Source organism: Acartia tonsa, chromosome 14 (genome assembly GCF_053477335.1).
Source record: "Acartia tonsa isolate MP-2025a chromosome 14, ASM5347733v1, whole genome shotgun sequence".
Classification (NCBI taxonomy): domain Eukaryota; kingdom Metazoa; phylum Arthropoda; class Copepoda; order Calanoida; family Acartiidae; genus Acartia; species Acartia tonsa.
In genome coordinates, this window is record NC_137273.1 from 782,513 (window position 1) to 1,070,870 (window position 288,358).

Here is a 288,358-nt window from a genome sequence, read left to right on the forward strand (position 1 = left end):
AATGACATCCTGTTACATTTATAAATAGATTATTAAGATTTTAAAATGAACATCGATAAAAAAACTACTAAAAGCAAAATTGTTACAAGTTTTCCTTGAGATTTAACTTCCATCCCAGAAGAAAAATTACCGCATTATTTCTACATACACACACCTACACACTAAAACATATACACAAACACACACACTCTTACAGATGCACACACACAAACAAATACACTCATAAACACACACACACACACACACACACACATATACACACACACAAACACATATACACAAACACACACACTCATACAGATGCATACACACAAACAAATACACTCATAAACACACACACACACACATATACACACACACAAACACATATACACAAACACACACACTCATACAGTTGCATACACACAAACAAATAGATTCATAAACACACTCACACACAAACACACACACACACACTTACACATACACACACACACACACACAATAGGACATGTCGACATAACATTAATAGATGGGCATTTACTTCTGCACATTTATCACATTATCAAATCATCAGAACTGTATATTATTACAACAGTGCAAACTGCACCCCCCCCCCCCTTTTTACATGGCCCGTTCCCACGTTTTAGGAGCGAAACTTCTATTTGTCTGTCTGTAACTATGGGAGAAATGTGATTTACTGAATTGTTTTGTGTAGATTTCCTGTACTAAAAAGCATCCTGTAGGTATATAATTTACTTTATCAGTCAAGCTACAAAATTATAAATATTAAAATGCCAGTAAAAAAAATTTTTCTGAGAATTATAGGTGCACCTATATTATAATAGTTATTCCAGTATGGCTTCGAACCCGATTTATATCCGCTGGATTAGAACAGGATCTAAGCCATACTGGAAAAGTTTACTAAGAATATGAAAATGTACAATCATACGATTGAAACCATTTTTTTTATATCCGTGGAAAGCTGTTGATTATACGATGCGATAAATAACTATTATCACATCGCATTATAGAAAGTTTTCCGCGGATATTAACTATTAAGTGACCATAATGGCTTTTAAAGGCTAAGTCGCTTGTTATGAATGAAGGTATAAATGAATATCCATAATTACTCTTTTTTTGTAGCACATTAATGAGCAAAAATAATACGTTCTAAGATCATTAGTTTTTTTTGTAATTTACTTTTCTGTAGTTTTTTAAGTGTATGTCTTTTTACATTTCAATTAGGATCATCTCAGAAAACGCCTATCTCAAAAAACGCCCATCTCAGAAAACGCCTATCTCAAAAAACGCCCATCTCAGAAAACGCCCATCTCAGAAAACGCCTATCTCAAAAAACGCCCATCTCACTACATTTTTAAAAATAAAGCCTAATTGAAGCTCATTCAAAAGTACATCATTTTTGAATCTGTAAAAAATAAGAAGGAATATAGGGATAAGACATTGAAATAACCTCAATTACATGTTCGTTTGTCCGTAAGGCGTTGATAATATTTATAATCTTAGTATTTAAAATTGCAAGGCAATTTTGCCTAAAGCTAAAGATCTCGGAAAATGCTTGTCCAAATTAAATGGGCTTTTCAAGGAAGCGTTATAAAAATCTTAAGGTGGTTTTAGGCTATATTCGTGAACTTTTCTACCCTAATTGTTAGGTGCAAAGCAACTGGTATCCTTCTAATAAAGTAGTATGATGTCTGGCTGTCTGTTGTTTGTTTGTAACAAAGTATCTCACTAGCCGATATTCCGATATGGTTCTCCTTTATTTACTGGTAGCTTCTCATAGGTCTTGGGAAGGTTTATAACTATTTTTTGGGAGTTTACCACAAAAGAAAAAAATTGTATTTTACTTTTTCTTTTTAAATCTAAAATGAAAAAATTGGGTTATCGAATTCAACTCCCATCTCCTCAAGTTCTCTTGGAGGCCTCTACGGGCGCAGCCGCTAGTAAAATGTTAAAGTAAAAAAACATACTTAACCAAAATATGTACATTTAAAGTGTAAATATTTAAAGATGTAGGTATGTATTTTTTGTTGTAAAATTTTCTTTTTTTCCTTTCTACCAATATCATATAAATCATACTACATATTTCCCAAACAAAAGTAAATGAACCAAAAAAAAATATTTTCTATTTTTTTTTGGGTTGACGGGAGAAGCTTAACTTATCTTCCTTTTCTTTCAACATACCCTTCATATGATAAATAAATAAAGACAATTATGTTTAAAGGTAGCACAGCAATAACAATATAATAATATTTCAAATAAACAATATAGGCTTAGACGTCCAAGGGTGGAGATGAAGGGTTGTTTATCCCCCTTCAAACTTTGATACCCTTTATTTCAACCAACTTAAAATTTTTAAAAAATGTAATAGATTATACTGATGTAGATTGTCCTTCTGTAGATTAAAATTATTGTATGAAAACACTACAAGTTTGGATCCAACCATTTCGATTTTACTGAAAGTACTTAGTTTTAGACAATTTAATAAGAAAACGTGATGATAAAACTTTGGGTACCATTGTAATTTATAGTCGTGTACCCTCCCTTCCTAAAATATTCAAAAATATTGTTATTTTTTGTTACTTTGACTTTAGCAAAGATTTGATACAAAATGGCCAAAAATAAATTACCAGCAAAACTACTCTATGTTTCTGTCAGCCAGTTCTAAAAGTATCCGGTGAAGCCTCGCTAATTTAAAGAACACTTTAGGTTCAGCAGTTGGCGATGTCTAAGCGCATAAAAAAACCTTACTACTCTATATAATAAAATTTTCATTCATACAGTACCTATACCAGTAATCTTAAAACATAAATTTCCTAAGTATAGTTTATCTGTTATATCTTCATCTATGCTAAAAATGCAAATAAAATGCTGATTGCTTGATTTCGTTACTTTAAACCGTCCAATCTTAACAATTCATATTCATCCTTATCCCATTTTAGGCCATCTATTATTATTGCTGCGCTACTTCTGGATAAAGGAATGCGTAGGTTGCGCTAAAAATCCGTAAAGGTTGTGAGTTTAAAGTTAAAAACAGTAGAAGAACGATAAATATTTATGTAAACTTTAAAAAAAAAATTTGTCTATATTTTGTCTTTTTAATAAGAAATACACATATTTAGTGAATACTACTATTTTTAATCCTTAAAACTCACACCTTTATGGATTTTTAGCGCAACCTACTCCTTCCTTTATCCTTATCCTATAATATAAAAAAAAATTTTGTCTGAAGCTTAAGATTTCAGTAACTACTAAACTGATTAAGTTCTCCTTTATAGGGAAGATTCATATAAATCTTTTTTATTTATGATTTATGGTATGGCTTTTGGCTATTATTCTGCCCCCATCTTACTCCTCTGCATATAAAGCCTCTAGATGCTAGGGGCGCAGCCAAAAGTTATGCATATGAATGTGAAAAGCTTTTATTGAAAAAATGAAAACAATCCACTTGAGATTTGGGCAGGGAGAGAGGGGACATTGGACTGTAAATTATTCTGGTACCCAACGTTTCATAAACAAGCAATTTGTTGACTTTGACAGTCTCCAAACTTTTCAAAGGATAATTTTGTTTATCATTATTGGATATATTCATCATATTATCGCCCATTGTCTTATCCCTTAAGATCCCTGGTTTTATATAAAAGTGAATACTTTAGGGTAAAAAATGCATCAGCTTTTATCAGGGAGGGAGGGGACATTGTTATGTAAATTAAACAGATGGGATAAGGTAATTTTGTTAATAATCATTGGATATAAACTTCTTATCGCCCATTGTCTTATCCCTTAAGAACCATGGCTTTTTATAAAAGTGAATACTTTTGGGGGAAATGCATCAGCTTTTAACAGAGAGGGAGGGGACATTGGCATGTAAATTACAATTCGCCCACTGTCTTATCCCTTATGATCCCTGGTTTTTTTTTGGGGGGGGGGATGAAACATCTTGTATTAGAGGTAGAGGGGATATTGGCCTATAAATTACACTAGTACAGAAGATAATTTTGTTAATAATCATTGGAGATGTACATCATTTTATCGTCCATTGTCTTATCCCTTTAAGATCCCTGAATTAGTAGAAGTGAATGCTTTTAGGAAGGGAGGGAGGGGACATTGGTATGTAGATTAAACAGAAGGGATAAGGGTAATTTTGTTTATAATCATTGGACATAAACATAATTTTATCGTCCATTGTCTTATCCCTTTAGATCCCTGAATTAGTGAAAGTGAATGCTTTTTGGATAAAATGCTTTTATTCTTTTTTTTGGATAGCAAGGAAACTCTTCAACCCAGGGATCTTGAGGGATAAGACAATGGAAGATTATTAAAATTTCCAAATAAAATGAACAAATTACCACTTCTGTAGATTGTAACTATTGGCTAAAACGTTACCTCTTCCACCCATTACCTCCCTTATTTTTGACGGATTTTTAAAATTTAAATTGATGACAATAAAAACTCAAGTTTCAAATTGTAACCATAATTATTTTTCTTCCAGTGATATATCCCTTCCCCGTGTAAAATTGAATTTAGACACTAAGATTATAACATTAACATTGACCTAAATGTAAATTAATTAAATATATACACGGGAACATAAAGGGATAAGATAATGGCCGATAAATTGAAATACATCCCCAATCTGTAGGTAAGATTAGAGGTTGAAACGTTTGAACACTTAACTTAATAAACCAACCAATCAAAATTTATAAAAAAAAGTTTCCAAAGATGTTAAGCTAACGAGTAAGAAAACGCTATTATAAATTTTTGGGGACTGATTTATACAATATATTTCATTATCTTGTTATATCAAGTAAGATTTATTTAGTCTGAAGCTAAAGATTTTAATAATTACCGATACGATTGAGCTCTCTATTTTATGGAAGTCCTGGGATGGTTTTTCCCAGCTTATACCAATAACGAAATTAATTCGAAAAAAAATTACGAAACCTATAGGTGGTTTTCAGCTGTCGTCGGGGGAAACATGTAGTAAAGTTGACGACCTCTCCATTTGCCCCCCAAATATTATTTAAGATTTATTTCACTTGTTGGTTATACCTTATACCTGGGTTTATCCTATACCTAACTCTACGACGGGCCATAACCATCCAGGGCTACCGTATCCAGTAGCCAATTTAACCTAACCTAACCTGACCAAAAGTGATAAAATCAACCTCCCCCACTTCTTTATTTCAAAAATAAGGAGGGTGCTTACACTGGTCGCCGGAAGGGAAAAGCAGTTTTTTGAAAGGGGCTATCTGAGATTATTACAGATTCTGATATATACATATATAGACTGATGAAAAATGCAAAAAACGAAATCAAAAGCGTTCCTTCTTGGGAGAAAATCCGGGAAAAAGATTTTAGCTATTTTTAACCTAAAATTCACATTGACAAGCCTGCAAAGAAATATACAGACATTTTAAACATGTCATTGCTCAGCACCTAGAAGTGGTATAAAAAAGGTACACATACCATTGGAAAGCTCATAACCTCTAGTTTTCATATTGGTATATAAAGTTTTTGTACTATTATTAGTTTTTGAGCTATCTTCTGAAGTATACTCAAGTTTTTAAAATGCATTTTTTTCTTGAATTTTAAGTTTGATACTTGTTACACGAACCTTTTTAAAATTGTTTTGCGCAGCACCTAGGAGTTATATAATTATTTTATATAGATATATTTGTATATTTTGGGTACATTCAATTTTAGCTTTATTTAACCCATTAGTGCCGAACCGGACATTAAAACCCGGTTCCGAAAAATGGTAAAAAAACTGGTTTCCGGCTCCATAATTGCATCATTCTCAGTATGAATCCCTCCTCTACTACCCTGGCTTTCATTACCCCCTGGAGCAGACAGTTTAGCTTACTTCCGTTTTATGGTATAGCTCAACAAAATTTGAAAATCATGAAATTCAAAATACCCCTTCTAACTTTTTTGTTTTTATAGTAAAGTCGCTGATTTTTTTCGTGAAATCTAATGTTTATTGACAAGTACATCTATATGTGAATTCGTTTTATTCAAATTATTATTTTTTATATGATTTTTTTATCGTTTTTTTACGCCCTATTATGACCCGGTTCGGCTTGGCCATACATACCCGAAAATTTTAAAACCCGGCTCGGTTTCGGTTTTTATTACCCGGTTTTAACTTTTCAACCAATAAAAATAACAATTAACGTCATTAGTAAGGGTTTGAGCCACCATAATAACCCTAGTAATCTCTATAGGTGTCACCCAATAGTTTTATGATCGTTTTCTGATATGTAACACCCAAATTTTATATGTTCTTTTTTTGTAGTGTGTGTCTTTTAAAACTTCGAGCAACGGGTTTTTTTACCTGATAACGGCGGCACCTATAGCCGAAACACTAAATTTGAAATAAATCGCTTCGTATATTACTTGTAGCTCTATAGATTACATGAGGTTGTGTAGTTTTCAATTACGGATCGTATCAAAGTTCTAAAAAGTGTTCATCTCACTTTTGGCGTTCAAAAATTACATTTTTCGATTTTTGGTCAAAATAACCGGGTTTATACAGGTCAACCGGGTTTTAAAACTGGGGGAAAGCACCAAAAACGGGTGTTAATGCCTGGTTGGTATTTATGGCCAAGCCGAACCGGGTTTTTTTGCAACTTTCCTGTGCACGCCACTAGAGCAAAACAAAAAAATACGAATTCCGTTTTGACCATTATAAAGCTTCCCTGAAACTTACAGCTCGATCGGCCCATAAAAGTGGCGCTCGGCACTAATGGGTTAAAATAGTCTTTGAAATGTGTATAGTTTGTAGTAAGAACCAAGGCGGTTTTGTGGGGGGGGGGGGGGGGGGGGTGAGTTTATACAATACACTTATAGGCAATGAAATTCAGTATAAAATTTTGCTGTGTATGTTTTTGGGCTTCTTGTTATACATATTAACCTGATTCTTTTTGTAAGATCTCTTATATGATTAAATCTACTAGTATAAATATTGAAAATTGAATTTTGGCTCTATCCTTCTAGGGGCTAGTGGGGTAAAACAGCTCCAAAACACTAAAATCTGAGGTTATTTTTAGAGATATCAAGCTAATTTTTTGTAAACTTTTTTTTGCATAATTAAGCTAAGTAGTCACTAAAGATTTCATTTTGCCACTTTCCTTCTTGGTACTAGTGAGTTTTAATACCCCCCAAAACACAAATATTATAAGTTATGAGCCTATTTTTAAAGATATCAAGATGATTATTTTATTTGAAATTTATTCACATAATTGAGATACATAGCAACTAAAGATTTTGCCCTGGCTGTTTGGACTTGTTGTTATAGTTATCAAATGATTTTTTTCTTCTTATATGATTGGATCTTCCTGTAAAACTTTAAAAAAAATTATTTTTAGCACTTTCCTTCTAGGGGCTTGTGGGGTAAAAAGCCCCTAAAACACTAAAATTAAAAGCTATGAGATTATTTTTAAAGATATCAAGCAAATTTTTCTAATGTAAACATTTTTCACATAATTGAACTAAGTAGCTATTACAGATTTCATTTTGGCACTTTCCATCAAGAATCTAGTGGAGTAAAACATCCCCCAAATACAAATATTATAAGTTCTGAGCTTTTTATCAAAGGTATAATGTTGAACTTTCATGAATGATTATTTAGTTCAGTTATTTGAAAAAAAGTTTTCATTAACAAAATCATCCCAATATTTTTTTAAAAGCCTAGAACTTAAAGTTTTAGTAGTTTTGGGGGCAGTTTTACCCCTCTAGCCCCTAGAAGGCAAGTGCCAAACCTAAGGTTTACTGGTAGATTTAATCATATAAGAGAATTTACAAAAATAATCAGGTTGACAACTATAACAACAAGCCTAAACATCCAGAGCAATATTTTACACTAAATTTCATTGCCTATGAGTGTATAAACTCCCCCCCCCCCCTGGTTCTTAAAACTTTACAATTGAAGGTGTTTCACCTCACTAGCCCCTAGAAAGAAAGTGTTAAAATTAAATCTTTAGTGGCTATGTATCTCAATTTATGAATAAATTTTAAATTTAAAAAATCAGCTTAAGATCTTTAAAATAGGCTCATAACTTATAATTTTAGGTACTACGTCAAACCCTAGATACGTCAAACAGTAGATGCGACAAACGCTAGACAGACAAACAGTAGACAGATAAACCCTAGACACGACATACGCTAGATACGACAAATGCTAGAATGCAACAAACGCTAGAATATGACAAACACTAGATTTTTTCTGAAGGCGACAGACAATAGATACGACAAATGCTAGAATTAATTATATTATATTTATAATACAAAGAATGATAATTGTCTGTCCATATGAAGCTTAAGATCTTGGCAACCGCTAAAACTAAGGGGCTCTACTCTTCAGGGAATATACCTAATGGTCCTGTGATGGTTTAAAGCTATTTACAGGGGGGGGGGGGAGACCCTCGAACCACACCCCCCATCACAAAAAAAAATTTATCAACCTCTTGGGGCAAATCTGCAGGGAAAGGACAATTACAGCAGAGCAAAAGGGGACAATGGGCTGTTTATTACACTAGTACCTAAAGTTTTATAAGATCGTTTTTTTTCTTATTCGTTGACTAAACAACTTTTGTTATATGAATTAATTTTGATTGGTTGGTTTAATAAGTTGGGTGTTCAAACGTTTCAACCACTAATTTTACGCTATGTACATAGATTTTTCGGCAATTATCTTATCCTTTTAGATCCCTGCATTGATAGATTTTTAAATTTAGTATTTATGAACAAAAATATTAATGAACATTTTGTAACTTTAAATTCTAGCGTATGTCGCTTCTAGTGTTTGTCACACTTTAAAAATTCTATCGTTTGTCGCCAAATTGAAAATTCTACTGTTTGTCGCAGTCTAGTGTTTGACGCATCTATTGTTTGTCTGTCCAGCGTTTGATGCATCTACTGTTTGTCTGTCTAGCATTTGTCGCATCTACTGTTTGACATATCTAGTGTTTGACGTAGTACCTAATTTTAGTGTTTTGGTGGGTGTTATACCCCGCTAGTCCCAAGAGGAAAAGTGCCAAAATAAAATCTTTTGTGGCTAATTAGCATTGTTATGCAAAAAAAATTACATTAAAAAAATTAGCTTGATATCTCTAAAAATAAGCTCAGACCTTAGATTTCAGTGTTTTGGTGCTCTTTTTCCCCACTATCCCCTAGAAGGATGGTGCCAAGATTCAATTCTCAATATTTTTACTGGTAGATTTAATCATATAAGAGATCTTACAAAAAGAATCAGGTTAATAACTATAACAACAAGCCAAAAAAAATCCACAGCAAAATTTTATACTGAATTACATTGCCTATAAGTGTATAAACCCCCCCTTCCTCCTTGGTACTTACTACAAACTATACATATTTCAAAGAATATTTTTAAATTAAGCTTGAATTGAATGCACCCAAAATATACAAATATACCTGTATAAAATAATTATATAACTAGGTGCTAAGCAATCCAATTTTAAAAGGTTTGTGTAACAAGTATCAAACTTAAAATTCAAGTAAAAACTGCATTTTAAAAACTTGAGTATACTTCAGAGGATAGCTCAAAAACTAATAATAGTACAAAAACGTTATATACCAATATGAAAACTAGAGGTTATGAGCTTTCCAATGGTATGTGTAGCATTTTTATACTACTTCTAGGTGCTGAGCAATGACATGTTTAAAATGTCTGTATATTTCTTTGCAGGCTTGCCAATGTGAATTTTAGGTTAAAAATAGCTAAAATCTTTTTCCCGGATTTTCTCCCAAGAAGGAACGCTTTTGATTTCGTTTTTTGCATTTTTCATCAGTCTATATATGTATATATCAGAATCTGTAATAATCTCAGATAGCCCCTTTCAAAAAACTGCTTTTCCCTTCTGGCGACCAGTGCTTAAAAAGGTAAAATGTTTCTTAAGAAATATATTATTCTATTTTTGCATTGCACATTGTAATAGAATAGTTATGATTATAATTTTGGTGCAGTTTTTTCTCTTTCTGTATATGTCCATAGATCTTAAGGGATAAGACAATGGAAGTTAAATTGATTTACATCCCAAGTGAAGAATAACAAGATCTGTAGATTAAAATTATTGGTTGAAAAGTTTTGAACCATTTAATTAAATTCAGGTATTCAAAGTTTTTGAGCCAACCAATAAGATAATGTGATTTTAAATTTTGAGTACCAGTATAATTTACAGTCCAATGTTCCCCTCTCTCCCTAGTATATGCCGGTAAAATGTCTGCAAATAAATGCCCTGTTAATCTATTGTGCTATTATTTTATCAACAAAAGGTCATTTATTAGTCATAAGAACCAGTGAGTGAGGAAACATTGGACTGTTTATTGCACTAGTCCCCAAAGTTTTGTGATAGCCCGTGATTCGTTAGCTCAACAACTTTGGAGACTTTTATTGAATTCTGATTGGTTTAATTTTAGATTGGTTGAGTGAACAAACGTTTCAACCACTAATTGTAATCTACAGAAGGGGTAATTTTGTGTATCATCATTGGGGGTGTACATTGATTTATCGGTTAATGTCTTATCCCTTTAGATCCCTGATAAGAAATCTAAATTTAGATAATTTGTCATCAATAACCACAATATAGTAGTCGACATAAAACATTAAAATAGAATGCCAACACAAAGGTTCCATTTTTAATAGGGAGTTGCAGACAATTTTGTTGCTCTATTCCATTATGCCAAAAAAAATTGCAATCCAATAAGGAAAAAAGTTAAATATTAACACAGCTTCTTATGACAAAAATTTTAGCTCGAAATATGATTCACTTTTTATCATATGATATATAATAAATTAGACTTTATTATAAGGGAAAAGCATTATTCTAAATACAAAAATCTTGCGAAAATATGCATACATTTTTTAACCCCTTATTGACGAAATGGGAAAATGTATATATTCTTTTCAAAATAAAACACTGAATATAAACACAATTCTTTTTTGGTCTGTTTGAAAAATTGATAATATTTCATTTTTCTTTCCCTGTATTCCCTGTTCATTTCCTTTTCTTTTGTTCCCAAGAAGAAATAATACCATTTAACAATCTTGGATATTTTTTATTTTCTTTTGTAAAAAACAAGGTATTATGTCCAAAGCTTTTTTAAAAAGATAGCAATAGAGCAAAATTATATAAATTGTAAAAATACGGATAATTAAAGAAATAATGAGGTAAGGAGAAGATTGATCTTTCATCAATTAAATTGAAAACACAACTCTGAAACATTTTTGAAATATATATATTGGTTGCACTAGTAAAAATGCCTGATCTAGTAGTTAAGGAGCTGATGAACATCAGTAGTTGGTGTTTTATTGCAAGCGTTTTCCAAGATAGGCCTCTTTAAAGAAAAGCTCTTTGTAAGTTGTGCTTCTGAGATAATGCTTATCTCAAAAACGCTTTAAAAACAAGATTTAAAAAAAAAGTGGGCTTCTTCTAAGGCAGGCGTATTCTTAGAAAGACATTTTTCATGATAGGCATTTTTTGAGTATAACCTAAGAAAAGTAAATGCACGAATCTACTTATATATTATTCACAATATACATCTATACAAACATTTTAATTTTATCTACCTTGGTGAACATCAGAAGTTGGTGTTTTTTTCACTGCAGGCGTTTTTCAAGATAGGCCTTTTTTCTGAGATAGACTTCTCCAAATATAAGTGCTTTCTTAGTTTTGCTTCTAAGAAAATGGTCTTCTCAAAAAATGCCGTTTAAAGCAAGATTTTTAAAATGTAGTAAGCATTTTCTTATGTGTATTATTAGAAGACGTTTTTTATGATAGTCATTTTTTAAAAAAGGCGTTTTTTGAGATGAGCCCATGAAAAGTAAATGCATGAATCTACTTATATATTATTCACAATATACATCTGAACAAACAATAAAAGGAAATATACAAGTAATAACGAGTATACAATGTTAGGAGTGCAGGGATAGCGCAATTTTTATTTCATGTCAAATATTGGGGTAATAAATAGAGCAACTTTTATTGTTATTGACTAATATTAATCATTTTTGGGAGTACAACATGTTTGTTACAATAGCAGACAAAAAAGTTGTCCTGTAATATAAATTAGTTTATTTTTTTTGTCTGTAGCTTAGGATTTCAATAATTCCTCTACTGATTAAGTTCTCCATTGTAGGGAATCTTAACATTGGGCCCCTGTCCAAATTAGGAAGGGAGGGGACATTGGGCAGTTTATTTCAATAGTGCCCAACATATTTTAATAACGGCTTATTATTTGTTGACTTAACAACTTTGGAGACTTTTAGTGAATTTTGATTGCTTGTTTCATAAAGCTAAGTGTCAAAACTTTTCAATTGTAATCTACAAAAGTAGTATTATCATTGGATTAATGATTCTCCCCTCCTATTAGATAAATGTACGATTCAATTAACGATAGGGGGAATAGCAACCTAAATTTTAGCATTATATCCACTTAAATTATATCCATTTATATAAGTGGGGTCTATGTAGCAATAGATCAATTGTGTTAGGGTTGTCTGCTAGAAAATGTCTTCTGCATTAAGGCACTTTAATGTTTGGATCTAAAGGGATAAGCCAATGGCCAATAAATTGATATTCATCCTCAATGATGATACACAAAATTACACCTACTGTAGATTACAATTAGTGGTTAAAACATTTGGACTAAAAGAACCATCCAATCAAAATTCAATTAAAGTCCCCAAGGTTGTTGGGGACTAGTGTAATAAACAGCCTAATTTCCCCTCCCTCTCTGATCTATATGCATGATCAGTGTCTGTCTAACAGGAAGGGAGGGGACCTTGGCATTTAAATTACACTGTTACCCAAAGTTTAATACCAACATTATATTATTAGTTGACTTAAAAACTTTGGGTAATAATTTGTTTATTATCATTGAATGTATGTTTATTTTCTATACTGAATAACAGACAATTATAGAGTAGCCGTACTACTTTACCGTAGACAAAAAAAAAACTTACTACTTTATATTAAGACGTTACAGATATCAAAAGCTTAAGACATAAAAAAAACCTTACTATTTTATATAAAAGGATGTACAATCTTGGACTACTTGGTATGTGTCACTATAGCATTCCCAGCTCACCTATTCATCAAGTGGGATAACTCAGGGAGGGAGGGGACATTGGGCTGTTTATTACACTAGTCCCCAAAGTTTTATAATAGCTTTTTCTAAAACTTTGGTTTAGCAACTTTGGAAATTTTATCAATTTTGATTGGTTGGTTCATTATGTTAAGTGTGCAATCATCCACAGAGCGGGTAATTTTGTGTAACATCATTGTGGATGTACATTAATTTATCGGCCATTGTCTTATCCCTTTAGATCCCTGTGAATAACCACTAATAGTAATCTACAGAAGGGGTAATTTTGTGTAACATCATTGGGGATGTACATCAATTTATCGGCCTTTGTCTTATCCCTTTATATCCCTGGTGATAACCAAACAGTATGCAAATAACAAGAGATATAGTGATAGGATAATGGATTAAAGATGAATAAACACTCAAAATAGTTATAAACCTTCCCAGGACCTATGAGAAGTTACACTTTACAGGAGAATCAGATCGGTTCAGCCGTTAGCGAGACCTTTCGGTACACACAGAGACAGACAAACATCCTGTTACTTTATTTAAAGGATATGTCGACAATATTTAAGTCGATAAAAACAGCTAAATATTGATCTTTTGAAGCATTTAAACTAAACTTAGGTTACATAGGATTGTCTATTAAAAGGATAAGACAATGGATGATAAATTGATGTAAAAACCCATTAATGATGAACTTAACTACCCCTTCTGTAGATTAAAAACTATTGGTTTAAACATTTATACACTCAAATTTAATAAATATACCCAATATTTTTCATCCAAAAAATGAAAAAATATGATTGTAAAACTTTGGGTACTCGTGTCCAATGTCATATCCCTCCCTGTATAGTGTTATACACCTATTCATCAAGTGTGATATATAAATGGTATGCCAATAAGAACATTGATGGGGGACAAATTTTATCAAAATAATCCCACTAAATGAAAAATGTATCTTTATACAAAAAAATCAGTGTGTTTATCTGTTTGTACTAAAAGATCTTGCTAACCGTTTAGGTTTCTGATATTTGAAAAAATCTATTTTGGGGTGGTATTTCTCCCCCCCCCCCCTCCACCTGAGACTTCCAAGATTTTGATTTTAAAATAAGGGTTTCAAAAGTTCGATTGGGGTAATCTAATGTATATTTTAAATATTTGAGGTGGGTAAATTGATTCTCCCTTGGTTTATGCCACCCCCCCCCCCCCCTTTAATTATTAAAAATAGTATTCAGCTTGAATTAAATTGATATTTGGTTATCATCTTTTTTTTTTATATTATCTATCCATTCCATATAGTTGATGAAAAGATGTTTATGTATGACCTATTTGTGTGTCCACTTCTTATAGATTAGTACATTATCAAGCAATGTATTACATAAGTATTAAGTATATCCAAAAGAAAGGAAAAAGAGACATAAGATATTTTTTGCTTTAGATTCGGCACTTGAAAGATTTTTCCAGAATGGCTTTGAAACTGATGAATATCTGCTGGATAAGAACCAGTTCTTAACTATATTGAAAAATTATGTATATCATTATATTACAGACAATTTTCCATAAATATTAAATTAATATAATGAAATTAATACCAGTTAATTAAGCCCATGTCCCTGACTGATAAAACTGGTTTCAATTTTATAATCTATATTTTATTATATGCGAAAAGATGTCATTAATTGCTATTCTTTTTCTCATGATATTAAGAAACACCTGATATAAATTCAATGTATTTTCGAACAGACATCATGAACTTATTATTGTCTTTTCTAAAATACTTTTAATTGTCTTAGGAAATCAGAGAAATCAAATATAGGATAATAGTTATTTCTCGCATCGTATTATAAACGGCTTTCCGCGGATATAGAATGTACAATTATAAGATTAAAACTATTTTTTTAGCCCCGAGGTGCCGAAGGCACCGGCTAAAAAAACCGGTTTTAATCTTATGAAGTTATGGTTGTACATTTTTATTTTCGTAGAAAGCTGGATATAATACGATGCTAGACATAGTTTTTTCGTGTTGATGAGAACCGGTTTCTATCCACCGGATTCGAATGAATACGAGAAATATAAATATCAAGCAATGTATAACATAAGTTTATCCATTGAGGGAGGGGACATTGGGATGTTTATTACACTAGTTCCTAAAGTTTTATAATAACTGTTTCTATTTCATTGGCTTAACAACTTTGGGGAATTTTGATTGGTTGGTTAATTAAGTTGAGTGTCCAAACGTTTCAGCCATTAATTAAAAGCGAATGAAGGGATAATTTTGTGTATCATCATTGAGGATTTAGATCAATTTATCGGCAATTGTCTTATCCCTTTAGATCCCTGTCAAACTATAGAGCAGCTATGCTTATCTAAAGTACACCATAATACTTAATCTAAAAATAGTTAAAAACTTTGAAATTTCTTTTAAAAGATTAAAAGATGAGGTTAAAAAGTTTGTAAGCCTTTTACTACTAAAAAGATATTCATTTTAATTTTGTCAGAGTAGAGTAATTTCAGTCAGGGAGGGAGGGGATATTGGGATGTTTATATAACTAGTCCCAAAGTTTTATAATAAGGTTTTCTTTTTCTTTGGCTTAACAACTTCGGTTGGTTCATTATGTTTAGTGTCCATTTATTTCAATTACTAATTGTAATCTACAGAAGGGATAATTTGGTGAATAATCATTGGGGATGTACATCATTTATCAACCATTGTTTTATCCCTTGGATCCCTGAATTTGAGCTTACATTAGATATATTTAATTATAAAATCTAAATTATATTTTGATAATAATTTAGATGTATAACCAGAAAATTACCTGGATCCCCCTGTTGAGGACCTTTTTTTTGTCTCCTAGCCAATTGCTTTCTGCTTTTTTTGTACTGATTTGGCTGTGTTAATATTCCCAACGCTAATGGTTGATTTAAAAAAAAAACAAGTCGGCACAGAGACCTTGAGGTGGGGACATACAGTTATTTAACACCTTCCCCCTCTATTGTTTTACTCTAATATGATTATTATGACACAAATATGAATTTAATTGTATTTTGCAACAAATAATGTTTCCAACAGATGACTGCACTATCAAGAACTAGCTCTGTAAGCAGCAAGAATGGAAAACCGGTTATTATGGCCACAAACAACAGCACTGCTGGCAGTACATCAAAACAAAATGGCGGGAAGATGCCACCACGCGCTTTGTCAAGATCAAACTCTAATAGACAAAAGAAAGGTAATAAATAAATTTTTTGGACACCCTGTGTAATATTAGTACTGGCAGTACAACAAAACAAAATGCCACCACGTGCTTTGTCAAGATCAAATTTTTCCCCCGAGATACCAAAGGCACAGGCAAAAAAAACAGTTTTTAGTCTTCTGATTTTACATGGAAAACTTGATGTAATATGGTGCAAGACATAATTTTTCAGTATGGCTGATAACTGGTACTTATGGTTTTAAAGCAGTATGGGAAAAGTTTTTTCAGTATGGCTTCGAAACTGATTAATGGAACTGGATTAGAACCGGTTCTTAGCATACTGAAAAATCATGTATAGCCTTACGGACAACTTTCCACGAATATCAACATAAAATTTAGTTCCAGTTTTAATCTTATAATCTTTTATTTTAACATCCGCTGAAGGCTGTCTATAATACGATGCAGAAATAAATAAATATTATAACAACTATAATTCTTGTTTTAGATTCAGGATGTGGGGAGAGCCCAAATCTGAGCATGAATGAGGAAATGACAGCGGGTGTGACGTCATCATTGACAGCTGGTGTGACGTCATCACTGACAGCTGGCGTGACGGCATCACTGACAGCTGGTGGGACGTCATTAACGGCGCTGGAAACTGCGAGTAATGATCAACAACAGGCAATTTCATCTTTTAGTTGAAAAAATTTCTAGATATACCTTATTTCTTAGGAATTAATAATAGGACAATGGAGTATAAATTGATCTCACCCCTAATATTGAAGCGCTGGAAAGTGTCATGGGTGACGTCATAAAAATATGTTGAAATCCATCTCTTTTTAAAGGGTTTCCTTTCCTACATCTCTCCTTTTTATACTTTTTTTATGATGTCACACGGGACACAGTCCAGCAGCGCTTTTCCAATATTCCTTTTTTGGTAGATTATTACCATTTGGTAGATTATTACCATTTGGTAGATTATTACCATATATTTGGTAGATTATTACCATTTGGTAGATTATTACCATATATTTGGTAGATTATTACCATATATTTGGTAGATTATTACCATTTGGTAGATTATATCCATTTGAGTCAAGTTTGTTAAATCCAATTCAATTAACTTCCAACCTTTCCATCCAAATTATCTTAGACTAATCTATGGCAGAACGAGTTTGTAAAACTTTGGGGGGGGGGGGGGGGAGAGAGAATAATTTACAGTCTTTACTGTTGTTACCTCAATAATCTTATTTATAGAAATCTTATTTTAGATTTTCATATTTAAAAAATCTAGGAGATATGTGCCATTTGACTGTAAATTGCACTTGTACCCAAAGTTTTAAAAATCTCTAGTTGTGTCAAAAACCTTGGGTACTTATAGTAAATTTTGTTTGGTTGGTTCGAAACTAGAAATGTCCGCACTTTAAAACAAATGATTTCAATCTACCGAAGGATTAATTATGTCAACCATAATTGCGGATGTGTTTGAATTTATCGTCCATTGTCTTATCCCTTAAGATCCCTGTATTAAATAAAAAGATGAAAACTGAACAATAGATAAAACAACAGCAGAAGTCAATTGAAGAGGCGCTCCAAGATAAGAACAGCGATGAAAGGTATTTTTAATTAGTTTTTTTTTATAAAAGTAACAGGATGTCTGTCTGTCTGTAGCTTAGGATCTCGCTAACTGCTAGACCGATATTTATCTACTTGTGAAGTTTGAAATCGATAGGACAACTCTAACAAAACAAAGTAAGCGATAAGAACTATCCGTTACGGACGGACGTTCCCCCAAAAAATACACTTTATCAACCAAACAAAATTTCTTTTCATATATCCTTCATTCCCTTTATTGCAAAGTCCGGGGGTGGAGCCCAAAAATTATCTTGTTTTAAATTAAATCTCAAATTTCAACAAATAGAAATAAAACCTAAAAAGTATAATTTTGAAACTTTATGAAATTTCTATGAAAATATGAATTTCAACGAAATATTTCTTTGTCAATTTTTTTAAAAAGTTTATTTTCTAAAATAAAAACAAGAAAGACTGAGGTACATAAAAACGAAGGGATGAAAGAATAGTTATTTCTCGCATCGTATTATAAACAGCTTTCCGCGGATAAAAAAACTACAATTATAAGATCAAAACCAGTATTTTAGCCTCGAGATGCCGAAGGCACGGCCTAAAAAAACATTGTACATTTTTATATTCATAGAAAACTGGATATAATACGATGCTAGACATAATTTTTTAGTATGGCTGAGAACCGGTTATAATTCAGCGGATATTGATCGGTTTCGAAGTCATAATAGAAAAATATTTCATTGTCAACTTTAAAAAAAAGTTTATTTGAAGACGAAGAAAGTCTCTCAAAAAATGTGACGTCATAAAAATGAGGGATTATCCATCTCTTTTGAGGGGTTTTCTTTCCCTCTCCTGCTCTACTAATCCCTCATTTTTATGACGTCAGAATTTTTTTTGGGAATTTCTTCGTTTATTTTCTAAAATAAAAACAAGAAAGACTAAGGTACATAGAAGCGAAGTTATTAATTAAAATAATATGGTGATAATGTTCATCCACTGCATTCCTATCGACTGAATTAGAGAGTATGTATCTCTTTATAATTATTAAATTATAGAGTAGCTTTGCCATGAATACAAAAAGTTTGATTCTCACTTAATAATTAATGTGCCTTTTCAAAAACTTGTAAATTGATTTTTGAAAAGTTAAAATATGTTTTTTTTTCGTTTTCTGAAAAAAGTATTTTAACTTCTTTTTGTCCGTCCGTCCTTTTTAACCAAATTTACTCAGCTGCTGTTACTGATAGATGGATTTTTGTGACATAATAAATACACAAATTTTTACATTTTTTTATATTTTGAAGCGTTTTTTTAATTAGGGTTCGTTTGTAATTGATAGCTAGTTAATTTAGGCATGTTAGAATCGTCTTTTCTATTTCAAATGTTATATACATAAAACGTAAAAACTCTTATATCATTTCCAGAAAATAAAATGTACTATCTATTTAACATATGACGACTGGGAAAAATAATATTTTTTTTAAAGTTAACACAGACTTACAAAAATCTATAAAATGTATTTGTTAATGTTGGTTTGTTAAGCTTTGCTTTTATTGGATGTTTGTCATCCTTGTTAACAGCGAAGCTACTCTACAAGTCGCTTGGTCTTTTTGTCCATCCAAATTTAAATCCGTCAGTCAGTCCATTTCTGATTTTACCGGTCACTATTTTAGACAGGCAACTGAAATTTTCAGTGAAGATTCCTTTAACCAGTTTATTCATTGTTTTATCAAAACAATTATTTTTATAAAGGTTTCGTGATTTTCTTAGATTTAAAAAAATATTCTCTTCATTCTATTTTCTTTTTTTATGCCGCTTGACATGTGCCCTATAACTTACTTTGTCCGTTTGTCCATCCATGTTTTTACTACTTATGGATGTTGTCATCCTTGTTTATATTTATTTAGACTAGTAGCAGCCAGTGTAAAGTTGTCAAGACAGGTCAAACAAAATCAGGCCAACTCGAGTCCCAGGTATATTTAAGTTTTAACCAGGGATCTTAAGGGATAAGGCAATGGAGGATAAATTTGTGTACATCCCCCATGATGCTAAACAAAATAGCCCTTTCCATAGATTGATAAAATGGATTAAAAGATTGAACACTGCAATTTGAATTAACCAATCAAGATTGAACAAAAGTACCCAATGTTTTAGATCGTCCTAAAACATTTTAAATTGATCTACATACCCAATGATTATACACCAAATTGCCCCTTCTGTAGATTATAATTGGTTGTTACAACGTTTGGACACTCAACTCCCCCTGACCCTCCCTTCTAACTATCTCATTCTAAATTAACGTATGATAAAATGTAGAATAATTTTTACAATATTTGAATCAGTTTGACTTTACAGCAACATTTGATGTAAAAAAATTCGACACTAGAAATTAAACTTAAGATTTTAAGTCTATCACTCAAAATCTAATTCTAGAAGTTGAAAAATTCCCCACAAACGTTTCAAACAGACAGACAGACGGAAATTTGTAATTATAAAATAGCTTCGCTAGATTTGAATAGCTTAGACTGTTGACACTTATTTATTTTTATTTTTTATGTCCATGAAGAGACATCATTATTTAAAAGTAACAACTTCTCATAGGTCAAATAAAGGTTTTTAACTATTATTGGGTAGGTTACAACCGCCCCCTGAGGATAAATTGGCCCTAAAAAAAATGGTGCAACTGAAAATTGATTGCCTATTTCTTCCCTTATTTCCGAAGTTCTACAGCATTATTAAGCATATTTTTATTTTCAGGTATTCACCCCGAGTAGACCGCAGCCCCCGCGCTCAGTCTAACAGAAGGATTTAGGAACACAGTAATGGGAAGAAAATCTACGCTCCAGCAAATTATAAATTGGGATAGCGAAAAGTTTCATGTGTGACGTCATTAAAATACGTCTAAGAAAGGATGAGAGGAAAAGTGTTAAAGGAAAGCCCCTAAATAGAGATCGATAATAGACGTATTTTTATGACGTCACACATTACACTTTCCACTGTCTCCTATAAATTCTTGAAATAATTGCATTTTTTGTAAAAAGCGAGGCTGTTCTAAAGTTATGGTTTGTACGTCCGTCTATTTGATTTTTTTTATTGATTATCATCATTATATAAAAGTAACAGGATGTGTTTCTATGTGTGTATGTGTCTCGCTTACCGCTGGACCAATATGGTTCTTCTTTACAGTGAAGCTTCTCATAGGTCCTGGCAAGGTTTATGACTATTTTGGGGAATGGTATCACTCACCCCCCTCTTAAGAATAATCGCCTCTATATGATAACCTCTCCCCATACTTAACTTTTCCCTGTTTTTCAAAAATAAAGAATTAAAAAGGAAGGGTTGACTACCCTCCCCCCCCGGATTTTTACTTAAAGCCTTCTAGGGGCGTATCCGCTAGTTCAAATTAATAAATGCCAATAATAAATTGATAAACAAATCCTACTTTATATAGTCAAAATGTAACATAAGCTTGTAAACTAAAAATTCCCTTTTATTTAATAGAGTTTTTGACAATACATGTTTTTTAAGGATGTTGTCATCCTTGTTATTAATTCTAAACTAATTCAAAATGTAAATAAAAGTTAAAATTAATCCTTAAATAACATTTATATTAAACTTACTAATAAATTTGATTTTATTAAATTTATATATCATAACATTGTAATCATGTTATAAACCATATTTCCGTATGGCTTCGAAACCGATTAATATCCGCTGAATTAATACCAGCTGTGCGCCATATTGAAAAATCATGTATCGTCTCGCATTACAGGCAATTTTCCACGAGTGATAAAATCAATAACCCAGTCCTTCGGCCCCTGATGGCCAACAAAACTCGAATTAATCAATTTGCATTTTACTATTCGCGAAAAGCTGTCTATAATACGATGCAGTAAAAAACTATTAAGCATCATTTTCACATAACTTTGATTTAAAAAACATCGACATTCCATTTTAGTATCAAAGCTAGGTACTCTATACGTCAATCCGTCGGTCTGTCTATCTATAATCTGTCTGTCCGTCTGAAGCTTAAGATCCCAGTAACAACAGAACCGATTGGGCTCTACTCTTCAGGGAATATACCTACTGGTCCTGTGGTGGTTTTAAGCTATTTTCTTGGGGGTTGGGTCACCCCCAACCCCCCTAAAAATGAAAATTCCCCCCCCCCCCCAATTTTTATTTTTTGCAGAAGATTTCCTTGGTCCTTTTTTTGCAGAAGATTTTCTAGGTCCTTTTTTTATGCAGAAGATTTCCTTGGTCCTTTTACGAATTTCGCCAAAATTTTTTTTTGATCACCTCTTGGGGCAAAGCCCCTAGAGGCTAGGGGCGAAGCCGCTAGTATGTTATAATGTGATGTATAAAGACATAGTTTTAAGGCATGAAATTACCCCTTTGTAGAAAAATTATTTGATATGAACAGTGATGATTTGAACCAATCAATCAAGTACCCAATTTTTTGAGCCAACGAGTAAAAGTGAGAGTTGATAAAACTTTGGGTACCAGTATAATCATTCCATTATTCTTTGTTAAATTACATAGCTTTGATTGCTTTGCTACAGTTGAATATAATCGTTCCTGCTTTTAAATAAACATTTTATATTTTACTAATTTAATGTAAAAAAACTACCTAACCATTTTTTTGTAATGTAATTATATTAAAATAAAAAAAATTGTGTTTTAAAATTGAAGATCAAATAAAAATTATTCTATTAAATATGGTTTTATTAACTTAACAAGGATGACAACATCCATAAGGTGTGAAACACTAAAATATAAACCTTTAGACGAAGTATCTGGGGGTAATTTCTAAAAAGCTTTACAGACATACAAAGTCAGTGATAAAGAAGAGCATTTATATCTTCATAAAAAAGTCCAACTATCCATCTTTAATAGCAACTGAGAAATTTTACATTCTTCAGATCGACGCACACAGTCAAATATAGAATACGTTATGCTTTGCCCCTAGAGGCCTCTAGGGCACTGCAGGTGGAAAGACGACCCCTAACCCCTTTCTTATTTTCAGTTTGAAAGACAACTGTAAAAAAATTATTGTTTCGTTTGAGGGGACATTTGTATGGAATTCTCAGTTCCCAAAGTTTTATTCTCTCATTTGCTGGCTTATAGTAGTGTCCAAATTTTTCATCAATAATGTTTGTTTTCAAACAAATTAATCATATTTGGTGTATGTACATAAATTTATCATCCATTGTCTTATCCCTTAAGAACCCTGATAAATATAGAAAAATACTGCTCATTAATTCTAAATGGGAAGCAATTATAAAGCACTATAGATACACAGGAATCTAAAGGGATAAGCCAATGGCCGCCAAATTGATGCACATCCCCAATGATGATAATCAGAATTACTCCTTTTGTAGATTACACGTTTGGACACTCAACTTATTCACCCAACCAATCAAAATTTAATAAATAGTCCCCAAAGTTGATAAGCCAACGAATAACAAAACGTTAATATAAAATTTTTGGAGGCTATTCAAAAGAACATCCCTACTTTCCTGATAGATACAGGAAGGTATATTTGTTACAGGGCTCGGCAGCCATAGCTTTGTGGATTCTAAGAAGCTGCAAAAGTACCTTTTTTATGCTAAGGTTGTTAAGGTTCTGAAGCATGTATTCTAGCTGTATCAAAGGATGTAATCGCAATGATGAACATGGGATAGTTTTAGGCTATATTTTTATCCTATCTTTTTAGCCCTACTGTACAAACTATCTTCGGGACACCGTGACAGCAACAAACAAACGGACAGACAATCTTTTTGGGGACCATCGTTTTAATGACCCAAAGACTATAAAAATAACGAAACCACAGTTTTTTTAAAATTTGTGGAAGAAATAAAAACAAGATGCCATTTGATAAAGAAGGCATAAAAAATACTAAAAAATTAACAAAGAACATTTATTCAATTTACTGTTAATTAATTAATTAATATTAACTATTAAGCTCGTCACAATAACATTAGGCAACAACTAGTCAGGCAGACAGGGATAAGTCAATAGAAAATAAATTACTTTACCATAAGATTCAAATAATTGGATATTCAGTCTAAGAATCAAATGTAAAGATATTTTACTTTTACATTAAACAACCTCGCCCCCCCCCTCCTGGACATCCTTTCTTGGACTTAATTTTGAATTGAGGACAACAAGATTAATTTATTCTCAATTGCCTTATTCCTGAATTCCTTATTAAAATTACATACAAAATGTACAATAAATATAGATTAAAAGTAAAGTTAGTATTTTCCAGTATGGCTTTGAAACCGATTATCCGCTGGATTTAAACCGGTTCTATAAAAAATGTCATGTATGGCATCGTATTACAGACAACTTTCCACGAATATTGAAATACAAATACCAGTTTTGTAAGCCTGAGCCATCGGTCCCTCGGGTATAACTAAACTGGTTTTAATCATATGATTTTTATTTTCATATACGCATAAAGCTGTCTGTAATACGATGCGTTAGCCAACCATTATACAGTTAGTTTCTCTGTGGGGCCTAAAATGCAAAAAACCTAAAATGACCCCCTCCCCCATTTTAAATTTGTATTATATTTATAATAACTAAATATTCATTTTAAAATAACAAAAAAGATAGAAAAAATCATAGTATACACATAGAGAAGTTACTAAAAAAAGCTCTAAAACTTACAAAAATAAATTGTTAGCATCCGAAACTGTGTAAAGATATTTAGCAATTTTAGTTCATTTTATTTATGCATCGTATTATAGATAATTTTCTAAGGATAATAAAATAAAAATCATAAAATTAAGATTTATTACAGTTTTCTTGATAGCGAGGGACTAAAAGCGAGGTCCAACAAAACTGGAATTAATCTTATAATTTTCCAATAATTATCCGCGGAAAGCTGTCTATAATACGCTTAATAAATGAATATTATGCTTTAAATATCTTACAAATGAGTTAGTACACAATACATAAATCACAATTAAATAAGTTAATTATCAAAACATAAATTGTCATAATTTTATAATACAATTTACAATCAAATTTTGAACACTGGCTTTAAAATATCATTTATAGCATCGTATAACAGACAATTTTCTATGAATATTAAAATAAAAATAATAAAATTAACACCAGTTTGGTTAACCTTGCTTTCGGACCCTATCAAAACTGGTTTTAATCTTATATTTTTTATTTCAATATCTGTGGAAAGCTGTCTATAATACGATGCGATAAATACAATTATTCTCAATTATCAAAATTTAGAAAATCTTAAAAATCTTTGGCACTCAAACCTTTTTGTAAAAAAAACAATCTATATTGCATGAAAAATTTCGCGTATGTATAGTCCCTTTCGTGGCAACGTCCCTTAAGGAGCGATTTGTCGTATTTTTAAAATGGCTTTTAATAGGTTATTTTAGGATAGGTTAGGTTATATTGGGTTAGATGATTGACCCGCAGGGTTAGGCAATTGGCCCCGCAGAGTTAGAGCACCCTGCAGGGGCTAGAAATAGGAGAAAAGCTACTGTGAAAATACGAAAAATCGCCCCTTAAGGAGCGTTGCCACGAAAGGGACTATACCCAAAGTTTCTTAAATATCGAGAAACATCTTGCATAGGTATGAACTTTTTAAAATTGCATTTAAAACATGTTGTACTATTTGTACGAAACTTTCCTTAAATGTGCCTAAAGAGCATTGCCACCCCCTCCCTCCTGAATCACTTTTAAAATATATTGAAATTAAGGGGGGAGGTGTATTTTTTTTCTATGCCTAACCCCTGCAAAGCCTATACATTTGGTGCCCAAACTTCATAGTACCCAATATAACAAACCTACTGACAAAAAACTACTACCACCCCTTAATTTTTAACCTATCTAAAAATAAAGAGGGTGCGGGGGGATGTCTAGGCTCGACAAGGCGCTTTGAGGGAAACTGCCAATTTACTTTAATTATAAAACAAGAAAAAGATTTGGGTATAGTCCCTTTCGTGGCAACTGCTCTTAAGGGGCGATTCATCGAATTTTCAAAACTAAAGCTTATTTAATGTGGAAATACGAAGAACCGCCTCTTAAGAGGCGTTGCCACGAAAGGGACTATACCCAAATATTTAAATGTGAAATATTTGAGCAACTTATTTTTTGGCCTTTTTAATATATTGCTAGATTATTATTAAGTACTACAGTCTTTTCATTAGTTAGTCGTTTTTTTTAGATTTCAATACGAAAAAAGGTATTTTTTTAACATTTTTTAGAGGCTTCTGATGGCCAAACAGCTGGATGTCAGGGAAGGGTGGGGGGACATTGGACTGTAAATTACACTGGTACCCAAAGTTTTATAACCAAGTTGGATAATAAACTTTGGGTACTTTTATTGATTCTGATTAGTTAGATCCAATAATTTTAATCTAAGGAAGGGGAAATTTTGTTATCCATCATTGGGGATAAACATCAATCAATTGTCCATTGTTTTTATATATGCAGCCGCCAGCCGTTTGGCCGTTCAAATGACTAAAAATACCTTCCTTCATATTCAACAATATATTCATTTTGATTTATATTTTTGGCAATTTTGACAACCTTTTATTCAACAATTTTTATTACTAGCGTCTACGCCCCTAGAGACCTGTAGGGAGAGCAAAAGTCAACCCTCCTTTGAAATATTAATTTTTTAATGTAATTTTTTTTTATCTCATGGGGTAGGTAATATTTTTTGGGCTTCGTTTCTTGGGAAGGTCGAGCTAAACTCCCAAAATATCTATATATAGAATTTGGGTTATGTGAAGGAAACGAAGTTGCGGGTTTCATCGTATTTTTACAGTAGCTTTTTAAAGGTTATTTTAGGTTAAGTAAGGTGATTGCCCCGAAGGGTTAGAGCCCCTTGCAGGGGCTAAAAATAGGAGAAAGGCTACTGTGAAAATATGACGAAACCCGCAAATTCGTTTCCTTCACTTGACCCTAAACCTTTTCTACGCCTATAAGAAGCTTCAATGTGAAGGAGAACCATGATAATCATTCGCTACACTCACTCACATAAACACAAACACTCACACACACAAATAGACATCCTGTTATTTTATATAAGGATTTGATTTGATAGCAAGTAAAGCTACCCTATAGTTGTTGTTAGATGATAATTTTGTTGTCCTCCACCATGTATGGTAGTCCCCGGGGGGTCGAACTTCTCTCTGAACTAAAATAAGACATAAATAATTTTTAAAATCTCGAAACCTTTACAAAAAAAATATTTTTGTCTTTTGAAGCTTGACAGACAGACCGACGGACCAAGTAGATTAAATACTAGATGATCATTGGTACAGAGAATCTTCATAAAAAATTTCAGCTGCCTATCTATAATAGAAGACGAGAAAATCACATTTCCTGCATAGACAGACAAAGTGAATTATAGAGTAGCTTCAGATAAAACGTAATGCAGGGATCTTAAGGGATAAGACACTGGATGATAATAAAACTAAAATAGTACCTTAATTTTCCAAGATTCTTCATGGTTAGTGCCGTCTCCTTGGTTTGACTAGTCGTGGGGGCGGGCCTACAAATAATGGATGGAATAAACGTAGATATTGTGACAGGGGTATATTTTGATTGGTTGTTTATTAAGTTGAGTGTTCGAGCGTTTTAACCACTAATCTTGTGCTATAGAAGGGGTATTTTGTGTATCATCATTAAGGATGTACATTAATTTATTAGCCATTGTCTTATCCATTTAGATCTCTGGACAGGGGAAACATTGTCGTCAATTTAGGTTGCTAATATGGACATCATTTATTGGTCAGTTCGTTCATTCAATAGAAGGGAAGGGGATGGGGGATATCGTTATTTTAGGCAGCTACAAGTTTCACTTTATAGGAGTGCATGAAAATCTGGTGTAAGATCTCTAAGTAATGATAAATCCTTTCATACAAAAATATAGTCGAAGGGTCTATATAATAGTAGATAATTTTGGACTAAAATACAGTGAGAAACAAGTTTTTTTTCTTTTATGGTATGGCTCAGAACTGGTTTTAATCCAGTCCAAATTAATTGGATTAGGAGCAATAATCTAATATAAATATAATTATCTAACCCCCCTCCCCCACAAATACAAAAATTACATCTAAAAATCAAAGTATAGGGACGACCCCCCCCCCCCCACACTTCCTCAAGTGCCCCAAGAGGCCTCTAGGGATGTAGCTAATACCAACAAATATTTAGAGTAGCTTCGCTACTAAACCAAACAAAACGACGTACTTACCGATATGCTACTTTAGGAAAGATAGGGGTGGAGGGTTTGCTTTGATTCCAAGAACATGAGGTTAGGAAGCTTTTCCATACTGATATTGTCCTAAATAATAATAATAATCTTTAATAAGTTTAATTTTCATAAAAAAATGTATTCCTTTTTTAAATAAAAAAACAAACAAAAGATCGTTCGTGTACAGACATTCAACCCTATAGAGATAGTGTTTTTTTTCCAATACTAAAAGCAAAAAAATTTAAATCCGAAGAAAAATATGATACGACATGATACGCAAAATTTAGATTTAAATATTTTATTTGAAAAAAACCCCCTAAAATCTGAAAATATGCAAAAATATTCAAAATATTCGTTACACACTGCGGCTCAATAAAATAACCTAACCTAAAATAACCTAGCAAAAGCTACTCTGAAAATATGAAGAACCCGCTACTTCGTGTTCTTTCCATGATCCAAAAATGTATTAATATAATCATTAAAAAATATATAAATTCGGGTATAGTTCCTTTCGTGGCAACTCTCCTTAAGGGGCGATTCTTCGTATTTTATACAGAAGGTTTTCTCCTATTTCTAGCCCCTGCGGGGGGCTCTAACCCTGCGGGGCCAATTGCCTAACCCTATAGGGCAATCACCTAACAGGATATAACCTAAAATAACCTATAAAAAGCCATTTTAAAAATACGACGAATCGTCCCTTAAGAGGCGTTGCCGCGAAAGGTACTATTCCAAAAAATTCTACCTAGATGATAGAACCCAGGAACCAGATATAACACCAATAACTAACCATATTAATATAATATTAATTAATAACTAGCGGCTGCGCACCTATTATCTAAGGGCTCTATATTGCAATTAAATAGCCTAAAACCATACCCAGACTTAAAAAAATATAATAGCATAAAACCATCAAAGGACCTATGGGAAGCTTCACTGTAAAGGAGAACAATATCAGTTCAGCAGTTGGCGATATCCTACGCTACAGACTAAAACAACCTTACTACTTTATATAATAGGATAGAGTAGCTACAATAAAAACCCTACCTGGATGACAGTACCCAGGAACCAGAAATGATACCAACAACCAGCCACATTGATATGCGCAGCATAAAGATTTCTAAACAAAAAAATGTATGAACAATTAGGGTAAATCCGTCCGTTTGTTCCTAAGGTCGATAGCTATTATCTTTTGATTTGGTTTTTAGAATTGTCTTTTCGTTCACAATCTTGACATGTATATTCCTGTAACAGTTAGGTATAAATTAGGGTTGGGCCGGATACTTTTTTGGCCGGATACCGGATATCCAGCTGATTTCTAATGCCGGATATCCGGCAGAACCGGATATCCGGCCCAACCCTAGTATAAATGTCCATATGTCATTGTCCATTTTCTATCTAAACCATGTTGATCTTTAAAACTTTTTAGGTATATGTTATAACTATAAAATCATCTGATTTTTGAATAATGATTTCTGGGGCAACAAGTTACAGTGTTATAAGTGAACTGAGTATCTCTATAATAAGTCCTCAAAATGTAAGTATGTCCTTAACCAGTATTCTATACTCTTGCAAAAAAATTTATTAAAAAATTAATATTCTGCCTTTCAAGTTCTGACACTCTACAACGCTCGTTTGTTCTAACGTCTGACTTTTTCTACTAAGCTTTTATGGATGTTGTCTTCCTTGTTTCTTTCCGATTTCGGTTCAAAAGGAAAAGACAATGGCCGATAAATTGATGTAAGATGATACACAAAATTACCCCATCTGTAAATTAAAATTAGTGGTTGAAACGTTTGACAACTCAACTTAATGAAACAACTAATTAAACTTTACTGAAGTCCCCAAAGACAACGAATAAGAAAACCTTAATATAAAACTTTGGGGACTAGGGTAATAAATAGTATATACGCGGAGTTTATGACAGGAAAAAAATTGTCGTCAATTTAGGTTGCTAACATAAACATCATTTATTGGACGGTTCGTTCATCCTGTGAGGGAAGGGGATGGGTTTTTCTATGTTTTTACCTACGATAGAAGTGCCAGAGGCTTGTGATCGCCAGGCCGGCCGTTCCAACCATTCATACACCATGGAGGCCAGCACACATATCTAAATATATTAGGTAAGTACTGGTTGAAAATTTTGGACTAGGGATGGCAATCTGTCAATTTTTAGGACCCGATTCTTACAAGAATCCGTCCAAAAAATGGCGGATTCTCCGTGGATTCCGAATTCTTATTTTTGGCGGATTCCGGATTCTAGCAATATTTTAAAAGGCTTTTAAAAAAATTAAAAACTTAAGTGCTGCATATGTCCTAAAAATTAATGCTCTTGGTGTTCTCTATAATTCACTTCCGAGAATCGAACCAGAATTTAAAAGATATTTTATATAATGATGATAATGACAAGTATTAAAAAACTCAAGACGCTAATCTTAGCCTACCAATTATGAATCCGAATTCGCTATTAAAAAAACGGATTCCGACCGGATTCGAAAATTGGCCAAATATCTTCTAGTTAATCTTCAGAAAATCACATATCCCCTCATAGCGTTACGGACTGACAAAGTGAGAAAAAAAATTAAGATAATAGTTATTTATCGCATCGAATTATAGACAGCTTCTATCTGCGGATATTAAAATGAAAAATTATGTGATTAACTTCAGTTTTATTACTCCTGAGGGGCCGAAGGCCCGACCAAAAAACTGGCATTAATTTAATGATTTCTATTTTGATATTCATGAAAAACTGTCTGTAATACAATGCTATAAATGCATTTTTTGTACAAGAACCGGTTCTTATCCAGTGGATATTGAACGGTTTTGAATGCAAACCGACAAATCCTTTTTTACCTGTGGTATTGTATAGAATACACTGAATATTCCAATCCTAGCCAGAAGTTTTCTAGTAACCTCTCCGGGGTTAACCAAGCTTCCCACCACCCCAGAAAGGAAAAAGAAGGATGCAGATCCTGAAATAGTATTTTATTAATTTAGGTTAGGTTATCTTGGATACTTAATAATCCAACAGAGTTAATAAAGGACATTGTGGAATAAGGAGAAAACTAATTTATCTTCCATTAACCTCTCTGAGGTTAACTAAACTTCCCACCACCCCAGAAAGGAAAAAGAAGGATGCAGAACCTAAAACAGCACTTTATTAATTTAAGTTAGGTTAAATTGGACATATGTACATAAATAGACAGACAGACAGACAGACATACAGACAGACGGAAATACAGACGGACATACAGACTGACATACAGACAGAAATACAGACAGACATACAGACAAACATACAGACAGACATACAAACAGACATATAGACAGACATACAGACAGACATACAAACAAGCAGAAAGACAGACATACAGACAGACGGACATATTTACCCAAATAGAATGAGTAGGGTATAATAAGGAAGGTTAGGAGACCATATTCAGTTTTATTGCCATACAGACAGAAATACAGACAGACATACAGACAAACATACAGACATACATATGGACAAACACACAGACAGACAGACATACTAACAGACATACAGACAGACAGACAAACAGAGAGACAGACGGACATACTTACCCAAATAAAATGAGTAGGGTATAATAAGGAAGGTCAGAAGTCCATATTCAGTTTGTTGTCCAGGTAGGCATATACCGGTCAACTCGTCGCCTTCAATCTAAAATAATGGATATATAAATTACTTGGATGTTGTGCCAGATTTTCGTGTGCTCTAATAAATTGTTATCCACAGCTGGTGGCTTTAATTCACCCCCTTTACCCCATCCCCTCTCCCCCTACATAAGGTCCAAATTTTCGAACGACAAATTTTCCCCTGTCAAAAAATCCACATGTATCATATATCCATTAATCTAAAACTATTCACCCGTATATTAAGAAGACAATGGACGATAAATTGATGTTTAACCCCAATAATGATTAACAAAATATCCCTTACTGTAGATTAAAATTGTTGGTTGAAAAGATTAAACACCAACAAATCAAAGTTCAGAAAAAGTAGCCAACCAACATATAAGATAATGTGGTTATAAAAGGTTGGGTACCAGTGTAATTTATAGAGCAATGTCCCCTCCCTCCCTATCCCAGAAACTTACCTCATATAGTAGGAGGACTAGAATGGTATGAACAGCTGGGAGGCCCCATCCCACAAGATGATATACAGGAGAAAATGATTCTAGCTTCTAAACAAAAATAATAAACATCATATAGTTTTAGGTAATCCTATATATAAAAGTAACAGGATGTCTAACTGTGTGTACCAAACATTCTCGGTAACCGCTGACCCATAAGGTTCTCCTTTACAGTGAAGCTTCTTAGAGGTCCAAAGTGGTTTTATATCTATTTTAGGTGAGGGTTCCTGAACCATCCAATGAGAAATCTCCCCTAGAAAAAAATATCCAGCAGCGGGATCCTTAGGTACAAACACACAGATACAGACAGGCAAACATCCTGTTACTTTTATATTAAAATTACAACACATTACACACATAAATCAACTCGCATAAATCACACACACACAAACACCAAGGATCTAAAGGGATAAGACAATGGCCGATAAGTTGATGTACATCTCCAATGTTAATACACAAAATTACACCTTTTGTAGATTAAAATTAGTGGTTAAAACGTTTGTACACTCAATTTATAAAACAACAAATCAAAATTCATTAAAAGTCCCCAAAAATGTTAAGTTAACGAATAAGTAAACGTGATTTTAAAACTTCGTGGACTAGTGTAATAAACAGCCCATTGTCCCCCCTCTCTTTGCACACACACACACACACACACATATTCACAAAAACACACAAACACACACACATACTCAAACAGAAACGTTTAATGCAGTTTTTTTTACAGGGAACTTAAGAGATAAGACAATGGATGTTAAATTGATGTAGTACATCCCTTATGATGATAAACAAATTTACCAATATTTACTGTTAGTAATCATTGGGTAAATACACCAATTTATCGGCCATTGTCTTATCCCCTAATACACATGCAATTTTTATGCAGTGAAAAAAAACTGTATAATTAAATTTTTTTTTTTACAAATTTATGATGCTTAAGTAAAAGTACAATATGCAGGGATCTTAAGGGATAAGACAATGGACGATAAATTGATGTACACCCCCAATGATGATAAACAAAATTGCCTCTTCTGTGGATTAAAATTGTAGACAGAGAAATTTGAACCAACTAATTAATAATTAAGAGTAATAAAAGTACCAACGAATAAGATAACGTTATAAAACTATGGGTACCAGTGTAATTTACAGTCCAATGTCCCCTCCCTCCCTCCTGACCTTTCTGCAGTGAGGAAAGTTGTAATAATTAAATTCTTTTTTGGAAATTTATGATGCTTAAGGAAAAGTACAACATGGAACAGAATCTTCTTTTTGTATAAAACAGGGAGGGAGGGAACATTGGACTGTAAATTATACTGGTACCCAAATTTTTATGCTCGCTCTATAATTTAAAGATTTAATAATTTTATGTAATATTATTAAATCGTGATTGGTTGGTTCAAACTAGCACTGTCCAAAATTTTGAATTGTTAATTCTAATCTAGAGTAAGGGTAATTTTGTTTAACATAATTTGATGGGATGTACATCAATTTGGGGGGATGTAATAAAAAGAAAACATTTTAGATTCAAATCGATTAAAATAAAAATAATACTTATTATAGCACATAGGGAAATTAGGGATAAGAAACTGGTTGATATATTGATGTACATCTCAACTGATGAGAAACAAAAATACCTCTTATGTAGATTAATATTATTGGATGAAATCACTACAAATTTAAAACCAACCAGTCAAAATTAATCAAAGTATCCAAAGTTTTAGAGCCAACTAAACAGGTTATAAAACTTTGGGTACCAGTATAATTTACAGTCCAATGTCCCCTCCCTCCCTACCTTAGAATCCATGTTTGTAAAGAGAAGCAGGGACCAAGTTACTGTTGTTAGGGTCCACCAAACACAACCTAAACAGAGGAAAAATAACATCTATCTATCTGAAAGTCTGTCTGTTGTAAGTATCCACCATACACAACCTAAATTATAAAGAATAAAAATAACAGGATGTCCATCTTCTATATCAATGTCTGTATGTTTGTCTGTCTGTTGTAAGTATCCACAATACACAACCTAAATTATAAAGAATAAAAATAACAGGATGTCCATCTTCTATATCAATGTCTGTATGTATGTCTGTCTGTTGTAAGTAAATGATAAGAGACACAACTGTACAGTAGGGCGTTGTTGTCAGAATATGCCCCCTCCCCCTACTAAAAAAAATGTTAAGTAAAGGGTCCCCCCCCCCATTTACCTAAAAAAAACTATACCTGCAAGACTAGAAAAGTAAATGATAAGATACCCAACTGTACAATAAGGGGTTGGTGCCAGAATATGCCCCCTCCCCCCAACAAAAAAGTAAACCGAAGGAGTTGTGGTCATAATATACCCCACCCCCCTACAAAAAAAGTGTACCTGCAAGACTAGAACAGTAAATGATTAGATAAACACCTATACAATAAGGGGAGGGTGTCAGAATATGCCCCCTCCCCCCAACAAGAAAAAGTCAACCGTAGGGGTTGTGGTCTTAAAGCGAGTGTGAACTATGGGGTTGATGCCCCTAACCCCCCCCCCCCCTACCCCCAACAAAAAATGTGTACCTGCAAGACTAGAAAAGTAAATGATAAGATACACAACTGTACAATAAGGCGTTGGTGTCAGGCCCTAGAAATATAAACAAAAATTAATTATGATGGAATTGTCATATTGACTTCAAATTTTCAACAAGCTAGTAGGTACATCGTACTCATATTGATTTTTAACCATGAAGGCAGATTCACGTAACAATGAGGAAAAATTTTGAAAGCGTGTTAACTCAATAATCATTGCAGAAAAGTCTGTACGTCCATTGTGTTTTTTAGAGTCCACGTTAGGTAACTTGAATTTGTGACAACTTCTAGTATAATAAGGCATATTTCTTATAAGTTAATCATCTATAGAGCAAATGAAAATACTTCTTTAAATGGCAGTGCGAACAACGTTATCTTATTAGCTTGCTCAAAAACGTTGGGTACTATTATAAAATATTGATTGGTTAGGTAGTTTAAGTGTTTTTCGACTTATAATTTTAAATCACAGAAAAAAATCAACAGTTATAGAGCAGCTGTGCTACTATAGACACCCCACAAAACTCAAACCTTCCCCCTTCTCCTCTCAATTCACATTATTTTGACCGCTTCCCCTTCATTTTTTGTACAACCATCTTATAGTAAAGTCATACATATTTTTTCTTAGTGAATTGTTAGTACCTATATAATGCTTTTTATCATAATTATTTGTTATCAAAGTTAGGTTTAAATGTTTTACCCTTAAAGAATGTTTTATCATACACTTATTTTATTGTTGTTTTTTCAGATGCGATTGATAATGAGTATTTTTTACTTGAAATATATTTCGGAATGATGAAGTAGACTTTTTTCCTTTTAAATTGGGTTGAGAAAGATTTATAACTGAATAGTTTTTTTCACAGAAGGAGTTGTCATGAATATCCTCATTGGAGGGTTTATATCAATTTATCATCCATCGTCTTATCCCTTAACATCCCTGTTTAAGCTGCCTCAATTACCTGTCTTACGAGTATGAAGCCCACACTTAGTGTCCAAACTTTTCAACCAATAATTGTCTCACCTGTCTAACTAGGAGACTTGGTCCCCCCTTTGTATGGGTGCAGGAGATAAGCAACGCCCCAAATATGAGGCGGAGAATCTAGCCCACACTTAGTGTCCAAACTTTACAACCAATAATTGTCTCACCTGTCTAACTAGGAGACTTGGTTCCCCCTGTGTGTGGGTACAGATATAAGCTCCACCCCAAATATGAGGCGGAGCTTATATTCCACACTTAGTGTCCAAACGTTTCAACCAATAATTGCCTCACCTGTCTAACTAGGAGACTTGGTTCCCCCTGTGTATGTGTACAGGATATAAGCTCCGCCCCCAAAGTGTCCAAACTTTTCAACCAATAATTGACTCACCTGTCTAACTAGCAAACTTGGTTCCCCCTGTGTATGGGTACAGGATATAAGCTCCGCCCCAAATATGAGGCGGAGAATGTAGCCCACACTTAGTGTCCAAACTTTTCAACCAATTATTGTCTCACCTATCTAACTAGCAGACTTGGTTCCCCCTGAGTATGGGTACAGGATATAAGCTCCGCCCCAAATATGAGGCGGAGCTTATATTCCACACTTAGTGTCCAAACTTTTCAACCAATAATTGACTCACCTGTCTAACTAGGAGACTTGGTTCCCCCTGAGTATGGGTAAAGGATATAAGCTCCGCCCCAAATATGAGGCTGAGAATGTAGCCCACACTTAGTGTCCAAACTTTTCAACCAATAATTGTCTCACCTGTCTAACTAGAAGACTTGGTTCCCCCTGAGTATGGGTACAGGATATAAGCTCCGCCCCCAGAGTGTCAAAACTTTTCAACCAATAATTACTCACTTACCTGTCTAACTAGCAGACTTGGTTCCCCCTGTGTATGGGTGCAGAATATAAGCTCCACCCCCAAAGTGTCCAAACTTTTTAACCAATAATACCCTAACTCACCTGTCTAACTAGCAAACTTGGTTCTCCCTGTGTATGAGTACAGGATATAAGCTCCGCCCCAAATATGAGGCGGAGTATGTACCCCACACTCAAGATATTGTAGGATAGGTTAAGGAAGATTATACACCGTTCTGGATATTTAAACCTGCAAAATAAATGTGTTAATATAAAAGTAACAGGATGTCTGTCTGTTTGTCTTTAGCCCATGATATAATGACAGGGAAAAAATTGTGTTAATTTAGATTGCTAACATGGAACACAATTATTGGTCAGTTCGTTCGTTCATTCAGTAGCAGGGAGGGGGATGGGGCTGATCGTTATTTTAACCTGCTTAAAGTTTCAGTACATGATAATCTGATGTAAGATCCAAGTAATAATAAATTCATCATATGAACAGTTTGGGTTATATGAATATAACATGATGTCCATCTGTTTGTCTTTAGCCCATGATATAATGACAGGAAAAAATTGTGTTAATTTAGATTGCTAACATGGAAATCAATTATTGGTCTACTTAAAGTTTCAGTACATGATAATCTGATGTAAGATCCAAGAAAATTCATTATATAAACAGTATATGTTATATGAAAGTAACAGAATGTCTTTCTGCTTGTCTGTAGCCTAAGATCTCGCTAACCTCTCGACCGACATGATTCTCCTTTAGAGTGAAGCTTCTTATAGGTCCAGGGAAGGTATGTAACTATTTCAGGGGATGGTGCCTTAAACCTCCCAAGAGAAATACCCTCCCCCCCCTAAAGAATATTTTGATTAACCTTTAAAACTAAAATGGAAAGTACGGACGGACTGACCGACAGACAAAGTGAATTATAATATTACCTCGAAGTATCTAAACCATAAGTGAACAAAGTAAATAGACTAGTTATAAAGCAAAGAATTGACCAAACTGATAGCCAAACTTCTGCAAACTTCTTGTCCTCCTGAAATATAAACAGAGGATGATTTTTTCGGGTAATTCACTAAAGTTCATTGTTGGGTTGTAGTCAAATGCTCTTGTTGAGTCAAACTTTTCTTAATTTTGACCAAATATATGCATATGAAATTAGGAATCTAAAGGGATAAGACAATGGCCGATAAATTAAGGAACATCCCAAATACAGAAAATTACCCCTTATGTAGATGACAATTAGTGGTTAAAACGTTTGAACACTCAACTTCATAAACCAACCAATCGAAATTCATTAAAAGTCATCTAAGTTGATAAGCCAACAAATTTAATTATAAAATGTTATTATAAAACTTTGGAGACTAGTGTAATAAACCGCCCATTGTCCCCTCTCACCCTAGAAAATATAAGTGTTAAGTGCATAAATAAATTATTTTTTTGCAACTATGGTTAATCTTTTACTCGATTCTATAGATTACTGGAAGAGGTAGGGGACATTAACTGTAAGTAAATTACACTGGTACTCAAAGTTTTGTAAACGCTTTATCGTATTTGTTGGCACAAAAACTTTGGGTACTATATATATGGTTGTGATTGGTTGGTTCCAAACTTTTAACCAACATGTTATGGAAGGACAGACGGAAGGTCGTACAGACAAAGTGAGTTATAGAGTAGCTTCATTAACTACAAAAAAAATACTTACCGCATCAAAAATGATGTCCACTCCGCATTTTGGGACACACTCGTCCGTTTTGTTGATATAATGATAATTTATGGAATATTTTAGTTCACTACAGGTCCCGGAGTAGCCCTGAAATATAAATTATTGGTGGAAAACTTTGCACACTTCTTGTTAAAACTAATCAAACATGTTTTAATCAAAGTATCTGAATTTTACTAGCTAACAAATCAAAATGTGAGATAGCGTGTTTTTGAAACTTTGTGTATCATTATAATTTACATTCTAATGTACCCTCTCTCTCCATAGCTGACTAAATTGACAAAGTATGATGTAAAAAGATATTCGGTTAAACAGAAAGAACACATAATAAATTAGAAAATCACAAAACCTTTACCAAAAAAAAATATCTATGTTGTTTGTAGTATGACTGACGGACCAACAGATCAAATAAGGGGGGGGGGGGAAGTTTGTACATTTATTGGAAATGAAAATTCAGTAACAAATTTTGGCCTGGCCGTTTGGGCTTGTTTTTATAGTTATCAACCTAATTCTTTTTGTAAACTGTCTTTTATTTATCTACCTGTAAAACTTTGAAAATTGAATTTTGAAACTTTCCTTCTAGGAGCTAGTGGGACAAAAGCCCCCCCCCCCCTCCAAATACCAAAATTTTAAGTACTAAACTTAATTTTAAAGATATCGAGCTGATTTTTTAATGGAACCGTTATTACATAAATGAGTTGATTACTGATTAGCCTCCCCCATATTTCCTTTTTGCACTTCTAGGGGCTTGTAAGATTCTTACAAAAAGAATTAGATTAATAACTATAAAAGAGGCCTAAACGGCCAGGCCAAAATTTGATACTGTGTACAAACTCTCCCCCCCCCCCCCCCCCCAATTCACTGTATGCTTATTATATTTTAGACTCTATCTTAAATAGGAGCAGTGAAAAACCTCCAAAATATTTCAGAAATGCAGACACACATTCGAAATATATAGCGTAGCTTCGCCACTATCAAAAACAACGGTACAAAACCTACAAATGGTCAGTTGAGCACTAATACCCTCCTCCCATTATTTTTGAAAATATTATATAGAATGGTATTTCTAACCCCTGCAGGGCTACCCGTCACCAAATACAACCTAACCTAACCTGACTTTGTGTAATAAACAAACAAACAAAAAACTATCCCCCTTCTTATTTAATTTTTTTTCTAAATATAAGCGGGGGGGGGGGGGTAAAAGGGGGTTACTTTGTGTGGTAGCCCTAAAACTGATCAAGACATACAGACATATATTTAGAATTATAGAGTAGCTTCCCCACTAACAACCGACTACTCTTCCTTAAAAAGGGTTCTGTAATATACATGAATATATTGACAGGAGAAAAATTGAGGTTGATAACATGGACCTCATTTATTGGTCAGTTCGTTCATTCAGTAGGATGGGATGTAACGTTATTTTAGCCAGCTGCGAGTTTCAAATGAAAATGTGGTGCAACATCCATACAATAATATATCGATTACCTTAGCTGGTTTAATATTTTTGTACATGTTTGTCTCTAGAAACATCTTGAGGTGGGGATCCAGTTTGTTCAGCTTACTCGAGTCTTTACTTAATTCTTTGGCCTACAAATAAACAACAGTATAGATAAGTAATGCAACAATAACAAAATAAGAATGACAACAGCCATAAAGCTATAAAACGACAGTAGGACAAAAAACATCAACACTTGTAGAGTGTCAGAAAATAATATGTAATTTTAAACAAAATTGTACATAAATATGTGGCAAAATTGCTTATGTTTGAGTAAAATAAAGAAAAAATATTTATCTTTAAAAATGAAATAAATCGACATTAAACAGTCCTAAAATTGCTAAAATGCAGAATAATTATATTTGTAGACGTGAATATTGCAATATTGCACAGTATTCCTCATTTCCTATTGCCTACTATCTTCATAATACCTGTTCTAATAATTTAGGATTAATTGACTGTAGAGTATGATCCCTTGTATTAAACCCTGTGATACTCCCAACTTACCTGTTCTAATAACTTAGGATTGATTGCAGAGAATGTGGCCCTGTATTAAACCTTGCGGGACTCCCCACTTACTTGTTCTAATAATTTAGGATTTATTGATTGTAGATTATGAGGCCCTGTATTAAACCTTTCGGAACTCCCCACTTACTTGTTCTAATAACTTAGGATTTATTGACTGTACAGTATGATACATTAAACCCTACGGGACTTCACTTAGCTGTTCTAATAGCTTAAGATTTATTGATTGTAGAGTATGATCCCTTGTATTAATCCCTGCGGGACCCCCAACTTACCTGTTCTAATAACTTAGGATTTATTGATTGTAGAGTATGATCCCTCGTATTAAACCTTGTGGAACTCCCTACTTTACCTGTTCTAATAGCTTAAGATTTATTGATTGTAGAGTATGATCCCTTGTATTAATCCCTGCGGAACCCCTAACTTACCTGTTCTAATAACTTAGGATTGAATGACAGCAGAGTATGTAGCCCTGTATTAAACCTTGCGGGACTCCCCACTTACTTGTTCTAATAGTTTAGGATTGATTTACTGTGGGTATTAAACCCTGTGGGACCTCCAACTTACCTGTTCTAATAACTTAGGATTGATTGATTGCAGAGTATGTAGCCCTGTGTTAAACCCTGCGGGGCTGTCAGTACTACCACTATAATAAGACATAAATGTTTTTTTTTAATAGAAAGGCTACAACATAATTCTATGGTTGTTCGTCCGTCAGTCTATTATATCCTCGTCTAAAATTAAATAACGGGATGTCCTCTGTCCGTATCGCTAACTGTTGATCCGATATCTTTTTCCTTCTTTTACAATGTAGCTTCTCAAAGGTCAGAGAAAGGTTTAAAGAGGGGAGGCGGATGTGCCACTTTTTAAAACCAAAAGTAAAACGTGCATGATCTCAGCCCATGAAAGAGTTACAGCTCTAAATTTCGGCACAGCAGTTGCTTTTGTGGAGAACAATATGGAACTGTGAAGAAACGGCGGCGGAACCGCCGCTACCGTCAAAACCGCCGTTTTCCGCCGAATTTTTTTGCTTTTTCTCGCCATAATACCTAGACAATTTTCATTCATCTGAGATAAAGTTTTTTTTTCATAAAAAATTTCGCTTATATTTTCACTTGACACTTGTAAAATTTTGCACATTTTTTTTAATATTGACATGTTTGAAATATTTTAAGTGTCACGTGAAAATATAATGGAAATTTTTATGAGAAAAAAAGCTTATCTCATATGTTTGAGAACTGTCTAATTTGGCAAAAAAAGGAAAAAAATTCGGCGGGAAACGGCGGTAGCGGCGGTTCCGCCGCCGTTTCTTCCACAGCTCTATATTGTTCTCCACAAAAGCAACTACTGTGCCGAATTTTAGAGCTGTAACTCTTTCATGGGCTGAGATCATTCACATTTTACTTTTGGTTTCAAAAAGTGGCACATCCGCCTACTCCCTTAAAGCTAGCTATTAAAAATTGTTTTAATAAACTTTGGCCACCAGTATAATATACACTCCAATGTTCCCTTCCTTTCTACCTTTTGCAGACTAAGATTAACTATTGGTGAAAATGTTTGAACACTAACAAATCAAGATTTAATAAAAGTGTTCAAAGTTATAAAGCCAGATATTGATAGAATGTGTTAATAAACGTTGGATACCAGTATAATATACACTCAAATATCCCCTCCCTCCTGCCTTTTTCAGAGTAAGATTAACTATTGGTGAAATTGTTTGAACACTAACAAATAACAAATCAAGATTTAATGAAAATGTTCAAAGTCATAAGGTAAGCAAAATAATGAGAGAATGTTTAATGTTTAATGAACTTTGGGTATCCGTATAATATACAGTCCAATGTCCCCTCCCTCCCTCCCTGAATATATCAACAATTATGATAATTTTCCTTGTAGTATTTCCGCCATCCATGCACATATTATTCTCCTTGTTCATCCGCGGGAATTTCTCACACGCTGAAAATAAATAAAAACTAGATTAATTTCTATAAAAACAAGGATGACAACATCCATAAAAGCGAAGCACTGAAACGATAGGACAAACGAAAATTAACACTTGTTGAGTATCAGAACTGAATAAACTGAATATTAATGCATATGTCTTGTCTCATATTTGTTGCAAAACTTATACATGTTAATGTTTAAGGACATACTGACGTTTTACTTTTTAAGATAAGATAAGATAAGATTAGATTTATTTTCCTCAAAGGTACAACATGTTTTTATTAAGTATATATCATTCATTAAAGTTACTATGCTTTGATTGGTTTGTTTCCTCTGGTTTGTTAAGTTTGGTACAAATTTGAGAATAATTTACATAATAACTATTATTAAGTACCTAGCATGGAATTGGCTGAACTACGTCTCCACCTAGTTGCCAAGCCAAGTTCGTGTAGGATAAAAATAACATTTTACAAGAAAAATTCCATGCAACATTGTACCAGATAGTTGGCATAACCCTTTAAGGGTTGTGGAGCCACTGGTGTACTTTGACGCTTGCCAAGCCGATACAATGTTATATGTGCAAAAAAAAATCTTAACAATAATAATAATGATAAATACAGTATCTTGCTGTGTATTTCAGACATCCTCCTACTATCAGTTGCAACTCCTCCAAGCATAAATTCGGAACAATTAAGGAACCAAAACCTTCGTGAGAAGTTGCTATTCCCGTTGTGATCCCTTATCAACCCTGTCCTGACAGGTTCCTTTGTAACAAATTATTTTCATTATAGAGTGGAGTTTTGTCCGTGTCTAAGGACACCTCCACACTAGTAATTACAGGGCAACGATAAATATCGCGACAACGCTGGTCCAAACCAATAATCCAAAAAATAATAATAATAACGGTGAAAGTGACAAAAATATACCTGGATAATGTGTCTCTATATAAAAAACCGTACCTATGTAACGTACCTAGGTACCTAGGACTTGATTATAGAGATGCTTCGCTTATAACATTGCATCTTGTAATAGAAATCAGTAATAAAAAAATCAGATGAATATGAAAATATTTTAACATTCAACGATTATAGAATTGCTGCGCTTTCTAAGTCGTACCTAACTGTTATAGGAATCAGCATGCAAAGTTTGAAATCGATAGGACAATTCTAACCTGTTTAAATTAACGAAATTAGCTAACTGTAACGGACAGACGTACGGACGGACCGACCCTAATGATAGAAAAGCTTCGCTTTTAAAAATTACGCCTTTTATCCCTACTGGAGGAGAGGGGGGGGGGGGTGGAGTTTAAAAAAAAATAGGTAGTGCTTTTTATCTAGCAGCGATTTCTCTTAGAAGGTTGGTGTTACCCTCTCCAATAATAGTTTCCTGAACCTAATAGAAGCTTCACTGTAAAGTTGAGTTATAGGATTAGTAGCTAGGAAAGACAGAAACATAAAAATTCGGTTAGCTATGAATAGTTGAATTCCTTAGAATAAAATTAGCTATCTAGAAATTATATCCTGGAAAAATTTCGTCGTCCTATTACATAAATTTAAAAAAAACAAATTTAATCAAGGAATCCTCTTTAAGTTTGACGAATTTTGGGGTTAGATGGACCATCTAGATATTATATGTCTATTTCATAGATTTACTTATAAAGATGCTTCGCTGATAACATTATGTCTTTTCGTATCATGAATCAATATTCCGAAAATCAAATGAATATGATAGATTATGAAAACTATAAAACCAAAATAATCATCAAAATTTAAAATGGACGTTATAAAATTATAAGTGTACCTTTCTGTTACAGGAATCAGCATAGTAAGTTTGAAAATGATAGGATAATTCTAACATATTAAAAGTAACAATTAGAGTTAGGGACGAGACAGACAAACCAACCAAAAATAAAGAAAAGCCATGCTTTAAAAAATAAATGTTTTTTGATTAGGAGATTATTTTCTCAACAATTATTATATCTCTGCATCTATAGAAGTAATAAAATAAATGGCCTAATAAAAATAAGAAAATTCATAAAACAAATTGTTAAATACACTGTCAATTTAAAATTTCTTATCAAATTTGCTCAGGGAGGGAGGGGAAATTGGTCTGTAAATTATACTGGTACCCAAAGTTTTATAACCGCATTATCATTTTTTTGCCTCAAAAACTTTTGATACTTTAACTAGTAGAGTCCAAACTTTTTTAACCAATAATTTTAATCTTCAAAAGTGGTTATTTGTTTATCATCAATGGGGATGTATATCAATTTATCATCCATTGTCTTATCCCTTAATATCCCTGCAAATTTTACGTATATAATGACCACTATGTTATTATTTACTTTAGAAATTACTCATTTTAATAAAAGGGAAACTCCACTATATTATCCTTATATTAAAGTAACAAGATGTCTGTCTGTAGCTTAAGGTCTCGGTAATTGCCAGACATATCTAGTTCTTCTTTACAGAGAAGCTTTTGTATGTTATTTTGGGGGAGAGAGAAAGATAGAGAGAGAGAGAGAGAGAGAGGGAGAGAAAGAGAGAAAAGGAGAGAAAGAGAGTGATAGAGAGAAAAAGAGAAAAAAAAGAGAGAAAGAGAGAGAGAGATAGTGAGGAAGAGAGAGATGGTAAGGAAGAAAGAGAGAGAGAGAGAGAGAGAGGGGGAGAGGGAGAGAGAGAGAGAGAGAGAAAGAAAGAGAGAAATAGAAAGAGAAATAGAAAGAGAAAAAGAGAGAAAAAGAGAAAGAGAGAGGGGGAGACAAAAAACCTTACTACTTTAGCAAATAAGATAAACATAAAGAGTGTACTTTTAAATTACTCGTAGGAAGTGTTTGATATAAAATTCAGGTGTTATGTTATTAAAATCAAGCAATTATTATTTTAGCTAAATCCTAAAAGTAACAGGATGTCTTTCTATCTATCTATCTATCTTTCGTGCGAGTAACAACTGATATGATTCTTTTTTATAGTAAAGATTCTTATAGATTATGTAACTACAAACATGCTATTCTTATTTTAGCAAAATCCTATATAAAAGTAACAGGATGTGTGTCTGTCTGTGTGTAAGAAGCGACCGATATGGTTCTCTTTTATATAGTGAAGCTTCTTATAGATTATGTAACTACAAACATGCAAATTTAATTTTAGCAAAATCCTATATAAAAGTAACAGGATGTGTGTCTGTCTTTGTGTGAGTAGCCACTGATATGGTTCTCTTTTATAGTAAAGCTTCTTATAGATTATGTAACTACAAACATGCTATTCTTATTTTAACAAAATCCTATATAAAAGTAACAGGATGTGTGTCTGTATTTGTGTGAGTAGCCACCGATATGGTTCTCTTTTATATAGTGAAGATTCTTATAGATTATTTAACTACTAACATGCAATTCTTATTTTATCAAAATCCTATATAAAAGTAACAGGATGTGTGTCTGTATTTGTGTGAGTAGACACTGATATGGTTCTCTTTTATAGGGAAGATTCTTATAAATTATGTAACTACAAACATGCAATTCTTATTTTAGCAAAATCATATACCTTCCTGGGACCTATGAGAAACTACCATGTTAAGGAGAACCCGATCGGTTTAGCGGTAAACGAGATTCTTCGGTACAAACAAACTGACAAACATCCTGTTACTTTATTATAAGGATAAAACTAAAAGTAACAGGATGTCTGTCAATTTATAGCGTAGAAACCGCTGGACCACTATGGTTCTCCTTTTTTCCAGAGGCTTCTCATAAGTTGATGTACAGTACAGACCCAATGGTTATACACAAAATTACCCTTTTTAAAAGCGAAGCTTTTCTATAATTAGGGTCGGTCCGTCCGTACGTCCGTCCGTCCGTACGTCCGTCCGTCCGTCCGTAACGGATAGCTTTTTTCGTTAATTTAGGCATGTTAGAATTGTCATATCGATTTCAAATTTTGTATGGTGATTCCTTTAATAGTTAGGCACGATTTAGAAAACGTAGCAACTCTATAATCATCACCAAAATGTCCGTACGTCCATTTTAAACATGTTTGTTGATTTTTTTACTTTTTTAACAACAAATTTTTATGTGATCTAATCATCCTATTGATCTGATTTTTAGTATATTGATTCCTGGGACAACAAAGTATAATGTAATAAGCGAAGCAACTCTATAATCAAGTCCTAAAAATGTAAGTTTGTCCATAAACATAATCCTAAATCAAGCAGTTTTTCAACAAATTTACTTACAATTTTGCTTTGACTCTTATACATTTATATTATGATTATTCAGTTCTGACACTATACAATTGTTAATGTCTGTTTGTCCTACCGTTTCAGTGCTTCGCTTTTATGGATGTTGTCATCCTTGTTGTAGATTAGAATTAAATGTTTTAATATAAACAATCCTATCATAATAAGAAGTAACATTTATTGTCTAAAGCTAAAGATAACGGAAACTGCTGATCTAAATTGATTGTACTTTTCAGGGAAGCTTTATAGATGTTTTTGGGGGAGTTTTATTTTCATTTCATGACCTCCTTTCCCCTCCTCTAGAGGCTAGGGGGCAAAGCAACTAATTAATATTCTTCTATAATATTGACGCCCAATCTTTAAGGAACCATTAGCCGTACAGACAAAAAACCCTAAATTGTAGAATAGCCTTGCTTCGGAAAATTTAAAGCACAAGATAAACTGACTGTTATCTCTCTCTCTTTGCATAGTATACAAACAGGGAGGGAGGGGACATTGGACTGTTAATTATACTAGTGCCCAAAGATTTATATCCATGTAATATTATTTATTGCCTTTAAAAACTTTGGGTACTTTTTTAGAATTGTTATTGGTTAGTCTCAAGCTACAACATTTTCACCCTATACTGTTTATCTACAAGATGGGTCATATTGTTTATTATCATTATGAATGGATGTAATAAACGCCCGAGAGAGAGGGGGGACAATGGCCTGTTTATTACACTAGTCCCCAAAGTTTTATAATAACATTTTCTTAATCGTTGGCTTAACAACGTTAGTAAATTTTTATTAGTTGATTCCTTAAATTGAGCGTTCAAACGTTTTTACCAAAAGGGGTAATTTATTATCATTGGGGAAGTACATCATTTTATTGTCCATTGTCTTATCCCTTAAGATCCCTGAATGATCATGTAAAAAAAAAGCTGAAATTTTCTCCTGGGTGTCAGTTTAAGCCAAACACACAACTCCAGTGAATGTAAACTGTCCTAGATATTGTTAAATAGCGCAGCTACGCTATAATTACAGTCTGTACGTCAGTCTGTCAGTGCTAGAATTGTCTTAATCTTAAATTATGACACCGGTAACCGAGATTTTGACTGGAAAACAAACAAAAACCTTACTACTTTACATATTAGAATACATTGATAACTCTTTAATAGTAAAGCTACTCTATATTCACATACCGTTAAGGGGAAAACATAAATTTCTCGGTTGCTATTAAAGACAGAAGACAGGTTTTTTTTTGTGAAGATTCCCTATACCAATGAGCATCCAGTGTATAATCTAAAGGTCCATCGTTCTGTCTATCGGTCATGCTAAAAAAGAACAAAAATAATGTATAATAAGGTTTCGTGTATTATTTTTACATAGACAAGTATATATTTTTTTATGACACTAAATATCTGCTCTATAACTCACTTTATCCGTTGGTTCATCTACTTTTGGATGTTGTCATTTTTAAAAGCGAAGCTTTTCTATAATTAGGGTCGGTCCGTCCGTACGTCCGTAACGGATAGCTTTTTTCGTTAATTTAGGCATGTTAGAATTGTCCTATCGATTTCTACTTTGCATGGCGATTCCTGTAGTAGTTAGGTATGATTTAGAGAGCGTAGCAACTCTATAATCATTACCAGAATGTCCGTACGTCCATTTTAAACATGTTGATTTTTTTACTTTTTTAACTTCAAATTTTTATGTGATCTAATTATCCGATTGATCTGATTTTTAATATACTGATTCCTGGGACAACAAAGTACAATATTATAAGCAAAGCAACTCTATAATCAAGTCCTAAAAATGTAAGTATGTCCATAAACATTATTCTGTATCAAGCAGTTTTTTCAACAAATTTACTAACAATTTTGCTTCGACTCTTATTCATTATAAACTTATTCTGATTATTCATTTCTGACACTATACAAGTGTTAATGTCCGTTTGTCCTACCTTTTCAGTGCTTTTATGGATGTTGTCATCCTTGTTGTTTCTATTATTACTTGTAATCTCTAATACGACTGAACCATTAAGTTCAGAATAACAATAATGTATCATACAGTAGAATGAAATGATATGTATAACATGAGGAAGGGAGCTGTAGTCACCCGTCCTTCGGACCAAAGCCAACTCTCAAGGTATGCTATGATAATTTATTTATAACTAGCGGTTACGCCCCTAGAGCCCTTAGGGGCACTTGCGTAAGGGGGAGTAGAAATCGATATACCAATTTTTTTTTATTTTGATTTAAAAAGAAAATCAATGTTGGGGAGGGGGGGGGGTTTAACTTTAAATTATAGTTTAAAAAACCTATTTTTTGGATGGGGAGGGGGGGGGGGGATGAGGTAGTTTATTTTCTAGGGACGATTTCTCTTGGGAGGGTGGTGGTACCCTCTCCAGAGGTAACCAACGCTCTCCGAAGAAAAAAACCACCCCGTTTACTTTTTCATTTTTTAAGTGGATAGTTGACTTACCCTCACCTCCCCTACATACTCAAGTGGCCCTAGAGGCAATTTAGGATTGTATCCGCTAGAAAAAAACACAAAACAAATAATTTTGTCTGAAAAATGATACTTATCAGGCTAGCCGAAGATTTCACAACTGCCTGTGAGGAGAGACGAGAGGATGATGCCCTGAATCTGCTACAGATTAATTCTAGACTTTACACACATGTCTTTAATAAAGGTAATATTTTGGGATAAGACAATGGACGATAAATTGATGTATACTCCCTGTTAGCACTTCTGTATATTGAAGTTATTAGTTACAAAGTGTGGATGTAATAAAAGTACCCAAAGTCAATAAATGTGTTTAAATAACTTTGGGTACCATTCTACGTGGCGTGAGGGTGATGCTCTTAATCTGCTACAAATTAATTCTAGACTTTACACACATGTCTTTAATAAAGGTAATATTGACGGATAAGACAATGGACGATAAATTGATGTATACTCCCTATTAGCACTTCTGTATATTAAAGTTATTGGTTGAAAAGTATGGATGTAATAAAAGTACCCAAAGTTTTCAAGTCAATAAATGCGTTTAAATAACTTTGGGTACCATCATAATTGACAATACAATGTCCAGAGTACTAGAGTAACAGTGTAGTTAACAGTCAATTGTCCCCTACCCCTTTGGACAAGCATATTAAAAGCTAATTGCATAAGTGACACAACTGTAGTAACATTTATGTCACCTTGAAACACAATGAAAAGTCGTCTTTATTGGAAAATATAAAATGTCGTCTTAAATTATGAATATTTGCTTGTAGGCAAAACAAGTTTGCACCTTGCTGTTGAGAATGACAACATAAAGCTTGTTCAACACCTGCTCCTGCACGGGGTGTCACCAGATGTCAAAGACAGTCAAGGTAAATATCTTTATTGTTGGTTAGGTGATGGGTTCGAGTCTTGGCCCAACACCGCCTCATAACTAAAGACATTGTAAATGATTTTTACAACTGCATAAAAATTATAACTTTTCATAAATAACCAGGGCTTGGATGCCAAGACTAAGCCTCAAATTAAAACCTGTTTGGATTCTTTGCTTTGGGTCATGTCATGCCAAGCCCTGTAAATAACAATTATGTATTGCTAGTTTTGGAACCTTGACCATTAAGGTAAAACATGATTCCTATTCCAAAAGATTTGAAGGAAAAGATAGATTTGTGGTATTACTTACAGACAATTATGAAATAAAATTAATTTCTAGGAAAGACAAGTCTTCACTATGGAGCTGAGAGAGGACACAAGGCCATAGTTCAACTTTTGCTCACTAGTGGCGCTTCTGTGCTCAAGAAAGATAAACAAAGTAAGTAATTTAGTTCAACTTTTGCTCACTAGTGGCGCATCTGTACTCAAAAAAGATAAACAAAGTAAGTATTTTAGTTCGACTTTTGCTCACTAGTGGCGCATCTGTGCTCAAGAAAGATAAACAAAGTAAGTAATTTAGTTCAACTTTTATTCACTAGTGGCGCATCTGTGCTCAAGAAAGATAAACAAAGTAAGTATTTTAGTTCAACTTTTGCTCACTAGTGGTGCCTCTGTGCTCAAGAAAGATAAACAAAGTAAGTATTTTAATTCAACTTTTGCTCACTAGTGGCGCTTCTGTACTCAAGAAAGATAACAAAGTAAGTAATTTAGTTCAACTTTTATTCACTAGTGGCACATCTGTGCCCAAGAAAGATAAACAGAGTAAGTAATTTAGTTCAACTTTTAATCACTAGAGGAGGAAATTTTAAACATTAAGATACTGTTGTTTTATAATGAAAAAAAGAAAAAATGGGTTTTAGTAACATAATTTTAACTGACAAACTTACTCTAGTTAATTTGTCTGTTTTCTGTCTTAAATAGACAATAGAGACCTTAAATTTTAATCTAAAAATGTAAAGAACACAGCTGCTAAAGTTTTGCTTCAAATAATAATATATTATCATACTCTAAGCTTAATGATTGCTAAAAATTTTTGATGCTTAGATAGAATCTAGGTATTTATACAAGGATGACAAAAACCTTGAAAGGGATCCTCTGAAATGCAAGGACATACAAACAATAACCCTTGTAGAGTGTCATAACATAAGCAGAACAGTAATTTTGTAAGTGATTGTGTGTGTAGCAATTATTTCATAGTGTTTAGACCTGAGTAGTTAATTTGTAAGTCTAAACAAAATTATGTTTAAATAATTTCTTTAGGAAAGACAAGTTTGCACTATGCTGCAAATGCAGGCCAGACAGAAATATCTCTCCTCTTCCTGATGAATGGAGCTTCTGTGGATGAACCTGATGCCAGAAGTAAGCAGGGATTTTTAAGGGATAAGACAATAGACCGTGAATTGATTTAGATCCCCAAAAAATTATCCTTATAAAGATCAAATTATTGATTGAAAAGTTAAACACTAATAGCTTTAAAACAACCAACAAATTTCAATGAGTGTCAAGAGATTTTTGAGCCAATGCAAAAGATAACGTGATTATAATACTTTGGGTACCATTGAATTTACTATGAAGTAAGCAAATATTTAATAGAATTTTTGGAGTAAAATGTTTGGACATAAACCTTACTTAAGGTCAGGTAAGGATATGTTTTTTTAGGTACTTTGCAGCCAGATAGGGTTGGGGCCTTTGATGGGGTTAGGCAATAGGAAAATTTGATACCCTAGTTCTCCCTCTTATTTTCAATTTTAAGAAAAAGGAGGGGGTATCAGTTCTTAACAAGCTACTTGTAGGAAAACACCAAAAAAATTATTTATGCATATAATTTTCAGGAAAAACAAGTATCCATTATGCAGCAGAGAAGGGGCACAAAGATATTATCCAACTATTTGCATTACATGCTAACTCTTCCATTTGTGATAAAGATGAGTTTGGTAAGATTTTAAAAAATGTTAAGATAAGTTCTATTATATAAAGCTGTAAGTTTTTGTGTCAAAAGTTTTAAATTAAAATAACTATTGAACCAATTAGGTTCTCTATTTTATGGAGACTTTACATAGGTCCTGGGATAATTACCGACTATTTTTTAGTTTGAGGTTAGGGTCGTAAGTGGACTATTTCACAAAACTCCCTCCCCTAGATACAAGTAAAATATACAATGAATTAGCAAATCAAAAAAAAGTTTGAATAAAAAACCAATTTCTTTATCATAGGCAAAATTATTCTAATAATGCTTTATTCACTTCAGGAAAAACAAGTCTTCACTATGCAGCAGAAAATGGTCACACAGACATTGTCAAACATTTGATTCAGAATGGAATTGAACTTGAAGATGTAGATGACTCAGGTATTGTGGTGTTAGAGATCTTAAGTGACAAGTATGGTAGTGTAGGATTAGGTATGTATTAAAATTGAAATCATTTTCCTTTCCTGACTCTCTAAAGTTACTACTTTTACAATTTCTAAAAGCTGTTTTCTAACAATCACTCAGATATAGACATATACACAAAAAAACAACAATAGAATTAATAAAAAAATAAAATAACAATATATGCAGGTTTAACAGCACTGGACCTTGCAAGGAATACAAATGAGCAAGAATGTGTCAGAGTACTCATTGAGTGTGGAGTATTGATACCTGATGATGATAAAGGTAAGGATAATCTATTTTTCTAGATAAGGAAGTTGATGTAAGTATATGATGACTATCTTACTCATTAATAAATTGACCTTTAATTTTATAATATGCTTTATTGTTTTTCTTAGACAGTGTCATCTCAAAACCAAAAGTGTTAACAAGGGAGGAGTAGGTTGTGCTAAAAATCTGTAAAGGTTGCGAGTTTTAAGTTAAAAACAGTAGTAAAATGAAAAAAATTTATGTTAACTTTTAAAAAAAAGATTTTGTCTATAGTTCTTTTCAATAAGAAAAACACATGTTTAGTGAATATTGTTGTTCTATTACTATTTTTAAGCCTTAAAACTCACACCTTTACAGATTTTTAATGCAACCTACTCCTCCCTTTATTGATTAAATTTCAGTTGGCGAATCCATGGATATACTACAGAACAAGGGGCTCTACAATGTATATGCAAGTCTAAAAGAAATAAAAAGAAAGATATTTCTAAAGCATATAATTTTCCTCAGCTCAAAGCATGGTAATTATACAATACTGAAAGAAGCCTGTATCATAGTCAAACAAGAATTTAATGAATACATAGAAATGATTATTCGTAAAGATTCAACTGTAAGTGAACTTTTAAGCAAAAACCCTTTAGACTATTGCATGGAAAAAGGTGATAAAAGATGTATTTATGAAATTCTAAGTCTTGAAGCAGAAATCCACAAAGATCTACCATCTGGTCTGTTGTATTTAAAAGAAAATGTTGCAAAATGTGAATTGAAAAAATGGATAGTTGAGACATATTGTGAGCTTTACAAAGAACAGCAGTTTTGCAGTCCTTGGATATCAGCAATTTTCATTGTGTTTCTGGAGCTAGGAATATTTTCATATGGCATAGCCCTGTATGATTTCTACTCAGATTATCAGATGATGCAGGAGTATGCAAATCACTCACAGACAGGATGGGAGATTGTGGGACATAACTATGAAAACTTTACTGCTGAAGATCATGATCACGGTGATATCAAGGAGACTTTTCATATTGCTCATTGTACAACAACAGTAGTTATTATTGGATCAGCACTTGCTTACTTCATTAATGTAGGTTTATCCCACACTTCCCCCATAATAAAGAAGATATGGGATGTCCACAATAATACAAATTTCATTACTGAAATTATCTATGAGATAGTTTACTGTATGTTCAAGTTACTCTTCTGGCCCATCATTCATATTGTTAACAGCATTCAGTATACAGCATCTGACAATAAGATACTGCTTGAAGAAAGAAATGAAGAGCTTAATAACTCATGGAAGCAAGTGAAAATCTGGGAACAGGGAGTTGAAAATACAGTACAGTTAGGTCTAAGCATTTGGACATTGAGACATCATCTGCCATGCATGATTAAGCTAGGAATGCAAGGCATCATCAAGGACAGTATGGTAGGGCTTGAAAATTTTCTTCTATTTGGAGCTGTTGAAGCCAACTACATTCAGAAAACTCTGGGTAAATCGGTGATGGCATTTATGTTCCTTGCTTTCTCCTTGTCATGGATGAAGAATGATAAAAGAGGATATAGTCTGGTGGAAAAGCTAACAAGAATGATTCCATTGTTTGCAGCTTACATAATTCAAATATCAACAAGACTGATTGCTTTAATTTGTGTCATATTTCTACAAACAGATTTTGGACACATCAAATTTGCCATAGCAGTATCCATTCATGCATTTATAGTTATCATAATATTAGTCACATTTGAGAGTCAAATTACTGAAATTCAAAATGCCGTTGACAGTCAAAAGAATGCCATGAGAAAATTATGGATAGTAGCAAGAAGAGTTGTATCACTCTTGATGAGAGTTCTTTCTTCAACATTTCATTTACCAAGTTGTAACCATGATATTGACTGCAAGCACACATTCATATCCCAATCTTGCTATCAAATTGTGCTGTTGGTGGAAAATCTTGCAATTGTCCTGACCCTGAAACTTCATCCTGAATTGTTTCCTGAGAAATTTACTTCTTATCTATGGACTGATCATATAGTTTGCATTACAGTTTTTGGTTGGCTTGCTTCTGTAATTCTCAGGGTAAGTAGTTTTCTTATATTCTATGCTTATTTTAATCTAAGGTTAGGTTTAGAACAATAAAGTTATTTGCAGATAAATTCAGTCACAAATTGCAAAATTCTAAGATCTTTTAATTATAGGATCTAAAGGACATTCCATGTCTAAATATCTTTAAGGGTACACCAAAATTTATCTACTTAATAACCTGATCTAGTCATAGGATTTTTCGTGAACTGTGGAATATCTAGAACTTAATAATTACTCATTTTAATTACTTAAACTTTTTTAGATAATTCACTACCGTTACAGCCATCCTTGGGGAATGATCAATGGACCTACCTGGACAGATGGACTGTGCAAAGTAAAGACCAAGTTATGTTGGAAAAAGGAATTATTAGACATAACCTGTCCTGTTCCCATCTGTTTAAATGATATCCTTAGTTTTGAATTAAACACAAAGAGATGTACAAAGCTCAAGCTAAACAAATCATGTCTGCCCTTTTTTATACACACAAATGACAGCGCAAGACAATCAGATAAACACGATGACCAAGAACAAAACAACTGCTATAAACAAGTAAACTATAACTACATTGCCAAGGAAGAGGACCCAAAGCATGATGTCAAACAAGATGAAGAGCCATATGTCTATCCTATAAAGTATTGGCAGCATCATTCTAAACAATACCCGCTTGAAGACATTCCTGAGCAAGAAAGTGAACCAGAAGAGGAAAAGATTGAAATAATAGTGAAAGAGGATGAGAGTGACAAAGATAATCTTTCTGATGAGGATGTGTTTGTTGGATATAGAAGAACAGAATTGTAATTTATGTTTTAAAATAAACTTCAAATAAATTAGGTATTGCTGATTATATCCTAATATAAAAGTAAAAGGATCTGGGTCTGTCTATCTGTCTAAAAGGATCTTGCATTTAATTGATATGGTTCTCCTTTACAGTGTAGCTCCTCATAGTTCTAGGGAAGGTTTGTATTTAGGGGTAGGGTACCATCACCCTCCCAAGAGAAATCAACCAAAGAAATTTTACTCCCATAATAGAGACCTCTAGGGGCGTAGCTGCTAGTTTATAAATCTAAGAAATTTAGCACTAAATGTTATTGTTTTCATAAGTACATTTATTTGTAAGAAATTGTTCTATGAAAAAAGAACAGTAAGCTATTCAATTTACTGTGATAGTATGGACAAGAATAAAAAACACCCATATGTAGAAAAACTTAATTCTAATGTAAAATCCAATTGAATGTAAGACAGAAAAGTTCAGTTTAGTAGATTGGTCAGCAAAATCATTAGGGTAAAGCGGGGCGATCTCGGTTTTGAGGTGAAGTCGGTATTTTTTTGACCACCTTCATTAAATGAGATTTTTCTCCATGTTCTAATCGACTGACAGAAAAAAACATAAAATCAAATTTGTTCCTTATTAAATTGCATACAAAAAAGTATGAAATGAAATTTTTGTGAGATGAATTTTAAGGGTACTTATTGGGTCTTAAAGTCGGACGACAAAAAAAATTTTTTTTCAATTTTTTTGCTTCGGTCGGAAAAACGGTAAGTTGGACAAAAACTGGTAAGAGCTAGAGCTTAGACGTCTCCAGGGGACTTATTAAGAATCTAATAGGCTATCCATTTCCGTTTAAAACTTTTAAAAAGCTTGTATAGTTTTTTCTTAAAGCGACTAAAAGTGAAGCGGGGCGAATTCGGTTTTTTCACTTTTTATACTAACTTTTTCAATTTTATATAAAAAAGTGAAATTTTCGAGAAAAAAAGTCAAATTTCTCGTACTTAGAAAAAAAATATTTTTTTTGTAGAAAAAATTGTCCGATCTTCATAATTTTTTTTGTGAATGCTCTTTATTACATTTAGCAACTTTAACTCTTAGGGCATGCTGTAATTAAATCAATATGTCATAGGTTTTTTGAAGCTGGAAAATCGACCACAGATTTTGCCAAACCTTTCTCTTTTTTTCAACTTGATTTTTTTTAGGAAATTTTGCTATTAGAACTAATTTTTTTTGGCCAAATCTATTCAAAATTGCCTGAATTTTAAGGATCAGGCCTTTAAAGTCATAAAAAGTTTTTTTTTCTAGTAGTATTTTTATGTTTTTTATCAAAAAAAATTTCGAAAAAAAAAGTCAAATTTCGCGTACTTCGGAAAAATTATTTTTTTTGGTAGAAAAAATTGACCTATCTTAATAAAATTTTTTGTGCATACTCTTTATTACATTTAGCAACTTTTACCTTTTGGGCATGCTGTAATAAAATCAATACGTCATCGATTTTTCAAAGCTTGAAAATGCCCTACCGACTTCGCCTCAAGGCGGGGCGAAGTCGGTGCCGTTTTAGAGATCAATTTTGACAAACTTCCCAAAGTCCTAGGTTTACGTCCTTTTAGGACCTGATCGACTTTTCCGAGATCTTTCTACTGGTCTTGGTCCCATTTTAAAAAAATAATTTTTACGATTTGCAGGTTCAAAAAACCGAAAAAAAGACCGAGTTCGCCCCGCTTTACCCTACAGAAAAATTAAGATGTCCATTTAATAAGAGCCAAGAAAATTTTGGATGACAACATCTATAAAAAGCGAAGCCCAAAAAAATGGGCACACAAAAAAAATGAGTTGAAGAACAGATGTTCAGTGGCCATAAACATTAAATATATATATAGAGAAATACAGAATAACAAGGATGACAACATCCATAAGTAGCGAAGCACAAAATTTCGTGGATGGGACTGACAGTCATTGTTGTTGTTTTTTCAAACGACGGGAAATTTAATTTTGATATCTTTAAATGAAAAAATTTTGAAAATCGATTAATAAACACCAAAGATATGGGGGAAAATGTAAAAAAATATAATAATAGCCAAAAACCTGCAAAAAGGCAGTCTGACCGTCATTGTTGATTTCTTCAAATGACCGGAAATTTAATTTTTATATCTTTAACTGAAAAATTTTTGAAAATCGGTCCATAAACACCAAAGATATGGGAGAAAATGTAAAAATATAAAAATAGCCAAAAACCTGCAAAAAGGCAGTCTGACCGTCATTGTTGTTTTTTTTCAAACGATGGGAAATTTAATTTTGATATCTTTAACTGAAAAAAGTTTGAAAATCGGACCATAAACACCAAAGATATGGGGGAAAATGTAAAAAATATAAAAATAGCCAAAAACCTGCAAAAAGGCAGTCTGACCGTCATTGTTGTTTTCTTCAAACGACGGAAAATTTAATTTTGATATATCTAACTGAAAAAATTTTGAAAATCGGACCATAAACACCAAAGATATGAGGAAAAATGTGGAAAATAAAAAAATAGCCTAAAACCTGCTAAAAAGCCGTCCGACCGCCATTGATGTTTTATAGTTAATTGTGCTCCTTAATGATGGGAATGTTGTCAAAAAATTTCAGCTTTCTATCTTTTATAGGGGCTGAATAAATCCCATTTCCCCCATAGCGTTACGGACTGACGGACGGACGGACTGACGGACGGACGGACTGACGGACGGACGGACAAAGCGAATTATAGAGTAGCTTCGCTACTAAAAAAACATTAATATAGGGGGTGCTCGTCGCATTCCCGTATTGGATACTCATTATTTCTGACATTTTGATTTATAATAATAGCTTTGTTAATAGATAATTAATATAGTATGACTCACCAAGAGTTGTCGGCCAGGAGAGTTTGAAAATCTCTAGTACAGGTGTGCACTTGTCGCGTACCCGTTCACACATTGGCCGACAGGGTCCTATCAGCTGGGTCTGGGGCTGTTCAGACCCCCCACCACTTGGGGGCAGCTAAAAAATAATTTTTTTTTGAATTTTTTCCTTAGAGTGTCCTGTCTAATCATTGAAAAGAAATCATTAAGTCAGGTTACATTTGGTATTGGATAGCCGTGCAATGGCGAAGGAAAAAAAACTTCTTCTCCCCCTTGTTTTCAATCTAATCAAAAAAGGGTTTACTGCTCAGGACGCATATTGTGGGTAAGCACAGAATTTAAATTATGCACAACAAAATAACCATAATTCACCAAACAATAAATTAAACTAAAATATTAAACACCCAGTAGGTAAACTACACTGGTGCCCAAAGTTTTATGATCTAATTATTTGGTTTCAAAATTTTGGTACTTTTAAAAAATTTCATAGGTTGCTTCCAAATCTTACAACCAATATAAAATTTTTATCTAAAGAAGTGGTAATTTTGTCAAGAGTTTTATCCCTCAAGATCCCTGCTACCAATGAATAACACTTCAGGGATCTAAAGGGATAAAACAATGGCCGATAAATTGATGTACACATATAATCCCCAATGATGGAACACAAAATTACCCCATCCTTACATAGATAGATACAAATTAATGGTAGAAAAGTTTCTTCTCTACTAGTCTGAGAAACAACTAATAAAATTCAATAAAAGTACCCAAAGTTTGCAGCCTAATGTCTACTAATGCATAACACTTGAGAGAAAGGGCCCATGGGCTGTTTATCACACTAGTCCCCAAAGTTTTATAATAACGTTTTCTTATTCATTGGCTTATCAACTTTAAGGACTTTTACTGAATTTTGATTGATTGCTTTATTAAGTTGAGTGTTAAAACATTTCAAGCGCTAACTTTAATGTACAAAAGGGGTAATTTGTTTACATTTTAATGCTCTGTATTTCTATCAATAAATGCCACTGATTCTCACATGATGTCAGTCAGACTTAGTCCCCAAAGTCTTTCTAAACCTACAAAATCATTCACAATTACTTTGAGCCAGTCCCCAAAGTCTTCCTAACCCTGAAGAACCATAAACAAACAATTTAAGTCAGTCCCCAAAGTCTGGGACCACTAAAATATTGAATATTCCAACCCATTGTCCCATCCCTAGATGACGTCATTCAAAATTGGTCCCCAAAGTCTTTCTAAATCTGTAGAATCATTCACGAACACTTTAAGCGAGTCCCCAAAGTCATTCTTAACCTGCAGAATCATTCACAAAAACTTACAGCGAGTACCCAAAGTCTGGGACCACTAAAAAAACATTGAATATTCCATCCATTGTCCATTCCCTCGATCCCTCATAGGAAGGGAACTAAAGGGATAAGACAATGGTCTATTAATTTATATACATCCCCAATGCACACCCTGCCTTAACCAAATAAAGGATAAACAAAAATTACCATGAAAACGGACAATGCAGCATTCAAATAGGACCTAGTGCCAAGTAGAATCCATTGAGAATGAAATCCTAGCTGTTCCTTCTTGGCAGATATTTCAGTTTTAAGATTTAAGGTGAAAATCACTAAATTTGCCTAATATACAAGGCAAATCTACCTTTAATACAGGGAGATTAGATACTTTTTTTCTTTAAATCGCACTTATGAGGACACTTTTTAAATCAAATAATATCTTAGTCATGTAAAACCAATGAAGCAGTTGTGATTTGACTCCAATCTGGTTAACTTGTCTATGTATTTTATCTGTTTTCTTAATAATCTCTAACATTAGGGCATAGAATTATTTACACAATGTGTATACACTAAGAATAGAGATGTCTAGAGAACACCTCTGACAATCAGCGAATAGGATAACACTGGAAGAACAATCTGGCTATGTTTTTGGTAGAGATGTGTACAAATTTTGGCTCAAAATAGCAAAAAGTTTTCATTTTGTTTGCATAATGAGTCAGCTATAAAAAGTTGCATATCTTAGGATAAAGCTTTGCTTGGTAAAATCATATCCTGTAAAAATGTATTCCCGCATATAATGTAAAATATAGACAAAGGATATATAATAATAAGTCAACTATGAATATTGTATTAGTGTTGTATTTCTTAGGATAGATAATTCAGATTATGGGTTCAGTTTGACAATCTAGATATACTATACTGTTTGGTACAAACCCCTCTTCCTAATCCTTGCTTATAGGGAAGCTTAGGATTTGGCAATATTTAGCATGAGATCTTCAGTAAACTTAATGTAACAGACCAAAAGTTCTTGGCTTATATTCATCAACCTTAAGGAGTTAATCTTCAAAATCTCTGAATGGTACCAAACAGTTAGAACAGGGAAATGGATTTTTGGATGTCTGAAGAACTAAGATAAGAAGAATCCTTCTCCTCCATCAATAGTTATAATCATATTCACACTCAGCACAAACCTTAGGTTCCACCAAGGCAGCAAGTTTTTATTAAGTATAAAGCTTTACAACAGCCTAAAGCAGAAGAGAAAATGAAAGAAGAAACATTAACTTGAAGGAAACCTCAACACAACAGAGTAGTAGACATACTTTAATTCATAGTGAGCAAAGGTACATTTGGTACAATTAGAATTAGACTTATGCCCAGTTCACAAACAACTTTTAGAGGTTGACCGATTTATTCTGTAGGTCAACCTAAACAAGTACAACTAACAAATGCCTTTATAAAATCGGTCAACCTAAAGCTTCTTTAGGTCGACCTACAATTTTCAGAGGTCGACCTATGTCTTTTGTGAACTAGGCTTTACATTATATTAAACAAATTTAATTAAGAAAAGCTTCTAAAAGAAACTGAATGATTACAAATTATCACTTATCACTTTTAAAATACTTCAAAACACAATATTAAATCAATGAAGCCTGGATTATCATACAGACAAGGAATCAAATAACCTGTATTATCATATCTTAGACCAATAGATATAGTATATCTAGATGGTCAAACTGGACCCATAATCTGTCAAACTTGAAAAATTCTAACATACAAACACAAGCTTTTTTTGTTATGTACAGTCAAATCATATAATACAGCAATGAAATATTTCCACAAAATAATTCATAGAAAGGTAACTTTATCCAAAGAAATTCAACTATTCATAGTTGACTTACTATATATGTTTTATCATATGTTTCACATTATATAAGATAATACATTTTTTTACAAGATATGTTTTACCCAAGCAAAGCTTTGTCCTATAAAATGCTACTATTTATAGGTGACAAAATTGCAAACAGAATAAAAAAACATTTTGCCCTTTTGAGCCAAAATCTATACACATTTGTACCAATAAGATAGCCAGATTGTTCTTCCAGTATTATCCTATTGGCTGATTTACTGAGGGGGTCTCTAGATATCTCTATTCTAAGTGTATAAACATTGTGTAAAGAATTCTATGCCCTAATGTTTGAGATGATTAAGAAAACAAGTAAAACACATAGACAAGTTAACCAGATTGGAGTCAAATCACAACTGCTTCATTGATTTTACATGACTAAGATATTATTTAATTTAAAAAGTGATCTCATTAGCAATTTTTAGAAAAAAAAGTATCTAATCTCCCTGTATTAAAGGTAGATTTGCCTTGTATATTAGGCAAATTTAGTGATTTTCACCTTAAATCTTGAAACTGAAATATCTGCCAAGAAGGAACAGCTAGGATTTCATTCTCAATGGATTCTACTTGGCACTAGGTCCTATTTGAACGCTGCATTGTCCGTTTTCATGGTAATTTTTGTTTATCCTTTATATGGTTAAGGCAGGGTGTGAATGTTGATACACAAAATTATTCCTTCTGTAGATTAAAATTAGCGATTGAAATATTTGAATACTCAACTTAAAAAACCAACCAATCACAATGCACTTTAGTCCCCAAAGTTGTTAAACCAACGAAAAAGAAAACGTTTTTATAAGACTTTGGGGACTAGTGTAATAAACATCCCATTGTCCCATCCCTGATAATACTTGCCTGTGTGCACATAGGCACGTGCACAGAGCACAGGAAGAATAGGAGCTCGGGGGCACAATTGTATACCATCAGTGGGTAGAAGGTTATCAGGCTGCTCAGCGCATCCACCTACACAATAAATGATATATAAAAGTAATAGGATGTGTGTCTGTCTATTTGTGTGTAATGAAGGAACTCGCTAACTGCTATGAACTGATATGGTTCTCCTGAACAGTGAAGCTTCTCAAAGATCCTCAAAGGGAAGGTTTATCACTCCCAAGAAACTCCAGCTAAAAAAAATCTTTTGTTAATTAAAATTGGAGTGTCGTCCCCCTTTTTCTCCTCCCTTTAAAGCCCCTAGCAAGCTCTAGATTATTTGAGGGTCTTCTTATGTAAAATATTGTTTAGCTGCCTTTATAATTCGTAGATTTTTGGAGATAATCGATCCCAGGATTATTTTACAGTGAATTGCACCTGAAAATTGTCTTTAAGACAATGCAATACATTAATTTTCAGTACGGCTAATAATCGGTTCTAAACCAGCGTATATAAATTGGTCTGGGATCAATACAGAGCTGGATCTTTTAAATCATTTTAGTGGTAAGCTAGATCGGGGTGAGCCAACTTTCCACTAATGAGAGCACAGCATTTTATGAAATGCCGCGCTGTGATTGGCTCACCCCAATCTGGCTTACCACTAAAATGATTTAAAGATCCACCTCTGGACTGTTGTATATTGTCTAAAACGACCAAGCATAGACTGCTTATTTCACTTCCACAAGAGGTGTGTGTGTACCTGAACTTGATGACCCAGCATGTTCGGCATCCCCGTAGTGCTGTACCCTAGCTTACTGCAAAACTAAAATAAAAAAACATGATTAATTTTTATAAAACTTTGAAAAGAAAAAATTGACCTTTTCTCAAATAAGGGGGGAAAGCAGGAGGAGGGGGTGCTAGGTCATTAAAAAAACAAAAAAGCACAAAAAATCTAATTGGTGAAAAGGTTAGGTAGGTACAACTTTATGTACTTTTGTCTTTTTGAATGAAACGAGGTAATATTCATAAGGAGGAAAACAACAGAGTAAATAAATACAACTGAAATAGCAGCAGCTGGGAATATCAAATTTCCTGACTGACTGACAGACAGACAAAGTTTATCATAGAGCTTTTCTTACATAAAAAGGCAAAAAAAATCTGTATCTAACCTCCACTTTGATTGGTTCACATTTTGTATCAATAATGGCTGAGGAACAATGGACCAATAGGAGCACAGATAACAACAATGACCAATCGATTCTGACCAATGAGAAGGCTGGCGGCCATACTTTCCAATCCATCCTGACCAATGACAAAGCTGGCGGCATTTACTGTTTTGTCTCAACCAATTACATTTTATTCTGAAAAAAATATCACATTTTTAATGGAATGGTTTATAAGGTCACTGATAATTTTTTATTATAAAATTTTGTCAGTCTTTTTTAGGTTATAAATGTCAAACAGCGAAAATGCCTAAATATAAAATTCTACACACAAATAATACTGAAATTTAACTATAAACTTAGCTAACAAATTAATTTGATCACAATAGATATTCTTAAATAGATTGGATCTTTTTATTAGAAGATTTTTTTTATTTTTGTTTAAAGATTTTTACAAAATTCAAATCTTAAAAAATTTAAACCTAATCTTCATAAAGTTTTAAGTCTGTGTAAAAAAGGTTAATGTTTGCTTCATATGTAATATTTTTTTTAAAATTACATAAGTCATACATATAAGTTTAATTGATTGATTAGCCATATTTTCAATCAATCATTCAATAAGTTTAATCAATTGTGATGGTATTATCTCCTGTGATTGTATCACTGATCTCTATGATGGAAGGGCTTTGTCCTCCAGGGAGGGGGGTTGTGGCCCCCAGGAGGGAGTCCATTGAGGGGGATGCAGGAGAGTTGAAGCTTCCAAAATCCTGTTTAAAAGCAATCACTCTTTAACATTACTAATGTAACCGGCGGCATAGAATATATAGTGACAACGCCCCTAAAGGCCTCTAGGAGTATTTGAGGTGATGATGGCTTGAATTCGACCCCTCCTCCAATTTTAATTTTTGTTTTAAAAAGAATAAAAGGGGGTGGGGGGGTGGGAGGTGTACCGGACCCTCCTCAAAAATACTTAAAAACCTTCCATGGACCTATAAGAAGCTTCACTGCAAAGTAAAACCATACCTATTGGTTCAGTGGTTTCGAGATCCTTCGCTACAGACAAAAAAGCTTACAACTTTATATAATAGGATTGTGCGGCTTGCTGTCGGTGAGGTGTCGGATCTGTGCAACACCGCGTCATACTAGAGATGTTAACAATGGTTAACACCTACTGCAGCTTATGACACTAATAGTAAGAGTTGGGGGAATGCCTTAGCCCATTCACAGGTCAACACATTACCATGCACAATTAGAAAAAGGTTGTACAATCAAAGGGTTGGTTGGTTGTCTGTTGGATGTTACTTAACCTAATATCAATAAAAAAAAAGAATAAGATAACGGGATTATGAAAATTATTGGTCAAAAAGTTTAGACACTTCTAGTTTGGAAATAACCAATCATAGTTCAATAAAATTACCCAGAGTTTTTGAGCCAACAAATAAGATAAAACTTTGTATATCAGTGTAGTGTTTATACTAGGGATGGCAATCCGTCAAATTTTTGGACCGGATTCGGATTCTTACAAGAATCCGTCCAAAAAATGGCGGATTCCGGATTCTTATTTTTTGCGGATTCCGGATTCGGATTCCGGATTCTAGCAATATTTTAAAAGGCTTTTTTAAAAATAATAAAAAAATTAAGTGCTACATAAGTCCTAAAAATTAATGTTCTTGGTGTTCTCTATACTTCACTTCCGAGAATCGAACCAGATTTTAAAAGATTTTATATTTAATAATGATAATCTTTGCCTTCAAAAAGGGGGAGTTGAAAGAAAATACTCAAGACGCTAATTTTAGCCTACCAATTAAGAATCCGAATCCGCTTTTCAAAAACGGATTCCGGATACGGATTCTAAAATTGACCAAAAATTGGGCGGATTTCGGATTCCGGATCCGGATTGCCAACCCTAGTTTATGCTTTGCTACTTATGGATGTTGTCATCCTTGTCGACTAAAATAATATTGAAGACTAAGAGAGTGTTCCTTTGTTACTCTTGAAATAGCAGGTGTTGATGTTAGCATCCCAGAAAATTCTGGGTCACATGACACCTCTTAATCACAAAGATTTTTTGGTGTTCAAAAAGTTTGTTTACTAAATCCTTATACTAAAGTAACAGGATGTCTGTGTGTTTATCTGTGTGTCTGTACCGAAGGATCTCACTAACCGCTGAACCGATCGGGTTCTCCTTAACAGGGTAGCTTCTCATAAGTCCCGGGAAGGTTTATAACTATTTTGGGGGAGGGTACCACCACCCTCCCAAGAGAAATGACAAAAAAATCGAAATTTTTTTAAGATTTAGGGGAGACTTCAACGTCAAATAAGGTGGTATCGTACATAAAAAATTTACTTTAACAAACAAAAACATTTAAAGTGCCACTAGACTCTAGAGGCCTCTAGGGGCGTAGCTGCTAGTGATGGATAAAGCAAGTCTGAGTACTACTAGTTTAAAAACAACCAATAAAAATTTTATAAAAGTACCCAAAAGTTTTGATCAAGTGGTTATAAAACTTTGGGTACCAGAGTGATTTACAGTCCAATTTTGGGTACTTTTATTGAAATTTGATTGGTTGAATCCAAACTTTTCAACGAGGTAATTTTGATTATCATCATTGGGGATGTATATCAATTTATCGCCTTATCCCTTAAGATCCCTGTACAAATGAAAAGTTTAAAAAATCTTTATTCCTGGTCCAGGTGATCTTGAAAATCTTGCAGATCTTCTCAGGTTAGTTCTCTGTGGCTGCAAAAAAATGTTTTTTTAGAAGAAGGTCATTTTACGCCTATCTATAATACAAAGTAGAACGATATCTGTCTGTCTGTTTGTACCGTAGGATCTCGCTAATCACTTAACCGATGGGGTTCTCCTTAACAGGGTAGCTTCTCATTAGTCCCGGGAAGGTTTATAACTATTTTGGGGTAGGGTACCACCACCCTCCCAAGAAAAATCACAAAAAGATCAATTTTTTTGAGACTTGAACGCAACATAGAAATTGTTAGTAAATAATAGACAACATTTAAAGTGACACTAGTGGCCTCTACGGGCGTAGCCGCTAGTTTTCCGTAAAAATGGGTGAAACCTGTTAATTAAATGCTATTATTAAGTCAAACTGTTCTTAATAATAGCATTTGACCCAACTTTACGGAAAATACACAAAAATGACCCCCCTCAATTATAGATAGGGGGCCGGGGGGGGGGGGGGGGTGAAAGTAATTTTATGCTTTATACCTAACCGAACCCCATGGGCTTTCCCACAAAGTGCATGTTGTGCACTGAAACAACCCCCTCCCCCCCCCTCATTTGAAAAATGAATTGGAAATTGCACTTTAAGCATCATAATCCTTATCATATGCCTTCAGTGTCCTAACTTTGTGAGGCTAACCTGTGCCCAATATAACCTAACCTTGTAGAGTACCATGTACCCAATATAACCTAACCTTGTAGAGTACCATGTACCCAATATAACCTAACCTTGTAGAGTACCATGTACCCATTATAACCTAACCTTGTAGAGTACCATGTACCCATTATAACCTAACCTTGTAGAGTACCATGTACCCATTATAACCTAACCTTGTAGAGTACCATGTACCCAATATAACCTAACCTTGTAGAGTACCATGTACCCAATAGAACCTAACCTTGTAGAGTACCATGTACCCAATAGAACCTAACCTTGTAGAGTACCATGTACCCAATAGAACCTAACCTTGTAGAGTACCATGTACCCAATAGAACCTAACCTTGTAGAGTACCATGTACCCAATAGAACCTAACCTTGTAGAGTACCATGTACCCAATATAACCTAACCTTGTAGAGTACCATGTACCCAATATAACCTAACCTTGTAGAGTACCCTGTACCCAATATAACCTAACCTTGTAGAGTACCATGTACCCAATAGAACCTAACCTTGTAGAGTACCATGTACCCAATATAACCTAACCTTGTAGAGTACCCTGTACCCAATATAACCTAACCTTGTGAGGCTACCCTGTGCCCAATATAACCTAACCTAACTTGAACTAAAGTAAAGCACAAACACCTGAATGGTGAAAAAAAAATAATAAAGGGAAAAGTAGGTTGCGGGTAAAATCCGTAAAGGTTGTGTGTTTTAAGTTAAAAACAGTAGTAGAACGATAAAAATTTATATTAACTTTAAAAAAAAATTATTGTCTATAGGTAGTTCTTTTCAATAAGAAATAAACATATTTAGTGAATATTATCGTTTTACTACTATTTTTAAGCCTTAAACCACACACTTTTGCGGATTTTACCCGCAACCTACTTTTCCCTTAGGTAGTACCTAAATTTGTTGACATAGACATTTAGCAACATGAATGGAATTATTCTTACAAATTTATATTTTACTATCCGCGGAAAGCTGTCTATAATACGATAACTATTAAAACATTTAATTTCCTGAGGTTTTTCTTGTATTTTCTGTTCCAGTTTCCATTTCTCTGAGCACACCTTGTTTCTAAAAACATTAATTAGGGTGGGTCGATTTTGGTCATTTTTTTTATGAGACCAAAGCGGGGATCTGCATTTGATTTTTATGAGTATAATACACCTCTGGATGCTTTAAAATTTATCCTAAGTCGTAAAACCGACCAGACATTCAATTGTATAGCTATTTGTAAATGGGTGTCAAAAATTTATTGAATCAGAACTATGGCTTCATGGTGCTCCCAGGAAAAGCATTGAGGAGTAGAATCAGGAACTTTTGACCGTTTCAAAAAATCTCGTTCCTAGCCTGAGAAAACCTCAAAAAACCTCTACAAATTGGACAATTCTCAATAACCTTAAAAAATGGTGTTTTTTGTCATTTCTGAGGCTAGGAACGAGATATTTTGAAACGGACAAAAGTTCCTGATTCTACTACAATTGTATGTCTGGTCGTTGGTAAAAGGTTGATAAATAAAGGGTGAGTAAGCGAAATATGACTTTGACTGACTTATAGTAGGAAATTCATTATCAAACTGGGGAAATGCACTAAATACAATAGGAAGTGAGATAATAAGTGGAAAGGACTTGAATGTCTTCTTTGCACATTTTTTTTATTAGGGTAGTGCGGGGTAATTCCGGTCAATTTTTTTGCTTCAACTTAAAAAAAAACATACTTCCCAAAAACTTTTTCCGGTTTTTAAGAGTGCAAATGAACGATATGGCAATAACGAAGAAGCCTGTCTTGGTCCCATTAAGATCTCGCAACTAGAAGTCGGTCAAAAATCGGTTTAAAGGGCGGCGGTTGGCCTATACCGGAATAACCCCACCGGTGGGGCTATTTCGGTCAGTTGACTTTGGGGGGGTGGAACACCCCCTTAAAATATTTTTTTTAACATTTTAAACTATGAGTAGAAAGCTGAGGTCATTAGCTTTCTAACGGTACTAGTCGCATGCAGATCAGACAATTTTTTGACAACATTTTCCCCATTTTAAAAAAGTCGGTAAAATCGCAAAAAAACATCAATTTTTTTCATGCAAATTTTTTTAAAAAAAAATCATACTTTTTATTATATGATAAGGTTTTTTTAAGCTTTATACATAAATTAGAGGCAATTTCGGGTTCGCAGGTCTTGGAATTTCTTGAAAAAAGTGATTTTTTCCCAAAAAATTTTTAATTTTAAAAATCCTGCCAGTTTTGACAGCAGTTTTTGATACACTTTTTCTTGTCTCAAATTGGCTAGGATTGACCTACAAGGGTGGTTAAGGTGTCTAAAGATGCAAAATTACATGCCTGACAATTAACTCGAAATGATATGGGGTCTAACTCTAATATTTCAACACATTTTATGCAACAGGAATTTTGAAAATGCAAAATCTTAAATATGTACTCTAAATCTTGGAGATAGAACCCATATCCTGGGGAGTTTTTGTTAGGACATGCAAAGAGCTTTCTATAGACACCTTAAACACCTTTCTAGCTTAATCCTAGCCGATTTGACATAAAAAATCCAAACCGCGCAAAAATCGCGAACACCCTCTTATACGAAAAAGATGCAAGGGTTTCACATGGAATTTTAAATCTTCTAGCGGTCCTTCTAATAGACATACCCCTTCTTACATGCGCCAATGCAGCTGATACATCTTCAGGCAAATATTTAAGGCGTTCCTTTGGGTGATATACTCTTCCCATTACTATAAAAATGTGTCTGAAAATTTTTTAATGTCTTTACAAATTGAAAAGCTTAGGCAACAAAACATGACATAATACAAGCAGTAAAATGACTAGTAATGTACATCACACAACAGGCAAGGCAATGATTAAAGCTTAGGTCATGCATTTAGGTTGTTTATGCTTCCAGATCACCTAAATAAAACATTAGGGTATTATACATTATTATAAATACAGTAATAAAAAGGTAAAAAAAGTGACCGGAATAGACCATTTTTTTAGACGAAAAAAAAATTATGAAAAAATCAAGTTAGAACAACGCCTCCAATTGCAAGCGATAAATGAATGCCATATCTTTCATTTTACAAAAACCCGGGGGTCGATAGGACTTACCATTTTTTCACAATTTTAGATTGAACATGGCCTATTTTGAAATTTTTTTTTTGCAAATTTTTTGCAACTTTTTGAGGGCAAAAAAATCATAGAAGGAGTGATCTGATAAAAAATTGCTGAAGTAAGAAATGAAAGTATAGGCAATAAACTACAACTTTGCTTTTCTGAAGATCTCTCGCAAACGTTTAGAACACCGGTAAAAACAGTTTTAAAAAAGTTGGTCGTTTGACCGGAATTGACCCAATGACCGCATTAACCCCGCACTACCCTAATGAATTACATTTTTAAGTGGTCGCATTCTAAATCTTAATTTTTTAAAATTCTTTTTCGGTCAGAAATTTTCTTTAAGTTTGTTTTATCTGTTGCACATTCCCTCTTTGTCTAATTCCGATATGAACCCGCCCTAATGTATATATTCTGAATGGGATCAATTGTTAAGGAAGAGGGGGAAAATGAAAATTAAGTGGAGGGAAGAAAATAAGAAAACAATTAAGTAAATCTGTCATCAAGTTTTTCAATTTCTATAAAGAGAAAAGAAAAGCTGGTTCTTTTTAATATTGAATGACTTTACTGATTTGCAGCTCTAAGAAGGTATTTACTAAGATAGAAAATCTAAGATAATCTAAGATAATCTTTTTGATTTGTTACAGACGAACAACAGTACTATAGTATAGATGTATATACAGACAACTACCTCCCTTCATTTTCAAAGACCTCTTTCGTCTGCTTCTAAATAATTTTCTGCTACTTAGCTGTATTAATATCAGCGATACCATTAGTTGATTTTCAATGACCCAATATGAAGGTTGCACAAGACGATTTTGATGGGGAAATACAGTTATTTTACCCTTTCTCCCTCTAGTGTTTTACTCTAATAGACGTACAACCTACTAAAATTAAAACTTAGGATCATGGAAAGAAAACGAAGTCTCCGGTTTTTGTCGTTTTTTCACAGTAGCCTTTCTCCTGTTTCTAGCAATCATTAACATTTACTTAACCTAACCTAACCTAAAATAACCCTTCAAAAGCTACTGTGAAAATACGATGAAACCGGCAACTTCGTTTTGTTTCCATGATCCAAAACTTATAATAATACCTGGATAAATGAGATTTCAGGCCAATGGTACCTTCAAATATTGATGATTGCTTAAATCATTTTCTAGGAGCATATCTTATCAGAGATCTAAAGGGATAAGACAATGGCCGCTAAATTGATGTACATCCCCAATGTTAATACACAAAATGACCCCTTTTGTAAATTAAAATAAAAGCCTAACAAATTTGTTTTTTTAAAGGTAGGTACCTAGTATTAAAAAATATTTTTGGCTTTGATTAAAAGCATTTCATTTAAGCAACTAATCCCTTTGAATGCTTTGTTGCAGTATTTGCACTCGTTATCTTTGAATTTTGTTTTCATTGGGGATGCTGTTTTCGCGGGTTTTTCTGGCTGTTCTCCTGTTTTCGCGGGTTTTTCTGGCTGTTCTCTAGTTTTCGCGGGCTTTCCTGGCTGTTTTCCAGTTTTCGCGGGTTTTTCAGACTGTACTCCTGTTTTCTGTGATTTTTCTAAAAAAACAGCTGTTTTCATCATATGTTATTTACACAGAGATAAGACAATGGACAAAAAATAAATGGGTATTCTATCCATATTATGATAAAAATCAGGACTCTAAAGGGATAAGACAATAGACGATAAATTAATGTACATCCCAAAAAAATCCTTCTGTGGATTAAAACTATTAAATCAAACGTTTGAACACTTAATTAATCAACCAATCAAAATTCAATCATAGTTCCCAAATTTTTTAAGTATTAATGATTAAGAAAAATTATAACTTTGTGTACTAGTGTAATTAACAGTCCAATGTCCACTATCTTCCTGGGTAAATAATAAATTCTATTTTGTTAGACTTTAACTACCTAGTAACTAGATATTAAAAGTTCACCACAAAGAAAAAAATCATGTAATAATTAAAACTAGGGTTGGGCCGGATACTTTTTGGCCGGATACCGGATATCCGGCTGATTTCTAAACCTGCATTAACTAATATGGCAAAACTCACTCACCTCGCATTATAAAAAGCTTGTTCTGAAAGCAGGAAGATGGATTAGTTCGCTATGATACACCCAGTCCATTAGAACGTCACATAGACACAAATCAGCTGACTTATCATGTACGTCCTGGCAGTTATATGTTGGCAGCTGTATTTAATCTTTGGCTTTGTAAGTTTCTATACATGTATTTACAGTTTGTGTGATCTTGATGATGGGTCATGTTACTGCCTAAAATATGGGACATCATTAATGATTAGCGTCCCCCTTCTTTTGAGGATCAGGTTCATCATCTGTAGAACCAGTAATATTTTTGACTGATGTAGATATTCTTGTTAAAAGATTTGTAAGATCATAAACACGATTAGTTTGAACATTATCAGATTCTGCTTGAAGATTTAGAGGTGGACGAATCCATGAATCATCGAGAGCAGGAGTAGGAAATATATCATCAGGATCTAAAATTTCTTCATTCCCTGAGTAATCCCATGCAAAATCAGAACTATCTGATTGTTGAGATTTTGAATCTTTATAATCGGTTTCATCATCAAGTAGATTTTGAGTAGTAGAAGAATAAAGCCTTTTTTTATCTGTTAATTCTGGACTGCTATCGGACTCTGTCATAATTCCGTCAGTTTGAGGAATTTTTTTGTGTTGTTTTTGTGTGTATAGCGAAGCTATTTTTTTTGTTGCTTCCTTATTTTGTGTTCTGGAAGATTTTCTGGGAGATTGTTTTTCAGATATATCTTCTGTAGGGTTTATTTTTTGAAGTTCACTGGAAGCTTGTTTTCTGCTTTCTGTTAATTCTTTATCCAGATGTTCATATAAAATTGGTCTTGTTGAAGTTATGGATTGTGGTCTTATATGAACAGTATAATCTTTCTCTTTAGTATTTAAAACCTTGACATTTATATTTTCATCATCTTCCTCATCATGTTCTATTTTTCTAATAGGATTCCATTGACTAATCACAGGCTTGTTTTTTTCTGTTTTATTGTTCGGTTTTAAAAAATTTCTTGTTACCTGGATTCTGTCAATTGAAGTTTCATATTGTTTTGACCTAATCATAGGGTTTGATGTATGTGGGTGAATAACTTTTTGAATAGTGACTTTATCATTTTCACATTTTGAAACCATAAAAATATCTCTAGCTTTATGTTTATCTGGCTTTAATTGAGTTGTAACAAGATCACCTGGTTTTGGGGTAGAAGTTGGCATTTGTTTAATTTTTTCATTGAATTTTTTGTTTGCTGTATTTCTGGTATCAATTTGGTCTTTTCTTATTTCTTGATAGTTTAGATTAAGATTCTGTCCAGTGTACATATCTCGATTAAAAAGCATTTCTGTGGCTGATATTTGTCCTTTTCTTCTTAGCTTGTTATTTAAACGAGATATGGCAATTTGAAGTGTTGTGTTTGATATTGGTCTGCCATCCGGTTCTATACGTTTTAGCTCCTGTTCTAATTCATAGCAGCATTTATCTATAACAGCATTGGCATTCTTGTTTAGGACATCTGTGGCCGTTATTTTGATATTTAGTTTAGTTAGGTCAGGATCTTTGCCCTTAAGGAGAGGGGAGAAACCAGTTGCATTGTCTACTCTAATATTACATTCACCTGCTAATTTGAGGGGCATAACAGTATCAATAATTGCGTTTTTTAGTTCTTGATTATTTTCAGATTTGATAATTTTAGATGAAGTATAAGATGAAAAATGATCTCTAATTACAAAGATGTATTGACTTTGTCTCCTTAAAACATCTGCATGAAATTGTACACCAGGGGTCTCTGCTTCAGTAATTGTTTCATGCTTGGTCATATCTGGAATCGTTTTTTGTGAAGAACAAAAAAAACAATCATTATATAGAGTTTCAAGTGTTGCTGTAAGTCCTACTGAATAGAATGATTTATCAAAATTTGACTTAAGTTGAGCTTTTGACGGGTGTTGAAGTTTGTTGTGTATTTGCCATAACAACGCCGGTAAATGAGTTTGAGGTATAACAATCAATTCTGTTTTTTGAGATGAGTATTTATTTGGTTGTTTTTCGACAATAAGTAAATTGGTTTTATCTAGTTTGGCTATGGAACATAGACGTCTGATTTCAGAATTAATTTTACCTGACATTTTGCTGGGTGTTTTTCCAGATTTTAGAAGATACTTAGCTTCTTTGCAAGCTTTCTGCTGGTCTTGAATTTTATTCCAGGCATTTCTGTTTGTCATACTATTTTCTGCGGAGATATTATTGATGGCGGCCGGGATTAAAACTGAATCTGATGATTCTGATACAAATTTGCAGACAGAACAATGTTCAGAATCACATTCTGAAGGATGGCGTGATTGATAGTCACTACTTATGTTTTGTTTGTTTTTTCCACTTGCAAGTTGAACAATTATTGGCAATCTGTTGACATTTGTTATGAGAGATTGAATACGTGGACTGGCAGAATATTGATTTTTTCTGATCATTTTTATAGCATCAAAAACTGGTTTGCTGTCGGGTGTTAGAATGACAGGTTTTTTGCATTCTTTGAGAAGATCATATTCTGTATGTATAGCTGTTGCAAAACTTAGGGCCTCAAGTTCGCAAGCCATCCATTTTTGGTGATTTGGCGACAGTTTTGTGCTATGAAAAGAAACAGGTAATTTTTTACCTTCAATTATGGCATATACTGTATGACCCAATCCTGCGGGGCATTTTGCTGCGTCTGTTTCAATTAGTAGTTGGTCCTCAGGATGTGGTAGATAAAGGGTTTGTAGATTATCAACAGCTGATGTAGAATCCTGAAAAGAAGCAATCAAATCTCTTGTCCAATTAATTGTTTCTTTACTATCCCTGTCGGCAACTTCTAAGTCGAATGGGTTAAGGAGAAGGGTTAAATTAGGGGAGGCTGGGAGAAGGGTTTTGTAGAGACCAAGATAAGATCTTAAGTCTTTGACTGTTTTGATATCTGTATGCTTTGTGTTACGTAAAGCGTTTACGCGATGTGGTGAAGGGCTTAAATATCCACCCTGTGACCATTTCCATCCAAGTATATCTACAGATTTAAGAAATACCTTTGTTTTTGATGGTGATATCTTGATGTTTCCAGCTTGAAATTTTTCCAGGACATCTCTGTAGTTGTCAGCAGCCTCTTTTGGATCTCTGCCACCTATATAGAAATCATCAGCAATACGTAAAACTTTACCTTCTTTCATTTCCTTGCCTAAAATTTTACTTAAAAGTTCATCAAGCTCTTCACTCTGTCCAATTAACCCTTGACCCGATCTTTTCAAATATCTCATTCCTCCAAATGGGGTTGTAATTCCAAGCCATTGTGCGTCCTCCATACTCATGTGGTTTTGAAAGAATCCAGACTGTAAATCTAATGTGATTATATAATTCCACTTACCCAGCCCTGAGAAAATATCTTTAGGTCTTGTAATAGCAGTTGGTATATTTTTCAGATGGTCATTGATTTTGGAAAAATTTACCACAAGCCTTACATCATCTTTAGTTAGGTCCTGTTTAGATTTATTTTTAGCTTTTTGTTTACGGACTAAAAAACTAGGTGAACAATATTGGATAATGACATCATCTTCTTGTGGAATGCCCAAAACATTTTTACTAGTCAAATCATCACAGACTTCTTGTAATAATTTTTTTGTTTCATTGTCATAATTGATGTTTACTACTTTTGTTGCTGTTGGTCTGTTAGGCCCAGCCCAATTTAGTCGACAAATGTGTTTTCCAAATCTGTGGTTATAGCCAATGGACAGATCTTCGTTAAAAACATCTTTAAAAGTATGGTTAATATCTTTAACATACCTGACAATATCTGGGTTGATGTCTTCATTGTTGATGTCAATTTTGTCTGTATTGTCCTTTTCACGCTGGTTTTCTTGAAACTTTTTGTTGATGACTGGTTCCTGTTGATATTTATTGTTGTCGCTGAGGGTTCTAATTTGAAGTTTTGTAGATTTTTTTAGCTGATAGAGTTCATTTGTAGGGTTTTTTACTAGGATTTTGCCCTGTTTTACTGTACATAATTGCGGCTGCGGCCAATCTTGCTGCTTGTTTTGGTGCCATGGTTGAATAGCCAGCAAAGTGTTGTCTTTAAATGGAACTTGAAAAGGAATTTCTTGTTGTGGTAAAACTATGTTGATGTTGTTGTTTTGCAAAAGTAAGTTATTTGGTTCTGTTGGTAATATTAATGATTTGCTCGTTTCTGACACATTGTATTTCTTATGAATTGTAATAGATTTTGCATTTAGATCTTGTATAATTGAATTTTCTTTAATGAAGTTATTTCCTGCTACAAAATCACAGTGAAGATGCTGCGTTACTATTGCGTGAAATCTTACAGACCAAGAATTTCTATGGAATATTTCGTCAATTTCGCCTAAAGATATCAGTTTTGTTTTTCCGTCGGCTAGATTGGAAAGTTGTGAATTCGGCCTTATTGTGAAACCATGAGCTTTTACGATAGAAAGTTTTGCATAGCTTACTGTTGCGCCTGTGTCTAAATCCAGATTTACTGTTCTGTTGTTGGAATCCTGGACTGTCAAGCATTGTGTAGGGATAGGTTCTATAAAGTTACAGCTCGCTGTGCTGAAATTAGAATTATTTTCATTCTGGTTAATATTGATGGTTTTATTTTTTTCAATATTTTTTTCTAAATTTCCAGAAAAATAAACTTTCTTTACCTGCTCATTTGATGATTGTTGGGCATCACAATCATCAACTCCATAGCCATATTCTTTTAGTATTTCAGAGGCTTCATCCTGGTCATCTTCTAGGCTTATGGCTCCAAGTTGTTGTCCAATTCTAGTTGTAAGCATTTGTTTGTCTTTGTCCGACAAAGTTGGACAAGATGGTTGACCAATGTAATGACTTAGATAAACTGTTTTAGACAGTCCTGCTAGGTGACATATTTGGCAAAATGGTGGGCTCTGGTTGGTAGAGGTTGTTGTAGATGTTGGATGTTGACGTTGATTTTGTGGGTATCTTCTAGGCTGTTGTTTTTGTTTCCAATTAGATCTGTAGTTGTTTCTTGGGGTAGACATGTAATTACATTGTGGATCTTCATTAATAGAGGTTGCGCTATTTCCGTTGATTTCTGCTATGTATTGTTTAGCTTTGGTTAAAATTTCTGTTTTAAAATCCATCAATTTGTTTTCTAAACCAAGTTTGTGGGCATAGTTTTCACGAATGTAGGAAGGCAATTTTGGATGCAAAATTTGCAATACATTGAGGAAGATTAAATCTTCATGGCTGGTATTGAGTTTGTCGTCTTCTTTCAAAGTTTCTCCTTTCCATTTTACATGTGTTCCTTTGGCCGCTAGGTTGCTAATAATCATACTGCGATACTGGTTGTAGAAGCCAATTGCTGTTTGTTGTCCAGTACAATCCCATGTTAGATCAAGAAGATTAAAAAAATGAATTCCTTGGGTTTGAATATCATAATCTTCACGAATTTTTTTGTAAATCCACTTTAGGCTGCTGGAATGTTTTATTATCGGTTTGTAGTAATCAATGTGAACATATTTGGCAACTATGCTTATGAATTGTCTGAGATCTCTTCTGTGATCAACTAACTTGTCTTCAGTATCTGGTGCTATAGGAATAATGATTCTTTTGTCATTTTGTTCTGCGGGAATCCATGTATCATATTTGCCTCCTGGCAAAAACTTTCTGAATTTTTCTTCAATCTCGAGATAAATTTCCAGTTGTTCTGACCAGATTTCAAACTGGGCATCTGATATTCCTTCTTGAGGCAGTTCATTAGGCGGGTATATCTTGATTGACGACATGGTCAAGCCAAAATGTGTCTATTAGATGTATCAAAGCGACTAAAACCGGGGGGGGTTTGGGGGGGGGGGGGTTTGATTACATTTACATTTACATTTTAAATTATATTACTATATCACGGATCACTTTATTTGTATTTTTAAAATCACTAAAATGTTTGTAAAATGTTTTAAAATTCACAAGTGTGAAATGTTTTTTTTCTAATAAAATAAAATTAATCTAAAATAACCAAGCAAAAGGAATATTTATTCCACAGAAAAAAGGAGATGTCTCCAATGAATGATGAGGGGAAGTGGTCGATGGTTTGGTAACGTGAGTTCGCCCTGCTGCCACCACATTAACTAATATGGCAAAACTCACTCACCTCGCATTATAAAAAGCTTGTTCTGAAAGCAGGAAGATGGATTAGTTCGCTATGATACACCCAGTCCATTAGAACGTCACATAGACACAAATCAGCTGACTTATCATGTACGTCCTGGCAGTTATATGTTGGCAGCTGTATTTAATCTTTGGCTTTGTAAGTTTCTATACATGTATTTACAGTTTGTGTGATCTTGATGATGGGTCATGTTACTGCCTAAAATATGGGACATCATTAATGATTAGCGCTGGATATCCAGTTCCGGCCGGATATCTGGCCAACGTTCGATATCCGGCAAATTACCGGATACTGGCCGGATAACCGGATACCCGGCGTCTAAAATCAGCCGGATATCATGTAACCGGATAGTTTTAATATACGGTATCCGGCCGGATATTGAAACTGACCGGATAACCGGCAAGACCGGATATCCGGCCCAACCCTAATTAAAACTTAGTAGGTACCTCGAACCTTCCTGGGATCAATATTTTCCAAATTTGCCTTCTTCATCTTGGCTGGCCGTGCTGAAAATGGATATAAGATATAAGTGGATATATTGACAGGACCATTTGTCATTCATTTAGCTTGCTATTATGGACCTCATTTATTAATCAATTCATTCACCCAGTATAAGAAAGGGTGGTGTATTTGAGGTGGTATCGTTAATTTAGTTAGTACCTGGTGTAACTTGTCCTGTAAGATCTACAATATCCTCCACTATTTCCTCTGTGAAACTCTTCTCCAGGCCAGTGTCTAAGTCAACCTAAATAGAAAGTTCCTTCAAGTACTAGGTATATAAAGGGATAAGACAATGGCTGATAAATTGATATTTATATCCAAAACTGATACACAAAATTATCCCTTTAGTAGATTAAAATTGGTGGTTGAAACGTTTGAACACTGATCTTAATGAACCAACAAATCAAAATTCAATAAAAGTCCCCAATGTTGTTCATTCAAACTCAACACATAAGAAAACGTTACTATGAAACTTTGGGGACTAGTGCAATAAACAGCCCAAAAGATTTTATTTTAATCTGCAGAAAGACTATGAACATTACGAGCAATAATAGTTATTTCTCGTATCGTATTATAAACGGCTTTCCGCGGATATAGAATGTACAATTATAGGATTAAAACTAGTTTTTTTTAGCCCCGAGGTGCCGAAGGCACCGGCTAAAAAAACTGGTTTTAATCTTATGATTGTACATTTTTATATTCGTAGAAAGCTGGATATAATTCGATGCTAGACATAGTTTTTTCGTATGGATGAGAACCGGTTCCTATCCACCGGATTCGAATGAATACGAGAAATAGCTTTTACTTACATGTATTTTTCTCAGTTTCTTGGTTTCTTTGATGTTTCTGACCACCAGAGGGCTGGAAAACGTGTCCATAGGGGTTGTTGTCGTTGGAGTATTTGGTTCCTTAAAAACAAGAGGGGGGGAAGTTTTGACACATTTGCGTAAACAGTGAGTATAGGCTTTATCTTTGGACTAAGAGGATAGGTTATTAGGGATAAAATCATTCTTATATGATAAATTTTATCAAGTTTTAAGACTTTTTAAATAGGCCTCCAGGTTTAGGAGCTGCAGGCCTTCAGGATCAGGAGCTCCTAACAATATTTTTAGTTTTACCTGTCCAGAGACCAGCTAGGCATGCAGCTCCTGAACCTGGAGGCCTATCCAAAAAATCTTAAAACTTAGAAAAATTCATCATATAAGAATGATTTTTTTCTTTTTTAACCTATCCTCTAGTCCAAAGATAAAGCCTACACTCACTGTTTACGCAAATGTGTCAAAACTTCCCCCCCGCTTTACAACTTTAAATGTCTTATACATTAGATCTCTTATATGGCTCTTTTTTATTCGTTAACAAGCAGCTATACTCCTAGAAGCCTCTAGAGGCACTTCAGGGAAATGGGAGGGAGTGTCAAAACTAGGGTTAAGCCGGATATCCGGTTATCGGGCCGGATATCCGGTATAACCGGTTATCCGGCCGGATATCCGGTCATTTTCAATATCTGGCCAGATACCGGATATTAAAACTATCCGGTTACATGATATCCTGCTGATTTTTGACGCCGGATATCCGGCCGAATATCCGGTAATTTGCCGGATATCGAACGTTGGCCAGATATCCGGCCGGAACCGGATATCCGGCATTAGAAATCAGCCGGATATCCGGTATTCGGTAAAAAAGGATCCGTCCAAACCCTAGTAAAAACTCTACACTTGTTTTTTAAAGTTAAGTAAATTTTAGGAGGGTGGGGGGTGTTTTCTAGGGGTGATAACACCACTCATAAAATAGTTATAAACCTTCTCGTAAGACCTTCTATAAGAAGTTAACTTAAGTTAACTAAAAAGGAGAACCATACTAGTGAAGCAGTTAGCGAGATCTTTTACATCCTGTTACTTTAATACTTAGATACCATGTCTTGTATTTTAGAAAAATACATAAAAAAAATAATCAAAAAATTGCAATTCATATTTATATAATATTATGCAAATTTCATGACTTACTAACGAACACACATTTTTTTAGTGACCATTGTATTAGAGGTCCCTGAGGCAATAAAAATGTCGAGAATTATTATTACTTAGATGTTGCACCAGATTTTCATATTCTCTAATAAAGTAAAACTCGTAGCAGGCTAAACTAACGATAGCGCCCATTCCCTACTGAGTTCCATGGTATCAATATAAATTGACGTAATATTTCCCCTGTCATAATATCCACGTATATTCTATATCCATTAGAATAACTAGATATAAGGTAAGTAACGCAGCAATAACAAGGTAACAAAAATAATTTCTATACCTAAGCAGGCATTACCTCTACTACAGGAGGGGGGGGGGGGGGTCATCACCCTGTGGGGTCTATTATCGCATATTAAAGACATTTTTCTAAGAATTTATATTTAAATAAGAAGCATTAAATTAATACCAGTTTGTTGACACGGGCCTTCGCTCCCTCGGGGCTAACAAAACTGGTTTTAATCTTATAGTTTTTAATTTAAATATCCGCGGAAAGCTGTCTATAATACGATAGTATAAATAACTATTTACCTTATTTTGTTGGTTCATATTCTGGTCAGTTTCGAGGTAGTAGTGCCGGGAACTAAACAAAAATAACAAGATTGGGGACATTGGATTATAAATTACACTGGTACCCAAAGTTTTATAACCGCGTTTAATACCTAATTTGTTACCTACCTAACTTAAAAACTTTTTAAAATCCCGAGAACTAAATAAAATCATTGTTAAATAGTTTTAAATAGTTTTGAAAGGGAGGGCAAAGACATTGTAAATTACACTGGTTCCCAAAGTTTTCTAACCGCGTTATCCTATTCATTTGCTCAATAACTTTGGATACTCTTAGTATTTGGTTCAAAGTTCGTTGTCCCCAAACTTTTAAACCATTAAAATCGATCTGCAGAAGGGGTAGGTACCTAAGTTCAAAACCTAACCCTGAAATAATAAAATTTTTAACCCAAGGGATCTTTAGGGATAAGACAATGGAAGATGAATTGATATCATATCCGCAATAATGATAAACAAAATTATCCTTTCTGTATATTAAACTTAATCAAAGTAAAGTTGGACATTAAAAGTTGGGAACAGGTTCATTAAAATTAATCAAAAGTACCTACCCAAAGTTTTTGAGCCAACTATGAGAAGTATTTACCTAAATATTTTGCTTTTATTTGATTAAAGCTATATAAAAGAAGAAGGATGTGTGTCTATTTGTTAAGTAACAATAGTTTTTCAGTTTATTATATGGAAATAGACCGTTGCCAAATTATAATATTACTTTAAAAAATCATTTTTAGCTAATCTGGAGCCGGAGCAGATATTAACGAAAAATACGGCTCCGGCTCCACACAAAATGTTGCTGCTCCCGGCTCCCGGCTCCGGCTCCGAAACGCTGGGTACAAGAGTAAAATAAATTTACAGTCGTGATGATAGCTGTACTTCAAAGGGTTGAGGGAGGCCAAAAACTTTTATTGAATTTGGATTGGTTACTTCTATACTAGTAGAGTCCAAAGAATTCTAATCTACAGAAGGGGTGCTTTTGTTTATCACCAAACCATTGCTAACTGTAACTGTAACTGACCTGCAAGAGTTTCCTTTTCCTCCAATGCACTTTCCCTCCACCCAGTCTTGACAGAGGGGCTCATAATCCTAGATTATATAAGGTAGTAAGGTTGTTTTTGTCTGGAGCTAAAGATCTTAGAAATATCAGTTCAGAGCTGGATCTTTAAAAATATATTAGGTTGGTTTTAGTCATCAACCCCTAGGCTAGGGACGCATGAACTAGTATTAGATATAATGTTGTTTATTTTTTGTAGCTTAAGAATTCGATAACTTATACTGTAACTACCGATTGATTTCTCCATCATGGAGAAGCACCAACTCCCCCCCCCCCCCTCAATCTTCCTACATGTCCAAAAAGTTTGATAATTATTTTAGGGGAAGGTACCACCACCCTTACAAGATAAAAAAAACTCCAGGAAACCCCCGCCCCTAATTTTTTTTACTTTTTCTTTTTAAAACTAAAATGTAAATGTAGGCTCTAAAATGGACCCCCCCCCCCCACACACACACACTTTTTTCATATTCTAGCGAGTGCTAGTTATTTATCGCATCATATTATAAACAGCTTTCCGCGGATATAAAAATGTAAAACTAAAATTATAAGATTAAAACCAGTTTTGTTTCCCCTAGATTCCGAAGGCACGGTCAACAAAACAAAACAAAACTAGTTTAAATATTATAATTGTATATTTTTGTATTCGTAGAACACTGGATACAATACAATACACGATTTTTCAGTATGACTGTGAACCGGTTCTAATCCAGCGGATATTGATCGGTTTTGAAGCCATACTGGACAAAAAATTACTTTACCTTTGAGTGCATAAAAATGCAACGTTCTGCAGTGAACGGACAATTTTTGCCGTTCAGCCATCTTGGGCAAACCTTTTTCTATATGAAAACGATATGATACATCCTGTTATATCATGTAGTAAGATTTTTGGGAAATAGTCCCTTTCGTGACAACGCCTCTTAAAGGGCGTTTCATCGTATTTTTACAGTAGCTTTTGATAGTTTTTTTTAGGTTATGTTAAGTTAGGTCATTGTCCCGCAGGGTTAAGCAGTAAGCCACACAGGGTTAGAGCTCCACGCAGTGGCCAGAAATAGAGGAAAAGGTAATATGAAAATACGACAAAACACCCCTTAAGAGGGGTTGCCATGAAAGGGACTATACCCATTTATTTTGCCTGTAGCTTAAGATTTTGATAACTACTGAACCGATTGAGTTCTCCATTAAAGGGAAGCTTTATATTGTTCCCAGTGCGGTTTTTGGCTGTAATCTTCTTTGGATTGAAATCAAGGCATGGTTTTGAGCTATTTTTTACCCAATTTATAATTAATGACATCCAGAAATCCCGAGGGATAAGACAATGGACGTCAAATTGATGTACAATACATCCCCAATGAGGATAATCAAAATTACCCCTCCTGTAGGTGTAGGTGAACTAACAAATAATGATTTAACACAACACTTGAATGAAAGAATATATAAAACTTTGGGGACTAATGTAATAAACAATCTAATGTCCCCTCCGTTTCATAATTTCAAATTATCTCATTCGTTGGCTAAAACACTTTGGGTAGGATTCAATATTGATTGGTTGGTTCAAACTACCATGACAGTGACCAAACTTTTTAACAAATAAGATTTGTTTATCATCATTGGGGATATAAATCAATTTATCTTCCATTGTCTTATCCCTTGAGATCCCTGCCTCAATTACGGAAAGATCATATCGTTTCCCTCCCTGTTTAATTTTTGATGACATAAACATATTTGTTAGACATCTAAACATTAGTTAATGTTATCTGAAAATATGATTTTTATAATATAAAATATTCGAGATTTTTGTTGTATAATGGACTATACTGATAAATCTGAAAATAAATAAAATTTAACAAAAAAAAAATAAGATCACATAAGATCACAGAGTCATAATTTAGAGATTTTGTTTTAACAGTATTAAACTTAATATTTATAAAAATATATAAGATACTATAATTCATGTAATGGTGTGAGATTGAGTTATAATGGTCCACTTTCTATGTTAAAAAATACGTCAAATTTATTTCAGGTATTTTTTCATTATTTCTAGAAGTGGAATACAGGATTTCTAGTAAAAAAGGGGGAGGTAGGTTATGCTAAAATTCCGTAAAAGTGTGTGTAAGCTTTTACGGAGTTACTTTTCCAACTTTTTGTTTAATTTAGGGAAAATAGACCTATCAAGGATTACTCATGCCAAGTTTCGTAACGAAATTCGGATTCTAAGTGTCATTTAATCATTGATTACGAGATGGTTGCATTAACCCCCCCCCCCCCTTAAACGAATATTTAATAACAGTTCGACTTAATAATCATTTTTGATTGAAAGCTTACTCACAATTTTACGGAAATTTAGCACAACCTATCTCACCCTTTATTAAAAAAAGCACAAAAATATATCAATGGATTTTTATTATTACTTGGATCTTACAACAGTCTAAAATCAACCCCAAACTTTATCTCATCCCCTTTCCTCATACTGGCTGAACGAACTGACCAAAAACAAACAGGGGAAACAACATTTGACGACAATTTTCCTCTGTCATAATATCCACATTCCACATCCATTAATATATCCACACCAAACTTTTTGGAAATTATGCTCTAAAATGAACTATTGTTTCAAGAGATATAAAAGAAGAAACTTGAAATAAATTTGATGTATTTTTTAACAGAGAACCGAAATTTTCATTTTTTCTTCATAATGATGCTGGTATTGTCATAAAAGTAGAAAACTTTGCTTATTTTGACTATGATTGGGCTGGATACTTTTTTGGCCGGATACCGGATATCCGGCTGATTTGCAATGTCGGATATCCAATATCCGGTGGATATCTGGTAAACGTTCGATATCCGGCCAATTACCGGATATCCGACATTATAAATTAGACGGATATCCGGTGTCCGGATAGTTTCAATATCCGGTATCCGGCCGGATATCCGGGCCAACCCTAATTTTAAATCACCCTGAATATTTTAGGCATACCAATCATTATATTTTTAAATTTTTTTTCTATGTTAGTGTAAAATATTACTGAGTATTTTAATAAATAGTTTCTGTATAGAAAACATTAATACATTTATTTGAGCTATAGTATTTCAAATACTGTCAAGTTCAACTACAATTTGATAATAGTTATTTATCGTATTGTATTATAGACAGCTTTCCGTGGATATTCAAATGAAAAATTATAAAATTAAAACTAGTTTTGTTAGCCTCGTGGGGCCGAAGGTCCGGGTTGACAAAAGTGGTATTAGCTTTTAGGATTTTTATTTTAATATTCATGGAAAAATGTAATACGATGCCATACATAATTTTCAGTATGGCTGAGCAAACATCCACCGGATTATACACGGTGTTTCAGAAAAAACTGCGTTTTTCAGATTTGGGAAACAACCATTAGGAGAACAAAAAAATAATTATATGTCCATATTCTCTATAAAAATAAGCATCGAATTTGTAACAGGTGTTTTTTAATATCTCTTAAAACAACAGCGCATTTTAGAGCCCAAAGAATTCGAAATGTGTTTGTGTTATTGTATTCTTAAAGAATTTTATGCTATAATGTTGAATTAAAATTCTTTTTTTACTTGAAAACAACATTATAACATAAACTTCAAAATAATCTAATAATTATATTTAAAACTTAATTTAAAATGCCTTTTTTTTAAAACAAATCAATATTCTTTTTGCTTGGATTTTAATTCTTAGTATTAAAATTGTTCATATTCGTTCCTCGCCCCTCCCCCCTTAATCTCTTTTGATTGACAGATTATAAGAGATTATCTTATAAAACATGAGTAATTAGTGAAAACGCACTTTTTACGGACAATTTCAAACCATGATAACTTGCTTATTTGTAAAGATATTGAAATGAAATAAAAAGTGACTTGTTTTATTTGTCAATGGACACAGTAATAATAGTGATTTTTTTTCTAAAAATGACTTTGTCATAGAGAAATAGAAAAAACTAAATTATAAAGAACCTAAATAGGTCTTTGCATGGAGCCAAAAAAGAAAATATGTAAAAAAAAATTCATATGGGGACATTGATTTAAGCATTTACTACTTTGATATTGTACTTTTGAAACAATATGTTGCAAAATATACAAGTTATTTCAATCTAATTGATATCTCATATTCAACATCAAGCATTTTTCCCCTACATGTACCAATCAGTACAGCCGCATTTTTAGAGATATCAAAAAACACCTTAAGTAAATCCGATGAACATTTTTACATAGAATAAAATAAAAACATGATTCAAATATAAAAATTAGATAACATTATAACTAAATTCATCATAACATAAAGAAGCGCAGCTAATGTAAATCATACAAAATAAATGTAGTACTAAAATACAAGAAAAAATCTGTTATTTAAAAATGTAATAAAATATATAAATCAAATATACAATGTAATACTAATAACAATGTAAATAACAAAATATGAATTTTACTGGTAGCCACAAATATTTTCTAAATTCAGGCATTTTTTGGCCTCCTCCCATATTTTCTTTTGTAAATTAAGATCTTTTCCATAACTGCCAATATCTGAAAGTTACAAAAAAAATATTAGAATCAGTAGCGAATAGAACCACCCATCTTGATAGAGGTCTAAATTAGCTAAGGGTGTGTCATGTAAAAAAAAACTTAAAATTAAGGTTGAGGTAAATTTTTTTTTCGCAATTCATTGTCAAAACCTTTATCTGTGTGCCAGTCTAAATGTCTAATTCAAATAAAAAATATGTACACAGACTATATATATATGTTAACAACTTCTTTTCTATAAATTTATACATACGGTCACCCCTTCGATTTTTCTTTTATGGGGTGCCACATTTTTCTTGGAGTGCTTCACGTACATTCCTGGCACGCAAAGGGTTAGAATTAGTTTTGTTAACAAAGCTAGGTACCCTGTAACATATTTCAGTCAATCTGACGATTTCTCTTAGATTATAAAATTGTTGTTTCTCCTTTAATTCTTAACATGGAAATAAAAACTGAAGAATAAACGAACAGACATACATACTAATTTAAAGATAAAGTTAGCTTCGCTATTATAAAACAAAAGAAGTTATACCAGCAGGACGGCTGTTCTCCAGGTAGAATCCGTCCAGGTTGATACTCTCCAGTTCTGGAGACAGAGAGGCATAGACCAGGGTGTCACCACCCTACAAATATTCAGGGATATTAATTAAGGGATAAGACAATTGGCCATACATTGATATACATCCCCAATAGTGATAAACAAAATTATTCATTTGATACTTTCCATTTCGGAGACAGAGGGGCGTAGACCAGGGTATCACCACCCTACAAATATTCAGGGATATCAAGGGATAAGACAATTGCCCATAAATCTATGTACATAGTAACATAAACAATTATAATTTAATAAAATTGAAATTATTTGGAGAATAATGGTTGGGCACTAATCAATATTGGTTTAATAAAAGTACCCAAAGTTTTTTTTATCCAAAAAATAAAATAATTAGGTTATAAATCCTTGGGTACCAGTGTGCTAAGCAGTCAATGTACAATATTGAAGGGGTATAGGGGTGATTAACTAGACAATTTGGGGTAAACCCCTGATTAATCAAATAGAAAACCAAATATCACAATCAGAATTTGTTAAAAATGCTTCAGATTGCATTTAAATAGTAAACTTAGTAAATGAAACTAACGTATTTATAAAACGAATTTAGATCTTAAGCTTCAGACAGACATCCTTCTACTTTGGGTTTTAGATAATCACCTGATCGGCTGTTTTAAACCAGAGTTTGGAAATTTCTACAACAATTCTTCAGATGAAAAAAAAACATTTATTTTATTGCTTTGCAGATCATATGGCAATAACTACTGATAGTTTTCTATTTTTAGGTAGCTTCACATAGGTGCTGTGATAGTTTTAAGCTATTTTTTTCTGCCACCTTCTTATCCCTTTGAATACAGAGTCCCTAGATGCTAGAGGCGAAACCGCTAGATGTAATTTGATTAGTAACACAAAATAGACTTTTTAGTAGCGTAGTTAATCTATAATTTACCTTGTCTGTCCGTCTGAATGTAGAGCTAAGAAGGAAATGTGATTTTCTCAGCTGCTGTTAAGGATAGACAGCTACTTTAACGTTGTGACACACTGAGATGCCCTAATTAATTATAGAGAAGCTGTGCTACAATAAGAAAAAAATGTTTTTTTTTCCCTTGGTTGTTCTTCCAGTGCTAACTCTGTAAATACAACCCCAGGATGTAGACTAATAACCTGAAATTAAATACAAAATCATAAATAAAGTAACAGGATGTCTATGTGTCTGTATCTTAATATCTCGCTAACATCTAGTTGTGCTTCAAGTGCCAATTTGTAACTACAACCCCTGGATGTAGACTAATAACCTAAGAAATAAAAAGATGTTATGTTAAGTAACAGGATGTTTGTCTTTTTGTAAGTTTGCAGCTTATGATCTTCCTAACTACTAAACTGATATATTTCTTATATACAGATACCTATACAGGTATAGAAGATTTATAACTATTTCAGGAGAGGGTTATCTCCACTCTCCCAAAATAAATTGCCCCTAGAAAAAAATACCCTTAATTTTTTTTTTAACTTTTTCTTTTGAAAACTAAAACCTCATGGTGGTGTTGACAGCCTGTTAAATTTTAACTTTGATATATAACTAGCGGCTTCGCCCCTAGCCTCTAGGGGCTTTGCCTCAAGAGGTTTGATCAAACTAATTTTTCGTATTTTAGATTTAAAATAAAAAAGAAAAAAAAAATTTTTTTGGGGGGGGGGATTTTTTTTTTTGAGGGGGGGGGGAGGGGTTAGTCGACCCCACTATTTTAATTTTAGTTTTAAAAAGAAAATTTTTTTTTTTTTTTGGGGGGGTATTTTTCATTTTTGGGGGGGTTAGGGGTGTCCCACCCCCCAAGAAAATAGTTATAAACCTTCCCGGGAACTATGAGAAGCTACCCTGTAAAGGAGAACCCGATCGGTTCAGCGGTTAGCGAGATCCTTTGCTACAAACAAACAGACAGACATCGTTCTACTTTGTATTATAGATTGTCTATGGGATCTTTTTTAAAGATTTTGAAACATCCCAAAAGCTAAAAATACCCCTAAATCTTTTTCAAACAAGAATGACAACATCCACAAAAGCGAACCTCTGAAATGGTATTTCATGTTAAAAACGTTAAAAATCAACTTGTTATGAATGGACGTACAGGCTTTCTGGAAACAATTGTAGAGTTGCTACGGTTTTCACATTGTACCAAACTGTTATAGGAATTGAGAAGTTCTATAAAACTGGTGTGACTCACCGCGTGTGCACACACAATGTAACTTTAGGTCTAGCTGAAACCAGTCATTTCATTCCTCTCTAAAATACACAAAATAGCATTAGTGTGAGCATAAAATAAAACCCCAGAGATGTACTGGTAATCACTCTCTGGAATTGATAAGACATAAAACAATAAGTAAATACATAGATAAAATATATTTGACAAATATTAATTTTGGTCAGTGATCACTGTTATCAGAAGAATCCATTATTTGGTCATTGATCATGTCTTCTTCTGCTAACTTCTATTGCACACATTTGGTCTTTGATCACATCATAGGTACCTAGGTAATAACATATAATTGATCAGTTCTCACATTAATTATAAACAGATTGTCTCTTTAGATCTTTTGGTCTTTTACCCGGAGAACTGATTGATCTTTGGTCTTTTACACAATTAGCAGAACACGATTTGAGATCTTTGGTCATTTACTTTTTCTTGGCCAGGAAATCCTCTGGCTTGACAAACTTGCGCCCATTGATCTTGTTCTTCCTTCCACCTTGTTCATACATCCCCTTAAGAAAGCTGTACTGTTCAGAGACACGTTCCAGCTGTTTCTCTAGAGTCCTGATCCTGCGCTTGTAATAGTCATTGTCTTTCGTCAGGGCTTGATTCTCTTCTCCATTCCTGTGTGCCAGTCCTTTCCATTGCTTTGTTGCAGTCTTTTGCTGTTTGATCAGGACATTCTTATAGGCCAATTCCTTTCTGTATTCCTTGACCAACTGTTCATTAATTTGATCATATCTTCTGTGGTCATCAGAGGGATCATCGTCGTCAGACACAGTGATAACTTCAATATCATTACAATCTGTTTTGTCTTCATTTTCTATTGTGACTGTTAAATCTTCTCTGATGTCAGCTCTAGCAAAATCTTGAGCAACCTTCTCCACCTCATTGTCATTTTGAACATCATGATTGGGCTCCTGTTCATCATCAGAAAAGACGATCAAATCAACTTCTTCCTCAATCTCAATTGGAGCAGCCTGCTCTTCAGCAGCATCAACTTGGGCAGCTTGTTCTACAGCAACGGCCGCCGCCTCTTGGTCTTGGTTCCCCCAGACTGGCCTCTCATCAGTCCTGCTTAGCTCTTCAATCCAGTCATTCATGGCCCTCTCCCTCTCAACCTTGGTCCAGCAGGGGTTTCTTTTGTAGATATCCCATCTTGGCCATCCTTCAGGTCTTCTCTCACTCCAGGTAAGATGATGTCTTCTGGCACCACCTGTTGATGCTGGTCTGCCCGTCAAATTTCTGTCCTCCAATTCTTGACGGTAAAACGCATTGTACCTGTAGCCCTCTGTCTCAATTAGTGGTGGGGGAATTTTTACCCTAACGAATCTTGATCTTCCCTGATAAGCTCTTGGTGAAAAAGTGTTGTCAAATGCGTTTAGCAGGTAACTCTTGATCTTTAAACATCCTTCAAAACTGGGATTATGGCCGAAGCCAAGTCCAGTCTGGAACTCGACAAATGAGCAGCCTCTGACCCTCAGGGTCTTGTCATATTCAGAGATAGTGGTCATGCCCATTTTGTGAAGGCTGACAGGCGGCATTCTCAACCTCTCATTACACCACCTGATCTCATCATTAAGCGCTCCGACTTGTGGCCAGACGGAGGAGCTGTTGGGTAAGAACATGGTCGAGCTGAACACAACTTTGTTCTTCTCCTGCTTCTCGACTTCCTTAATGATCTTGTCAAAGCATTTGGTCAGCTTGGACTTCTCGACAATTCCTGCCCAGCGCTGGTAGGCAGCGATTATGATGTTCTTTGCTTGTGTTTGGTCACGGATGGAATCAATAATAATATTCGTGACGGTTTCCATATCATAATTGCGGAGGGAAATCCATCGGATTCTGGTCAGCTTTTCATCCCACACCCTCTCAGGCATGGAAAACCAGCCAAAAACGATGTCTTGCACACGGCTCATGATTATTGCACTTGAAAAATTTGTCTGAAATGAAGAAAACATCCATTAATAAATGCCATAATTTGATCTTTTGCTAACGATGAGAAAAAAAAATATAAGGGAGACGTTGGAAATAATTGGAAACATGATTTGAGGGGTGTTAAAAACTTGTAAACTGATGAACTAAATCCATATTTTGATCATTTATAATTGCTGAAATAATGTTTCGAAGAAAAAACAGGGCTTTGTTGACAGATTATAGGAAGATTGATGGATTACAATGAAAAAAACTGTTTTTTTTGATGTATCACTTGTTAAAACTTTTTGGTTCCGTACGTGCTTCGTAAGATAAGTACGCAAAAAATGAAGAAAAAATTCCATAATTTGATCTTTTGAAACAATTTCGTAGTGTATTAGGCAGAAATTTTTCTTCGAGTGTTGATTTATGTGTTGCGGCGTTTGGTTTGGCAGATTAATCACGCATTTGCGCTGAATGCCGCGTATACGATTCTTTTCCGGGATCGCTAAATGTGTGTTGTTGGCTTTCAAAATTTACGGGATCGCTTGTTCTTATCGGATGGTGTTGCCATCTTTTTGTTTATTGATGGCCAAAATTCTGAAACTTTGATTATTTTATTTTTGTACATATTTACATGATTTGATGTTCTGGAATTAATACAGAATTAAATCCAGAAGTCTTTGTGGCATCTTACCATTCTGGATGACGTCTAACAGAGCGGCCTTGTTGACTCCACGCTTGGTGAGAACGTCAGCTAGCATATCTTTCCCAGCCACCCAGCGTACCTCCAGAATTCTTCCCTCTTCAATCATATCTTTCAGAATGGCAATATCTGCTCTCAGCATTCTTTCTTGAACTTCGGATTCTGAGTAGATGGCAGCTCTGGTAGATTCATTATCTGTAATAGCTCTGACTTTTAGGTCAACTTTGCCATTAGTCATTTCTTTGATCTGAGTTTTAACTCCCAGCGCTGCATCAATTCCAAGCGAAAGTACTTGTGCTTCAGCTCCTAATGTGCTGTGTACTTTTCTCCTTAGCTTATTGGCCTTCCATTCAATCACTGCAGATTTTCCATTCTTAATGTTCACTAAGAAAATCACAAAACCACCACAGCTGTCGGTGTTTTTGTTCAGATTCCGGAAAGCTGCATCTGAGAACATCCAGATCTGACAGTCATTCAGGTTCTCCAGATCTGAGATTCTGACTGCAACTTTATCTTTCTTCATTCGTATCGCACATTTTTGTGCTTTGACCAATTCACTTAAAGGTCCACCTTTGAAGTTAGTTGACAAATCCACGCAGTCAAAGGCTAGGTCTGGTCTTGTAGCCCTTACTGTCCAGTTCAAAACTCCAGTGATCTGTCTCAACATGGTCAGCTCCTCTTGTGTCATGTCTCTGTCTTTGTCTTTGATGTTCTTTGCATTTACGTCAGGAATGTTTGCTGAATCGATGTATTTGTCTTGATCTATGGTTATACCTGTGCTATCTTGTTTGAAGTGGAAACCAGTGTACATGAATTCTGTTGATTCTGATTTGCCAACTTTGAAGATGTTCAGTACTTCTGGCATGATCTTTTCCATGAATTCTTTGTTTCCTGCATAGAAAAAGTCATCCACATGTATACCTACCATACCAATCAGATTGCCATCTTTGATCAAATAGAACATGCCTTTGTCCAGTGGGGATTTCTTGAATCCTAGTTCTTTCAGCTTAGCCAGAATTCTCATATACCATTTGCGGCTAGCATCTTTCAGGCCATATAAACATTTTAGCAATTTCCATAGCTTACCTTTCTGATTTGCTTCTTTTGGAGGTTCAACAAAGACATCTCTGTCCATCTGGCTGCCTTGAAGGAAAGCTGAGGAAATATCAGTTGTGTGTATGGTCCATTTATTGGCAGCTGCAATTGCTGCTAACAGTCTTATTGATGCTTTTTGTACTGTTGGACTGTCTGTGGGAAAATCTGTATCCTCTTGAAACCCTCGTGCGGTGAGTCTTGCTCTTATATCATTTCCTTTTTCAGTCAGAACCCAGGTAGTTGTTATCCTGTCTTGTCCTTTGTCTTCTACTATTTTATATGTATCAAAAGCAATCAGTTTGTTCAGTTCCTCAAACTTGGCTTGCAAGCATTCTGGAGAATTTCTTTTCTCTTTTGGTACCATAACTGCTAGGATCTCTTCACAAATCATAATAATCGCAGTTTCTTCTTCTGCTTCTATCCTGATCTTTTGCTTGTCTATGTCATTGAATTTTAGGCTTTTGCCATTATCCAGTTTTATTACGGTTAGTATTTCGTCATCTTCGACTACCTGTTCAGCCTCTGTTTCGTACCTGATGTCTCTTTTTGTAACTTCATCATGAAACACTTCACCATTATCCAGTTCTATGTTAAACCATCCTGCGTTTCTTCCTCCAACTTTACCTCCATGACTGAGAATCTTTCCTTTTTCCCATTTTCCTTTCTCCAAGATTTCAATCCGGTCATTTCTTTTCAGCACATTCATTGCATTTTGTAGTGTGCCATCTTCATTGAAACAGGGTGTTGGCTTCTGACTTACTTTTCTTCTTTTTCTTCCTTTTGAGTTGTGCAGTGGAATTTTTGTACTGTCCTTTTCAGAGGTTTTGTCTTCAGTAACTTTTTCATTATGTTCATGGTCATCAACATGATTTTTAGTTGATTCTTGAGTGTTGATTGATTCTTCACTAGCTTTTTCATTTTCCTGGTGTTCAAATATTGTGGATTTGTATGGTATTGCTGTTGCTGGCGGTTCTTGTTGTTCTTTGTTTACTTCATCAGTATCATCTAGATTGTTGTCTTCATGATATACTGTAGAGAATGAGCTTTTGTTGAGTGTTCTGCTGCTTGTCTGTTCTTGCTCGTTCAGCATCTGATCAATCTCTCTCTGTCTACTTCTTGTGTGAGGCTCTTTGTTGGTTGTTACCTCTTCATTGTCTGTTTCATTTTCATCATCATTGCCTTCATTGTTGTTGGTATTTTCATTCTTTTCTTTCTTTAGTATATCTTTTGCTAGCTCATCTCCTGCTTTTATTAGTCTATAATATGTACTACCCACTCTTATGAATATGACTTTGCTATCCTGGAATACAACCTTAGCAGGACCTTTCCAAGATTCTTCTCCCTCCTTTTTGAAATAGACTATATCTCCAATCTCGTATATAGTGTCAGCTATCCTGATCTTAGCTTTTAGTGCTTTTCTTATTCTCTCGCATCTTTCTGCCTTTGTATATTCAGTTCTTGCTTTATGCAAAGCATCTAGAGTTTCTAAAAGAGATTTGCTCTTTGTTGGTTCTTCCCAAGCAGGTGGGGGATCATCCAAAATGTTGGGAAGTTTGATCTGTCTGCCAAAAACAAGTTGATACGGAGAGAATCCTCTGACATTTGACATGGAGTTGACAGCTGTTATTGCCCATGCCAGTGCTACCTCTAGGCTCATTTTTGGATAGTCTCTCAGTGTTGCTTTTACAATGGAGTCTGTGATACCATGATTTCTCTCATTTATGGGGTTTTGCCAAGGACTATTGGCACCCGTTGTAAGAAGTTGTATGTTCAGAGCACTTGCAACTTCTCTCATTTCCTCATTGCAGAATTCTGTGCCATTGTCTGATAGAATCTTTTCTACTCTACCAAAAATGGGCAGCCATTTTAAAAGAAGAGTCTTTACTATCTCTCTTGGTTCTTTACTTCTTATAACTGAGGCAACTTGGAATCTGGTGAATTGATCAATCATATACATAATGTATATTCCTTTGTTCATGTCCCAGACTTTCAGATCCAAAGTGAGTATTTGTCCGAAGTCATTTGACATTGGTGGAGCTACAGCTGGTCTGTCTGGAGTTCTGCGCCTTAACAGGCAGCCTTCACATTTTTCCATGATCTTGTCTATCATTGGAGAGAATTTTTCATTCCATTTTCCAGCCTCCTTCAAGATGGTGACAAATACTTTCTTAGGTCTATGTCCAAACTGTTTATGCAGTTTGGACAAAGCCTTGCTTTGTTCTGTTTCATTGTCAATTTCAAGTTCAGCAATATTTACTGCTTCAAGCATTTCACTTTCTTGTAGAAGATCAACTATGTAATGACCTGCTGCAGTAGTAGCCAGAACAAGTGGTTTTCCATTGATTGTACCACTGTCATCTTTCATGTTTAGCATTATTCCCAGCTTTTTCATTTCACTTTTTGAAAGCAGTAGTGGAATGTCTGACTTGATGATATCCAAGGTAATTTCATTGTCACAGCCTCCAATTTTTGTAGGAATAGTGTATTTTGCCGTGGATTTTAATTTCCCTTGATTACCAAAGATGAACTGTTTAGTACTCTGTGTTGGTCCTTTTACTTTCTGTTTCATTTCTTTGGGTAGTGATTCCAGGTAAATTCTTAGCCATTTTTCTCCAGCAACACTTGACGTGCAACAAGTGTCAAGCGCAGCCATGTTCAGTGCTTCAGCGGTGAAGTTGCTCATTTCTTCTTTATTGTCAGAACATAGTACAGTACAATGTACATTTTCAATTTCTGTCTTTTCTGTCTCTGAATCTGAGCATTCTTTAAGAATTTCTTTTTCTTCTCCAGTTTCAGTAACTATCATCACACTTTTGTATCTTTTTGTTTTACCTACTTTTCTTATGTTTTCATATGCATCTGGACACTGTTTTACAAAGTGCATAGTGGAACCACAAATGTGACATTTCATAGGCTTACCATCTGCTCCTATGGGATTTTTTGTTCTTGGTTTTATCATTGTATTTGATCTGCCATTGTTGCTATTATTCTGTCCATAGTTTGGTCTGTTTTGCGCATTTTGTCTAAAATTGCGATTTTGGCCCCCTTGTTGTTGTTTAGGTGGCAACCATCCTTTGGCTAGGTATATTTGATCAACGTCATTCTGAATGTCGTCTTCCGCATTCGAGTTTTGTGTAAGAAATGTATCTTCATTATTTTTATTTTGTTTTTCATTCAATCTGCTGCATACGTCGCGTAATTTTCGTTTTACGGTTTCATAACGTTTTCCGTCTTTTGTTAGAAATTGCACTATGCCCCTCACTACTGTTTCTTCTGTTGGATCAAGGTTTGCACATTCAAATAGTGTTAGTGCTAAAAGGCGATCATTTTGTATTTCTATCCCTAGTTGTTTGGCCTTTTCGTGTAGATTATCAAATTGAATAATGAATTGATTTATATTTTGCCCGCTTTTCCGTTTTATTTGTGACATTTGACGTTTCACTTCAAATATTTCTTTTTCTTCATCTACATAGAAGCGGGTTCTAAGGAATTTTAACACGAGTTCGACACCATTATCATTGTTAATTAGTGTATGGGGTGGACAAGCTTTAAATAAATCTTCCCTCAGAGAATTACCATATCTGTCGGAGTCTTTTGGTAAGTCATTTGCAAGAACATATCCTTGCTTGTAGCGCGGCAACTCTGTAGTTTGTTGCCATGCTAAAACACAGGATTCCCAGGTGGAAAATTCGCGAAATTCATGTAGGAGAGGGCAGGGTATTGTATTTCTTCCTTCCCCTCTATAGTAATCTTGTCTATTCTCGAACAATCTGTTTCCCTGCCTTGGGTCATCCTCATATATAAATTGTCTCTGTCTGGGAATGTCTTCAAATATACTGAGTCTTGGTCTTTGTCTGTCAGTATCATTGTTTGTTCTTGGCCTAGCCCCGCCATAATAATCACCATTTTTTGGTCTATTATATTCGCTACTTGTATTGTTGTCATCCCTGTTATACATTCCCCCATAAATTCCATTATTTGGTCTTTGATATGTGCTACTTGTGATGTCGGCATCCCTGTTATTACGGACATTGTAGGGATCGTTATTGTACATACCATTATTTGATCTATTATAATTGTGTCCGCTTCGATTTTCAACGTTATTTGTAAATTCGGCATCCCTGTTGTTGCGGGAACTGTGATAATCGTTGTTGTACCCCCCATTATTTGGTCTGTTACTATTGTATGCGCCACTTCTGATGTTGTCTTCCCTGTTATAGGGATTATTAAAAAATCTGTCCATATTTGGTCTATTGTTATCGCGATCGTTGTAAAAATTATTGTTGTTGTTGCTACTATTGATATTGTCTTCCCTGTAAGAAAGAAAACCATTTTCTGCTCCGCCTCCAATACCATAATTTATTCTTTCATTAAGAAATTCGCTATTTGGTCCGCCTGACCCATCTTTTGGTCTTTTATTCGCTTCTGTGTTTGCCCCCTCGGGCACGCCCTTAGATCTCTCAAGATCTCCGCTAAATACGCCATTATTTGTTCTTTTGTCAGAATCGCCGTTACCGTTATCATTAGATGTATTAACATGATTTGGTCTTTTATTAGTCGCATCGCTAATACCGTCGTCATTTAGTCCATCTACATGATTTGGTCTGTTGTTTGGGACTTGTCTGTCGTCCCCGCCTCCTACTGCTCCGCCTGCAGTCTCGTTTACACCATTTAAATCTCTCTGATTATTGACCCCGTCAAAATCATTCCGCCCGTTACTTCCCATTTTTTATCCCCGGGGTTTTTATGCTTTATTCCAGCTTTGATCTTTTGTTAACGTCAGTTGTTATGACACAGTTATTATTCAGTTTATTTGTAGAGAGTTTAACAAGTTTAAGCTAGATTTTTCGTTACATTGAGTCGTAGATCTTTTCAAATGTTGCCAAAAACTCTGGTACCATTGAGAAGTTCTATAAAACTGGTGTGACTCACCGCGTGTGCACACACAATGTAACTTTAGGTCTAGCTGAAACCAGTCATTTCATTCCTCTCTAAAATACACAAAATAGCATTAGTGTGAGCATAAAATAAAACCCCAGAGATGTACTGGTAATCACTCTCTGGAATTGATAAGACATAAAACAATAAGTAAATACATAGATAAAATATATTTGACAAATATTAATTTTGGTCAGTGATCACTGTTATCAGAAGAATCCATTATTTGGTCATTGATCATGTCTTCTTCTGCTAACTTCTATTGCACACATTTGGTCTTTGATCACATCATAGGTACCTAGGTAATAACATATAATTGATCAGTTCTCACAGGAATCATCATGTTAAGTTTGGAAATCGAACGGATTATTCTAAGTTTCTAACATGTCTAAATTAGCGATAAGAGCTAACCGTTACATAATGACAAAAATACGGACATATCATAATTATTGGGTAGCTTTGCTACTAAAAATTTTAAATACCTTAATATTAGTGCCAGAACTTGCAAATTTTTGTTGCAAAACTTGAGAAAACATGAGGATGGCTGTTTTTGAATTTGAATAAGCCAGCGTGTGATTGTAGAACTTCTTTAATGATATTTCCTGAAAAACAAGGAAGACAACATCCATAAAAGCTAAGCTCTGAAATGGAAGAACAAACGAACATTAACACTGTAGATTGTCAGAACTGAATTAGCAGAATATTAAATGCATCAGTATAAACAATATTGGAAGTAAATTTGTTGCAAAACTGCATAAATAGATGATACTGTTTAAGGACATACTTACATTTTTGGGATTGTTTATAGAGATGCTTCGCTTATAACATTGCACCTTGTTGGAATAGGAATCAGTTTTTAAAAAATCTGAAGAATCGGATAATTTAACATACAAAAATTTGTTGTCAAAAAAGTTAAAAATCGACATGTTTAAAATGGACGTACGGACATTCTGGTATTGATTATAGAGTTGCTAAGCGTTCTAAATTGTAACTAACTACTACAGGAATCATCATGCAAAGTTTGAAATCGAAAGGACAATTCTAACCTGTTTAAATTAACGAAAAGAGCTAACTGTGACGTACGGACGGACGGACGGACGGACGGACGGACGGACCGACCCTAATTATAGAAAAGATTCGCATTTAAAAAGAGATTATTTCCACTGCATTAAAGCTTATTTTGAACCTTATTGAAAAATCATATTTCATACAGGGTAACCCAAAAGGTTTAAGAATAGCAGATCAGGCCCAAAGGCTTAAAGCCACCCGCATGGATTTAGGCAAAAAAAAGCACTTCTTATTTTCTCTCCATTGAAACCCAATACAACTAACCTAGCCTGACCTAAGGAAATAAAAAACAAATTCCTAATTTATTGCAAGATAATGAGAGGAGTAGTTCTAAGTGCCTAAAAGGGTACTTTGTGTGAAAGCGTCGAAACAAACATTTACCTGTAGGCCATCAATTAATGCTGTTAGATTATGTGTGGCTGAAGATACATTCACTATTCGGGATGCTTCACCTGAAATTTCATTATTAATGCCCAACTTTTTTTCATATACCTCCATCATTTTGTTTGTAAGTAACGCGGGGAAATTTTATTTGAAGAATAAAAAAATGGATGGACAAACAGACAAAGTTACTTATAGCCCAAATTTCTTAAAAATAAAAGACAAAAAAGATAATATTTGATAAATCATAGAAAAAAATTACTTTACCTTTTTAATAAATAAGAAATTAGGTATCTTTGTCTTTAAAGAATGAACGAGGGACCAAGTAAGTTATACCTACAAGAAATCTTCACCAATAAGCAACACCCAGGAAGTTGCACCCAAAATTACCTGAAGCTTAAGCTGTGGTGTAAGTAGATGGGTAAGTAGAACAGTACCCAGTAAGTTGCACCCAAAATTACCTGAAAGATCAGCTGTCTGCTTAAGCTGTGGTGATAGTAGATGGGTAAGAAGAACAACACCCAGGAAGTTGCACCAAAAATTACCTGAAAGATCAGCTGTCTGCTTAAGCTGTGGTATAAGTAGATGGGTAAATAGAACAGTACCCAAGAAGTTGTAGGTACCCAAAATTACCTGAAAGATCAGCTGTCTGCTTAAGCTGATGTGTAAGTAGATGGGTAAGTAGAACAGTACCCAAGAAGTTGTAGGTACCCAAAATTACATGAAAGATCAGCTGTGTACTTAAGCTGTGGTGTAAGTAGATGGGTAAGTAGAACAGTACCCAAGAAGTTGTAGGTACCCAAAATTACCTGAAAGATCAGCTGTCTGCTTAAGCTGTGGTGTAAGTAGATGGGTAAGTAGAACAGTACCCAAGAAGTTGTAGGTACCCAAAATTACATGAAAGATCAGCTGTCTGCTTAAGCTGGGGTGTCAGAAGATGTGTAAGCAACACAGGACCCAAGAAGTTGCACCCAAAAATTACCTAAATATTATGCTGTCTGCATAAACTGGGGTGTAAGTAGATGGGTGAGTAGAACAACACCCAGAAAGTTACACCCAAAATTACCTAAATATTCAGCTGTCTGCTTAAGCTGTGGCGTAAGTAGATGGGTAAGTAGAACAGTACCCAAGAAGTTGTAGGTACCCAAAATTACCTGAAAGATCAGCTGTCTGCTTAAGCTGTGGTGTAAGTAGATGGGTAAGTAGAACAGTACCCAGGAAGTTGCACCCAAAATTACCTGAAAGATCAGCTGTCTGCATAAACTGGGGTGTAAGTAGATGGGTGAGTAGAACAATACCCAGTAAGTTGCACCCAAAATTACCTGAAAGATCAGCTGTCTGCTTAAGCTGGGGTGTCAGAAGATGTGTAAGCAACACAGGACCCAAAAAGTTGCAACCAAAAATTACCTAAATATTCAGCTTTCTGCATAAACTGGGGTGTAAGTAGATGGGTGAGTAGAACAATACCTAGTAAGTTGCACCCAAAGTTACCTGAATGATCAGCTGTCTTCTTAAACTGGGGTGTAAGTAAATGGGTGAGTAGAACAATACCCAGTAAGTTGCACCCAAAATTACCTGAAAGATCAGCTGTCTTCTTAAACTGGGGTGTAAGTAAATGGGTGAGTAGAACAATACCCAGTAAGTTACACCCAAAATTACCTGAAAGATCAGCTGTCTGCTTAAGCTAGGATATAAGTAGATGGGTAGGTAGAACAGTACCCAAGAAGTTGTAGGTACCCAAAATTACCTGAAAGATCAGTTGTGTGCTTAAGCTGGGGTGTCAGAAGATGTGTAAGCAACACAGGACCCAAGAAGTTGCATCCAAAATGCCACTCATGACCGCTGCTTGTCTCTTTTCGAGAACAACACTGAAAAAAAAGGATTAGTTTTCATGAAAACTGATGCCTTTTTTAAACGCGAAGCTATTCTATAATTAGGGTCGGTCCGTATGTCCATTCGTGCGTAACAGATAGCTATTTTTGTTAATTTAAGCATGCTAGAATTGTCCTATCGATTTCAAACTTTGCATGATGATTCATGTAGTAGTTAGGTATGATTTAGAAATCGTAGCAACTCTATGATAGTTACCAGAATGTCCGTACGTCCATTTTAAACATGTTGATTTTTTAACAAAGGTTTGAATATTCCTACCTTCATAACACCAGCATTGTTCACAAGAACATGGATATCCAACCCAAGAGATCTGAAATAATCAACACCTATATTCTGATCGAGTGGCTACGCCCCCCTACGAGGCCTCTAGGGGCAATTCAGTTTGGGGGGTGGGGGGTAGAGGGAGTCGATCTCACCAATGTTTAATTTTAGTTTTAAATTAAAAAGTTAAAGTTAAAAAAAAATTTAGATTCAAGATTTTTTTTCTAGGGGCGATTTATCTTGGGTTGTTGGTCCCCAAAAATAGTTATAATCCGTTCCCGTACCTATGAGAAGCTACATTGTAAAGAACCATTTCGGTAAAGCTGTTAGCGAGATCCTTCGGAAGAGGTAGACCCATAGATATTCTGTTTCTTTTGTATAAGTATAGTTGGAAATCTGGACCAAATCTTACTTAATGGTGTGCAGGATTAATTTACTCAACAGCTCTTCAAATGACCAACTTTTAGATTGGACGAACTTTTTCTGGCAATCCTGTGCTGTGTATGGTTTGTTTGTTTGTTTAGCCCTCTCCATCTCAACCTGGATCATCATCATTTCGGACCAGATTTAAAAACCTGGCTGCTTCCAAGGGTTTAGACCAGAGGTCTCTGACGTGTAGTGTTGTGGGATTGCCTCGACAGTTGAAAAGGTGATTAGTAGTGTGTGATGCGTCGTTGCAAAGAGGGCAAATATCTTGTACTGGTGTAGGTTGATTCTGGCTAATACGGGCCTTGTAACTATTTAAATAGTTACTGTAGCCAGATCTCAGTTGGGCAAGTGTGGATCTTGTTTCTCTGGGTAGGACCTTCTCAGAGTCTGAGATCTTTGGGGGGGTGGCATTTAGGACCTTGTTTTTTGCCATGCCGCTTATTTCTTCACAGACGCAGCTGGTATGGATATTCTTCAGCTGTTTTTTGCAGATATCAGGAGGCAATTCAGGGTATGATATCTGTTGGATTTTCTCGCCAAATTTTGAAGACAGTGTATTTTTCATTTGGCGGGGGGGAGGGGGGGGGGCAGATAAGTTTACTCTGTTGGGGTGGCTGGGTTGCTGTGTAGACTAAGAGATATAAGTTTTCCGGAATTTTAATGTAGGGAGTAGATTTGAAATCTGCATCAAATTTTAAGAATTTTTTATAAAATTGTAAAATGTTACCCTATTTTAAGGCAAGGGCAAAGCATTAATAACGTTTTTAGTTATGAATGATGTGGTGTTTGGCCAAGATTCGAACCCATCACCTGCCCAATTTTGCGGGCGAAAAGTGTTAAACTTACTTTACACTGTGAGCAAACTGTTGTATTGATGGCCAAGCGGCTAAATCCAGGTGAAAGGTCTTAATTTTATGCGCATCTTCACCAAATAATTGGGTAAACTTCTCTTCTGCGTAACTCACATTTCTTTTAAAATAATATCATTAAATCCACCAATTCTTTAAAAAAAATTAATGCTTTATTGTAAATTGTATAACCCCCTTTGGAACCTCAAAAACAGCAGTCTCTAAAAGTCTTAAATTATTCTATGATAACATTTTTATTGATATGAGAGAACGACCAAATAAAACTTAGGGTACCAGTATAATTTAAAGTTCAATATCACACCGAAATATAATATAAATTATTTATTGCGACCACAGATAATAAAATGAAAAACTAGTATAAATATTTAAATATTGTTTAAAATTGTCTATAATACAATACAATACATGATTTTTTCAGTATGGCTATTTTTCCTTTTGTAGATAAAAACTAGGTATTTGTTCAGAAAATTTAAATCAAACAATTCAAGGTGTTTTTAAAAATGCCCAAAGTTTGTAAGCATTGTCCCCTCCCTCCCTGGCAAACAAATGATGATATTACGTCTGCCTGCATCCCATGATAACATAGATAGATAAGCAGACTAACCGATAGATAAATAGATAAGATAGATACCAAATGATGATATTATGCCCTGCCTGCAGCCCACAATGACATCACATCCAAGTTTAATAAATTGTTTCACAGCTCCTAAACCAACACCCTGCAATGGATATATATTATCAACTTGGAGGTTGTACCAGATTTTCATGCACTCTGATAAAGGGGGAGGAAGGGTTTCAATGCAACCATCTCGTAATCAATGCGCAAATGGCACTTAGAATCCGAATTTCGTTATGAAACTCGGTATGAGTAATACTTGGTAGGTCTATTTTCCCAAAATCGAACAAAAAGTTGGAAAAGCAACGGCTAACGGCTCAGCCGTTTAGCTATTTTTTAGCCGAGATGCCGAAGGCCCAATCTACCGAAACTGGTATTAATTTCATGATTTTTAAAAATATTAGTAGAAAATTGTTTGTAATACGATGCTATACAGTATACATGATTATCAGTATGGCTGAGAACCGGTTTTAATCCAGCGGATATTAATCGGTTTCAAAGCCATACTGGGCAAAACATTACCTTAGAGCCCCCTGTTATCACAACTGTTTTTTTCTTTAAATTTTCTGGTAGATTTGGCTTTTTATGTCGCTCTATCACATGCTCTAGTGATTTTGCACTTCAGTTATTTCATCTAAAGGGATAAGACAATGGCCGATAAATTGATGTACATCCCCAATCTCGATACACAAAATTAACCCTTCTGTAGATAAGAATTCGAGGTTGAAACGTAACCAACTTATCAATTTTAAATAGAAGTCTCCAAAGTTGATCTAAAGGGATAAGACAATGGCCGATAAATTGATGTAGATTCCCAATGATGATACACATAATTACCCTTCTATAATCAAGCAATAAAAATGTAAGTATGTCCTTAAACATTGTCCTGTATTAAGAACAATTTTGTATCGACTTTTCTACATTTAAGTTCTGATTCTTTATGACACTCTACAAGTGTTAATTTTCGACTGTCCTACCGCTTCAGAGCTTTGCTTGTCATCCTTGTTTTTATATAAGAAAATGAAATGCTACATTTTTTTGGCGCAAGAACGAATTATGAATTTAAACTGAAGTGTTCCTTTAATTAAATATTTAGGCCCCAGGTATAAATGCAGATACAAACAGCAAAATATATATTTTATTACATAAAATATACAATTTAACATTTTTTATCTGAAAAAAATAAGACATTTTTTAATTAAGTATTTACAATATTACATGAATAGGTAGGTATATGACTTTGATAATTTTCAAGAACACTAAACCCTGGGAGGGATGTGTACCCAAAGTTTTATCAAAACAATTTGGGTACTTTTATTGAATGTTCCAAAGTACTAGTTTCATGACTTTTAACCCATAATTATCATTTACAGAAAGAGAAATTTTGGTAATCATCATTGGGGATGTATATTAATTTATCGTCCATTGTCTTATCCCTTAAGATCCCTGACTGATCCACTGATAGCATAAGAGAGGGTTCTTCGTGAAATATACAAAATGAAAACACAGGTATCTTAAGGGGATAAGACTATGGACGATAAACAAGGTACTTTATGTGAAAGCGCCAAAAATACTTAAAATCCTTTCAATGAAACGTCTTCTTATTGCATACTTTCAGGAGTTGTCAGAGAGGGAGAGGACAATGAGCTGTTTATTACACTAGTCCCCAAAGTTTTATAATAACGATTTCTTATTCGTTGGCTTAACAACTTTGGGGACATTGGAGAATTTTAATTGCTTAGCATGGGTCATCAAGTTGAATGTTCAAACGTTTTAACCACTAATTCAAATCTACTGAAGGGGTATTTTGTGTATCATTATTATTATTGAGGATGTACATCAATGTATCGACCATTGTCTTATCCCTTTAGATTCCTATGGAGGGTTGTAGTGTTCTCTAAGCAATCACAATAAGTTAACTAACACATTTACATCAATATATAATATAACTATAGAAGGAAAATAAACTTAAAATTGACCTAGGAAAAATAACTTTCAGGCATGTAAGAATATTTATTTTGCACTCCTTATTTTAAAGTTTCAGTAAGTTTGTCTTTCTATATGTAGCAATGGATTTTACTAAACCTCTGAACCGTAACTTTTTTTTTATATACAGTGAAGCTTCTTATATGTTCTGGAAATGTTTTATATCTGTTTTGGGGGGTGGAAATTATCACCCTCCCAAATAAAATTGCCCCTTGAAAATTGCCTAATGTTTCATTCTACTCAATGGCTTGGATAAACGAAAAAAACTTTTGCGTGCAAGGTAACTTAAGAAGAATTGTAAGTATGAAGAAATTAAAATTAAAATTGGTTGAAAGAAGTTCTTCAACTCTCTTCAATTTTTTACTTGGAATGAAAAATTTTAATTGACAAAAAAGAAGAAAGTTTTTGCTTTTTTTCAATAACTTTTTTGAGCTATATTACAAATCCATAAATGCAAGAAAAAAAAGATAATAAAAAAAGTCATATACAGTATTCTTGGAATTGAATAGTACGAATAGAAAAAGATAACATATTATTCTTATCATTTTTAATAACAAGGACAGCTATGTTCATAATTAGTGCAGAGATAATGACAATTAATCCTTCTTATAGCAGGAACTGTGTGTACTGAAGGATCTCGCTAACCACTGAACCGAAATGGTTCACTTTTACAAGGTACTACAAATCTCTTTGGGGGAAACTGCCCCTAGAAAAATTTACCCATCCCCCTTAGGGGCGTAGCCGCTAGTCCTACTATCAGGGTGTCGGAGCCGTATGATTTGGAAATACGGCTCCGGCTCCAGCTCCGGCTCCGGCTCCTACCTTGAAATTAATATATCAATTTTTTTTCATTATTGTATTTGATAAAATAAAATAAATAATATAAAATATTTTGCTTTTATTTGATTAAAGCTATATAAAAGTAGAAGGATGTGTGTCTATTTGTTAAGTAACAATAGTTTTTATGTTTATTTTATGAAAATAGACCGTTGCCAAATTATAATATTACTTTAAAAAATCATTTTTAGCTAGTCCGGAGCTGGAGCCGTTTTTAACGAAAAATACGGCTCCGGATCCGGCTCCGCCAAAAATGTTGCTGCTCCCGGCTCCGGCTCCGGAACCCTGCCTACTATATAAAGTAGTAAGGATAAGATCTCACTAGCTACTAAACCGATTGTGGTCTCTATTTCAGGGAAGCTTAGCATAGGCTTCTGAATGGTTTTAGGCTATTTTATTAGTAGATTTAAGTCTACCTAGGGAAGTCTTTAAGCTATTTAATTTTCTGCTATTTGGCTCTAAAGCTCTTATTTTATACGGGCCCAGTCGCTAGTAGTTTTTTAAACAGTTTTCCACAGATAGGAAAATGGTGGTTAACACGATTATTTTCTTCTTTGTAGGCTCTAATAAATTAATGTACATCCCAATTATCGTTTTGTAGACTAAAATTAGGGGGAAAAGTTTAAACACTGCTATTTTACACTTAAGGGTATTAACGCTACTAAAAAAAACAAATCTTATCTTCTGTATAACTTACTTCTTATTGCATTATATATTAATAGAAAATTATATGAAGTGTTTTATAATAATTTTAAATAACAATAATATAAACTAGTATGCCTTCTAGGGGCTATATCACAGCGTGGAGGTGACACAACCCCCATTTAAAGTAGCTTTAAACCTGCCCTGGACCGATACTAAACTTCCGAACACAGTTAGTTGAGAGTTGTACTCAAAAAGTAACCAAAGTTTTGGAGTCAACAAATAAGATAACGTGGTTATAAAACTTTGGGTACCAGGGTGTAATTTATAGTCCAATGTCCCCTCCCTCCCTGTTAAAAGCAAATAAATAAATTCTGTGAATTTTTGTTTGTAAATAATTCCTTGGAAAAGATTCAGCAATTTCTCATAAAATTTCAAGCAAAAGAAGATAATAAATGCTTTACAATTATTAGGAAAATTACAGGGAGGGAGGGGACATTGGACTAGAAACTACACTGGTACCCAAAGTTTTGATAACCACTTAATCTTATTTTATGGCTCAAAAATTGGGTAGTTTTGCTGAATTTTTAGTTCCAAATTATAAGTAAACTTTTAACCTAATCTACAGAAGAGGTAATTTTTGTTTATGATCATTAGGGCTATAAATTTCTTTATCGTGCATTGTCTTATCCCTTTTGATCCCTGGAAAATATGATTTCAAACAAATAATTTGCCATTATTCCTTATAATAGTTCTTAAAAATGTTTATTTATCAGTGGAATTATAAATAAATAAGATTATTTATTATTTATGTGAACTAATGCATTTTTTTGATGAAAAAAAAGTAATGTCATTTTTTAGAACCCCATAGAACACTTAAATTATATTTCTCGTATTCATTCGAATCCGGTGGATAGGAACTGGTTCTCATTAATACGAAAAAAACTATGTCTAGCATCGTGTTATTTCCAGCTTTCTACGAATATAAAAATGTACAATCATAAGATTAAAACCAGTGTTTTTAGTTCGTGCCTTCGGCACCACGGGGCTAAAAAACTGGTTTTAATCTTATAATTGTACATTCTATATCCGCGAAAGAAATAACTATTCCAGTATGGCTTCGAAACTGAAAAATATCCGGTGGATTAGAATTGATTCTGAGCTATACTGAAAAAATCATGTATAGCATCGAATTATAGACAATTTTTCACGAAAGTAAAACAAAATCGCAAAACTGGTTTTAATTTTATAATTTTTCATTCTAATACCCGCGGAAAGCTGTCTATAATACGATGTGACAAATACCAATTCTGAAACTTAATATCTACAAAATTGAAAATCCAAAGAAAAAAGTACTATTTCATTTTAAGGTTTTATCTTTAAAGCAATAAGGTACAGTTTTATGTTTGAAATGAAGAAGAATTGAAAAGTGATAAGTTTCCTGTAGGTATATTTTTGCTTAGGAAAGTTTTGTATATGTTTAGGAAAGTTTAGTTTAGATTAAGAGCAGGATTTCTAAAAGAAACAAGAAAAAATAACCAATTCTTGAGAATTTTTGGACTAAAAATTAAAAGGGAAGTGATATCATATCCAACTCAAATACTATTTTAGGACCATTGAGTCTTAGGTATAAGCCAACAGTTAAGGAAAAAGTAAATACATATTTTTAAGTTTAACCACACTAACGGCTGTGCCCCTAGCATCCAAGATCTGTATTCTAATTGATAGAAAAGTGAAGAAATATAGCATGAAACTATACTAAAACTGAATCTAAAATAAAATAGCCTAGAACTACATCGGGACCTATTTAAAGCTTCACTCAAAAGGAGCACTTAATCGGTTCAGTGGTTGGAGAGATCTTTAGCTACAGACAAAAAAACTTTCTACTTTACATAAAAGGATAACTGTAAAGGTATTATATAATTCAAATCTGAAAATGTACATTTTTAAAATTCTCACATTTTGAATGTTTATAGCAAGATAATACAAGGATGACAACATCTATAAGTAGCGAAGCACACAAAAAATAATAGAATTGACCAACAGACAAAGTGAGTTATAGAGCAGATGTAATAATAATTATTTCTCACATCGTATTATAAACAGCTTTCCGCGGATATAGAATGTATGCCTTCGGCACCTCGGGGCTAAAAAAACTGGTTTTAATCTTATACTTGTACATTTTTATATTTGTAGAAAGCTGGATATAATACGATGCTAGACATAGTTTTTCGTATGGATGAAAACCGGTTCCTATCCACCGGATTCGAATGAATACGAGAAAAACGATTATGTCTTTTGTTGCATGGCTGACAGACAAACGGACAAAACAAACTTTAGATTAGATGTGCATACGTCATAGGAATCTTCACTAAAAATTTCAGCTGTCTATATTCAATAGCAGCCGAGAAAATCACATTTCCCCCCATAGCGTTACAGACTGACGGACGGAGAGACAAGATGAATTATAGAGTAGCTTCGCTACTAATAAGATAACACCTGAGTAAAATAATAAGAAATAAATACCTAAATTGATTATAAAATAAAATAAACAACGGAATTTTCTTGGTGCTCTTCCACAAAGTGCCTTTGAAGCACTAACCCCAACCCCTTATTCTTAAAATAAATGAAAAATAAGGGAAAGGGGTACTTTTATATATACTATTTCTAGCCCCCAAGGAAGGCTCTAAAAATGCGGGGACTAAAATCCTGCGGTGCCCTAGCCCTGTGGGTCTACCCAGTCCCTAAACTAACCTAAACAAAATTAATAAACAAAAAAAAACCTTCTCCCTTATTTTCAATTTTGTTTCAAAATAAGGAGAGGGGGGGTTCAGTGTTAAAAAAAGGCACTTTGAGAGAAAGCGCCAAATTTTGAAGGTATGTAGAAACATGTGCTAATTTTAAGCTTATTTTCCTTGTTTGAACAGTTTTCAATGTTTAGCTACTCTATTACCTTCTGACTTAACTAGCGGCTACGCCCCCTAGAGGCCTCTAGAGACACTTAAGCTAAGGTCGGGGTAATCAACCCTCCCCTTTCAATTTTAATTTTTTAAAAAAAATTGGATGTTTTTTCATTGGTGATTTATCTTGGGAGAATAACGGCATCCTTCCCCAAAATAGTTATAAACCTTCTCTGGACTTGTATGAAAATTTCTAAGCTCCATTGAAAGAAAGACTTTCTGATACTTATACAATATAGAAGTATCAGTATTTATAAATTTGACTTTCCTTATAATAGACGGATTTCAAAATTTAATCCTTTCTAAGTTCATTTTCCTTCAGTAGAAATTTTCAATTTTACATAATACTATTGATGGCAATTTACATTAAAGGTTTTTTTTTAAAAAAAAAGAAAAAAATATTTTTTTTTCAGTAGGTAGGTATCCGCTGGATTCTCAGTCATACCGAAGCATCGTATTACAGAAACTTTTCTACGACTATTAAAAATAATAAGATTATTCCTAGTTTTGTAAGCCCGGGCCTTATCCTCTCGTGGCAACAAAACCAGTTTTAATCATATAAGGGGGGGGCGAAAGTGACACTTTTTGAAACCAAAACTAAGAGTCAACAAAGGAACTGAACTAAAAAAAGGGTTACAGGTCTGAGATTTTGCATGGCAGTTGCTTTATAGAGGTACAATATGGAACTGTGAAGAAACGGCGGCGCAACCGCCGAAAACCGCCGTTTCCCGCCGTAATTTTTGTTGCCTTTTCTCGGCGGTTTTCGGCGGTTGCGCCGCCGTTTCTTCACAGTTCCATATTGTACCCCTATAAAGCAACTGCCATGCAAAATGTCAGACCTGTAACACTTTTTTTGGTTGAATTCCTTTGACTTTTAGTTTTGGTTTCAAAAAGTGTCACTTTCGCCCCCCCCCCTTTTTCATTTTAATGTCTGCGGAAAGCTGCCTGTAATACGATGTGATATATAACTATTACTAAAAGTGAAGCTTTCTGACACTTTTCCAAATGTTCGTCTGTCAAATGTCGGTCTGTAAAACAAACTAAGTCGCAATTTTTCGCAGAGATCTTAAGGGATAGGACAATGGCTGAATAAATTGATGTAAATCCTCCAATCCACATCGGTTTTAATGCCAACGAATGAGAAAACGTAAATAATAGCTATAAAACTTTGGGTACCATTATCACATCCAGTCCAGTGTACCTTCTCCTCTTTTGCTATCGCTTTTAAGGATGTTTTAATCTTTACATGTTAAAAAAATATAATGCCTTTACATATTATGATATTACATTACAATTTAAAAAAAAAAATACATAGGTATAAAAAATAAATAATTTACTGTTTGAATTTTCAAAATATAGAAGAAGAAAAAATCCACAAACCTTGTTGCCAAGAAAAAAAATGCGCCAATCAAAATGCCGCCAAGGATCAATCAATCAACCAAGTGGAATGGTGGTTCCTTCTTGTTGAGCCGCCATTTTCATTTGCAGCCGTTGTTGGAGAGCCACTTGCAGCCGTTCGTTCTTTCTACGCAATTCTACCTTTTCAGCTGCCAACTTCGCTTCCTAGACATGGACATTAGAGTAAGAAAACCAGAGGGAGGATATGTTAAATAACAGTATTTCCTTATCGCAATGACCTTGTGCCGACTCTCAATTGTGAATTGGGTCTTTAAAAATCGACTAATGGTATCGGGAATATTAACACAGCCAAGTGTAGCAGAAAACAATTTGCTAGCAGACGAAAAAGGTCATTTAAAAAAAAGGGGAGGTAAATAGCTGTATATTATATATATCTGTACTATAGCTCTTTTACATGGACTATTATGTTAGGTAGGGGAAAGGACATTGGGCTGTACATTACCGACAATGGCCGATAAATTGATGTACATCCCCAATGATGATACACAACATTACCCCTTCTGTGCATTAAAATTAATGGTGAAACGTTTGAACACTCAAATTAATGAACCAACCAATTAAAATTCAAAAGCAGTCCCCAAAGTTGTGGAGCCAACAAATAAAATAAATCGGCCATATAAAAGTTTGGGGACTATAAACAGCTCAATGTCCCCTCCCCCTCCATGCGAAGTATTACTAAATATACTTACTTTATTAGTGAGATATAATACAAACTTCTTAAAGATATTCAGGCTTTCAAACTTGGACACAGCCGCCTCTAAAAAATAAATACTGTTGATCCATTCAGTAATCTTATCCAGGTATCTAAAGGGATAAGACAATGGCCGAAGAATTAATATACACCCCTATGATGATAAACAAAATTACCCCTTCTGTAGCGTAAAATGGTGGTTGAAACGTTTGATTACTTGAATAACGGCTGCGCCGCCAGCCCTAAACAGTTATTTTTCCAACTTTGTGTTCGATTTTTGGAAAGTAGACGTATTAAGGGTTGTTCATATCGAAATTTGTATTCCAAGTGCCATTTGCGCATTGAATACTAGATGGTTTCATTACCCCCCCCCCCCCTTTTAGTTTAGCGAGCTCAATTTTTATGGATAAGACAATGAACGATAAATTGATATATATCCCCCATGATAAAGAACAAAAGTAACCCTTTTTAGATAAAAATATTTGTTGACAAGCTAGCTTTGGACTCTACTGGTATGAATAAAGTACTCCAAATACCAAAGCCAATAAATTACCTACATAAAGTTGTTTTAAAACATAGGGTACCAGTGTAATTTACATTCAAATGTATCCTCCCTCTCATAGTAATTTTACACTTACTTTCTCCTCGCACTACTTTCTTGGGAAGAAATCCTTGCGGAATCATGTTCAAAACGTCTAAAATAAAACATAAGAAAACGATGTAGCGGGTTTCGTCGTTTTTTTACAGTAGCTTTAATAGGTTATTTTAGGTTAGAGAAGTATTAATGATTGCCCCGCAGGGGCTATACATTGGTGAAAATACGTTAAAATCTGCTAATTCGTTTTCTTTCCATGATCCAAAAATTACTAATGATAGGTAGGTTTAGTTTTCATAAAAAATTGTTTTTTAAATGAAAATATTAGGTACTACTTTCAAAAACTGACGATGGTAGTATCTGTTCGTCTGAAGCTAAAGATATTGGTAACTCCTCAACTACTATTCCTATGGTTGTTTTAGGCTATTTTCTATAATTCTCAAAAAAAGACAGACTCACAGACATCCTGTTACTTAAATAAATGTGTGGGTACCTACCTTGGAATTGTTGGGCCAGCTGTTGGCGTCTGGCCTTCTCATTCATGTTCATCATGTCACGTTTCATCCTGTGCATGCCACTCAGGGATCTAAAGGGATAAGACAATGGCTTTATCTGTATGTCGCGAGTTGTAGTAAAAGTTGTCGCAAATATAGGTATTAAATGCGGGGATCTAAAGGGAAAAGACAATGGCTGATAAATTAATGTACATCCCCAATGATGATACTCAAAATTAACACTTCTGTGCAGGGTGCCGGAGCCGTATAATTTTGATGCGGCTCCGGCTCCGGCTCCAGCTCCGGCTCCGGCTCCTATCTTAAAATTAATATATCAATTTTTTTTTCATTATTGTATTTGATAAAATAAAATAAATAATATAAAATATTTTGCTTTTATTTGATTAAAGCTATATAAAAGTAGAAGGATGTGTGTCTATTTGTTAAGTAACAATAGTTTTTCAGTTTATTATATGGAAATAGACCGTTGCCAAATTATAATATTACTTTAAAAAATCATTTTTAGCTAGTCCGGAGCCGGAGCCGTTTTTAACGAAAAATACGGCTCCGGATCCGGCTCCGGCTCTACCAAAAATGTTGCTGCTCCCGGCTCCGGCTCCAGAACACTGCTTCTGTGCATTAAAATTAATGGTTTAACTACTTGATTTGATGATCCAACCAACCATGATCGTAAAAAGTCCCCAAAGTTGTTAAACCAATGAATAAGAAAACACTATTTTACACTTTGGGGACTAGTGTAATAAACAGCCAATTGTCCCCTTCTTTCTCAGGTATTTTCAGTAGATATTTACCTGTATTGCTTAGAAGAAAGTCTTTTTCTTGCAGAATTGATATCCCTAAATTATGTATGTAATAGAAACAATTTTTTAGTTGTAATGGGAAAGAATAACATAGTCTAACTTCAAATAATTCCAAATTGTCTAAAATAGACATTTTAATAACATGATTTTAGTAAAATCATGGACTAAATAACTGCATTTAAAACTTAAAAAAAAAACATTTGATCTGTAAAAAATGTAGGTAGGTAATAAATAAAGCGAAATAAAGATTGTAAATACAAAGGGGGAGGTAGGTTCAGGTTGTGCCAAAATTCCGTAAAGGTTTAGGGATTAAAAACATTAGTAGAACGATAATATTTACTAAATATGTGTATTCCTTATTGAAAAGAACTACCTATAGACAAAAAAAATCAAAGTTAACATAAATTTTATCGTTTTTTACTGTTTATAAGCCTTAAAAAGTTAAAAATCACACCTTTACGGAATTTTAGCACATCCTACCTCCCCCTTATCGAACTTCGATGATAATAAAAGCTTGAAATACTTAAAATATATAATAATTAGGTACATATCTATCTATTTTTTAAAATAAACCATCAAAAAAACCCGGCCTATTAAAACCACTGGGTTGGCTTATTTTAAAAATGAAGTTTTTTCATCCCTGTTTAGCCTCGTACCAAAAATGCTTAATACCAATTCCATTATGGCTTCAAAATCGAATCATATCCGCTGGATTAGAAACACTTCTCAGCAGAGATGGGAAAAAACCAGGTTTTTTTTAAAAGATCAAACCAGTGTGGTTTATTTGGTTTAAACCGGTTTTAATTGGTTTTTATTAATAAAAACCAGGTTTTTTTTTGGTTTTTAAATATTTTTTTTGGTTTTTTTAATAATATCCAAATTAAAGTATTCTAATTTAGTATAAAGGGGTAGTTTCACGTAATGCCTTTTAACTTAATTTAGTGAACCGCATATTTTATCCTGGTTAAATGGTTAAACTACATTTATTTACTAAGTATATTTGCGATAACTTTTATTTAATGAAATCTTCCAATTTTTAACATGTACAAAACGGCCTGCTTAATTGCTTCAAGATCCATGTCAGATCTATATAGGAAATAAATGTCTATAAACGAGCTCAAGTTTTCCAAAGAATATTTCTTTAAAACTCATAGTGCTCCAATAATCCATAATAAACTCTCACTGCCCAGAACGATAAGACCCATTATTTTACTTTATTAAAAATAAATTCCTTTTTTTAATTTCATGTTGCTATTTACCTTATATCAATGTATTTAATTTCTAATCATAAAAAAGAAAATTTAAATTTATAATATAATAAATTTAAGAAAACTCTGTTTTAAAAGAATTCGATTGTGGCGACACTTTGTGTGTTCAAATATTAAACTAAAATTGTAATCATCATCATTAACCCTTTGGTGATGGTAATGTAAAGAAAAAAATATAATTTAAAAAATCTTTTTAAAATAATTGAGATTATTAAATATTTACTTTCTTTTAGATAGTAATGCCGGGTGAGGAAAATAGATTTATTGAGAAATAGATATGCATATAGAAAACTAGCCAATAGGGAGATAATTATATCGAGCCAACTCTAGTATGGCATATATTTGAAAAAATTTCAATTTTCTACCACATAGTTTTTGAAATATCAAGACTTGAAAATCGTCTTTTTAAATTGCATATATCACATAAAGACAATTTTCAGGTCTTGATATTTTAAAAACTACGTGGTAGAAAATTGAATTTATTTCAAATATATGCTATTTAAATGTAGTTTACCCCATTAACTAAGAAAAAATATGAGGTTCACTAAATTAAGTTCAAATGCATTTCGTGAAACTACCCCTTTAGTATAAAGATTTAAACTATTAAAAGAATTTTGAATTAGGTATTTATGTTTTTGACTGTATTTTTTACATTATAAAAAGACTAGCGGCTAGGCCCCTAGAGGCCTCTAGGGGCACTTGAGGATGAGAGAGTCGAATTTAATAATTGAATTTTTTATTTTATATTTTGTAAGAAAAAGTAAAAAAAAGTGTCCCACCCCCAAAGAAAATAGTTATAAACCTTCCCGGGACCTATGAGAAGCTACCCTGTTAAGGAGAACCCAATCGGTTCAGCGGTTAGCGAGATCCTTTGGTACAAACATACAAACACATAAACACACATACAAACATCCTGTTACTTTATTATAAGGATATAACTGGAAAGATAGGCCTTTGTATTAAAAAAAACCATTTAAACCATCCCACCTTGGTTTTTTTTGTTTTTTTTTAGCTTTTTTTTTGGTTTAAACCACTTGATTAAAACCACGTGGTTTTTATTTTGCCATCCCTGCTTCTCAGCCATATTTAAAAATCATGTATAGCCTCGTATATCAGACAATTTTTCATGAATATATAATTAGAAATTATAAAATAAACCCGAGCCATCAGCCAATATTGACTGACAAAGCATTACACACACATTCCTGCTATGACAATGATCAGGGTCTTCAACATCAGCAACCTCAACACCAAAATCATCATCCTCCATTTCTTCAGTGATAAAGTCCCTGTCCAGGTCGTTCCACTCGGCCATGCTGTCCAGATCTATTGTCACTGCTGCTGTGCTGCCTGCTCCGGTCACGTGACACAACAGATGGTTTTAAATTTGGCGGGAAATAAGTGATTGACAATATATAGATGCCATGTTATTCTGTCCTAATGGATATTATAGAGTACGTGGATATTGTGACGGTATGCAAGAATTCTCACAATATCCACGTATTCTATATCCATTTCTATAGTATAGGCTTAAGTAACAGGATGTTTGTCTGTCTTATAATGTGTGTCCAGATCAATTGTCACTGCTGTGCTGCCTGCTCCAGACACGTGCAACAACAAACAGATTTAAATTTGGCGGGAAATTGGTGGTGACTGATATTAGATGCCATATCATCCTATTGTGTATGCTAAAGTAACATTATCTATGTCTAACAGTCTATCTGTGTGAACCAAAGGATCTCACTAACTGCTGAACCGACAGGGTTCTCCATCATAGTGAAGCTTCTAAAGAAGGTTTAACACTATCTTAGGAGAGTACCCATTGGACAAAGTATATAACCACAATGCCCATTGTCCATACTTTTGAACCAATAATTGTTAATCAACTTTGCTGATGTACATCAATTCATCATCCATTATGGTCTTATCCCTGGAAAGCCTTTTCCTTAATTTAAACATCCATTCCTGATTGATAATCTCCATAATTATTAGAATCTAAATAATCCAGGTCATCATCTAGAAACTCAACACTAGTCTCGCCGCCGCCATCTTGGAATACACCATTCTTGTTGTCTTCTAAAACCTGTAGGTACCAAGATCAAGGGGTGATTTATAGCTAAACAAGGATGACAACATCTTTAAAAGCAAAGCTCCAAAATCAGAAGGAAAGACAAACGAATAATAACTATTGTCGAGTGTCAGAACTTGGGAAGCAGAATATTAACATTGTAATCTAAATAAAATTGTAAATGAATTTGTTACAAAATTGCTTAACTACAGGATACATTAAATTGACACAATTTTAATTTAAGGATTAGATTATAGAGATGCTACACTTTCTCGTACCTACCTATTATGGGTATTATCAAAGTTTGAAAACAATAAAACAATTAAAACATGTATATATTAACTAAAAAAGCTAACCATAACGAACGGACGGACGGACTTACCCTAAGTATAGAAAAGCCTCGCTTTTAACAAGAATGATAAGTTATAACAACTTCTGTAAGAAAAAAAGAGGGAAAGGCATTATCTATAATACAAAGTAGAACGATGTCTGTCCTTCCGTCCCTTAAGATCTCGGTAACCACTGAACCGATCGGATTCTACTCTTCAGGGTATCTACCTATTGGTCCTGTGGTGGTTTTAAGCTATTTTCTTGGGGGGTGGGACACCCCCAACCCCCCCAAAAACAAAAAAAATCCCCCCCATTTTTTTTTTTTTTTTTTTTTTTTTGTAAGAAATATCCTTGGTCCTTTGTAGAAGATTCCTTTGTGGAATATTTCCTTTGTGGAAGATTTCCTTGGTCCTTCTTATTATTTCTTAAGCCGCTAGTTTCTATATAAAGTAACAGGATGTCTATCTGCAGCTTAGGGTCTCGCTAACCGCTGAACCTTTATGGTTCTCTTTTATAGTGTAGCTTCTCATACGTCCAGGGAATGTTTAAAACTATTTTAAGAATGGTACCTACCTCTTACCTTTCCCCAAAAAAAATAGCCATAAAAAATGACACTCTCCACTAAAATATTTCCTTTCTTTTTAAAGCTAAATAAATTGTAGATATTTTACTACTTTTCTTTTAAAAACTAGAATTTAAAGGTCCAATTTTTTTCTGGTAAAGGGAACTATCCACAAACGCGAGCAAGTGATTCTAAGCACCTTCAAGCATTGATCCATAGTATTTTTTAGTGAATATAATGGGTTTATGTTTAATACTTGGTTTATCGACTAAAAAGTTAGGTTTCACCATTGTTTTATATGAAATAAACTTTGAAATGTATAGCATTTTTGATGCAATATCAACAAACGCTTTGATGAGTTCAACAATAATACAAGTTACCAACCCTTTTTTTAAAAATACATTTTTAATTAAAATAATATATACTTTTGCATTAAGCTATTAAACAACTGTTTGAACTCACCAAAACATTTAATGATATTGTACCAAAAAATGCTTATCATTTCAAAGTTTTTTTTCATAGAAAACCATAGTGAAACCTAACTTTTTAGTCGATAAACCAAATATTAAACACAAATCTTGTATATTCAACTAAAAAAATACTATGGATCAACGGTGGAAGGTGCTTAAAATCACTTGCTCTCGTTCGTGGATAGTCCCCTTTTAATGTGTATTTTTAGCTATAGATCTTTTCCTGTTCTGGTTCTTGATTCTGTTCAATTTCATTTCCAGATGGTTCCAAAATCTCAATATCTGAAAAAATTAATCATTTTATTGTTTTTATTTCTTTATTACCTACCAAAGTAATTTTTCATTGTTATATACATCGATATATATAATATTACTTCAGGGGTGTATATTCTACATGGGATCCCCTGCTCAGGGGGGGAGGGGGAAATGAAAAATAAGTGGTTGGAGGGGAAAAAAAATGTAAAAATTAAGAAAACTGAAAACATTTTTTCCATTTCCCCCCCCCCCCCACCCCCTCCTTGGTGAAAAAATCAAAAAAAAATGTGTGGTAGGAGGGATAAAATAAATAAAATATAGAGTTCTTTAAATATTTTTCCATTTTCCCCCCTTCTTGGTGAGAAAAAACTAGGGGGAAAAAAATAAAAAATTTTGTAGCAGGGGAAAAAAAATAAAACTTGTGCTAATAAAGTGATACTCTCAGCTGGCTAAAATAAAGATATCCCCCATCCACCCCCTTAACCCTATCCCGTAATGAAAATGGTTATGAAAAACACACGTACTTAAATTCCATTTTCCCCATATCGTTACATACTGACTGACGAACGGACTGATAAAGTGAATTATAGAGTAGGTTTGCTACTGAAAATTTTTACCCACTTACCACTTTCCAAATCTGAGGTAACATCTTTATAAATGAATTGACTTGATGTGTTACTTGGTTGAGATTCAACACTTTTAAAGCATAGCAATTATTAATATTAAAGGGATGAGACAATGTTAGATAAATTGATATACATCCCCAACACAACATTACCCCTTCTGTAGATTTCAATTAGTGGCTGAAACGTTTAAACACTCAACTAAATGAACCAACCATTAAAATTCCCCAAGATTGTAAAGCTAACGAATAAGAAAATATTATTAAAAGATCTTGGGGACTAGTGTAATAAACAGCCCAATGTCCCCTCCCTCCCTGGTCTGTCTGTTTGTCTATGTGTATGTAGAAAAAAAATCTCACTAACCGATGAACCGATATGATCCTCTTTTACAGAGAAGCTTCTCATAGGTCCAGGGAAGTTTTAAAACTATTTTTGGAAATAGATGGTACAGCCCAAAAAAATAAGCCATACAAAATGTACACCTTCTCAGGGATCTTAAGGGATAAGACAATGGACGATAATAGTTTTTAATCAAAAGTACCCAAAGTTTTAAAGCCAAAAAATGTAAGATCATATTTTTTAAATTTTTAAGTAACAGTATTATTTACAGTCCAATGTCCTCTCCCTTCCTTACAAATCATATAACTCTACTTATGGTGTTGCTTCGCTAATTTATAAATTGCTATGCTTGCCTCTGACAAATTTGAGCTTGTATATTTGTATGCAGTTTATCATTAAGTATTATAACCTATATGAATGGGAATTGTCCGCCTTTAGGAAAATATTATTTCACGGATTTTCTCAAATTTTTTGGATGATTTTTAAAGCTTAATTTTTTTAGAAACAAGGATGACAACATCCATAAGAAAGTAGCGAAGCACAAAAAAACCTTTTCGTCTGTTTTTATATTTCTTTAATACCTATTTATATTTTTTTGCATGACAATCAGACCGACGGACAAAGTAAATTAAATGGGTGCTCATTGGTATAGAGAATCATCACAAAAAAAATCTGCCGTCTATCAATCTTGAGTGAAAGCTGAGAAAATCACATTTTCCCCATATATTATTACGGGCTGACGGACAGATATAGTAAATTATTGAGTTGCTTCGCTAGGTAAGTAATAAAGAATATTTTTTTAAATACATAACAAAACTTTGATTCAAATATGGTGTTAAAAGTTTTGGATCATGGTAAGAAAACGAAGTTGCGGGTTTCGATGTATTTTCACTGTAGCCTTTCTCCCAGGGTGTCGGAGTCGTTTAATTTTGATGCGGCTCCGGCTCCGCGGAGCCGTATCTGGAAATACGGCTCCGGCTCCTACCTTAAAATTAATATATCAACTTTTGTTCATTATTGAAATTGATAAAATAAAATAAATAATATAAAATATTTTGCTTTTATTTGATTAAAGCTATATAAAAGTAGAAGGATGTGTGTCTATTTGTTAAGTAACAATAGTTTTTCAGTTTATTATATGGAAATAGACCGTTGCCAAATTATATTATTACTTTAAAAAATCACTTTTGGCTAATCTGGAGCCGGAGCCGTTTTTAACGAAAAATACGGCTCCGGATCCGGCTCCACCAAAAATGTTGCTGCTCCCGGCTCCGGCTCCGGAACCCTGCTTTCTCCTATTTCTAGCCCCTGCAGGGGGCTCTAGCCCTGCGGGGCATATTTTCTAACCCTGCCGAGCAATCATTAACATTTACTTTACCTTTCAAAAGCTACTGTGAAAATACGATGAAATCTGCAACTTTGCTTTCTTTTCATCACCCAAAATTTTAAAAACAGAATATTTTATTAGAAAGTACTAAAGTTTTTTGGCACTTGACAATGAGATGCTTCACTAACTACTTAGTGCCTAATAAGCATATTCTTAGGAATTACCATTTTTAAAATCATTTCTCAAAGTTTGAAGTCGACAGGACAATTCCACCATTCCTGACTTTTGGGCAAAACAACTGGCTTCGTTGTTAGCTTGTTCACCCGTAGCAACGATCCTCCAACCTTAAGAGAGCATTGCTTCGAATAGCGCAAGAAATAGATATGCCTTGCTTATGATATAATTGTACCTTGTTGTTCTAGGAATCATAACTCCAAAAGTTGGATGAATAGGATAATCATTTCATACAAAAAGTTGTTGTCCAAAAAGTTTAAAATGAGCACGCACGTATTTAAAGATTATAGAGTTGCTACGCTATCTAAATCGTGCATAACTGTTATAGGAATCATTATACAAAGTTTAAAATTAATATGCCATAGTCTAAATTAAGAAATACAGCTAACCGTTACGGAAAGATGGACCCTAATTTTGGAAAAAACTTCGCTTTTAAAAGGCATAAAAAAAAACTATGTTTTATGCTGCTATTCGATAAAACACAGACCTGAATTAGAGACTGCGCACTATTATTGTGCTGCTTCTTTGGTTGCAGTCCATCCTTGTTTAATTAATGGATATATTATTACTTGGATGTTACACCAGATTTTCATGTTTTTAATCAAATGGAACCTGCAGCAGGCTAAAATAACGATCCCACCCATCCACCCCACCTTCTGGATACATAAACTGATAAAGGAGGTTCATGTTAGCAACCTAAAATGACGACAATTTTTTCCCGTGTCATAATATCCACGTATATTATATATCCATTCCTTGCTGTTAATCAGAAACTCCAGGGGGACAAATGAATTTGTAATGTTGGCAGGGATCTTAAGGGATAAGACATTGGATGATATAATAAAATACTACCCTTAAAATATGAACAAAAATTAATCATAACATATTGGTTAAAAATTTTGGCAGTTACCAATTAAAATTTAATGGTTTTTGTACCAACGAACAAGATAACATGGTTATAAAACTTTGGGTACCAGTGTAATTTACAGTCCAATGTCCTCTCCCTGCCTGAATATTTGATTCTGCTGTTGGTTGTGGATTATTTTTGGAAATGGAGCTGAATGTATTTTTGTTTAGTGTAACCTGAAATAGTAACCTAATGAAAAAATATCAATAAGCAGAAAAAAAATCAATAAAAATCGGTAGTAACACAGTTAAAAAAGGGTATAGGATTTAAGATATTTCTTGTAATTTAAAATAATTTTAAACTTACCCGTAAACATTGTTTATAAATACATCCTTTCTTCAATATATAGCTACCTTAAAATCATAAATCTTATGCAATTATGGTCTAAATTGGCTTGCTATCTAAAAAAATATCCGCAATTTTGGACGGTTTTCTTCAAAGCTGTAAAATATTGATGAATTTGAACAAGTTTTATCAAACTTGTGTGAACTTAAGATGATTTTTAAGTATCTAAGTATCATCCAGGAGTTATGAAGACCCAATACATAAAAAAAACCGCGGGGGGTGGGTAAATACTCCCTCCTAATTGGTTTTGGGTAAGTGTAAATTTTATATGGGAAGGAGAGAGGGGGGAAATAAAAAAAATTTGGGGGGGGGGATAATCACCACCTTACCTCCCCCTTGGACGTCCCTATTAGGGAGGGTGGGTTATTTTTTCAGATGAAGGATAACTTCACTCTTAAACTGGGAAGTTTCCAAAAAGTTCATTACCTCCGAATTTAGGCATATCCTTACAATTTTTACATGATCCACAATCATTCCTGCAAAAATTTTGTTTTAATAATTAAATATTGCGAAGTATTAGGTATAGACTATTAGACACAATTTCCCGCGGTTATTAAAATAAAAATTATAAAAGATTAATCCAGTCCTGAGTAAAAAATAGTATTTTTATGATTTTTGTTCTATTATTCGTGGAAAATTGTTTGTAATACGATTCTTTATATGATTTTCAGTATGGCTGAGAACTGGTTCTAATCCAGCGGATATAAATTGGTTTCAAATTCGAGAACTGGTTTAATTCAGCGGATATAAATCGGTTTCAAATTCATACTGGAAATTTCTTTAAAAAAACAGAACTCTACCCTAAATCTACCTTCAAGGGCCAGGGTAGTTGCACGAAATGTTAAAACGCCAAATATGACATAATCTGACCATTTATTTTCATCTTATTTTTTATAAAGGGGGGAGGTTCATTGTTCGACAGACACTTTTGGGGAAAGCACTGTATATAAATTGTAAAATTAAAGAAGTGGGGATTTTGGTGCTCAAAAGGGCAGATTGAGGGAAGTTATACCTCTTGCAGTTTTCACATTGAAGACAGCGTCGCTTATACTTAGGGCCCTAAAATAAATAGTAATAAACAAAATTAAACTGTCTGTAAATCAAAATTATTGGTTGAAAAGTTTGGACACTACTAGTTTGGTACAAACCAATCAAAATACAATAACAGTACCCAAAGTTTTTGGGCCAATGAGTAAGATACCGTGATTATATAACTTTGGGTAACAGTGTAATTTACAGTTCAATGTCCCCTCCCTCCTTGGGAAAAACTGTGCTTTTCCCACAAAATCATTAAAATCATGTTGAGGCCATTCGGTGCAACGCCGACCTGAATTTGAGACTCCGCCGCCCTTCTATTGCTATGCTCCTTTGGTTGCTGTCCATCCTTGTTTAATGGATATATTAATACAGGGATACTACACCAGATTTTCATGTTCTCTATTAAAATGAAACTTGTAGCGGGCTAAATAACGATTCTACCCATCCATCCCATGTATCCCATCCCCACCTTCTGGATACATGAACCGATAAAGGAGGTCCATGTTAGCAACCTAAAATGACGACAATTTTTTCCCGTGTCATAATATCCACGTATATCTGATATATCCATTCCTTGTTGTTAATCAGTGACTCCAGGGGGACAAATGAATTTGTAATGTTGGCAGGGATCTTAAGGGATAAGACATTGGATGATATAATGAAATACTACCCTAAGATATGAACAAAATTAACCATAACATATTAGTTAAAAATTTTGGTAGTTAACAATTAAAATTTAATGGTTTTTGTACCAACGAACAAGATAACATGGTTATGAAACTTTGAGTACCAGTGTAATTTACAGTCCAATGTCCTCTCCCTCCCTGAACATTTGATTCTGCTGTTGGTTGTGGATTATTTTTGGTAATGGAGCTGAATGTATTTTTGTTTGATGTTACCTGAAATAGTAACTTTGTGAGAGAGAAAAATATAAAAGGACATTAACATTTGTATAGTGTCAGAACTTAATAATCAGAATATAAATGTATAAGAGTCAAACCAAAATTGTAAGTAAATTTGTTGAAAAGATGCTGGATACAGGATAATGTCTATGGACATATTTACATTTTTAGGACTTGATTATAGAGTTGCTTCGCTTATAACATTATACTTTGTTGTCCCAGGAATTAAAATACCAAAAATCAGATCAATCGGATGATTAGATCACATGAAATTTGTTGTTAAAAAAGTAAAAAAAAATCGACATGTTTAAAATGGACGTACGGACATTCTGGTAATGATTATAGAGTTGCTACGCTTTCTAAATCGTACCTAACTACTAAAGGAATCACCATGCAAAGTTTGAAATCGATAGGACAATTCTAACATGCCTAAACTAACGGAAAAAGGCTATCCGTTACGGACAGACGGACGTACGGACGGACCGACCCTTATTATAGAAAAGCTTCGCTTTTAAAAAGTAAAAGGTAAGTTAAACAATAACAAGGATGACAACATCCATAAGTAGCGAAGCTAAAAAATTATGGGAAGAAAAATTAACTATTCAATTGAGCATTGTCATAAAAACTACCTTTTATACATTTAACTTAAATAAAATGAATTACGAAACCTTTTAAACATGTAAAATGGTCTTTAAAGCATTGAGCTAATAAGAAAAACGTGGGGAATCGATCTAGCACCCCAATTAATGGGCAAATATTGATTAAATTAGGAAAAGGGGCCGAGAAATCATGTTTCCCCCATAGCGTTACGGACTGACTGACTAACGGAAGGTCTGAATTAATGACGGACGGAGAGACCAAGGGAATTATAGAATAGCTTCGCTACTAAAAAAACTAGCCTATGAGGATGGGTTACACCACCAGTTTTTATAATGGTGCATCTCTGAACATTCGAATAAAACAGTAGAGGGGGAAGGCCCCGGAAGGGTTTAAATAACTGTATCTCCCCATCATAATGACCTTTAGCAAACTCTTTATTGGGTCATTGTAAGTCAACCAATAGTGTCTGGATAATTGACACAGCCAAGTAGCAGAAAACAATTTACTAGCAGACAAAAAAGGTCATTGAAAAAGGGAGTGGGGTAATTATCTGAATATACATCTATACTATAAATCTGTTCTCTAAACCAAATCTTGCTTAATTCCTGTGCATGATTATATGATCACATGCCCTTTTGACAACCCTTTTTGTCGCGCACCTGACATAGCAGCAGTAGGTAGGAACAATTCAAATGGATATTCAAACCTATCACCTCCCCGACAACAAGCGGATGCGATCCGTGTTACGCCATAGTCGCGCGAGTTTATTATTTTTTTTTATTTTTACCTTATTAGAAGAACTGGAAGAAATTAGTGGATTTTTTGAATTTCTCAAAATGGAACAACCATCATATGGAATGTGAATTGTCCGTTCAATGGAAGTTGTGGGCTTTTCTCTCTCTTTCTCGGGCTCGGGCATTGATTTGTGACTTGGATTTCTTTAAAATTAGGAAAAAATAAGGATTACTGACTAATGACTATATAATCAAAGCTCAAAAATTATACAATAAGAGTAACAACGACGGCTTAAATATCTAACATCTATCAAAATAAAATTTCTGTTCAAATAAATCATAAAATTAAATAAATAAAGGATAGGTAATTAAATATGGATATACTTACATTATAAGACTTGCTTATAGAGATGGTTCGTGTACAGCATTCTGCCTAATAGTCCTAGGAATCAATTTAACAAAATAGGATTCAAGGTAATAGGCTAATTTTTTCATATAAAACTTTGTAACTAGTCAAAACTATTTCAGGAATAATCATTCCAAGTTTGAAATTAAAAGAACAATTCTAACATGACTTGATTATTTATCAGGGCTATCTGTTATTGACGTATGGACGGACCTTAGTAACAAAGTGACACTTCCCGTCTGGATGGTGTCAGGTTCGACACAGGATCATCAAAATAGCTAGGTAGGAGTTCCAGGTTTATGCATTTAAAGGGTTGGTTGTCTGTTAATTATACCAAAAGATGCATCCCTTTTAGAAAGCCAATCTAAATGTGCAACCAGTTTTGGTAGATTGTATTGTTGTTGTTTTTTCTGGTAGGTAGGTATTATTTTTTGGTATGTATAGTACTTAGGTACCTAATGTTTTTTTTTTTAGTAAGTATTATTTTTTTGGTAGGTAAGTATTGTTTTTTTCTAATTTCCTGTTTTCTTTCTTTTTCCCCATTGTTCCTTCTCCTGGTCTTGACTGAATCTGAACATAACAATTTTAAAGTTATATTTAAATTGAAATAGCTATGTATTTTTAGCAACTTATTATGAAAAATTATTAGGTATTCTATATCATTTTTTGCGAAAATAATTATCAGAATGACTGAGAACTGGTTTGAATTCAGCGGATTTTAAACGGTTTCGATTCCGTACTCGAAGATTTAAGCAATTAAAATCAACAAGACAATTCTATGCGCTTAAGTTACAGGATGTATGTCTGTAAACTCTCAACTAATAATAAAAAAAAACTGTTAATTCCCTTAACACCCTCCCACACCGCTTTCCTTCACTAAAAAAAAAACCTTAAAACAAAACTCCATTAACAAGGATGACAACATATATAAAAGCGAAGCACTGAAACGGTAGGACAAACGGACATCAACACTTGTATAGTATCTGAACTGAAAAATCGGAACATAAATGTATAAATGTCGAATCAAAATTGTAGGTAAATTTGTTGAATAACTGCTTAAAAACAGGATAATGTTTATGGACATACTTACATTTTTGGACTTGATTATAGAGTTGCTTAGCTTATAATATTGTTCTTTGTTGTCCCAGGAATCAATATACCAAAAATCAGATTAAACGGATAATTAAAACACTTGAAAATTTGTTGTTAAAAAAGTAGAAAAATCAACATGTTTAAAATGGACGTACGGACATTCTGGTAATGATTATAGAGTTGCTACGCTTTCTAAATCGTACCCAACTACTACAGGAATCATCATGCAAAGTTTGAAATCGATAGGACAATTCTAACATGCCTAAATTAACGAATAAAAGCTATCTATCTCGGACGGACGTACGGACGGACCGACCCTAATTATGGAAAAGCTTCGCTTTTAAAAAATGCGACACTACGTGAACCTAAAATACTGTCGGATTCAGGGATCTAAGGGGATAAGACAATGGCCGATAAATTGATGTACATCTTCAATGATGATACACAAAATTACAGATTCTTTAGATTACAATTAGTAGTTAGAAGGTTTAGACACTCAACTTAGTAAACCAACCACTAAAAAAAAATCCACTAAGTTATTAAGAAAACGTTGTTATAAAACTTAGGGGACTAGTGTAATAAACAGCCCATTGTCCCCTGCCTCCCTGTTTCGAATTAGGAATCCCCTAAAATTGTCCTAGACCTGAATTATAAACAGGAACTTGATGACTGTTGGGTCAAAATACTTTGGGGTCACACATTCCCTTCGGATTCGTCGCAGCTTCAATCCTACAGGTTTTAATCCATTTTAATAGATAAATGTAAAGCTGTCCTACATCTATAGCTAGTCAGTCCCTCCGTAATTTCTATCGTTAATTTGATGTTGAAATTATTCTATCGATTTTAAACTTCGCATGATGATTCCTGTAACGATTTGTTTTAATCTAAAAAGCGTAGTAACTCCATAAGCATTCTCTGAAAGTTTATATGTCCATTTTTAACATGAAGTGGGACACCTGACATAATATAATATTAGGATATTTGGCTTTTATTTCATGGTTGTATCTCAAATTTTATATTCACTTTAAAATAAGTGAGAGGGGAGGTATGTTCAGTGTTCGACAAGCACTTTCCGGGAAAATACCAGTTAACCAGTTAAAAAAGTTATTTAGTGAATATAATTATAATGGATTAATAACCAGCCTTTGTCTTTTGATCTGACATAGTATCCATAATAAGTCTTCCAACCTTCTGATTCTAATGCAGTGTAACGTTAAACCAGGGATCTACAGGGATAAGATAATTCCCGATAAAGGATAAAGTAGGTTTCGGGTAAAATCCGTAAAGCTTGTGTGATTAAGTTAAAATTAAACAGTAGTAGAACGATAAAATTTATATTAACTTTAAAAAAATGTCTATAGTTCTTTTCAATAAGAAATACACATATTTAGTGAATATTATCGTTCTACTACTATTTTTAAGCCTTAAAACACACCTTTACGGATTTTACCCGCAACCTACATTTCCCTTTATGTACATCCCCAACGATGATACACAAATATACCCCTTCTGTAGATAACAATTAATGGTTAAAACGTTAGGACACAAAACTTAAATAAACAACCAATCAAATTCAATAAAATTCTCCAAAGTTAATAAGCCAACGAATAATAAAACTTTGGGGACTAGTGTAATAAACCGTCAAAACTCCCTCCCTGAGGTTAAACAGAATTAATGAATAAAATTAAGTTTTTAGATCCTTGTAAAATTGACAGGTTGTTTGTTTGTGTGTAGCGAAGGATCTCGCTAATCGTTGAAACGATATGGTTCACCTTTACAGTGTAGCTTCTCATAGGTCCTTAAAAGGTTCATAAATATATTTTGAGGTAGGGTACCCTCCCACCAAATATTTAGAGACCTTCCCAGGACCTATGCAATGCTACAGAGTAAAGGAGAATCATAGCGGTTCAGCTGTTAGCGGGAAATTTCTGTACAAACAGACAGTCATTCAGACAGACTTGTTGACATCCTGTTGCTTTCATATAATTAAAAAGAGCTCAGTTTAATAACAGGTCCTATGAGAAGCTACAGTGTAAAGGAGTATCATATCGGTTCAGCGTTTAGCAAGATCCTAAGATACAAACAGACATCCTGTTGCTTTGATATAAGAATAACTGGTATTATCCTCTTGGGATATTTATTTTCATTTTTGAAAATTTGAGTACCCCCCCCCCCCCCCCCGACAGCGAACTATGAACTCTGGCCGCAGCGCTCGGCTCCCTAGCCTGCCTAGCCGCAGCGCTCGGCCCCCTTGCCTAAAACCTAACCTAATCTAAAATAGTTGTTCGTCGGTAGTCGGTAGGGGGGGGGGGGGGGGGGAGGGGTACAAAATTGAAAAAAAATTCTAAGAGGATAACGCCGAAGAATCATATCGGTTCAGCGGTTAGCAAGATCCTAAGATACAAACAGACATCCTGTTGCTTTTATAATATAAGAATAACCCAGTTTAACATTCCTGGATTACGTGACAGGTCTAAATCAGGTAGAAATCTGGGACATTGAAATGTTGTTGGGCTGGATTTTAGTCCCTTCCTTACTGATAACATCTAAAAAGAAATCCTATTATATAAAGTAGTTAGCTTTTTTTGTCTGTAGCGAAGGATCTCGCTAACCACTGTACCAATATGGTCCTCATTTACAGTGAGGCTTCCTATATGTCCAGAGTTGGTTTTAGGCTATTTATTTTTGTAAATAGGTCTTGGTATGGGTTAGGGCTGTTTTTCTGCCCTATATCTACCCTTTTGAAAACAGAGTCCCCTAGCCGCTAGTAGCAGTTAAAGAAAAAAAAAGGAGGACATTGACAACATCTTAAAAAGTGAAGTTCAACATATCAGCCATACAGACAAACGAACAATAACATAAATATGGTAACAACTCATTTAATTTCTATACAATATTATTTAAAAACTAGGATGATAAAAACTTAAAAAGTGAAGATCAACATATGATATCAACCGGACAGACAAACGAACAATACACAGATGCTTTGTTTGCACAAGTAGAACGAAAACAGAGTTCGCCGATAATAAAATTAGTAGATATTATTGTCATGCCATATAATTCTAAAGTCCCTTGATTTAAAATAATTACACAACATTTAATCCTAAATTGACTGTAAACCTGGTGTTGCACGTGTGGACATCGAACCCGGTTATTATCGTGCGCGCTAATGCCGCGTACACGCGTACAGTTTTGTCAAAACCAGGTTGCCACTTAAATTTTTTTTATAAAAATTTTAAAAATGAATAAATTGCTTTTAACATTGAAATTATAGTGGTACTTACTAGTAAAAGTATAGTATACTTAAAAATTATTTTTTTAATATATTTACAGGGTTGCCGTAAAACTTTAACTTCAAAATATATTCCAGAAAATTATATTTTCACTTTTTCAATATTTTTGAAGAATAAGAATGTATTTGACAAGAATATTTATTTCTATTATGAATTAAAAGGAAAAAACTAAAAATCGTTAGAAAATTATTATATTAAAAAATTATAGTTTTTTTTAATGCATATTTATGCTAGTTTAGAGTTATTTGTTTGAAATAAAAATTTCAAATCTAGGTTTATTATTCTCTTTTCTTTGGCTGGAAAAATAATATAAACTTTGATTTCCATTGTGAAGGTATTAATTTTAACGTTAAAGTTTGTAATATTAAGGCCCATAAAAATTATACTTTTACTTAATAAAATTTTTTTTTTATTTCAGAAAATATTAATTTCATTAAGAACAAAGACGTTTGTGAAAAAAAAAATGTAAAAATGCTTTAATAAGAGCAATAAATATATATCTTATTATATCCTTTATAGCGTATGTTTTGTTTTGGTTGCGGCATTTTTATGCGTTCTGCTGAGCTATCATCAGCTGTGCAAAGTTATTAGTTAACAAAGTTAGTGTGAATAACAAAAATAAGGTAGGTAAATTCTCATTTAATTCATATTCTCAATATTATTCAAAACAAGAGAGACAACAACATCCATAAAAAAATATGTAATAGACAAAAAAAACAAATTGAGTTGAACAGTTGTTCAACAATAAAAGAAAATCACGAAATCTTTAAAAATAATGTTTGTTTATCTTAAACAGCATGACCGACAGACAGACGGACATGTTAATGTATAGATTAGATGCTTTATGACATAGGAATATTCACGAAAACAAATTTAACTAGTGTGTAGCAATAAATCTAGCTTAACCGGCCGCTAAACGTCCGATATGGTTCTCTTTTATATAGGGTACGTAGCTTCCCTAGTCCTGGTAAGGTTTCTAGCTATTTTGGGAGGGTACCTTCACCCTCCCAAGAGAAAAGTCCCCCCCCCCCCAACCTCAAAAAAAATCATTTTTTTTTACTTTTTCTTTTAAAATTAAAAAAGTTCTCCATTTTAGGAAATTAAACTACTACTATGATTTAAAGACAGTTTTAATTTTAAGTATTGGGCGATGGTTTTAAGCTAGTATAAACAGAATTTAAAATACTACTAATTTCAATTAAATAATAACAAATATATACAAACGTCAAACCTATAAACATTAAAGCTAGGCTTCCAATATAAAATAATATTAAAATAAAGTTTTGATATTTTCACTTCTTATACATAAGTTTATAGCATTTTTCTGCCTTTCTGAAAAAAAATAACAATAAAATTTGTGATAATAATGATAATTTTTCACTTTTCGTCATTTTTATAGATAAAAACTTCAATGTTTACATTATCTGCTATTAGAGCGCAGTAGTGCCGAAAATGCCGCGTTCAATGTTGAACTGGGATAAGGTTTATGTTCCCCCTTTAATTAATAACTATATGCTTCAAGGAAGGAAGGGGACAATGGGCTATTTACAACATTAGTTCCCAAAGATTCTTATTAGTTGGTTAAACAACTTTGGGGACTATTACAGAATTTCATTTTCTCGCTACTGTTGAAAAGAAGAAAGAAAAGAAAGCACCAAAAAATATGGAATAGATCGTTATCCTATTATATAAAGTAGTAAGCGTTTTTTTGTCTGTCCCGAAGGATATCGCTTACCGCTGAACCGATATTGTTCTCCTTTACAGTGAAGCTTATTATAGGTCCTGGGAAGATTTTAAACTATTTTTGGGGAGGGTGTCTTTACCCCCCTCCCACCAAAAAAAATATTTTTTACTTTTTTGAAACTCAAATTGAAAATGGTATGAGGTAGACTTTTCCCCCTCCTACCTTAAGTGCCCCCTAGAGGCTTCTAGGGGCATAGCCGCTAGTTTGTTTATATTTAAGAATGTTTACATGAAAGGGGAATAACTTTTATAACACATTTTAAACGACACTTTAATAAAATTACATACTACTGTTTAGATATTTTAGGATTTTTGTGAACCCTTTAGATTTTGGCTTGAACTACAGAAATAAAAACATTAAATGTTACTTAAAAAGAAGCGTCATTTGTTTATTTTATTGTGTTATGCAATTACAGAAAGGCTCTATATCAAGGACCTTTTATGCTAATTGATTTTAAAATATTGAAATTATAATTTTCTATGTGCTTATCAGACAATGGCCGATATATTAATGTACGTACATCCTTATACTAAAGTAACAGGATGTCTGTGTGTTTGTGTGTTTGTACCGAAGGATCTCGTTTACCGCTGAACCTATCGGGTTCTCCTTAACAGGGTAGCTTCTCATAAGTCCCGGGAAGGTTTATAACTATTTTGGGGGAGGGTACCACCACCCTCTCAGGAGAAATCACCCCTAAAAAAAAATTACCCCTCCCGAAAAAGAGACTTGAACGAAACATAAACCAATTATTTCTGTAATTAGATATTTTAAATAAAAAAAACATTCAAAGTGCCACTAGAGGCCTCTAGGGGCGTAGCTGCTAGTCCTAAATAATCTATTTTTTTCTTTTTTCCCTCTCTTTTCGAGTTTATCTTTTGTAAATACAATTCTTGGTTTATTGTGCTTCGCTACGTATGAATGTTGTCATCCTTGTTTTCGCCCTAGCTGTAAATCAAAAGGATATAATTATAGAATATACGTGGAAAATTTGTCGACAATCTAGCTCGCTAATATGGACCTTAGTTATTGGTCAGTTCGTTCATCCATTAGAGGGGGGTGGATGGGGGGTATAGCAAGCTAATAGTATCACTTTATCAGAGTACATGAAAATCTGGTGCTACATCCAAGTAATAATAATTCTATTATAAAGCAAAATGAATAAAAAGCCGAGGATCAGAGAGAGAGAGGGGGGACAATGGGCTGGATATTATACTAGTCCCTAAAGATTTATAATAACGTTTTCTTATTCGTTTGCTTAACAATTTGGGGACTTTTAATGAAATTTGATTGGCTGGTTCATTAGGTTGAGTGTCCAAACGTTCCAACCACTAATTGTAATCTACAGAAAGGGTAATTTTGTGTGTCATCATTGGGGATGTACATCAATTTATCGGCCATTGTCTTATCCCTTTAGATCCCTGGTCGAGGACTATTTTCATTGTTCCCTCATGATTTATTGGTGTTTCTACATTTTACAAAAAAATTACCATCCTAAAGTAACAGGATGTGTGTATGGGTTGTGTGTGTGTGTGTGTGTGTGTGTGTGTCTATCAATATGGAATGAAATACCACTGAACCATTATGGTTCTAATTTGAAGCCTAATTATTTTTGTCAATTAATAGTTACAACATATTAACTTGTACAGTTTTAATGTCCATTAAAAAGGTCGTGCAATCAAAGGGTTAGCAGGGATATAAACTTATAAAGGGATAAGACAATGGCCGATAAATTGATGTACATCCTTAATGATGATACACAAAATTACCCTTCTGTATTTGTTGAAAGGTTAGGACAAACAATAGAAAGAAGGTTATTTAAGCCCGCTACAAAGTTCACTTTATTAGAGAACAGTAAAATTTAATTACTTTAAAAACCAAGTAATAATAAATCCGTTTCTCATAGCTACTAATGGATGTAATACTAATATTCCTTGCTTTTTAAATTCAGAATTAATGTAGGAACACCAGCTCTGTTTTCGTGTTACTTGGTTTGCATTCAGGGAGGGAGGGGACATTGGACTGTGTAATTTTCATTGGTACCCAAAGTATTATAACCACGTTATCTTATTTGTTACCTTTTGGGTACTTTTATTGAATTTTGATTGGTTGGTTCCAGATTTTTTTACCAATAATTTCGATCTACAGAAGGGGTTATATTGTATATCTTATTGGGGATGTGTATAAATTTATTATCCATTGTCTTATCCCTTAATATCCCTGGATGTGAAATATATTTCACCAGTAGTTCACCTGAAATCATTTCAGTAACAGTTAAACTTTAGGAAGGGAGGGAGGGGACATTGGACTGTTAGTTACACTGGTACCCAAAGTATTCTAACCACGTTATCTAATTTGTTAACCTTGGGTATTTTGATAGGTTGATTCCAAACGTTCAGTGTCCAAACTTTTCAACCAATGATTTTAATCTGCAGAGGGGGTAGTTTTGTTAAACTTCATTGATGATGTACACCAATTTTTCGTCGTTAGGGAGTGGGGGACATTAGACTGTAAATTACACTGGTATCCAAAGTTTTATAACCACATTATCTTATTCGCTAACCTTGGGTATTTTTATTGTATTTTTACTGGTTGGTTCCAAACTAGAATTGTACAATGTACAAAAGGGGTAATTTTGTTAAACATAATTTTATCGTCCATTAAACAAAGATAATTATGTCCATAGGTAGCCACGAATCTTAGGGGATAAGACAATGGACGATAAATTGATGTAAAAACCCAGGGATAAAAAAGCTCTTTTGTAGATTGAACTTATTGGTTGAAAAGATTAAACACTTTTAGTCTGAACTAACAATTCAAGATATGATATAAGTACTCAAAGTTTTTAAGTAAAAAAATGAGAAACTATTTTAGCAAAACTTTGGGTACCAATGTAATTTACAGTCCAATGTCACCTCCCTCACTGCAGCGCAGCAATAATGAGATAAAAACACCTTAAACATATGTAAAAATGACAACATCCATAAGTAGCGAAGCACAAAAATTTGTAAATGTTTAGTGGTTATAATAAAGAAAGGCAATTAAGATACTGAAAGGCATAATAATAGAAGATAGAAGAAATTAACAAACAATTTGATAAAATATATTGAAACTAGCGGCTTCGCCCCTAGCCTCTAGGGGCTGTGTCCAAAGAGATTTTACCAAACTAATTTTTCGTGTTTTAGATTTTAAAGAAAATTTTTTTAAAAAATATTTTTTTTGAGGGGGAGGTAATTTTTAATTTTTTTTTTTTTTTGGGGGGGGGGGTTAGGGGTGTCCCACCCCCCAAGAAAATAGTTATGAACCTTCCCGGGACCTATGAGAAGCTACCCTGTAAAGGAGAACCCGATCGGTTCAGCGGTTAGCGAGATCCTTTGCTACAAACAAACAGTCAGACAAACAAACAGACCGACATCGTTCTACTTTGTATTATAGATATCTTTTGTTGCATGACAGACAGACAAACAGACAAAGTTAGGACAAAGCCCCAGAAATTGTGTTTAAAAAATTATCCATGTGACGTCATAAAAATAAGGGAGATGAAAGGAGAAGAAAACACCTAACAAAGCGATGGCTAATCCCTCATTTTATGACGTCACATGGATCATTTTTGACACAATTTGGGATTTGTCAAAGTTAATTGTATACTAAATTCTCTTTCTTCACAATATCACCACATTTCTCCCTTGGCGTTACGGACAGAAAGACAGACGGACAGACAAAGTGAAATGTAGAATAGCTGTGCTACAAAAAAACAAACAAATGTTGCAAAGTTTTTAACATAATCACTGTTTAGTGGTTAATAGTTCAGGGATCTAAAGGGATAAGACAATGGTATATAGATTAATATAAACAAAATCACCCTTTCAGTAGTTTAGACTCTGCTATCGTGTACCAACCAATAAAGATCTAATCTAATTCTTTGTTTATCTTTATGTAAATTTTATAATAGAAATCTCAAAAAATAAATTTTGGCGGCCGCAGCTGTACTTGGCAGCTGCCAGTCGGCGATCGGCGGGAAAAATGCAGTACCTGCAGGATCATACCTGGAACCTAAAATAGACTTGAACACCTATATTTTGTATAAGGGTTTACTACTAGAGGATATTTTAGTATTTTAGTTAGATAAAATGCTTTGTTTAAGTCAGGATGGAGATATTAAAAAAATTCTAACTCTCAGTTATGTGTCATACCCATATTTAAAAAGTCACTCATTTATAGCCCTCTATCTTTCCCACACAGAAATTGTTATAGAAAAAACTGGAGGGGGGGGGGGGCGTTCAACACCCCCCCCCCCCCCCGACCGTTAATGGTTAACTAACTTGACCAATTAATGACAAGTGAATTAGCTCTAAATTGACGATATTTTCCCCCCTGTGATAATATCCATGTATATTCTACATCCATTGTTACTAGGCTGTGGTTTGTTAAAAAGGCAATTAATTAGATTCAGGGATCGTAAGGGATAAGACAATGGAAGATAAATTGATTTACATTAAACAACCCCTACGATGATAAACAAAATTCACCCCTTCTGTAGAACAAAAGTATTAGTTGAAAAGTTTGGACAGCTAAACAAGAATTAAGAACCAACAGTCTGGAAGTCAAGGAATGTTCGTAAAACTTTGGGTACCAGTATAAATTACAGTCCATTGACCCCTCCCTCCCTGAAAAGACTAAAGCACTTTTAAACAGGGAATATGATAAGTATAATAACTTTGTAAAAACAGCGCCTTTCTGTCCGTTTGTAACTTAGCTCATATCGATAAATTAACCATGTTAGAATTGTCTTCAGATTTTCAAACTTTGCATGATAATTCCTGAAATTGTTGGGCACAATTTAGAAAGCATAGCAGCTCTATATAAATCTTTGCACGAAATTTGATTTTTGGAAAATTGATTCCTATGATGGTTAGGTATAATGTTATAAGCGAAGCATCCCTTTAATCATGTATTAAAATGTATGTATGTCCTTAATAAGTATTCTGTGTTTAACTATTTTTGGGGCAAGATTTTTGTTAAGGCTTCTAATAGTTATTTATCGCATCGTATTATAGACAGCTTTCTGCGGATAGAAAAAATGAAAAATCATGAGATTAAAACCAGTTTTGTTATACTTATGTTTTTTATTTTATTATGCATAGAAAATTGTCTACAATACGATACATGATTTTTCAGTATGGCTAAGAACCGGTTCTAATTGGTTTCGAAACCATACTGTAATAGTAGTTTCTCGCATCGTATTATAAACAGCTTTCCGCGGATATAAAATGTACAATTATAAGATTAAAACCAGTTTTGTTAGACCCGAGTGGCCGAAGGGCAGCGTTAACGAAACATTATGATTTTTATTTCATTATTCATAGAAAATTGTCTACAATACGATACGATACATGTTTTTCAGTATGTCCAAGAACCGGTTCTAATCAGTTTTCAAAGCCGTACCTGAAACATTACTATTACAATAAGTTACAATAATATAAGCAAAGATTCTCTATAATCAAGTCTTATAAATGTAAGTATGTCCTCAAACAGTATTCTGTATTAAAGAAGTTTTGCAACAAATTTACGTTTATTTTTGTCTAAACTTTTATATTTATAGTTGTCATATTCAGTTCTGAAACTCTACAAATGTTCGTCTGTCATACCGTTTCAGAGGTTCGCTTTTATGGATGTTGTCATCCTTGTTTCATTAAAAACTTACAAAAAGTATGCCAAAATTAAATTATTGTGTTACTCTATTAGGAGTAATTCTAGAAAATTGCATTTTTAAGAGGGAAGCATTTCTATAATAAGGACCTGTACTTCCGTCCGTACGAACGTAGGATATATCTCTTTTCGTTAATATAGGAATGTTACAATTGTCCTATTGACTTCAAACTTTGTATGATGATTCCTGTAACAGTATGGTACGATTTCAAAATATTATGAACTCCATTTAAAAACATGCTTATTTTTAACTTTGTTTTACAACAGCTTTTTGTATACTGCAATTATCCTATTCATTTAATTTTTGGAACATTGATTCCTAGGACAGCAAGATACAATATTTTAATTCAAGATGTTGTCATCCTTGTTTATTAAGGGAATTTTTATTATTATTTTGTACTATGGTAAATACAGAAAGAGAGGGGACAATGGACTGTTTATTACACTAGTCCCCAAGGTTTTATAATAACGTTTTCTTATTCGTTGTCTGAACATCTTTGGGGATTTCATTGAATTTTGATTGGTTGGTTCGTTTAGTTGAGTGTTCAAACGTTTCAACCACTAATTATAATCTATAGAAGGAATAATTTTGTGTATCATTATTGGGGATGTACATTAATTATTGGCCTTTGTCTTATTCCTTAGATCCCTGGATAAATTGGTAAATTGCAATATGAGGGAAAGAAAATTACTTTTTTGGATAAAAATTATTAATTAATGAATTGAAAAATTTGTTGTTCTTTGTTGATAACTATAGCGGGCAACCCCCTAGAAGCCTCTAGGGGCCATTGAGAAAATGATGGAGCAGTAAGTCGACATTTTACTTTCAATTTTAGTTTTGCATACAAAAAGTATAAAAAAAATTATTTGGGATTTAACCTTTTCCATGGGAGATTGATTCTACTGGATAAACGAATAGACCAAGAAATAAGGTCAATATTAGCAACCTAAATTGACGACAAATTTTCCCCTGTCAATATATCCACGTATATCTTATATCCATTTTTAAAAATTATTTTCAGAAAACTAAATTAAGACAATATGAAGGTTGCTAAGAAGAAAAGTAAGTTTTAAAAATAAAAAAATCCTAATATTAAAGTAATAGGATGTGTGTGTGTGTGTGTCTGTCTGTACCTTTTGCCTACCGCTGGACCAATATGGTTCTCCTTTACAGTGAAGATTCTTATAGGTCATAGAATGTGGATTTACAGAATGATTGGTAAACAAGGATGAAAACATCCATAAAAGCGAATCTCTATAATCAGACGGAAGGACAAACGAACATAAACACTTGTAGAGTGTCAGAATTTAATAATAAGAATATAAATTTGTTGCAAAATCAATATACACTTTACAAATCATACCTTACTGATACAGGAATCTTCATGCCAAGTTTGATAACGTTAGGACAATTCTAATATGTCTACATTAACGATAAGAAATAATTACGAAGTACGGACGGATGGACGGACGTACTGATCCTAATTATAGAAAATCTTCGTTTCAAGAAAAATGTTTTCAATCAGGGAGGGAGGGGACATTGGGCTTGTTATTACACTAGTCCCCAAAGTTTTATAATAACGTTTTCTTATTTGTTGGCTAAATAAATTTTATTAAATTTTCATTGGTTGGTTTATTAAGCTGAGTGTCTAAACATTTCAACCAATGATTATTATCTACAGACGGGGTAATTTTTTTTCATCATTAGAGATATGCATCAATTTATCAGCCATTATCTTATCCCTTTAGATCCCTGGTTTTCAATGTATATTTTTTCCAGTTATCCGCGGACCACCATGTAAAGTTTGCCGAGAACCATGCGAGCCTTGTACCAATAGACTAATGATGAAAGAGTGAGTATCTATCTATCTATCTATCTATCTATCTATCTATCTATCTATCCATCTATCTATCCATCTATCTATCCATCTATCTATCCATCTATCTATCTATCTATCTATCTATCTATCTATCTATCTATCTATAAACAAGAAACGCATAGACCATCTTCACAAAAAAGTTTTGCTATCTTAAATAGAAGCCGAGAAAATCACATTTCCCCCATAGCGTTTTGGACTGACGGACGGACAGACAGACAAGGTAATGTATGGAGTAGTTTGTTTACCAAAAAGTAAAAGTAAGTAACAGTTGGTATTGTTGAAAAAAAAAATAGATAATAGATATTCTACATTAGTACAATAACAAAAAGTGTTCAATCAGAAAAGCTTAAATTTTACGTGATTATTTTAAGTATAGTGACCCAGGTATCTAAAGGAATAAGACAATGGCCGATAGATTAATGTACATCCCTTATGATGACATAACAAAATTACCCATTTTGTAGATTACAATTATTGGTTGAAACAAATGGACTTTCAACTGCTTGAGCCAACCAATCAAAATTCATAACAGTCTCCAAAACCAACGAATGAGAAAACGTTATCTAAAAAGCTTTGCGGACTAGTGTAATAAATAGCACAATGTTCCCTCCCTCCCCGATAGTAACCGCTATAGCAATCCTGGTTGTCTGTTGTTAAGGTTCTCATTAACCGCTGAACCGATATGGTTCACCTTTATAGTAAAGCTTTTCATATTAGCCACTTTGTAAATCCTTAGATAAATGTGAAAGGATATTTTTCTATCTCTCTGTGGGTCGTCTGTTGTGAAGGATCTCATTAACCGCTGAACTGATATGGTTCTCTTTTAAGTATAATGCTTCTATACATAGGTTAAGGAAATATAAAAAACTTCGCCTCAATATTTTTCTTTTTCCTTTATGAGGTTCTAAATCTAAATTAACTAAACGAGCTAACCGTTACGGAAAGACGGACCGACCTTAATTATATAAAACCTTTGCTTTTTAACATTTGGCAAAACAATTAAATTTACTGTATTATAACGACACTAAAAACAAGTATTCCCTTCAAGTTAAAAAATAAAACATGAAGCAAAAGTTTATTTAGAAAAGTATAGAAATTGTTTGTAAAATTAAAATTTTGTGTTTCCTTGACTTTAATAAAGCGTTTGATTAAAGTATTTCTGTAGCTTATGATCTCGATAACCTTTGGACCGATATGGTTCTCCTTTACAGTAAAGCTCCTTGTATGTCCCGGGAAGGTTTGGAGGAGAATACCTCTACCCTCCTAAGAAAAATCGCCCCTTGAAAAAATATACCTCTCAAAATTTTTTTTTTTGAGTTTTTCTTTTAAGATAAAAAATGGAAATTAAAGGTTTTCCTTCCCCCTCCCTTTATGAATGTACAACCCCAATGATTATGAACAAAATAACCCGTTTAATTGGAGGACTCTTCTAATTTGATATAATAATAATAAAAGTATCAAATGTTTTATATCCAACGAATAAATTGGCAGGTTTATAAAACTTTGGGGACTAGTAGAATTTACAGTCCTTTGTCTCCTCCCTCCATAAGTGTTAAATAAAAAATTATAGGGATAATTAATAGTTATTTCTCGCATCGTATTATAAACGGCTTTCCGCGGATTTAGAAAGTACAATTATGACATTAAAACTAGTTTTTTTAGCCCCGAGGTGCCGAAGGCACCGGCTAAAAAAACTAGTTTTAATCTTATGATTGTACATTTATATATTTGTAGAAAGCTGGATATGATACGATGCTAGACATAGTTTTTTCGTATGGATGAGAACCGGTTCCTATCCACCGGATTCGAATGAATAAGAGAAAATTTGTTTATCGCTTAAACATTTTATAATATTTGTTTTATATACTTTGATTTTAGCTTTGTTGCTATACCTAGAAATAAACATTGCATTCTTTATCAGGGAGGAATTGGACATTGGACTGTAAATTACACTAGTCCCCAAAGTTTTATAATTACTTTTTCTTATTCGATGGCTGAAACACTTTGTGGACTTTTCATTGGTTGGTTTATTAAGTTTATTGTTCAAACATTTTAACAACTAAGGGATAATTTTGTGCATTATCATTGGGGATGTACATCAATTTATCGGCAATTGTATTATACCTTTAGATCCATGGGACATTGGACTGTATATTACACTAGTACCCAAAGTTTAATAACACCGTTTTCTTACTCAAAAAACTTTGGGTACACTTTTAATAAATTGAAAAAAGTTGTTAAAAAAAGTGTATAATCTTTTCAACCAATAATTTTAATCAATGCAAGGGGTGATTTTGTTTATTATCATTGGGGATGTGTTTAAATCAGTAGTGTTATCCCTTTAGATTCCTGATTCTATTTGCTATTTCATGATTTCATTTCATTTTTCATCATAGCTATCAAAGTTGTTTGTGTTTCTATACTGTTGTTTCATCAACCGTTGAACCGATAGGGTTCTCTTTTACAAAGAAGCTTCCCATAGTAGGCAATTTGTCATTCCTTAGATAAAAGTAACAGGATGTTTGTCTGTCTATCGTTGTATGTGCACTCGATAACTGATAAACTGATATGGTTCTCATTTATAGGGTAGCTTCTCATAGATCTGGGGAAGCTTTATTATGTTATTAACTATTTTGGAATCAGTAACAGCAACCTTGAAGCTTTACAAAGTGTCTAAAAAACTCAGCAATGTGACGTCATAAAAATGGGTGATTATCCATCTCTTTTTTTAGGGCTATTATTTCCCACTTCTCCTCTCAACCCTCATTTTTATGACGTTACATAGCTGATTTTTTGAGACACTTGAAAAAGGACGAAAATGGAACAACCGCTCATATTCTATGAGTTTGAACCAACCAATCAAGATTCCTATTATTAAAAGTACGCAGAGCTGGATCTTTGAATCATTTCAATGGTGCGCCAAATCGGTGTGAGCCAACTTTCCACCAATGAGAACACAGCATTTTACGAAAGACCGCGCTGTGATTAGCTGAAATTCGGCGCACTCCGATTTTGCGCACCATTGAAATGATTTAAAGATCTCAGGTCTCTTTTGTCTAAAGCTTAAGATTTCAATAAACATTTTATTGGTTTAGTTCTTCTTTATAGGGAAACTTTACATAGATCACGGGATGGTTTTATGCTATTTCCATTTTAGATTTAATCCTTGGGATGGTTTAAGGCTATTTACCTACTCCTTTGGATACAGATCCCCTTAGATGCTAGGGATGCACCCGCTAGTTTATAATAAAACACCAAACGTTAGAGCAAAAAAATTGAGGATTTGTTATTAAAAATGACAGTCCAATTTCCCCTCACTCTCGGAGTAAACCAAAACCTGACCTAAATATAAAAATACCAATTTTTATAATTATTGGTCGCGAAAAAAACAAAAACGACAAAATTCTTATAAGCGAAGCTATGAAACGAAAGGACAAATGAACATTTAACACTTGTAGAATGTCAAAACTGAATAATCAGGAAATAAATGTTTAAGTATAAACAAAATTGTAAGTAAATTTGAAATACATAATATTGTTTTAAGACATACTTACATTTTTTTCGTTCTCTTAATTGGAATCAGATGAATAGAATAATTTTAACATACAAACATTGTAGTAAATAAAGTAAAAAATCAGCATGTTGTAAATGGACGTAAGGACTTTCTGGTAACGATTATAGAGTTGCTGCACTTTCTAAGACGTACCTAACTGTTTGAAAATGACAGGACAACTTTAACATGATTAAATCAACGAAAATAGCTAACCGTGACGTACGTACATACCTACAGACACTAATTATAAAAAGCTGCGTAGAATAAATTAATAATATGATCTAATTTCAAATGCAGAAAAAATGTTTGAAAGGTAACTGGACAAAGTGTCTCAAAAATCAGCCATGTGACGTCATAAAAATGAGGGAGATGAAAGGAGAAGTGGGAAAGAAAACCCCTAAAACAGAGATGGATTATTCCTCATTTTTATGACGTCACCTGGCTGATTTTTGAGACACTTTGTCCAGTTATTTTGAAAGCAAGAGTAAAACACAAAAATAATGAAGCAGCTCATTGAGCCTAATAAAGAATGACGTCATACAATACAAATGACCAATGATAGGCCAGTATACATTTTACCATTGGTCAATTACAATGTATACTGGCCTTAAATTGGTCAATTGTATTGTATAACGTCATTTTTATTAGGCACTATAAACTTCGTTAAAAATAATGAAAAAAAAGTTTGATTGTATACTTTCTTGCATTTTATGCATTTGTTGCAAAATTGCAGTAAAGCTCTGTAAAAAGGTTGATCTAGAATTCATAAAATATAATGAAAGAAAAAAATAAACCAAAAATTTGTCGTTATGAAGTTTAGTACATGTTTTTTTAAAATTCTTTTTATGAATAGATAGTTAGATTTTGCATATATGATTTATTTTTTAATTTCCTTTTTTATTGAATATGAAAATGAGTCATCTATCTTACATATTAACCGACAAACAAAAAGAGTTATTTAAGAGCTTTGCTCCTTAAAACATTCATTTGTTTAAATTCCAGAGAGAGAGAGAGGGGACAATGGGATATTTATTACACAGGTCCCTAAAGACCTGTAACAACGTTTTCCTATTCGTTGGCTTAACAACTTTGAGGCCTTTATTTAATTCTGATTGGTTGATTGATTAAGTTGCGTGTTCAAAAGTTTCAACCACTAATTTAAATCTACAGAATAGGTGATTTTGTGTATCATCATTTTGAACGTACATCAATTTAACGGCCATTGTCTTATCCCTTTAGATCCCTGGTATAAATTCCCTTTTCCTAACAAAGGAACAAATATTCTTTTATTTGGACTGTCAGGAAACTGTTGGGGAAATACAAATAACAATCAGACAAGAATGATATAGTAACAGGATGTTTGTGTGTCTGTCTGTCTATCTGTGTGTGTACCTTACGATCTCGCTAACCGCTCTGAACCGATATGGATAACTTCTCAGAGTCCTAGGAAGGTTTATTACTACAGTGTGTTTTTATTGGAACAAACGTATTGCTTAATTTAACCCACTTACCATTGTCATAAATTAATAAATAATATCTTATTTTCCTTATCATGGCTTTGGGAGTTTCTTTTACAAGAAAAAAATATTTAAAAGTTTTCAACAAATTATGCCTGAAAACCTCCAAAGAACTTCAAGGTCATTAATCTGACAAAATAACATTAAATGCTGCTAGCTGCCAACAGGCTGGCACCAAAATCAGTGTACGTTTATCATTAGAACCAGAATTAAAAGGCCTAAACGAAATATGCAAGAACCAATGACAGAAAATGCACAGCATACAAAAACGCGCGCACAATACCGCCATGCTTTTTACAAATATTTTTTTAGAGGCACTTAAGGTTGAGGGGGGGGGGGTGCAGTGGGGGGGGGGGGTGTTAGGTCATGTTTTCTAGGGCCCATTTCTCTTGGCGGTGATAGAAATATACCTTCCCTGAGAAGCTTCACTTTTAAGGAGAACCATATTGATTCAGCGGTTAGCAATATTCTTTGGTATACACAGACGGACAGATAAACATCAGAAAGAGAGGGGACAATGGACTGTTTATTTCACTGGTCCCCAAAGTTTTACAACAACGTTTTCTCATTCGTTGGCTTAACAACATTGGAGCTTTTACTGAATTTTGATTCATTGGTTCATTAATTGAGTGTTCAATCGTTTCAACCACTAATTTTGATATACAATTACAGATGGGGTAATTTTGTGTTTCATCATTAGGGATAAACATCAATTTATCAGCCATTGTCTTATCCCTTTAGGTCCCTGGATTTACATCGTATTACTTTTATAAGTTTTATGGGTTTTATGTAATGTTCAATATATAAATAGAACAGAATGAAAGGAGGGAATAAAAAATGAAAATCATGAAAAGAAAACGAAGTAGCGGGTTTCGTCGTATTTTCACAGTAGCTTTTCTCCTATTTCTAGCCCCTGCGGGGAGCTCTAACACTGTGGGGCCAATTTCATAACCCTGCGGGCCAAACATTCACATTTACCTAACTTACAATAACCTATCAAAAGCTACTGTGAAAATACGACGAAACCAGTTACTTCGTTTTCTTTCCATGATTCAAATGTTTATATATATGTAGATTAAAGGCTGAATAGTTATTTATAGCATCGTATTATAGTTTTTCCGCAGATATAAAAATTTAAACTCTCATTGTGTTACGGACTGACTGAAGAACTGAATGACTTAAAGACAAGATAACTTATAGAGTAGCTTTGCTCCAAAATGTAAACTTATTATCTTAACTTTTGGCATTAGTAAATTATTTTCTCGTATTCATTTGAATCCGGTGGATAGGAACCGGTTCTCATGAATACGAAAAAACTATGTCTAGCATCGTATTATATCCAGTTTCCTACGAATATAGAAATGTACAATCATAAGATTAAAACTAGTTTTTTTAGCCGGTGCCTTCGGCACCACGGGGCTAAAAAACTAGTTTTAATCTTATAATTGTACATTCTATATCCGCGGAAAGCCGTTTATAATACGATACGAGAAATAACTATTCTCGTATTCATTCGAATCCGGTGGATTCGAACCGGTTTTCCGGTATACTGAAAAATTGTGTATAGCATCGTATTATATCCAGTTTTCTACGATTATAAAATGTACAATCTTAATATTAAAACCAATTTTTCATAGCCAGTGCTTTCGTATATTTTATTATATTCTCTACTAGCGGCTTCGCCCTTAGCCTCTAGGGGCTTTGCCCCATGAGGTAGTTAAAAAAAATTAAAAAATTAAGTACTACTGGTGCTGCCCATAGTTTTATGTGAACTAAGTTCCCCATATACAAAAAAATGGGGGGGTATTTTTTTGTTTTTAGGGGGGTTGTGGGCGTCCTATTCCACAAGAAAATAGCCTAAAACCAAAATAGGACTAGTAGGTATATTCCCTGAAGAGTAGAATCCAATCGATTCAGTGGTTACCGAGATCTTAAGGGACGGACAGACAGACGAACAAACATCAAGTTACTTTGTATTAAAGATATCCAGGAAAGCTGATTACTAAATACTAATAATCCCTTTTTATTTTTAGAGTTTTGGGAGAGATTTCCCAAGAGCAGATTAATCAATTCAAAGCCATGTTTTCTATGTTTGATAAGGTTATACATTTTTAACTTTATTCAGCTGATAGAATTGTTCAACAAGCCTCAAACATTCTATCAGATTGTTTTACATAATGCTTATATAAAAGTAATAGGATGTCTATCTGTAGCAAATGGATTTAGCTAACCGCTGGACCAATATGGTTCTCCTTTACAGTGCAAGTTTTTACAGGTCCAGGAAGGTTTTAGAATATTTTAGAGAAGGTACCTCTACACTCTTGCCCAATGCGCTTATTATCAAAATTAATCCCTTGCATACTCTAATCTGTATATTGTTTAAACCAATGACAGGTCTGGGATGTACCGTCACTATACTCTTATTGGCTGATTTAGACAATATGTAAAATGTTTGAACCAATGACAGGTCTGGGATGTACCGTCACTATACTCTTATTGGATGATTTAGACAATATGTAAAATGTTTGAACCAATGACAGGTCTGGGATGTACCGTCACTATTCTCCTATTGGCTGATTTAGACAATATGTAAAATGTTTGAACCAATGACAGGTCTGGGATGTAATGTCACTATTCTCTTATTGGCTGATTTGGACAATATGTAAAATGTTTGAACCAATGACAGGTCTGGGATGTATTTTCACTATTCTCCTATTGGCTGATTTAGACAATATGTAAAATGTTTGAACCAATGACAGGTCTGGGATGTAATGTCACTATTCTCTTATTGGCTGATTTAGACAATATGTAAAATGTTTGAACCAATGACAGGTCTAGGATGTAGCGTCACTATTCTCAAATTGGCTGATTTAGACAATATGTCTCTTTGTTATCTCTATTGTTTTGCTGTATGCTAGGATGGAGATGGTACTATATCTACCAAGGAGTTGCCAGCAGTCATGAGATCTTTAGGTAAGAATCCAGGGAGGGAGGGGACATTGGACTGTAAACTATACTGGTACCCAAAGTATTAAAGATGTGTACTCTCATTCTTTGGATTTAAAAACTTTTGATGCTTAATTAGGTAGTTCAAACTAGTTCTACACAAGGGAAAATGCATCAATTTATTGTCCATTGTCTTATCCCTTACGAACATTGGGTAAAAATACAAGGATGACAACATACATAATAGAAAAGATTAACTTTTAAACTAAAAAAATCACTCAACCTTCCATTAGAAAATTTTCTCCTTTTTTCTGTTGGTAACAGATAGGTTTAACCGTTATTTTATGCATGTTTGAATCACCCAACATAATTTTCTGATGTTACACATTTTAACAAGGAACACAAATTGGAGTGGAGCGTTGCTATCCTATAATTCAGGTCTGTTCACTACACAACATCCAAGCAATTACATATCAAACTATATAGCCTTCTATCTTTAACACACATAAAATGAACCCCCCTGTTAAGGGTTAATGTCAGGGATAAGTCAATGGCCGATACATTGATGTAAATCTATCCCCAAACAAAATTAACCCTTCTGTAGATTACAATTAGTGGTTAATACATTAGACACTTAACTTAATAAACCCACCAATCAAAATTCAATAAAAGTCCCCAAAGTTGTTAAGCCAACGCGAATAAGAAAACTTATGGGACTAGAACCAAATGTTAGTATTTGTCAGGTTGGAATCCCAGTGAGGAAGAGATAGAGGATATGATTGAGGAATCTGATAAGGATGGCAGCGGGTCCATGGACTTCCTGGTAAGGATACCTGTTCTAGAGATCTTATATATAATCAGGGCTAGGGAAGGCTTGTCTGACCAACAATTCTAGTAAAATGAAAGTTTAGTTAACACCGCAAGGTAAGAACCTTCGGAGAATAAAACATATGGGTTGGAATCATAGCAAGAAGGAGTTAGAGGATATGATTGAGGAATCTGATAAGGATGGCAGCGGGTCCATGGATTTTCTGGTAAGGACACCTATTTTAGAGATCTTATATTCAATGGTTGTTTTTTCAAAGTTGTATAATCAACCCCCAATCCTAATTTTAAATGAATTGAAAATTTATTGGTACGGGGTAGTTTTCATTTGTTTGTTTATTACTTTAAGTTAGGTTAGGCTATGTTATATTGGGTACTGGGGTAGCAAGGTAAGAAGAGACACACCCTCTCCTTTATATTGAAATGAATTTGAAATAAAAGAAAGGGGATAGTTTTTATTTGTTTGTTTATTACTTTATGTCCGGTTGGGTACAGGTTAACCTCACAGGGTTAGGGCCCCTTGGAGGGGTTTTGATCGGGTTTAGTAGAGTTCTTAAATCCAAGTGCTGTTTCTCTCAAAGTGCCTATTAAAGCACAGACTCCCCCCTCCCACCTTATTTTAAAATGAATTGAAAAGAAGGGGGAGATAGTGTTATTCTTGTTTGTATATTACTTTTAAGTCAGGTTAGGTTAGGTTAGGTTGGGTATTTATAAACACTTTCTTTCAATTTTACGATGGAAGACTTTGTACACTTGAATGCCCATAACAATAGAACAGGCATTAATTCTTTGATATTCATATAGTTTTTATGGAAAATTGTCTTTAATATGTTCAATACATGAATTTTCTGCATGGCTAAGAACTGGTTCCAATCCAGCAAAAATCAATCAGATTCTTCTTTTAGGAGTTTTGTGTAGCTATGGCCAGGGTGGAGAAGCAAAAAGAAACTTTGGATGATATCAAACAGGTAGGACGATTCTTTCACAGTGACTCTTGGCAATGACCCTAACTCCTTTTTTAAAAACTAAATAGGGCGGTTCTTTCAATCAAAGTAGTAGTTGAGCAATCAAAACCCCCACCCCCTTAATTATATAATAAATAGGATGGTGCTTTCACACAAAGTTACTGTTGAGCACTGAAACCCTCCATCTCCATATTCTAAACTAAAGCTGGATTATGGCTACACAGTTCTAAATTTAACCTATCATAACATAAAGTAATAAACATTCAAATGAAAAACTATCCCCCTTCCCCCTAATTTTAAAATATTTAAAAATAAGAGGGATGAAGGAGTATTATCATTGCTCAACTAGGTACTTTGTGTGCAAGCACCGATAGGATGATTCTTTCCCAGAGCAAAGCCACTCTCCAAGCTTTTGGAATAATTGATTGATGGTTTTACTTAAGTTCAAAGAGCAGATTTCCTTATTAATCATCCTTATATAAAAGTAACAGGATGTCTGTATCACCGTCTGTGTTTATCTTTAGATTTAAAAACCGCGAACCTAGTAATAGTGTCTGACTCTGATTATGACGTCAAAAAAATCAACCAATGAGAGGCCAATATAAATTTTACCATTGGTCAATTACAGTGTATACTAGCCTCTCATTAGCTAATTTTTTTACGTCATAATCAGAGTCAGACACTTTTACTAGGTTCAAAACCGATGTACCGAAATGGCCCTTCGTTCCACTAAAGCTTTTTATTCGAAGTAAAAAATGTCTTTAATACGATAAAATACACGATTTTTCAGTAAGGCTCAGTACCGGTTCTAATCCAGCAGATATTAATCGGTTTTAAAGCCATGTTGTAAAAAGCTAAACAACTTTTTTTTCTATCGCAGATGTTTAGAGTGTTTGACAAGGTAAACTATAGAAAAGGGAGAATTAGCTTGTGCAGTGCAATATTGCGCAAAACTGTGAGTAAGCTTCCTGTAAAGAAAGCGATTATTAAGTACAACTGTTATTAAATATCTGTTTAATTATACTATGCGTTTTCTCAATATTAAGAAAAGTTAGACCTAATAATCACGTTTGACTTTACGCAATTTTTCACAAGCTACTTCTCCCTTTTTACTCATTTTTCTTTTCTTTTTTAATTGCCTTGCAGATTTTTCGTGTTTTTGAACCTAGCCGAGAACAGACCCCCCCCCCCCTTGATTATTCAAAATAAATTGAAAATTAGAGGAGGGGTTAAGGCGAAGAAAGTCCCTCAAAAAAATTCTAAAGTCTAAAAAATGAGGGACGAGGAGAGGAGGAGTGGGAAAGAAAACCCCTGAAAAAGAGATGGATAATCCCTCATTTTTATGACGTCACATTGAGTAACTTTCTTCGTCTTCAGTTAAGGCTTCCTGCAGGGTTTAGGAAAATATTTACGAATAGGAATAAAAACCCTCCCTTATTTTTAATTTCTTCCAAAAATAGGATGGCAGGGGGGGGTGCCAATGCACGCAAAGCAATTTGAAGGAAAGCAACGAAATTTAATGGGGCAAAATTTTAAAAAGGGCTTAAAATTACCCTGGCTCCAAAAATAGCACCATTAAAAAAGTCTGATAAAAACAATTTCGCATGTAAAATCATTGGTTTGAATCTAACCTTAAAAATCATAGACTGTCTAAACTTTTCAACCAATTATTCTTGCTATTTCTGAAGCTATTCCTCTAATGGGATAAAAATAAACCAAATATTTTTAATTTAACTTTAATACAGCATTTCATAATTTCTAAATGTTTTAAATTGTAGTTTAACGTTAGAAAAGCATTTAAGAGTATTTTAATTATTGTATCGTATTACAGACAATTATCTACAAATATTAAAATTAAAAATTATAAGTTTAAACCAAGTTTGTTAGACCAGAAGGCCCTGGTTAACAAAAGTGGTATTGATTTTATAATTTGTATTTTATTATTCGTAGACAATTGTCACTAATACGATACGATATATGATTTTTCATTATGGCTTATTACCGGTTCTAATCCGGCGGATTTAGATAGGTTTCGAAGCCATACTGGAAAATTATTTTTTAATTTGCATGTGTTTTTTTAGTGTTATTTTTGTAATTCTAATTAAAATTAATTGTCATTTATAATCAAATCTAAATTAATCCTATAATATAAAGTAATGAGGTTTTTTGTTTGATAATTAAGATCTCGCTAACCACTGAACCCAATAATTTCTGCATTACAGGAAAGATTCACATATGTCAGGGTATGGTTTTAAGCTATTTTACTTAGAATTTAATTCTTGAGTTGGATTTATGCTACTTTAATGCTTAGGGTGCAGCCGCTTGTTTAGATTTTTCTGTAAACCTTTCTAATTTTTTTTTAGATTATAAAACTAAATGTAATTTAATATAAAAAGCTTGGTCACAAATAAAAATTCCTTGGGTATAAAAATGTTTTTGTGGGGTGGGGTAAGGAGGAGTTTCAAGATTTTAAGGGGGGTAACCTATTTTTGAGGGTAAAATAAGGGAATTTAAAGTTTTCAGGGGGAAAATCTTCAATATTTTTAGAGGGCTTTTAAAGGTTTAAGAGGGTTTCTATTTTTTAAAATTATAATGGTTGTAAAAAAGTGGTTTCAAGGTTTGAGGGAGGTAACCTAATGTATTTTAAGATTTTGTATTGGACGTGTGAAGGGTTGATGGGAGGAGGGGTTATTACTTAATTTGAGACCACAGCTACTAACAAAAAATAATGATGAAAACGGATTCTTCTGTATTTTTTTTTAATGTGTTAAAATGCTGGGTTTCCAAGTTAGAGAGGCAAACACCTTTTCCCCCAACCTTTAGATTTTCATATATGGGATGGGGGTGGGTGAGGGGGGGGGTTATTATTTGATTTGTGACCACAGCTAGTTGTTGACAAAAAAAAACAGGATGGTAACGGATTTGTATCCACGTCAGAGATCAAATATGTCATGGAGAAACTGGATGTCTTCTTCTCAGATGAGGTAAGAAGTACCCAAAGTTTTTGAGTTTGGGTACCAGTGAAATTACAGTCCAATGTCTTTCCTTTCCTGTAAGAAGCAGAAAAGTCACCAAAGGAAGGGAAGGGACATTGGATTGTAAATTATACATGTTCCCAAAGTTTTATACACACGTAACAAATACAGAAGCACTGGAAGCACATTTTGTATGTATATCATCATTGGGGATGTATGTCAATTTATTGGCCATAGTCTTATACCTTAAGATCTCTGGGTGCAACTCATTGCCAAGTACAGTTTAAATGTTCAGACAGAGAAAGTGCAATCAAAATGTTGAAATAAATAGTAATAGAAAGACATATGCAGGGATTAGGGAATGATAATCTGACAAACAATTCTAAAGGAAAATTTCCCCACAACCCCCTTCCCCTTCTCCTCCTCTTCTCACCCACCCCTCTTCAGCAACAAGAAAAAACAAGTTAAACCCCAACCTTACCCACAAGGTTTCGTGATTTTTGTCCTCATTTTAATAGAATTGATTATTAGAAAGCTAGGCCTAGACATATGAAAAGAGTACGCACACTATGGCCAAGAATAAAAGCAGATTAAAAAAATCACGCAACCTTTCACATCAATTCTTTTCTATGCATTTTTGTGGCATGACTGTATGTCCGACCAACAGATTATCCATAAGTAAATATTACGGACAGACAAACTATTTTTTTTACAAAAATCTTAGCAGTATAATGTTTACTATAGATTAAAAGATGGACGATAGGGAAGGGAGAGGACATTGGGCTGTTTATAACACTAGTCCCCAAAGTTATATACAAAAGTTTTCTTATTTGTTGGCTTAACAACTTAGGAGGACTTATATTGAATTTTGGTCCATAAAGTTGAATGTCCAAAGTTTCAACCTTTAATATTAATGTACAGAAGGGAAATTTTTGTGTAAAATCATTGGGGATGTATTGTACATTGTCAGTTTATCGACCATTGTCTTATCCCTTTAGATCCCTGATGTAATTTCATAAAGCTGAGTGTCCAAACGTTTCAACCACTAATTTCAGGAGCTTGTTGATATGGTGGGAGAGGCAGATTTAGACGGCGACAGCCAGGTTTTTTATCAAGGCTTGCCTGCTGCCAGCCAGCTGTCCGTCAGCTGCCATTTTGCCGTTTTTTGGCTGCTTATAAAAATTGACTTTTAGATAAAACAACCAACTAAACCCTACTCTGAAGCTTCTGAAGAAGTAAGCTTTTTTGTCTGTAGCGAAGGATATCGCAATCTTCTGAACCGATATGGTTCTCTTTTACAGTGAAGCTTCTTAAAGTTCCTGGAATTGTTTTAGGCTGTTTAATATTATCATTAAGTTTTTTATTACTATCTATCTATTTTTCTGCCCTTCCAGATCCCTTCGAATACAGAGCTCCTAGATGCTTGGGACGAAACTGCTAGTTTATAATAAGTCGATAAAATGGCAGCTTTTCAACGGCTTAATCATATTTATCTATAAAAATTGGCGGCTTTTTAGCAGCTGGATGGCAGCTGTCAAGCCTTTTTAAATATCAAATGCTGGCGACAGGACACTAAGCATTCATTTTTTTGTAATTTATAAAAGTTATTTAAAAATTTTTAAAAATCAAATATTGCTTGCTTATCCCTAAAGAAAACTTGGGTAAAAAAAAGCTAAAACAAGGATGACAACATCCATAAGTAGTTAAGCACACAAAAAATCATGAATGGGAATACTGACAATACAAAGAGTAAAAGAATAAAAAAAAATATTTAAGATAAAATCACAAAACCTTTCATCAAGAATATTTCTTGCTTAATTTATAATTATATTTAAAAAAAATAGCTGTCAATCTTGAATAGCAGCTTAGAAAATCTCATTTATCCCAATAGCGTTACGGACAAAGAGAATTATAGAGTAACTTCGCTACTAAAAAAAGTAGATTGGTAAAATTTAAAATTTCAGGTCAACTTTGATGAATTCTACAGTATCTACAACCAGTCTTAAATTAACAGAATCTCGCTAACCACTGAACCGATATGGTTCTCCTTGTGTAGTGTAGCTTTTCATAGGTCCTGCGATGGTTTGTGACCATTTTGGGGAGGGTACCACCACCCTCCCAAGAGAAATCGTCCCTAGAAAATAAACACCCAAAAGCGTAGCAGCTAGTATACAAATATAACAATATTGTAAACAATTATGAAAATAGACAAATAAAAGTTCTGATAATTAAATTCGTTTTTCCATTATCGAAAATTATTAAAATATCTAAAAGCAGTTTCAGGGATGGAATGGACTGTTAATTCCAATGGTACCCAAAGTTTTATAACCACATTATCTTGTAAAAACTTTGGGTACTTTTACTTTATTTCTATTTGTTGGTTTCATGCTAGTAGTGTCAAAACTTTTCAACCAATAATATCCATCAATAGAGGGGGTTATTTGACTATCATAATAATTGGGCCAGTCCAAAAAATTGGTCGTCCATTGTCTTATCCCTTAAGATCCCTAGGTATTTCCACTTGTTACACTGTAAATTCCAATGGTACCCAAAGTTTTAAAACCACATTATCTCATTTGTTGGATTAAAAACCTTGAGTACTTTTACTTATTTTGATTAGCTAGTAGTGTCAAATCTTTTCAACTGATAATATTCATCAATATGGTATATTTTACAATTTATAATTGGGTATATAAAATTATTACTGTCCACACGTTTCAACCAATTATCTTAATCTACGGAAGAAGTAATCTTGTTTATCGTCATTCCGGATGTATATAAATTTAGCGTCCATTGTCTTATCCCTTAAGATCCCTGGCTAATTTCCTTTCCTTACACTTTACAATTTTCTACGGATTATAAAAATGTGTATTACCGACAAACAAGATAGCAGCAAACCAACAAAAATGTTTCTATAGTAGCTTTGCTACTATATAATTATACAGATATCAGCCATCAAACTTCAATTGGAAGGTGAGTTAATAGTTATTTATAGTATCGTATTATAGACAGCTTTTCGCGGATATTGAAATGAAAAATTATAAGATTATATTAATGTTGTTAGCCCCGAAGGGCCAAATGCCCGGGCTAACAAAACTGGTAATAATATTATGATTTTTCATTTAATATTAGGGGAAAACTGTCTGTAATACGATGCTATACATATTTTAAGTATAGCTTAGAACCTGTTCTAATCCAGCGGATATTAATCGGTTTCAATGCCATACTGGAATGGAAATATTTCTAATAATAACAAGAAAATAGTTTTTAGTGAAAATATTGGGTTTGTTAAATAATTAAATGTTTAAATTTTAAAAAAGCATTAAATATTAAAAGCATTTTTATGTTTTAATTGCATGAAGAAATAAATGTAGTGCATATTAATTGTATTTTTTATTAGAATATTTTGGATATAGAACAACAGACAGAAAAATAGACATACAGACAGACATATATATAGACAGACAAACCTAGAGAAAGTCGGAGAGATAGACATACATACATAAAAACAGACAAACATACTGACAGACAGACATACAGTCTCACAGACAGACAGATAGAGATACATTCATACAGACAGATTCACAGAATGACAGACATACAGTTTTCTGACAGAAATACACAAATACATACAAGCTGACTGACAAGCAAACATGCTGACAGACAGACAGTTATGCATATATACAGACATTCAGTTTTCAAAAATTTGACAGACAGACAGACAGTTATGCATATATACAGACATTCAGTTTTCAAAAATTTGACAGACAGACAGACAGTTATGCATATATACAGACATTCAGTTTTCAAAAATTTGCCAGACAGACAGACAGTTATGCATATATACAGACATTCAGTTTTCAAAAATTTGACAGACAGACAGACAGTTATGCATATATACAGACATTCAGTTTTTAAAAATTTGACAGACAGACAGACAGTTATGCATATAATTATACAGACATTCAGTTTTCAAAAAACTGACTGACAGACATACAAAAGGACTTACATACATACATACAGACAAACAAACAGACAAACAAACAGACAAACAAACAGACAAACAAACAGACAAACAAACAGACAAACAAAACAGACAAACAAACAGACAAACAAACAGACAAACAAACAGACAAACAAACAGACAAACAAACAGACAAACAAACAGACAAACAAACAGACAAACAAACAGACAAACAAACAGACAAACAAACAGACAAACAAACAGACAAACAAACAGACAAACAAACAGACAAACAAACAGACAAACAAACAGACAAACAAACAGACAAACAAACAGAAAAACAAACAGACAAACAAACAGACAAACAAACAGACAAACAAACAGACAAACAAACAGACAAACAAACAGACAAACAAACAGACAAACAATCAAACAAACAAACAGACAAACAAAGAGATAAAACAACAAACAAACAGACAGACAAACAAACATGTTTACTAGGATGGAAATGGATTTGTATCAACATCTGAGATAAAATTTGTCATGGAGAAGCTGGATGTTTTCTTTACAGCCGAGGTAAACACATTATATCCGCTGGATTAAAACCGGTTCTCGGCCATACTGAAAAATTATGTATAACGTCGTATTACAGACTTTCTTTAACAAATATTAAAATAAAAAGCATGTAATTGATATCTGTTTTGATAGCCCGGGCCTACGGCCCCTTGGGACTAACAAATATTTTCTTATAATTTTTCATTTTGATATCCGCGGAAAGCTGTCTATAATACAATGCGATAAATAACAGATTTCAATTGGATTAGTTGACAGACAAAACAAGATTATACGAAACATATGGAGGTTTGGGGACATTGGACTGTTAATTACACTTGTTATCCCGGGCTTTCGGCCCCTCTGGGTTAACAAATCTTATGATCTTTAATTTTAACATCCGCGGAAAGCTGTCTATAATGTGAGAAATAGCTTGTCCTTGTTCAGGAGTTGAATGATATGGTAGCAGAGGCAGATTTAGATGGCGACAGCCAGGTAACAATCCGATTAATATCCGCTGGATTAGAACCAGTTATCTGCCTTGCTATCCGCGGAAAGCTGTCTATAATACGATGCGATAAATAACTACTCCAGTATGGCTTCAAAACCGATTAATATCCTCTGGATTAGAACCGGTTCTCAGCCATTCTGAAAAAATATGTATAGCCTCGTGTTATATCCAGTTTTCTACAAATATTGAAATGTACAATCATAATATTAAAAAGTTTTGTGAGCCTTCGGCATATCAGGTCTAACAAAACTGGTTTTAATCTTATAATTATACATTTTTATATCTGCGTAGAGCTGTTTATAAGAGTAGGTCCCAAGGCATTAAAATACCAATTATTATAGCCAACCAACCATTTTAATTTCCAGACTTTGTCTAAAGGTTCTTATTGTGCCAGTTATATTATTTTAGGCCAAGTCATTCCCCCTTATTCTTATCAAAAATGTAATCAACTAATTTGTAATTTCAATTTAGGTTTGTTTTGAAGAGTTTTTCAGTATCTACAATCAACGATAAATAAATTATTTTTCAAAAAATCTATTTGAATTTAAAATCTATATATTTGACAAAAGTATCTTTTTGTGTGAAATAAGATTAAATCAAGTTATGTTTTTGTCTAAGCAAAGCTTTTCTATAATTAGGTTATCTTCATCTATAGTGATATTTGATTTAGAATTGTCCTATCTATTTGAAACCTTTATTGATATCTATAATACAAAGTAGAACGATGTCTGTCTGTTTGTTTGTAGTTTGGATCTCGCTAACCGCTGAACCGATCGGGTTTTCCTTTACAGGGTAGCTTCTCATAGGTCCGGGGAAGGTTTATAACTATTTTCTTGGGGGATGAGACACCCCCAACCCCCCTAAAAAATGAAAAATTCACCACCCGAAAAAAAAAGTTTCCCTCCCCCCATAGAAATTTTTTTTTACATTCTTATTTTAAATCTAAAATACGAAAATTTCGTTTTATCAAACCTCTTAGGGGCGAAGCCGCTAGTTCCTCTATATAGTAATCATGTAAAAGAGAGAGAGAAACTGAGAGAAAGAGAGAGAAGAAGAGAGAGAGAGAGAGAGAGAGAGAGAGAGAGAGAGAGAGAGAGAGAGAGAGAGAGAGAGAGAGAGAGAGAGAGAGAGAATGAGAGATGAATATATAGAGATTTATAGTTTAAATAACTTTGGGTACTTTTATTGAATTTTGATTGGTTGGTTCCAGTTTTGTAGTGTCCAAACTTTTCAACTAATAATTTTTCATATACAGAAGGGGGTAAGATGAGAAGGGTGATAGAGAAAAGGATGACAACATCCATAAAAGTGAAGCTCTGATATGGAAGGACAAACGAACATTAACACGTGTAGAGTGTCATAACTGAATAAACTGAATATTAATGCATATGTCTATACCAAACTGTAAGTAAATTTGTTGCAAAGCTAATAAAATACATGTTACTGTTTAAAAACATACTGACGTTTTTAGGACTTGATTATAGAGATGGTTCGCTCATAACACTATACCTTGTTGTAAAAGGAATCAGTATTCAAAAAATCAGATGAATAGGATAATTTTAACATTAAAAAATTTGTTGTCAAATAAGTAAAAAATCAGCTTGTTTTAAATGGACGTATGGACTTTCCAGTAACGATTATAGGAATCAGCAATGTGCAAAGTTTGAAATCAATGGGACAATTCTAACCTGTTTAAATTAACGAAAAGATCTAACTGTAACGGACGGACGGACGTACGGACGGACCGACTCTAATTATAGAAAAGCATAAAAACAAATTACTCCTTCTGGAGATTAAAAATATTGGTTAAAAAGTTTAAACACTGATATTTTGAATCAACCAATCAAAATTTAGCAAAAGTACTCAAAATTTTTGGGTTTAACATATATGTGAACGAGACGCTAAAACTTTGGATACCAGTATGAATTACAGTCCAATGTCCCCTCCCTTCCTTAACTAAAACTTAAATTCCAAATATTGTTGTTAGGGCAGTATATGTACAAGGAGGGAGGGGACATTGGGCTGTTTATTGCACTAGTCCCCAAAGTTTTATTGAGGACTTTCATTGATTTTTCATTAAGCTGAGTGTCTAACTAATTGTAATCTACAGATTTGGTAATTTTGTTTTATCATTACAGTGGGTGTATAACATTTATTTATCGGCCATTGTCTTATCCCTTTAAATCCCTAATATATACTATAGTAGAACTATATTATATTATTTTTAATATAAATATCATCATTTCTATTTATTTATCGGCCATTGTCTTATCCCTTTAGATCCCTGATATATACTATAGTAGAATTATATGTAAGCGTAAAATTAAGATAAATATCTTCTCTCTATATAAAGCAAATAAGAAATGTTTAGGCTGGCTCAAATAATTCAAAGATTAAACTCAGGAAAATAAGGGATAAGACAATGGACGATAAATTGATATTCATCCCCAATAATGGTAAACAAAATCACCCCTCTTGTATATCAAATTTCTTGGTTGAAAATTTGAACACTAAAACCAACTAATCAAGAAAAGTACCAAATTTTTTTTAGCCAACAAATAATATAACGAGGTTATAAAACTTTGGGTATCAGTGTAATTTGCAGTACAACAGTGTCTTCTCCCTCCCTGATTAAACTTGAGGGATAGTTAATAACAACTTTGACATCTAAATTTGATTACAAAACCTTTGGCTGTTAGTTCTAACCTGTGTCATTAATATGCAAAATGTTATTGCAAAGGACGTAATTGAATAGTTATTTCTCGCATTGTATTATAAACAGTTTTCCGCGGATATAGAATATGCCAAAGGCACGGGCTAAAGCTGGATACGATGCTAGACATAGTTTTTTCGTATAGATGAGAACCGGTTCCTGTCCACCGGATTCGAATGAACACGAGAAAATACACTAAATTTCTAACATTTTAAATGTCTTTATTATGACGAGGAATGGTAAATTAAACCTTCAACCATGCTGCTGGTTTTGAACCAGCCTAATCTATAATCTGACCACTATTATAACCTCTTCTCAACAATAACAAGAAAGTGTTCGAAATTTCTGAAAAAACTATGACAGCAATTTACACATCATTTTAAAAAGTAACAGGATGCCTGTCTGTTTTTCAGAGTTTTTGTGCTTTAAGATCTGCTGGAATGATATGGTTCTACTTTATAGTGAAGCTTCTTATATGTAATCCAGGGAAGGATTACATCTATTTTTGGATAGGGTATCCCCACCCTTCCAAGAGAAAACCATCATGAAACTCCCCATCCACTCCCCCCCCAAAAAAAATAATCTTTTTCTTTAAAACTTTTATGAAAAGTGGAGGGTCGATTTTCCTATCCCCCCCACCCCCCGGCCCTTTTAACTTATTGGTCCTAGAGGCTTTTTATTTCTCTGTTGATATTTCGCTAACCGGTGAACCGAACTAGCTATCCATTTTTGGGATGCTCTTAGTATATTTAATTTTCAAATGTCAAAGGATGGTTTTAGTCTATTTATTACCCTCTCTCCTCTAGAAACTAGAGGCGCGTCCGCTAATGATATGATAATGATTTTTCTGTTAACTAAGATCTCAAAAACAGCAATACAGTCTAAACTTTTTGTATTGCTATTTATATTTATAAGTTTTATGTTTGTTCCGTATGGACACCCACAATTACTTGCCTAATTTCACATCTTAACACCTGGAAAATATGTTGCTTGCATCCAGGATCTAAAGGGATAAGACAATGGCCCATAAATTAATGTACATCCCCTATTATGATACATAAAATTACTCCTTCTGTAGATTTATATTAGTGGTTGATACGTTTGAACACTTAACCTAATGAATCAAACAATCAAATTTTAAAGTTCTTAAACTGATGAATAAGAAAACATTATTATAAAACTTTGGGGACTGGTGTAATAAACAGCCCATTGTCCCCTCTCTCTATGTGCTTGAATGGTGTTCTCATGCAACCAATGGATTTTTCTGTATAGCAAATATGATATATTGCATAATCATGAATTTAATATTATTACTTGGAACTTACATCAGATTATCATGCACTTTAATAAAGTGAAACTTGTAGCGGGCTAAAATAAATAACTATCGCCTTTTCCCCATCCACTCGCCTCCAGCTGAAATAACGAACTGATCAATAAATGATGTTCATTTTAGTAACCTAAATAGATCTAACTTTTCACCTGTCATAATATCCACGTATATTCTATACAGAATTAGGGTACGCAACTGATAGATTTTTATATAGATACGTTGCAAAATAACCTTGCAACCTATTTATTATAATGCAGCTTAGAACCCCGACTGAATATAGCATAAAAAAACATCTCGCAGCGTCATAACTTAAGATGTTAAAAACTCTATCTATTGCTGTTAAATTACAGAAAGAGAGGGAACAATGGGCTGTTTTATTGCACGAGTCTCCAAAGTTTTATAATCACTCGTTGGCTAAACAACTTTGAATGTATTTGATTGGTTAGTTTGTTAAGTTAAGTGTCCAAACGTTTCAACCACTCATTGCAAAGACGGGGTAATTTTGTTTATTAACAATGGGGATGTACATCAATTTATTGGCCATTGTCTTATCCCTTTAGATCCTGGGTATTTTGTATGCACATCATTTGTAGTTATTGTAAGAAACAGGATGCCTTTGTCAAAAAAAACCTTTAACTCGATCAAGTAAAGATAAAACTTTCAGGCAAAGATCGTGCAATCAAAGAATTTATTTTCTCTATTAGGATTTTAGTTCAGTTTTCAACAATCCAATTTTAGTTTAAAAGATATCAACAATAAATTTTATTTTTCATAACCAAATTTCAAAATTAAAAAAAAATAATTTGTTAGAATGTTTGAACGTCTGGAGACAGATTATAAGACATATTAGGTTTAATAATGATTAGCCAAAATTTTGTTACAAAACTTTAAGGAGGGAGGGGACATTGGACCATAATTTTCATGGGTACTCAAAGTTTTATTCTTATTCACTGGCTCACAAACTTTGGGTACGTCAGATTAATTTTGTTTGGTTGGTTCCAAACTATTGTTCCAAAGGGGAATTTTGTTTATCATCATTGGGGATGTTTATCTGTTTATCGTTCATTGTCTTATCCCTTAGGTTCCCTGAAAAACATCTTAATTTTTACATTTGTTAATATATTGGTTCAGCTGTTTAGGAGATCTTAATGCACACACACGCACACACATACACAAACACAGACACACACACACAAACACACACATATATACACACACACATGAACCCTGTGGTATGCGGCAGCTCTGGACCATGCAGAAACCAAGACATTATAGTGATGCTACGCACCTAGTTAAATCCTGTTATTCTACAATTATGAAGCCACCTGAAAAGATGTCAGATAACGGTACTGATTTTATCCCTCAGTTGTCCTGCAAATGGAGGGAGGGGTGTTAACCCTCCCTCTCCCATCTTAAGCACCGGAACCTTCCCCTTCAACCACCAAGTTATCAGCACCACCTCAACCCTGAGGATAAAGGATCTAAACCTGCCCCCACACAGACTGTTGTTGTCACAAGTAATCATCAAACCTTCCCTCTTTAGTACCCAGACCTACCACTCAACCCCTCTATGCTTATCTACCTATTGTGCTGCTCCATGGGCTATCCTGCCTGCCCCAGACAGGGATAGCCATCTACCTAACCATTGCAATTATCTATGTTTTACTGTATGATTTATCTTTAACCATCTTTATTCCTAATCCATATGTATTTATATTATGGTTAACTGTATTCTTAATCCCCCCCACCCTTTCCAGGGATGGGGAATCATGATTGCCCAAACTGACTATTGTATATGTATTATAATGCTTTTATGTTATGATCATTTATTCCTATCCATGTAGTTATTGTTTGTTGTATATAACTTTAGTATCCTTCACACCTTCAATAAAGTGACAACTGAAATAGATGTTGATTCTTGTCTAGTGAATGCTAGAGAAGCATAGCTTCTCTATAGTAAGGTGTCCACGTCTGTTCACACTGCCGTAGTCTTTATTCGAACTCTGGTGTCTGCCATTTACCCTAGGCGGATACCACAACTTTGGTGACAGCTGTGTGAGATTACGGCGAACCACAAGTGTAGAGCAGACGCGTATCTGAGGCTAAGGTACTCCCAGCAGTGAATCTGGCAAAACTGACGCAAGCAACCTGAATTACCCACCCTGGACAGCAAAGTTTAACTCTGCATCCGGCAGTTGTGGAAGCGAGACAGCGAAATTTGACGAATAACCGCGAGCAGCGCTGATATCTAACGGAGAATTGAGCGCCAAAAGGGCTGAAACAGGCCTGCGGACCGGCTGAAACAAGCCAAATAAGTGTAAACGGCTGGAAATAGGCCAATTTTACTGCAAGAGATAGCAGGATCCGAACCAGTGGCGCTAGCAGGACGGGACATTCCCTGCCGCCATCAGCTGGATTTGGATAAGCGGCGCTAGCAGGACGGGACATTCCCTGCCGCCGATAGGCTGAAACACGCCACATAGCTGCAAGCGGCGCTAGCAGGACGGGACATTCCCTGCCGCCGATAGGCTGAAACACGCCACATAGCTGCAAGCTGCGAGCCAACATACGAGTGTAGTGCACCAGAACAGAGAAAAACTACGTCAACTCCAAGTATCCTGAGAAGCTACAACGCAGCCACCCATCTAGAAAAACAGATATTATGTTACATTGCAGGGATTACCACCCTGATGTGATGGCCAAACAATAGATTTATGAGCAAAGCTTGGCAAACAAATTGTTGTGTTGTGATAAATCTAAGAATAGAACAGGCTTGGATTATTGTGTATTGTGATAACAGCTAAAAATAGAACAGAGTTGGTAAACAAATCTGTTATGCAATTGTGATAAGGACAAAAATAGAATCCAGATGTAATATAATAAAGATCCTGATATACAATCAAAACATCTCAAGCCCACAGCACAATAACAATACACCCCTTATTCCAAGGGAAGGGGAGAAGCCCCTCTCCATTGAAGGCAAATACAATCAGGGTGATATAATAGATAAACCTAGGATTAAGAAGAAAAGGCACTATTATACCAGCACCCAGTTACCTCCCTCCCTCACAGGGGAAACGGACGGAGTTACCCCCGTCCCCTCACGCGCTTCCCCCTTCCTACCCACACAAGACTAAGTCCGTCTGTAGTGTGGGGCTAGCGATCGGACACACAGAGCGCCATTCACGGGTAGCGCAACAGAGTGCGGAAAATATCATAAATCCAACGGACGAAGCAGACCAATGAGAGAGCGAGTTGAGGGGTGAGAGCACGTTTTCCCCATGTGCGCGGACTTGACGGTGCGGACGCGCGTTGCAAGGACAGGAGATTTCACACACCCACACAGGAGAGGGGCCATTCTATAGCATACATCAGAGATATTTTTTTAGGAGAAAAACTTGTAAGCTCCTCCCTCCCTGTCTACAGTGTGATAAGGAAAACTAAACCAGTTCCTTAAACCCGCTCAGACCCTCAACATCTTCCTAGCCTGCCAACCCTACTTCAAAGCTGAATGGTTAGTGAAACAAATATATGTATATATAAATACCCAAGTGATAAATGAGGTTGTTTTTTGTATCATGGGTACAAGTAAGTGAATACTAACCTCACCAAACAACACTGGAAACTGATATGGTAACTGAACAAAAGTACGCCCACCCTGTGGACATAGCCTGACTTGCTGCCCCACACTGGGCAGTGGTGGTGTGTACCTGGACCATCGACCTTCATAGTTGTGAACTATATACAGAGGAAGCGTGATTTTTTTGAAGCAAGGAGGAAAAGCTAGCTAGCTCTGGGGATATTCCTATACACGTATATATATATGTATGGGCGTGTAGCCATGTATATATATAGGTAACCTACCTATCCATATATCCACTAGCGGATACGCTCCTAGAGACATCTGTGATACCTAACATATTCCCTGTTACCTTTAAGCTAAGATCCGCTGGTTACCACAGAAATCAAGAGCTATACTGGAAAGGAGAACAACTCAGGCTCAACAGTTAAACAAGACGCTGGCACCAACAAACCAACCCCCTACTACTTATCATGGGGGCGCGCCAGCCACAGAAACTCTTGAGCCAGGAGGACCGAGCCTACGGCTACATGGACTACCACCCTACTTACACAGCTATAGTATTTATACTAGGGGTGAGCCGGCTCGAACCTCCTTGCGGTGCGGCTACTCTACTCTGCTCCTATATCTACAAGATACTGCTTCTGTTATTACTTTGGCCTACTGTGTTGAGTACAGTGAACATCAAACACATGCCAGGTCACAGACCCCTGGTCCCTGAGATGCCCTTGTCTGGAAGGGCGACTGAATGTCCGCTGCACAGCTCCTGTTCAGTTGGTGCTCAACGTACGAGAAATAGCAATACTGGACTGGGGGTTGCTGAACCTGTAGGTGTCCTCCTGGGGGTGTTGAACGATGCAACTGAGCCTAATGAGAAGGTGACAAGCTTCAGAGACTTAGTGGCCAGCCCCAAGATGGACACTACTCCCAGAACTGAGATTTCAAAGGGGCCCAGCCCTAGGGCCAGTACCACCTGTTTCTGGGGTGGAAAGGTCCTCCCTGGCACTGGCCTCACCAATCTGGAGGATGGGGAGCTGTCCCAGGGGAATAGGCTCTTCACCCAGATGCCCGACGCGTACCTGGGGGTGGGGGAGCCGCCACCCAAGCCTCCCTGGGAGCCCCCAGGCATGGAACGACTGGGGACCGGCCTAAGGATGGGGAATGGTGACCTGCTGCAGTGGAAGACTTTACCCAGCACGGAGGGAGCAGGGTTGACCAGCAGCAGTGAGGCTGTTCCCCCACACTCCAAGACCAGATGCCGCTACTCTGTTGAACCACTGCACATGTCCCAGCCAAGTTCCCCCATGCTGCTGAAGATGGAGGCCCACCAGGATGCAGAGCTCCAACTAGGAAAGTCAATAAGAAGGCCACCCCTTGCCAAGACCAGAACCACCGCAGGGGCTCCCCACCAGCAGCGGACGGAGCCTGGCAGGGACGCAATACTAGCTGGCAACTCTGGCCCAACTCAGGTGGCTACCAACAGTCTGCTGACAGTCCGGAATACAGTTCAGGCTACCATCAGTATGGCATCTTCTGGGCCTTGCTGGTCCACCTGTGGGTACCTGTCCACACACTGGCCACAGGTACCCCCCCAGAGATCATAGCCCCCTTTCCGACTGGCACCATCAACAGCCTTTGCTACCAACCACCTGGCATACCCAGAGGCAGGAGCCCTCATGTGGAGAAGCACCTGCAGAAGCTAAGGCCGAGGCTGGCCTCGCCACCCAGGGGAGGAGAGCCGCTGTTGGATGGAAGGAACCTGTGTGTATGGGGAGGAGGCTGAATGTAACCAAGGAGCCACCACAAGCAGCCCAGCACCGCCTGACCCCTAGTAGGGGAGACCCTGTTTGTCAGCTGGTGCCCCAACTGGAGGAGGAGAGACCTGGCAGGTTGATACACCCTGGGGAAGCTGGCCTGATGGGACCCAGCTGGACGAAGGGGCGCTGCCGCTTCAACGGCCACACAGCCGCCAAGTGTAGAACCGGTTGGGACCGGGCAATGAAGAAACACCAGGCCGCCCAACAACCTGCAGGCAACCAGTCTGCCACCCAGGTCCACTTGGAGGGAGATGCCCAGCCGTCACCCCAACTAGCTGCCGCCGCTGGGGCCGCGGCTACCCAGGAGTCTGTGTCTCAGATTGGGACCATGGTGGCCAGGATCAACGTGCTGGGAGGAGCGGCTGAACCCAACCGGGTTGGCCTGGACCTCAGCCGCAACCACAGGGGACCGGTGTCCGTAACCCCTGTCACCCCCAGCAAGAGCCGAGGGGCGCTACCCAGCGCCACCGGGACGGTGTACGGGGAGGCCCTGGCGGCCGCCGAGTGGGAGAGGCAAGAGGCGCTAGCCAGCGAGTCTGAGTCGATGTATGGGACGCCAACCGGCGTCGCCACCTGGAAGGAACGAGAGGTGCTTCCCTGCACCACCAAGCTGATGTCTGGGGCGACAACCGTCGCCGCCACCTGTGAAGACTGGGGGGTGCTATCCAGCGCCCCACGCTGGTGCCTGGGGCGACAACCGTCGCCGCCACCGAGAGACCTGGACCCCTGTGAAGACTGGGGGGTGCTATCCAGCGCCCCCACACTGGTGCCTGGGGCGACAACCGTTGCCGCCACCGAGATACCTGGACCCCGGAATGAACCCGCAGCCCCAGAGGAAGGGGTGACACCCGTCACCCCCAGCCAGCCAGAGCCCCCAGCCAGCAGGGAGAGTCCAGCTGTCCCTCACCCTCAACTGCATCCAGCTGTCTACCTCCCTCAACCAAGCCAGGGTAATTGTATTGCACTGGTGTACCAGGACGTTTGGGCTGGGCCAAACTTGCCTGCGCCCCCTGCATCTGCCCCAGGAGCCAGGGTATCAGCCATTACCAGCCAAACTGAAGAAGCTTTGACCGCTGCCTGGGGAGTAACACAACTAGATGCGCCAAGTGCCGAGCCTAACCATAGAAGTAGAGGATCCCCAACAATTATGTCTACCCAAGATGGAGACAATGTGCCTGGACCCCTTCAGGCTAGGGGAGGAAATCCGGAGCCTTGTGCCTCCAGTCCACTAGCAGTAGTGTCCGTGGATGGGCCTGTCTCCCAGCCAACTAGAGCGGAGCCACCCTTGCAGATCCAAGACAGCCTCCGGCATCAAGGGTGGACTGTTACCTTTCCCTACCCCGCAGGTCGGATTGCCATGCACCACCCTGCCAATGTCCAGAATGAGCCTGAAGGAGGCAACGCTCCTACAGTATGGCAACCACCACCTGCCCGCATTGACAGAGACCCTGGAAGCCAAATGAACCTGACCAGCCCCGAGGGCGAAGAAACTGCGCCTGCATCCAGTAGCCAGCCTGCCAGCAGCAAGGTGACCAACACGATGGAGACCACCAGCCCAGTGGAGAAACCTGCAGAGGTGTCTACCAGGCGGCTGTTGGTCCAAGCCCCCTCAGGTGCTGTGCCACCCCTGGAGGTTGCCAGGGTGGCCTCAGAGGTACACATCCAACGGCCAGAAGATCCAACAGGACCAGCTACTCCAGCAGATATAGCCGATTCCGTTAGACCTGGGGAGGGCTGGAGTCCACCACCGTCCAGCAACTGGTATCCTGGCGGACCCATTCCACAAGGACAACAAACTGAAGGCCGCAACCACTGTCGGAAGTCTGGCGGTGCAGACAACCCCTCCAGCCTTCCGAGGGGAGAGTTGTGGTATGCGGCAGCTCTGGACCATGCAGAAACCAAGACATTATAGTGATGCTACGCACCTAGTTAAATCCTGTTATTCTACAATTATGAAGCCACCTGAAAAGATGTCAGATAACGGTACTGATTTTATCCCTCAGTTGTCCTGCAAATGGAGGGAGGGGTGTTAACCCTCCCTCTCCCATCTTAAGCACCGGAACCTTCCCCTTCAACCACCAAGTTATCAGCACCACCTCAACCCTGAGGATAAAGGATCTAAACCTGCCCCCACACAGACTGTTGTTGTCACAAGTAATCATCAAACCTTCCCTCTTTAGTACCCAGACCTACCACTCAACCCCTCTATGCTTATCTACCTATTGTGCTGCTCCATGGGCTATCCTGCCTGCCCCAGACAGGGATAGCCATCTACCTAACCATTGCAATTATCTATGTTTTACTGTATGATTTATCTTTAACCATCTTTATTCCTAATCCATATGTATTTATATTATGGTTAACTGTATTCTTAATCCCCCCCACCCTTTCCAGGGATGGGGAATCATGATTGCCCAAACTGACTATTGTATATGTATTATAATGCTTTTATGTTATGATCATTTATTCCTATCCATGTAGTTATTGTTTGTTGTATATAACTTTAGTATCCTTCACACCTTCAATAAAGTGACAACTGAAATAGATGTTGATTCTTGTCTAGTGAATGCTAGAGAAGCATAGCTTCTCTATAGTAAGGTGTCCACGTCTGTTCACACTGCCGTAGTCTTTATTCGAACTCTGGTGTCTGCCATTTACCCTAGGCGGATACCACAACCCAACAAAAACACACATACACCCAAATACACATCCACACACACAAATACGCACATATATACCCACAAACACACATACACACACACAAACACAAAACACACAAACATCCAGATACTTTAGTAGAGATTAATGTCTTCGCCATTAGCATCTAGAGGCTTCATGGACGAAAACTTCAGAAAAATAGCATACAAACATATGTACAAATTACTTAAAATAGGAATAAAATAGCCTTAAACCATTTATCATGTTCAGCCTTTTAAGAATGGAAAAATCAACCAATTCGGTGGTTAACGAGATCTTATCAAACAAACAAAAACCTTACTACTTTAATATTATAGGATTATTATACAAAGAAAATTAAAAGCATTTAGAATATTTATTTATCGCATCGTATTATAGACAGCTTTCGGCGTTTAATTAAATGAAAAAATGTAAGATTAAAACCATTTTTGATAGCCCCGAGGGGCCGAAGGCAATTTTATCTTAATGTTCCTGGAAAATATGCTTTGCATGATTTTTCAGTATGGCTGAGAACCGGTTCTAATTCAGCGGTTTCGAAGCCACACTGGAAAATGTTTACAATTATGATTGCATCATAATATACATTTGATAATCATAGTTATTAGTAGCGAAGCTGCTTTATAGTTCATGTATATCCGTACGTACGTCTGACACAACCAAGGATCTTAAGGGATAAGACAATAGACGATAAATTTATATACATCCCAATTGATGATTCATAAAATCATCCCTTCTGTTGATTACAATTAGTGGTTGAAAAACGTTGGACACTCAACCTAATGAACCAAACAATAAATGTCCATACGCCAGTCTGACAGACCCAAGGACCTTAAGGGATAAGATAATTGACGATAAATTTATATATATCCCAATAAATAACAAAACAAAATAACCCATTTGTAGTTTTATTTTTTTATCGGAATGTTTGGATATTACAAGCTAGGAATCATCCTATAAAATTTCAATAAAAGTACTCAAGGTTTTTTTGTAAGTACCATTCTTTTGGGAGGGTTGGTGGTACCCTCCCCCAAAATAGTTATACTACATTGGATCAGCGGTTAGCGAGATCCTTCGGTACACACAGACAGACAGACTTAAAGACATACTAACAAACATTCTGTTACTTTTATATTAGTATTAAAAAAAAGATGCTTCGCTTCTTATAGACATAACTGTCCTTGCTTTCAAAATCACAATGTTATTACTAATGTAGTATATTCAGGGAGGAGAGGAGGGGGGGGGCATTGGATGTTAATTACACTTGTACCCAAAGATTTATAATTACATTTTCTAGTTCAGTGTCTTGCAAACTTTGGGTTCTTTTATTAAATTTTCATTAGTAGGTTCATTAAGTTGAATGTATTGACGTTTCAGCCCATAGTTTTAATCTATGCATGGGGTAATTTTGGTTATCATCATTGAGGAATAGGATGTACATCAATTTATCGTCCATTGTCTTTTCCTTTTCGATTCCTGAGTATTTTTGTAGATTTGTATAATAGGGGCAAATTATACCCCCAAATTATTGATTTAAATCATGAACTTAACAAGGATGACAACATACATAAAAGCGAAGCACTGAAACGGTAGTCAAACGGACATTAACACTTATATAGTGTCAGAACTGAATGATTATATTATAAATGTATAAGAGTCGAAGCAAAATTGTAACTAGATTTGTTCAAAAACTGCTTGATACAGAATAATGTTTATGGACATACTTACATTTTTAGGACTTGATTATAGAGTTACTTCGCTTATAACATTATACTTTGTTGTCCCAGGAATCAACATACCAAAAATCAGATCAATCAGATGATTAGATCACATAAAAATTTGTTGTTAAAAAAGTAAAAAAATCAACATATTTAAGATGGACGTACGGACATTCTTGTAATGATTTTAGAGTTGCTACGCTTTCTAAATCGTACCTAACTACTAAAGGATTCACCGTGCAAAGTTTAAAATCGATAGGACAATTCTAACATGCCTAAATTAACGAAAAAAGCTATCCGTCTGTAACGGACGGACGGAAGTACGGACCGACCCTAATTATAGAAAAGCTTTACTTTAAAAAAATCACAATGTTGACATTACAAATGTTATATATTCAGGGAGGGAGGGGACATTGGATGTTAATTACACTTGTACCCAAAGATTTAGATTTAGCGTCTTACAAACTTTGGGTACTTTTATTAATTTTTGATAAAGTAGGTTCATTAAGTTGAGTATTAATCTACAGAAGATAGGTGTAGTTTTGTTTATCACCATTGAGGAATAGGATGTAAATCAATTTATCGTCCATTGTCTTATCGCTTTTGATTCCTGAGTATATTGTAGATTTGTATAATAGGAGCAAATTATACCCCAAATTATTGATTTAAATCATGAACTCAAAAATGCTATGATTTTTAAAATATTTTATTTATAGATAGTATTATACTGAATAACAGTTTATAGTCTTTTTTTAAATCGACTAATATATGTACATCTAAAATTATGTTAAACAAATTAACCCTTCTTGAGATAAAAATAATTTGTTAGATAGTTCGGACACTTCTATGAACAAACCATTCAAGACAGAATAAAAGTACCCAAAGTTTTATCGAAAAGGAAAAAAGTGTCTATAATAATTTTGGTACCATTATAATTTTCAATCCAATGTACCCTCCCGCATAATCTAAGAAATTTTCAGGGATGTCAAGGGATAAGACAATGGACAATAAGTTTGTATACTTCCTTAATGAGGATAAACAAGATTACCCCTTCTGTAGATTAAAGAAATGAGATAAAACGTTTGAAAACTTCTAGTTTTGACCTACCAATCGTAGTTAACATGTTTATAAAACGTTGGTTACCAGTGCAGTGTAAGAAACAGCCAAATGTCCCCTCCCTCCCTAATAATTTTATGTAAGGATAATTTATATCCTATTATATAAAGTAGTAAGTCTGTAGCGAAGGATCTCGATAACCGCTGAACCGATATGGTTTTCCTTTGCAGTAAAGCTTCGTATAGGTCAAGGAAAAATTTGGGGGAGATTATTTCCAACCTCCCAATAAAAAATTACCCCACAAACAAATCTTAAAATGAAAACAGGGGGTTCGACTTCTCCCTCAAAAGTGCCCCTAGAAGCCTCTAGGGGCGTAGCCGCCAGTATCTACATAATTCATATTGTTTATTTAGAGCTATCTTCAACACAGAAAGGGTTGTTTTTAAATTGAACAGTGAAAAAAAATCAAGGATTATTACTAGAAAGTTAGGATCTAGTGTAGTTCACGGTAAAAAATGTTCCTAATAACGATTATCTCAAAGAATCTATGATCTTTAAAGGCTGCTGATTGCAAGAGAGAGAGAGAGAGAGAGAGAGAGAGAGAGAGAGAGAGAGAGAGAGAGAGAAAAGAAAGAGAGGAGACAACTTTTATTACACTAGTCCCCAAAGTTTTATAGTAGTGTTTTCTTATTTGTTTGCTTAACAACTCTGGGGACTTTAATTGGTTGATTTATTATGTTGAGTGTTCAAACGTTTCAACCACTAATTTTCATCTGCAGAAGGGCCTGCAGAAGGGCTAATTTTGTATCATCATTGGAGATGTACATAAATTTATTGGTCATTGTCTTATCCCTTTAGATCTCTGGCTGATTGCAAAACCTTTTGAAAGTTAAAAAAGTTATAAGGTTTGCAACATCCATAAGAAGCGAAGCACAAAAATATCAACAATGGAAAAATCATTTGTATGTATATTAATTGATTGATTTATTGGAAAAAATGGATTGCGGCATTTTAAGACAGAAGAAACAAAGTTTATTTATGTGCTAACTAGGGTTGGGCCGGATACCGGATATCCGGTATCTGGATAGTTTCAATATCCGGTATCCGGCCGGCTATGCTATGGTCAACGCTCGATATCCGGCAAATTACTGGATATCTGGTAGTAAAAATAAGCCAGATATCTATGCTGTAAAAACCCGGTTATTTCCACCAAAAATTGAAAAATGTAATTTTTGAACGCCAAAAGTGAGATGAACACTTTTTAGAACTTTGATACGATCCGAAATTGAAAACTACACAACCTCATGTAATCTATAGAGCTACAAGTATAATACGAAGCGATTTATTTCAAATTTAGTGTTTCGGCTATAGGTGCCGCCGTTTTCGGGTAAAAAAACCCGTTGGTCGAAGTTTTAAAAGACACACACTACAAAAAAAGAACATATAAAATTTGGGTGTTACATATCAGAAAACAAGAATAAAACTATTGGGTGACACCTATAGAGATTACTAGGGTTATTAGGGTGGCTCAAACCCTTACTAATGACGTAAACTGTTATTTTTATTGGTTGAAAAGTTAAAACCGGGTAATAAAAACCGAAACCGAGCCGGGTTTTAAAACTGTCGGGTATTTATGGCCAAGCCGAACCGGGTCATAATAGGGCGTAAAAAATCGATTAAAAAATCATATAAAAAATAATAATTTGAATAAAACGAATTCACAAATAGATGTACTTGTCAATAAACTTTAGATTTCACGAAAAAAATCAGCGACTTTACTATGAAAACAAAAAAGTTAGAAGGGTTATTTTGAATTTTCATGATTTTCAAATTTTGTTGAGCTATACCGACAAACGGAAGTAAGCTAAACTGCCTGCTCCAGGGGGAAATGAAAGCCAGGGTAGTAGAGGGGGGATTCAAACTGAGAATGATGCAATTATGAAGCCGGAAACCGGTTTTTTTTTCATTTTTCGGAACCGGGTTTTAATGCCCGGTTCGGCACTAATGGGTTAATTGATTGATTGATTCATGGAAAAAATAAAATGTGACACATTAAGAAAAAGATTAGTGATTGAATCCTTACTGACCTACCGACAGACCAATGTTCTTATATACAAACTATAATGCACTTTATATTAATTGATTGATTTATTGGAAAAAATTAATTGCGGCATGTTGCGAAAAGAAGAAGCATCACTTATTTATCCACTAATCCCTGTATTTCCTAACCTTATTTAGATCAACTTGGGTTTGGTGCAATAAAAAGCATGTGTGTTTAGATAAAAACAATGGTGATCCGACCCTGATAAGCTAAAAATGGTGGCATTCTCAACAATGGATTTATTATCACCTGGATGTTACACCAGATTAGCATGTGCTCTGAGAAAGCTGTCTAAAATAACAATAATCCTTTTACACACTCCTGCTGGATGAACGAACTGACCAATAAATGAGTTCCGTGTTAGCAACCTATATTGACGATGATTATTTCCCCCTGTCATAATATCCACGTATACATTATATCCATTAATTTCAACCTACGTATATTTTCTTCATAGACTAAAATTGTAATTGGAAAGGAAATTTATTAAACTTTAAATTTTAAAAATGTTTCAATGTATATTATGTAACTCTAATAATGGATGTAGAATATACATGGATGATATAACAGGAGAAATATTACCTTCAATTTATGTTGCAATTTCCTCTCTCATTTTTTAGTTGGGCCGTTTACCGTGTGGGGGAAAGGAGGGGGATGGGTGAGATCGTTATTTTAGCCCACTACAGAGTTCACTTTATTATAGAACATGAAAATCTGGTGTAAGATCCAAGTAATTATACATCTATTACCCTAATACATTCAGTTATAAGTCGGAGGCAAAACGCCCACCCCAATTTTCTTATCTCCTATTATAGCTAGAGGTCTAAAAATTATTTAAAGATTACTATTTGAATATGAATTTTCAGACTATACAATTGTCAAAGTAATTTTTTTGTTTTCTTAACCACTTTTTGGTACCTTATTTTTCTTAAAAAATAACTTTAAAAAGAAAAGTATATTTAGGTTGGGTTGTTGATGATTCTGGAAATTTACTTTACTTTCCAGTATCGCTTCAAAACCGATTAATATCCGGTGGAACAGAAATGGTTCTCAGCCATACTGAAAAATCATGTATAGCATCGTATTATATCCAGTTTTACTACAAATATAAAAATATACAATCATCATATTAAAACCAGTTTTTAGCCCGTACCTTCGGCATCTTGAGGCTAAAAAACAACCTGTTTTCATCTTATAATTGTTCATTTTTATATCCGCGGAAAGCTGTTTATAATAAAATGCAATAAATTACAAATTAAAATTTGAAAGAAACTTCAATGATATTAGTTTAGCAGCGATATAGACAGACAGATAGACTAACGTCCTGTTACTTTGAAGAAAAATTGGCACTCGATATAGAATATTTTGTCTATGCCTAATGATTGAAATTTTATCATAGCTACCTTGCCAGCAATTCCATTTGTCTATTTGTCCATCATATTTTACTCAAACAGCTTATGCAGGGATAAGACAATTGACGATAAATTGATATACATCCCCAATGATGATACACAAAATTACCCCATTTCACAATTAATGGTTGAAACGTTTGAACACTCAACTTAATGAACCGACCAATCAAAATTCAATGAAAGTCGCTAAAGTTGTCAAGCTAATGAATTAGAAAACGTTATTATAAAACTTTGAGGACTATTGTAATAACAGCCTAATGTCCCCTCCCTCTAATCATAATTTACTCACACAGCTTATGCAAGGATCTTAAGGATAAGACAAATGAAAATGCTACACAAAATTACCCCATTTTACAAATAATGGTTGAAACGTTTGAACACTCAACTTTATAAATCGACAAATCAAAATTCAATAAAAGTCCAAAAAGTTATTAAGCCAACGAATAAGAAAATGTTATTATAAAACTTTGGGGATTAGTGTAATACACAGCCTAATGTCCCCTCCCTCCCTGATTTGTCTATGATATTTTACTCATAGCTTATGCATGGATTTTAATGGCTAAGACAAATGACGATAAATTGATATACATCCCCAATGATGATACACAAAATTATTCTGTAAGTTACAAAAAATGGTTGAAAGTCCCCAAAGTTGTTAAGCCAATGAATAAGAAAACGTTATTATAAAGCTTTGGGGACTAGTGTAATAAACACTAAACAGCCCAACGTCCCTTCTCTCTGATAATATATTACTCACACAGCTTATGCAAGGATCTTAAGGATAAGACAAATGACGATGCTACACAAAATTACCCCATTTTACAATTAATGGTTGAAACGTTTGAACACTCAACTTAATAAACCAAAAAATCTAAATTAAGTCCCCATAGTATTTAAGCCAATGAATAAGAAAACATTATTATAAATCTTTGAGGACTATTGTAATTAACAGCCCATTGTCCCCCCTATCTCTCTGAATTTAACCGCCATTGTTCTATTCCTCCATTCCTTCTAAACTTGATATAAATTTAAATTAAATTCACGAAAAATCTATTAAACCTAAAAAAGTGTATAGCAAAATTTAGCAAGATCCTATAATGATCAAAAAATCCCCTTTTTAATAGCGAAGCTTTTTTATAATTAGAGTCTGTCCAAACGTATGTAACAGATATATCTTATAATTAATTTGGACTCGTTAAAATTGTCGTATCAATGTTAAACTCCTACATGATGATTCCTCTAACAGTAAGGTACATTTTAAAAACTATAGAAACTTTATAATCGTTACTTAAAAGTCCGTTCATCCATTTAAAACATGTTTTTTTTTATTGTGATATCATTATCCTATTCATCTTATTTTTAGAACAATGATTCCTAGTACAACAATGTTCTACAAGTGTAAATGTTCGTTTGTCCTACCGTCTGAATTTAGAGATTCGCCTTTTTGGATATTGTCATCCTTGTTAACCAATACATTAATGAAGGACCTTAGAAAACTTTAGTACTTTCAACTTTTTAACTATTCACAAATATGACATTATAAGCATTTATTATAGTTATGTTTGTGCCTAATTGGCTTAAGAATAACCTGATTATTAAGTTTAAAATGTGATTATGAATGTAGAATCAACACGTTTAAAACGGAAGCACAGACTTTCTCTGATATTGGTTGTAGAGTTGCTACGCTTTCTAAATTATACCTAACTGTGGCAGGAGTCATCATACACAGTTTGAAATAAATAGAACGATTCTAAAATTACTAAGTCATCGTAACAGACGTTTGGACGACCAATCGCAAATGTTTAAAATCTTTGCTTTGAAAAAGAGAGAGAGAAAGAGAGAGAGACAGAGAGAGAGACAGAGAGAGAGAGAAAGAGAGCGAGAGAGAGAGAGAGAGAGAGAGAGAGAGAGAGAGAGAAATAGAGAAAGAGAGAAAGAGAGAAAGAGAGAGAAAAGAGAGAGAGAGAGAGAGAGAGAGAGAGAGAGAGAGAGAGAGAGAGAGAGAGAGAGAGAGAGAGAGAGAGAGAGAGAGAGAGAGAGAAAGGGGGTATTTTTTGGGGTTTAGTTATAGACGAAAAGGAAATTTTAGTTAAACCCCGGGAGGAAGGGGACATTTGACTGTAAATTAATATTGTATCCAAAGTTTTATACCCATTTTATCTTATTCGTTGGCTCTAAAACTTTGGTTACTTTTATCAAATTTTAAATTTTAATATTTCAACAAATAATTTTAATCTACAGTTGGTATTATTTTGTTTATCATAATTTGGGAAGTATACCAATTTATCGTCCATTGTCTTATCCGTTAAGATCCCTGTGTAAAAAAAAACTGCTCTTGCAAATTTAAATGTTTAATGATTTATGACTACCTATAAACTTCAGGGATCTGAAGGGATAAGACAATTCCCTATAAATTGATGTACATCCCCAATTATGATACACACAATTACCCCTTCTGCAGATTAAAATTAGTTGTTGAAACGTTTAAACACTCAACTTAATTAACCAACTAATCAAAATTCATCCAAAGTCCCCAAAGTTGTTAGGCCAACGAATTATAAAACTTTGGGGACTAGTGTAATAAACCGTCCATTGTTCCCTCTATCTCTGTATAAACTTAATCTATATGGTGAAGAGTTAGTAGGGATAAAGGCATATGTAGTGCGGCAAAAAACGATTAAGAATTAAGAGTATTCTGGTCGTGTCTACGTCGCCTCTCCACAACAGCAACACCATCAGCAGCAGTTTTGCCAAGAACCAGAGCAAACAATTTCCACCCCAGCCATCCATTTTCGTCAACTTCTACCCTTTTTCACTAAAGTCGACAATGTTGCACAGTGCACAACAGCTATTCCGAGTTTTTAACTAAGCAGACAAAAGAGAAGGCAACACCAGCATGCCTTATCTGGCCATTATTAATCCGTGCTGGAATAGAACAAAATCCAGGATCAATCTGGACTTGTCCAATTTGCACCAAGAGAATTATATCTGTTTGTGTAGAATGCTCATTCTGCAAAAACTGGTTACATGTAAAATGCTCTGGATTTAAAACATCTAAAGAAAGGCAAAAACTAAAACACTGGACAGGACCCTGCTGTACTAGAAGCCCCCCTCCACAACTCCCCCCAACATCAACACCCCCACCCCTTCGTTCAACCACCCCGCCCCCCCTCGTTTTACCCCCCCGCCACCCCCTCAGTCATCACCCCCACCCCCCACACCCCCACCAATTTCAATACCTGATACAACAGAGGACTTCTTCATCCTACAATACAACGTTAATGGAATCTATGGCAAAATTGATGAGCTACTAAATCACCTGGATACTTTCAACATCCCAGTAGCAGCAATCCAGGAAACAAAACTCACCACCAGATCCAAAGATTTCAACACCACTAACTATACTTTGGTAAGAAAAGACAGGGGGACAAACAAAGGAGGAGGACTCGCCTTCTTGGTCCACAATGACATCCCTTTTCACCTGGACCCCACCCCCCCTGCCCTAGCCAACGACCCTTACCTGGAATCATTAACAATCTCTATTGAAGGCAAAAACAACAACTTACAAATACGCAACATCTACATACCACCTGTAAGCAGCTGCCAACAACCACCGGACCAACCATCATATTCCCCGCCACTCGACAACATCTTTGACAACTTAAACAACACCTCAGTTATTGTAGTTAATGATAAACCATATGGAATTATCAATGAAGACTCTCCAACAAGAATTACATCTAACTCAAGATCATCTCCAGACATCAGTCTTGTGTCTAACAGCCTAATGGCATCCAGCGAATGGAATGCTGAGATAAAACTATCATCTGACCATCTACCTATCCTGATTGGAATAAAAGCTTCTATCAAAAAGATCAAATCACAGGACAAACAATACATAAATTTTGATAAAGCTGATTGGGAAAATTTTACAACATCTACTGAAAATATCTTTGCCAATGCCTACCATACTGGAAATGTACACAAAGATGAAAAATTCTTTAGAAAAACAATACAAAACGCAGCCAAACAATACATCCCAGCAGGCAGAATTATGAGAGTTATAAATGCAATTCCTACCAATGCTCTAAACATGATGGAAGAACGTGATCAAATCAGGAGAAATGACCCATCTGACCCAAGAATCCCTGAACTAAACAACACAATCAAAAACAAGATAAATGATCACAAAAAAGAAAAGTGGAAAGAACACCTTAATAAATGTGAAGCCAACACTAAGAAACTATGGACAACAGTGAAAAATCTAACCAAAAAACCCAGCCAACCCAACAACCAAGGCATTAGTTTCAACAACAAGGTGTACAACAACCCCAAGAAGCTGGCAAACAAGTTCAACTGCATGTTCACACCAACAACCAATAAAAAGCCTACTCAACAATCTAGAAATATTCTCAGGAACCTTAAAAAGAAGCCTACAGACCCTGATATAAACATCACCGAAGCTCAAACAACTAAAGCCATTAAAGCTGCCAAAAACTCAAAAGCTCAGGGACCTGATGGCATATCCCCACTGATGCTTAAACACTTAGGTCCAAATGGAATTAGATACCTAACCAAAATCTACAATAAGGTCGTCAACACTGCCACAATACCCACCATTTGGAAACAGAGCAGAATTATAGCCCTGCTAAAACCAGGGAAACCAGTGGATCAAGGTTCCAGCCGAAGGCCAATATCTCTACTATCCCTACCTGCCAAGATACTAGAGAGTGTCTTATTACCCGAAATAACAGCTGCCATAAATTTACCTGACCACCAACACGGATTTCGCAAGGGCCAGTCAACAACTACTGCCCTCAATGACATCAGCCAACACATCACCACCGGACTCAACATGAAAAGACCAGTCAACAGAACAGTAGCTGTCGCTATTGATCTGCCAAGGCCTTCGATACTGTTGACCACGATCTCTTAATGGAAGACATCAATTATCTGGAGCTGAATGGTCATATCAAGCGTTTTCTATGTGCATATATTAGAGGAAGACAAACATACGTGGAATTTTGCGGCTCAAAGTCTAAATTCAGAAAGATGCGACAAGGGGTCCCGCAGGGAGGTGTTCTCTCCCCCCTGCTATTCAACCTCTACATGGCCAAAATGCCACAACCACCTGGCAACATCAAGCTAACAGGATATGCTGATGACAATACCATCCTGAATTCTAGACCACTCTACCAACCACTTTGTGTCGAAATAAACCAATATCTTAACATCTTGGATGATTGGTTCAAATCCCGTAATCTGATGATCTCACCATCAAAATCTACAGCAACCATCTTCTCCACCTTCTCTAATGATGCTGGCATTGACCTTCCTGTTTACATCAAAAACGAAAAGGTACCTACAGTCAGAAAACCTAAGATCTTAGGTGTAACATTTGACAATATGTTCAAATTCAGACAACATGCCTCAGATATCAAGACAAAGGTTAGTACCAGAAACAACATTCTAAAATCCCTATCAGGCACAGATTGGGGCAAGGAAAAAGAAGTCCTACTAACCACCTACAAAGCTATTGGCCACTCAATTTTCAACTACTGCTGCCCAGTCTGGAGCCCCAACCTGGCGGACGACATGCTGCCCTGAAAACTGTCACAGGCTGCCTTAGGATCACAGGCGACGACCATCTACATGCTGAATGCAAAATGATGCCATTTAAAGACCATTGCAACATGCTTTCCAAGCAATTCCATCTAGCCACCAGACAAGATCACCATCCAAATAACAAACCTGTGGTAACCAACCCCCCACGCCTTATGAGAAAAACCTTGGACACAGAATTTGGAGGAGAAATCAATAATATGATTCCTCCTGATGGCCTCGACAATACTGTGTACAAAAGTCTCATAAAACAGATCCACACCAACTCTGTCTCAACCTCTATTGCTAACCTGGAAAACAACAGAGTTCTTGACGAGCCAGCTCCACCCGTGGACAAATCTGAAAAACAACTTCCCAGAAGAGCCAGAACACTATTAGCCCGCTACAGGTCTGGCTTCAGTAATGACCTGAATAGCTACATGGCCAGAATTCGGGAGGATCCTACTCTTGACTTTTGTCCAAAATGTAACCAACCTAATCACAATACTGACCATCTCTTCAACTGCACTCAAAACCCAACTAACCTGACCACCAGAGACTTATAGCTGAAACCGGCAGAAGTAGCCAGATTTCTTGGACTCCTTGATGAAAATCAAGATGAAGATGAAAATGGATGAGAGCTGGGTCGTGGCTACAACAACAACAACAACAACATTAAGAATTATAGAGATGCTTCACAAACAACTGTGGGTCAAAATATATACAATTTTTTTGAGCAATCGTGGCTCAACGTGTAGCGCATCCGCTTGTCGTCGGGAAGGTGATAGGTTCGAATCTCGGTCTGACACCGCTTCATAACTAAAGACGTTACAAATTGTTTCCTACTGCTGCTATGTCAGGTGCGCGACATAAATAGTTAGAGTAGAAGGAATGCCTTGGCCCAAAACAGGCGCAACTCACTATCATGCACAGTTAGGACTTCTCAGACAAAGGTCGTGCAATCAAAGGGTTGGTTGTCTGATAGGCAAATGGACGCTTTACATCGCAATCATAGGGCTTAGGGCTGACAACCCTATCCCATATCCATAAAAAGCCACATTGTTACAGAAACACTGACAAATTGTCAGCGGCCTATGCTCCCCCTGTGGAGTGAGAAGGGCTTGTTACTGTTTTTATTGAGTAAGATAAGGACAATACCATAGTACATTCATATATAAAGACTGTAAGTGAAGCTTTTCTATAATTAGGGTTGGTCCGTACGTCGGTCCATCCATACGTCCGTCTGTTACAGTTAGCTTATTTCGTTAATTTAAACAGGTTAGAATTTTCCTATCGATTTCAAACTTTGCATGATGATTCCTTTAACAGTTAGGTACGACTTTGAAAGCGCAGCAACTCTATAATCGTTACCAGAATGTCCATACATTCATTTTAAACATATTGGTTTTTGATTTCCCTTCTCATGGACTTCCCTGATATGAATACATATATGAACATACACCTAGACTAGAGTGAGAGAGAGGGGACAATAGGCTGTTTATTACACTAGTCCCCAAAGTTTTATCATAACGTTTTCTTATTTGTTTGCTTAACAACTTTGGGGTATTTATTGAATTTTTGACTCATTAAAGGAAGCATGCAAGAAATACCATGCTTTAACTACTGAAAGACTGCCACAAGTAGACCAAATACCCCAAATTTGAAGCCTTCAGCTTCTATAACAAAAAAGTTCTAGGCATTTTAAAATGACATTTTATGTACAATGGAAATTTTGAAAGAATTGCAATGCTCATGTTGAAAACTTTAAAATTAAACTACGTGGCCTAGAAACAAAATTATAAGCTTATTTTTGTTATAAATTTAGGTTTCCAGTAACTAATTTTTTTTTTACAATAAAAATACCCATTTTTATAGTCAAAATCATTAAAAAAAATTAAGTTTTAATTGCGTTGTACCGAATGTACTGTAGCCAATCAGAAGGCTGAATCAGCTTAACAACCAATCACAGCTAAGCTTGTATTAGTTTACCCCTTTGTTTCCGCTATGATTTTTGTTTAAAAATGCAACTTAAATCGAATTTTTTTCATAGATTTTGACTGTGAAATGTGGTGTTTTTATTGTAAAAATGTAATCAGTTACAGGCAATCTAAGTTTCTGACAAAGATAAGGTTATAATTTTATGTCTAGGCAACGTAATTTAATATTGTTTTTTCTTTTATGAGCATTGGAAATCTTTCAAAAATTCCATTGTACATAAAATGCTATTTTGAAATGCCTAGAACTTTTTTGTTATTGAAGCTGGAGGCTTATAATTTGGGGTATTGGGTCTTCTTGTGGCAGTCTTTCAGCAGTTAAAGCGTGTTATTTCTTGCAGGCGTCCTTTAAGTTGAGTGTTCAAATGTTTCAAACACTTATTTTAATCTACAGAAGAAATAATTTTGTGTAATGTCGTAAGGATAAACATATATTTATCGGTCATTGTCTTATCCCTTTAGATCCCTGCAAATATTAATTACATAGTAGATGCGATACGACTAATATATCTATCTGTATACCCCTGTTATATGGGGGGGACATATCAATTGAGCCTAATCAGGGAGGGAGGGGACATTAGAATGTAAATTATTTCCATATCTAAAGTTTTATTATAGTGCTATTCGTTGGCTTAAAAACTTTAGTACCTTAATTATAACTAGCGGCTACGCCCCTAGAGGCCTCTAATGGCACTTCAAAGGTTTGGTGTTTTAAAAAAAATAATACGATACTTTGCAATGTTACGTAGGAGTCTCTATTCGAGAAGAAAAAAAATCGATTTATTGTGATTTCTCTTGGGAGGATGGTGGTACCCTCCCCCAAAATAATTTTAACCTTCCTGGGACCTATGAGAAGCTACCCTGTTAAGGAGAACCTTATCGGTTCAACGGTTAGCGAGATCCTGTTACTTTATTATAAGGATTGTTTGGGTTAAAAGTAGTAGTGTCCAAACCTTTGAACCAATGATATTAATCTAAATAAGGGGATTTTAAATTTGTTTACCATCATTGGGAACGTACATTTATTTATCGTCCATTGTCTTATCCCTTTATATCCCTGAGCCTAGTAGACGTTCACCGCCCATTTTTATGGATACTTAAACCAGTCCTATAATATAAAGTAGTAGGGTGTTTTTTTTTGTCTGTAGCGAAGGCTCTTGCTATCCGCTGAACCAATATGGTTCTTCTTCACAGTGAAGCTTTAAAAAGGCCCTGGGAAGGTTTATAGCTATTTTGGGGGAGGTTACCACCAACCTTTAGCTGATTTTAACATAGATTGAAAGGAAAAAAAAATTTACAGTCCAATGTCCCCTCCCTCTCTGGTAATTATATATTATAAAGATGTAATCTTGTGATTGGTGTATTGAAAACTAACTATCTGTGCTCTGATTGGAGAAGCTTAAGTGTCGTACATCATTCAACCAATTAGAGCGCAGGTAATTTTCAATACACCAATCACAGATGTCCAAATTAATTAACTTAAATTGTATTTGCGCTTTTAAATAAAGAGTTATACAAAAAACGAATTTTATAAAAAATCCTTAAAATTTGATTTCAAATCTACCTCTAACTTAAAATTCTTTCCAACTTATATATCTTACTGAGTAATTTACAGTCCAATGTCCCCTCCCTCCCTGGTAACTGATTGGTTGATTCCAAGCTAGTAGTGTCCAAACTTTTCAACCAATAAGTTTAAATATTTGTCATTGGGTATGTATATTTATTTATCGTCCATTGTCTTATCCCTTAAGATCCCTGATAACTATATAAAGATGTTATTCATAGCTCCGGGTGTGGTATTAGAATCATTTTATAATGTCCATTATTAAATACTCCTTATTCTTATATGGTGCTCACGATATAGTTATTATTAGGAGGCAGGGGGGGAGGGGACATTGGACTGTTTATTACTTTAGTCCCCAAAGTTTTATAATAACGTTTTCCTATTCGTTGGCTTAACAACTGTTGGGACTTTTTTTATTGAATTTTGATTGGTTGGTTCATTAAGTTAAATGTACAAATGTTTTAACCACTTATTATAATCTACAGAAGGGGTAATTTTATGTATCATCATTTGGAATGTACATAGAGTTATCGGCCATTGTCTTATCCCTTTAGATCCCTGGGTAACGATACATATTGATATAGTTATTATTAGGAGGCAGGGAGGGAGGGGACATTGGACTGTTTATTACATGGTACCCAAAGTATTATTAGTTGTCTCCAAAACTTTGGGTTCTTTTATGGAATTTTTATCTATATAAGGGGTAATTTGAGCAATCATCATTGGGTAAGCAAACCAATTTTTTTATACACCATTGTCTTATCCCTGAAGATTTCTAACATATTAACGTAGCTATTCTTTATCTGTACGTACGTCCGTATGTCATTATGATAATTTAAAACAGTTAGACATCCTGTCACTTTTATATAAAGATATTATTTTTGTATTAAATTCTTCAAGATGTCAGTATTTTAAATTATAAAGAGCAAGATAAGGTTTTTAAGCGACGCTTTTGTTTAATTAGGATCGGTCAGAACGGTTAGGTCTTTTCGTTTATATAGACATTAAGAGATATAAGTTTTCCGGAATTGTAATGTAGGGAGTAGATTTGAAATCTGCATCAAATTTTAAGGATTTTTTAAAAAATTCGTTTTTTGTATAATTCTTTATCTAAAAGCGGAAATACAAATTAAGTTAATTAATTTTGGCATCCGTGATTGGTGGATTTAAAAAATCTGCGCTCTGATTGGATGTCGTACATCATTCAACCAATCAGAGAGCAGGTAGTTTAAAATCCACCTATCCTATTGGTCAAAATTAATTAACTTAAAATGTATTTCCGCTTTTAGATAAAGAATTTTACAAAAACGAATTTTATAAAAAAATCCTTAAAATTTGATGCAGATTTCAAATCTACTCCCTACATTAAAATTCCGGAAAACTTATATCTCTTAATAGACATATTAGAATTGTCTTATCAATTTTAAACTTTGCATTATAATTCCTAAAATAGTTATGTAAGATTTAGGAAACGTCGCAATTCTATAATCGTTATCAGAAAGTCCGTATGTCCATTTAAAACAAATAAGTACAATATTATAAGCAATTCTATAATCAAATTAAAAAATGAAAATAAGTCTTTTTACTGCACCCTGTATATACGCAATTTATGTTTAATTTTGTTTAGACTTAAAAATTAATGTTCTGCTTATCAAGTTCTGAAACTCAAGTTGTTCGTTTGTCCTTTCCTCTAATTTCAGAGCTTTGCTTTTATGGATGTTGACATCCTTGTTTTATAGTTTTGCTGATAAAAATTTAATTATGTAAGATATGATTAGTGCAAACGCTGCATGATTCAAACATTAGCGTGGGATTATGCAATTTTATTTAATTGCAAATTGTTCCAGAGAATGCATCATATTTCAGACAATTGGGCTTCGTATCCGTACCCAAAGTAGTAGTAATAGTAACCAAAGTATTAGCCAAATACAATTTTGTGTGGAATTATGTAATTTTGTTTCATTGCAAATTGTTCCAGAGAATTCATCTTATTTCAGACAATTGGGCTTCGTATCCGTACCCAAAGTAGTAGTAATATTAACCCAAAGAATTAGTCAAATATAATTTTTTTGTGGAATTATGCAATTTTACATTTTATTACATTTTAAATAGTATTATAAATCAGAGAATCAGTAGAAATTAAATTGAAATTGTCTTCTAGAATATGGACTTATAGTAATATAAGTCAAATTAATTCTTATGTACCTAAAATAAGTAAAATATTCTACAAATCTGCTCTAATTTTATGATTAAAAGCAATTGGATATCTATCTTTTTTTTCTATCTGCCTGTCTATACGTTAGGATAACTAGTAGGATCCTCACTTAGAAGGGGGAGATATCAACCCGAATTTAGGAGTACCATCACCATTGCTCTTGGAGCAAGTCCCAAGATGGTTGAGGGGGAGGCGGGTGAATATATTCCACCAAAATATTTTATGATGGCCAAATCCCATTTTTGGGTGCTAAATGACTTTGTGACTTGTAAAAATCTTTGACCCAGGCAGTGAGCGACAACAATTTTTTTTTGATGGGATTTAAAGTTTTTTTTAAAGACCCTAATGTTAAAGTTTTTAGAGGAAAAATTAAATACGGGTATAGTCCCTTTCATGACAACAACTCTTAAAGGGTGTTTAGTTGTATTTTAATAGTAGATTTTCTCCTATTTCTACCAAAAGCTACTGTGAAAATAAAACTAAATGCCCCTTAAGAGTGGCTGTCACAAAAGGAACTATACCCGTAAGTACTATTATGTATTTTGGGTGGTAGGGGCTGTCTCGTCTTTACTATACCCACCCCCCTCTACCTATCCGCTCCTTGGATATAACTGATTCAAGCCCATAGTTATAATTATCCTAAGTTACCCGCACCGACCTCTGGCCAACCCCCTTAACAGTTGTTAACATGGGCGTATGTACATTACCCGCACCCTACTATGTATGTACATTTCTCGCCCCCCCTCCTAAATTACCTGCACCCTTCTAAATTACCCGCATCCACCCTCTGGCCGTCCCCATAATAGTTGTTAACGTGGGCGTATGTACATTGCCCGCACCCTACTATGTATGTACATTTCTCGCCCCCCTCCTAAATTACCTGCACTCTTCTAATTTACCCGCATCCACCCTCTGGCCGCCCCCATAATAGTTGTTAACATGGGCGTATGTACATTAATACCATATTATTCAAATGGCCCATTTCTTCCTATTAACAAAGTATTTCTAGTTGCCAAAATTTGATTTCATAACTTTTTTCCTGTATGACTTTGTAACCGATTAATATCCGGTCAATTAGAACCGGTTCTCAGCCATACTGAAAAATTATGTATAGCGTAGCATTATATCCAGTTTTCTCCGAATATAAAATTTTTGGAAATATAAGAACGGTTCTTGTGCTACTACGTATATTTAGGAATGGGGGTTGATTTCGAAAACCAAATTTTTGTATTTGGTAGAAAAATAGCTTAAAACCATCACAGGACCAGTAGGTATATTCCCTGAAGAATAGACTCCGATCGGTTCAGTGGTTACCGAGATCTTAAGGGACGGACAGACTTACGGACGGACAGACAGATATTATTCTACTTTGTATTATAGATACATATATCCTAATATTGTACTCTAAGTTTGCTTAATGTTAATAAGACAATGGACGATAAATTGATGTTCATCTCCAATGATGACGATACACAAAATTACCTCTTCTGTAGATTACAATTAGTGGTTGAAAAGTTTAGTCATTACTAGTTTGGATTTTAAGAGTTGATTTTTGAGATGCTTCGCTTATTAACAAAACATTATCACTCAGCTTTTACCAAGAACGAAATTAATTCAAGAAATTTTTTTTTGAAACTTGTACGTATTTTCAGCTGTCGTTGAGGGGGCAACAAATAGTAAAATTGACGACCTTTCCATCTGACCCCCAAATATTATTTTAGATTTATTTCTGATTATTAAACTGCCAAAATTTATAAAAAAAAAGATTTAGTTTGAGAACTTTTTTACTCATAAACATGCAAAAAAAATAATACTTAATTTCATAATAGTACACAAAGTTAAAAAAAACTTTCTTATTCAGTGTATTAACTTTTCAACCATTATCTTATATTATCATTAGGGATGATTTTGTATATCATAATTGTGGATACACATCAATTTATCCTCCATTGTCTTATCCCTTAAGATCCCTAAGACAATTAGTATTTAAAACGTTTACACACTCAACTTAATGAACCAATTAATCAAATTTCTATAAAAGACCCCAAAGTTGTTGAGCCAACGAATAAGAAAACTTTGGGGACCAGTGTAATAATCAGCTCAATGTCCCCTCCCTCCCTCACGAACTAAGATGACATTTTTGTTAACAGCAAACGCTCTGAATAAATTATTAATGCTTCAATTACGCTAATTTTGCGTAGGCGTCGCATTTTACCAGGGAGGCAGGGAGGGGACATTGGGACTGTAAATTATGCTGATTCCCAAAGTTTTATTTGTTGGCTTAAAAACTTTGGGTACTTTTACTGTTGAAATGTTGATTCAATACTAGTAGTGTCCAAACGTTTCAACCATTAAGTTTAATCTACAAAAGGGTTAATCTTGTTTATTATCACCATTGGGGATGTTTATCAATTTATCGTCCATTGTCTTATCCCTTTAGATCCCTGCACCCTATAGGTTCAAGGAATCAGAAAACAAGGATAACAACATCCATAAGTAGCGTAGCACAAAAATATAATTGATGGACAAACGGACATTTTTGAGTTGTTTAGTTGTCAAAAAAAAGAGAATAGTAATTTTTCGCATCGTATTATAAACAGCTTTCCGCGGATATAAAATTTACAATTATAGGTTTAAAATGTTTTATTTATACCTGAGATGCCGAAGGTTCCGTATAACAAAACTGGGTTCAATCTTATGATTGTACATTTTATATTCGTAGAAAATTGGACATAATACTAGACATAATTTTTCTGTATGGCTGAGAACCGGTCCTAATTCACTGGATATTAATCGGTTTAGAAGATATACGGGAATATATATTATACGAAGTAGAACGATGTATGTCTGTCTGTTTGTTTGTAGCGAAGGATCTCACTAACCGCTGAACCGATCGGGTTCTCCTTTTCAGGGTAGCTTCTCATAGGTCCCGGGAAGGTTTATAACTATTTTCTTTGTGTGAAAAATACCCCCCCGCCAAAAAAAAATTAGTTTTCTTTTTAAAACTAAAATTAAAATAGTGGGGTCGACTAACCCACCCCCCCAAAAAAAAAATATTTTTTCTTTTAAATCTAAAATACGAAAAATTAGTTTAATCAAACCTCTTGGGGCAAAGCCCCCAGAGGCTAGGGGCAAAGCCGCCTGTATATTATAAAGAATAACGAAACCTCTTTTAAAGCCTGACTGACAGACTGACGTGACGTACTTGATGTTTATTAGTACAGGGAATCTTCACGCAAAATTACAGCTGCCTATCTTAAATAGCACCCGAGATATTCAAAATTACCCCATATAGCGTTACAGACGAATTGACAGACGGACAGACAAAGTGAATTATAGAATGTCTAAACAGATGGGAATTTATCGGGGAGAGAGGGGACATTAAACTATAAACTACATGGTGCCCAAAGTTTTATCCGCACAAATCATGGTTATAAACATTGGGTACCTTAGTTAGTTTAAACTAGCAGTGTCCAAACTTTTCGAACAATATTTATAATTTGCAAATATAGTGATTTTGTTCATCAATCTTGGGGATGTATACAAATTTATCGTCCATTGTCTTATCCCTTAAGATCCCTGATATTGAGCTACATTACTTATTGTTATTACCATACCATTTATCTCTGACGCAAAATGTTCAATCACCGTACGCAAATAGTGCGTAGGCGTTGGGGGGCACCTTTCTTATTTGTGCGTAATCTAATCTCACATATGTACATATAGAAGATAGATGGTAATAAAATGCCATTTCTCAAAATCGTACGCATTCATACGCAATGTTAGAAAGGTGACGCAAATTTCAGATCTCAGTTTTTGTGATTTGAAAAATGCATCTTAACCCTTTACAGTCGGGCCCCTTGCCGCACCTTAATCAGTCGGGGGGGGGGGCGTTCAACGCCCCCCCTTATTATCTCAGTTCCTATTAGAGCTAGAGGGCTAAATTTTTGTGTGCAAGTCCCCTGTTTGATAATGAATTTCCGACCTTTTATAAGTCTAAGTCAATTTTCGCTTCCTTCACCCTTTTATTTAACAACCTTTGTTTTTAGGTCCTTTTTTACTTAAAAATTTCAAACGGCTGTAATTTTCTTATTTTTGAAGCTAGAAGAAAAATTTTTTTCCAGAAAATGTTAATCTTTATGTAAATTTTACATTAGAAATATCAAAATATAAATTTCAACGGCCGCAGCTGTACTTGGCAGCTGCCAGCCGCCGCAGTCGGCGGTCGGCGGGAAAACGGCGGCGGATCTTCATGAAATTTTAATATGTTATGTAGACATGTAAGAAAAGCTTAAGTTAAAAATTTGAAGTCTCTAAGTCAAAAATTGCGGCCACAGGAGCCTTTTAAAGATTTCTGGAGACCTGGAGGACCAGGACCTGCAGGATTATACCTGGAACCTGAAAGTGACTTGAACACCTGTTTTTCATATAAGGATGTACTACTAGAGGATTTTTTAGTATTTTGGTATGATAAAATGCTTTGTTTTAGTCAAAAAAATATTTTTGCTCTTTACCTGGATGACCCTGCCAGGTTTGCTGGCATCCTGTGCCCACCAGGATGGAGATATTCAAAAAATTCCAATTCTCAGTTATGTGTCATACCCATACTGAAAAAGTCAAGCAGTTTGGGCTCTTCATCTTTCACACACAGAAAATGAGATAGAAAAAAACGGATGGGGGGGCGTTCAACGCCCCCCCCCCGACCGTTAAGGGTTAATATTCTAACAAATCAAATAATGTTGCAAGCATAACTTTTATCTGATGATGGGTTAAGAAAATGCTGTTTCTCAAAATTGTACGCATTCATACGCAATGTTAGAAGGGTGACGCAAATTTTAGATCTCAGTTTTTGTGATTTGAAAAATGCATCTTAATATTCTAACAAATCAAATAATGTTGCAAGCATAACTTTTATCTGATGATGGGTTAAGAAAATGCTGTTTCTCAAAATTGTACGCATTCATACGCAATGTTAGAAGGGTGACGCAAATTTTAGATCTCAGTTTTTGTGATTTGAAAAATGCATCTTAATATTCTAACAAATCAAATAATGTTGCAAGCATAACTTTTATCTGATGATGGGTTAAGAAAATGCTGTTTCTCAAAATCATACGCATTCATACGCAATGTTAGAAGGGTGACGCAAATTTTAGATCTCAGTTTTTGTGATTTGAAAAATGCATCTTAATATTCTAACAAATCAAATAATGTTGCAAGCATAACTTTTATCTGATGATAGGTAAGAAAATGCTGTTTCTCAAAATCGTACACATTCATACGCAATGTTAGATGGGTGACGCGAATTTCAGATCGCAGTTTTTGCGATTTGAAAAATGCATCTTAATATTCTTTTATCTGATGATGGGTAAGAAAATGCCGTTTATCAAAATCGTACGCATTTATACGCATTTTACAGACTAACGGATGCACATGAATCGCTGTAAAGTGTCATGTGTAACGCAATAAAAATACTTCTAAAAAGAGGGATGAGACGTATTTTTATGACTTCACACATGACACTTTCCAGTGCTTCGACGGACGTTAGTTTTAGTTTTAGCCCAAAAATAGGCGCAACTCATTACCATGCACAGTTAGGGCGTCTCAAGCAAAGGTAGTGCAATCAAAGGGTTAGTTATCTGTTAGATGTTACTTAACCTAATATCCTTGGGTGTTACAGTATCTTATCCCATAACAAGCGGGGTTGGGGAAGCTCTGAAACGGTAGGACAAACGAACATTAACAATCGTAGAGTGTCAGAACTGAATAGAGAGAATATGAATATATAAGTTTAAATAAACTTTTAAGTAAATTTGTTGCACAAGTACTTAAATACATGATACTTTTTAAGGACATACTTATATTCAGAGGAATTCATTATATACAAGCTTCGCTTAAATATTGTACTATGTTGTCCTAGGAATCAGTATTACAAAAATCAGATGAATAGGGTAATTATCCAGGTATTAGTGTAGGTAATATTGAAGTGCTGACACTTATGGATTTTGAGGTATCAGACAATGTTGTATCCTGTAGCTAATATTGAAGTGCTGACACTTATGGATTTTGAGGTATCAGACAATGTTGTATCCTGTAGCTAATATTGAAGTGCTGACACTTATGGATCTTGAGGTAACACTCAATGTTGTATCCTTTAGCTAATATTGAAGTGTTGTCACTTATAGATAGATAGATATGTATTTCAACATAAGCATACAAAATAATGATAATAAAATTATTACACATATTCACATATTTTTATGCATAGCTTGGTACTTTCATAACCTGGGTTGGCCGTTGCATAAGCTGAAAATACCAGTTCATGACAAACATATTTAAATAAATTTTATAAGGTTTCTAGCTACATCGAATTTTAATAAGATAATCATATTGGATATATACATATAACATATAAATAGGTTTAAACAGAACAAATAAATAAATAATGTTGTATCCTGTAGCTAATATTGAAGTGCTGACACTTATAGATCTTGAGGTATCAGACAATGTTGTATCCTTTAGCTTATATTGAAGTGCTGACACTTATGGATCTTGAGGTATCAGACAATGTTGTATCCTGTAGCTAAAATTGAAGTGTTGTCACTTATAGATCTTGGGGTATCAGACAATGTTGTATCCTGTAGCTAATATTGAAGTGTTGTCACTTATAGATCTTGGGGTATCAGACAATGTTGTATCCTGTATGTAATATTGAAGTGCTGACACTTATGGATCTTGAGGTAACACTCAATGTTGTATCCTTTAGCTAATATTGAAGTGTTGTCACTTATAGATAGATAGATATGTATTTCAACATAAGCATTAAGAGATATAAGTTTTCCGGAATTTTAATGTAGGGAGTAGATTTGAAATCTGCATCAAATTTTAAGGATTTTTTATAAAATTCGTTTTTTGTAAAAATCTTTATCTAAAAGCGAAAATACATTTTAAGTTAATTAATTTTGACCAATAGGATAGGTGGATTTTAAACTACCTGCGTTCTAATTGGTTAAATGATGTACGACATCCAATCAGAGCGCAGATTTTTTAAATCCACCAATCACAGATGCCAAAATTAATTAACTTAATTTGTATTTCCGCTTTTAGATAAAGAATTATACAAAAAACGAATTTTATAAAAAATCCTTAAAATTTGATGCAGATTTCAAATCTACTCCCTACATTACAATTCCGGAAAACTTATATCTCTTAATAAGCATACAAAATAATGATAATAAAATTATTACACATATTCACATATTTTTATGCATAGCTTGGTACTTTCATAACCTGGGTTGGCCGTTGCATAAGCTGAAAATACCAGTTCATGACAAACATATTTAAATAAATTTTATAAGGTTTCTAGCTACATCGAATTTTAATAAGATAATCATATTGGATATATACATATAACATATAAATAGGTTTAAACAGAACAAATAAATAAATAATTAGTATGGAATTAGCAATGCTATTTACACTATGATACAATGGGGTTAGAGAGTTGTTAAAAATTTTACAACAAATTTAGGCAGATTTTAATTATTTTTACAGACAAAACATTTTTGCTTATTACAGTTAAAACTCTTGTACTTATCTAATGATTTCTTTTTAATGAGATTTTTAGTGGAATTTTTAGTTTCAGAACACCTTATAGCAGTGTCTAGAATGTTCCATGTTTTAACAAAGCAAACATTGGGAAAAGTTTCTAAGGTTTTATGTTTAGGTAAAGGTACTTTTAATTTCATTACTCTGTTGGAAAACCTTGGTTCAAAAATATCAAGTTTTCCAAGTAATGGATCTACATGAGCATTGTACTTTGCATTAGCGACATATCTCACAGCTTGCTTTTGTTTTAATAATAATCTATTCATTCCCTCACATTTAGCATTACCCCATGTTATAATAGAAAATTCCAAGTGCGATTTTACAAGGGAATTATATATAGATTTACGAATTTTAGTTGGTGCAAACTTTTTCAATTGATTTAATACAAAATTAGCACTAGATACTTTGTTAATAACTGAGTTTATATGGTGTTCCCACGTTATAAACTCATCTAGATGAACACCTACAAATTTAAAAGATTTAATATTACAATCATTCCCAATTCTTTCAATCTTTTCACCACCAATTTTTATGTCTAGTGAATTTTGAAAACACTGCATTTGTTTGGTTCTAAAAACCATAAACTTAGTTTTGGCAACACTAAGTGAAAGTTTATTTGCTTGAAACCAAAGTTTAGCTTTTTCTAACATTAAGATAGAAACCAGCTTATAACAACAACTAGATTAATTCGGAAAAAATCACGAAACCTTTATGTGTTTTTCAGCTGTCATTGGGGGGTAACACATTGTGAAATTGACGACCTCTCCATTTGCCCCCCAAATATTATTTTAGATTTATTTCTCTTGTTGGTTATACCTTATTCCTGAATATAAATATATTATACAGATACTATTTTCCTTCTGAAAGGCTGTCCATTTGGGACAAAAAGTATATACAGAAATTTCCCCTTTTCTAAAAATTGCCTTACAGCCCTTAGTTAGTTTGAAGCACTCTAAAAACTAATTTTCGAAAAAAGAAGTATTCTAAATGCTTCTTATCCGGGGGTTACATGTCCTTAATAATATTTGATATAATTCAGAGTGAAAACTCCAGTGATATGAATATTATTAAGGCCGTACATCTAAGGTACCTATTTGTTGGCTCCTAAGAAAAGGAACCCCCAAAATAACCCCCATCTTTTCAGTATATCTAAAAGTAATTATAAAAATCTTAAGCTTTAGACAATAAGACAGATAAACATCCTAGATAAATAGAATAAGTAGTAAGTCAAAATTTAAGCCAAAAATAATTTATTTTGTGAATAATTTTAAAAATAATGAAAAAATACAAAATAAATGTTTGATATTTTTGTCCATAATCATTTCCAGCATCCAGGCCAAGGTCATCAACATTCAATTCATTCAAGCTAAAATAAAATTGATCAAGCAACATAAGCATTTAATAGCAATAGAAAGACTAGAGTATAAGGAATTCCTGAGCCCATAAATAGGCAAAAATAAATAACATGCATAGTCCAGACAAGAGTAATAGAATTAGAATTTTGGTTGTCTGATGGGTGTTACTTCATTATTTCAGTTAATCAAGGAGGGAGGAGACATTGGGTTGTTTATTAGACTTGTCCCCAATGTCTTACAATTAAATTTTCTTGTTTGTTGGCTCAACAAGTTTGGTGACTTTTACTGAATTTTGATTGGCCGGTTCAATATTTTTAGTGTTCTTACTTTTAACCACTAATTGTAATCTACAAAAGGGGTAATTTAGTGTACAATCATTTATCATCAATTTATCGACCATTGTCTTATCCCTTAAAATTGCTGTCAATTAATACCTTAAGACCTTTGGAAGAGGCAAAAAAGACCCATAATTTAAAGTGATTTTTGCGACAATTTTAAATATTTTGCATGATTAAATCTTAATTGTTTTGTCTGATAATAAAAGAAAAAAAACATTTTTTGTACTATAAATTTATGTTAAAAGTTTTTTTTTTAAGGGAAAGATTGTCTTAGGTCATAAATCATGTTTAATTTCAGAATTTAAGTATCTGTAATTACCTGGTATCTTACACACAGCATAGCGGTTAAGTGAACACTCATTGTCATACCATCTCTCAGACCTAACCTAAAGTAACAAACAAATAAAAGAAAATGAACTCCCTCTTATTTCCTATTTATTTCAAAATAAAGGGGGGGGGGGGGGCTTTAACTCAAAAGTCCGAGGGGAAACATTTCCATTTTAATATTAGTTTTTGTAAAATTGTCTAAATTATCATAAAATTTGTTTACCGCGATGCAGTTGTGAATACGGCCTGTACCAGTCTGATACCAGACAGAGAATGTTACTAAATAATAAAAATTAAACATTGATGTGATACAAATACTCTAAGAGATTAAATCTAAAATATCATTTGTATGTAATATAAGTAAAACATAAGCTGAAGGATAGTTACTTAAACACAAAACTTAATTTCTCTATAGATTCTACTATAGATTAAAGTAACAGAATACCTTCCAATAAGTTTATATGACCGCTTACATCTTTCAGGAAGAATTCCATTGGTCCTGGAAGGTTTTAGGCTATATTGGAGATATTAAATATATACATCTCTTACTTATTGCCAATTACAGAATATATTTAGATAATACCTGGAGATCCATCTGTCCACACCCAATTGCCTTCTTCCTCTGCATCACTTCCACCAAGCCACACATCATGGTTTGGTAAAAGACCTAAATAAAAATATAAGAATGTAGTTAGACATGATATTTATTCTATTTGGAGTTTCAATATTATTACCAAACATACTAAAAAGTCCGATTTATAACTATTTTGGAGAGGGTAGGAGTACCCTTTCAAGAGAAATCGCTAATAGAAAAAGAATTCTTCCCCAATTTTTTTTTTACTTTTTCTGTTTAAATCTAAAATTAAAAAATTCAACTCCCCCTCCTCAAGTGCCCTTAGAGGCCTCTAGAGAGCATAGTCGATAGTAAATTACAAATACCATATCAAGTTAACGTTTGGGGTTTTAATTTTTCATACAATTATTTTTTAGATGTTAAAATTTATATTCTGCTTTTTAAGTTTTGACACTAATGTTTGTTTGACACAATCTTGTTAATGTTTGTTTGTTGTACTATGATTTTATAGTTTTGCTTTTATGGATGTTATAGATAAAGTCTTTTTTTTGGGGGTGGGTATTTTTTTACTAGAGGTGATTTCTCTTGGGAGGGAGGTGGTACCCTCCCCCAAAATAGTTATAAACCTTTCTGGGACCTGTAAGAAGCTACCCTGTTAAGGAGAACCCGATCAGTTCAGCAGTTAGTGAGATTCTTTGTTACAGACAAACAAACAAACATCCTTTTACTTTATCATAAGGATTTCAAAGCAATGTCAATCTAAATGTGTAAAAGAGATTAAAAACTACCACTTTTAAAAATACTTTATCAAAAGTTTAAAGCCTAAAATTATTTTATCTCAATATTTGAATGTCAGGCTGGCTCTTATTGCCAAAAATTATAGACTTTTATTTTACACATAGAAAATGAGTCTATCAATTTCAGAGAGTGGAAAGGCCTTCCCCAACTCCTTAATATTTAAAAGTTTGATTTAGCCCTAAAAAATAAAAATATGAATAATACATTTTTTACTAACCTTTCACAAATTGCCATTCTTCGCTTGTTTTGATGCTTGCCAGGTCTCCTCCAGCTCTCTGACATTCTGCTCTACTATCATACCAGTTTCTTTCTCTATCTTTTAACACTTTGTATTCGTAAAACGTTCCTATACAAAGATTAATTGGTTGTATGAATTAATTTGTTCATATTTCATTGGGTACATTCTATAGATATTTCTATTAGAAAATAGTTGAAGATTTAAAAAATTCAATAATACATTTATAATTCAAAATCAGAAAGCATAAAAATATTATTTTAAATCGAAGGATTTAGAAGCTAATATGGATCTTGTAGCGTCTATGGAGAAGTTTTAGCTAAAATCAATCATCATATTCTTTTAACTTTTTGTAATCATGTATAATTTTTATGAAAAATTATTATGTTTAACTTTTAGCACCCATATTTCTTAGGAAATATAGGTGATAAATGATGCTTCATATAAATTTTCTCTTTGATTGGGGAAAAATTCAAAATCGACGTTATAGAAACTGTATAATATATTTGAGCAATTTCAATTCAGTTTCCTATATCAGTTATAGGATAGGTTTTTAATATTTTTACTTTGCTTAAATATTCTATATCCATTGGTAAAACAGAATAAAAAAATTTGATTTATTAATTTTATAGAAGCAAAGCTACTCAACACTGCAAACCAAAAATAGGCAAATCTGAATTTTCAGAATAGTAGCTTTATTATTCATTTAGGATGATTTTACTATCAATATAAAATGTAGATATATCTTTAGGTTAAATGTTTTTACTGTTAATTTTTTTATTAACCCTTACAGATCGAGCCCCAATTCCCACCTCAATAGACCGGGGGGGGGGGGGGGGGGCCAGGGGGGCTTATTTGACCCCCCTCTATCTCGGCTCCTGTTACAGTTAGAGACATAAAATTTTTTTTATAATATTTATAATATTTTATAATATTGATGTAAAATATACATTCTTAATGATGATAAACAAAAAAACCTCCTCATATAGATTGAAATATCTATCTATCTACCTGTGGTTGTGTCTTCAGCCCATCCATCAGGACATCCAATGCTTTCTAAAGTAGGAAAATTAATATTATAAAGTTTTGTGCATGTGAATGTTCAGTAATATCTCTGAAAGAGATCATGAAGTAAAATTATTTTTCCTATGCCCTCATTAAAACAGTCAAGTTAAAAAAAATGTTTGCGCTGCACACATTAATTTAAAAGTCAAAGTTTGATTTATTTTAATTTTGAGCATGTATATTATATAGTTGGTGTCTTGAACCAAATCATGTACTGTTTTTCATTTATTATCACTGTCTATCAAATATACACCTTATATATAACTTTTCAATACATTTATGTGTCAACAAAAAGGTTCAAAGTACAACAACATGTTACTTACCACATGGCCTATAGCAGCAATCATCATCCATTTGATTCTTACCAACTAATGTAATAATAATTATATTAATTACAAAAAGAATCACAATGTTCAAAAGTAGCAATGCTCAGAAATCAAAATAATCAAAAATAATTAACTAATAAAACTAATCAACAAAGTTAGTAATTGAGTTATTGTCAAAAGAATGTCCACATAGCCAAGAAAAATAGATTTAGTATAAGGTAATAAGGTAAATAAGGTAGAGCCACCCCCTCCCAAATAGTATAGAGTAGATGTGTATTGGTCAGCAAAATATTATCAATAAATCAGTGTTTATATTAGATAGCAGAATTTGCTAGATAGATGGACTCACTAACAAAGGGGTTATAGCCAAAGCCATTATGGCATTTCTATGTCAGCCACTTTTTTGTAAGGTAATAAAATCATTGTAAATATTTCATTTTTTAAAATAAATAAAAGATTTACAAAATATAAAATTCTAACATGCCTAAATTAATGAAATGAGCTATCAGTTTTAGAGACAGGTCTATCTAATTATAGAAAAGCTGTGCTTTTGAAAATGATTACATGGATAAGGACAGTTGTTTTCTCCACACTTCAGTCCCTCTAAATCAATAAAAAAATTGTAAATTTTTATGTCTATTTAATTACCAATAAACAAGTATTTTAATTTGTATATCTATGATCAAAACAATAGCTAAACAATCTCTTCTGTAAATATAAATTTTTGGTTGTAAAGTTTGAACACTGCTAGTTAGGAACTGACTAATCTAAATCTAATAAAAGACCCTAGAATTTTGGAGCCCACTAATAAGATGACGTGGTTATAAATCTAAGTGTACCATTGTAATTTACAGTCTAATGTCCCATCCCTCGCTGAAGTCTGTACTGATAAAACTTAAGGTCTTGCTAAAATTGTGAATCTGGTAGCAAAATATTAGCTTCAAAAAACACATTATTCTTCTAAAAAGTTTAGATATAAGACAGTTCTAGAGAATTTATTGTACCTGCACAATCAGCATCACTGTCACAATCTCCTCCAGCTATCCTGCGGTTAATGAGCCCTCTACTTCCTCAACAACTTAGGAATAGGGAAATTCTGACCACATCATACACTTCAGAGTCGTTAATGTATCCGTATATCCTTGTAATAAAGTTATAGGAAGTGTGTCTGTTTGGGTTTGGGGACTCAACTCCTTCATCCTCAAGTGCCCCTAGAGACCTCTAGGGGTGTAGCTGCTAGTAACAGTAACAGGATCTGACTACTTTCTGTATAAATATTGTTCCCAGGTACAGGAAAGGTTTTAAATATCTTGGGTGAAGCTACTTCAAGCCTCCAAGGAGGAAAAAATACCCCATTATTTTCTTTTTAAAACTAAAATTAAAAGAGGGGATCAATCCCCACCCCCTTTTTACTCAAGTGTTAGAGGTCTCTAGGAGTGAGCAACCAGTATAACACTAAAACATTTAACTATTTATAACTGACTTATTGATTATGGACAATTTGTAAGAAAAAACTACTCTTTTCTTCCAAAAATATGTACACGTTTTAGTTTAAAATATGGTTGGATTGTTCTAACACTATGTTCCTATTGGTTCATTTAAATCATGGGCATCTAGACACTCTATATCTATTAAGAGGGTAGAGAAAGTTTAGAGCATTTCCTGCAAACATTAGTTGAGGAGCAACAAGAATCATTATCATCCACTGCGTTGCAGAACTCTTAAAATAAACAAGGATGATTAAATACATACAGTCGGGGATCTTAAAAGATAAGTTAATACACAATTCATATATAAACAAAGTTATCCATTCTGTATTAAAATTGTTGGTTAAGCAGATTGTACACTAAAAGTTTGGAACCAACCACGTAAAGACTTAATAAAAGTATGCAAGTTTTAAAGACAATGTATACAACTTCTTTTAAAAGCAGAAAATTATCTTTCTGCCCCTGATAAACTTTAATGATTTGTCAAAATCAACATAAAACTATTTCTTTTTTAAATTGCATTATGTGGTAATATTATATGAGTTTTAAAAGTTACTGCTTAATTTAGATCAGAATATCTATGATGCAATTTGAGGTGAACGTTATTGCTTATTTAACAAACAGCAAGTCTTTGAACACATTCAGGTTAAACAGCAATTCCAATAAAAAAGTAGTTACAATGTTGATTTTGATTTTTTTCAGGTAATAAATACCATGCATTTACAAAAGACAATGATGAAACTGATCCTAATATGACAGGTAAAATGAGTCAAAGATTTAATTTACAAATAAAATAGTTACCCTCCATTCCCCCATTGTCTTCACGGAAATAGAAGTTGGTATTTGATATATTTCTAACAATCAGTCTCTGATTAGGCACTGTACGTTCATACTTCCAAAAGTCACAGTGACCCTGAAATTTGAAAGAAACATTAATTTTTGTGCAATTGTCCTTATAATACGGTGATATTTTACAATAATATTACAAAAACCTTGATGATGTGATAAAAAAGCCTGTTTTAGTGGAGAAACTTCTTAAAAGTGTGCTGTGTCTGTCTATCTTTCCTTCTTAAAGTATGGTTGGGATTGTAATTTGGAGTGCATATAATTCACTTCATGAAAAAAGGAGAAAACTGAAAGACCCTAAACTGTACTCTAAGAATATGACCCATACTCTTAGTGAACACTCATGATGCAACTATTAATGTTATAGAATTGTTAAACTTTATCATATTCTTATCTAACTTAATATTCTATGATTACACCATAATAAGCAGCTCTTAGTTGAAAAGAATTTTATAAAAATTCCTACCATATCATGATCAAATGTAAATCCAGCACAATCAATCCCTGAACAGTTCAGCTTAAATCATTTTAATACAATTTGTGGCCTCTTGAAAAGAAGTTGATAGTGACATTATTTCTGTTCATCTGGTATGCTGCCACTTCAACATAGGAATACTACATTAAGGACTGTGAAACATCTTTTTAGATGTAACTGTGATGTTAATAATAGTTATTTCTCGCGTCGTATTATAAACAACTTTCCACAGATATAAATGTACAATTTTAAAATAAAACCATTTTTTAGTCCTGAGATCAGGGGCGTCCAAGCTTTTTATTTTGGGGGGGGTAAAATTTTTTTGAGGGTGGGGTAATTCGTTTTTTGGGGGGTAAAATGGTGCGCGAAGCGCGCCGCAAATTTTTTTTACCCCCCCCAAAATTTTTACCCCGGGGGTAAAATTTGCTTGGGGGGGGTAATTACCCCCCCTGAAATCTGTTGGCAGGGGTAAAATTTGTTTACCCCCCCAAAAATTTACCCCCGGAGTAAAATTTTTGGGGGGGGTAATTAAAATTTTATTAAAAATTTAGTATTAAAAATGCGAGCGAAGCGCGCAAAATTTTTTTTTGTTAGAGATTTTTTATTTTGGGGGGGGGGGGGTAAAATGAAAAAAAATTCGTTTGGGGGGGGATAATCGCCCCATTACCCCCCCCCCCCCCCTTGGACGTCTATGCCTGAGATGCCAAAGGCATAGGCTAAAAAAACTGGTTTTAATCTTATGATTTTACATTTTCATAATCATAGAAAATTGGGTATAATATGTTGCTAGACATAATTTTTTTTGTATTGATTAGAACTGTGGTTCTAATCCACCGGATATTAATGAATAAAAGAAATATCATTAGTCTATTGATTACGAGATACCTACAGAATTCACCCCCCCCCCCCTCCCTCCCCTTCCATGATTTGCAATTATAGGAAGATTTGAGCTGTATGCCTAGACGATTACAAGTTGATGCACATTGAGTAAATCCATTCCCTATACTCCTCCCTATAGTAGAGGGACCAACCAGCTTCACTAAAATTAAAATTTTAAATTTTTAAAAATTTATAAATATCCCCAAATCTAGATAACCTCTTCAAGACATAGTTAAGTCATGTTTTGGTGTATCTCATTCTCCAAAACAATTCTTGTTAGGAAAGTGCATGAATACATTAACAAATGTCCTACAGACAAACAACCTAATATTTTTATCTGGAAGTCTTTACTATGCCTGTTTTGTGCCAAGACATGCCCCCTACTGTGAGCCATATTAAAATTTTACATCCAATAGCACTAGGGACCCTTTTTAATGTCTTTATTATTAACTTTACCTGCCCTAATAACTTCAAGCCCATTAACTACCATATCTCTTGAAGGGAGAGGGGTGGTCACCTATCCTTACCATAGCCTAGAACCTGCCCAGGATCATTAATAAGTTTCCAACTTACATACACAATGACAAATGTACTTTTTGTTATACCTATTCCGTGTACTTACCAGTTAAATCTCTTCTTGTATATGCATAGTTTTGTATATTAAAGTTGGATTTTATGATACCATAGCACATAAAAATTAATAAATATTCTTTTAAAATCATCATCTTTAGTCTGTAAGTTTTTTTTATGTTTTCGATCATGTATTTTGGCCATAATCATGTCAAAATGCCTACAAAACAGACCTTTTTCAACCTAGATACTGAAACAGTTTCTTTACAAGCCCAAGGAATCAGTTTCAAATATCCTTCTATATCATGAAAATTAATGAAAAGGTCTGTTTTGTAAGCATTTTTAAAGATTTATGTCCAAATACATGATCGAACACTTCAAAAACTAACGAACTTTAAATTAATTAAATTAATTAGGAAAAGTTTTATAGAACATGATGTGACTCTGCTTTCTGTTGACTAAAAACTAATCATTTTATTCTGCACCATAAATGTTAATAAATTATTCATGCTTTGATTTTCATGTAATCAATGTTTGACCAGGGAGGAAGGGACACCTGGCCTATCAATCTAAACACCATATAAAAACAGCTCAAAAGCTGTTCAAAAGCAGCCCGAGTGACATAGATGTATTTTGCTTAAATATGCTCCATAATAATAGAAATGTTGACAAGAAATTTCATTCGTCTGTCTTAGAATAGGAACCGAAAAAATCACGTTTATCCCATTATTTTTTTTATGGACATACGGACGGACAATTTAAATTATAGAGTAGCCTCGCTACTAAAAAAGGGGGATTATTTACTGTATTCCTGAAGCTGAATACAATTACACAACTTTAATGATTAATAGTAATGTTTAATTATTTTTTTGTTCAATTGATATTAAAATGGCGTTGCTACAAAAGACCAACTCTACAAAAGAACAACGCCTACAAAAGACCAACTCTACAAAAGACCAACGCCTACAAAAGACCAACACATATTATATATATTGTTATATAAACATTAAATTTATTAATAATGTATTACATAATGAATACATGGCCGCAGCGCTCGACCCCTGGCCTGCCTAGCCGCGGGCGCTCGGCTTCCTTGCCTATAACCTAACCTAACCTTACCTAAATATTGTAAAAAATAATAAAAATAAAATTTTTTTTTTTTAAAAACCACTTTTTGTAAAATCCACGATATTCTAAACTATAAATAAATTAATGTACTTTAAACATTCATACATATAGGTTAGGTTAGGTTATAGGCAAGGGGGCCGAGCGCCCGCGGCTAGGCAGGCTAGGGGGCCGAGCTCTGCGGCTATGCACTTCTAGCATTACGATTTTTTAATGTTGGTCTTTTGTAGGCGTTGGTCTTTTGTAGAGTTGGTCTTTTGTAAGCGTTGGTCTTTTGTAGAGTTGGTCTTTTGTAGGCGTTGGTCTTTTGTAAGCGTTGGTCTTTTGTAGAGTTGGTCTTTTGTAGCAACGCCATTAAAATTGAATCAAATATTGGTGATTTTTCACTTTCCACAAAGTTTTTATTTTTTGTGACTATTAATATGAAAATGCAAATATTCTTATATTTCCCCTACAATAAACGCTTTCCTGATGTCAAACAAACTAAAATTCAAATTATAGAAATAGACTTTAGCTGCTGGTTTTTTTTCTTGCAAAGTTACTCCAAAATTGCTCGTGTCTGTTTGTTCTTGGTGCTAGGTTAGCATGATTTCTATTACTATTTCTTCAGAATAAAACTAGGATGAACACATTCCAAAAATAGCGAAGCTCAAAAAATACGGACGGACAAACGGACAATGAGAGTTATAGAGCAGATGTTAGTTAGCCATAAAGAAAAAATAATGTTTTTGTTAAATTGTATAAAATCACGAAACCTTTTAAATATAATCATATGTTTGTCTTCGGTAGCATGACTGACAGAATGATGGACCAAGCAAATTATTTATCTTGAATAGAAAATCATATTTCCACTCATAGCGTTATGGATGGGTTGACGGAAAGACAAAGTACATTTTATAAAGTAGCTTACAAAATAATATTTTTAGTTATTAGGGCGGCCTTAACACTTTTTTCCGATCACTTTTCTTTCCTCTTTTTCTATAGTATAATCGGTATTATCCTCTTAGAAATTTTTTTTTCAATATTGAAAATTTGAGTACACCCCCCCCCCCCCCCCCCCCCGACAGCGAACTATGAACTCTGGCTGCAGCGCTCGGCTCCCTAGCCTGCCTAGCCGCAGCGCTCGGCCCCCTTGCCTAAAACCTAACCTAACCTAAAATAGTTGTTCGTCGGTAGTAGGGGGGGGGGGGGGGGGGCAAAATTGAAAAAAATTGAAAAAAAAGAGGATAACGCCGTACAATCATTATTAACGTCTTTAGTTAAGACGCGGTGTTAGGCCAAGATTCAAACCTAACACCTTCTTGAAAACAAATGAATGCACTTTGTGTTACGCTACAGTCGCGGGTTGATTAAAACAATAATTAAAGCAATTCATTAAATTACATAATATTTATTAAAAAACTAAACAAGAGTTTTGAAATTGCTAGTCTAATTTTCAATATGAAAATTACATAAAGCATTATGTAATTGATTTTACTAAAATACATACAACTTAATATTTAAAAAAAAGTTTCAAAAAATAAAAAATAAAATTAAAACAAGTTAAATATTTAATTGTATAGGCAATAATGTACGGATCTAAAGTGATAAGACAATGGCCGATAATTTGATATACATTCCTAATGGTGATTCTCAAAAAAGTCCCCAAAGTTGTTAAGCCAACGAATAAGAAAACGTTAGTGTAATAAACAGCCTATTGTCCCCTCTCTCTCTCTGGTAAGTATAAGCATATTTGTTTGTAACCTTACGTCAAAGGTTCGAAATCATGCAATAAATTGTCATAACTTAATTAAGGGATAGGCCAGATATTGCACAACCAATTCCTCCATCAACTTTTTTAAAAGCGAAGCTGTTCTATAATTAGGGCCGGTCCGTACGTAACGGATAGCTTTTTCCGTTAATTTAGGCATGTTAGAATTGTCATATCGATTTCAAACTTTGCATGATGATTTCTGTAGTAGATAGCGTATCAACTCTATAATCGTTACCAGAATGTCCGTACGTCCATTTTAAACATGTTGATTTTTAATTTTTAACAATTTTGTGTGTGTGATATAATCATCCGATTCATCTGATTTTTAATGTACTGATTCCTATTACAATATGGTACAATGATATAAGCGAAGCATCTCTATAATAAAGTTCTAAAAATTTCAGCAAGTCCTTAAACAGTATTCTGTATTTTAGAAGTTTTGTAACAAATTTACGTACAATTTTGTATATTTATATTTTGTATATTAAGTTCTGACACTCTACAGGAGGTAATGTTCGTCTGTCATACCGTTTCAGGGTCTTCGCTTTTATGGATGTTGTCATTCTTGTATTTTGTATATTCAGTTCTGACACTCTACAGGAGTTAATGTTCGTCTGTAATACCGTTTCAGAGGTTCGCTTTTATGGATATTGTCATCCTTGTTTGAAATCAAACCTCCAGTAGCAAATAAATATTGTCGAAAGAAAGGATTTAAATTAAAGGGATCAATAGAGCATATATTAAGAAATATATTTTAATATCAATGCTATTAGAATATTCAATTCCTAACAGACTGCGTGAATTATAAAGTACATTCCCTACAAACAAATGTATAATCTATGTATGTATCTAAATAAATAAAAACTTTGACTAGAACATTAAATAATCATTGGATATAAAACTATGAAAACCAGGGATCTAAAGGGATAGGAGAATGGATAATAAATTGATATACATCCCGAATTATGATTAACAAAATTACCCTGTATATCGTAATCATTGGTTGTCAAGTTAACTAACCAAAGTCTGATTAAAGTACCCAAGTTTTTAACAAAAAAGCGAACATTTTTATAGATATTTGAGGACCAGTGAATTTACAGTCCAATGTCCCCTTCCTCCATGATTATATATATTAATTTTAAAAACTAGATTCAAAATAGTGTATTATGTCTTTTGGCACTGAGCACAAATTTATTTTTAATTAAAACCGCTACAAAATTTCTTGATTATTATGCAATCTAGCCGAGTATAGCAGATACTCTAGTTTATACATCTCTATTGGGGAGATGTAATGGAAAGTGAAAGGGTAGGTTGAGGGACAGTTATACATGGGGGTTTCCCGGCACTCTAGTGTATGCTGCTTCCACCATCTGAAAACAAGGATTTTTATTACATAAAAGCGAAGCTCAATAGGTCAGACATTATAAAAAATATGTTGGAAAATATAATACATACCAAGAGTTCTTTAAATATCAAACCTTAGACGTTCAACATTTGATTATGAGTTGAGTAATTATGGTAATTTTCTAATGGAAAAAAAACATTTTAACATTAACAGGATGTTTTTGAGTTTGTCTGTCTGTCTGTTTGCATTTAAGGATCTTGCTTATCGCTGAACCATAATGGTTTTCCTTTTCACAGGTCCTGGGAAGATTTATAACTAATTTCGGGGAGTAGAAGATATAATATGAGTTTCCAAAGGAAAAGGGAAGTCGATTACAGCCAAATATATATGTTGTATCTTCTTAATCTTTGAATTACCCCAGTAGGTTTCGTGAATATTTCCTAGCATTGTTGGCCAGAATGGCCTTCCCTAGTCCCGGCCCTGGTTGTAATAAACTTACCCATCAGTCCTTGAAGATATAATATGAGTTTTCAAAGGAAAAGGGAAGAATGTCATATGTCCTTCATCTTCACTGCTCAGAATCTAAAAAATAATTATAATTAAATTATTATCCTAAAATTAGGGTAAAACACTAAAGGAAAAAAGGGTTAAATAACTGTACCTCCACATCACAATGTCCTTGTGCCGACTCAAAATTGGGTCTTTAAAAATTGACCAATGGTGTTGTGAATATTAACACAACCAAGTAAAAGAAAACAATTTAATAGCAGAATCTAACTTAGTATTCTATTGAGCAAAACCGAAATAGTTATAAACCTATGATCTATGAAAAGCTACCCTGTTAAGGAGAACCCGATCGGTTCAGCGGTTACCGAGATCATTCGGTACAGATAAACAGACATCCTGTTACTTTATTATAAAGATATATTCATTTTTAGCTTTAGAAAAGTAACAAAATTAATTCGTAGAATTTTCACAAAAGTTTCAGAAGATTTCTTTTCCTGAAAAATATTTATTCTTTAAAAGCAAAGCTTTAATATAATTAAATTCAAATTCAAATTCAAATATTTATTGGGACAAAACAACATATACATTTAATATTCAACATTCATAAATGGTAATTACATTGCATTAAGAATTTATTAATAAACTATTTTTTATATAAACAATGAATACTATAGGATTAACACAATATAATACAAGTATCCAAGGACTGAAAAACGCCTGAGGGCGGTGTTGACAGCCTTTTAATTTTAGACTTCGATTTAAATGTTTTTTTTAAGCGGTCTTTTATATAAGTAATATATGTACACTATATACAGCAATATGCAAGGAAGGATGTTTAAGAAAAGTAGGGGGGGGGGGATAGAAAAGTGGAGATAAAAATGGGGTCTCTGTGCGATTATAAAAGAGATAAAATCAATCTTATTAGACGTTCACTCAAAGCCCAAAAATAATGGACTTAAAAGTGTATTAAACTGTATATAAGACATTTGCGAATATATTGATACCATTAATTTGCCTCTTAGATAGAAAAAAGTATGTGTTTTTAATGTTTTTCTCTTGCTTCAAATCAAATTTCAAATTTGAGTCACCAAAAATGCTAAACTAATTTTTGCTCTAGAAGAATCAATTTTTGGAGTTAGAAAGTGCTTAATACCTCATTTTAATCGCCTGGCATTGCTTTATAATATACAGGTAATGACTTGGTTGTTTATAGAACAGCTGACTAAAAAATCGAGGTTTTGTGATAAACCCACTTTTGTTGTTGCTCCATAAATTATATTTTTTCTCCCAATTTTTTTAGCTGTAAAGAAGCTTTATATATTCATATAACATCCACCTAAATTTGACTTTTGGTATTTTATTTATAACATCACCAGAGGGAATTGAATTTTAGAAAAAAAATATCAATTTATATTTTACACTGCTATGCATTGTTCTTGTTCTTGTTTCTAAAAAAAATTTATATTATTAAAAAGAGAATTATTTAACGCTTCTATAGGTATGTTTATCATTTTTCTAGGCTAAATAAAACTATAATTAGACCATTTTAAAGTTACACATCTTAACATATTAACACAATTATTAAAGCGGTCTGTATTATTAAGCTGGCAACCCTTAAAACAGCTGCATTTCATTATCCTATTATATATATTAATTATAATATGTATAAACACACTTAATTTTTTAACTTTTTATTGATGGAATACATATGTTTCTCTATAAAAATAGATCATCAGTTCCAATAAAGATGTATAAAATAAGAGTTAAAAAAAATATATATATATGTCAATGCATTTTGAATCCTTTTAAAAGACTAAATAAGAAAGAAGTGTTAGAAAATTGTGCCCCCTGTGGGTTTTTTTACTGCTTATATCCTCTTGGGGTTGGGGGGGAGTTAGCATCTTTATATAAAAAGGGGGAGGTGTTTAAAGAGAATCTTTAAAGAGAAAAAAATAGGTCATATTTTATCATTTGCAGTTTTACAAATTATACATATTATATAAAGCTTTTTTGTCTGTAGCTTAAGATTTCGGTAAAGTATAAGGCTATTTTACTAATTTCCTTACTCCTTTAATTACAGGGTTCCTAGATGCTTGGAGCGCAGCTGCTAGTAAACAAACAAAGTAAAACGATTCCTGAATAATTGATTTACAATTTTAAAAAGCAAAACATTTTTACAATTAGGATGTGTATATCCACGCCATGGTTAGCTCTTTTTGTTAATTCAGGCGTGTTAGAATTAATCTTAAATGTTGGAAGATGATTTTTGTAGCAGTAAGGTACTTAGCAATTTTATAATCATTACTTTATGTAAAGGGATGTCCCGGTGGGGGGAGGGGGGGGTTAGGGGGTTAAGGGTTATTAATTAATTTGGGGGAACCCCATAATTTTTAAATTTTTTATTTTTAATCTTCCCCTCTCCCCCCCCCCCCAAAAAAAAAAAATATAAAAAGCTTTGACATCCTTGCTTCTATTATATAAAGATTACCCCACAAAATGAACATGGGGATGCCCAAATTTAGATATTTCAATTTCCACCCCCCACCTTCCCCCCAAATCAAAAACCTTGGACGTCCTTGATTATGTAAGCTCATTTAAAACATACTGAAATCAATTTGTGTACAACAATTATCATGTTTAGTTTTTTTAGTAGTGAAGCTACTCTATAATTCAAAATATTTGGCCGTCCATTGTCTGTCCATTCATCTGTATGTCTGTCCATTGGTATGTCTGTCTGTCTGAGACAGAAAAGGAAAACAAGATTTTCTCGGCTTTTATAAAAGATAGAAGGCTGAAATTTTCATGGATTGAATATTCTCTCTCTCTCTATCAATACTCCATATTTTCATTAAGTTTCATTAGGATTTGCCAAAAAACTGGGGTGGGCTATATCGATTCCTACATTTCAAGTTTTTATTATTTTCTCTACTCCTATTCAAGATAGATGGTTGAAATTCAGGGATTGAATACTTTGATATTTTGCATAATTTTATCAAGTTTTATTGAGATTTACTTATTGGGGTTCTAACTCAAACATAGGAGTCCCAAATGTCGGAGTGGACAAATGCAGGAGTCCCAAACATCGGAGTGGACAAACATAAGAATGGGACAAACGTAAGAATGGGACAAACGTCAGAGTGGACAAACATCAAGGTGGACAAACGTCAGAGTGGAAAACATTGGAGTGGACATTAAACCTAAATAAAACTAGGAGTGTCTACTATTTTAATAATATTACAATTTTGAAATTTTTTATACCCCTGTCTACAAAATAATGACTATGGCTGCAGTGCTCGGCCCCCTAGCCTATATCCTAACCTTACCTAACTAAGAAAAGTAACAGGACAAAGGTAGGGGGGGCTGTGTTTGTATAAAAAAATTCAAAATTCAAAAAAAACGTTTGGGACTCCTGTGTTTGTCCACTCCGACGTTTGTCCCAAAAATCCTGCGTTTGTCCACTCCAACTTTTGTCCCACTCCTGTGTTTGTTCCACTCTGACGTTTGGGACTCATGCATTTGTCCCTTCAATGTTTTTCCACTCCTACATTTGGCATGGAACCGATTATTGGTTGGGGTGCTAGTTTGATTCCTAGATTTGTAAGTTTTAAGGATTTTCTTTACTCCTATTAAAAAAAATTTTAAAGGCTGGGTTTATACCCCCCATAAAATATTAAGGGGGGTGATTACCCCCATCCCTAAAGAAAATTACCCTTTTACAAGCACCTCCCCCTGGATACTCCTGCACTCCCTCTTGTAGTGACTAGGCCAACTTTATGGTCTCTGGTTTCAAGAAGCACATTCAATTATGAGAAGTTCACATTATAAGAGCAATCTTATAGCATCCTCTCTATTAGCATTACATGTGTAATGCATTATAGACAGACAGATAGATATTGTGAGGGATCCTACACTTAATAACACCTTGTTTTGCATGGTAAAAATCGTTCCAATAGTTCTTGATATTGACATTTTATTTAAAAATTACAATAAATTGAATATAATGATGTTTAAAAAATGCTGAAATTATAGTTATATTTAGACTAGAAAAATGATTAACATACCTATAGAAGCATTAAATAATTCTCTTTTTAATCTTAGAAAAATATTTTAGAAACAAATACGAGAACAATGCATAGCAGTGTAAAATATAAATTGATATTTTTTTCAAAATTCCAAAACTATCCAGGGTCCTATAGAAGCATTCATAAAACACAGAACTCAATAGGTACTGTAATTGTTGAAATCTTAAGCTGAAGACAAAAAAGATTACTACTTTATATAATAGGATAATGAAATGCAGCTGTTTTAAGAGTTGCCAGCTTAATAATACAGACCGATTCAATAATTGTGTTAATATGTTATGATATCTAACTTTAAAATGGTGTAATTATAGTTATATTAAGCCTAGAAAAATGATAAACATACCTATAGAAGCGTTAAATAATTCTCTTTTTAATAATATAAATTTTTTTTAGAAACAAGAACAAGAACAATGCATAGCAGTGTAAAATATAAATTGATATTTTTTTTCTAAAATTCAATTCCCTCTGGTGATGTTATAAATAAAATACCAAAAGTCAAATTTAGGTGGATGTTATATAAATATATAAAGCTTCTTTACAGCCAAAAAATTGGGGAAAAAGATATCATTTATGGAGCAACAACAAAAGTGGGTTTATCACAAAACCTCGATTTTTTAATCAGCTGTTCCATAAAAAACCAAGTCATTACCTGTATATTATAAAGCAATGCCAGGCGATTAAAATAAGGTATTAAGCACTTTCTAACTCCAAAAATTGATTCTTCTAGAGCAAAAATTAGTTTAGCATTTTTGGTGGCTCAAATTTGAAATTTGATTTGTAGCAAGAGAAAAATATTAAAAAAACATACTTTTTTCTATCTAAGAGGCAAATTAATGGTATCAATATATTCGCAAATGTCTTATATACAGTTTAATACACTTTTAAGTCCATTATTTTTGGGCTTTGAGTGAACGTCTAATAAGATTGATTTTATCTCAAAAAATGTTTATATTTTAAGCAATCAAAAGGTAAGCTACAGGTTGACTTGAACAATCATAGATTAATGTTAAGGTCACAGGAGAGACACAATAGCCTTTCACAGGCAACTACAATACTGTCTAAATGCTTTCTTTTCAATTTTTTATAAAATTTAAATCTAGAAGTTGCCTGTTCCACTATAAAGCTATTGTTAATGAAAAACGCATTCCAGGTGGCTGGAAGAGTACAAAGTGGAAGATTGTTAACCAAGTTTAATCTGGCAAATGGGATGCTATAATCTTCTTGGTTTTAAGCCTAATATTAACCCTGGGACATATGTCCTCGTGTTTTCCACATGTTAAAAAATAAGCGAGGGGCTATGTTAAGTTTAAATTTACACATGAATTTAACTCTAAAGTATTGCACTAACAATTGCGCTAAAACCGTTTTTAGATGTTGACACCTAAGTTTTGAATTTTAGATTTTACTTTACTTTTTAAATAAAAACTGAAATATTTTTTTGTTGTTCTATTAATTGCCTTAAAAAACAAAGAAAATAAGCCATTAATCATTAAATTCTGATAACTATAAGTGGGGTAAAATTGCTTTCAAAAAAGTTCTCATAAAAAAAACACTATATAAAGCACTGATTCACTCCACTTTATGAACAATTTAAGTAGATTAAATGGCCACGCCCCCTTTTTTATAGGATAGTATTAATATTAACTAATTGCACATTAGGGAGGAGATGTTATCCCTTTGAATGACTATGAATGACTTTTTGGGTTTAGATTTAGGTTAAGGTCCGTCTGTAATGGATAGCTATAATACAAAAATTATACATATTAGAATTGTTCTTTCAATTTCAATTTTGACATATTGATTTCTGTAATAGTACGATTTAGAAAGCCTGGCAACTTTCTTATTAGTTACTACTTTATTTGAATTTGAGTCAAGGGTTATATATCATCATGCTTTAAATGAACGAAAAGATTTTGTGGTGACAAATATCCGTATTCAGGTTACTTATATACCAAGCTTGTGGTAAACTTTAATTAGTTGTCCATTGTCTTATCCCTTAAAATCCCTGCTATAAATATCCCAATTAAAAATGTGTAGCCACTGCACTGTATAAATTCAATGTTTTTGGTTGTCTTTCGTTTTTGTGTGGTAGTCGGACAGACAGACTGTCACTTCCTAGAGCACGCTATGCTCTGGGACTGCCGATAACACCCAGATGTTAATCCCCTCCTTATCACATTTTTGTCCAACCCATTTTTCCATTGTTTGACCGTCAGAGAAAGCGGTCAAAGTTCTTACCCGCCGATATGGGGAGGGAGTTGCCCCTCCCCCCTGCATGTTCCAGTAACCTACCCTGTTCCGGGGGACGTCTACCTTACCCCCTAATGGGGCCTGCCCCTTTGCTATTCACCTGGCTGCAGACCCCCATCTTCTCCACACCCATTCTCTACCTAACCCATTATTGTAATCTGTTTGTATATAAAGCCATTAAATTGTTGTGTATATTCAGTTCAAATAAACCTTTCAAACTGTAACTACTTGTAGTACTTTATTGATAGAATCCTTAAGGCTAGGGGCTCTTTTGACCAGACTCGCTCAGTAGGGTTGAACCGCTTCACCCTACCACAATTTGGTGTCAGCGTGTTTCAATCGAGCCCTGCTAAAATAACCGATTCTATATCTGGCCGAGTGATTGGACCCTTTTGCAAGTAAGGGGACAGTCAACTGACAACCTGAGAAGCACTCCTGGCCGAGAGATTGGACCCTTTGGCAAGTAAGGGGACAGTCAACTGACATCCAACAAGACTTCAAGAAGCCAACTGACAAGAGAGACGGCCTGTTTAGGCAACTTTTCCATCATTTGAACGCACCACGTAGGCATTTTTGCCTGCTGCAGGCAGTTTTGCCTGCTAAACGCACCAGTTTGGGACAGCATTTTCCACACCGCTCGGTAGCTGTGCTAGAGGCGCGACCGCAGTGACTGGACATATTAGCCCATACGGCTAAAACAGGTTCTAACTTGGCACGTGTCGCTGGGACAAGCCCCAGGACATCAAGGCTGCATAGCTGGTCCCCCCTACGAGACAGAGTGCTGAGTAGCTGGTCCCCCTGAGAAGTGGCAATGTGTGGCTGGGAAGCTCCAGGACACAAGTAAGGCCAGACCCCCGAGACGGACAGCTGAGTAGCTGGTCCCCCTGAGAGTGTGTTGCTGGGCACGAGCCCCAGGACACCAACGAGATTTGCACCATCGTGCCCCCCTGTGACGGACAGCTGAGTAGCTGGTCCGCCTGTGTTATCGTGTAGCTGGGACAAGCCCTAGGACACAAACCCGACATCCTTCGCGCGCGCCATCTGGCTTGCAGGACGAGTGTTTCATGCAGCCACCACCTCCAGACCAGCCTCTGGAGCCCTGTGCCTCTCACCATGGTATGTGAGGGCACCCACTGAACTTAGGGGGGTACTTTTTGCGTGAATTCGGAACTAGGCTTTGTTTCGACATGCAAACCCCCTATCTGTGGGTGCGTGGGGAGTTTATCCCCCTCCGCTGTGTCCCAGTGGACCGCGAGACCGCCGAGAGAGAGTTAAGCTACGAGGGGCCGCTGCTGGGCCCCCTGCCTGAACCGCCGCGAGTGGTCAAGAAAGGGACCCACTGGGTGGATACGGCTCTGAATGCCCACAAGGGGACCAACTTGTTGGCCATGGAATTGCCCCCAGTGCCCGAGGTGTCCCTGACAGAACTGCGTTTCCCGAGATTGCCGGCCCACCAGAGGCCATCTTTGACACGGACACCTTCATTAATGGGCAGCCGTGTCCGCCTGGCCCCATCTACCAGGGGCCCCCAGAGGCCGGACCCGTCGAGTCACGGTCAGCTAAGTCAGGGACCAGGCCCGTCAAGTCGCGGCCTGATGCCCCTGGAGCCGTGCTCAGCCAGCGGAGTCCAGCCACCCCCCGAATCGAACCCGTCGAGTCGCGGTCAGCTAAGTCCGGGACCAGGCCCGTCAAGTTGCGGCCTGATGCCTCCGGAGCCGTGCTCGACCAGTGGAGTCCAGCCACCCCCAGGATCGAACCCTTTTAGTCGCGGTCAGCTAAGTCCAGGACCAGGCCCGTCAAGTCACAGCCTGATGCCCCCCGTGCCGCGCTCGGCCAGCAGAGTTCAGCCACCCCCGGAACTGAGCCCGTCAAGTTGCGGCTTGACGCCCTGGGGGCCGAGACCCGTCAAGTCGCGGCCGGCCACCTACACGCTGAACGTTGTCACCCAAACTGATGGTCAGCTGGCCCAACTCAGAACGGCCAAACGAGTGGCCCTGCCTGGACGCAGCATCGTGGCAGTGCCCGTCGAGTTGGTGGGGCAGCGCACCAAGGCCGCTATCCAGCTGGCTGCCCCAGAGCAGCGGTTTGGGGAGCATCTCATCATCCCGGAAGGCCTGTACGTGCATCGGCCTGGCTCCGCCAGCATGTTCCGGGTGCTGGTGGTGAAGGAAGGGGAGCAGCCCCTCCTGCTGGATGCCGGCCTCCCCCTGGCAGGGGAGCTGGTGAGACCTGACATCCTAGAGGTTTCGGATGAGCCTCCCCCTATTATACACTCCATCCAAGAACCCGCTGAACCCCCAGACATGCAGCAGCTGTGGGCAGACCTTGAGCTAGAGGAGAACAAGTTCTTACGCAAGGACCCCCTGCTCAAGAAGGAAGTCTGGACGATGATATCTGAGTACAGAGATGTCTTCTCCAACTCCACCCCAGGCTGCACCGACGTCGTGGAACTGCAGCTCCGCTTGAAGCCTGGTACCCAGCCGATCAGGCAGAAATTTCGCGATCTCGAGTGATTGAGCCCTCCCACTCAGCCTGGAGCAGCCCCCTGGTCCCCATCAAGAAGAAGGATGGGAGCACCTGTTGGGCTGTCAACTACTGCGCTCTCAACAAATGTCTAGAGCTAGACAGCTACCCTCTACCCAAGATCCAGCAGCTGGTAGAGCGAGCCGGCGGACATCGCGTATACAGCACACTAGCCGCGGTGGCCGCTTATTATACCATCCGGGTCACCGAGGATAGCCGACCCTGTACGGCCTTCACCAATGGAAGAGGATGCCCTTCGGCCTGGCCACTGCCCCCTCCGTCTACTCCAGGTTCATCACTAGAGTCCTCAACCCCCTGGGCACGGCAAATCTCCAGTCCTACCTGGACGATTTCCTGTCCTTTCACAACGACCATGGGTGCCTCACCATCACCGCCATCACCTTGACGGGAGAGAGGACCCGCTACCTGCTGCCTCCAGCCCTCCACCAGGACGCGTATTTCTTGGCCCACGGAGCTCCAATGGCCGGACACCACGGGATGGAGGCCACTATAGCTCGCGTCACTATGCACTTCTGGTGGCCCACGGTGCACCGCGATGTCCGCCTCATGGTCCAGACCTGCCCAGAGTGTGTGCAGAAGACCACCAAGGAACGGTTGAAGGCCGGTATCCATGTACCCTCCCGGCAAGGGTATCCACAGCAAATGCTATTTATTGACTTGGTGGCCTCACCAACAGCCAAGATCTCAGAGGTCACTGCGCATATTGATAGACTGCGCCGATACACCGGAGACATCACAGCCCATCAGATCCCAGCTGACATCCAAGACAACCTGGACGGAGACGAGGATGCTACAGAACTGCCGGCCGGAGCCGCAGACGTGCCACCCAGCGAATGAGGCCACTTCCCGGTATATCAGCCAACCTCAGGACCTACAGAAGCACCGCCCCCTAGCCACCAGGACCGCAACCCTGTAGAAGAAAACCTGGCCAGTCAGCCCAGCGAGCAGCAGGCATCACCCCAGGCAGCGCCATCAGCTCTGGCGCCACCCACCAACGCGATATGGAACCCAGATGCTGACATGGAGCCTCTTCCATCCAACAGCGAGCCCCCAGGACGAGAAGCAGCCACTGAGATGGAAGTTGCGGCCCCCAAGGACGACGCCGATGCGATGTGCCCCCTCCAGATGACTGCTATACCCATCAGAATTGGAGCCAAGGCCCCCAGCAACCTGGACAAGGCAGGCGCCCCCATGGATCTCTATGCACCTACCTCCTTCGCCGTCCCCTTCTAGGGGCCTCCAGAGTGAGCTTGGGCCTCCATGTCAAACTGCCAGCTGAGACAGAGATAGTTCTCCAGACGAGGCCAAACTTCCAGCGCCGAGGCTTGACCGTCGCCAACCCCCAGCTGTGAGCCAACCGAGAATTGACCATGCTGATAACCAACCACAGCCATACCAAGCAACGAGTGTCCCGGGGGGCTTGTGTGGCCCGAGCCATCCTACACCATGCTGTGCCCCAGGAAGAGTCTGCCGCCCACCATGGTTCAAGGCCTGATGTCCCGAGGTCCCTCAACCCTTGAAGGGGAGGTTGTGGTAGTTGGACAGACAGACTGTCACTTCCTAGAGCACGCTATGCTCCGGGACTGCCGATAACACCCAGATGTTAATCCCCTCCTTATCACATTTTTGTCCAACCCATTTTTCCATTGTTTGACCGTCAGAGAAAGCGGTCAAAGTTCTTATCCGCCAATATGGGGAAGGAGTTGCCCCTCCCCCCTGCATGTTCCAGTAACCTACCCTGTTCCGGGGGACGTCTACCTTACCCCCTACCGGGGCCTGCCCCTTTGCTATTCACCTGGCTGCAGACCCCCATCTTCTCCACACCCATTCTCTACCTAACCCATTATTGTAATCTGTTTGTATATAAGCCATTAAATTGTTGTGTATATTCAGTTCAAATAAACCTTTCAAACTGTAACTACTTGTAGTACTTTATTGATAGAATCCTTAAGGCTAGGGGCTCTTTTGACCGGACTCGCTCAGTAGGGTTGAACCGCTTCACCCTACCACATTTGCTTTAAGAAATACACTTGACTGTAGTGTAAAATTAGTGGTTAAAACGTTCCAACACTCAACTTCATCAAAATTCACTAAAGTTGTCAAGCCACAAATAGTTTTAAAAAAGGAAAAAATCAGCATGTTTAAAATGGACTTTCTGTTAATGATTAATTATAGAGTTACATTCTTAATTGTACCAAACTGTTATAAGAATCATGCAAAGTTTGAAATTGATAGAACAATTCTAACTTGTCTAAATTAACAAAATGAGCTTACCTTTACAGACGGTCAGACGTACGGAACGACCCTAAATATAGATAAGCTTCGAAAAGGATTTTTAATGCCATAAAAATGTACTAGAGATAATAACAAGGCCACGTTAAGAAAAGTGATCACTTTTTTAAAAATCAATAAACTTTATAATTAATCGTATTATAGACAGCTTTCCGCGGATATTAAAATGAAAAATTAAAAGATTAAAGATTTTGGTGGGGCCGAAAGCCCATTCTAACAAAACTGGTATTAATACTATGATTTTAATTTTAATATTCATAGAAAACTGGCTGTAATACTCTACGATGCATGATTTTCCAGGCTGGCTTAGAACCAGTTCTAATCCAGCGGATATTAATCGGTTTCGACGCCATACTGAAAAATTTATGAAAGATATGAATGGTTGACGTCAATGAAGGGCACGTTAAATAATGTCAATACAAAATAAAAGTTTATCTTAAACATGAAAAACAAGCGTGATTTTAGTATAGAGCAAACATTTGCAGGATCGTACCTGCTATTCTTTATAATTAACTTTGTCTGACAGTCTGACAGATTTTTCCGTTTGGGCAAGTAACCTTGAGGGATCTTAAGGGATAAGACAATAGAGATAAATGAATCTTTTCAAAGTGTCTAAAAAAAATCAGCCATGTCATAAAAATGAAGGATTATCCATCCCTTTTTTGGGGGATTTTCTTTTCCACTTCTCCTCTCATCCCTCATTTTTATGACGGCTCATGGCTGATTTTTTTAGACACATTGTAAAGCTTCGATAGGATAATGGCTGATAAATTGATGTACATCCCCAATGATTAAACATAAAATTATTATTAGTGGTGGAAACGACTGGACACCCAACTGATTGAACCAACCAATCAATAATCAAAAAAAAGTCCCCAAAATGTTATTTTTGGGTACTAGTGTAATAAACATCCAAATGTCCCCTTCCTCTGAGGTTATCTTGAACAGTCTTTCTTAACCCTTACAGATCGGGAGGGGGGGGGGGGGGGCTCTAGGAGCCCCTTCCTCTCTATCTCGGCTCCTGTTACAGATAAAGACGTTTTTTTCTGGTGGTTCATGTGTATTTTTAGAGAAAATTACTTTTTCTAGTCATAGCGGTCAGACCGCTCCTTAGCCGCTTTTTAGCGGCCAGCAGCTAAATTTTAAAACAGCTGTAGAGCAGCCAATTTTGCAGCACGGATGACCAAATTTTAGGACGAACTTTTATTTCTCATAACAAAAAAATTACTTTTTTCTGATCATCGCCGAAAAACGGCAAATAACGGAAACTGCCATTTTCGGCGGTTAAGGCGGTAAAACGGCGGTTGGCGGCGCCAATTAATATTTTTATCTGTTTATTGTTGCTCAAGGATTTACCAACAAAAATTTATAGGTCTCTAGCTGTAATGGAAGCCACGATATTCATGATATATGGTTTAGTAAAAGCCGGACAAAAATCGGTCATAAAGTCGGTCAGGGAGCGGTCAAACGGTCATAACACCACTTTTCTCAGAAGGTCATTGATATCTAAGTATTCACTAAAAAAATTTTAGGTTTCTACATTATACACAAAAGTCATAATGTAGAAATTAAGATTTATTTAGAATTTTTTCTAATTTTGGTGCTACCCAACCGACTTTGACCGGACACCACGACCGACACATACCAGATATCCTAATAAAATCAATCTTGCCGACGTATAATTACTAAACTTAAAAAGTCATGAACACACAGCTCTCCATCTTACCTACAAAAAAAATTAGATTGAAAAAACTAGAGGAGAGGGCTCTTTGACCCCCCCCCCCTCCCCCCCCCCGATCTGTAAGGGTTAAATAGCAGCTTAGAAAAACACATTTTCAGGATCGTGGCTATTTTTCATAACTAACTTTGCCTGACAGATTTTTTCGTTGAGCGAGAAATCTTAAGGGATAAGACAATGGCCGATAGATTGATATACCTCACTGATGATGTTACACAAGATTGCCCCTTCTGTGGATTATAATAAGTGGTTGAACCAAAATCAAGATCAACCAAAATTTTTAAGCCAACGAATAAGAAAACGTTATTCTAAAACTTTTGGTACTAGTGTAATAAACATCCCATTGTCCCCTCTCTCTCTCTGGGTTCCATCCATTTTCGTATCCATGAACAATATTGTTCTTGTTGTTTTATAATTTTCAAAATTTCCAGGAGAAAATAAACATTATGAAATTATGATATAATACGATTTATTAGAATTATGTCTGCTAAATAAGATACCTAAAATATTGAAAAAATATCTATAAAAAAAATCTTTTTTCCAGTGAAATCCTATAAAAAGTACCAAAAAAAATTGTATGTTGGTATGTATGTTTGTACCAAAGAATCTCACTAACCGCTTGACTGAGATGATTCTCCTTTACATAATGAAATCTACAGGGATAAGACAATGGTCGATAAATTGATCTACATCATAAAATAACCCCTTCTGTAGATTATGATTAGTGGTTGAATCATTTAGACATTAATTTTAAAGAACCAACCAATCAAAAGTCCCCAAAGTTGTTAAACCAACGAATAATAAAACGTTATTCTAAAACTTTGGGGACTTTACTAGGTGTAAACTATAAAGGGAGGGAGGGGACATTTGTCTGTTTATTACACTAGTCCCCAAAGTCTTAAAAAAAACGTTTTTTATTCGTTGGCTTAACAACATTGGGGAATCTTTTGATTGTTTGGTTCATTTAATTTAGTGTACAAACATTTCAACCACTTATCTTAATTTTAAAAAGGGGTAATATTGGGGATGTACATCAATTTATCGGTCAATTTCTTATCGCTTTAAATCCCTATATAATACGACTTATTAAAATTATGTCTGCTAAATAAGATCCCTAAAACGCAAGGATCTATAGGGATAAGACAAACGCCGATAAATTGATATACATCCCAAATGATGATACCAGAAATAACCCCTTCTGTAGAATACGATTAGTGGATGAAACGTTTAGACATTCAATTTAAATAATCGGCCAATCAAAAGTCCCCAAAGTTGTTAAACCAATGAATAATAAAACGTTATTCTAAAACTTTGGGGACTTTATTATGTCATCGTAGGTGTATACTATACAGGGAGGGAGGAAACATTGGGCTGTTTATTACACTAGTCCCCAAAGTTTTGATAACGTTTTTTATTCGTTGGCTTAACAACATTGGGGACTATTATCGAATTTTGATTGTTTGGTTCATTTAGTTTAGTGTAGGTACAAACATTTCAACTACGAATCTTAATTTACAAAAGGGGTAATATTGGGGATGTACATTAATTTATCGGCCATTGTCTTATCCCTTTAGATCCATGTATAATACGACTTTTTCAAATTGTCTGCTTAATAAGATCACTAAAACGCCTAAATGCCTGACAAAAATGACTTCGTTATTAAGTCATCGTAGGTAGATAGTCGATATTGTGTCGGGCCACTTTTTTAAAGATTGTAAACAATGTGTTTAAGTGATGCTTTAGATGATATACATAGAATTAGGTATGCTGCAAATATTTGCATAGCTTCTTTAAGACTAGCGGCTTCGTTCTATGGAGGTCTATAGGGGGAGGGGGAGTCGAACCTCTACTTTACCTTTCAGTTTAAAAAAGAAAAAAAGGCGGAAAAGTATTTTTTTGCAGGGGCAATCTCTCTTGAGTGAAAATAGTTATTAACATTCCAAGGACCTTTGAAATGTAAAGGAGAACCATATTGGTCCAGCGGTTAGCAATATCCCTCAGTACAATCACACAGACAGTTAGACATCTTGTTACTTTAGATAAGTAATAGCGGGTACGCCCCTAGAGGCCTCTGGGAGGGGGATTTCTCACCCAAAACAGTTATAAACCTGCCCAGAACCCAAGTAAAGCTCTGTAAAGGAGAACCATATCGGTCCAGCGGTTAGCGAGATCTATCAGTACAAACATACGTACCAACAGACAGACTTTTTTTGTTAAGGAATTAACTGGAAAAAGATTTTTTTATACATATATTTTTTCAATACATGGTGGTTTTAATATAAAATCGTAGTTACTCTTTGACAACGTATGTCCGTCTGTCCGTCCGTCAATCTTAGTCAAATAGCTACCCTAGTAAATTTCATTGTTTGGGGGAGGTGTTCTTCTTCGATTTCAAGACATCATCTAGAGTAACCAAGATAATATTAGGTTAAGTAACACCCTACAGACAACCAATCCTTTAATTGCATGACCTTTGTCTGAAAGGCCTAACTGTGCATGTTTGTAATGAGTTGCGCCTTTTTATGGGCCAAAGCATACCTACTATTAGTGTCATGCAACTGACAATGCAGCAGTCCAATGTCTCCTCCTTCCCTGTAAAACTCCATTTCTTTACTACTTTTTCTCTTTCCCCCTAAACGGCGCCGCAGCTATTCTAATTTTAACCAGCGACTGTGGCGTAAAACGTAGCACATCCGCTCGTTGTCGGGAAGGTGATAGGTTTGAATCTCGGCCTAACACCATGTCTTAACCAAAAACGTTATTAATTATTTCTATTGCTGCTTTGTCAGGTGTGCGATGTAAATAGTTTGAGAATGCCTTGGCCCAGAACAGGCGCAGTTCATTACCATGCACAGGTAGGACTTCAGACAAAGGTCGTACAATCAAAGGTTTAATTCTGAGGGACGTCTGGCCATATGCTCGTGCACAGGAATTAAGCAAGGTTTGGTTCAGAGATGCACTAAAAACCAGGTCTCACGATGTATAAGGGATAAGACAATGGCCGATAAATTGATGTAAATCCCCAATGATGAAACACCCCTTCTGTAGATCACAATTAATGGTTAGAAGGTTTTGACACTAATCTTAATGAACCAACCAATCAAAATTCATTAAAGTAAACAAAGTTGTTAAGCCAACAAATAAGAAAACGTTATTATAAAACTTTGGGGACTTGTGTAATAAACAGCCCAATGTCCCCTCCCTCCCTGTGCATACCAAAATGAAAAATTATAAGATTACAACAAGTTTTATTTTAATTATCCGTGGAAAATTATATGCAATACAATGCTATACATGATTTTCAGTATGGCAGATACTGTTTTTAATCCACCGGATATTAGTCGGTTTTGAAGCCATACTGAAAACACATCCTCTCATATGTTGGCTTTATAACTTTTAGTAAATTTTATTAAATCTTGAATCGGTTCTACAATTCTAATCCTACAAAAGGGGTAATTTTGTTTATCAAAAAGCTTCAATAAATTGATCCCTATTATTTCATTTGTTCTTTTAACGTCGTGTGTTAAAAAAATCGGGTATTGTCCCTTTCGTGACATCGCACCTTAAGGGGCGATTCTTCGTATTTTACACAGTAGGTATTCTCCTGCGGGGGGCTCTAACCCAGTAGGGCCAATCATTTAACCCTGTGGGGCAATCACATAACCCAATATAACCTAACCTAAAATAACCTATAGAAAGCCATTTTAAACATACGACAAATCGCCCCTTAAGGTGCGATGTCACGAAAGGGACTATTCCCAAAAAATCTCTTATTTGCTGGCTTAATAACATTGATAACATTTGCGATTATTGATTGGGTTGTACAATTATTACTATGCGCCTATTTTGGGCCAAGCTATTTACCCAAACTCTTACTTAAAATGTCACACATCGTTTACTGTAGTAGTAGGTACAATTTTTAATATCTTTAGGTGTGACGCAATTGGTTACTGGTTAACCAATAACCGCTCCATCTACGTTTTTCGCTACATTCATATGTCGTTCTTGTTTGGGGCAAACTAGCGGCTACGCCCGTAAAGGACTCTAGAGGCACTTGCTAGAGCCAATTCTTTTGGAAGGGTGGTGGTACCCACCTCCAAATTAGTTTAAAAACCTTCCCAGGACCTATAAAAAGCTGCATTGTAAAGGAGACCAATATCGGTTGAGTGATTAGCGAGATTCTTTGGTACAGATAGATAGATAGACATTCTTTTACTTTTAGAATTATTGAAAATTAAATATATAAAGAGAAAACAAAATCGTTATTTATCTTTCATTAATAAACATGGGTGTCAGGTTTTTTTTGTTTAATTTGAAAACTGTTAAATAACCATGCCTGTATATATTTCAAATAGCGGCTGCTCCCTTAGAATTTGATTGTTCTGTATTTTAAGGGGCGGAAAGAGGCTTGAAGAATAGCTTTAAAAATTAAGTAGCTAAAAACCATCACAGAAACTATGTGAAGCTGACCTAATATAGTGAACCCACTCAGTTCAGTGGTTATTGAGATCTTAAGCTTCAGATATAGAATATACAGGATGCGTCATATAAATCCGGACTTTTTCTTATTTCTAAACAAATGAACATAAAATCATCAATTTTAAAGATTTTATTGAATTTTAAAAACTGGGAAGAAAACTAGGTATATACTAGGGTGGGTTGATTTTGGACATTTTTTTTCTGAGGCCAAAGCGGGGATCTGCACTCAATTTATATAGATATAATACACCTCTGGATGATTTAAAAATTATCCTAAGTCTTAAAACTGCTGACGACCAGACATTCAATTGTATAGCTATTTGTAAATGGGAGTCAAAAATTTATTGAATCAGAATTATGGCTTCATGGTGCTCCCTGGAAATGCCTTGAGGAGCTGAGTCAGGAACTTTTTGTCCGTTTCAAAAAATCTCGTTCCCAGCCTGAGAAAATCTAAAAAACCTCTACAAATTGGACAATTCTCAATAAACCTTAAAAAATTTTGTTTTTTTAGTGATTTCTAAGGCTAGGAATGAGATATTTTGAAACGGACAAAAGTTCCTGATTCAGCTCCTCAAGGCCTTTCCAGGGAGCACCATGAAGCCATAGTTCTGATTCAAAATTTTTTTTTGAATGTCGTCTTTGCATACTAATAAGTAATGAATTATATTTTTAAGTGGTTGTGTTCTAAAACTTAATTTTTTAAAATTCTTTTTCGTTCAGAAATGTTTTTAAGGTTAATTTTATCTGTTGCATATCCCCGCTTTGTCTAATTCCGATATGAACCCACCCTTGTATATACTAATAGATTATTCAATAAAATTGCCACCAGACTCAATCACTGCCTCTACCCGCCCCCTGAACCGCCTGCCGACCCTGGTCACCATGTCCCTGTCCAAGCTGGCGAAGTTCTCTTTGATAGTGGAGGGAGGTCTTTGTAGAATGGGCGCGCCTATTGGTTCATGCTTATAGGTGCTTCAGGCCCAAAAGTTCATTGGATTAAGATTGGGGCTGCTGGGAGGCCACATCTCTTTAGGGATGTGAGTAACTACAGGATCCAAATTAATCCATCTTTCAATCTACCCTTTGACATGACAGCTCTCATTTGAGCCACAGTTGAGCTAGAACAACGTTATATTGCTTTTTAAAAATGGCAAATAGATTAAGCTAGGGTTATCAGCGCAACTGATAGTCTAAAATGAGTTCCTTATGGGCCCCTGAAGTCGAAAACCAAGAAATTTTCAAGATTTAGACATATGAAATTTCTACCATGATTCACTTTGCCAAGGTACTACGGCCAAGCCAGCTGAGATAGAGAGCTCTAGTCTTTTCTAGTGTCTTTATTAGGTATCTAACAGTATCTCCAGCAAGTTTGATAAGTCTATCTTATCTACAGATGGGCTGAGGTCAGATTTAGTAGGCCCAAGTCGAGGATCCAGGGTAAACTATAAGCGAATTTTGATTCTACCTTGTTGAATATATGCATGGCCAGCTTGGAGTACATGTCCTCCATAGTCCAAAACTTTTTTTGGGCAAAGAGGTCATTACCTAAGCTTTTTATAGTGGGGTCAAACGTCCTGGTTGGTAAAGTAGTTTAGGCACTATGGCTATTTAAAAAAGGTACGGATATATGTGGCGCACCCTGTATAGAATATGATTACTTCAAAACTAATGGTTCTGAGCCATATTGAAAAATCATATATTGTATTGCAGTAAACACAATTTTTCACAAATAATAAAACCAGTTTTGTGGAAAGGCCCTTTATACCCTTGTAACCAAAAATAATGGAATTAATCTTCAAGTTTACCAAGTTTTAAACTATTAAATTTTGAATTATGGTTTTATGAACCTAGTAAAAGTGTCTGACTTTGATTATGACATAAAAAAAAATTAACCAATGAGAGGCCACTATAAATTTTACCATTGGTCAACTACAGTGTATACTGGCCTCTCATTGGCAATTTTTTTTATGTCATAATCAGAGTCAGACACTTTTACTAGGTTCTGGTTTTATTGCTTACTAGCGACTAAGCGCACTTTAAGAGTGGGAGGGGTGAAGTAGACCTCCCTCATTTGAAATTTAAAAAATAAATACATTTTTGGGAGGGTCTATGATTAGCCTCCCTAAAATGGAGAACCATGGTTAGCGATATCCTTTGGTAAACGAACACACAGCCAAACTGACATCCTGTTACTTTCATAAAATAATTATATTTAAGTTTATTATTCCTACCTCTGACACCCTTATCATGTCAGCAAATATTCTATTTCCTTATCTTTCCTCTCATTTCAGCATCAGACTTTGGAGACTCAACATCTACTGATGAATTTTCTTTAAATATACTAAAAGCACAAATTTATTTTATATAAAATGTTTGTGTTTTGAGTCTGTAAATTGAAAATTCATTTTAAAAATCATAAATTTTTACTATTTACTTTAGGCATTTACTTTATGATTCTAAATTTTTAATGTTATTGTAACTACTCTATAACTTTATTTGTCTGTCCAACTTTCAGTCTGTCGGTTATGCAATTTGAGACAATAGATGATGCTATTCTATAATTAGGGACGTCTGTCCGTAACGGATAGCTTGTAACGTTGATTAAAACATGTTATAATTGTCCTATCGATTGCAAAACATTACTAGAAAGACTCTTGGTGAATTTTAGCTTCTTAAAAGCAATATATTGATTAAAAAATAATATTATGATACTACTGGCTACGCCCCTAGAGGCCTTTCAGGGCACTTGATGTGAGGGTGTGTGTGTGTGGAAGGGGGGGGGGGGGTTAAAATGTCTCTTTCTTAGGAGGGTGGTGGTACCCTCCCCCAAAATAGTTATAAACCTTCCCTGGACTTATGAGAAGATACCCTGTTAAGGAGAACCCGATTGGTTCAGCGGTTAGCGAAATCCTACAAAAAGATAGACAAAATTAGAAACCGAGATTAGCTAATCATTCTAGATAACTATGGACATATGCTTCCCGTCCGTCCGTTCGTATGTCCGTCCGGCTGAGTAAGTTAGCAAAACACTCTAACTTTGGCTGTAGAAGGGCTAGAAGAATGATTCTTACATTTCTTGCATTTAGAGGAATAGGGGACAATGGTCTTATTATCACACTAGTCCCCAAAGTTTTATAATAATGTTATCTTATTCGTTGGCTTTACAACTTTTGGGAATTTTGCTGAATTTTGATTATTTTTTTTATGTTGAGTGTTCAAACGTTTCAACCACTAATTTTAATCTACAGAAGCAGAAATTTTGTATGTCAACATAGGGGACGTACATCCATTGTCTTATCCCTTATGGTCCCTGAGCACTTGTGGAGGTCCCATCCATGTCGAAGCAACACATATCTAGAGGTAAGTACGACTTTTTTTTATGTAAGCGAAGCAACTATATAATTAAGGCCGGTCCGTACGTTTGTTCGTTCATAACGGATAGCTCTTTTCATTAATGTAGTCATGTTATAATTATTGATTTTTGTAACAGTTAAAAAGCGTAGCAACTCTATAACAAAAAGTCAGTACGTCCATTTAAAACATACTGTTTTTGACAGAAAACTTTTTGTCTGACATAATTTCTCCTTTTATGTGAAATTTGAAATAATAAGTCCTAAAACAATAAGACAAAGTCCTTAATTAGATTATTTTGCAACAATTTTACAGTAAATTTTATGCTATTTTGTTTAGACTTATAAATTATTATTCTGTTTAATAAGTTTTGACACTATACATGTGTTAATGTTCGTTTGTCCTACTATTTTATTTTAGAGCTTTGCCTTTTTGAATGTTGTCATCATTGTTGGTTTTTACATTAAGTTTGAAAATGAAGGAAAACAAGGATGACAACATTCATAATAGCGTAGCTCTTATTTATGAAGGAAGGACAAACGAATTATAACTTTTGTAGAATCTCAGTGCTTATAAGCAGAAAATTAATTCTAAGTCGAAATTGCACATAAATTTGATGCAAAATTGCGTAAATACAGGATACAGTAACAGGACATACTTTCATTTGTAGGACTTGATTATAGATATCCCTTGCTTATAATATTGTACCTTACTGTCATAAGAATCATTAGTCCCAAAAATTAGATTAATAAGATAACTTATCATATACAAAAAATGTTACAAATCAGCATGATTTCAAACGGACTTTAGAGTTGCTACGCTTTGTAAATTTTACCTAACTGTTATAGGGATCATGTAAATTTTACCTAACTGTTATAGGAATCTTGTAAAGTTTGAAATCGTTGGAGCAATGTTTTTTATGTTGTCATCATTGTTTGTAGTGGGACAAAGTGACTAAAAAATCAGCCATGTGGCGTCATAAAAATAATGAGATGATCGATGAGAAGCGGAAACTAACCAATTAAAAAAGAGATGGATAATCCCTCATTTTTATGACGTCACATGGCTTATTTTTGAGTCACTTTGTCCCACTACTCCTTGTTTGCATTTATTTCTCCTGTAATCTTGATTTTTATATTGATGTTTCCTAGGACGACAAGGCACACTGTTATGAGCGAAGCATCTCAATTATCAACATCTGAAAATGTAAGTAGGTCCTTGAAAATTTAATGAATTAAGCAACATATTTACTAAAGATCTTTGTTAAGACTTCAAAATTAGAGTTTTGTTTCCTTAAGAAGAAAATACTTTTCAAGTGTTTATGTTCGTTTGTCAGATTGTCTGATTTTTACTTTGCGCACAGAATAAAAATCAGTTTGTCTGTGTACAAAATTGTGTTTCTTCCATATTCCACCTGCTCCTGTCTAAAATGCTCTTGGTGGAGATGATTAAAGTCCCTCCACAGATTATGACGTCAAACGATAAAATAACCAATGAGAGGTCAGCATAAATTTTACCATTGGTCAATTACAGTGAAAACTGGCCTCTCAATAGCTATTCTATCGTGTGACGTCTTAATTTGTGGAGGGGCTTTAATCATCTTCGCCCTTGGTCCTTTTTAAAAACGAAGCTTTTCTATAATTAGGAACGTTCCATCCATCCATCCTTATATCCGGAACGGTTAGCTCTTTTTGTTGATTTAAACCTGTTAAAACTTTCCTGTCGATTTAAAACTTTGCATGATGATTCCTATAACAAATTTGTGTATTAGATAATATACTATTCATTTGATTTTTAGAATACTGATTTCTTTTTCAAATAAATGCAGTGTTATAAACAATGCATCTCCATAATCAAGTCCTAAAATTATAATTATGTCCTTAAACAGTATCCTTAAGCAATTTTGCAACAAATGCGCTTACAATTTTGTTTAGACTTTTACATTTATATTACGCTTTTTCAGTCCTGGCAAGTGTTAATGTTTGTTTGTCCTGTCATTTCAGAGCTTTGCTTTCTATGGATGTTGTCCTCCTTTTTTTATTAATTTCAATAGATTTTCATTTTTTTTTCAATTTTAAGTTTGTTTTACTTGTTATATACAATACAAAGTAGAACGATGTTTGTCTGTCTGTCTGTCCATCTGTCTGAAGCGTAATATCTCAGTAACTACTCTTCAGGGAATATACTGGCCCTGTGATGGTTTTAAGCTAATTTCTTGGGGGGTGGGACACCCCCAACCCAACAAAAAAAGAAAAATAATAAATAATTTTTTTTACTTTTTTCTTTTTAAATCTAAAATACAAAAAAATTGGGTTGATGAAACACAGTTGATTACCTCTTAGGGCAAAGCACCTAGAGGCAAGTGGCGAAGCTGGTAGTTTATAACAAAGTAGGCTTTTAAAATGTATTATATTTTAATTTATTTCAGGGGTCAGCAACAGCTGTGGCTGAGAGTGGCTGACAGTGAACATAACTGCGGCTGTGTACAAGTTTGCGGATGCGGCTGATTGTGGCTGAGGCTTAGTGTGGCTTATGGTTTAGATAGCTGTGTCTCCTGAAGCTGTGGCTGAGAAGAGTGGCCTACAGTGAGCTTGGCTGCGGCTGTGTACAAATTTGTGGCTGCGGCTGATGGCGTCTGTGGCTTATGGTTTAGATGGCTGTGTCTCCAACTGAAAAGAAATGTGCCGCCGCGCTGTTAGGCTGAGTTTGGCTTATGGCAAGTATGCCTGCGGCATTAGCAGCTGCGGCTGATAGTGGCTGTATCTGCAACTGAAACAAAAATTTGCCGCTGTGGCTGAACGTGTCTTACGATAGGGCTGGCCACGGCTTAGAGTGGCTGCTGCTTCGGATCCAGCTTTTAAACAGTCATGTCACTGAGGGTGGCTGCGCGCGGGCAGCTGAATTGATATCTTTTGGCTGTGGCTTAGGCTTGTTGTTTGGTGGCTGAATAAACTGCGGGGCTGAGAATATTTGAGTTGCTGCACAAACCGCGTGGCTGATGGGTGGATCAATTTAGAGTACATCCTGGGTGGCTGTAGCTAATTGGGTGCCTTTCAAAGCCGCGCTGCTGATTAATGAGGCTAGGGTTTGTGTGACTGCGACACCAGGGCCCTCATTTATTCATTTTTTTTATTTTGATTATATTAATTATTATATTATTCAAAAATGGATTAAAAAAATAAATAATTACTCTATATAATTTTTGTATTAAATTGTTTAATGACATAAAAAAAACATACTAAAGACGTTAAAATTAATCATTTCTTAATAAATGTTTATAAACACACTCTCTCTTATATGTTGGCTGAAAACTTTGGGTACTTTCATATAATTTTGTTTTTTTTGGTTTATCATAATTGGAGATGTAAAATAATTAATTTAGTCTTAGGATGTCTGGTTATGTGTAAAATTGTCTTCACATGGGTGTAACCCTTATCTAGATGAGGGGGGGGGGGGTTATACCTCCCTACAAAATAGTCTAAACCCTGCTCTGAGGGCCAATACATTACTGCGTATTTTAAGCGTTTCAAGCATTTTCAAAACATTATAGAATTATTGAAAAAATTTAATAACATGATTCCATTGACAATTAGGTACTATATTTAGGGTAAAGCAATTCTGTAAGAATGTCCTAAAAGTTTAGTAATATTATTACAGGTCTTAAGCTTCTGTATTTATTTATACTGTTCTTAATATAATTGGTTTAAAAGAAATTTTCTCCATTTATAAAGATTTTATACAAGTTGTAAAACTCTGAAAAACCAAATAATTAGAATATATGTATATTATATGTTAAGTCACCAGCTGGATACTTTGCTTCGCTTACATTGGTGGATTTTTATAATTGTTGAATTCATAAGTTTTTTAGTTTCTTTTTTCAAATAATATTATTTAAGTTAGTGTTTAAGACAAACTTTTGCAACAAAGCAACTTTTCAAGTATGGATATATTAGCAATATTTAAACATTAAAAATGTATTAAGCTTAATTCCCTTAAAACTATTATTCAAAAATTAATGTTTTTAAAGTAATGGTTTAGTTTAAAAGCTACGCTACTATTGGATATAATCATTTTTCAATTATTGATATACTTATATTGTAAAACCTTTCATTTTTATAAAGGAATAAATATGTTTATATGGCCGAAACGCAACTTCTTATCTTATATATTTTATTTCACCTTTTTTTCTTGTAAAAATATTTATTTTGAATCTAACTATTCTATCAAGTAAAAAAAACATTAGATGAAAATTGAATATTTATTTAAGTTAAAGAATATTTTTTTTTATAGATAAAACAAATTAAAAACCAAAAATTGAAAGGACAATAATAATCAAAAAAGAAAATAGATGTTAAAATGAAGCACAAAATCTTAGTGTACAAGCAGAAGTATTTGGTAAGAAATAGACAAAATACGCACCAGGACATAATGTGATTCTTATTTCATTATCATAAGCACAAGGATCTTCATAAGTGTGAAAACATACTTGCAGAGATATTTCTTCACCAACTTCCATCTGTTCAATAGCTCCTTCTTCATCATTGATCCATCCAGTTGCATATGTGCCACAGTGATTCTTACCAGGTGATGAGGTTGGTATCTTGTCTCCAGCTGGGGCTTGTATTCTGTAATATCCTGTTCCCTGCCAGTCAGGGCTGGGAGAGTTGTCTCCATCATCATCACAATAATCTTCATGCCCATGATCTTCATTTCTTGTTGAATCATTGAGAAATCTGTACCCTCCAGGCATACATTGGGGAGGAATTTTTTGTTCAATACAGTTCAGCTCTCCACTGGAGCATCCTTGACAAGGAATAACTGAGGGGCAATCAGTCAACTGCAAACAGATGTTGGGCATAGATGTAGATTGATCATACCAGGTATACCCTCGGCAGACATTAGTCTCAGTACAAGCTTGATAGCAGTCTACAAGGGACTCAGAATAAACAGCGCCAACCAGGTTTTCAGAACTTATTGTGCAGGCTCCTTCATAAGCAGTAGGAATTGTTCCGCTGTAACATCCAGGACAAGCATGAAGACCTTCTAATTCTTGATATTCATAGCAAGAATAGCCAAGAATAACATCAAACCTCCATGTATAACCTTGACAACCAGGATGGGATGCACATAACTCATAACAGTTTTCTTCTGATGGAATGCCAAAGTCTAAAGAATCTCTATCTGGAACAAAATTCCATGTAGCTTCCTGGATCTTTGTGAGGCACTCAGCTTGGACTCCAGTCAGTACTGCAGCTCCATAGAGGAGAGCCAGTATGCTCACCATGATTGAGCACATGTGAGAAAAAAAGTATATTTTTTCACACTATGATATTTCAATATTCTGATTCTGCTTTTATTTCAGCCCTTATCTTCCTATTATTCATTATATAACTTTATTATTATAAAAGTCACATTTTTGTGCACTTATAGTTTTGTGTAAACAGATTTTGAACTTTAAACTCAAAATAAACTGTAGGTCATTAGTTACTTTTTATTGTATTTGTTAATTATGATTAAATGTAAAAAATATTCTTTAGCCTCAAGAGCTTATTCATTAAAGTCTATTGTTATAAACAATGTTTAATTTTAATATTTTTAATTATGAAAACTGAAAAGCTTGTTTTATTTTAGAATATATGAATCTGGTGTAAATAAACAATTTTTGGTTTATTTGATCTTGAATATAAAAATCATGAAAAAAGAGTTATGTTTTTAACCATTTGGATATTATAGCTCAAAATTATAGGTATACTGGATACTGTTTAAGAAAAAAACTTACATTTAATAAAATGTTGTCTAAAAAGTTAAAAATCAAAACGTTATAAAAAGATGTATAAACTGTCTGGTTACGATTATAGAGTTGATACACTTTTTTATCTTACCAAACTATTACAGGAATCACCATGCCGAATTTGAAATTGACAGGACAATTCTAACACGAATAATTTAACTAAAGAGCTAACTTTTACAGATGGACGGACTGACCAATTCTAAGCTCTGCTTTTAATAACTACAATTAAGCTAAAAAGTATATTTAAGGTGGAAATTTTTTTTGTGGTAATTGGGGGGTGGGGGGGGGGGGGTTAGGAACATATTTTTATTGAATTTTATCTTACTATTAAAATAACATTTTTTTGGTCAATTGGATCTTGTAATAAGAGTCAGGTTTGAACCCATTTTAATAGCACAGCTGCTAAATAACTCAATATTAACAGTATTGACAAGGATGTCAAATTAATTACCATATGCAGCCATTAGTACCAGCAACCATTGCTCAACATTTAGCACATCCTCTTGTTGTCAGAAAGGTGATAGGTTCGAATCTCGGTCCGACAATGCGTCTTAAATAAAGACTTTAAAAATGGTGCCTTCTGCTGCTATGTCATATGCGCGACATAAATAGTTAAAGTAGTGGGGATTCCTTGGCCCAAAACAGGCACAACTCTTTACGATGCACATTTAGGACATCTAACACAAAGGTCGTGCAATGAAAGGGTTGGTTGTCTAATGGGTGTTACTTAACCTAATGTCCAGGTTGTTTGGACAGAAAGGGAGACCCCTTAGTTATCTTGGCTTGTTGGACCTGGCGTTAGTGTGTCATGGACAGCATCTATTTCCAATGTAGCTCCTGAACTACAAAAAGCACAAAAATAATACTTTTATTTCCAAAAAATAGCGTGTATGACGATTATAACGGTATGCATAACATTTTTCTACTATTAACACAAATAAAGGGCAAATAAATGTATATTTGAAGTGGAATTTATAAATTTTGTAGTAAGTATCTTGTTGTTTAAAATTAAAATTTTTTTTTGGGGGGGGGGATAAAAGGATTACTTTTAAATTTTGAATAGGGATCTTATGGGACAAGACAAGAGTTACTTAAAAAAAAAAATTTAAAATAAAATTCTTTTTTAAAATAAACAAATTTCTGGTGCTGCCAATTTATGTGAAGTAACTCCTTAAAAACAATTTTTTTTTGGGGGGAGGGATTTTTATTTTTGTGTCCCACCCCCCAAGAAAATAGCTTAAAACCACCACAGGACCAGTATATTCCCTGAAGAGTAGAGCCTAATCGGTTCAGCAGTTACTGATATCTAAAGCTTCAGATGGAGAGACGGACAGGGAATCATAGGGAAGCATCACTTAGGTCCCGAGTTCGTATGGTTTTAAGCTACTCTTATGCCTTCTCCCTACATCTTAAAAAACAGATCTCCTAAGATGCTAGGTACGAATCCGCTAGTTGGAATCAGATGGAATGTCCCTACGTTCTTGTGTAAAACCTGATAAAAATCTACGGCGACACCAAATATGAAAATTCATCCAGGCAGGGTGGGGTCATTGGACTGTAAATTACACACGTGGTACCCAAAGTTTTATAAAAACATTATTTTTTTCGTTGGCTCAAATACTTTGGGTACTTTTATTGGATTTTATAGCGGGATATCCAACTAGCAATGTCCAAACTTTTCAACCACTAATTGTAATCTATAGAAGCAAGGACGTCCAAGGGGGGGGGGATAAAGTGGTGATTACCCCCCCCCCACACCCCCAAACAAATTGTTTCAATTTGAACCCCCCCCCCCCTATAAAAATTACCCCTACCTTGGGGGTGCCAACAATTAAATTACCCCCCAACTAAATAATTTTGGGGGGCTAATATTTTATGTGATGTAATTATCCGATTGTTCTGGGTTTTGAAATACTGATTCCCAGCACAACAAAATACAATGTTTAAAGCGAAGCATCTCTACAATGAAGTGCTAAAAATTTAATCAGGTCCTTAAACATTCTGTATTTAACAAATTTACTTACAAATTGGTTTTGACTTTGAAACATTTATGTTCTGAATCATCAGTTCTGACACTCTACAAGTGTAAATGTTTGTTTGTCATACCGTTTCAGTGCTTGACTTTTATGTATGTTGTCATCCTTGTTGAGTTGTAGATAATTCTTATAATAAAGAAACAGGATGTTTGTCTGTCTATTTGTTTGTTCGTACCGAAGGATCTTGCTAACTGCTGAACCGATGTGGTTCTCCTTTACAGGGTAGCTTGTCATAGGTTCCCGGGAAGGTTTATAACTATTTTGGGGGAGGGTACCACCACCCTCCCAAAATAATTCGCCCATAGAAAAACTACTCTCCCCTCCCCCCCAAAAAAAATAATCTAAAATGAAAATTAGATTGTCGAATCTATAGGGCCTCTAGGGGCGTATCCGTTTATTGATAAATAAATTGTTATAACTCCTATCCGTTTATTCGTGAAAAATTGATGACTGGAATGAATATTTATGGATTACCAGTGCAGGGAGGGAGGGGTCATTGGACTGTAAATTACACTGGTACCCAAAGTTAAATAACGTAGTTTTCTTATTAGTTGGCTTAAAATCTTTGGGTAATTTATTTGGATGGTTCCAAACTTTTCTACAATCAATTTTAAACTAAAGAAATAATTTTGAGGATGAATAAATATTTATCTTCCATTGTCTTATCCCTTAAGATCCCTGATGATTACGGATCATTTATCGCCATCCCCAATCATTACGCTATCATACATTACAATCTACGGCGGTTTCCCCTAAAAATCCCTTGTTGAGCCCAAAGGCCCCCCACTATTATAATTACTAGTTTCAGTGCCCCTAGAAGCCTCTAGTAGCACTTTAAATGTTTGTTTTTTTGTTGCGTTCAAGTTTTTACGATATGTTGCGTAAAAGTCTCTTAATACGATACCTCGCAATGTTACGTAGGAGTCTCTATACATAAAATAAAAATTTCGATTTATTATTATTTCTCTTGGGAGGGTGGTGGTACCCTCCCCCAAAATAGTTATAAACCTTCCCGGGACCTATGAAAAAATACCCTGTTAAGGAGAACCCGATCGGTTCAGCGGTTAGCGAGAAACAAACACACAGACACACATACATCCTGTTACTTTAGTATAAGGATTGTAAACCGTGATCGTGCCTCCTCGGGGAAGTGATAGGTTCGAATATCAGCTCAACACCGCGTCATAACTAAAGACGTTATAAATGGTTCCTTCTGCTGCTATGTAAGGTGTGCAACATTAGTAGTTACAGAAGTGGGAATGCCAGTGAAAAAACAGGCGCAACTATATTACCATGCACAGTTGAGACTTCCCGACAATGGTCGTGCAATCAAAGAGTTAGTTGTCTGTTACTTACCCGAAAATCCCGGGTGTTTGGGCAGAAAAGGAGAGATTTTGGTTCCCCTTAGTTATCCTAGGTTGTTGTCAGCTGACTGACGGTAGAGTGTCATTAACAGCAGCTTCGTCCATATGATGTAATTGATAGCTATAATAATCATAATTTTAAAAAAAATTAAAAAAAAGGGGGGAAGGATTTTTGTTTGTTTATTTATTACTTTAGTTCAGGTTAGGTTAGGTTAAATCAATGGGTAGCCTCACATACATAGGCACTCTGCAGGGGTTAGGCATAAGAAAAAAAAAACTACTCTTCCCCCCTTAATATTAATTTATTTTTATAGTTTAAGGAGAGGGGGGTAGGGATTGAGTGTGTGATAGGTACTTTGAGGGAAAGTACCCAACCCCAATCATTCAGGGTTAGGTTAATGGTGGAGTTCCCAAAGTTTTATGAACAGGTTCTTCTATTCGTTGGCTTCAATACTTTCAAATCTAAATCATGGATAGGACAATGGATTAGAACCGGATCTCATCCATACAAAAAAAATTAAGAATAGTCCCATTCGTAACATCGCCCCATAAGGGGCGATTCGTCGTAATTTTAAATTAACTTTTTCTAGGTTATTTTAGGTTAAGTTAGGTTATATTGGGTTAGGTGATTGCCCCACATGGTTAGTTAATTGGCCCCGCAGGGGCTAGAAATAGGAGAAAGGCTACTGTAAAAAATACGAAGAATCGCCCCATAAGGTGCGATGTTACGAAAGGGACTATACCCAAAAAATTTGTCTAGCATCGTATTATGTCCAGTTTTCTACGAATATAAAACTGGTTTTAATCCTATAATTGAACATTGTATATCTGCGGAAAGCTGTTTATAATACGATGCGAGAAAAAAAAACTATTCCAGTATGGCTACGAAACCGATTATTATCCGCTGGATTAGAACCTATTCTCACCCATACGAAAATCTATGTCTAGCATCGTATTATAGCCAGTTTTCTACGAATATTAAACTGGTTTTAATCCTATAATTGTACATTTTATATCCGCGGAAAGCTGTTTATAATACGATGCGAGAAATGACTATTCCCGTATGGTTTCGAAACCGATTATTATCCGCTGGATTAGAACCTATTATACTAAAATTAATCATGGTATTAACACCAATAAAACTGGTCTTTATCTTATAATTTTCTTTATATTATCCGTGGAAAGCTGCCTATAATACGATGCGATAAATAACTATTCCTACTTGTATAATTTGTTATTTTTAATTGTATATATGTCTTATTAAAACTTGAAAATAATTTATATTGTTAGAAGCGAAGCTACTCTATGATTTTGAATGACCGTCAGTCTTTCCTTCTGTCTGTCCATCCGTAATACACAAAGTGGAAAAAATTTGGTTTTCTCGGCTCCTATTCAATATACCCGGCTGAAACTTTTGGTCAACATTAAGGAGCTTAATTAACTATAAACATCCATGGCGGTCGTACTGCTTTTTAGCTGTTTTTATATTCTTTTTACATCCCCCATATTTTTGGTGTTTTTGGTCCGATATTAAACATTATATAAAGGTTTAGTGATTTTTCTCTAACCAATATTTTTTTTTATTTTAACGTAGAATCCAATCGGTTCAGTGGTTACCGAGATCTTAAGCTTCAGACGAACTGATAGACATCAAGCTACTTTGTATTATATTTAAGAGACAAAATAAAAAACACAACTAATTAACATAAACATTAAACATATCTGTTTCTTTTCAATTAATTAGAAAATAGCCAGGGATCTTAAGGGCGACAATGGGCGAAAAATATTATTATATCTCACTACTACTTTTGAACCATCTATAATACAAAGAAGAACGATGTTTGTTTGTCTGTTTGTTTGTCTGTCTGTTTGTAGCGAAGGATCTCGCTAACCACTGAACCGATCGGGTTCTCCTTTACAGGGTAGCTTTTCATAGGTCCCAGGAAGGTTTATAACACCCCCAATCCCCCCCCAAAAAAAAATACCCCCCCCCCACAAAAAAATTCCATCCCCAAAAAATAATTTTTTTTTACTTTTTCTTTTAAAATCTAAAATAAGAAATAAGGTTATCAAATTCGACTCCCCCCTCCTCAAGTGCTCCTAGAGGCCTCAAATTCATTAAAAGTCACTAAAAACCAACGAATAAGAACTTTGGGGACTATTGCAATCAAATGTCCCCTCCCTCCCTAATAATTTGTATATAATAATACAATTATAAAACAAAAAAATAAATTTGTTAATTTTCGTTTCACAACTCCATATTTTTAAGAGGTAAGACAAAGGACGATAAATTAATGTACTGTTTATCCCCAATGATGAATCATAAAATTACCCCTTCTGTAGAATACAATTAGTGATTAAAACGTTTGGACACTTAACTTAATGAACAAATCAATCAGAATTCAATAAAAGTCGCCAAAAGCCAACGAATAAGAAAACGCTATTATAAAAATTTGGGGACTATTGCAATAAACAGCCCAATGTCCCCTCCCTCCCTGAAAATTAATGACAATAATATCTAATTTGTATATAAAAAATACAATTATAAAACATTAATTAAATTTGTTAATTTTCGTTTCACAACATTATATATTTAAGAGATAAGACAATGGGAGAAATATTAATGTACATCCCCAATGATGATTAATAAAATTGCCCCTTTAGTTGATTGGATTATTGGTTGAAAAGATTGAATATTACTGGTTAATAATAGTAACCAAAGTTTTTAAGCTAACGAAAAACATAATGTTAATGATAAAACTTTGGGTACCATTATAATTTACAGTCCAATGTCCCCTCCCTCCCTAACCAAAAACTACACTGTTATAAAGCTATATTAAAGAAAGATTTAATCAATTATATGTTTTATTTCTTATTGTATAAATTAACAATGTACTTTTGAAAACGTTGGTAATTTTCTACTTTAGGATTAGTTATTTTAGTATAAATACTAGCGGTTACGCCCCTAGAGGCCTCTAGTGGCACTTTAAATGGTTTCTTTTCTATATTGCGTTCAAGTCTCTAAGTAATAAAAATGTCGAAATGGGGGAGTACGTTTTCTAGGGGCGATTTCTCTTGGGAGGGTGCTGGTATCCCCCCTCAAAATAGTTATAAACCTTTCCAGGACCTATATAACAAACATATCCTTCGTTACACACAAACAGACAAACAGACAGACAAACAGACAGACAAACAGACAGACAAACAGACAGACAAACAGACAGACAAACAGACAGACAAACAGACAGACAAACAGACAGACAAACAGACAGACAAACAGACATCCTGTTACTTTATCATAAGGATTGATTGAGATATGAAAAGCCATGAAAAGTTCGTAAGGGATAAGACAATGGACGTCCCAATGATTATCAACAAAATTACACCCTTCTGTAGATTAAAATAATGGAACCAATAAATCAAAAGTCTTTGAGCCAACGATTAAGATATCGTGGTTAAAAAACTTTGAGTACCTGTGTAATTTACAGTCTAATGTCTCCTCCCTAAATATCCCTTTTATCCCTGATTTGATTGAGATATATTGTCAGGTATAAGACAATGGACGATAAATTGATATACATTCCCAATGATTATAAACAAAATATACCCTTCTGTATATTAAAATTGATAACATGTAACTAATTAATCAATTTTTGATCAAATGATCAAGATATTGTGGTGAAAAAAACTTTGGGTACCAGTGTAATTTACAGTCCAATGTCCCCTCCCTTCCATATCCCTTTTATCCCTGATTTGATTGAGATATATTGTCAGGGATGTTAAGGTATAAGACAATGGACGATAAATTGATATACATTCCCAATGATGATAAACCAAATTATACCCTTTTGTAGATTAAAATTAATAACATGTAACTAATTAATCAAAAGTTTTTGAGCCAACAATCAAGATATCGTGGTTAAAAAGCTTTGGGTACCAGTGTAATTTACAGTCCAATGTCTCCTTCCTCCCTGGTGAAGAATAAAAAATTGATTGAAGATCTCTTGCGGGCATCTTAATGTTTTAATGTATCAGAATTTAAGACCATGGACCATGGTCATGTATTCGAAAAAACGGTCATGGTCCCTTTCGTGGCAACGCCTCTTAAGGGGCCTTTCGTCGTATTTGCACAGTAGCATTTGATAGGTTATATAAGGTTAAGTTAGGTGATTGCCCCGCAGGTTTAGAGCACACCGCAGGGGCTACAAAGCTGATGTAAAATGCGACAAAACACCCCTTCAGAGGCGTTGCCACGAAAGGGGCTATACCCGGAAAAACAAATATCGCCTCAAAAAAAAATTAGAGGGGAACATCCACTAACGCCATTTTACCAAGAGCAAAAAAATCCCTCAAAAATTGTAACTTTTAATAAATTTTTATTGGTTGTTTCATTGAGCCAAGTGTCCAAATGTTTAACCACTAATTATAATCTACAGATGGGGTAATTGTGTGTATCATCATTGGGGATGTGCATCAATGTATCAGCCATTGTATTATCCCTTTAGATTTCTGAAGTAATAAATCTTACCCCAATCAAAACTTGGGATTGATTGTGCACGCTTTTAATCCAAACAGGTATCTTAAGGGATAAGACAATGGACGATAAATTGATGTACATCCCCAATAATGATACACAAAAGTACAATTATTGGTTGTACGTTTGTACAATTAACAACATGAACCGACTAAACAAAATTTAAAAAATGCCCCCAAAGTTGTTAAGGCAACGAATAAGAAAACGTTAATTTAAAACTTTGGGGACTAGTGCAATAAACATCCCAATGTCCCCTCCCTCCCTGAATTAAAGTACATTCCCAATAATGATAAAAGAAGTAATGGTGGAAAAGTTTGGGAACTGTCAGTTTGAAAAAAGATTTAACAAAAGTACCCAAAGTATTTAAGCCAACAAACGACTAAATGTGTTTATACAACTTTGGGCCCCAGTGTAAAATATTATCTAACTAGCGGCTACGCCCCTAAAAGCCTCTAGGGGCAGGAGGGTAGGAGGGGGAAAAGTCGACCTCATCCCATTTTAAATTTGAGTTTAAAAAGAGTTTTAAAAATATTTTTTTGGGGAGGGGGTTGAAGACACCCTCTCAAAAAATAGTTAAAACCTTCAAAGGACCTATAAGAAGCTTCACTGTCAAGGGGAACAATAACAGTTCAGCGGTTAGCGAGATCCTTCGGGACAGACAAAAAACGCTTACTACCTTATATAATAGGATGTCCCAACCTCAATATTTAATGTAATCAGAAATATACAGGGATATAGCAATGGCAGATTATTAGTAACTCTATCCTAATTATACTCCCTGTGAACCAGGGTTCTTAAGGGATAAGACAATGGACGATAAATTGATGTACATCCCCAATAATCATACACAAAATTACTCCTTCTGTAGATTACAATTTGTGGTTGAAACGTTTGTACACTTAATATTATGAACCGACTAATCAAAATTTTTAAAAAAGTCCCCAAAGTTGATAAGCCAACGAGTTTTTAGAGGATAAGACAATGGACGATAAGTTGATGTACGTACATACCAAATGATGATAAATGAAATTATCCCTTCTGTATGTAGCTTGAAATCATTGGTTAACAATGATGACAACATCCATAAGTAGCGAAGCACAAAATTCGTGGATGGGACTGACCGTCATTGTTGTTTTCTTCAAACGACGGGAAATTTAATATCTTTAACTGAAAAAAAAATTTGAAAATCGGACTAAAAACACCAAAGATATGGGTGTAAATGAAAAAATATAAAATAGCCAAAAACCTGCAAAAAGGCAGCCTGACCATCATAGTTGTTTTCTTCAAACGACGGGAAATTTGATTTTTATATCTATAAATGAAATAGTTTTGAAAAACGGACCATAAACACCAAAGATATGGGGGAAAATGTAAAAAATATAAAAATAGCCAAAAACCTGCAAAAAGGCAGTCTGACAGTCCTTGTTGTTTTCTCCAAACGACGGAAAATTTAATTTTGATATCTTTAACTGAAAAAATTCTGAAAATCGGACCATAAACACCAAAGATATGGGGAAAAATGAGAAAAGTTAAAAAATAGCCTAAAACCTACTAAAAAGCCGTCCGACCGCCATTGATGTTTTATAGTTAATTGTGCTCCTTAATGTTGGGAATGTTGTCAAAAAATTTCACCATTCTATCTTTTATAGGAGCTGAGTAAATATAATTTCCCCCCTAGCGTTACGGACGGACTGACGGAGAGACAAAGTGAATTATAGAGTAGCTTCGCTACTAAAAGTTTGGACTCTGCTAGTTTGGAATAACTAATCAAAATTAAATAAAATCTAATTCAATAAAGTACTTACAGTTTTTAAGACTAAAATTTTGAGAACTTTGGGAACCAGCATGTGGATGTAATTGTACATAGATTTATCGTCCATTGTCTTATCTCTTAAGATCCCTTAATAGTTGAAGTGAACTATATATTGTACATTAATTAACGTTTTGTAATTCATTATTTTTTTCGAAGCAACCAATCTCAAGTTATTTGACAACACGAATTATAATAATGTTGTTCTAAAACTAGCGGTTATAAAAAATTTTGGATTTTGGATTTCTAAGTCACCCGCTTAATTTCTCTTGGAAGGGGGTTTTGGTATCCTCCTCCAAAATAGTTATAAACCTTCCCAGAGGACCTATGAGAAGCTACTGTGTAAAGGAGAACCATAGCGGTTCAGCAGTCAGAGAGATCCTTCGGTACAGGCAGACAGACACACACTGATCCTGTTACTTTATGATAAAAATTTGTCTCTCTGTCTGTCGGTCAGTCCGTCCGTAATGCTATTGGGTAAATATAATTTTCGTGGTTGTTTTTTAAGATAGACAGCTGAAATTTACTGGTAATGTTATCATCCATGTTTTAAATTTTCTGATGGGAGGGGTCATTTGACTGTTTATCACATTAGTCCCCAAAGTTTTGTAATAACGCTTTCATATTAAAAAAAAACAAGTAAAATCAGCTGACGCGCATAGCATGGGAACCATACGATGCTATACATAATTTTTCAGTAGGGCTGTGAACCGATTCTAATACAGTGGATATTAATTGGTAAATATACTAGAGGTGTGGGGGGGGGGGGGGTTGTATGCCAACGAAAAAGAAAATATTATTATAAAACTTTGGGGACTCGTGAAATAAACATTCAAATGATACCTGTGTTTTAGGGGAGGCGTAGACCCTTCCTTTTCATGGGGGTGTAGAGAGGTTAAGGGGGTGTATGTTTTCCCCTTGCCTTTTATACACTTTTTACAATGATCCTCAAAATTCTTTTAAAATTTAATTAGAATTGTAAAAAGCTACCAAATTTGATAAATATTGTTTTGTCATGTAATATTCGATATTCATGGAATTTTCCAGGGATCTAAAGGGATAAGTCAATGGCCGATGTACACCTCCAATGATGATACACCAAATTACACCCTCTTTATATCACGATTAGCGGTTGAAACGTTTGAACACTCAACTGAATGAACCAATCAATCAAAATTCAATAAAAGCACCCATTGTTAAGCCAACAAATAAGCCTACAAACGTTATTATAAAACATTGGGGACTAGTGTATAAATAAACAGTTACAAGTTAAAATTTTAGATGTTAATAACATTGGGTTAATTTTGTGTTTAATCAATGGGGATGTACTTCAATTTATCGGCCATTGTCTTATCCCTATAGATCCCTGGTTTACTTTGAAAACTAGAAGAGAAAAAATTAAATTTTGATTGGTTGGTTCATTCAGTTAAGTGTCCAAACGTTTCAATCACTAATTATAATCTACAGAAGGGGTAACTTTGTGTATCATCATTGGGGATGTAAATTCATTTATCGGCCATTGTCTTATCCCTTTAGATCCTTGGGTTGCCTTGAGTTGAGTGTCTAAACTTTTCAACCACTAGTTGTAATCTACAGAAGGGGTAATTTTGTGTATCAACATTGGGTACGTACATCAATTTATTGTCTTATCCCTTTAGATCCTTGGGTTGCCTTGAAATCTAGAAGAGAAAAAAATTCAATTTTCCGAGCATTGCACATTCAATTATAAAAACATTTTAAATATTCTCATGTTTCAACTATTTTTATTGTAAAAAAAACTGGAAAAAATATACAGGGATCTTAAGGGACAATGGACGATAAATTGATGTACAACCCCAATGATGATAAAAATAATCCCTTCTGTAGATTAAAATTATTGACTGAAAAGTTTGGACACTACTAGTTTGAAGCTAACCAATCAAAATTATCAAAAAGTACCCAAAAGATAAAGTGGTTATAAAACTTTGGGTACCAGTGTAATCTACAGTCCAATTTCCATTCCCTGTGTAAACATTATTCATCTTTTAAAATGCTTTTCAAACACGAAAAATATTCATAAAGTACTTGAACATGAGATTAAAAAAGTTTTTTTTAAAGACCCTGGGATGAAGGGGACATTGGGCTGTTTATTACACTAGTCCCCAAAGTTTTATAATAGCATGTACCTAATCGTTGGCTTAACAACTTTGGGGGCATTTATTGAATTTTGATTGGTTGGTTCATGAAGTCGAGTGTTCAAACGTTTCAACCACTAATTGTAATCTACAGAGGGAGTAATTTTGTGTATCATCATTGGGAATGTACATCAATTTATTGGCCATTGTCTTATCCCTTTTGATCCCTAAGATGCCTTGAAAACTAAGAGAAAAAATTTGAATAATTGTAATCTACAGAAGGACTAATTTTGTGTATCATCATTGGGAATGTACATCAATTTATCAGCTATTGTCTTATCCCTTTTCATCCCTAAGATGCCTTGAAAACTAAAAGAAAAAATTTGAATAATTGTAATCTAAAGAAGGAGTAATTTTGTGTATCATCATTGGGGATGTACATCAATTTATAGGCCATTGTCTTATCTCTCTAGATCCCTAAGTTGCCTTGGAAACTACGAGAAAAAATTGAATAATTGTAATCTACAGAAGGAGTAATTTTGTGCATCATCATTGGGGATGTACATCAATTTATCAGCTATTGTCTTATCCCTTTAAGTCCATGATAAAAGCCCCGCAACATTTAACATCTAAAAGCTTGTTAGGTGCGAAGCTACTCTATAATTTACTTTGTCTGTCAGTCAGTCAGTCACTCTGTAAAGAACACAGTAATAGTGTCTGACTGATTATGACGTAACAAAAAAAATTAGCCAATGAGAGGCCACTATAAATTTTTCCATTGGTCAATAACGGCTAATTTTTTTTCTTACGTCATAATCAGTCCGACACTATTACTGTGTTCCTCTGTAACGCCATATTAAGAGGAAATGTGTAACTTCTGAGACATTTTTTTTTCAATCTTGAAAGGGATAAGACAATGGCCAATAGATTGACGTACATCTTCAATGATTCACAAAATTACCACTTCTGTAGATTAAAAATTAGTGGTTGAAACGTATTAACACTCGAACTTAATGAATAAACAAATCAAAATTCAAAAGAAGTCTCTAAAGTTGTTCAGCCAACGAATAAGATAACGTTATTATAAAACTTTGGGGACTTTCGTAATAAACAGCCCATTGTTCCCTCTGTCTCTCTCTGTTAGTTTATGCTATTTTTTATATATGTCAAAATTTTGAACTAGGTTTAGAAAAACATTTAAAATATATAATATCTTGTTGTCTTAGGAATCATTTAATCCAAAATCCGATTAATAGGATAATCATCCAAATTTTGTCAAAAAGTTTAAAAATGACGTTCAACCATATTGATATACATTATAGAGTTATTACGCTTTTTAAATCGTACCTAACTGTTACAGGAATCATAATCCGAAGTTTGAAATCGATAGGATAATTATAACAGGCTAAAATTAACGAGCTATCCGTTTCAGACGTACGAACGTGCGAACGGACCGACCTTAATTACAGAAAAGCGTAAATCTTATGCGTAAGTGTAGGGATACCCGCGAATGCATGTATGCGTGATTTTTCGCGTTGCGTTGATTTTAAATATGGGGGAGAGAAAACGAGTATTGCGGGTTTGTTGTGACTTTGTGCATGTCCGAGGAAGAGTTAGAGAGAGAGAGAGAGAGAGAGAGTGAAGGAGAGAGAAAGAAAGAGAGAGAGAGAGAGAGAGAGAGAGAGAGAGAGAGAGAGAGAGAGAGAAGAGAGAGAGAGAGAGAGAGAGAAGAGGGAGAGAAAGAGAGAGAGAGAGAGAGAGAGAGAGAGAGAGAGAGAGAGAGAGAGAGAGAGAGAGAGAGAGAGAGAGAGAGAGAGAGAGAGAGAGAGAGACGATACATAAATAAGATATAAAACCCTACTCATTAATCGAGACCAATAAGAACACAGTTTAGCAAAAATCTAGCCATGTTATTGATTTGAAAGTAAATATATTTTGGAACGAAATGTCAGTTATTTTTTCATTTAATCCTTAAAAATTCGATCATGGAAAGAAAAAGAAGTAGATGTTTTCGTTGTATTTTCACATTAGATTTTCTCCCATTTCTAACCTAAAATAACATATAAAAATACTTTGAAAATACGACGAAACCCTCCACTAGGGTAAAGCTAGCTTCGGGAAATTATATAGGAATTGTAATAAAAGTAAACATATGTATTCGTCAGCCAGAAATTCCTTTTTAAGTTGGACGGATTTGTTACATATGAAAATCCGTCTAGGGTTATACATCTATTGGAGAGGCGATAAACTTACGCTAGATTCACAGTGGGAAATTGACGTCAAAATTGGAAGTTTAAATATTAAAAAGTAAAAAGTTTGTGTGTCTGTGTGTTTGTGTGTTTGTTCCAAAGGATCTTGCTAACCGCTGAACCGATCGGGTTCTCCTTAACAGGGTAGATTCTCATAGGTCCCGGGAAGTTTTATAACTATTTTGGGGGAGGATTCCACCACCCTCCCAAGAGAAATCACAAAAAATCAAAAAAAAAATTTACGTTTCTTGATTATAAAAAGAGAGTTAAACGAAACATAAACGTCAAACGCAATTTAGACATATTTTAAATATAAAAAAAAACATTTAAAGTGCCACTAGAGGCCTCTAGGGGGCGTAACCGCTAGTAATTACATATTTTAAATAATATCAATAAAAGATTAAAAAACAGATGAATATTTAAATATTTACATAAAGAAAAAAATGGAAATTTTGTTGGAATTAATCATCAGATAAAAGTAAGAAATAATCCTTATATAAAAGTTACAGGATGTCTGTGAGTCTGTCTGTGTGAAGCAAATGATCTTGCTAACCGCTGAACCGATAAGGTTTACAGTGTAGCTTCTCATAGATCCTGGGAAGGTTTATAGCTATATGGGGAGAGGGTACCACCACACTCCCTAAAGAAATTGCCAAAGATAAAAAGTAACAGGATGTGTGACAGTCTGTCTGTGTGAAGTGAATGATCTTGCTAACCACTGAACCTATATGGTTTACAGTGTAGCTTCTCAAAGGTCCTGGAAAGGGTTATAGCTATTTGGGGGGAGGGTACCACCACCTTCCCTAAAGAAATTGACAAAGAGAAAAAGTTACAGTATGTATGACAGTAACCGCTGAACCGATAAGGTTTACAGTGTAGCTTCTCATAGATCCTGGGAAGGTTTATAGCTATATGGGGGGAGGGTACCACCACACTCTCTAAAGAAATTGCCAAAGAGAAAAAGTAACAGGATGTGTGACAGTCTGTCTGTATGAAGCAAATGATCTTGCTAACCGCTGAATCGATATGGTTAACAGTTTAGCTTCTCATAGGTCCTGAGAAGGTTTATAGCTATATGGGGGGAGGGTACCACCGTCCTCCTTGAAAAAAATTGCCAAAGAATATGTATGAAATATATCTTATATAAAAGTAACAGGATGTATGTGAGTCTGTCTGTGTAAAGCATATGATCTTGCTAACCACTGAACCGATATGGTTTACAGTGTAGCTTCTCATAGGTCCTAGAAAGGTTTATAGCTATTTGGAGGGATGATACCACCACCCTCCCTAAAGAAATTGCCAAAGAATTAATCCTAATATAAAAGTAAATGAATGTATGTGAGTGTGTCTGTATGAAGCAAATGATTTTGCTATCCGCTGAACCGATATGGTTTACAATTTAGTCTTCATAGGTCCTGGGAAGGTTTATAGCTATATGGTGGGAGGGTACCACCACCCTTCCTAAAAAAATTGCCAAAGAGAATAATATAAGAAAACATGAGAATTAATCCTAATATAAAAGTTACAGGATGTATATGAGTCTGTCTGTATAGAGCAAATGCCAAAGAGAAAAATATAAAGTAATATAAGAAATAATCCTTACATAAAAGTAACAGGATGTATGTGACTCTGACTTTGTCTGTGTGAAGTGAATGATCTTGCTAACCGCTGAACCGATGTGGTTTACAGTGTAGCTTCTCATATGTCCTGGAAAGGTTTATAGCTATTTGGGGGGAGGGTACCACCACCCTTCCTAAAAAAATTGCCAAAGAGAGTAATATAAGAAAACATAAGAATTAATCCTAATATAAAAGTTACAGGATGTATGTGAGTCTGTTTGTATGAAGCAAATGATCTTGCTAACCACTGAACCGATATGGTTTACAGTGTAGCTTCTCATAGGTCATAGAAAGGTTTATAGCTATATGGGGGGGGGGGGAGGGTACCACCACCCTCCCTAAAGAAATTGACAAGGAATATATATGAATTATTTCTTATATAAAAGTTACAGGATGTATGTGAGTCTGTCTGTATGAAGCAAATGATCTTGCTAACCACTGAACCGATATGGTTTACAGTATAGCTTCTTATAGATCCTGGGAAGATTTATAGGTATTTGGTGAGGGGTGGGTTACCACCACCCTCCCTAAAAAAATGCCAAAGAATGTACATGAAATATAAAAGTAACAGGATGTATTCGAGTCTGTCTGTAAGTATATAAAAATCTTGCTAACTGGACCGATATGGTTCTCCTTACCAGAGGACTTACACATAGTTCCAGGGAAGGTTTAAACCAATTTTAGAGGAGGGTTAATCCAACCTTCAAATAGAAATTGTCAATAATATAAGTGAACATTACTCCCCCCCTATACATTTCTTTTTAAATAAATTAAAAGTTGAGGGACGACTTTTACCCTCCCCTTTCTTCAAATTCTCCTAGAGGAATATAGGGGCAAGGCTAATCTAAGTATTTTAAAAAAAATTGGAATGAAAATTATTATCTGTGTTTTTCTTCTTTCTTTTAAACTTCCATTATAATACCACTGTACATGTATGCATATACATAAGCATATGTGTGTGTGTGTGTGTGTGTGTGTGTGTGTGTGTGTGTGTCTTCGCGATAAATTGTCAAGTCCTTAGTCGCACGCAGTTATCTTTAGGACTTTAAATTGTACACATATATACTGTGAAAATTTATATTATATTATTACTTGGATCTTACGCCATATTTTTATGTTATCTAATAAAGTGAAACACGCAGCGGGCTAAGATAATGATCCCCCCTTCCACCCTTCTTCCACTCCATCCCCTCCCCTCCTACTGTATTAACGAGCTGACAAATAAGTGAGTTCCTTGTTAGCAACCTAAATTGACGACAATTTTTCCTTGTCATAATATCCATGTATATACTATATCCATTACTGTGAAAAATAGGAAGTGAAAACATCCATATGTAGCGAAGCAAGGAATAGACAAATGGAAAAAGTGAGTTATACAGCAGATGTTCAGTTATCATAACAAAAAAGGAGATAAATTATAAAAAAAACTAATAAAATCATAAAGCCTTTAAAAATAAGATTTGTCTTTTAACCGACATACATACGGACAAAATAATATATAGACAAGTTTTAAATTGTCATAGGAATCTTCACTAAAAAATTAAATTATACATATCTTTAATAAAAACACAGTAATAGTGTCTGACTGATTATGACGTAACAAAAAAATTAGCCAATGAGAGGCCACTATAAATTTTACCATTGGTCAATAACGGCCTCTCATTGGCTAATTTTTTTTGTTACGTCAAAATCAGTCAGACACTATTACTGTGTTCCTTTAATAATAGCTGAGAAAATCAAATTTCTCCCATAGCCGTTACAGACTGTCTGACAGACAAAGTGAATTATAGAGTAGCTTCGCTACTAAAAAGTGAAAAAAAATTAGTGAACTCTCATCCCTTCCTTGTTTATTAGGTAATTATTTAATTTTTTAAAGACTTTTAGCAGTAATTTCTAAATTAACTTTGGGAGAGAGAATGGCTCTGAAGGCTAAGGTAGACGGGTCCAGCTTGGAAGTGCCTTTTGATTGGAAGTACTGATCGAGAGAGCATTGTTTTATAGATAAAATTACTTTTTTTTGTTAGTTTTGATTTCTGATTTATTGAATTAGATCAAAGATGCAATAAAGAGTTATTTTTACTATCTCTGGTGACTGCTTATTGTTAAAATCGCGCAGCACAATAAAACGCACGATGTTACGCACTGATTTTACGCGCAGTTTCTTTAGCCATACTCTCATTAGCATTGCAGAGTGAATGGTATTATTCAAAGACCTGAGGTGATAAGCCAATTTTGATAAACAAAATTAACCCTTCTGTATATAAAAATCATCAGACCAAAAGTTTGGCCACTAATAATTTTGAACCAACCAATCAAATCTAACAGAAGTATCCAAAATTCTTAGGAAATCGTGATTATAAAACTTTGGGTACCACTGTAAATTTACTGGTACCCAAAATTTTATATACACGTTCTAAACTTGCCGTGTCAAAGGGTTTCAACCAATACCTTTTTTCTACAGAAGGGGTAATTTTGTTTACCATCATTAGGGATGTGTATTAATTCATCCTCCATTGTCTAATCCCTTCAGATTCCTAACAGCCGTTTCGCCGTTCGCAGCTATTAAAATTGCCCAAAAATTCTTTCCTTCATTTAGTTAATTTAATCAATTTTTTGTTTATTTTAGGAATATAAACATTTTGATTTTAGTTAGACTGAAAAGAAACATTTACGTTGAAAAGTGACAAAATCGCCCTAATGGCTAGTTACTGACCTTTACACCCCCCACCCCCCCCCTACCCTCTATTTTTTGATATTTTAAATACTGGATATAATCGGGGCGTTTTTCTTTAAAGTGCCCCTTAATTTTGAAATAGATAAAAATAAGGGGAAGTTTTCGTTTTTTTACTTTTGGTCAGATGCTGTAAGTATTGGTGCAAAAAATGGGGACGAATTTCAAATTGATTTGACGGGGCTGATTTTTTACGTCACAAGTGAAGGGAAAGAAAAGGGAAGGGGGAAAGAAACCCCCTAGAAAAGAGATGGGGGTTTCCCTTCACTTGTGACGTATAAAAAACAGCCCCGTCAAATCAATTTGAAATTCGTCCCCATTTTTTGCACCAATACTTACAGCATCTTTTGGTCAGGTTAGGTTAGGTTATATTGGGTACTGGGAAGCCCCGCAGGGTTAGTGCACCTTAGGTTTAGGACCCTGTGGTGCCCTTATAAATTTTGTTTAAAAGTATGGGAGGGGGGTTTAGAACCCAAAAAAGTCACTTTTAGGGTAAAACACCACATTATGCCTATAAAGACCCATGTTAATATAAGAATGGATTTATTATTACTTGGATCTTACACCAGATTATCATGTTCTATAATAAAGTGAAACTTGTAGCTAACAAAAATAATGATCCCTCTATCCCCTCCCAATCTACTTTATGCACGCACTGTCCAATAAAGGACCTATGGAATAGCAATCAAAATGGACGTTAATTTTTCCCCTGTCATAATATCCACGAATATTCTATATCCATTAATAAATGAACAGCTCAATGAATTTTAAAGGGGTAGAGGGGGATGGGGGATAGTCCACCAGCCGTCAAAGTGATGCTGCCGAAAAATTGTGATATATAAACAGAGTTGACATACGGTAAGCAGTTTTTTTCTCATATTAGAAGCGTAGCTACTCTGTAACAAGGGTCTGTCCGTACATCAGTATGTCCGTAAAATAGCTATTGACAATTTAGAAAGCGTAACAACTCTATAATTATTAATAAAAGGTCAGTTTATCCATTTATGACATGTTTTTTTATAGTTTTTTGACATAATTTTTTTATTATTTATTCCTAGGACTGTTATGTACAATGTTATAAGTATTAAACTGTAAATATGTCTATATCAAGCATATTGTATTTGCGTAATTTTAAATTATAAAGATTTTTAAGGAATTTTCTTTCCGACTCTCAAAATAATGTTGTATTTTTTGTATTCTTCCAACTTGTAAAATAAACAGTTTGATTTTTAAGGATTATTTTATACTGTAGATATTTTTATTTTATGACACATATTTTTGTTTAGCGAAGTTACTCTATAATTTACTTTGTCTGTTCGTCCGTCAGACCGTGACGCTATAAGTATAGGGGTTATGTAAGATAGACAGCTGTAATTTTTGGTGAAGCTTCTCTATACAATTGATTTTGCTCTCAATTTTAGGAAAGCTTCACATAAGTCTCTCTGTTTACTGTAAGGCTAAATTTAAAAGTTTAAGTTTGTAAATGGTTTTAAGCTATTCTAATGCATATTCATTAACTCTTTGAACACACTTAAGGGCACAACTATTTTGACAAACTGTACAAAAAACCAGCAGTTTTTATAAAGCATAATTTGATATGCCTAAAATCAGAGAAAATATATCACTTATTTATCTCATCGTATTATGGACAGCTTTCCGTGGATTAAAACCAATTTTGTTAGTCCCGAAGGGCTAAAGTCCCAAGCTAACAAAACTAATATCAATTTTATGTTTTTATTTCAATATTCGACATTCGTGGAAAATTGTCTGTAATACGATGCTATACATGATTTTTCACTCTGGTTGAGATTCTGTTCTAATCTACCGGATATTAATCAGTTTTGAAGCCATACTGTAAATTATATTCAATTGACCCATCCCTTTGTTTTCCAAGTTTATAATTGTTCAATAACGCTGACGGGTTTGTCAGGGAGGGAGGGGAAATTGGGCTTATTAATACATTAGTCCCCAAAGTTTTTAAGCACTTACTAGTCTTAAAAACTTTGGGGACTTACTATTCTTATTCTTATTTAATTTTAATTGACTGGTTCATGAAGTTTATTGTCCAAATATTTCAACCATTAATTGTAATCTACAGAAGTTATCATTTTGTGCATCATCATTGGGGATGTACATCAATATATCGGCCATCGTCTTATCCTTTTAGATATCTAAGTTTTAATTCTTAGGCAAAATAAAACAGGAACAAAAAATTCTAATGTACATATATAAGAAGTTTCCCTAAAGGTGAACTGTAAATTACACTGGTACCCAAAGTTTTATATCCACTTTGGGTACTTTTACTTAATTTTGATTGATTGGTTTCCGTTTCTAAACATTATAACCAATAAATTTAATTTACATATGGGGTAATTACTTTTCTCGTATTCATTCGAATCCGGTCGATAGGAACCGGTTCTCATCCATACGAAAAATCTATGTCTAGCATAGTATTATATCCAGCTTTCTACGAATATAAAAATGTACAATCATAAGATTAAAACCAGTTTTTTAGCCGGTGCCTTCGAACCTCGGGGCTTAAAAAAACTAGTTTTAATCTCATAATTGTACATTCTATATCCGCGGAAAGCCGTTTATAATACGATGCGAGAAATAACTATTCCAGTATGGCTTCGAATCCGATTAATATCCGCTGGATTAAAACCGGTTCTCAGCCATATTTTAAAATCATTTGTAGCCTCGTATAGACAATTTTCCATGAATACTAAAATAGAAATCAAAAAACTTAATAGCAGTTTCGTTGGCCTTGGCCCTCGGCTCCTCGGGGCTTACAAAACTGGTTTTAATCTTTTTAAATTTTTCTTCTTTATATCCGCGGAAAGCTGTCTTTAAAACGATACAATAAATAACTAATAAAGTATATCGAAACATGGGTCTTAAGGGATAAGACAAACAAAGTTAAATTGATTACTCCTTCTGTAGATTAAAATTATTGGTTTAAAAGTTTGGACATTAATCAAAATATTGAGAATATGGTTTTATAAAACTTTGGGTACCAGTATAATTCACAGTCCAATGTCCCCTCCCTTCCTCCTTTGCTCACGTACAGACAGAAAGACATCCTGTTACTTTTTTAGTAGGATACTTTGATCTGTCCTAGAAGTTATTTAAATATCCTGTTTTTAAAAACCAGAATGCCGTCTTAAAACTTATTTTGCTAATTATAAGATATTTGTCAGGGAGGAGGGAGGGGACATGTGGATGTAAATTACACTTGTACCCAAAGTTTTATAAGTCTTGGGACAAAAACTTTGGGTACTGCTTCCAAACTGGTTGTGTCCAAACTTTTCAACAAACAATTTTATTGTATAGAAGCGGTTATTTTGTTTTAACATTGGGGATGTACATCAATATATCGCCCATTGTCTTATTCCTTGAGAACCCTGAAAAAAACTGCCAGCACATAAAACACTGGATATAAAAAGATGTTAGCTTCTTTTTAAAGACAATATTATTTTTTACAATCATGCAGGGATCTCAAGGGATAAGAAAATGGCAGATAAATTGATGTACATCCCCAATGACGATGCACAATATTACCCATTCTGCATGCTGTATATTACAATTAGTGGTTGAAACGTTTAAATACTCAACTAAATGAACTAACCAATCAAAACTCATTAAAAGTTCCCAAAGTTTATAAGCCAACAAATAAGAAAACTTTTTATAAAAGTTTGGGGACAAGTGTAATAAACAGTCAAATGTCCCCTCCCTGTCCTGATTGACAGGGAGAGGGGGGACATTCGACTATAAATTATACTGGTACCCAAAGTTTTCATAAAAACGTTATCTCGTCAGTTAACTGGTCTTTTATAAAGTTTTGATTGTTTGGTTCAAACTCGCAGTATCCACACATGGATCTTCAGGGATGAGACAATGGAAAATAAAATGGTGTAAGCCCCCCAGAGCAAAATTACCCTTTTGACAGATGATATTTATTGGTGGAAAAGTTTTGACCCAATTTTTTAAGCCAACGAATGAGATATCTTGATTATTAAACTTTGGGTACCAGTATTATTTACAATCCTAATGTCCACTCCCTCCCTGTTGTTGTGTTGCTTATAATGAATTATACTGGTACCCAACATTTTATTCGCTGATACAAAAAACTTTGGGTACTTTTCATGAATTTTGACATTTAATAATTTTGATCTAAGTAGCAGGTAATTTGTTTATCATCATTGGGGGTGTAAATAAATTTATTGTCCATTGTCTTATCCCTTAAGATCCCTGGGTGGCTGTAGAATGTTTGAAAGAAAGTGCAATCCTCAAATTTGCATATTGCTTATTTTTTCAGGGAGGTGGGGGATGGGTCAATTGGAGGAAAAATAAATCCTCCCCAAAATTTTGGAAATGGCAGGTTTAATATGGAGCAAGGGGACATTGGACTGTAAACTTAGCTGGTGCCCAAAGTTTTTATTCGTTTGCTTTGGGTACTTATTATATCGTGATTGGTTGGTACATACTATAAGAGATCTTAAAGGATAAGACAATGCACGAAAATTTTATGTACACCCCCAATTACATTAAACTAAATAACCCTTTTCTGGGGATGCAAACTATTTTTTTGTATGAAACACAGAAAATAACCCTTTTTGATTGCACGACTTTTATTAATTAGGTAAATATGCAGAGCATTGAGATTTGCCCCCATTTTGATACACAAAATTACCCCTTCTGTAGATTACAATTAGTTGTTTGGACAGTTAGCTAAGTTGACCTACCAATAACAAATCATTAAAAGTCTCCAAAGTTGTTCAGCCAACGAATAAGAATACATTATTATAAAACTTGGCGGACTTGTGTAGTAAAGAGCCCAATGTTCCCTTCCTCCCTGATCAATGTCGGTTATAAGAGGCTCGAACCCGCGACGCCTAACGGATGCGTTATTTACCAATCACTTTACCCTTTAAAGGCGAGAGAGGTTTTACATATGAATAAGTTGTTTTCTCATTAAAGCTAAATTTGGCTGCTTTAAAATTTTGCATTTTTACTAAATATTTTTTTATATAATTTGCTGTGTCTGTCTGTTAGTCCAATAGTCTGTAGGAAGAAATTCTATTTTCTTGGCTTCTATTGAAGATAGATAGGCCTCTAGTGGCACTTTAATGTCTTTTTATTTTTATTCTCCACGATACCTATCTATGATGCGTTCAAGTCTCTATACGTAATTTTTTTTGTGATTTCTCTTGAGAGGGTGGTGATACCCTCCCCCAAAATAGTTTTAAACCTTCCCGGGACCTATGAGAAGCTACCCTGTAAAGGAGAACCCGATCAGTTCAGCGGTTAGCAAGATCCTTCGGTGCAGACAGACACACAGACAAACACACATCCAGTTACTTTATTACAAGGATTTTTTAACATTTTTTTAGTTGTATTGTAAAAATACTAGAATTTGCAAAAGAGTAGCATTTAATCTTAAGTGCGGATCTTATGGCTTTTAGTTAGTTTATGGCTTACAAAATGATTATAAAGGATGCGAAACTTTTAAGCACTCCAACAAAGCTGGAAACTAGGATTATTAGAATATTAGAATGCAGGGATCTAAAGGGATAAGAAAATGGTTAATAAATTTATGTACATTCCCAACGATGATATACAAAATTACCCCTTTTGTAGATTACAACCAACCAACAAATCAGATTTAATAGATGTACCCAAAGTTGTTAAGCCAACAAAAAAGGATCTGTTATCATAAAACTTTGGGGACTAGTATAATAAACAGCCCAATGTCCCCTCACACACCCTCAGATCTTATGGCTTTTAGTTAGTTTATGGCTTACAAAATGATTATAAAGAAAGCGAAACTTTTAGGCACTTGAACGAAGCTGGAAACTAGGATTATCAAGCGAATAAAAAAAAACATAAAAAGCAACGTTAAATTTTCAACTCCAGGGATCAAAGGGGATAAGACAATGGCCAATAAATTAATGTACATTCCTAATGATGATATACAAATTTACCCCTTCTGTAGATTATAACCAACCAACAAATCAGATTTAATAAATGTACCCAAAGTTGTTAAGTCAACAAATAAGAATCTGTTATCATAAAACTTTGGGGACTAGTATAATAAACAGCCCAATGTCCCCTTTCTCACCCTTAGTCCCAAAAAATTGTTAAGTCAACAAATAAGGATCTGTTATCATAAAACTTTGGGGACTAGTATAATAAACAGCCCAATATCCCCTCACACCCCCTCAGATCTTATGGCTTTTAGTTAGTTTATGGCTTACAAAATGATTTTAAAGAAGTCGAAACTTTTAAGCACTCGAACAAAGCTCGAAAGGGGTAAGACACAAGAAGTTGATGTACATTCCCGATTATGATACACAAAATTACCCCTGATGTAGATTACAGTTAGTGGTTAAATCATTTAAACACTCAACTTAATGAACCAACCAATCAAAATTCATTAACAGAGCCCAAAGTTGTTAAGCCAACAAATAAGAAACCATTATCATAAAACTTTGGGGACTAGTATTATTAACAGCCCAATGTCCCCTCTCACCCTCAGATCTTATGGCTTTTAGTTAGTTTATGGCTTACAAAATGATAATAAAGAAAGCGAAACTTTTAAGCACTCGTACAAAGCTCGAAAGGTGTAAGACACAATAAGTTGATGTACATCCCCGATTATGATACACAAAATTATCCCTTCTTTAGATTACAATTAGTAGTTAATGAACCATCCAATCAAAATTTATTAACAGTGCCCAAAGTTGTTGAGCTAACGAATAAGAAACAATTATCATAAAACTTTGGGGACTAGTATAATAAACTGCCCAATGTCCCCTCCCTCCCTAATTTTATTTTATAATCCTGGATTTCCATTTTCTTCAAGTGCTTTAAAGTTTCACTTTATATTTGCTGGCTCTTAGTTATCATTATAGAATACAAAATATTATTTATTAGTCGTAAAAATAATCCTTATACTACAAAGTAGAATGATGTCTGTCCGTCCCTTAAGATCTTGGTAACCACTGAACCGATTGGATTCTACTCTTCAGGGTATATACCTACTGGTCCTGTGGTGGTTTTAGGCTTTTTTCTTAGGACGTGGGACAACCCCCCCCCAAAAAAAAATAAAATCTTCCCCCCACCCCAATTTTTTTAGGCAGTTAATTCAAAATGTGTTTTTTGAATTACCGCTTGGGGCAAAACCCCTAGAGGCTAGGGGCGAAGTCGCTTGTTTATAATGAAGTAACAGGATGTCTCTCTGTTTTTCTGTTTGTACGAAACAACTTTGTCTAGCAGAGTATTATATCCAGTTTTCTACGAATATAAAAATCTAAAACCATAAGATTTTAGCCTGTGCCCTCGGGATCTCTGGTCTAAAAAAACTGGTTTTAATCTTATAATTGTACATTTTATATCCTCAGAAAGCTGTTTTAAATGCGGTGCGAGAAATAACTATTATAAGTCGTGAAAATTATATTCTATACACTAGAAGCTGAGCTACTAGCCTCTAGGTTGTGGATTTCCAAAACTACTAAACCGGTTTTAGGGAAGCATCACATAGGTCCTGGGAGGTTTTAGGCTATTTCATTCTTAGATTTAAGCCTTGGTGCATAATCATGTTCCTTTTTGTTATGGGTTGGAATTTATTTGAGTGTCCAAACGTTTTAACCACTAATTATAAATTACACAAAGGGTAATTTTGTGTATCATCATTGGGGATGTACATCAATGTATCGGCCATTGTCTTATCTCTTAAGATCCCTGGATAAAACTTCTGCTTTGTCGCAAGATACGTGTAAGAATTATGGGTTGCATTTCAGTTGAGTATCCAAACGTTTCAACCGCTAATTATAATCTACAGAAAGGGGTAATTTTGTGTATCATCATTGGGAATGTACATCAATGTATCGGCCATTGTCTTATCCCTGGATAAAACTTCTGCTTTGTCGTAAGATACGAGAAAGAATTATGGATTGCATTTGCACAATTATAATGGATATATAATATACGTGGATATATTGACAGGAAAAAATATGTCCACAATTTAGCTTGCTTATATGGTAATCATCTAATTGTCATTTCGTTCATCCAGTTGGAGGGAGGGTCTGGGGGGGGGTGGATCTTTATTTTAGCCAGCTGCGAGCATCACTTTATGATAATGTACATTAAAATCTGGTGCAACATCCAAGTAATAATATATCTATTAGGATGTCTTGAGGGGGGGGGGGGTGCCCAAGATATGCAATAATAAGGGAGGGGACATAGGACTGTAAGTTGCACTGGTACCCAATGTTTTATGACCATATTATCTTAATTGTTGGCTAAAAATTTTTTGATTGATTGATAGCAAACTGGTTGTTTAAACTTTTCAATACATATTTTAATCTACAGAAGGGGTAGCAAAACACTGTTATGTAAGAGGAAAACTGTCTATTTAATATGATGCGATAAAAAACTCCTTTCTTCGGTTATCTTATGTAATTTTTTTGGTCTGTAGCTTTCTTTTCCTATATACTAATGAAATGATTAAGTGTTCCTTTTAGGGAAGCTAATAATAATCTGATTCCTATTACAACAAGGTACAGTTCTGACCATCTACAAGTATTAATGTTTGTTTAACCTACCGTTTCAGAGCTTCGCTTTTATGGATGTTGTTTACTTTTAGATTTAGATTACTTTTAGATTTTGTCTAATGTCCTCAAATGATAAAAACTACCAAACTTGTTTCTTTTAATAAAACAAAAAAAATCTATGGATCTAAATGTATAAGACAATTGCAGATAAATTTATGTACATCCCCAATGATGATACAAAACTTTAGCTCTGCTGCAGATTACAATTATTGGTTGAAACTTCTGAACACTTAACTTAATGAACCAAACAATCAAAATTTAATAAAAGTCACCAAAGTTGTTAAGCTGTTAAACTTTGGGGACTAGTGTAATAAACAGCACTATGTCCCCTCCCTCCCTAAAAAAAACTGTTTTATCTAACAAGGATGACAACAATTAATATAAGCAAAGCTCAAAATAACACAAAATCTTCTGTAGATTAGAATTAGTGGTCGAAAAGTTTGGAACCTTCTAATTAAAATTTACTGACGATTCCCAAAGTTTTTGAGTTAACGAATAAAAAAACGTGACTGTAAACCTTAAGGTACAAGCGTAATTTACAGTCCAATGACCCCTCCCTTCCTGATATTTTTTATGGCCTCATTAAGGCGTTGTCATTTTATATAAGATAAAAATTTTAATTTTATCAAAATATTAAAATTTAGTTGATAATAATAAAATCTTAAATGGCCACTGAAATATAAATTTTAAGGAGGGAGGGGACATTGGACTTTAAATTATGATGGTACCCAAAGTTTTAAAACACAATTACTCAGAGGGAGAGAGAGAGAGAGAGAGAGAGAGAGAGAGAGAGAGAGAGAGAGAGAGAGAGAGAGAGAGAGAGAGAGAGAGAGAGAGAGAGAGAGAGAGAGAGAGAGAGAGAGAGAGAGAAAGAGAAGACAATGGACTAAAAATGATTCTTTTCCCCAAACTTTAAAAACTCAAATATCGTATTATATTACAGACAATTTTCCATGAATAATAAAATAAAAATCATAAAATTAATACCTTGTTTGTTTGCACGGGACTCCGGACATTTTGGAACAATAAAACTGGAATTAATCTTAGCATTTTTCATTGTCCTATCCGTGGAAATCTGTCTATACGATGTGATAAATAACTATTACCATAACTGGAATGATGGAGGGGGATGGAATTAATTTATCCTCCATTGTCTTATCCCTGTCAATCCCTGATGTTTTAACATCCAGAGAGATAGGGGACAATGGGCTGTATATTACACCAGTTAATCCCCAAAGTTTTATAATAACGTTTTCTTATTCGTTGAATTAACAACTTTAACGACTTTGATTGTTTTTTGATTTAATGTTCAAACGTTTCAGCCACTAATTTTAATCTATAGACGGGGTTAATTTTGTGCATCATCATTGGGGATGTACATCAATTTATCGGTCATTGTCTTATCCCTGTAAATCCCTGATGTATAAACATCTATGTTTGATAAATAATCACAAGCTGATTAGATGTTCAAGTTGTTTAATCCCCGCCGCATAATATTCAAGTATGCAGTATTGTGTATTCACACATTGTTTTTATACAGGTCATATTAGATGTTACAGGTGTTGAACCACCTCCGCATAGTATGCAAGTATGCAGTATTGTGTATTCACACATTGTTTTTATACAGGTCATATTAGATGTTACAGGTGTTTAACCACCTCCGCATAGTATGCAAGTATGCAGTATTGTGTATTCACACATTGTTTTTATACAGGTCATATTAGATGTTACAGGTGTTTAACCACCTCCGCATAGTATGCAAGTATGCAGTATTGTGTATTCACACATTGTTTTAATACAGGCTATATTAGATGTTACAGGTGTTGAACCACCTCTGCATAATATGCAAGTATGCAGTATTGTGTATTCACACATTGTTTTCATACAGGTCATATTAGATGTTACAGGTGTTGAACCACCTCTGCATAGTATGCAAGTATGCAGTATTGTGTATTCACACATTGTTTTCATGTAGGCCATATTAGATGTTACAGGTGTTTAACCACCTCTGAATAATATACAAGTTTGCAGTATTGTGTATTCACACATTGTTTTCATACAGGCCATATTAGATTTGATTTATTATTCTTGGGTGTACATACATATACAATAAATACATAGAAGACAATCAATCTTTTGATTGCATGACCTTTGTCTGCGAAGTCCTAACTGTGCATGGTAATTGGTTGCACCTGTTTATGGGCCAATGCATTCCTACTCTTACTATTAAGATTGAAAATTGAGGGAGTAGTTTTTGTTTGTTTATGTTAGGTTTTATTGGTTACTGGGTAGCCCCGCCTAATGAAAGGACCCGCATGGATTAGTCATAAAGATATAAACTACACTTTGAGGTAAAGTACCCTAAATTGGGATCTTAAGACAATGGACAATAAATTGATATACATCCCATATTAGAAAATAAACAAATTTACCCTATTTTAAGACTAAAATTATTGGTTAGAAGGTTTAGACACTAAATGTTTGTACCAACTAATCAAGATTTAATAAAGTGCGGAAGTGAGCGCTCACCCCTCAGTTAAAGCCAGTTAAGTTAGGCAGGTGGGGCCAGGCTTTAAATAAATAAAATTTAAATACTTATATAAAAGTAACAGGATGTCTTGTGTGTGTGTATGTTTGTGTGTGTGTGTGTGTGTGTGTGTGTGTGTGTGTGTGTGTATGTAGTTTAATATCTTTCTAACCGCTGGATTTATATGGTTTTCCGTCACAGTGAAGCTTTTTATAGGTCCGGGAAGGTTAAGAGCTATTTTTAGGGAAGGTTTATTCACCCTCCCAAGGGTTCTATTTTTAAGTAAGATTGGTTTTATCTAAATCTTGGGATGGTTTTAGCCTATTTTACTGCCCTCCCTCCCCTCTCAGAAAGTGTGTAGTAATTTTAAAACAATGTGTTTTGCTATTTAAGAGATCTTAACGAATAGACATACAGACATCGTGCTAACACTCTAGTGTCTTTCTTATTAGGAAGGGATGTGGCATTAGATGAAAAATTATACCAAATCCAAAAGTTTTGTATACACGTTCTCCCATTTGTGTCAAATTCAATTGAGTGGTCAAAAATATTTTGTCTTTTAGAACAGACAGACAGATCGACGGACAAAATAAATTATATACTGGATGCTCTTTGGTATATGAAATCTTCACCAAAAATTTCAGCTAACTATCTAAAGTAGCAGCCAAAAAAGACAAAATTAAACAATAACATCACGGACTAACTTACAGACTGACAGACGGACAGACAAAGTAAATTATAGAGTAGTTCAACTACAAAAGAAAAGAAAAAAGGATAGGGGGACAAAGTGTCTAAAAAAATCAGCCATGTGACGTCATACAAAGGAGGGAATATGATGTCACATGGCTGATTTTTGAGACACTTTGTCCGTCCCCCTACAAAAAAAAAGAAAAATATGTTGAAATACTGGGACTGAAAAATAAATACATAGGCATAAAAGTGATGACGGGTAAGAAAATGCCGTTTCTCAAAGTCGTACGCAGTCATACGCAATATTTAAAGGGTGGCGCGAATTTCATAAATATAAATTTTCGCGGTAAAATCTCATTTAATTTACTTATTTTCTGTATAAGATAAAAGCGATACATGCAAGATCTAATTCGCTAGGACATAAACATGCATTTTTCTCAAACCGTGAAAACTGAGATCTGAAATTTGCGTCACCCTTGAAGCTCTAAAAAGAGTCCGAAAAAATTAGATTTGTGACGTCAATAGATCCATCTCTTTTTAAGTGATTTCTTTTCCCACGTCTCCTCTCGTCCCTTATTTTTATGACGTCACACGGCCTATTCCATTGGATACTTTGTAGAGCCTCGGCACCCTTCCAATATTGCGTATGACGGCGTACGATTTTGAGGACAGGCATTTTCTTACCCATCATCCGTAAAAATGATTAGCCCAAGCCCAAAAAAGGAGAAGTTATATGGACGTCCTTGTCTAATTTTCATCAAGTAATAGGATGTGCATGTGTGTGTGTGTGTGTGTTAGTGTTGTGTGGGTGTGTGTGTGTGTGTGTTTGTGTGATTGTGTGTTTGTGGGTGAGTGTATGTGTGTGTGTGTAGGTTTGTGTTTTTACATTAAAAGCTCATAAACAGCTTCTTCAGGGAAGCTTTAAGCTATTATCTCTCAAGATCTGAAGGGATAGACAATGGACGATAAATTGATGTACAGACCCAATGATGATAATCTCAATAACCCTTCTGTAGATATAATTTATTGGTTGAAATGCTAGCTTGAACCAACCAATCAATATTTACCCAAAGTACCCGAAATTGAGAAACATTGGGTACCAGTATAATCCTCCCTTCCAACAGTTTGCTAATGCTAATGTCGTATGGATGAGTTGCACCTGGACTGAACAGTCAACTTGTCAACTCAAGGCCAGATTCTTGGTCCTTCACCTCATCATACCCATGGTACAGTACATTTCAGACAACCAACTCTCTGTGATGCACGACCTTTGTCTGAGAAGTCCTAACTGTGCATGGTAACGAGTTGCGCCTGTTTTGGGCCAAGGCATTCCCCCCACTCTAACTATTTACGTCGCACATTTGTCATAGTAGCAGTGGGAACCAATTTTAACGTCTTTAGTTTTGACGCGGTGTCGGACCGAGATTCGAACCTATCACCTTCCTGACGACGAGCGAATGCGCTACGTGTTGAGCCACGGTCGCGGGTTTCTAGCAGTTTACAATACAATGAGATTAATAAGCATCTTTTAGATTGTTCTAATGTAATTTTGTAGATTCAAGCAACTATACTACAGTCTACTGTTGTTTTTCGTCTTAAAATGTATGTTTAACAATCCCTATTATACCTTTCCAGGGAGGGAGGAGACATTGGGCTGTTTATTACACTAGTCCCCAAAGCCTTATAATAACTTTTTCTTATTCATTGGCTTAACAACTTTGGGGTTTTTAATTGAGTTTTGATAGGTTGGTTCATTAAGTTGAGAGTTCAAACGTTTCAACCATTAATTGTGACAAGAAATTTTGTGAATCATATTGGGGATGTACATCTATTAATCGGCCATTGTCTTCTCCCTTCAGATCCCTGATAAATAGGCATTTGCAATTGTAATATACAGAAGGCGCAATTTTGTGTATCATATTGGGGATGTACATCAATTTATCGACCATTGTCTTATCCCTTTAGATTCCTGATAAAAAGGGATTTATTGACAGCAAAACATAATAAATTATGGCTTAAATGGGGGAAGATGTTTAAATACAGGCAGAAAGAGATAGGCCACCCGCAGAAAAGTTATTTCTCGCATCGTATTATAATAGTTATTTCTCGCATCGTATTATAAACGGCTTTCCGCGGATATAAAATGTACAATTATAAGATTAAAACCAGTTTTTTAGCCCCGAGATGCCGAAGGCAAATAGAAATTTTGTTAACGCATAAGACATTAGACTATATATTATACTGGTACTCAAAGTTTTTAAAATTTTAAAGCTCAAAAACTTTGGGTACTTTGGTTCGAAATATCATTTTTAAACCTTTTACCAATTATTTTAATAACCAACAGGGGTAACTTTTATATGTTTATAATAAATGGGGTAGGAACAACAATTTATCATCCATTGTCTTATCCCTTGAGATCCCTGATGACAACAGAAGAGGTTGAGAATTAATGTGATTCTTAACAGGGATCTTAAGGGATAAGACAATGGACGATAAATTGTTATATATCCTCAATTATGATAAAACATTCCTAAACCTTCTGTAGATTAAAATCATTCGTCTAAAAAAAATTACATGTGAGACAACGAATAAGATAACATAGTTTTAAAACTTGGGTACCGGTGTAATTTACAATCCAATTTCCCCCTCCCTCCCTGGTTTCAAAAGAATAAATATGGGATGCTACACAATATCCTGAAAACAACAAATAAACCACTTACACTTTTTTTGATCACATACATTAATACCAAGAATTTAATGAACCAACCAATCAAAATCCAACAGAAGACACCACAGTTGTTAAGCTAGCTGACGAATAAGAAAATGTTATTATAAAACCTTGGGGACTAGTGTAATAAACAGCCCAATATCCCCTCCCTAAATGGAAAAATCTGTGTTATGCTATATTGTACCAACTATTCAAGATCTTATAAACGCCTCTAAAGTTTTCTAGGCATCGTATAAATGTTTATAAATTTACGCCCCCTATAGGCCTCTAGAGGCGTAAACGATGGCATACACATAAAAAATAATGAAGACAGGGGTGAGGGGGGGGGGGCAATGATTAATTGTAGAGATTCTACCAAATTATTAAAATGATGTTAATGGATATAGGATATGCGTGGATATATTGACAGGGGAAAATTTTTCGTCAATTTAGCTTGCTAATGTGGACTTCATTTTTGGTAAGTTTGTTCATTAATTAGAAGGAGAGGGATTGGAGTAAAGAGGGTGGATGGGGGATATCGATATTGTAGCCAGCTGCGAGCATCACTTTACCAGAGTACATGACTATCTGGTGCAACATCCAAGTAATAATATATCGATTATTATGTTTCTCAATTTTGATTATTTTGATTAGCTACAACCATTAGTGGAAGATGTTTAAAGTCCCTACACAGATTATGACGTCATACGATAGAATAACTAATGATAGGCCAGCATATCTTCTCTGTAATCATAGTCTGTCCGTCTGTCTGTTTGACGTTATTTTCAGGAAGGGATGAAGGAGATATTGGACTATAAATTAAAAAATTTAATAAACACGCGCTCTCAATCAATAATTCAAGGGATAATTTTGTTTATTATTATTGAGCATGTTATTATCTGCTTATTTAGCGTAAAGTTAACGTGTCGGCTTGCAGGTGGGTAGATGTCGTGATCAAATCCTGACAAGATCGGGTCATGCTAGAGACAATAAAAATGCTACCTACTGGTGCTATGTCAGTCCTGTGTTATAATATACTGGGAATGTCTTGGCCCTTTAAAAACTCAGGACAATATACAGTTAGGGCTAACAGACACAGGTTGTGGGATCAAATAGTTGGTTGTCTGATTGGTGTTATTTTGCCTTGGTAATTGAACAGAAAAGGATAGATTGCTTGGTCCCTTTACTGGGATCTAAAGGGATAAGACAATGACCGATAAATTAATTTACATTCCCAATTAGTGGTTGAAACGTTTGGACACTCATAAACCAATCAATCATAATTTACCTATGTCCCTAAAGTTGTTATATATGCCAACGGATAAGAAAACGTTCTTCTAAAACTTTGGGGACTAGTGTAATAAACAGCCCATTCTCCCCTCTCTCTATGTCCCCTTTAGTTATCCTTGGTTGTTGGACCTAACGGCAACTTTGAATGGTGATTCCTGTAGTAGTTAGGTACGACTTAGAAAGAATAACAACTCTATAATCGTTACCAGAATGTCCGTAGTCCATTTCAAACTGGTTGATTTTTAACTTTTTTGACAACAAATTTTTATGTGATATAATTTTCCGTTTGATTTGATTTTTGGAATACTGTTTCCTAGGACAACAAAGTAAAATGTTATAAGCAAAGCATCTCTATAATCAAGACTTAAAAATGTATGTCCTTAAACAGTATTCTATATTTAGGAAGTTTTGCAACAAATTTACGTTTAATTTTGTCAAAACTTTTATATTTTGTATATCCAGATATGACACTCTACAAGCGTTAATATTTGTTTGTCATATCGTTTCAGAGCTTTGCTTTTATGGATGTTGTCATTCTTGTTTTGATAAATATTCGGTATGGAAGAAACACCTCGCGCATACTTTTAATGATGTGTAAAGATTAAGATTTGGATAGGGTCTTATGGTATAGGAAAGGGATAAGACAATGGCCGATAAATTGATGTACACCCCCAATGATGATACACATAATTACCCCTTCTGCAGATTACAATAAGTGGTTGAAAAGTTTTGATACTCAAAATTTGATAAAAATATACATATTTTTGAGCCAACGTGGTTATAAAACTTTGGATACTATAGAAATTTACAGTCCAATGTCCCCTCCCTCCCTGGTAAAGATTAAGGGTTGGTTAGGGACCTATGGTGAGGATAGGGATGTGGAAAATTAATATATTATTACTTGGATGTTGCACCTGATTTTCATGTACTCTAATAAAATTATACTAGCAGCTGGCTAAAACAACGATATCCCCATCCACTCCCTTTACCTGCTCTCCTACTGGATGAACAAACTGACCAATAAATGAGGTCCATGTTAGCAATCTAAATTTTTTCCTTTTAATACATCCACTATATATTCTACATCCATTATTGGGATCTAAAGGGATAAGACTATAGAAGATAAATTGATTTAGTGATAAAGTGCCAGTGATGATAAACAAAATAATCATAATCCAGCGTATATAAATCGGTTTCGAAGCCATACTGAAAATAACCAGGGATCTAAAGGGATAAGACAATGACCGATAAATTAATGTACATCCAAAATGATGATACACGAAATTACCCTTTTTGGAGATACAATTAGTGGTTGAATCGTTTAGACACACAACAAATATACCAAACAATCAAAATTCATTAAAAGTACTCAAGGTTGTTAAGCCAACGGATAAGAAAACGTAATTATAAGACTTTGGGGACTAGTGGAATAAACAGCCCAATGTCCCCTCCTTCCCTGGAAAATAACTATTGTTATTATGATTAAAATCAGTTCCATTGTCATATCCCTGAACAATTTCAAGTTAAGATAAAAGTTTACAAATTTGGAGAATCACTATTCTAGCCAGGAAGGAAGGGAGGGGACATTGGACTGTAAATTAAACTGGTACCCAAAGTTTTATAACCACTTTGGGTACTGAAACATTGAATTCTCATTGGTTGGTTACAAAGTAGTAGTGACAATCTTTGTGACTATTTATTTTTTCTACAAAAGGGGTAATTTTGTTTATGATTATTGGATATATAAATCAATTTATCATTGTCTTATCCCTTAAGATCCCTGATTCCAACAGAGATTAAACGGATAGAGTAAAGTATGTTAACCAGGGATCTTAAAGGATAAGACAATGGACGATAAATTGCTGTACACCGCTAATTATAATAAAAAAAATTACCCCTTCTGTTGATGGAAAAGTTTATATCCATAAATAAGAGAGAGAGAGAGAGAGAGAGAGAGAGAGAGAGAGAGAGAGAGAGAGAGAGAGAGAGAGAGAGAGAGAGAGAGAGAGAGAGTGAAAGAGAAAGAGAGAGAAAGATGACGAACATCCAGAGATTGTGAGAGGGGACATTGGGCTGTTTATTACATTAGTCCCCAAAGTCTTACAATAACTTATATTGAATTTTGATTTGTTGGTTCACTTAGTTGACTGTCTAAACGTTTCAACCACTAATTGTAACCTATAAAAGGATGTATCATCATTGTAGATATACATCAATTTAACGGCCATTGTCTTATCCCTTTAGATCCCTAATAAAATTGTCTTTTTCCAAAAAGTCTAGACTGTATAATTTTTATCTTTCTTAAAATGGGGGGGTGGGGGGGGGGGGTTTGTGCATTGTATGAATAGAGTAAATCCTATTATTAATAGGATATCATTTGTTTAAAAACTATCATAACCGCGCTAAGGGCTCAATACCCAATTGTCTGTCTGTCTATCTGTCTGTTTTTTTTTGTTTTTAGCAAAGGATCTCGCTAACCGCTGAACTGATGGGGTTTTTCTTAACAGGGTAGCTTACTATAGGTACTGGGAAGGTTTATTACTATTTTGGGGGAGGTTACCACCACCCTCCCAAGAGAAATCACCCCTAGAAAAAAATTATCCCCACCCAAAAAAATTTTAATATAAATCCTATAATTAATAAGATTTCATTTGTTTAAAAACTATCATAACAGCATCTAGGGCTCAATACCCAATTTAAAAAGAAACAATTGTGTTGACTTTAATTGCAATACGTGTAATAAAGTAACAGAAAGTCGGTCTCCTTTACAAGGTAGCTTCTCATAGGTCATGGGAAGGTTTATTACTATTTTGGGGATAGGTACCACTACTCTCCCAAGAGAAATCATCCCTAGAAAAAAACCCACCAACAAATTTTTTATCTTAATTTAGTTTTTTTTAACTTTTTTTAACAAAAAAATCTCCCCCCCACAGTTTTTTTTAACTTTTCCTTTGAAGAAATTGGGTTATCAAATCTTTCTCTCCCCTCCTCAGGTGCCCCTGGAGGCCTCTAGGGGGCATTGCCGCTAGTGGTTAAAATAGTATTAGATACCATTAAAACAGACCGAGATTATAGGCAAGTACATTATTGAAAAACACATAATTACTAAAATTATGGTTTGGCCAGATATCCGGCAATAAAATTTTTCTATATTGTTAACAAAAATTCCAGTTAACAAAAGTCACAAGAATTAATACTTAAATTATAGCCCCCAAAATAGTTATAAACCTTCCCGGGACCTATGAGAAGCTACCCTGTAAAGGAGAACCCGATCGGTTCAGCGGTTAGCGAGATCCTTTGCTACAAACAGACAAACAGACAGACATAAATCGTTCTACTTTGTATTATAGATTACTATTTGTATTGGTTTTAAATATTTTTATTTTTTAAACAAAAGTTTCCATATTAAATTTTTGATATCATAACATATTTGTCATTTTCATGAGGAAAACGTCATTCCCATATAAACAACCCCTTAAATAGTGGATGTAAATATTCATTTATTTCCCGGAGGTGGTCATTTATTTCCCGGAGGTAGTCATTTTTAGAAGATTTTCAAATTTTTTTGAAAGATTTTTGAATTTTTATTATTTATTAAAAGAAACGTGATATCAGGGATATAAATGAACATAGCCGGGAAATAAATGAAAATTAAAAACCAAAATTAAACCACATTTTAGCATAAAAAAATGAGTTTTTTGTTTAAATGAGAATGATATTCCTGTCCAAACAAAAAACTGGACAGGAATACCCCATTCCCACCAGTACATATCGCCTAGAGAAAAAAATACATATCCACCCCCCCCCCCCATGATAAACAATGGGGGTGGGAGGGTGGAATAACACCCCGAGCCCCCAAGAGGCTAAGAAACGATCTACTTGTTATCCTTATAATAAAGTAACAGGATGTTTGTGTGTGTGTCTGTGTGTTTGTGTGTTTGTACCGAAGGATCTCGCTAACCGCTGAACCGATCGGGTTCTCCTTAACAGGGTAGATTCTCATGTGTCCCGGGAAGGTTTATAACTATTTTGGGGGAGGGTACCACCACCCTCCCAAGAGAAATGACAAAAAAATCAAAATTTTAAAAAACGTTTAGGAGACTTCAACGTCAAATGAAGAGGTATCGTACGTAAAAAATTATAGTAGAGACTTTATCAAACAAAAACATTTAAAGTGCCACTAGAGGCCTCTAGGGGCGTAGCCGCTAGTCCTTATACTAAAGTAACAGTATGTCTGTGTGTTTGTGTGTTTGTACTGAAGGATCTCGCTAACCGCTGAACCGATTGGGTTCTCCTTAACAGGGTAGCTTCTCATAGGTCCCGGGAAGGTTTATAACTATTTTGGGGGAGGGTACCACCACCCTTCCAAGAGAAATCGCCCCTAGAAAAAAATTACCCCTTCCGAAAAAGAGACTTGAACGAAACATAAACCAATTATTTCTCTAATTAGATATTTTAAATAAAAAAAAACATTCAAAGTGCCACTAGAGGCCTCTAGGGGCGTAGCCGCTAGTTTAAGCTAAAGTATAAAAATGTTTGTCCCGATTATAAAAATTAAAAATATTAAATGACCCCTCACCAAAACTAAAAGTACAAATCTCTCAATAGTTCATTTAAAAAAACACAGGAAAAGGTCAATCGAAGTTAAATAAACAGTTCCTAAATCTTTAAAGTACAAAAAGTATCAATCTATAAAATATTTAGGACTTTTTTTGGCTGCTATTTAAGATATAGTGCTGATTTTTTGGTTAAGATTTTCTGATCAATTAGAATTGGAAAAATGGAACTTTTATAGACACAATCAATAAGTATAATCTACAAAAGGGGTAATCTTTATTATCATCATTGGGAATGTATTTTAATCTATTCATCATTGTCTTTTCCCCTAAGATCCCTGAGATAAGGTAAATGAAATATAAAAAGTTTCTTAAATTTTTAAGAAATTTAAGAAATGGAGAGTATGTAGATTTTTTCTGGTACCCAAAAGTTTATAAACACAGTCAATAATTCTAATCTATATAAGGGGTAATATCTTTTATCTCCATTGGGGATGTACATTAATTTATCGTCCCTTGTCTTATCCCTTGATATCCTTGAGGTAAGGTCGGTAAAAATATATAAACTGAAATGTAAAGTATAAAATATCCATACATTTTCTTGGATGCTATTTAAGAAAGAGAGCTCATTTTATGGTGAAGATTCCCATGTTTAATTGGAATGCAAAAAAATGACTTTTTTACTGTATTATTAGACTTGATTATTAAGATTCTTCGCTTATAACATTGTACTTTATTATCCTAGGAATCAGTATCCCAAAAATCAGTTGGATAGAATAATTAAATCATATGAAAAATTGTTGTCAAAAAGTTAAAAATCAACATCTTATAAATTGACGTTTACGATTAAAGAGTTGCTACGCTTTCTAAATCGTACTTAACTGTAATAGGAATCATCATGCAAAGTTCGAAAACGATAAGAAAATTTTAACATGTCCAATTAACGATCGGACGTATGGACTCTAATTATAGAAAAGCATCGCTTTTAAAAATACTAATAAATCAAATAAACTTTTATTGTAGTTGAGTTAAAGAGGTGCTCTGATAAATAACCATTGTTGACCAAAAAGGAAGTTTTATCTTTTTAGCACCTGTTGCCTTAAAATGGAGGATTTTTAAAAATAATCAGAAACTATATATAAAACTATGAACTACGAACTGATATAGTTCTCCTCTGCAATGGAGCTTTTCATAGGTTCAGTGAAGGTTTTAACTATTTTGTGGGAGGGTATCTCTACCCTTTTAATGAAAAAGGACCTCTAGAACAATTTTTAAAAAAATCTTATTAAACTTAAATTGAAAAGAAGAGAAGTAAACTTTTCCCCCTCCCACCTTAAGTGCCCCTAGAGGCTTCGAGGGGGGGGGGGTGGCGTAGCCGCTAGTATTATATTAAAGTAACAGGATCTGTGTTTGTCTGTACCGAAGGATCTCGCTAACCACTGGACTGATATGGTTCTCCTTTACAGTAAAGCTTCTTATAGGTCCAGGAAAGGTTTATAACTATTTTGTGTGAGGGTATCTTCACAGGAATAAGGTATAACCAACAAGCGAATTAATTTTTTAAGCCTATTTCACCATAGTTGCTTAAAACCTGTTTTTTTAAAGAGGCAATTGTTAGTACTAAAACATTCATATTATGGTAATCAATATATTATACATGGATATTGCACCAATTTCCATTGATTTCTCGATGGTGAAATACAAATTTTGCCCCCCAACGACAGCTGAAAAAGGCAATTTAATAAAGGTTTCATTATTTTGCCCCCAAAATCAAATTTCGAATTGATTTCCTTGTTGGTTATACCTTATTCCTGGTATCTTCACCCTTTCAATATAAAAGGACCACTGAAATATCTTTTAAAATTTTACATTTTAGACTTAAACTTATAAGAGGGCGAGTAGACGTTTCCCCCTCCCACGTTAAGTGCCCCTAGAGGCATCTGGGGGGGGGGGGGGTGGCGTAGCTGGTAGTCTATAATACAAAGTAGCTTGATGTCTGTCTGTCTGTCCGTCTGACCGTCTGTCCGTCTGTCTGTCTGTCCCTTAAGATCTCGGTAACCACTGAACCGATCGGATTCTACTCTTCAGGGAATATACCTACTGGTCCTGTGTTGGTTTTAGGCTATTTTCTTGGGGGGTGAGACACCCCCCCCCCCAAAAAAAAACACACCCCCCCAAATTTTTTTTTTTACATTTTTTGTAAAATCTCAGTAACTGCTGATCAAATTGGGCTCTACCCTTCTGGGAATATACCTACTGGTCCTCTGGTGGTTTTAAGCTATTTTCTTGGGGGGTGGGACACCCCAACCCCCTCAAAAATAAAAAATCCCCACTTCCAAAATTTCAAATTTTTTAAAATTTTTGTAAACAAAAACCAGTAATTGGGGTGTGGGAACCCCACTGCAACATGGGGCAAAGCCCCCATAAATCCCCCCCACCAAAAAAAAAATTAAAATATTTTTTTTTTAATTTTAATTTTGTGTATGCGAACAACCTAGGTTTAATTTTTATGAATTGAAATTTTTGTGTATTCGGCAAACAACCTGGGTTTAATTTGTACAAATTAAAATTATTGTGCATAAAGCGCACAACCTGGGTTTAATTTTACCACAGAGTAATTAAACAAAGAATAATTTTTTTGAATATTTCTATTAAGGAGGGTTGACTTCCCATAACTATATAGGGCGGCCCCTAGAGGCTAAGGGGCGAAGCCGCTAGTATATTATATTAAAGTAACAGGATCTGTGTGTGTTTGTACCGATATCTTGCTAACCTATGAACTGTTAAGATTCTTATTAAAAGTGAAGTTTCTCATTGGTCCTGGGAAGTATTTTGGGGGAGGGTGTCACCACCCTCCCAAGATAAATATTCCCTAGAAAATTAAATTTTATTGGTACCCAAAGTTTTCTTTTGGTTAAACCCTGAATTAATTTATTGAAAAATTGATTGGTTGGTTCAAACTAGAAGATGATTTCAATCTATCATTATTGGGAATGTGTCCATCAATTTATCGTCCATTGTCTCGTCCCATTTTGAAATGATCAAATCCTCCCATTTTGGGATAGCTTTTTATATCGTACCTTTTTACTGTTGGCGGGTTTTTGCCTCTTTAACGAGAGAGGGATAGTTGTTCTCAAAACTAAATCTAGAAATAAGCAGGGATCTTAAGGGATAAGACAATGGACAATAATTAGAAGTACATCTTCAATGATAATAAACAAAATTACCCAGTTTGAAATAATTGGGTTAAAATCCATGAATCTTAAGGGATAAGACAATGGACAATAATTAGATGTACATCTCCAATGATGATAAACAAATTGTACATTCTGTAGACAAAATTATTATATTTATTAAGATTTGGTATTTAAAAAATTTACATTTCAAATGTCCCCTACCTCCCTGGAAATTAAAGTTTGATTAGCCATTGACTTATCCCCCTTATCCCTCAAATGAAAGCAAACAAATGACCATCAGTCAAAACGATTGAACCTATAAACAAGCTCCGCCTTTTATTCTTTTACTTACAGCGGCTACGCCCCCAGAGGCCTCTAGGGGCACTTGAGGAGGGGGGAGTCGAATTTGATAACCAAACTTTTTTATTTTAGATTTAAAATTTTTTTTTTATAAATATTTGGGGTGGTGGAAATGTTTTTTTTTTTTGGGGGGGGGGGGGGGGGGGTATTTTTCATTTTTTTGGGGGGTTGGGGGTGTCCCACTCCCCAAGAAAATAGTTATAAACCTTCCCGGGACTTATGAGAAGCTACCCTGTTAAGGAGAACACGATCGGTTCAGCGGTTAGCGAGATCCTTCGGTACAGACACACAGACAGACAAACATCCTGTTACTTTAGTATAAGGACTAGCGGTTACACCCCTAGAGGCCTCTAAGGGCGTTATAGGAAAGTGTGGAGGGGGGGGGGGGAGTCGAACCTTCACTTTACATTGTAGTTTTAAAAAGAAAAAGTAAAAAATAAACTTCACTATACCCCTGAGAGGATACATTGTAAAGGAGAACCATATCGGTACAAAAATTAACAATATCCTGAGTTACACACACGCACAGACATACACATAGACATCCTGTTACTTGTATATAATGATTGATAGCGCAGCTATTCTATAATTGCGGTATGTCCGTCATGACTTTCTGTAACAAGAAATAAAAAAACAAAAATGATAAAATATTTGATTAAATAAATTAAATGATTTGAATAAATACCTAGTAATGCTAAATGTCAGGGGTCTAAAGGGATAAGACAATGGCCGATAAATTAATATTCATCCCTAATAATGATACACAAAATCACCCATTCTGTAGTTAAAATTAGTGATTGAAACGTTTGAACACTCAACTTAATGAATTAACGAATCAAAATTCACTAAAGTCCCAAAGGTTGTTAAGCAAACGAATGAAAAACGTTATTATTAAACTTTGGGGACTAGTGTAATAACCAGCCCATTGTCCCCTCCCTCCGTGGCTAAATATTGAAACCTAATGAAGATTTAATCTTCTTAATTGATTTTTCATTCATAAATTAGACTCAGCGGTATTTCTTTTTTTAGTGGGCCTTCAATTTCGCACAGGCTCTACTATTTTATTTTAACTAGCGGCTACACCCACGAACCCTTTGATTTGATAACCCATTTTTATGTATTTTAGATTTTTTTAAAAATTCAAAATCGGTTCAGTGGTAAATGAGATCATAAGTTTCAAACAGACAGACGGGCATACAGACGTACAGACGGACAGATAGTGTGCTATCACCTTTGCATTCTATTTTTTATAACTGTATAATGTTAAAGAAACAGGATGTTTGAGTATCTATATTTTTATCTGGATTGTGCAATTTTGATGATATGATGCATTTGACGGAAATTATCGCACACCATTTCTTTTGGCCTCATGTCAATGGATACTTTATATACGTGGATAATATGACAGTAGAAAAATTGTTGTCAATTTTACTTGCTAACATGGCACTCGTTTTTTGGTCAATTCAGTTCATTCAGTAGAACGTAAGGTGATGGAATAAGGGGGTAACATCCATGTAATAATAAATCCATTATTATGTCTAAAGTGTGAAAAATACAGGGTTGTAGGGATAAGACAATGAAAAATTAATCCATATTCAAATTGTTCATCCTAAATTATACTTAAACTAGCGGCTACGACCCTAAAGACCTCTAGTGATACTTTTTTGAAATAATACATAATATATCTATGTTGAGTTCAAGTCTCTTCGTAAAAAAATCGATTTTTTGTGATTACTCTAGGGAGGGTAGTGGTACCCTCCCCCAAAAACGTTTTAAGCCTTCCCAGTTAAGGAGAACCCGATCGGTTAAGCTGTTAGCGAGATCTTTCGGTACAGACAGACAGACACATCCTGTTACTTTATTATAAGGATTGATAATTTAGTGAATATTTTTATTATTTTTTTGGTTGAGAGGGGGGGGGGGAGGTTTTATCCCTCATTATTTTTTTTCCTTCTATCCATGTAGAATTAGTAATATAAAAAAGCAAGGATGATTTTTTCCGATGATTCCCTAGACAATAAGGTTGTTTTGTTGTGGGAAAAAGTAACTAGCATTTAGAATAACAAAAAAATTCTCTATGCTCATATTAAAAAATTCTAAAATTGAACATTGAAACTTTTAAGTAAACAAGGATTACAACATCCATAAAAGCGAAGCTCTAAAACGGTAGGACAATCGGACATTAACACTTGTATAATGTCAGAACTGAATAATCAGAATGTAAATGAAAAAGAGTCAAAGCAAAATTGTAAGTAAATTTGATGAAAAACTGCTTGATACAGAATAATGTTTATGGACATACTTACATTTTTAGGACTTGATTATAGAGTTGCTACGCTTTCTAACTCGTACCTAACTTCTACAGGAATCACCATGCAAAGTTTGAAATCGATAGGACAATTCTAACATGCCTAAATTAACGAAAAAAGCTATCCGTTACGGACGGACGGACGGACGTACGGACGGACCGACCCTAATTATAGAAAAGCTTCGCTTTTAAAAATTACAGGATTTCTGTTTGATTTTAGCTTAGGATCTTATCAGATAAATTATATTTTTGTAAGAAATCTACAAAATAGTTTTTATGATTAATCTATATTTCTTATTATAGGTAAGTGAATATGCCATACGACGAACATACGGGTATCAAAGTGTCTTTAAAATCAGCCAGGTGACGTCATAAAAATGAGGTAGATGAGAGGGGAAGTGGGAAAGAAAACCCCTAAAAAAGAGATGTATGTATAATCTACATTTTTTTTGACGTCACATGGCTGATTTCTGAGACACTTTTTTGTCAAGTTATACATACGGACATAGTGAGGTATAGGTAAGTGTTAATATGACAAACGAACATACGTACAAATTAAGAGCAGCTACGCTTCTAATAACTGAATACCAATTCTAAAGGACAGGAGCGATTATTAACAAAGATATTTTGTTTTGCCTGTAGCAAAGATCTTGGTAATAGGTTAACTTTACAAAGTGCCTCAAAAATCAGCCATGTGACGTCATAAAAATAAGATATTATCCATCTCTTTTTTAGGATTATTTTTTTCCACTTCACCTCTCATCTCCCTTATTTTTATGACGTCACATGGCTCATTTTTGAGACACTTTGCAAAGTTACAAAATCGGCTGTACTTTTCAGGAAAGGTTTAAAAATGTCTTGGGGTGGTTTTAAGCTGTTTTCTTGACACCCCTCGCATTTCCCTCAAAATCCTTCTTTGTGCTTTCCCTAACAGTGGCTATTGAGCACTTAAACCCCTCTATTGGGTAATTTTTATATTTTTATTAGTTGGAATAAACTCTTAACCAATAATTTAAAACTATAGGGGGGTTTATTTTAATTATCGTTATAACAGGGTTGTACATTAGTTTATCATCCATTGTCTTATCCCTTAACATCCCTGATAAAATTACTGAATATCCACAGGGAGGGAGGAGACATTGGTACCCAAAGTTACATTTGGGTACTTTTATTGGATTTAAGTGTCCAATTTTTTTGACCAATCTATAATTCAAAGTAGCTTGATGTCTGTCTGTCCGTCCGTCCGTATGAAGCTCAAGATCTCGGTAACCACTGAACCGATTGGATTCTACTCTTCAAGGATTATACCTACTGGTCCTGTGGTGGTTTTAGGCTATTTTATTGGGGGGTGGGACACCCCCAACCCCCCCCCCAAAAAAAAAATTTCCTAATTTTTTTTGCTGAAGATTTTCCTGTTCCTTTTATGAATTTCGCCTTAATTTTTTTTGATCACCTCTTGGGGCAAAGCTGCTAGTAATTTTATAATGCAGAAGAGTTAATTTTTAGGGGGGTAAGTACAGTTTATCATCCATTGTCTTATCCCTTAAGATCCCTAAAAAATAAAATATCCGAATATCTATCTCTTTTCCTAGGCAATTCTATTCAAATGCGCTTTAATCCAGGGATCTTAAGGGATAAGACAATAACCGAAAATCGATGTGTACATTCTCAATGATGATACACAAAATTAAACCTTATGTAGTGTACAACTTAATAAACCAACCAATCATGATGCAATAAAAGTCCCCAAAGTTATTAAGCCAATCAATAGGAAAACATTATTATAAAACGTTGGAGACTTGTATAATAAACAGCCCAATGTTCCCTCTCTCCCTGGCTTTAATCTTTTCTTAATAGGTGTATAGTCATTAGATTAGACTTGGGAGAGAGGGAGGGGACATTGGACTGTTTATGCCACTAGACCCCAAAGTTTTATACTAACGTTTTCTTGTCAGTTGGCTTAACAACTTTGGGGACTTAAGTGAATTTTGATTGGTTGGATTTTCAAGTTAAGCGTTCAAACGTTTCAAACACTAATTCTAATCGAAAGAAGGGGTAATTTTGTGTATCATCATTGGGGATATACATCAATTTATTGCCTATAGTTTTATACCTTTAGATCCCTTAATCTTTTACCTTAATACTGACAAAGGACTGAAGTTGTAAGAATTTTCATCCTCTAAAAGACTGTCCAAAACTTTAGGGACTTAATAAATTTTGATTGGAATTTGGATAGATATTAGGTTGAGTGTCCAAATGTTCCAACCACTAATTGTAATCTACAGAAGAATTCAATTTGTTTATCATTATTAGGGATATACATCAATTTATTGCCTGATGTCTTATCCCTTTAGATCCCTGAGATTAGACACAAGGACTAGGACACAGGACGATAAATTGATATGCATGAAAACATTAAAAGTGTCTGACTATGACGTCAGAAAAAATTAACAACTATCCAATGAGAGGCCGCTATATATTTTACCATTGTGAATACTGGCTTCTCATTGGTTAATTGTTAATTTTTTCTGACGTCATAGTCAGACACTTTTACTGTGGCCATATGCATGCCCAATGATGATAATTAAATTACCCCTTCTGTCCATTAAAATTAATAGTTTGGTCGTTTGCACAACAGGTTTGAACCAACCAATCAAGATTTAATAAAGTACCCAAAGTTTTTAAAGCCAAGGAATAAGATTTCTTTTTATAATGTCTTATCCCTTAAGATCCCTACAGACAGACAGACAGACAGACAGACAGACAGACAGACAGACAGACAGACAGACAGACAATGCTAATTACACAGTTACCCAAATAATTCAGGGAGGCAGGGGACATTAGGATGTATATTACACTAGTCCCCATAAGTTTTATAATACTGTTTTCTTATTTGTTGGCATAACAACTTTCAATATATTTTGATTGGTTGTTTCCTGCAAATACTTAGATAACTTATTAATAAACCTAATTCTTTCTTTGTTTTTAGGGGTTAGTCAGGGAGGGAGGGGACATTGGACTGTAAATAAAACTGGTACCCAAAGTTTTATAACCACGTTAACTTATTAGTTGGCTCAAAAACTTTGGATACTATCATCCATTTGTCATTGGTTAGTGTCCAAACTTTTCAACCAATAATTTAATTCTACAGAGAGGTTGATCTTGTGTATCATCATTAGGGATGATTACTAAATTATCGTCCATTGTCTTATCCCTTAAGTTGAATTATTGGACTGTGAATTATACTGGTACCCAAAGTTTTATAAACACGTTTTTTCATTAGTTGACTTAAAGTATTAAGGTATTATTATTATCTTAATCAAACAATGATAAAGATCTACAGAAGGGGTAATTTTGTCGATCATAAATTTGTCTTATCCCTTAATATTCCTTAACTGTATGTACTCTAAATTGGTGCAATCTTCTTTCTTGGGATATTTTTACGGTCAGCTGAATTTGAGTTTCCGAAAATGTTCCTAACTTCCGCGTCCTATCTCCATATTTACTACTAGCTAAAAAAGCTTCAAACTTCAAAAAAATCTAAATTGAAAAATTAAAATTTTCCCTTTGACCGGAGTAGATGAAAATAGCTTTTGCAATAATTGGGTTATCTGCTGTACAACTTAGGAAATTAGGGACGAAATAGGCAATCCATTTTCAGTTGATCCTTTTTTTAAATCAAATTCCCAGGGAGGAAGGGGTTGTAAATCACATTAAATCCCAAAGATTTTATTGTGACTATTTATTATTCGTTGGCTTAACAACTTTGGGGACTTTTATTGAATTTTGATTGGTTGGTTTATTAGGATGAGTATCCAAACGTTATAATTGTAAACTATATAATCATAATTTGGGATGTACATCAATTTATAGGCCATTGTCTTATCCCTTTAGATCCCTAGATTTTTTTCACAATCAAATTCCCAACATTTGAAAAACAGGGATGGGGAGATAGGTTATTAGAAGGAGAAATTGTTATTCACTTTTAGCATTTATGCTAGCCTTTCTTGAAGGTTTGCTATGTTTTACTAAAAGCGTTTAGATTTATGGATCTTAAGGGATAAGACAAGGGACGATTAATTGAAATACATCCCTAATGAAGTTTAACAAAATTGCCCCTTCTAGAGATGAAAATTATTGGTTGAATCTTTTGAGCAATTCTATTTTAGAACCAACTCAGCAAATTTGGTAAAAGTACCCAAAGTTTTCAATAAGATATCTTAGTTATAAAACTTTGGGTACCAGTATAATTAACAGTCCTATGTATCTTCCCTTAATGTTTAAAATAGTAAAAAAAGATAATTTTATATTCTAGTTTGGCTTCTAAACCGATTAATATCCACTGGATATATTTTTTTAATTTCAATTATGAAAAGAAACATTATTAAAGAATCACTTTTTAATTCTTAAATATTAGGGTATAGTCCCTTTCGTGGCAACGTACCTTTAGGGGCGATTCTTCGTATTTTTCATACTAGCTTTTCTCCTATTTCTAGCCCCTGCGGGTGGCTCTAACCCTGCGGGGCCAATTACCTAACCCTGTGGGGCAATCACCTAATCTAATATAACCTAACCTAAACTAACCTAAAATAACCAATAGCCATTTTAAAAATACGAAGAATCGCCCCTTAAGGGGAGTTGCCACGAAAGGGACTATTCCCAAATACTATTATGTCTATATACTTATCTCTTTGTTCCTGCGAAGAGTAAAGTAATTCAGGGTTAAAGGTTAGTCTAATACGTCTATATTAGGTCAGCTGAATCTTAGTTTCCGATTTTGTACGTATCACCTCATCCTATCTCAATATTTACTACTAGCTAAAAAAGCTTCAAACTTCCAAAAAATCAAATTTGAAAAAAATTAAATTTTGAATGTATAATAAGTCGTCTTATTATTTATTTTTAAATTAATGATGAAAATAGCTTATGCAATAGTTGAGTTATCTGTCGTACAACTTCGGAAATTAGGGAATAAATGAAAAATAAATTTTCAGTTGATCCTATATTATATGTAGAGTCATAGATAAACTATTCTAAAATATGTGTGTCCGTTCGTCCGTCTTTCCATCATTAGAGTAAAACACTAGAGGGAGAAAAGGTTAGATTTCCCCATCGCAACCGCCTTGTGCAACCTTTCTATTGGGGCATTAAAAATCAACCAATGGTGTCGCTTATATTAACACAGCCAAGTAGCAGAAAATAATTTAGAAGCAGACGAAAGAGGTCTTTGAAAAAGGAAGGGAGGTAGTTGTCTGTAAATACATCTATATTATAAATCTGTTTTTCCATCAGTCTGTATGAAGCTTAAGATCTCAGTAACCGCTGAACCGTGTGGGCGAAGCTATTTGTCATATATACAGCATAATGTCTGTCTGTCTGTCTGTTCAGAAACAGATAAATAGATGTCATACTTTTTGTTATTGGTACTATGTTCAAAGTTCAAAAGACCATTTCAGCGATTTATCATTTGGAGAGGTTGCTTTACCAAATGCCTCTAGGAGCACTTAAGGTAGGAGGGGTAAAAGTCGACCTCATCCCATTTAAATTTGAGTTTCAAAAATTATAAAAATAGTTTTTTTTTGGGGGGGGGAAGGGGGATGAAGACACCATCCCCAAAAATAGTTTAAAACATTCCCAGGACATATAAGAAGCTTCACTGTAAGAAAGCAGAACAATATTAGTTTAGCGGTTAGCGAGATCCTTTGGGACAGACAAAAAACGCTTACTACTTTATATAATAGGATTAAATAATATTCAAATTTCCCCTCCCTCCCTGAATACATATTAATCAGAAATTTTATTGTTTCTTTTTAAAATTATATTGCGAATTCTCAAATATGTAGCTTAAGATTTCACCAACCGCTGAACCGCTATGGTTCTCCTATGAAGCTGTTAAAGCTGTTAAAACTACCCTCCCACCTCCCACTTAACTATAAGTGGCCTATAGAGGCGTAGCCGCTTGTATATTATACTTCAAATTTGTCAAGAAATATTAAACATTTATTGTTCAATAGATTATCTACCCAAATTATAAACGCAAGTAATAAAATTGGTTTCATTAACAGGGAGGGAGGGGACATTGGACTGTAAATTACACACTGGTACCCAAAGTTTTATACCTAGTCTACACATAGGATGATTAGGGGAATTACGAATTACGAAAAACAAAATTATCCCTTCTGTAGATTTAAATTAGTGTACAATGTCTAGATTATTAAAAATACCCAATGATTTTAAGCCAACGAGTTATATGTTTATAATACTTTAGGTACCAGTAAAATTTCCAGTCCAATGTCCCCTCCCTCCCTCTCTGGTGTAACCTAAAGATACCATAACGAATGGGCTATATTGAATTCTTATATTCCTACAGAGATCTTAAAGGATAGGACAATGGACGATAAATTGATACACATTAATAAATAAAATGCAGACGAAGAAAGTCGGCCAAGAAAAATTATGACGTCATAAAAATGAGGGGTGAGGAGAGGAGGAGTGGAAAAGAAAATCCCTAAAAAAGGGATGGATAGTCCCTCATTTTTATGACGTCACATTGAGAGACTTTCTTAGCCTTCAATATTATAATGTTAAACAAAATTACCCAATATAAATTAACAGCCATTGGTTGAATAGTCTGGACACTACTGATTTTGAGTCAACCAATGAGAGAAAAGTACCCAAAGTTTTTGAGTTAATGTACATAATATCGTGGTTATAAAACTTTGGGTACCAGTGTCCCCTTTCTTCCCGTATTCCTAGGACAGGTAGATTATTCACTGAAAATTATTTGAGCGGGAGGTACAGATTTAATCTACACTCCTTACCTCAATATTCAGTCCCTGTAATTATGCTCCAAAGAGTCTCTAGGGGGACTTGACATAGGGGGGAGAGGAATTCGATCCCCTACATTTTCAATTTTAGATTTTTAAAAGATATATATATTTTTTTGGTGGGTTCACTTTACTAGGGGCAAATTCTCTTCGGTGGGTTGTTGTACCCTCCACCAAAATAGTTCTAAACCTTCCCAGGACTAGAAGGTACATTCTAAAGTAGAACCATGTCGGTTCAGTGGTTAGCATGATCATTTGGTAGACACACAGATTTATATATTACTGAAAATTTAATATTTTTTTCATATTCTAATTTCCTATTCTTTTCATAAAAAAAATAATTTATAAGCTTCTTTGTTTTCGCGTATATATGTACTCAATTTCTTATAGACGGTTAGGGGGGGGGGGATTTAGTCGACCCTCCTTGATAATATCCACTGAAGACATTGCCCCCCCCTAAAAAAAAAAAAATCATGGTTTGCCATAAATAAGATTCCCTTCTTATTTTCATAAAGATCGTTAAAAGGGTGGGTTTATGGGCTTTTATATAAAAAGACATTTTTTTCCAGTTTA

At 34.7% G+C, this 288,358-nt stretch overlaps 10 protein-coding genes and 3 long non-coding RNA genes across 16 annotated transcripts in view; 5 read left to right on the forward strand and 8 right to left on the reverse strand.

The window, feature by feature from the left end:
* LOC145306347 (uncharacterized) overlaps nt 1-17,006 on the forward strand; it is an 87,000-nt gene extending 69,994 nt beyond the window's left edge. The window contains exons 21-22 of the mRNA XM_080148436.1: nt 16,179-16,340; nt 16,810-17,006. Of these exons, the coding sequence (XP_080004562.1) occupies nt 16,179-16,340; nt 16,810-17,006 (359 nt within the window). The remainder of the gene's footprint in view (nt 1-16,178; nt 16,341-16,809) is intronic.
* An 845-nt stretch (nt 17,007-17,851) lies between these two features.
* On the forward strand, nt 17,852-20,776 carry LOC145305969 (uncharacterized). Its single transcript, XR_013874844.1, has 3 exons — nt 17,852-17,920; nt 19,793-19,858; nt 20,643-20,776. It is a non-coding gene; the product is annotated as an uncharacterized LOC145305969 (long non-coding RNA).
* A 4,474-nt stretch (nt 20,777-25,250) lies between these two features.
* Nucleotides 25,251-63,805, reverse strand: LOC145306352 (frizzled-4-like). 2 transcript variants are annotated; one of them, XM_080148442.1, is made up of 21 exons: nt 63,609-63,805; nt 63,200-63,262; nt 62,425-62,532; nt 58,375-58,510; nt 42,307-42,373; nt 40,985-41,063; nt 39,883-39,984; nt 38,380-38,487; nt 37,610-37,710; nt 36,773-36,917; nt 34,824-34,887; nt 34,066-34,133; nt 32,238-32,324; nt 31,705-31,801; nt 30,973-31,091; nt 30,148-30,229; nt 29,167-29,239; nt 28,123-28,212; nt 27,355-27,420; nt 26,984-27,063; nt 25,251-26,450 (listed from the first exon to the last, which is right to left on the reverse strand). In XM_080148442.1, exons 1-20 carry the CDS (start codon nt 63,765-63,767, stop codon nt 26,997-26,999), a joined length of 1,881 nt encoding a protein of 626 aa, XP_080004568.1. In that variant the 5' UTR covers nt 63,768-63,805; the 3' UTR covers nt 25,251-26,450; nt 26,984-26,996. The 2 variants fall into 2 exon arrangements, with proteins under 2 accessions (XP_080004568.1, XP_080004567.1); XM_080148441.1 differs by lacking the exon at nt 25,251-26,450 and having other exon boundaries at nt 26,982-27,063.
* On the forward strand, nt 48,615-55,562 carry LOC145305697 (uncharacterized). The gene is made up of 10 exons (XM_080147408.1): nt 48,615-48,720; nt 49,164-49,267; nt 49,854-49,952; nt 50,294-50,392; nt 51,274-51,372; nt 51,846-51,947; nt 52,262-52,360; nt 52,571-52,666; nt 53,053-54,725; nt 54,994-55,562. Exons 1-10 carry the CDS (start codon nt 48,659-48,661, stop codon nt 55,528-55,530), a joined length of 2,970 nt encoding a protein of 989 aa, XP_080003534.1. The 5' UTR covers nt 48,615-48,658; the 3' UTR covers nt 55,531-55,562.
* A 7,616-nt stretch (nt 63,806-71,421) lies between the features above and the next one.
* Nucleotides 71,422-84,221, reverse strand: LOC145306348 (uncharacterized). Its single transcript, XM_080148437.1, has 8 exons — nt 84,159-84,221; nt 83,224-83,301; nt 82,430-82,497; nt 81,382-81,433; nt 79,642-79,740; nt 78,992-79,076; nt 78,778-78,837; nt 71,422-71,675 (listed from the first exon to the last, which is right to left on the reverse strand). The coding sequence occupies exons 1-8, from the start codon at nt 84,204-84,206 to the stop codon at nt 71,422-71,424; spliced, it is 744 nt and encodes a 247-aa protein (XP_080004563.1). The 5' UTR covers nt 84,207-84,221.
* On the reverse strand, nt 72,411-77,951 carry LOC145305808 (uncharacterized). The gene is made up of 2 exons (XM_080147632.1): nt 75,216-77,951; nt 72,411-74,942 (listed from the first exon to the last, which is right to left on the reverse strand). Exons 1-2 carry the CDS (start codon nt 77,949-77,951, stop codon nt 72,411-72,413), a joined length of 5,268 nt encoding a protein of 1,755 aa, XP_080003758.1.
* A 2,335-nt stretch (nt 84,222-86,556) lies between the features above and the next one.
* On the reverse strand, nt 86,557-105,150 carry LOC145306353 (polyprenol dehydrogenase-like). Of its 2 annotated transcripts, none has more exons than XR_013874998.1 (12): nt 105,043-105,149; nt 104,487-104,569; nt 104,003-104,067; nt 103,326-103,448; nt 102,048-102,099; nt 101,644-101,764; nt 99,897-99,967; nt 98,930-99,049; nt 88,654-88,715; nt 88,212-88,255; nt 87,537-87,627; nt 86,557-87,007 (listed from the first exon to the last, which is right to left on the reverse strand). XR_013874998.1 is itself a non-coding variant. In XM_080148443.1 (12 exons), the coding sequence occupies exons 1-12, from the start codon at nt 105,128-105,130 to the stop codon at nt 86,910-86,912; spliced, it is 1,017 nt and encodes a 338-aa protein (XP_080004569.1). In that variant the 5' UTR covers nt 105,131-105,150; the 3' UTR covers nt 86,557-86,909. The 2 variants fall into 2 exon arrangements, 1 of the variants encoding a protein (XP_080004569.1); XM_080148443.1 differs by having other exon boundaries at nt 88,212-88,257; nt 88,657-88,715; nt 105,043-105,150.
* Nucleotides 105,151-111,635: 6,485 nt separating this feature from the next.
* Nucleotides 111,636-116,992, reverse strand: LOC145306349 (uncharacterized). Its single transcript, XM_080148438.1, has 6 exons — nt 116,877-116,992; nt 114,401-114,445; nt 113,592-113,680; nt 113,138-113,194; nt 112,498-112,565; nt 111,636-111,952 (listed from the first exon to the last, which is right to left on the reverse strand). Exons 1-6 carry the CDS (start codon nt 116,990-116,992, stop codon nt 111,824-111,826), a joined length of 504 nt encoding a protein of 167 aa, XP_080004564.1. The 3' UTR covers nt 111,636-111,823.
* Nucleotides 116,993-119,250: 2,258 nt separating this feature from the next.
* Nucleotides 119,251-132,545, reverse strand: LOC145306350 (uncharacterized). Its single transcript, XM_080148439.1, has 19 exons — nt 132,434-132,545; nt 130,365-130,455; nt 129,053-129,106; nt 128,553-128,638; nt 127,338-127,387; nt 126,465-126,615; nt 125,000-125,074; nt 124,728-124,805; nt 124,465-124,521; nt 124,150-124,196; nt 123,564-123,613; nt 123,099-123,145; nt 122,894-122,968; nt 122,639-122,697; nt 122,373-122,424; nt 121,929-121,995; nt 120,678-120,732; nt 119,988-120,058; nt 119,251-119,389 (listed from the first exon to the last, which is right to left on the reverse strand). The coding sequence occupies exons 2-19, from the start codon at nt 130,453-130,455 to the stop codon at nt 119,313-119,315; spliced, it is 1,242 nt and encodes a 413-aa protein (XP_080004565.1). The 5' UTR covers nt 132,434-132,545; the 3' UTR covers nt 119,251-119,312.
* Nucleotides 132,546-139,672: 7,127 nt separating this feature from the next.
* LOC145305595 (neo-calmodulin-like) lies at nt 139,673-158,944 on the forward strand. 2 transcript variants are annotated; one of them, XM_080147284.1, is made up of 10 exons: nt 139,673-139,715; nt 140,433-140,505; nt 147,636-147,702; nt 148,521-148,575; nt 149,292-149,371; nt 150,279-150,341; nt 151,219-151,239; nt 157,779-157,853; nt 158,277-158,324; nt 158,812-158,944. In XM_080147284.1, exons 1-10 carry the CDS (start codon nt 139,694-139,696, stop codon nt 158,851-158,853), a joined length of 546 nt encoding a protein of 181 aa, XP_080003410.1. In that variant the 5' UTR covers nt 139,673-139,693; the 3' UTR covers nt 158,854-158,944. The 2 variants fall into 2 exon arrangements, with proteins under 2 accessions (XP_080003410.1, XP_080003409.1); XM_080147283.1 differs by lacking the exons at nt 157,779-157,853; nt 158,277-158,324; nt 158,812-158,944 and adding exons at nt 153,248-153,322; nt 154,369-154,416; nt 155,278-155,454.
* Nucleotides 158,945-196,973: 38,029 nt separating this feature from the next.
* On the reverse strand, nt 196,974-201,801 carry LOC145306105 (C-type lectin domain family 4 member M-like). The gene is made up of 9 exons (XM_080148057.1): nt 201,763-201,801; nt 201,323-201,361; nt 200,756-200,800; nt 200,379-200,423; nt 199,350-199,478; nt 198,344-198,427; nt 197,984-198,039; nt 197,753-197,819; nt 196,974-197,106 (listed from the first exon to the last, which is right to left on the reverse strand). The coding sequence occupies exons 3-9, from the start codon at nt 200,784-200,786 to the stop codon at nt 197,102-197,104; spliced, it is 417 nt and encodes a 138-aa protein (XP_080004183.1). The 5' UTR covers nt 200,787-200,800; nt 201,323-201,361; nt 201,763-201,801; the 3' UTR covers nt 196,974-197,101.
* Nucleotides 201,802-202,389: 588 nt separating this feature from the next.
* LOC145306351 (uncharacterized) lies at nt 202,390-203,591 on the reverse strand. Its single transcript, XR_013874997.1, has 3 exons — nt 203,558-203,591; nt 203,047-203,158; nt 202,390-202,478 (listed from the first exon to the last, which is right to left on the reverse strand). It is a non-coding gene; the product is annotated as an uncharacterized LOC145306351 (long non-coding RNA).
* Nucleotides 203,592-229,544: 25,953 nt separating this feature from the next.
* Nucleotides 229,545-233,677, forward strand: LOC145306038 (uncharacterized). The gene is made up of 3 exons (XR_013874874.1): nt 229,545-230,490; nt 231,633-231,687; nt 232,910-233,677. It is a non-coding gene; the product is annotated as an uncharacterized LOC145306038 (long non-coding RNA).
* Nucleotides 233,678-288,358: the final 54,681 nt, after the last annotated feature.

Excerpts from the sequence above, each read along its gene's own strand:
- LOC145306352 (XM_080148442.1), bottom strand. The coding sequence starts at position 63,767 with ATGCCGCCAGCTTTGTCATTGGTCAGGATGGATTGGAAAGTATGGCCG. Across the intron at positions 39,985-40,984 it reads ATCCTAAGTTATTAGAACAG|GCCAAAGAATTAAGTAAAGA; the intron begins GTAAGTTGGAGG and ends GTTTATTTGTAG. Across the intron at positions 32,325-34,065 it reads TTACAAACATGGATTCTAAG|AAGCTAGAATCATTTTCTCC; the intron begins GTAGGGAGGGAG and ends ATTTTTGTTTAG.
- LOC145306348 (XM_080148437.1), bottom strand. The coding sequence starts at position 84,206 with ATGTTTAGATGTCTAACAAATATGTTTATGTCATCAAAAATTAAACAG. Across the intron at positions 82,498-83,223 it reads GCATTTTTATGCACTCAAAG|GATTATGAGCCCCTCTGTCA; the intron begins GTAAAGTAATTT and ends TATATAATCTAG. Across the intron at positions 81,434-82,429 it reads GGAAAAGGAAACTCTTGCAG|TTCCCGGCACTACTACCTCG; the intron begins GTCAGTTACAGT and ends ATTTTTGTTTAG.
- LOC145306353 (XM_080148443.1), bottom strand. The coding sequence starts at position 105,130 with ATGTTAAATTGTATATTTTATGTAATAAAATATATATTTTGCTGTTTG. Across the intron at positions 88,258-88,656 it reads GCACTGGAAGAACAACCAAG|AATTGTTGTAGAAATTTCCA; the intron begins GGAAAAAAAAAC and ends TTTCATCTGAAG. Across the intron at positions 87,628-88,211 it reads GGTTTAAAACAGCCGATCAG|GGTGGTGACACCCTGGTCTA; the intron begins GTGATTATCTAA and ends GAATATTTGTAG.
- LOC145306105 (XM_080148057.1), bottom strand. The coding sequence starts at position 200,786 with ATGGATGATGATTGCTGCTATAGGCCATGTG. Across the intron at positions 200,424-200,755 it reads TTGCTGCTATAGGCCATGTG|AAAGCATTGGATGTCCTGAT; the intron begins GTAAGTAACATG and ends TTCCTACTTTAG. Across the intron at positions 198,040-198,343 it reads GTGGACAGATGGATCTCCAG|TAACATTCTCTGTCTGGTAT; the intron begins GTATTATCTAAA and ends TTTATTATTTAG.
- LOC145305697 (XM_080147408.1), top strand. The coding sequence starts at position 48,659 with ATGTATAACATGAGGAAGGGAGCTGTAGTCACCCGTCCTTCGGACCAA. Across the intron at positions 50,393-51,273 it reads GCTCAAGAAAGATAAACAAA|GAAAGACAAGTTTGCACTAT; the intron begins GTAAGTAATTTA and ends TAATTTCTTTAG. Across the intron at positions 52,667-53,052 it reads GATACCTGATGATGATAAAG|TTGGCGAATCCATGGATATA; the intron begins GTAAGGATAATC and ends ATTAAATTTCAG.
- LOC145306350 (XM_080148439.1), bottom strand. The coding sequence starts at position 130,455 with ATGTTATCAGTAAGGAAGGGACTAAAATCCAGCCCAACAACATTTCAA. Across the intron at positions 125,075-126,464 it reads CTTCCAGTTCTTCTAATAAG|GTAACATCAAACAAAAATAC; the intron begins GTAAAAATAAAA and ends TTACTATTTCAG. Across the intron at positions 120,733-121,928 it reads TGTTTTGCCCAAAAGTCAGG|TTATAATACTTAATGATAAA; the intron begins AATGGTGGAATT and ends CATTCATATAGG.
- LOC145305595 (XM_080147284.1), top strand. The coding sequence starts at position 139,694 with ATGAAGGTTGCTAAGAAGAAAA. Across the intron at positions 148,576-149,291 it reads AGCAGTCATGAGATCTTTAG|GTTGGAATCCCAGTGAGGAA; the intron begins GTAAGAATCCAG and ends AGTATTTGTCAG. Across the intron at positions 158,325-158,811 it reads ATTTAGATGGCGACAGCCAG|GTTTGTTTTGAAGAGTTTTT; the intron begins GTAACAATCCGA and ends ATTTCAATTTAG.
- LOC145305808 (XM_080147632.1), bottom strand. The coding sequence starts at position 77,951 with ATGTCGTCAATCAAGATATACCCGCCTAATGAACTGCCTCAAGAAGGA. Across the intron at positions 74,943-75,215 it reads TATCACCATCAAAAACAAAG|GATTCTACATCAGCTGTTGA; the intron begins GTATTTCTTAAA and ends GCTTCTTTTCAG.
- LOC145306349 (XM_080148438.1), bottom strand. The coding sequence starts at position 116,992 with ATGGCCGAGTGGAACGACCTGGACAGGGACTTTATCACTGAAGAAATG. Across the intron at positions 114,446-116,876 it reads CATTGTCATAGCAGGAATGT|GGATATCAATTCTGCAAGAA; the intron begins GTGTGTAATGCT and ends TACATAATTTAG. Across the intron at positions 113,681-114,400 it reads CTTTCTTCTAAGCAATACAG|ATCCCTGAGTGGCATGCACA; the intron begins GTAAATATCTAC and ends TTATCCCTTTAG.